Source organism: Miniopterus schreibersii (assembly GCF_964146895.1).
Source record: "Miniopterus schreibersii genome assembly, chromosome: 10".
NCBI lineage: Eukaryota > Metazoa > Chordata > Mammalia > Chiroptera > Miniopteridae > Miniopterus > Miniopterus schreibersii.
In genome coordinates this window covers 17,069,880-17,358,237 of record NC_138110.1, presented here as the reverse complement: position 1 = coordinate 17,358,237, position 288,358 = coordinate 17,069,880, and the positions used below count along the sequence as shown (strand labels likewise).

Below are 288,358 nucleotides of genomic sequence, written 5' to 3'. Positions count from 1 at the left end.
CCTACCACAACTGCCAGCCCTACAACTGAGGCTGTCACCCCAATGGCCACCAGTATGCCTTCTGAACCTGCAACCACCACAGCAACCACTTCAAGTTAACCAACTGCCACAACAACTTTCAGTACTACTGCTGTGAATACAACCATGTCAGACTCTCCTACTGCTTCTACTGAATCTATAACCACCGCAGACACTGATACTGTTTTCAATAAACTCAGAAACCACAACAGCAGCCCCACTTCAACTGAATTGAATACCACAACTACTGCCAGTTCTACCACTATGGCCACAACCACAGTTACCACTACCTTCTATACTGAACCTACATCCACCATAGCAGGCATCACTTTAAGTGAACCAACTTTCACAATTACCAACACTTTACTTAGGCATCACCTCAATGGCCACAAATACTGCTTCCACCTAATCTACAGCCACTATAGCAGCCAGCACCTCATCACATGTATGACACCATCTTTTGATTTCAACCTATCACCAATAGTTCAAGCATCGTTCCTTCAGCTGAAAGCATTACAAGTGCAATCATCTTTTCTATAGCCATGAGTACCATGTGCATATTACACTCTATGATCACAGCAAGTTTTACAGAATCTACTGTTATGAAATTACAGTACCAGTTCAACTTTTTCTTATCCACTATGGCAACCCCTGTCACTCCAGCTTAAGGTACAACTATGAATCATGCAACAAATTTAACTCAAATTTGAAAAATTTCCATTTCAAATGAACCTATATTTAGTGTCAACAGAATCTCCAGACACCAATGCTTGTTCAACTGAATGTACATTGCCCACAGTAGGTATGTGAATCTAGTGACTCAGTTAATTACTGAATCTAGCTTGCTTTTTGACTCAAGTAAAACATAGTCTCTCATCCCCACTGCCACCACCTCAATAAGAATAAAATCAGCACAGATGCTACCAACTTAACTGCCTTTATAATCACAACAGCATGACTTCAGCCGAATTTATAATCTTCATAACCAGTGTTACCTGTTAATAGAAAATGATCATCACCTTCTAAGTAATCTTTTGCAATGCACTTAGCAATTTCACTGCCCTTTCAAATGAGTGCATAGTCGCAACAACGTTACTTCAACAAAATATGCTAGTTATCATAACTTTTGTTATTTCACAGTAAGTACTACCACACTAATTGATCGTACAGTCATGCTACCATTTCTATGCACTATCATTTCTACTGTACTCACTACAACAACAGACATCACTAAACCCTTCACCTCAGTTATTAAGCACTGTAACTTCTGCTGACCTGCTATTCAAAGCCATCTATTACTTCTTCGTCTGAACCAGGCACTGCCTTTATTAATAGTAAATCCAGTAAGTCACATCATCACTACCACTTGACAGAAATGACAAATTCAAAATGACCTCTTAATTGTAATTGTAGTTAGAATGCCACAAATTAAACCTTAACATCCACTGTCATCACCCCCATACCAGAATCTATACTATTAATAACCATAGTTGATTCTGTGGCCAACAACTGCCAACATATAACTACAACTACCACCAAAATAACCATTCTAAGATAGATTTACTTAGGACCAGTTCAGTTGTCATCATAATGGTAATGAATTTCACCCCTAAAATAGCATTTAGGTTTAACGATAACATTAATTCAATCTGACCATTTAATATGGAGAGTCTCTATTTTGTGAGGTTTTAAATAATACAATTTTCATACGAAGTAAATCCAATCTATTTATTTATGTTGGAAACTTAATTTTTAATAAAATGTTACTTAATGTGAATATAGTCATTTATTCCAAAGTTTGAGTCTTTAATACACAAATTCTATATGTAATAGGGAATGGATGTTCTACATGGTGAGAGTATGTTAAATACATGTATGTATTACCACATTTTTTTAAAGATTGTGTAAAATTATTTTTATTTCATTCTCTTTAAATTATTTTTATTTTAAGTAATATTTATAGATGTATTATTTTCAATTTAATAAACTTTTTTTTTGCAGTAATCTTGCATACTCACTCAAATAGATTCAGTAAATACTTACTGATGAAATGCTGGAGAATATTCAGAAAAAGAAAATAACAATGCAGAGAGTAACAGACTTACAAATTTGGATTCTGTTATTTAGAATTCTTGGTAATTGACAGGTTTAAGTTAGTGTTACGGTAGGTACTTGCATTCCACTGCAGTCCCATTGAATCATAATCATCAAGGATGAGCCATAAATCTATATTTTGCTAAAGTAAGCAGACAGGACTGATAACCACTGAAGCTGTAAACTCAGAAGGGCATTGTGGCCTATTACATCTTTTGGAAGGTGTTCTTGAGGTTGATAGAAATCAGGAAATATAGGATGTCAAAAAAAATGTATACAAACACTTTGAATAATTATAAAGGCAGTGTTTATTAAAATACATATCATTTTCAAAATTGAGCTATCAGCTGTTAAAGTGTGTATACATATTTCTGTGACATGCTGGTTTTTTTAAGCTTTAACAAAAGTCAGTTGCCATTTGTTGGTGTTAATTGTGCCTGTAAACAAAGGATAGCTGTAAAGTGTATAGACACATGAGCACATGGTTGGGAGTTGGCAGAAAGTGCTTTTCTTACCCAAAAGGAAAAATGTGTTTTCAGCAATTTAAAACAAATATTTTAATAGCCACTATGCTTATTAGAAATAATTTTTAACTCATCTTTCAAGTCAGTTCTACAGAGGTACTTTTATCTTGCTAGCCTACTTACTGTCATTACGTGCAAGTAATGTAATAAAACTTTGTTAAAACTATGTAATTTTATTTTCTTCCCCATTATTTTTTTCCATTAGTGATACTTTGTATTATTTATTAAATGTGTCACAACTGGACTCTTCTCTTTTTGTTAAAGAAGACACAACTTTTTATTTTCCAGTTCCCCATCTCTGTGTGTACCTGGCAACTAGTAGATAATAAATATTTGTTCAGTAAATGAAAACAGCAACAATTATAAGACTTTATTATCAAATAAAAGTTTTAGAATTAAATAACCTATTAATATGCTTTTTATTTTAATCTAATTAGTACTTTTCTAAAATATTTTAGTTGTGTACAACATATGTACAGAAAGTGCACCAATCATAAGTTACAGCTCAATGAATTATCACCAAGTGTACACACTCATACCCAAATTTTTAAAAAAATGGAACATTCCCAGCACTTCAGAATTCCCTGTGTCCACACCCAGTCATTGCCTCCTCTTTTCTTCCCCCAAAGTGAAACTGTCCTGATTTCTAGCACCACGGATTACTTTGTCTAATTATGAACACAGTAAAAATTGTATGGCACTCTTTTGTGTCAGACATCTTTAGCTCAGACTTTTGTTTGTTATATTCGTATATTTTCACTAGCATTGTGGTATACTGATTGTACTACCATGCCATGATTTACTTACCCATTATTTTTTTGGTAGACAGGTCATTTCTGGATTTGGATATTACTAAAATTGTTGCTGTGTGCAAAATTGTTATATGTATCTTTTGGTACACATAGCATGATTCATTCAGGCTTTTACTGGAAAATAATAGCTGAGTTGTAGAGTAGGAAAATGTTCAATGTTAGGAGATACTTCCAAACAGTTTTTCAAAAGGATTGCAAACTACACTCTCAGGAGCATTATATAAGAGTTCTGGTTACAGCACATTCTCACCAACGTGATTTTGGCAGCCTTTTTAACTTCAGTTATTCTGGTGGATGTGCAGTAGTGCATATTTAGATGTTCACACCCATTGAGGAGGCTGCAGTGACATTTTGTAACAACAGATGGTGCTATGGTGTTATTACATTTTTTTCTTTTTTAAACCTCACCTATTAAAAATAATTATTGGACTTACATAAAAGTCAAATGACTAACTTTTTTAAGAAGTGGATTTCTAAAAAAAAAACTTAAATAACGAAGAACATGATTGTGGTGCCAAAATAATTAAGACGTACTATTTGGGAGAATTCGATTTATTTTTGTGTATCTCTCTAGAAAACAGAATCAGGTTTAAGTTACTGAGAGGAAAACTTTGACTCAACATAGAGAAGAATGATCTAGTTAGGAGAGTCAACTCAGAAAGGAATGTTAGACCCTAGAAAACGGATCAACTCCTGCCTGCTGTAAGTGCACACATAAGCTGGAGTACGAAGAATTTACTTTTATTTATTGGAGTTTCACTTAAATGTCTAGGGTCTTTGAGCTTGAACATAATTATGTGCATTTATAAAAGCAGAGTATTATCCACAATAAAACACAGTTTATTATTTAAATGAATTTCAAAAGGTATAATCAGAGGTCAAATAGTACATGTATCACAAATTATAATAAGATTAGAATGTAAACGCCAATAAGACAAGTGTCTGTTTTCTGTATTGCTGTATAAATCCCATTGCCCAGAAAAATGTCTGACATGTACTATGTTCTCCATAAACATTTGCTCAATGAAATAAATATTCTATGAATAAAAACACATTTAACATTTTTAAGTAGACTCAGAATGGAATCTAGTGTAATTTGGAATTAGAAGAAAGTCGCAGATATGGATCAAACAGTTGCTTTTTCACATTTTGAGTTTTAATGTTGGTCCAAAATGTTATCTAAGTAATCCTTCATTCTAAATATTCTTCAATTTTAATAATTCTTAATTTTAATTTTTGAAATGATGTCCTGTTACCGATAAAAGGATATGAATTGAGTAATAATTAAAAAAGGATCACCGTTATTTTTACGATAATTACAAGAGTGTGTGAAATTTTCCTTTTTTAAAAACTTCTACACTTAGTGATTCTATTCAAAACGCTAATTGAATTAATACCAATTATGATACGGCTTTAAAATTTTTTTGCACCTTCAGTTACATATAAATTAATTGAATAATATTAGAAATATAATTATCACTAATGGCACTGTATTTTTAAACTTCTTGTCTGGTTTGTTAATTACCATGTCAGCCAAACAATAAAAATGATGAACTAAAATACGTTTGCGTAAGAATTGCCAAAAATCAGAGAAGGGGAGCTATGATACTGAGCTCAGCCAATTAGTGGACTATGGCTGTTTTAGTTGTCATCAGACCATAGTAAAATTTAAGCTAAGAAGGCTTTTGTGTAATAGGGGAGGGGAGAGTTAAAAATAAAGCAATTTGAGTCAGGTAGCAGTGTAGGCTCACCCCCTCCTAGGAATTGCTCTAAATATAGGTGAACATCAAATGTTTATCTATATTTAGAGCAATTCTTCCTGAGAGCCCATTGAAGAGTTTCTGCACAATAAGCTAGAGAGAAACCACATAGAGAAGGTTGGAGAAGACTGAGAGTCCTCTAGGAGCTGAGGGAACAATCCAGGACCAGAAGGACCAGTGAGTGCCACTGTTTACATTTCCCCTACACATGGATAGCAGGTGGGAGCTCCATCCAGGCTGTTTGGCTGACCTGTAGGGCCACTATAGCACATCCCCAGCCACCTGTCCTGGAGCTAGATCCAACAGGAAGAGGAGGGCACCGTAGTGTGTGTCCAAAGGGACCCTACACCCAGAGACTGACCCAACCAGCATGGCAGTGTGCTGCTTCACACACACACACACATTGGGCAGTGCATGCACATGGGGCTACCCCACTTGGAGAGAGTACAGAGCTAGCAAAATGCTGTGGTACCCGCCCACAGGTCTGCTCCATCCAGAGAAAGTGTGGAGGTAGTGCAGCACTGCTGCATAAGCACATGGGGCTGCCCCACCAAGAGAAAGTGCAGAGCTAGCTGAACATTGTGATACCCACACTCAGGGCTGCCCCCTGTTGAGTCAGTGGGATACTGATGTGTGCTCATGAGGTTGTTCCACACAGATAGTGTGGCTGTGTGTGCATACAAGGCTGCCCCACCTGGAGGAATGGTGATGAGATGCAGGCATGCAGAGCACTCCAGGTCAGATCCTGCTCTGGCAACAGACAAAGCAACAGGGCATGCCAAGCACACACCAAGCGCACTGCTCACACCAGGCAGCCCCATCTGAATCAGAAGTGCAAGGAGTCATGTGCAACACCAGGCTGCCCCACCCAAGACCCACTCCTTAAGGCCAGGCAATACACCAGGTACTGCACGCACCTGCCCCTATTACAACTGACCTGCCAAAACTATCAGACACACAGTCTTCACAGAGAACACTTTTTCAAGACCTGGAGAGAGCTATTTCATCTAACAGGAATGAACAAAAGAGGGAGGCAGAATACTGCCCCAAATGAAGGAACAAGAAAAAACCCTGGAGCCCAGCTGGGCATGGCTTAGCGGTTGAGTGTTCACCTAGGATCCAAGAGACCAGGGTTTGATTCCCGGTAGGGCACATGCCCAGGTTGTGGGCTGCAGCCGATCAATGACTCATCACTGATGTTTCTATCTCTCTCCCTTTCCCTTCCTCTCTCTGAAATCAATAAAGATATATTTAAAAAAACCAAAACAAAACAAAACCCTGGAGAAAAACCCTATGAAAATGAAATAAGTAATTGTCTCATAAGTAATTTAAACAGTCAAGGATGTCCAACAACTTGAGAGTATGATAGAGGAACTGAGAGAGCACCTCAACAAGGAGATAGAAAATGTAATAAAAAACCAGAAATAAAGAATACAATAACTGAAAAGAAGAATGCATTAGAAGGAATTGACACTGGATCAGCCAATAGAGAAGAGCAGATTAGTGACCTGGAAGACAGAATAGTGAAATCACCCAATCACAATAGCAAAATAAAAATTTTTAAAAAATGAGGATAGTATAAGAGATCTCTGGGATTATACTAAACACCCTAACATTTGCATTGTAGGGATTCCAGAAGAAGAGAGAGAGGGCCAGAAATAATATATGAAGAAATAGTGACTGAAAACTTTTCTAATCTGGGAAAGAAAACAGACATCCAGGTCCAGGAAGCACAGAGAGATGCAATAAGATGAATCCAATATGACCCACACAAGACATATTGTAATTAAAATGGCAAAAGTTAAGGATAGACAATCTAGAAGACACCAAGAATGAAACAAGCCATATACAAGGGAAACCCCATAAGGCTATCAGCTGATTTCTCAGAAGCAGCTTTACAGAGACTGACATTTACCTTCCAAGCAGCTTCTGCCTGAGGGGGAAGCAATTGCCCCACCCTGCTGGAAAACCTCTCGCCCTACCCTGTGCAGTTTCTACAGCCTGAGGCTCATTAATAGAATCAGATTAATCAGCCCTCAGGCAGAGGCAGACCTCAGAGTGCTTTGAGTCTTTGCCTGATCTGCTTCTGGACCCGGGCCTTGGAAAGCAGACTTTGGTGTGATTCTTGGTCCTGTCCAAATGCACCCAGCCCCAAGAGCGGGGACCTTAAGGCGTGGGTTGTTGACAGCTCCAAACAGTACTCAAGGCCAGTCACAAACAGCATCTGACATTGGCCTGCACCAGAGACCTTCCAAAAAGACTGAGAATCCTAGCAGGCCTACCTCATACATAGAAACAAACCCAAGTAGGCAGCTAAAATGGGGAGACAAAAAAACAAGCCCCCAAATGAAAGAACAAGAGAAGTCTCCAGAAAAAGAGCTAAATGAAGTGGAGATAAGCAATCTATCAGATACGGAGTTCAGAATATTTATTGTAAGGATGCTCAACAGCATGAAAAAAGACATGGAAACTATGAAAAATGACATAGAAATAAAGAATACATTGGAAGGAATAAACACATTAGAGGAAGCTGAGGATCAGATAAGTGAATTAGAAGGCAGGGTAGAAAAATTCAATCAGAGATCCAAAAAAAAAAAAGAAAACAGAGGATAGTCTAAGGGAGCTATGGGACAACGTGAAACTTAACAATATTCACAGCATAGAAGTGCCAGAGGAGGTCGAAAGTAAGCAAGGGTTAGAGAACCTGTTTGAAGAAATAATGGCAGAAAACTTCCCTAACCCGGTGAAGGAAAAAGTCGCACAAGTTCAGGAGGCACAGAGAGTCCCAAGCAAGAAGAAACCAAAGAGGCCCACACCCAGACACATCATAATTAAAATTTGAAAAATTCAAGACAATGAATATTAAAGGCACCTAGAGAAAAGCAATCTGTTACCTACAAAAGTGCTCCCATAAGGTTGTCAGCTGACTTCTCATCAGAAACTCTACAGGCCAGAAGGGAATGGCATGAAGTATTCAAGGTAATGAAAAGCCAGGATCTGAAACTAAGACTACTGTATCCAGCAAGGCTATCATTTAAAATAGATGGTGAAATAAAGGGCTTCCCAGACAAAAAAAAAAGACTAAAGGAGTTTATCACCCCCAAACCAGCATTGCAGGAAATGTTAAAGGGACTGCCTATAATTAGAAATAGAAACATTGCAAGAAATGTTAAAGGGACTGCTGTAATAATAAAAAACAGAGAAACATAGGCATAAAGAATTAAAATGGCAATACATAAGGACCTATCAATAATAACCTTAAGGACTTTAAGGGAGAGATCAACAGCAATACAGTCATAGTCGTGGACTTTAACACCCCACTGACTTCACTGGATGGATCTTCCAGACAAAAAGTCAACACAGAAACAGTGACTCTAAATGGCACACTAGATCAGATGGATTTAATTGATATTTACAGAACATTTCACCCCAAAACTGCAGAATATACATTCCTGTCAAGTGCACATGGGTCATGCTCAAAGATAGAACACATATTAGGACACAAAATAAGTCTCTACAAGTTCAAGAAGACTGAAATCAGATCAAGAATCTCAGATCACAATGGCATGAAATTAGAAATCAACTACAGTAAAAACACTAAAAAACATTTAATAACACATGGAGGCTAAATAGCATGTTATTAAACAATGAATGGGTTACTAATAAGATCAAGAAAGAAATCAAAAACTTCCTGGAAACATGAAAGTCAACACACAACAACCCCAAATCTATGGGACACAGCAAAAGCAGTCCTAAATAGGGAAGTTATAGCACTACAGGCCTACCTCAAAAAGCAAGAAAAATTTTTAGTAAAGTATCTAACCCTACAACTTAAAGAATTAGAAAGCTCCCCTGTGAAGCCGTCCAGACCAGGGCTTTTGTTTGCTGAGAGTTTTAGTTTTGTTTTGTTTTTATTACTGCTTTGATTTCATCAGTTGTTATTAGCCTATTGAGGTTTTCTGATTCTTCCTGATTCAGTTTTACATAATCTCACTCATATGTGGAATCTAATAAACAAAATAGACTGAGGAACAAGATAGATACAGAGACACAGAAGCATGGAACAGACTGATGCATCTCAGTGGGAAGGTGGGGGTGGGGAGTGGGTGGGGAGAGATTAATCAAAGAACTTATATGCATATATGCATAACCCATGGTCATAGACAATAGTGTGGTGAAGACTTGGGGGGGGGGGATGTGGGGGAAGGGGATCAATGGGGAAAAGAAAGGGAGATATCTGTAATACTTTCAGCAATAAAGATAAATTAAAAAAAAAAAGGCATATGCTTTGACCAAAATGGCATGAAACTAGAAATCAACTACAGGAAGAAAACTGGGAAAAATACAAATATGCAGAGATTAAAAAGCGTACTTCTAGACAACCAATGGATCAAAGAGGATATCAAACAAGAAATCAAAAAGTACCTTGAGAGAAATGAAAATAAATTTTACAAAATTTATGGAATGCAGCAAAAGCAGTTATAAGAGGAAAGTTCATAGCTATACAGTACTACCTCAAGAAGCAGGAAAAATTCCAGATAATCTAAATTTACACCTAAAGGAACTAGAAAAAGAACAACCCGAAGTAAGTAAAAGGAAGGAAATAACAGAGTAGAAGTAAGCAAAATAGAGAATAGAAAAAAATTGGAAATAAGAGCTGGTTCTTTGAAAGGATAAATAAAATTGACAAGCCTAAAGTAAGACTCATCAAGAAATGATAGCACTTATATTTGGAATCTAATGAACAAAATAAAATAGAAACAGACCCATAGATACAGAGAACAGACTGACAGCTGTCAGAGGGGAGGGAATTTGGGGGGGTGGTGGTTACCAGAGGAAAAGGGGTGGGGTGGGGAGCAGGAAGAAGAAGGTAAAGGGAGGAGATAAATGGTGATGGAAGGAGATTAGACTTTGGGTGGTGAACACACAATACAATATACAGATGATGCATTATAGAATTGTACACTTGAAACATATCTTATTAACCAATATAACCCTCATAAATTTATCTAAAAAAGTAATAAAACACAAAATCAGAAGTGAAAATGAGAGATTACAGCTGACACCACAGAAATACAAAGAATCATTAAAGAAAACTATGAACATTTGTATGCCAACACATTGGACAACCTAGAAGAAATGAATAAATTTCAAAAACATACAGTTCTCCAAGACTAAATCAGGAAGAAAGAATCTGAACAGACTGATTACTAACAATAAAATTGAAGCAGTAATGATTTAATCTTTAAATACTGCAGTATGCATCTCAAAATTTAAAAAGGATATTTTTCTTTTTGTATTTTTTTAAAGAAAGCTTTTATCCTATATTATTTCTGCAGATCCCATGCACTTTTGTATAGAGACAGGCTGGACAAAGGTGAATTCTGCTTTGTACACTTACCAAATCTAGAAATGAAGATAAAATGCTATCCAATTTTTCTTACATAACCAGAATGCTGTGATACACCTGACAAAATTAACAGTAATTTTTTCCTTAGTTTTTAAATTGAAGTATAACTTATATCCAATGAAATATACAAATCTTTTTTTTTAATATACAAATCTTAAATGTGGGCTCAATGAATTGTTTTTCCTGTTTATATATCCACATAAACATTAACCAGATCACAATATAGAACATCAAACCATGAGACCATAGAGTTTCCCTTGAACCTTCCCTAAGTCTGTATTCCACTAATGGTCACCACTATCTTACTTCTATCATCATAGATTCAATTTTCTTATTTTTAAACTTTATGTAAATGGAACCATACAGTATGTATTACTTTGTTACTGACTTCTTTAAATCAGCATTATGTCTGTGAGTTGTATAGTGTCCCACAATTGTTCCTAAGCCCTTACAGACTAAATGTCTGACCATGGAACGCCAGGTAAACTGTATGACCTTAGCTGTCTGTCATGAACTGATCCACAAAGTCATGACGTTAGGCATGGGCACTTCAAGAGGAGGCACTGCAGCTGTCCCAGGATTCAGTGAAAGTAGGCATGCCATTTGGGCGTTAAGACCCAGCAGGTCCAGTAAAGGTCCAGGAGACTACGGAAAACTGAGATGTGGAAGCTAACTTCTGGTAAGCCCCAGAAAACCCAGGGTTTTCTACAGTAGCATGTCCTGTTCTGCAAATGACTGTTCGCAGTTTGGGACAGCTGCAGTGTCTTCTCTTGAAAGTGTGCACTGATCTCGGTGCCATTCCTTAATTTTGTGCTGCCTGCAGACACAACATAATATTGAAAACAGCAACGATGTCACTGGAAGGGCTTTGTGACCGACAAAGAAGAACAGTAATAATAGTCAGAGGTAGCTCCTCAGAGAATTGAGAACTCACTGGAAGTCCTCCAGGGGCTTATCCCTTGATTTGAAGGAGGGATGCAGTGTTCCCTGCATGAGAAAGCAGAGATGAGAAGTGATGTAGGTACACAAGGATGGTCAGTTACTCCAGAGGTACATAGAAGCAGAACAGGCTGAACACTTGGTCTTGGTGAGGTTCTCTGCCACCAGCACGGGGGGGGGGGGGGGGGGGGGGCAGAAACATTATGAGTGAATCACATTCCTTAATTCTGACACTTGTTGAAATGAGTAGAAGGTGGGATTTGTTTGGAAATCGCTCCCCAGTCTTTGTTCCCAGGACCCAGTATTCATTTTCCCGAGCCTACATGCGTAGCTCCCTAGATAAACGCTGCTACTGCAACAAATCGTAGCGTGCCAGGCCATACCAGATGGTTACACTGAATTTAAAAAAAAAAAGTGTGCACTGGTTCACTTGCCCAACATCAGTGACTTGGTGGATCAGATAACACACATTCAATCTGACAGTCTAATGGTTACTAATTGGCAAATAAAGGAGTCAGGGAAACATTGAAAAATAGTATATGTTGCCTCCAAAATTTAAGTCTCACCAACCACTATGCCGCTGACGTAGTGGACATAAAAGGTAAAGCAGCTTGCCTTTCACTTTAGAATGCCATCTTCTGTGCCTTCCCCAGCCTGCAGAGGACGGTGTCCGCGGAGCCTTCCGGGATCATGCCCCTGCCCTTGCTGATTCTGTTTTTCAGTGTGATGAAGGGCTTGTCCTCTGGATCCTATCATGGGATGGGTAAGAAACACGAGACAAAGTCAGTGCTACATATCCATTCCTAAGCCTTTGGATTTTTAATTTATTCTTTAAGTTATATCAAAGAAGTTGTGCCATTTCAGCTCCATTAAACATAATTCACCACTGTCCTGGTTTTATGCAACCAAATGAGCAAACTATTAGTACTACTCCAAGGCTCAAGCAAGCGTGTTGAATCCAGAACCTTGAGTGGGTGTGCCTGTATCATTACATTTGCCCAATGTTGTGGCCCTCTCTCTCTAAACCATCACTCTCAGAATATATTCACACATGTATTTCCTGTTCTTCTTCAATATTGTTTAGCTGTGTAATCCCACTTTCTGGGCATTGGTCACTGGAAAATAGCTTGAGATATAGATAATAACACCTTCCAGTATTACTCATAATTGAAGACATACAACAACCTAACAGGTTAGCTCAACTAATTCACACCTGGCCTAATTTCACACCTGACGTTAACATTACATATGTTGTTTTTCAAAAGATTTTAAATTACTGGGGCAAATGCATATGCTAAAATGTTCAATGAGAAACAGGATAGGATATATGTGTATATGCTTAATGTGATCACAATTCAAAAAATGTATCATAAAAGACAGAAGCTAATTCCTGTAGCATGAAAATAGCCCATTAGTTCTGAATCTCTCCACCTTTATTTCTAGAGTGAACAAAACAAAAATTCCCACAAGAAACATCTGTGTAACACAGGAAACAAAGAAGCCTATAAATTCCAACTTACATGTAAGCAGGGTGAGAAAAAAAAGGTGAAACATGCAGAATATTTTTCTACCATACATGCTGGAGAAATAAAAAAATCTAACAATGCCAAGTGTTGGTACTTATGAAAAGTGGCAATACTGTGACAAGAGTGACTGCTCATACCACCTTGGAAATAATTTTGGGAACACATGGTAAAGTTGAAAACACACACACGTGATGATCCAGGAATTGCACTCTTAAGTATACATCTAGAAACATTTTAGTAAGTGTTCCCAAGAAGGCATACACTAGGCCATTTATAACATCATTGTTTATAATAGTAATAAATGGTATGAAACTCAACTTCTATTGACAAAATACATTAATAATTGCGATGGATTCAATCAATGAAACACTATAAAACAGTGAAAATGAATAAAACATGGTTACAGCTGTCGGTGTAGATGAATTTTATAAATATGTGTCCCCCCAAACTTATATTATGGAAAAATACTGTATAATAGTTTTTATATACATTTTAAAACATGCAAACAATATTGTATATTTTTGGAATGTATTAAAAGAAACATGGGAAATGTAATCAAATTAAGGATTGTAGAAGGGAGGGAGGAGAACAGGATTAGGAATAAAGACAGAGGCAGCTCTCTTGCATGTAAAAAAACTTTCTCTTTGTGATATCATAGATATTCGGTCTTTGTTCTAGTTCCTGCCATGGTGCTCCTAAATCCCTGGTAGTTTCCTGAGTGACAGCCATGACAGGAGTGTCTTCTGCTTTAACGAGGAGACTCTTGGCAGTTTCCTACATAACTTCAGGATGGGGGCTGGTCATCAGAAAGACAGAAACCTTGATCAAAAGCCTGGAGCAATCAGCCCCACGCCCCAAACTCTGGGGAGGTTGAGTTAATAACCAATCACGCCTTTGTGATGAAACCTCCATAACCCGCAAAGCAATGGGGTTTATTATTTTTATTTTTTATTTTTATTTTTTTAAATATATCTTTATTGATTTCAGAGAGAGGGAGGGAGAGGGACAGAGAGACAGAAACACCAATGATGAGAGAGTCATTGATTGGCTGCAGCCCGCAACCCGGGCATGTGCCCTGACTGGGAATCGAACCCCGATTGCCTGGATTCTAGGTTGACACTCAACCACTGAGCCACGCCCGGCCGGGCGCAGTGGGGTTTAGATAGCTTCAGAGTATCCCATGCGGTGGGAGGGTGGCACACCCTGCTCCATGGGGACAAACCTCCTGTATACTCTTGACACTCTGACCTCACCCTGTGTCCCTCTTCATGTGGCCATTCACCTGTATCTGTCACATATCCTTTAGCACAAACTGGTAAGTGGTAAGTGTACTTCCTGGGTTGTGTGGGCCATTCTGGCAAATTATCAACCCGGAGGAGAGGAACGTCCGATTTACAGCCAGTTATTTGGTCAGAAGTACAGGCGGTTTGGGACTTGAGATTGGCGCCTGAAGCCGGGACAGCTCTGTGGGGCAGACCTTTCGCCTGTGGGATCCGATGCTAACTCCTGGTAGGCAGTGTCGGAATTGAATGGTAGGACCCCAGCGGGTATCCGAAAAAGCTGGAGAACTGGTTGGTATGGAAAAAACCCACATATTTGACTTCAGAAGTGTTATGAGTAAAAGCAGCTCTGAATCTCTTAAGCTGGCTAGGAGTGGGAATTTGGCTATTTACGGGATTATTCTTTATACCTTTTGTAGATGTGAAATATTTCTTCGAATGCTCTTTAAACAGCGTGGCTGGGGCACGGCCTCTGATGTATGAAGTAGTGCAGAGTGTGATTCAGAGGGGAGCAGAGGCCAGCAAGTTCAGAGGCTTGCCGGCCATGGAAAAGATCTGGGGTTTTACCCCAAGGGTAATGGGAGCAGGGTGGTGACATGAGGAGTCTGACATTTTGCAAGGAGCGTTCTAGCGACCTAGTGAAGAACGAATTGGAGACCTGGGAGACCACTTACGCATGGTCTTCCTCGGGGGAGATAATGGGACCCTCATTCATATCTGAGCATCCAGTGCCAGGTGGGGGACATGAAGGACCACCAACAACATGAATTACGGTATTATAGCTGGAATTAATTCAGAGACTGTCATAATATCTCCACTTTTACTGACACTAGTAGCTACAAAATTAATTATTCCAAATATAATTTTCATTTATTTCCTCATGCAGAATCCGACTGTTTTGTTAAGTCTCGATTCACATTTTGAAGCTCACAGCCTGCCATCTACCTCTCCCCTTTGTCTATTTGAGCCGACACCTCTCTATTTCCATTACGGCCCCCGCGGCCCCGGGTCGCTCCCCGTAACGCCCCCACGCCTTGCCTTTCTGTTTCTCCATGTGGTTCAGCTGCCGCCTTCTACGGCCTCTCCTTCCTTCTCCCTGTGCGTCCGGGTGCATGAGGCTCTTTAAGATCTGGATCAGAACTTGCCTCAGTTTCATCCCTCAAAGGCGCCCACCTTGGTTTTCCTGAGATTTCAGCCATTACCCCCGGTGGGTTAATTCTCAGCTTCACCTCACTGCCCTGCCTGGCTGCGCTCTCTCCACCTGCTCCTCAGGCTGAATCCACCGCAGCCCCCTTCAGTCCTGCCTCCGTCACCTCCACTGTCCCAGATCCAAACCTCACTCAGAGAGAAGTTCCCTGAGCTGCTTCAGACCCAGTAACTCTCGTCTTCCCCCCTCACCCTCCACACAAAATGAAGTTGATGAAATAAGCAAAACTCCACCTTTGGACTCTGGGACTGCTGGGTCCTTCGCTGCCCCTGTACCCCGAGTAGGGCTACGATGTCCCGCTGCTGAGCACTTAGGTCTGATTCTGACCCCAGGTTTGGGGTTGACCCCAATTCCCCATAGGTTCCTATTTCTGATAAACTAGTTCTGGACCGTACAAGCCTCAATTTCTTTCTTTGCCCTACATTATAGACCTGAGGTTTTCTTAAATTTCCATTCTGAGTTCCCATTCTAGTAGCCAGTCTATTTGCAGCAATTGCTCAATGAGGCCTGGAGCCCTTACCCTATTTGTGCCTACCCCTGTGGACTGTGGTCCCTTCAGTGAACCTGAGCTCCCAGATCCAGGGCCATGCTGTTCTCAGAGGAGGGGGGGTCCGGGGGGGGGGCACTGCATGGCTGACTGCTGACCCCAAGCTCTGTGACCCTCTCAGATGCTCTGGTCAACCATTTGTCTGATGCCTGGACAGAAGGTGCAGGGTCAGCATGGCTAGTGAGCCTGTCTCCACCTGGGAGCTGCCAGGTCCTTGCTCTTACTTGGAGCTTGACTTCCAGCAGTCTCTGTCCTTTTGGGCAAGTCTAATTCTAGGTGGTAGCCCCACCCAGCCTTGAGGAAGGATTGAAAATGAAAAATTATGTGAGATTTTCAGAGTTCCTCTCTGTCAGGAGGGTTGTTGAGGGCGGTAGTCACAGGACCGCTCAGAGGCAGTATGGTTTTTTTGTGTCTTTTTGTAATTAATCCATTTCCTTCTCTAAGGTGGATCCCATTTTAGTGAGTAATTATTTATTATTTTGTTTAATCCGCACCTGTACTGATGCATCTGGGTTGATTTTACGCCAATCATTTTAATGATTTCTCAGGGTTATAAAGGGCAATGCATGTGTTAAAAACTATTGGTGGAGTTAAGCTTGTAGTATTGCAAACTCAAGAATGGACAGGAAGCATGGAAAATACGTGGTGAATACTGAGCAGTTTGAAAACCAGCCGGTGAGTATTGTTGCTCTATTTTAATATTTTACTTATGCGACAGTCTTATTTTCAGCCCTTAAAAGCAATCTAACCTATTTACTTCTATGTAGTCAGGGTCATAATGTTGCATTCTTCTCTAAAAGGAAGAGAGGCCCTGTATTACTTTTTGCTTAGATTTTTTCATGCTATTTTCTGCTATATCATACTTTAGAAACTATTTTATATACTTACTGATATAAAGCATTAGAAATATTTCTCTGACCATATGATACATAAACAAATCCATTTAACTTTCTATATTTATCATTTTCATTCACCAACTTTGGTTTAGTTTTGACGTTATATTTTTAAAATTTGATTCGTTGAATTGATGTATAATTTCTAAACCTGTCAGAACTCAGGTTTGTAAATGTGCTGGAAATCCTGATATTAATCCTGGAGCTTGGCTTTAGGCCTAAGATAGAAATTATCTAAATACTTCTACCTTGTATAAAAATGTCATCTTTTGCCCATTTTAAAATGTTTTCCACCAGGAATCAAGCCTTCACTATGTAGTTCTTAAGTGCTTTCTATGTATCTGGTATGTCTGAACCAATAATCTTTGATGTAAATGTGCTAAAAATTAAAATGGTAAGTTAAAATTCACTGCCTGCAGAATAAGTGAAATATTTTGCCTTTGGAATTTGGAACTGTATCTATCAGCCTGTGTTAATGGCCAGCAATATAAGCCAAAGAACAAAGTCCTGCGGCTCAGTGTTAGTTGAATAAAAGGATCCAACAGACCCCAGTTCACCAAAAGAGAAGGAAGGGGTTTGTCTTGAGGCATTCAACAAAGGACCGCCCTAGCCAGCTCTGCTCAGTGGTTAGAGCGATGGTCCGAGGACTGAAGGGTCTTGGGTTCGATTTTGGCCAAGGGCACGTACCTCGGTTGCAGGCTCGATTCCAGGCCCTGGTTGGGGCTCCTGTGGGAGGCGACCAATTGATGTGTCTCTCTCTTTCTCCCCCTTCCACTCTCTCTGAAAAGCAATGGAAAAAATATCCTCGGGTGAGCATAAAAAACAAACAAACAAAAAACAACAAAAGACCTGCCTCAAGATGTTCCCTTTGTCACTTCTGAGTTTGAGCCACTACAATTTGGTCGTCAGGATGCCGGAACTTGCAAATGGAAAAAAAAAATCCCTTTAGCCAAATATTCATCATCTTTACAGTTTCTCTAGACAGCAACAAATTTGAAGATGTTACAGATATTATCTTAAGTTGTTTTTACAGCATGTATCTGAGTAGCTGACTGAATGTTTCAGTTTATTTTGGACATTTAGGTCATAGTTATGAATATATTTTTCTCTGAAGACCAAATTCAATAATGAACTAAAAGAATTATTTGAAGATTATAAACCAAAAGAAACTAAATCTTGGTATTTTGTTTTTCTGTTGGGATATAAGAGATCTTAAGTTAATCTTTATAAAGTTACAGGAAAAACCTATAGAACTTTCTTTGGTAACTACAGCTAATGCACTTCAGTTGCCTATGGCCATTATTAGCTAAGTCTGAATATTGGATTAAACATTACTCACAGTTCTCCAACTATCTCAATTTTGTATAGAGACTCTACTTGTACTAAGAGTCAGAGCAACCTAACACAAAGTTATTACTTGGGTTGCAATATTACTCAGAAGCTGAGCCTAACTCATAGGTTCTGCACCCTTAGTGTAGACACCACCTATCATCTTCGTTCTTTGAAAGAACTGGGATTCCAACAGGGCCAGAAAATTCTGGAAAATGGGCCCGGTCAGTGAGTTTTACTTTGTTTATAAAGTACGTTAAAATATCATCAGCCTCAGGCACACTGAGTAATAACTAAAGCAAGAGAATCAGCACTTAGGAAAATAGGCAAGGTTGTTACTAAGGTAAGTCCAACTTTGCTGAAATTTCCATAGTAAATAGCATGGACTTGGTTAAATCTTACTCAATAAAACATAACTGTTTTATTTCTTTGACACAGCATTTAGAAAAATCTAACTTAACCAACACTTTACTGCCGCAAGTATTCCATTTTACCTATAGTTAATAACAATAATTTATTTTTTATATTGTTAATGATAGTTCCTAATAATGACCATATACAATTCCAGTTTGACAATTTTATGTCACTTACTGGTTGATGGGCCAACATTTTTATAGCTATCTAGTAATGGGTTATTAAGTCAACATAATCAAAGACAACGAGTGGTCTTAACAGTAGGAATAAAAACATGAATGTTAGTACTAGCAACAGCGATAGCTAACACTTATTGAGTGCACACTCTGTGCCAGACTCTGCTCTAATCCTTTGGCAGTTATGTTATTTTATTCTTTTTTAAAATATGTTTTGCCCTGCCCTGCTGGGCGTGGCTCAGCGGTTGAGCGTCGACCTGGGATCCAGGTGATCGGGGTTCGATTGCCGGTCAGGGCACATGCCCGGTTGCGGGCTTGATCAATGACTCTCTCATCATTGATGTTTCTGTCTCTCTCTCTCCCTCTTCTTTCCTCTCTCTGAAATCAATAAAGATATTAAAAAAAAAAAAAGAATTTAAAATATGTTTTGCCCTGGCTGGTGTAGCTCAGCGGTTAGTGTCAGCCCACGCACCGCAGGGTCGCCAGTTCAATTCCAGGTGAGCACACAGACCCAGGTTTCGGGTTTGATGCCCGGCTGGGTGGGTGTGGGAGGCAACCAATCCATGTGTCTCTCTCACATCAATGTTTCTCCCTCTCTCCTTTGTCTCTCTCCCCCTTCCTCTCTTCTTTCTGCTCTCTCTGAAAAGCAATGGAAAAGATATCCATTAACATTAAGAAAAATAAAATAAAATAAAATATGTTTTCATTGATTTTTAGAGAGAGAGGAAGGGAGAGGGAAGAGAGAGGGAAACATCGATGTGAGAGAGAAACATAGATAGGTTGTCGCCGTCACCCACCCTGATCGGGTATCAAATCTGCAACCTGGGTATGTGCCCTGACCCTGAATCGAACTGGTGACCTTTGGGTGCACAGGAGGATGCTCAACCAACTGAGCCACACTGGCCAGGGCCTTTGGCAGTTATTTATTCATAAATCCTCACGGCAAATCTATGAGTGGGTAGTTTCCGTGTCCTTTTGAAGTTGAGCAAGGAGAAGCAAAGATGCCTTTTAACTCACAGCTAGAAAGTAAGCATTATCCCACGAGCCGAAGAGCCCCCGACCATTCTACATTACTTTTGAGATGTAACAAAACTTTTGACCAAGATCCATAAATTCCTGAACCTATTCCTCTCTTATTTTCACTTTATCTTGTGCTTCTGCCTCTTTCAACACACCTCTTCCTCCAAGACTTTCCCACTGAACTCTCACGCATGCTCAACCTGTATCTCTCATCTTTCTCCACAACATTTTGCAATTATTGTATTCTTTGTTAATTATGCGCAAAACTGTTTTGCCTCCCTGTTATATTAGCGTATGAATTCTCAGAGTAGAAACCCTTGCTGCTGCTGTTGAGAATGTTTTCACCCTGCTGTATGCCCAAGAGGAACCCAGCAAACACGTATCACAAAATGGACAAATGGTTTGTCTTGTGTGTCCTTGTCATGGTCTTGCGAGTTCCATTGCATAGAGCATGGTATGGATTATGCAGAGTCTCTTCGTATGAGAATTTTGATTAGAATAACGTAGTATAGTATACAGTCTATTAATATATTACTACAGTTTAGTGTAACAATATACTCTATATAGTATAGTGGATTGAAAATACTGTTAACACTGGAAGGTCTGGGTTCTAGTGCTTGCTATTGTATCATTATGGGATAATAGTAATAACAATAAATTCAACTCTTTTTGCTTTAAAATCTCATTTCCAAAATGACCTGAACAGGTTTCACCTGATAAGCTTCGAGCGCTATTTCTTTGGCGCTGACATCCTCTGCCTTGTATGAATGGCTGCACCCGCAGCGGCCTGCAGCGTGAGGGTGCTCAACACAGGCTTGTAATTCGAAGGAGAAGATAAGATGATACACATTCCCCACCTGGAACATCAGTCACAAAAATTAGTTAAAATGTGATGTATAATAATCTGTCTAGATTTTTTTTGTTGTTGTTCTCAGAGGATAATAGGAGAACATTTATTCCTTTTAGAAGTCTTATCTTTCTTCAGTCCTCTGAAAAGTCGCCCTCTTCTTTGTTTTCGGCAGAGAGTTTAATCTGATGATGTGTCACCATGGCCTCCTACTCACTTATGCTTTGTCTCTATAGCCAGCCTCGTGTTTGAACGACCACGAGGCTCATAGCTCCGCATGCTGGCGCCCACCTTCAAGTGGCCTAACTGGTGATCTCTCTTCCAACTTAACTGGGGTCTGCGTGAGCCAGGGAGTCCTTGAACATTCGGGATACCCACACACAGGATCGTCCCATACACGGGTAATGTTGGTATAACAGCTTTTACCCAGCTTGGGATGCGTTCTGTATGGGGATATATTTGTTCCGTTCTTTTCCAGGAAATGTATTCAATCATTTAATTCACCCACATTCATGGTAAGCCTTTGCTATATTATCTGTTACAATTATATCACTGTGAGGCAAGTCATAAGAAGGAGAATATTTTAAATATTTTTAATATGTTTTTGTTGATTTCAGAGAGTTCAGGAAGGGAGAGAGAGAGATGGAACATCAATGACGAGAGAGAGTCATTGATGGGCTGCCTCCTGCACTCCCCCGACTGGGGATTGAGCCGAAACCCAGGCATGTGGCCTGACCGGGAATCGAACCCTGACCGCCTGGTTCATAGGTCGATGCTCAACCACTGAGCCATGCCAGCTGGGCAGAAGGAGAATATTTTATAGTCTCTGTGTTCAAAGAGCTAATATTCTAGTTGGGGACTAAAATAATCACATAGATAAAAAACATGTGAAATTAAAATAAATAAATGTAAAGTACAAACCCAAGGTTAGAGAGGGGCAGGGGAGCACATATGTTGGCAATGTGAGGTTTAATTCACTAATTAGACTCCGATGGGAGACTGGGTCACAGTTAAAGCTTCAAGGGTCCTACTCTATTGATGATCACTTACTTTTCTTACATTGTTTCAGCTTCTGAACAATGTTTGTGGCACTTACTGTCTGTCTCTTGGTTCTGACCTCTGGTATGTATGACCATGATATAGAAACCTGGTTCTGTTCTCCAGATTTTCTCCACTAGCTTTGGAGACTAGACTCAGCTCTCCTTGGTTCCTGACCTTATTTCTTAGCTGAATTAGCTTTACCTCCAGACTGTATCTCTACATCTCCTGCCATAGCTGAGAAACTTGGCCTTGACTATAAATTGCTTATCTGCTTGGACGTTTGGCTGGGTTCCCCTGACTCTGGAATTCCTACCCTCTGTTGCTTAATCTTGCTGTCGATGTTCAGTTAGAAAGAGCCTGAATCTTGTTTTTTGATTCTAGATAAAAAATACAAACTTCTTATACTGTTGCTGGGACAATGTGAAAGAATGAATAGCTCCACAGGGGGGAGTTAGAAAGTCTTTCTTCTTGTTTGCAGAGATAACGTGATTCATAGCAATCGTAGAATTGAAAGACAATTTAGATAACATCTAATCTGGTAGTTCTTAACCCTTGTTGCATATTAGAATCACCTAGGAATTGTTTACAAAGTACCAATGGCTGAGCCCCACCCCAGACCCATTAAATCAGAAACTCTGGGAGTGGGGTCTATGCATCAATATTTTTTAACTGCAACCAGTGATGAGAATAACATGTCTAGTCTCATTCTGTCATTTAAAAATCAGAGAATATGTGGTCTATAAAATCTAAGGGATTTGCCAGAATTCACATAACTTGTGCCAGAAGTCACCAGAACAGGAGAACTTAGGTGTCCTGTTCTCGGGTTATGTGGACCTTATTTTATGAAGCTGCTCTTTTTCCATTTCCTTTAAGGGAAAGATTATAGACTCCATTAAAGTGCCTGCAGTCAAGGTAAAGAGGTACTTTATCTAGGGCTAACTTGAACTTAGTGGTCCTCATTGCCTTGGCCTTGGTGACCCATGCCTTCATTCTGCTGCTGCCTTGGGGCTGCCACCCTTTGCACGAAACCCAAGAAATACTGTGGCCCATATTTTGCAATATTTAAGATCTACCCCAGTCTGTCTATAAGGCATGAGAGTTGTATCCCATTTCTTGAGGGTTTTGCTAGGTAACAATGAAATAATCAATCATGTTAGATAATTGAAAATTCACATACCTGACACTATGCCAGGCACTTTACAAACACTGTCTTTTTTTATCTTGTGTTTCTTGCTGGGTAGGTAACATTATGAGGAAACAGGCTTAGAAAGATAAAGTTGCCGAATGCTACACAGTTAATAAGTGGCAGAGCTAAAATTCAATCCCCAAATCTTCTGGACTCCAGGGCTCTTGATCTTAATTCCTATGCTACCCTGCATCCAAAGTTAAAGTATTTTTTAGAAATAAATAGTGAGTCAGATATTTTTAACCTTGTATTTCAAGAAAAGGAGATTCGAGGCTCAGAGAAGGTAAGAAATTGTTTAAGACTTCATAGCTTTGAAATTTTAACACCTTTCCAATTCAAAAGATTGTACTCTTCCACTTTGTTGACTAAGAATATTAATAATAAATATTTGCAAAAACATTGTAGAATTAACAAAAAAATCAGTTTTGTTAATTCTTAAGGTAATCCTGTAAGTCACAAGCCATTTTATCACCAATTTGTAAATGAAAAAGTAGGGACTCAGAAAAGTTAAACATTTTGCCTAGGCAGAATGTAGATTCCAATACAGTGTTTCTAATCTCAAATTTCATGTTTGTGTTTTTTTTCCTTTTAAGCCATACTAGTAAATAACTTAATCTATGATCAGGATTAGTGAGAACTTAAGCAGAATTGAAATGCACGTCACTGGAATGCTTCTAGGATGCTCTTTTCTTTGTGCACTTACAGGTAATAAGCCTTTGAAGGAGCCAGTGCACTCAGGTGGATTATCTGGGTCCCATTAGTCATACTAGGTCCTGGGCAGCTACCTATATACTGGACGATGGAAAGTTATAAAGGGCTATTATCAGGATTTGATTTATCACTAGGCTACCAATATTACTTTAAAAATTGGGAATACTCTAAGAACAATTATAAAAAACCACTCATAGTGTACCATTCCTCTCCTTATAACACAATCACTGACCAATACTTAGGTATTGGTGCAAAAATAGGTGTCTGAGGAGACCATGCTGCCTTCTGCGTGGTGAAGTCAACAATAGGAGATATCTAGTTAACAGGGCTTGGTAAAGTTAACAGGGCTTGGTAATGGATTTGGATATTTCAAGGATAATCTCTTTGTTCCAGCTTTTGGAGCTGAATGGAATAGATGGTGATGCCATTTAATAAAATGTGAGAGCTGGATAGGGTTCACTGGGAAGATCATGGCTTTGGGTTTGGATACAGTGAGTCTGAGGTGCCTGTCTGTGGCTGGTTTTACATGGTACTGGCAGACTGGAGTAGTTGTGGCAGAAACTGTATGGCTCACAAAACTGAAAATATTTGCTATTTGGCCCTTTACAGAAAAAGTTGGTTCATTCTAGATTTAGAGTAAAAAGAGACAATGGCCTGAGATGTCAACAGTAAAGCCCCAAAGTGGATCGTGAGCCTTCAAAAGAAACCAAGAAGATTCTGGGGGTTTAGGAGGAAATCAGTAAGAATGGACTATCACAGAAGCAAAGGGAAGAAATTGTTCAAGAGAGGAGGAATGGTCTCCAGTGGCAAATGCTACTGAGGGCTTAAATAAGACAAGGGCTAAAATATGTGACTTCTATTTTTATGAACAGAGGTCCTTGATGACTTTATTAAGAGGTATTTCATGGCATGACAGAAGCAAAGCCAGACGGGTGGATTGAAGTGTGCAAACGGAGACATTGCATTTAGATAACTCAGGAAATTTCCTTTTCCAGAGAATAAGTAGCTAGAGGGGTATTTGGAATCAAAGGATACGCTTTTGTTTGTTTGTTTAAGATTGGGAGGGAGATTTGGGTGTGTTTAAATGTTAAAAAGAAGCCTTTGAAGAGGAAAGTGGTGAAGTGTTCAGTTCAAGAGAACGGGGTAATCAAAAGAAAAGCAAAGGTAGAGGGGATGGGACCAATGGACAGATTGGCAGATCAACCTCAGGCAGAAGGGCTCACTCCTCTTGTGTCAGTCAGGGAAAGAAGAGCGGTGGAGTCTAGGCATGTTTGGGTTTGCAGGGTTGGGACCTAGTGGGGGTTTGAAAGAGTTTCCATTCGAGGCCCTGGCTGGGTAGCTCAGTTGGTTAGAGTATCGTCCCCATACGCCAAGGTTGTAGGCACATACAAGGAGCAACCAATGAATGCATAAATAAGTGTAACCACACATTGATGTTTCTCTCTCCCTCCCTCCCCCCTCCCCCCTTCGTCTCTCTAAAATCAATCAATTAAAAAAAAGAGTTTCCATTTGGTAGTTTCAAGTTTCCTAATGACGGGGGAAGGAGGCGAAGTCATCTGATGGGAATGAGGAGGGGCAATTATGTGTGTGAGGGCTGGTGGGCGGAGGTTACAAGTTTGAGGAGAAAGAAGATGACTGAGGAATGTAATCAGAGAACTCTAATAGGAGGGCAGAGCCATACAGAAAATCCATTCAGGAATGGTGATCACACACTTATACTGACTCTGCTCAGCCCAGGCGCTTGACTTGCCCCAACAGTGCGGCTGCTCAAGGGCAGGCCCAGGGGAGGCAGAATGCTGTTTGTTTGCCAGCAGGAGGAAATGAGAAGAGGGAACCGTGAAAGGTTTGGGGGAATTAGTAAGTGTTGTTGAAATGAAGGGCCATAGAACAAAAGGTGGATAAAGAGGGATATGAGCGAAGCAAGGGCTGCTGAGCTGAAGATTTTAATAAAGTTTAAAAAAGGTTGTTATATGAATTACTGAACAAACAAGATGGAAGGAGAGGAGATGGTGGTTAGAGCCCTGGATTCTTGAGGAAGTGATTTTGGAAGTGGCGCAGTCGGGGTAATGACCCTGTCCAGTGGAGGATCAGGTGTATGCCAGAAAATTTACCATTGAAATTTTGTACTGCTTACATGAAAAGATGAAGGGACTCCTGCCCATCATTGGAAAATATAATAAGATTTGCAGATTTTTATTTCTTCTGAAGTTAGAGAAAGCATGCAATTACTTCCACCTGGATAAAAACTTGGACTTTAAGCCTAAATATCTTCAGAGACTGTAGGGATTCAAATGATGTTAATGCACTAAGTTGTCAATAACACAAAAGAGATGATAAATCAGGAGCCTTTTTGTGTTTCATTACTAATATTTTCATTGCCACTCTTAGGTGAAAGGAAGTTGCTGCAGTAATTGGTCTCTGTGGAGTGTCTTTTTGGCTTGTTTCTTAGCCTGTTTGATAACAACGGCAATTGGAGTACTCATACTATGCCTGGTGCCTAACAGAGGAAATGACAACTCTTCCATTGTTATCAAGCTGTCCCCAAACAATGGGGAGCCTGTGATTACTATTCATGAAAAAACCTCTGCTGCTCCTCAATCCACAAAGACCACTATGTCAACTGAACCTACAACAACAGCCACTTCAACAGACTCTACAACCATGTCAACATCCCCTGAACCTACAGCCACAATAGCCACAACTTCATCAGCACCTACAACCTCCACACGTTCAACTGAACTTCCTACTACAACAACCATCACCCCTACTTCAACTCAAACCACAGATGCCTCCACTTCAGTGGACTCTACAGTGTCAAATTAATAAAACTTGATCTTAGCTGACAACCAAAACAACCACCAATCCCACCATCTCTTTTAATGTACATTCACTTCACTGGAATCTACAACCACTACTGTGCCCATTCAACCTACAACTCCTGTAACTTCCACTTAGCCTGCAATAACAGTGGTCACTAGTCTCCTTCAGCAGTCTATAACCCATGTCTGTTTGTCTGAACCTGCAACTACAGGTGCCTCATCATCACTTTACCTAATAGAACTACCATCAGTCATCAAAATGTTCTCTTCTGTGGCAAGTTAGTCTTTAGTTATCACTGTATATTAACCTACAACTATCCTCCCCGACTAGCTCTTCCCCTAAACTGTCCCTACCTCTTGTACAATAGCTGAGCCAGTGTCTACTGCTATTCCTATGTTATACCTCAGTAGCTACCACAATGCTACTTGGAGAACGGTCTAGACAGTGAATAGTGGAATAGTTACTTCAGTGTTCACTAAATCAACACTGAGGACTTCTAAATGTATTCAACTGTTTCTAAAGAACTGAACATTTAAGCTATAAAGAATCTGCTGTTGGTACTATTATTCAAAATAACGTAATACCATGTAGAAAGAGTAACCCAATTTGTTCTTTAGGAGATCTTAAAGAAGTTTTATTAAAAAAACCTTATCAAATTAGCCATTTAGATTTTAATATGTATTGTTTTTAGTTCAGAACATTGCATCCCTCTGTATACAAATTACATGCATAATGAGCAGAAATTTTGTATGGGGGAGATTTGAACAAATTTATGTGGAGAAATTTTAGGATTTGTTATATTTCTTTCCTTTATGGTGAAGTTATGTTTCTTCAGTTTCTCTTTAGATTGCAATTATTGTTTAAACAATCATATTCTGTTTGCATCAATGTGATTGAAAGTGCATTTGAATCTCTTTTTTGAAATTACATAATTAATTTTCTGCAATCTTGTAAGCCAATCAATTAAAATAAAATAAAGAAAAGACATGTCTTAAGTCCCAACTTTGTGCTACAGTCAGGAGACATAGAAAAAAAACAGCAACACATTGAATTAATGTGAGCAGTGAATTAATTAATTTAGACTTAATTTTTGAATTCTTAATAATCCCAGCAGATTTAAATTACAATTACAATGTAATTACAATTACAATACTCCAGATTTACTGAATTGGGATCTTTAGATTGGAACTAACAATCTGTAATTTAAAAAACTTCATAGATATTTGTAATGTCCGGCAGGTTTGAGGATTGCTGGTTCAAAGGTCAGAGTCTAAGAATGACAATACAGTGATATAAGTTCTAATTAAAAATATCAGAAATCATAATCTTGTTCTAAGTATTCAAGAGAAAAGAATTACAGACCAACTATGTACAAAATAAACCTACTTAACTGATTATATATATGACCAATATGGGACTGTTTAATTTACCAAATAGTAAAAATATTTCTAAGAAAAACTTCAAAATTAAAGCTTCTGCACAAATTTTAAATCATTTAAAATCTCTGAAAGTGGACCTAAAAGGATGCTCATTGTTAATTTTAGCTAGCTGAGTTATTTTCATTATATATGCTTAGAAGTGATGACATTTTAGTGAATATGTTAATTTAGATTTCTTATAACGCACATTAGTCTTCCTTTCCCTCCTTGCTGTTTTGGTTAAGAGTATTTTATGAGATGTTTAAAACATCACTGATTAGGCCATCAAATTTCTGATTTACTGTTTTCCAATTCTTTCACAGATCTACTAATCATCGGAATGATAAATGATCTGAAGTTTACCCATACTTGTAAATAAATACATGTACAGCTTATTTCATAAAGAACAAGATTTCCTCAGCCTGTAACAAAATTGGTCTTTAAAAAATACATGTTGAGTAAATGGTAGCTGACTTGTATTATGTAAGATCCACGAGAGTAGACCCTCTGTATCACCCATTTTTGTATCCACCTGGCATATAATAGACCCCAACAAATATTTATTTCAAATTTCAAATGTTTATTTGAAAGATAATTTTTAAGGCATGATTCTGCAAGAAAAGAACATTTAACTCAAATTTTAAAGTGTTTTACTAACACTTTTTAGCTCATTTTTATTTAAATTGAATAACTTTAATTCTTTAAATTTTTTGTAAGACTTATTCTCCACCTTTTAATAACGTACTTGATAATTTTCTGAACGCTCAGTTTCCATAAATTTGGAGTTCATAGGTTCTCAGAGTACCGAATGAAGGTGTGGGGTCACTGTTGGTCATTGGAAGAGGAGCTGAGTGGTGACAGGTGGGGGAAACAACACTAATTTTTAATCTACTCAGCAGTTCCTTCCCTAGAAGGCAGATCGAGTTTCTGGCCTAAGCAACCTTCTGGGATGTTCTCTTACTCTTTACTTGCTGAAACTTCATACACCTTACTTTCTCTCTATATTTCTTGTTTCTTTGTCACTTACGTGGAGAGCAGAGTTAGTACAACTAACTCCATCTTAAGTCTGAACCTTATCTGAACACAGCTGGGCCAACAGCCACGTCCAGAACTGCCAGCCAGAGGGACGCACCCACAGGTGCAAGTGCTAATGATGACCATGCATCTCTGAGGACACTGCCAAGTATTTTGATTTGTACTTCGAGGGCTAATCTCAGACACCACAAGCTAATCTAACAAGTGCAGATGAAGGGAGACACCGCCACAGGAAGAATCAAAGTGAAACTAAGAACACTGACACTTGCTATTCGCACTCCTGAGAATGAGCCATGCTGACAGCTCGTGTGTCCGGCTTGGGGGCCATCGATTATTCTGGGGCCTTCCTTCCCCAGGCTAGTCCAGACGTGGGCCCCCTGGACACCGAGGCTTTTGTGATTCCTGGTGACCAGTAACCACCACTCTGTGAATAGCCCAGACTGGAGGACATTTGAGACTCTTGGACTTTTGGTTCGTTAATTCCCAACACTTGTATGTATGTGATCTGATGTGTTTGTAATTTGCAATAAACCTGCAAGTAATAAAAGCTAAGTTGACAGCATAGTTACCTGTGTTGACTCACTGTTGTTACTTGGTGCCAAGTGACCACCTAAGGGCCAAGTGACCACCTAAGGTCCTGGCCTCCATCAGGCACCTGTGACTTATAGGACATGTCCTGGGGATCAGGACATTGAGTGACTTATAGGAAAAACTACACTCACAGCTAGAGTGCTCATGACAACTTATTTTCAGATCTCAGCATTTGCTACTTTGAAACTTTATTGTATATTTTCCCTTCTTAACAATATCACCAGAAATTTAAATCTTTTTTGTGGGCACATCACAGACAATACCTAGTATGATTTTAGCTAGCTTCCAGGCAGCTCTTCCGAATACAACTGCTTTAGGACAAAATAAAGCTCTGCTTGCCAGGTAAATGGAACATAGATATCTAATATTAAAAAACTGTAGCCAAACACTCCCTGCTTGACTTTGTTTCAAGACCACAACTAGTGGACTCTGATCTTTAAGCTTCAGTTTTCCTGGATGCTGCTGGTTATCTCTTTTTTCTTTAGCTGCCTTGGCATGGTAATATGGTTTTCTCATCTGGGTTAATATTTATGGCAACTGTCTTTGATACTCTTGGAGTACCCCTTTTTTATTTTCCCTTCAGATTTGCAATGACTTCAATCCCTTAGTCTTGGCCCACAAATTCAAAGTCCTTTCTATCTACTGATCTAAGATGACTTTGTAGCCATTTAACTGAGAAGGGGCAGAATGCCATCAGAACTTGACAATCTAGGATTCTGTTTCAATCAGCACTTCTGTTCCCTCTCTAGGGTAAAAGGTGGGGCAACTTTCAATGTAGCTAAAGACATAATACAATTTATTTAGGATTGTCATTTTGTTATTGCTTGTGTCATAGCAACTTAATGTACATCAGGACAAAAGATTGCTCAGCAGTTGCTGTGACTTTCTTTCTCAAAGCTAATATTAAAAGCCTACTTTCAGAAAGTTGATGTTGAAAATAGTTCCAAGTAAAGATACAATCACTTCCTGAGTCATTGCCACAGGTGGCTGACATGCAGATGCTTTGAAACAGCTCAGTGCAGCCAAGAGAGTCTTTTTAAAGGGCTCCGATTTCACCCCAGTAAAAAATATGACAACTATTAAGACCTTTTGGGGATATATTTTCATCAATTCAACATTGTGTTGGGATTAAGTCACTTTAAGAGGACCAAACAAGGCCCTTGTAACTCTCATTTTCCTTTTGAGGAAATTAGATTTTTGAACAATTCACCTGTTCCTGCAATAAATAGTAGCATTAGGGCTCAATTCTGAGCTCCTGACACCTAAAGTCCTATGCCTCCTAGAAAACTGTTCTCCAAGAAATAGAATTGTCGTCCTATAGCTGTGATTCCTTGGAATTTGAGGGACAACCCATAATTTTTGGAGTAGGCTGAGATACAATTTTTCTCCCGAAGAAGAACTAGTCATAAAAGCTTAAATATAATGCTACTATCAGAAAAATCACCGAGGTCTCTTCAATTACATATACAAATGATATTAGCAAAAGATATGAAGAAACATAATACTAACTCAGTAACAAAAAATCTTCAACATAAATAATTTAAAATAAAATAACAAATACCTTTGTTTTCCTTAGTGGCACTGGGAATAAAATCTACTTGACTGCGGTGAGCGTGAAGTGAAATAAGCAATCTTGTATTTGGTCGATGGCACTATTTTTGAATTATGAAATATTTTTATTGTATGTTTGAGGGAATGTATTGAGAGAAAAAACTTGACCACCTGTATCGACAGCTTTAAAATGTTATACCCTTTGTCAGAGTGAGGCCAATTATTGGAATGTATGCTAAGGAAATACCTGAAATACAGTACAAGTAAGATTTTTGTAGTTTTACAAATGCAAAACACTGAAAATACAATTGTCCAAAAAGCAGAAGGGCTATATGATGAGATACAATATAGTCATGATATTTTTAAACATCTTGAAAAAATGGTTGTGAAAAAGCAGATTATAAAATATACAATGCAATTTCCAGATAAAAAGAAAGATAGAAACATACTAAAAAATGGCTCTCCCAAATAGTGAGGTTTTAGTCAACTTTTTGGTTGATAATACTTTGTATTTTTTAAATCTTCTACTCTTATATTTTTATCATTCAGAAAAAATGTTATTAAAGAAAATTAGGTTATCTTTTCAGCAAATACAGATCACCTAGCTAGCACCCCCCTTTTTTTTTTCTTTTGAAAATAGTTTCATGAATTCTGTGGAAATGACACTACCTGGAGCACTTTGGGCAGAGACCCAGGTACGGGCCTGGGGAGCAGCAGTGAGGAAACACAGCCTGCGTGAGGGGTTTAGGCTGCTCAGGTGGCCCACCTGGGCAGATGACAGTGAACACAGAGCGAACAATGTCCCAGGTTCATGGAGAAGCTCTTCAATCATGCCTTCTTTCCCTTCCTTGAGGTAGAGTGAGAACTTACCTCATCATTTCATTCTCATTTCAACATACTTGTTCTTCCTTGCCTGACACTAGGGTCTACTTTTGTGCATAATTTACAATCTCACTGAAGCTTTCCTACCTTGTCAGCTCCTTCTCTAAGCTGAAAGGTACCAAAAAGGCCAGGCAAACACATAGGAAGAGCCTGATGAACCAACGCTGAGTAAGTGAATCAGTGAAATGAATGAAAGGAAGAAGAAATCCCATGGGCTCCCTTCTAACATTAGACCTATTTTGATCAGGTGCATTGGTTAGAATCTTGTCACCCCATTACCTCTTTCAACTATTTTAATCTTGGAAAGAATGAAAACTTGTGTTGGAACAGGCTGTACGAAAGGGGCGCCAAATTGCCACCCAGTCATCGTGTAGATGTGACAGAGGTCATGCAACAGAGTTTTAATGATTCCTAATAAGCACTATTGGGCAGCTTGAGGGTGGGAGGACATTTAATAAGCACCTATTGTGGATGATGTGCTTTATGTCTCAGGAATTTTTCATGACAAGTCAATGAGGTAAGTGTTAATGTTCTTATTTTACAAAGGAGAAAATGGCAATTCAGAGCAGTTAGATTGACTAACACACCAGTGTAGGAAGCTAAAAAGAGCATCACTTTCACTTTAACAAGAAAAAGATGGATAATCTGAAAAGTCATGGCGTTTGGAACCCATTAGAGAACTGACATCACAGGGCAACCCACTAGCCTGAAATTCAAATTAAGACAGGTATCTCCAAGGAAAGGTGGAACCCAGGTACTGGCTCACTTGTGGCAGAACACAGTGGGAAGATGGGGCCACAAGACAGCAGTTAAGAATTCAACTAAAATAATTTTTTAAATCAAATTGCTAAAGGCCAAGTGTGGGCTAGTGTGAGAACACAGAAACACTGGGAGCCACAGACAGAAGGGGAGTTTGCACCCACTAATGGAATCTTCTCCATGGATTGACACTGAGTGCTCAAGAGAAAGACGGAGGACAATGCAGGACATTGGAGAAACTGTCTTGGTTATGTAGGCACGGAGCAGGGGGAAATGCAACTTCGAGGAATGTATTGTTAAGCAGTCTGCTATCCATTGATAAAAAGGGTTCAACATAGTATAGCTGAAAAGAGCTTTTGAAAAATATATACTTATTTCACGTGTATACAAGCTTAGAATTCCCAATAAGCTGGTTAAATACACTAGTGGATATTTTCAGCTATTAGTATAACCTAGGTCAATCACAAAAGCTAAACATATTGAAATTCCTATTAACTGTAATTTTAATTTCAGATGTTGGTTTGACCCATAATTAAATTTATAGAGTACATTAATTCTACATCTTTACTATTTCTTAAAATTGGTCCTTTCAACTTCCAGCCTGGGCTCCCTCTCTCCCCTCTTCCCTTTCAATTCATTCTCCCTGCCTCAGCTAGAGGAAGCTTTCAAAAATACAAATCCTATTTTGTCACTCTCATACTCAAGTGAATCCTCTGATTTAAAATAGCCTTCCGAATAGCATCTAGTTTCCGACATGAGATCTGCCTCCTTTCCTTTCCGGCCTGTGCCTAATGCACGCTCTGGGATTCCACCAGTATCTTCATAAGCTGCGGCCTCTTCCGGGCACTTTCTGTCTTCTTTCCTCACCTGGATTACTTCTTACCCATCCTTTAAACCTCAGTTTAGTTGTTGAACCCTCCAGAATGACTTCCTTAATATCACCAACTGGGTTATGTGGTTTGGCACCACTCTTGGAGTGCTCAAAGAGGTAAGTGTGTACCTCTATCAAAGCAAAAACCAAACTGAGCTCACTGTCTTTTATCTCTTGAACCCACAGCACTTAGCATAGGACTCTACCAGGCACAAAGCTGATGTCAATAGGTGTTGGTTGAATGAATGAATATTTTTTCAGTAAAGAACCAAGTTTTGTCAACTACATTACCTCTGGTGAAAGGTATGATGGAACAAAGCATTAAGCAAGAAAAATGTAAAAAGCCAAGTTGTCAAGTTAAAACAGTTCTTCGTAGTATGATTGTTATAAATGTGAACTAGAAGGTAAAATCTCCAGGGAATGATGTGCTGATTACAGATTCTTTATCACCTCACCAGGCAAGGTTGAGTGGAGAATGTAGGTATTGAGCAGGAAATCCAATTTAAAGAATAATTCCGATTTTCCAGACAGACAGAGATAAACACTAACGTAACTTGCCTATTAGAATATATTCACACAGTATACACCATCCAACTTTCCAAGCCAGCCTACTTCCACTTAGAGAGAGGATCTTCTTGCTCCATCTTTCTACTCATTGTAGCTAAGCTGGTTTCTCAATTCACTCTGATCAATTTTTTTTTTCCAGTTTGGTTACTTACCCGTGACTTCTCAAAGAAACTACAACTTTTGCCTTAGTCAAAGTTTAAAACTAAACTAAAAGGACAGAAATAATGAATGGTGAACTTGATTGTCAGGAAACCTCACTTCACCACAACTCTGCAAATCTGTTAAATGAAGAAATGAGGCTAGATCATTTCTATGGTCCCTTAAGTTTCATGTTTTAGTTAAGAAAACAGCTGAGTAATTACATAAGTCAAGACAATAGGCTGGAGGCATAGTTTTAAGTAGGAGATGACAGACAAGCTATTGCTTTTTTTTTTAAAATTCTGTAGGAGGTAATTGATACCCCCATCCAAGCAATGTTTTGAATTTATGCAAGTCTAGAATTTAAAGTGGTTTGGGCAGTTGCCAGTAGAGTTGCCAGAGAAAAAGGTAAATGTATTAAGGGAAGAAAAAATAACTCATAGACACAGTTAGCAGCACGGTGATTACCAGAGGGAAAGGCGGTGGGGGAGGAGAAGAAGGTATAGGGAGGATAAATGGTGAAGGAAGGACACTTAACTTGGGGTGCTGAATGCACAATACAACATACAGGTAATGTATTATAGAGTTGTACCCTTGAAACCTATACAATTTTTTTAACCAACGTCATCCCAATAAATTCAATAAGAAAAAAAGCAACACAGCCAAGAAAATAGGATGGTGAATTTCAAGGAAATCCTGGTGTGTTGGCAATCATACATGAGCAGAGGGTGTATGTTGTAAAGGTCATGTTGATGGCAGATAGATATCTTCCTCTATATCATTTCAAACATGAGCACGCAGGGTCATCTCTTCTTTTAATAGTTTCGCACAATTTTGCCAAGAGTTCTGGATTTAAAAAAGGAGTTTCAACAAAACAAACAAACCTACATCTGAAGGGGGATGAAAGTAAGTGTAGAACTATACTTATAAAATGTATTATTTCATCTTTATTGCTCATCAATCAATACATTGGGTAATAATAGTGTAGAGGCCATTTTTCCATGAATCATTGTTTAGACTACACGTGGATTATCGGAACTCAGCATTTCTTTGACAATATAGAAGAGAAACAGTGAACCATTTTATTTTATTGTCTAATATTTATTTCTTAGGTGACTCTCCTACTAGTGTTACATTTTCACAATGAATCAAGTTTGAAACACTACTAATGATTCACTTGGACTATTGAAGAGCCAAAGAAAACATTTTCACTGAATGAACTTTTAAAAATTACTTTACTTCTGGCTTACCACAGCATGTAGTTCAAAATAAATTGGTAGCCCTAGCCAGTGTGGCTCAGTAGGCTGACCATCGCCAGGTCGATACCCAGGTTTTGGGTTTGATCCCTGGCTGGGGTGCATGCCAGAGGCAGCTGATGGATGTTTCTCTGTCCCTCTCTACCTCTCCCTTTCTCTCTCTCTAAAAATCAATAAAAATATTATTTTAAAAATAATAAAATGGCTTGGGCAGTTGCCAGTAAGGTTTCCCAATAATTTATACAAAGAGGTTGAGACTTTTACAAAAACAAGTGGTCATTTTAGATATTTTAATATGTTGATATTAATAGACTAGTATGTGGATGGAAGACATTTTATACTGGAGTTCAGAGTCATTGTTTTGCTAGGAAGGCTCATAGAAAAGTAGTTATATATATTTTCAGTCAAATGATGACGTGGTTGTATTATTGTTTTGGAGAATGTATGTGCTTCAAACATTGTATCCCAAAAGGTGTAGCCTATATTATGAAATCATAATTGTTGAGCTGAATCCACCCTGGGTTAGATGTATCATAGTTAACTTAGTGTTAATTAAGTCCAGTATTTCCTGTAAACTGCAACTACTAAAAGCATTGAACAAAGTGACAAATATTTCTAGAGCTGGGGTTGTGAAATTGGTTGACATGGGATAGAAGGCAAATATAAGAGAAACCTACAGATGTTGAATAACTTGAGATCCAGTGAATAGTAGAAATATTTTTTACTTTTCCATTTTACTTATATTTTGAGCTCTCCACCTAACATGAAATATCTAGTTTTCTATTGGTAAATCAATGTTTGGCAACAGTGCTTATTTCACCTATATTCAGATTAAATAGGCACAATTTTATAAAGGCATTTCTAATATACAGACCTCTCCTTATGTGACCAAATGGTAATCATTTAGATGTAGAATTCAATTGCTTTTTTATTTCAACCACTGGGGAAACCAATTTCTGCAGATACAGAATCAATGTCACTTTTGCACATGATTAACTATGCAAACTTAGCCAGGTAGAAGATACAATACATGATTTAAGGGAACAATTTCTAGGTGGTTCTTCAGAACTTAGCTAAGTTCTTAGACCATAGTCTGAAATTAAACAGTTTTTGCAGCCTAAATGGAAAACTTACACTCATTTGTAGAATCTAATGAACAAAAGAAAGAAACAAATAGAAACAGACTCATGGATAGAGAAGAGACTGACAGCTATCAGAGGGGAGGGGGGTTGCTGGCTGGGTGAAAAGATGAAGGGATTAAGCAAACCCCCCTCCCCCAAACCAACTCACAGACACAGATAACAGCATGGTGATTACCAGAGTGAAAGGGCTGAGTGGGGAGGTAGGAGAGGGTACAGGGGGGATAAATGGTGATGGGAGGAGACTTGACTTGGGGTGAACATACAATACAATATACAGGTGATGTGTTATAGAATTGAAACCTATATAATTTTATTAACCAATGTCACTCCAATAAATTCAATAAAGAAAAAAAATAAAATAAAAAGGAAACAATAGGTCTATTACCAGTTTATTACAACTAGTGCCACATGCAATATATACTCTAAAAGACTACTGCTTTTTCTAGAAGATTTCTCTGCAAAAGTAGCAGAGTGGATTTGTACTTGCAGTTCCCGCATAACCCACTTAGGAAAGATGGGGAGTGGAGGTGGAAGAGTCTTATTCTCTAAGAGTTGATATAAGATGACGTGAGAAAAGCAGTTCACCCAATGTCTTATTAATGGACACTCCATACCCTTCTTTCTCTGGACCTTTTTCTACAGCCTCCTTGTGAGAAATAGACTTCCAACAGCGCAGGGAGAATCTCAAAACCAGGCAGGCTCAGAGATTCTTCTGGGTTTTGTAGATTTTTTTTTTTTTAAATAAGATACTTTAAATTTGTTTTTCAGAGAATCCACCTCTGGGCAAATTGAATAACCTCTAAAGATTAGGAATAAAGCAAATTTAAGGATCAGCAGTTGTATTTACTGAGCATGTTGGGACTATAAACTAATTGTACATACAGTTCTAAAGACGAGTTGTACAAATGTTTAATCCTCAGGGGTTAGTCTTGTGCCAATCTCATAGCACATGGTTCAGAAATGTTTGCTGAAAGTGTTGGATTAGACCTTGACTCATTCTGTCAACATCTCATGATTTGAAACCCGAGACATCAGGCCTTGGCTTGTGTTGCACTGAAACCGTTTTAACCAAAGTGCGCCTTGGAAGCACGAGATCTGGATTCTCCCTGGCCCGTAGCCCCCGCGGAGGCCACTCCTTCCATCAGGGATCCTCCACCTGACTCTCATCCCCATCTCGCTCTCCACTTCCTCTCCTAGCTCCCCTTTCAGTTCTTTCCCTTATGCCTAAGCTCTCCCGCCGTGCCCTGTGAGATACCTGTTACAGACTAAACAAACTCTCCCACATCTCCAGGCCTTTCAACAGTGATTCCACCATCTTTTTGCCTTAAAGAACACTGTCTTTTTCCATAGATAACATTTCTCTTTGTCTTTAATGACCATGACTCTTTACTTGGTGTTGTCTGTAGCGTCTTTTGACAACATCTTGGGGGTCAGCGGGGGTGAGGGAAAGGCAAGCATTCCATTGCCCATCATTACTACCTTTTCTCACTAACACACATTATTTGAGGTCCATGTCATTTGGCTCTTCTACCTTTTATCTTCTCTGTGACCATCGTTATTCAGTTCCTGGTCACTTTTATTTGACATCTTTTCAGTCCTTTACTCAATTTCTGCCACCTCATAAGTCTTTGACTGTTTTAATACCAGTGACCCTCACTTTATGTAGTTAGTGGTCATTTAGCCTCCAATAACCCATAGACCCTGTCCTCTGCAAAAACAACCCCCCACTAAAAGTTTAAACTTCAGTTTTATACTTCAACCACAAACACTTCCTTTTCTGGATGTCTCATTTCCTGATTTCCCTTATACTTGTTCTTGGTCTTCCTTAGGACCACTGATGCCCTTGTTCATGAGCGCCAGCCCAATGTAGATCCTCCCAGTGCATGCTGAGGTGTCTTTGGGACATCCAAGAGAAGACATCTAGCAGAAGCCAGATGTCTAGACTCCAGAGGAAGGTCTGGGCAGGAGGTAATGGTTCTGGAATTGCATTCTCCACTGGATCCACTCCTCCACTGCTTTCCTCTCCTAAGTGAACGACACCACCTCTACCAGGTCTCCTGGCCATGAGGCACCCCCTGCCTCCTGTTGTAAGGAAATATAAATGGCTAATAAACATCTCATCCTAAGACGCTGAGCCTCATTAATTATTAGGGAAATCCAGATTAAAGCCACACTGGGATCGTTTATATCCACTAGATTGGAAAATATTTTTTAAAAGCCTGAAAATCTCAAGTATTGACAGTGATTTAGAAAAATGGTCACTGGCTTGTAGGGATGCTGATTAGTACAAACACTTAGGAAAATATTTTGGCATTTTCCAGTAAATTTGAGATGTGCGTGCCTCATAATATAGCAACTGCTCTCTCCCTCTCTCTCTCTGAAAATAGATATAGATATATGTATAAGCTATAGATATATAGATATATATGCCTATATTTCTCTCTCTCTCAAACACATTTTTGAATGTATGAGTCACGTGTGGATTTTTTTCAATAAGTACTATAAATGTATTTTCTCTCCCTTAAGATTTTTAAAATATTTTTTCTAAAGCTTATTTTAGTGTAAGATGCAGTATATAATACATATAACATACAAAATATGTATTAATTGGTTATGTTATTAATAAGGCTTCCAGTCAACAGTAGGGTATCAGTAAAGTTTTAGGGGGAGTAAAAAGCTATACTTGGATTTTCGAGTGCACAGGAGGTCGGCACCCCTAAAGTCCCCTCTCCCCCCAGTTCAAGGGTCAACTGTCTATCTCCTAGAGAAGTGCCAGAAAACATGGATGACATTTTCATAGCAGCATGGTTTGAAGTAGAAATTTCAAAACAGAAATAAAATTAATAAATAAATGCAAGTCCAGAAGCATACAGTTTAATACCTTTACCACTTATGTTTCTAAAAGTGCAGGGATGTGGAGTCTAGATATACAGAAAAACAAGGGAGTGATAATCACATAATTTAAGGTTCTGGCTATTTCTGGAGATAGAGGATATTACAGGGGAAGTGTATAATGGGGCTTCAATTATATTAGTGACTTCTATGTATTATGATGGTTAGTAGGTACATAGGTAGGTGTCTGTATTACCATCCTTTATATGTTTTATTGTTAAATGTATACATGTATGTGTGTGTGTGTGTGTGTGTGTGTGTATGGTGAATATCTGGAAATATCTCACAATGTTAACCAATGTAATCACTCCTCTACTTCCCCCAACTTGTGCCACTCTGTCAAAATGGGCTGCTTGAATCACTCTGGAGCGGGTTGGTTTCAGGAGGTAGTTGTAACAGTGTTCATAAAGGCTCTAGGTTTCATTTCAGTGCAAATTCAGTCTCCATTTTCTCCTGTTCAGCACAAAGCAGGAGATACACTGAAGTATAGCCATCCAAGAGGACGCAGGATTGAAAGGTTCTATCAAGTTGGCTGAAATGGGAACTTGGAAACCTGCATTGTGGTGAAACATTTTGTAGAGTAGATAGAATTCTCAGACCAGAAAAAGTGACGCCCAATACTTGGGTGCACTAATTAACTCAAGTCCTCCAAGTGTGTTGGGCGTCAAGTATTCACAAACGAGATTCTTTAGTAATTACCATAAACTACTTATTTACGGAATTTTGTAATCCCAACCAGTAATTTATCAGTTAGTCACCCAGTATTGATTAAGTTCTTATAAATTGTGCTGTTGGGTACTAACCACTCAGGAAATACATTTCAAAAATTGGCCTTGTCCCTGCCCTGTTAAACTATATTTAATTACAATAGGTTATGCTCAGTGCCATAGCAGAGCTCACCTGGGACTATAATATCTGCAGAAGAGAATTATAGTCACAGGATTAAAATGCAGAAATCCAGAAGGTAATTAAAGGGAGAACATGTTTTCAGAAAAAGGCGTTGTCAAAAGAAAGGATGTGTGTCAAATGTCAATTGTCCATATTAGTTTGTGATAATTAGGAAAATGACTGTGGAGAATAGATAGCAGGAAGTCATCTGAATATCAACTAGATGTATAACCAAATATTAATAAGTGCTATAAGATACAGCATATGTAGACCAATTTCCTAAAGCTCAAATAAAGCATAAATGTTTGGATATTCATGTCATATTTGTCAAAATGTTATGCCCTGTGTGTGATAGCCAGAATGTCCAACAAACTTCTCTTCCTTGTACTGGGCTCTTAATTAAATAATTTTTCATTTGAAATTAGGTTAAATTGTTTATAGGAAATTGAAAAAATCATCTATAATGTAAAAACTCATATTATAAATTGGAAGAGAAGGGAATATTGTATAATAAATGTTCTGGAAAAACTGGTTAAATATTTGGGAAAAAAGAATTCATTTCAAATGCACTAAAAAGTTAATTGTTGAAATGAAAACACGGAAACCAGAGATCATTAGTTTAACCTCTTAAGTTTTAAAAACTTCTGTAAGTCAAAAATAACCTCTTAAAATATACAGGAAAAAACTGCTGAAAAATTATTTGCAACACATAAGGGGAAAAGTCATTAGTGTCTTGTAACAAAATGTTCACTAGGGAAAAGAGCACTGAACCATAATAATTGAACTGCCATAAAACATAAATATGAACATGAATAAACATAAACATGAGCATGAATAAACATAATAGATACATATGTCCATTCTATAAATATGAATATTGAGTAATATGTAAATGGTATGAAATTAACTTCAGTGTAAAACAAAGGACATGACCACACACACACACACACATATACACACACAATATTTTTCTTGACCCAATTAGCAAAGACTGAAAAAATGGTCAAAGCAAGGAGAACGCAGTAAGGAGGGCAGTCTTATTACATCGTTAGTGACAGTGTAATCCACTAGATTCTAATAGTATATATATATATATATATATATATATATATATATATACACACACACACATATATAGTAATAATATTAGTAAGTATGGGTATTCCACTTAATGCCAGAATTGTTACACTTTTGCATATATGTGCACTTACATGCATATACATTGTGTATATATATTTATATATAAAATATGTAGTTAATACTTACATATGCTTGTATATATGATTGTATATATACAATATGTAATAAAAATTCTTTTATCTAGAGTGTTTTAACTTCTACTGTTTTAGTTTATCAACTTTTTTCGTACTCTGCTGAGCTTCCGGATAACTTTCTCGAAGTTCTACATTCCCTATTTGGAAGGCCATAAGCAAGTGGACACAGCCGTGGGAGAGAAGCACAAGCTGATCTTCTTTTCTTTGGATTTCTAGCTGATTTTCAGTACCAGGAAGCACAAGTGGGCCCAATAGCCATGCTCTCTGAACAACATATTTAATTTTTTTGTACTAGTAACAATTGCTTTGAAAAGTTGACATTTCTGGGATTTAAAATTGGAGCCATAACTGTGACATATGGATAAACTTTCCATTTCAGAGATATTTGCAACAGAACACAGAAACATAATCTCTCCAGTTCTGAACAATTATGCCTTGTGTATGTGTGCGCGTGTGTGTATGTGTGTGTGTGCACCTACAAGCGTGCATGTGTGTGCATCTGTGTGCTTCCTTCATGAACATACATACCAGGAGTGGAATTACTAGATCATAGTATATGAATATCTTCAAATTTACTACACAATATCAAGTGTTTTCTAAATGGCCTTAGCAATTTATACCGCTGCCAGCAGTATATTTGTTTGGGCCTTCATTAATGACTAACTTAATAAAGTTTTATAATTTTTCCAATAAAAGTATTGTACATCTATTGATACATAAATCCAATTTTCTAGATACTTGAAAATTTCCAGTAATGTCTCTTTTAAGTTTTAGTTTTCTAAATATTTGTTGTTGGTATACAAAAATATAATTGATTTCTTAAATTATTTTTGTATACTGATTTTGTATCTACAGATCTTGCAACACTCTGACTCTAAGAGTTTGCTTGTGGGTTCTTCATATTTCTATGTTTATACTCACATGCAAATAGAACTAGCTTAGCATCTTCGTATCATTAATTTCTTATTTGCTGCCCTGGTAGGAGCTTCAGTACCATATTGAGGAGCAGGCGTCACAGTGGACATTCCTATCTTGTCACCTTTCCTTTTTACATCTCAGCCCTTCCCACTGAGATTTCTTCTCTTCTGCTTTTGCATTTCTTTTAGTGTCTGTTGATGATACCTTTAAATAATCTTATTTAAACTTTTTGTTGATAGATATTTTTGCTGAGCCTAGAATTCTAGCTGGCTAGTAATTGTTTTTTTTTCAGTACATTGAAGACCATTTTCACCGTCTTCTCACTTTCCGTTTTGCTTTAGAAAGGGTGTGGCTTTCCAATAAAATATAGCAGGCTACATGGAAGAGAAAAAAAAGGCAGGAAGCCAGATTGCTAATGCTAACTTTTTAAGGTACTTTTTCTCATTATTTGCTACTCTAAGATTTAGACCACCACCGAGAAGTTCAGAATTACAATTTGAAGATCTAAAGTTATTCAGCCATTACGTAACAGTGGGCTCAGGTCGACACTGGATTAATGAGACAGGATTTGTTTTGGCCACAGGGGAATGAGAGAAAGAGGGGAAGGAGGGAAGGAGGGAAGGAGGGAAGGAGGGAAGGAGGGAAGGAGGGAAGGAAGGAAGGAAGGAAGGAAGGAAGGAAGGAAGGAAGGAAGGAAGGAAGGAAGGAAGGAAGGAAGGAAGGAATTAGTAACTAGCTGTGACTAAATGCACATTTATTGTTTCTTAATTAGTACAGAGGTTTGGAGTTCACTTACATAACATTTCATGAATATACCTGTTACACACAGACATGTCTGCTCTTAAATTAGGGTATGTGTAAGTTTATTGATATTTTGGAAGTTTCTGTTACTAAGCACCCTCAGCCAAAGTTGCTGGCCTACAGGAAATACGTGACTAAAGAGAAATTTAAAATCATTTTTTCTCTATTCTATACTGCATGCCACTTTGCCAAAGGGTTGAAGAGCATCGCCTCTCAGACTGACTGGAAACACCACCTCAGTTTTCATGCTGTATCATGTACACCTCTATTTGTGAGAAGTGGAAAAGAAACAAAGACATTCTTTCTTTTCCAGTTTCTGCTCATCTAAAAGATTAGGAGTCATTAGAAACAATGACAATTATTACCTAACCTAAATCAAGATATAATGTGCTAAGAAGCAGACAATGTTTATTGTAGATAATCCTTGATTTATGTAATCAAGAGCTACTGAAATGTATTTACCTCTTTTATTTTTAACTCTAGCTAAAGCCATTGTAATGTGTTTTCCCTGGTCCATCTCAGTGTAGCCACTGACTTAGAAATAGTGCAGTGGATTTTAGTCACCATTCATCTAAATTGACCATGATCCAGTAATCTCAATATTGTCTTCTTTTTTTTGGAAAGTTTTGAAATTAGTCATCACCGTAATCCCTCTGCTTAACCACAGAATTCTGCAATCTTTATAATTAAGGAGTGGCTTTGTGGGCTTTTTTTAGAAGCAAAAGCTAAATTCCTAACCTGTTAGAAATCAAATTTCTGGGATTTCAAATAAGTTTTGTGAAATAAGGAGGGCAAGGATTTATATCTGCTCAGAATCCCAGAGCCATTCTTACAGTTGAGATAACTTTGTAAGTGTCATTTCTGAAGGAAGCAAATTTTTTTCTGTTTATTTTTCTCCAACTAGCATAAATTTGTACTTTGGGATTGAAATTGGATATTTTTTTCAGGAAGTAGTTGCCTATTAGTTTACACAATCCAGACTGCATAAATACACAGTTTTAACATAAATTCAGTATTTCCTAACTTCTCACCCACAGAGTGGGTGCAGACATCTTTAGAATTGCATTTGGGATACCAGCACCCTCAGAATGGATGGGAAACAACAGCAGCGCTCTGTGGGTATTGAACAAAATGCAGCCGAGCTGGTGAGTACTGTACATACCCTTTAATCCTTTCATGTCTAATGTTCTTGCTTTCGACCTTTAATTTTTAACCCTTCAAGAAAATTAGGTTGCATTTTTTATGTTTGCTATTATAGGATGAATAGAGTCTGAGATTTTATTATCAGTAATCACAAGTGTTGAAGGAATTATTCAGTGTGCCAAACAATGCTCTCATGTCATTTGGGAATTTTGCATTAGACTTTTTGCCTAAATTTTGATATTTATGTCAGAAACCTATAATAAGGCACCAATAGACAAAATTTGAGTAGATGATTTGAAATGTGTGTCTATAGCAAATATTAATATTATTTATATTTCTGCATATTTTGATCCAATTAAAACATTTATTCTCTTCAGCCTACTTGTATTTAAAGTAGTAATTTATAAAAAATATCTTATGGCAGAGGAACTTATGCTTAAAATGTATTACTCTAGTAATGTCAAAATTCTATTTCTTAGGATGTATAAAGAGTCTCATTCACCATTCAAACAAATCCCTTCATTTTACAAATGTGGAAATTGAAACATTAGAAGTCCAGCTAGCCAGTGGCAGAACCAGAAACTGAACTCAAGTTTCTCACATGTAATCTTTTCATTGTAAGAGCTGCTTCTCAAAAACCTTGACTGCTATGTTCCTAACAAAGAAAACTAAATTTTATAACTAACCTGAGGTTGTAAAACCAAGGGACAAATCAAACAAAATAAGTACAAAGATAGGATTTGACATCGGAATTGCTTTACAACTTGAAGGTTGTATTTGGGGATTCATGAACTACAGCACCACAACATTAATTCATAGCATGCCTCATGTGTCAGGGAAGCTGGAAAATGCCGTTGCTTTAACAGCTTTCATACATCATTTTGTTTCTGTCTCCTTTTCATGATATATTATATATGAGTGTGGTTATGTTCCCATATGCCAAAATCATTTCTGTTATTTATTCCATTAAGTCAAATAATTAGTTAATTATGCTAAAAAAACCACAAACAGTAAAATCAGCTTCTGAGATTATGGAAAGGGTTAGAATTTTCCATCTTTTAGTAATCTGAAGACAATCTCTTAAATGCCCCCCACCCCAACAAGGAGTAGAAGATGTATATATATATTTACAATTATCCTATGACTTTATTTTAGAACACCTGGAAAATTACAAAGAAAAAATAGTCACTCATGATCCATCCCAGAGAACATCACTGCTGATATTTTGCTTTCTGTCTCCTCCCAGCCCCATCTAATGTAATTTTATTGTTTTCGTTGATTTATTTTGCCACGTGAAATTTTTATCAATTTACTTATTTACTTTCCTCTAAAAATTTCCACAAAACTCTTAATGAAAATTCAGAGAATTGAGAGCTAATGCTACTGAAACTTTCTCTAAGAGGATATTTCTTCAAGCTGCCTTTTTGTTCCTCAGTAAAGTTTCATGGTTTTCCTTGTATAAGTCCTATGGCATTTTATATGCTTAACCATTTCCTATGTGTTATCACTACTGCAGTTGCTAATATACACACATACGCATCAAACAAGTGCTGTTACATATATTTTTATATTTTGATAGACTACATGGGATTCTGTTTATACAGTCATATTATATGGAAATAATGTTAGTTGTATCTTCACATTTCCATTATTGCTGAGATTATTCCATTGTTGATGAGAACATAAAAGAAAATATCAAAATAAATGAACAAGCAGAACAGAAACAGATTCATAGGCAGGGAACATTTTGAAGGTTGCCGGATGGGAAGGGTGTTTGGGGGGCTGGGTGAAAAAGGTGAAGGGATTAAGAGTACAAATTGATAGTTACAGAGCAGGGATGTAAAGTACAGCACAGGGAAAAGAGTCAATAATATTTTAATAACTACTTATGATGCCAGATGGGTGAAAGATTTATTGGGATAATCATTTAGTAAGTTATATAATCTCTAATCACTGCGGTGTACACCTGAAATGAATATAATATTGTATGTGAACTGTAACTGAAAAATAAAAAATGATTTAAATTTAAAAAATGGAAAAAAAGAAAATAAATTACCTCACATTAGTGGTAGGAGACAGTCTCCACTTCTGATTCTAAAGGAAGGTGCCTGATGTTTCACTGTTAAATATGATGTTGGTCATTGGTTCGAGGTCAATATTCCTTGTCACAATTTGAAATTATTGTTTTACCTTTATTTCTTTGCGACTTGTATTGTTCGTCTGCTTGTGTTAGGAATGAATACTAAAATTTGTCAAATGACCCTTGGGCATCTACTGAAATGATCATTTACTTTTCTTCTTTGATTATTTGATGTAAAAAATGTATTTTTATAATTTACATCATTAAATCATTTTTAGAGTCTTAGATTCTCCTAGAATTGGTTAGTTCTTCATATTTAATACATGTTAGAGTCACATAATGTTTAGCATATTTTATATATTTATGTTTCTGGCTAAATAAACTTTCTTTATCCTTAAAAGCCAGGGTTGGTTGTTTTAAATTCCTTCTCTGCAGCTACCCAGAAATCCATACTGTTCAAATTGCGGAACACACTGTGGCTGCAGATCCCCTCATGTGACCTTCCAGCCGCAATGGGTAAGGTTTGAAGACTGGGGGAGGTGAAAGGTCTTCAGTAGTCCTTTGGCACAATGGAAACATGGAAAATGGGGCAGGCAGGCCCTGCCTCATAGCCCCTCCGCAGGGCTCCACTATCCTTTACCCCTTCACCTGCCACTCATCCCTTGGCTCTCCTATCCCTCTTCAGAGCTGCCACTCCACAATCTCTGGGCAAAACCTAGAATCCGCAGCCCCCAACCGTTTCTCAGTGCTGTAGTCAGTTCCTTTAAGATCCCCTCCATACCAGAGATTTATTATTTTGCTATCTTTCCAAGCTCAAGCAAAGTCCTTTTATTTACGTTTAATCTATAAAAATGTGTTTAATAAATAATTTTCTAATTCCAAACTCTCAGTACATAATGTGAAAACAGGAAATGATGATGAACAAAAGAATACTTGCAATTTTTCATCACCTAAAGATAACCAAGAGACATGTTGTTATATGCCTCTTCATTACTTTTCTACCCATGAGGACTAATTAGAGCATTTCTACTTGCGTTTGAGATGGCACCTTACTGCTTTAGTGTGAAAGGGTAACTAAGAGGGGACATTTTGTACTCATGGACTTGGGGTCAAGGGGTGTATGAGTGTGTGTGTTTATTTGAAAGAGAGAGAGAGAGACAGAGTGGGGGTTGATATGTTGTGCTTTAAATTACAGCATTTGGAGTAATGGAAAAGGTTAGCCTTGTTCTAACTGCAATCATTTACCTAAGATACCCCTATGTAATTTGCTGAAATTTCCACATACTGTCATCCTTCGCAGGTTGCAGCAAAACCATGGTCACTCTGGAAAACATTTCTGGTGTGTCTGTTGGCCTGTCTAATTGCTACAACCCTCGTTGTTCTGGCCTTGTATTTTGTTCATTTTGGCAAGCCCACCCTTGGTACAACCATCGTCATTCACGCAGATGGAAAGTCTAATCATATGATCTGCATCCCCGGTTCTACCCCATCTCCTGCCCCCATCCCTGGTTCTACCCCATCTCCTGACCCCACCCCTAGTTCTACCTCATCTCCTGCCCCCACCACTGGTTCTACCCCATCTCCTGCCCCCACTACTGGTTCTACCCCATCTCCTGCCCCCACCCCTAGTTCTACCCCATCTCCTGCCCCCACCACTGGTTCTACCCCATCTCCTTCCCCCACCACTGGTTCTACCCCATCTCCTGCCCCATCTCCTACCCCATCAAGACCTCAGAGCACTCTGTCTTCTGCCCCTGTGATCAACCAAAGCTCTCCGGCCACGGTGCCTCCACCTACCACACAGCCAACTAAAACCACAACAGAGCACGATGTCGAGATTGAAGATGAAAATGAACAGCCTTGAACCTTCAGCCCTCCTCAAGCCAGGTCAACACTCTGACTCTGAAGGAGACACGTCTAAGCTGTTCTGTCCTCTCTGCCAAGAGATTCCAAAGCATTTGACTTCATGAGATCTTGCCCCTCTTGCTCAAACATTTGCTGGAATTCCCATTTGGTGATGACTCAGACTTGGGACCATCAGTGTTCAACTGATTGGAAAATAAAAGTTTTAACTGAGCCTGGTTGACTCATCCAGGCTGGCACCCAGAGTTTTCTCTTCGCCCCTTCTGTACAACCAACCTCACTTATCACCCATGCAGATTCCAACTGCTGAAGAGGTTACCAGGTGGACCCTGCTCTGCTTCATTCCCTGCATGCTGGTTCTTAAGGCAGTATTTGTCATCTGTTATTGATTACTTCCCAGTAAGAGAGATATGTTCAATCAAAGTGGCTAATGAGCATGGATTATTAAATACCTATTGATCATTACAGAAGTGTTTCTCCTATCATGGAATTCAGAAAAGGGGGGGATCTGTGAGGATAGGAATATTCAAGGAAGATTTCAGAGAGGGCTGAAAGTTGAAAAAGGGTGAAAGTTTGGATTTAAGTAGAGATGATTAAAATAGAAAATGAGAGTGCTAAGGGAGTTTAATAAATTTAAAACTAAAAGTGCATTTAGAAGCACTTTGAATGTAACAAGTGGTGTATTTTCTATATCTGTACCTTTTCACTGATGTTGTCAATATTACTTTCTATATTTAATATTCTGCTTAATCTCTAAATCACTATAAACTACTATTTATAAAATTTGAACGTTTAGATGGTTTTACACTTTGTTCTGTAACCTTGAAGGCACATGACTTATAATTTGCTATGAAACACAGACTCTTGTTCAATATTATTTAGATTCTAAGTGCTTGATACTTAGTAAAAGCATAAACATTTCAATCTGGAAAAGACTAGAGTAACACAACATTCCCATCCTCCAAACTCCACAAAAGGGAGTAAATGTGTGCAGATTTTTTTCCCCAGTATAGTATTAAATCAATTCATTTTTTATTTAAATACTTGTGAAGAAGAAAGATTCAATTTACGAGGCTCAAATGTGCTTCCTTAGATGATTTAAATTTTGTGATTTCAAAGTAAGAAAAGGTTTTAATAAAAAGGCAAATTTATAGTTAAAATTTCTTTTAAGTTTTGTATTCTAGAAGCCATTCTACGTAACTAAATGTTTAATAAAATCTGCTGTTTCCCTCCTTTACCTTTAGATAATATAGAATGCAGGGTGGTAATACGGGAAGGATACTTTTTTGTGTGTTTCAGGAGAACCTTCTCTTAGCAATGAAATTCCTATACTGAATATTTGGTTGGAGGATATTGTAATTAAGGGTATGTGAGGTCATCAAGGTTCTGTGCTATGTAAAATAGAGATGTGAATGGGCTCTTGGATTCTTTTTTGCTTTAGATCTTTATGGTTTAATTAAATATTAAAATAGTAAACAGCTGTGAAAAACATCTTCACAAGTTAAAATATATAATGAACAAGCATTTTACAAAGTACTATGAAAATACTAAATGAAGTGTGCATATTCAATAAACACTCAATTTTAATGATTTATTTAGCAAATATTAAAGCCATACATGTTTTAATATTTATTTTAAAAACTATTCCCCATGCTTGAATGACAGTAATCTATTTTAAATCAGGAAGCTTCTCTATTTAAAATATCTTCAACAAGCACTTTTGTGAGTTCATCGTTTGCTCTTAAATGCAAAATAATTCATGTTGGATTAAAATGTAAAGTTTTCAAATACACTTTGCCAAACAAGTATGTAATTCACTTCTTTGGATACATTACTAAAAATATTTGCTCCATTGGGCATTTGGTTCCCTAAATAGGTCCATTTATCTATACAGAAAGTCTTCTGTAATAGGTAGCCCTGCTCCAGATGTCCACAAACATTTTAAAGAACCTTTACAGAAGGTATACTATTTAAGCCACGCATTTTACTTTGTGTAATTTCAGAAGGTTTTGAACTTTGGAAGTGTCTCTGCTTTGTAACAAATCATTTGTGAAATTTTACCTGCTTAGTCTTTAAGCTCTTCAATAACCCCCTAAGCTTCTTGTTAATTGCCATTAGCTCGATGGGCTTCGATATCAGTGCTACGATCAAGTCCTAAGTGTCTCTACTTTGTCACTTCTCTAGCTGACTTTTGTTCTGGCATCATGAGAGCATTTTAGAAGTTTTGAAGAAGTCTCTCTTTGTCCTTCAAAATAGTCCCTGCCATCAAACAGTTTCTTGCAAAAATCAACATCCATCATTTCCCCCCCTGGTTTCAAATTTTAAAATGATTTTTTCCCATTTGCATGGACTTCTCATGAGGCTTCCTCCTCATTGCTTTCACACTTATCAGACAGGATGAGTTTTAAAATGTCCATAATGGCTCAGCTGGCATGGCTCAGCGATTGAGTGTTGACTTATGATCCAGGAGACCACAGTTCGATTACCGGTCAGGGCACATGCCCGGGTTGTAGGCTCGATCCCCAGTTGGGGGCGTGCAGGAGGCAGCCGATCAATGACTCTCTCATCATTGATGTTCCTATCTCTCTCTCTCCCTTCTTCTCTCTGAAATCAATAAAGATATATTTTTTAAAATAATAATATAAAATAAAATATATTTTTATTGATTTCAGAGAGCGGAAGGGAGAGAAAGATAGCAACATTAGTGATGAGTCATTGATCAGCTGCCTCCTGCACGCCCCCAACTGGGGATCGAGCCCACAACCCGGGCATGTGCCCTGACCGGGAATTGAACCCTGACCTTCTGGATCCTAGGTCGATGCTCAACCACTGAGCCACGCCCTGCTGGGCAAAATATATTTTAAAAAAATGTATCTCAAGGCAAAGCACAAACACATGGGGTGTTAAGAACAAAAAAAGGAGAACCTGACATAATTGTGTGCTGAGGGAGGACGTCACCAAGATAGCAGCCTCTGTCCCCTCACAAAGGTCAACAATTAGACAGCTACTCATGAACGAAAACAGCTCTGGGAGAGCTCTGGAGTCCACTTAGGAAACTGCAGCAACACAGCAGAACAACAACAACAAAATAAAATGAAACCACAAAAAACCCCACAGAATAACTGCAAATAAGGAGAGGGACAGCTTCATTTTGCCTGAATCATCCCATCTCCCGCAGGCACTGTTTAGAACAAAGAGGGAACGTCCCAGCTAGGAAAAGTTTCCCTTGCCAGGAAAAGATGAGCAGGGCGGCACCCAGCTTCCCCAGCCCTTCAGGGCATCACACTAAGATCCCGCTTAGATCTTGCCCCACCCAGACAGGCAAAGCTGAGGCGTGTAGAGATGGCAAGAGCAACGAAGGAAAGCAGTGGTTGCCAACGGCAGCCATGCAGCCAGAGTCATCATGGTTCGCAGCCACCTGTTCCACAGATAAATCCAGTGGTTTTTGCACTGAAGAAGGAACCAATGGCCAGCACAGCTGCAGAGGACCACCTAGAGATTTCACCAGCTTTTGCTCACCAAGTATTCATATTTGCTGACACCAGCTGCCCGAGTCCCTCACTCCCTCCCATCCCTGCTCCTTCTGGAGCCTGGTGGTTAATCAGCAGCCAGCCCGTGCCACTGTGGCTATGGGAGTGCAAGATACCAGCATGAACCTTCACAACTGATGCCCACCACTGTCTGCATGCATGGGGAGAGCCGCTCCACCTGTGCACTGCATACCCCAGCCCAACCCCTGTCACTAGCCTCCATTGCTGTGCACTTGTACTGAAATACAGCAGCCTGAGTAGCATACATAATCAGTCAGGATCCCTGCAGCTACCCATGTGCCTGTAGTTAGCTGCAGCCCTGGCTGCCTTCCATGGCCCCCACCACTGTGTGTGTGTGTCTGCGAAAGGCCCCTGCCAGGTCACAAGCATGAAGTGGCCACAGCAGCCAAGTGAGTATACACCACTATCATTGGCCATGACTGCTCCCTGCTATGGACCCTAGTCACTGGACCGGGGGGTGCTGCTGAAGACCCCAAAAGCCCTTGAAGGCACTGCAGACTCCTCGCTGTGCTTGTCAATGCTGTGGACTCTACTAACTTGAGCCAAAGAGACGTGTTCTCCTGGACTCATTGCCACTGCACATTCCCACACTTGCACCCTACCCCACTAGACGTGGTTCTCAATGTGCCCACCCACACTTAAGGGTACTCTCATACTGATGTCAGTTCATAAAGTCTGGAGAGGTAGCTCCTTCTTCCAATGTGCAGACACCTATGCAAGGCTACAGAAATCATGGAGAATCAGAGGAATAGGAATCTACCAAAAGAATACAGTAAACTTCCCGTAACTGGCCTGAAAGAAATGGATTTCCAGGAATTACCAACAAAAAACTCCAACTAATTGTTCTGATGATTCTCAGAGAGCTACAAGTGAACACAGATAAACAACTGAACAATATCAGGAAAACAAAGTGACAGAAAACATAAAATAAGAACCAAACAGAAATTTTGGAGTCGAAGGATTTAATGACTGAACTAAAGAATTCAATAGAGTTTCAACAGTAGACTTGCCCAAGCAGAAAAAAGAATTGGGAATGATGAAGAGAGATTAATTGACGTTATCCAATTAGAGGAAAAAAAGAAAAAGACTAAAAAAAGTCTATGTGATCTATGGGATACATAAAAACAATCAGTTTAAAAATTATTACAGTTCCGGAAAGAGAAGAAACGAAAAAGGAGACAGAAAGCTTATTTAAAGAAATAATGACCACTGATTTGGCTCAGTGGTCAGAGCATCGGCCCGCGGACTGAAGGGTCCGGGGTTTGATTCTGACCAAGGGCATGTACCTCAGTTGCAGGCTTGATCCCCAACCCTGGTCAGGGTGTGTGTGGGAAGCAACCAATGGATGTGTCTCTCTCACATTGATGTTTCTCTCTCTCCCTCCCTCTCCCTCTCTCTCTCTCTCCCTTCCACTCTCTCTGAAAAAGCAATGGAAAAAATATCCTTGGATGAAGATTAAAAAAAAAATTTTTTAAAGAGAAAAAAAACAATGGCTAAGAACTTCCCAAATCTGGGAAGATAATTGGGCATCAAAGCTCATGAAACTCATAGGTCACTGAAGAAACTCAAATAAAAAATATCCTCTCCAAGACACGCTATAATAAAACTGTCAAAGACGAAGAATCTTAATCTTTTCATTTCAGCATTTCTGGTAAGGCAGGTCTCGTGGTGATGGATTCACTTGGCTTTTGTTTGTCTGGGAAAGTCTTTATCTCTCCTTGTACAAGGCCAGAATCATGCTCATACCAAAGCCATATAAGGACACTATAAGGAAACACAACTATTGGCTAATATCACTAATAATATATATATGAAAATTCTCAAGATATTAGCAAACGGAATTCAACAGCACATTAAAAGGATCATACACCATGATCAAACTAAAAAGTTTCTATACAGTAAAGGGAACCATCCAAAAAATGAAAAGGCAGCCTACAGAATGGGAGAAAATATTTGCAAATCATATATCTGATAAGGGATTAATATCCAAAATATATAAAAAACTCACACAACTCAATAGGAAAAAACAGTCTGATTAAAACATGGGCAGAAGAACTGCATAAAAATTTTTCCAAAGAAGATATATAAATGGCCAACATGTACATGAAAGCTACTCAATACCAGGGAAATGCAATTAAAACCACAAGGACCTAGGAAAACAAGATGGCGGCGTAGGTAACACCTGCACCCGCCGCCTCCCGCAACCACATCAAAATTACGACTAAAATACAGAACCACCATCACTCAGAGCCTCCTGGAATCTGGCTGCACAGGAGCCCCACAACCAGGGAACTGAAGCAGCACTGAGACCGGGAGGAGGGGCGGGGACGCGGGCGGATCTGGGCTGAATTGGAGACTCGGCCGCGGGCTCACACCCGGTGCCGCGGTTTAAACCCGGGAGGGAATCTTGGCGGTGGGGGATTCCTGGAGGAGTGAGGGGTCCCCACACCAGGCCCCCAGCCCAGGGCTCCAGGGCCGGGAAGAGACGTCCCCACAACTCCGGGCTGTGGAACCAGCAGGGACTGTGGCTGTCCCAGGCTTTCTGCTTAAATGGCCCGCGCACGGACTCACTCGGACGCTCCCTCTGAGCCCAGCGCCGGGCAGCAGCCTGAAAGGACCCGGGACACTCGGGGAGGAACTAACCTGCCTGAGATCCGGGCGAGAGGTGGAGGGGCGGCTTCCTCCCAGGCAGAAGGGCTGGCAGAGGCCATGGCTCCTTGGGCGAGTCCTCCCCGCACACAGCCAGGCGCCATATTTGAATCGCCAGCACCTGACTCCCACCTTTGGCCCCGCCACGTGATTCCCGGAGGCCCCGCCCCTCCCCACCTGCAGCTCATCCAGGCCATTTCCAGGGGCTTTTCTACGAAAGTGGCCTCTCGAGCCTCATGCTTAGGACTTTCCTAAAACCTCTCAAACAAGCAGCAGCGGGCCTCATACGGCTTGATAAGCGGCCCCAGGCCTGGCACTAGCGGCAGCCTGCATTGGCTCGTAGCTTGGCCTCTCCTGGTCACCTCCAAGCCCAGCACAAGTAGCAGCCAACTATGGTTTCTGTGTAGCTCATGCTGGGTGGCCCTGGGCAAGGCACTGGCACAGGCTGACTCTGCACCTCCCGGGAGGCCCCAGAGACAGTGCACCTGGTGGTCAGACTCGACCACGCTCGATTACAACCCTACCACATCCACCAGTGAACTCAAGGGGCGCACTTGGTGAACACCAAAGTCCCACTGAAGTAAATCCTGCTCCATAGGGGTGTCTCCAGCACAGCAGCTCTTTGGCTGTAGTTGCAGCTGGTCCTCACAGCAAGACACATCATCATTAAAATGCCAAAGGTTAAAGACAAAGAGGGAATCTTAAAAGCAGCAAGAGAAAAGCAGTTAGTTACCTACAAGGGAGCCCCCATACGACTGTCAGCTGATTTCTCAACAGAAACCTTGCAGGCCAGAAGGGAGTGGCAAGAAATATTCAAAGTGATGAAAAACATGGAACTACAACCAAGATTGCTCTACCCAGCAAAGCTATCATTTAGAACTAAAGGTCAGATAAAGAGCTTTTCAGACAAGGAAAAGCTAAAGGAGTTCATCACCACCAGACCAGCACTACAGGAAAAGTTGAAGGGTCTTCTTTCACAAGAAGCTAACGAACAAAAGAATCTGATGAACTAAATAGACCCAGAGACACTGACGCATGCAACAGACGATCATATTTCAGAAGGAAGAAGGGAAGGGATGGAGGGTGGGAAGAGATTAACCAAAAAAGGTATATGCATATATGCATAACCCATGGACACAGTCAATAACGAGGTGAAGGCCTGGGGAGGGGGTGGGAGCGAGGTGGAGAGGGTCAATTGGGGGGGAAAAATGGGACACCTGTAATACTTTCAACAATAAATATAAATTTAAAAAATAAAATAAATAAAATAAAAACTATCTCAAGAGTAAAAAACAAACAAACAAACAAACCACAATGAGATATCATCTCACACTTGTTAGAATGGCTGTTTTCAAAAAGACAGGAGATAACAAGTGCTGGGGAGGATGGGAACAAAAGGAAATCCTTGTGCACTGTTGGTGGGAAAGGAAATTGGTGCAGCCACTATGTAATCCTTCTGTGAGCCTCAGGTACTCTTTTATAAGCATTCAGACAGCTGTAAAGTTCTAACAGTGTCTAATAATTATGAGTCAGATATGGTCAATTACAGGGCCCAAGGGACCTGACCTCAGATGCCAACCACACCAGTTGAGGATTCAGGTCTCCCTCCCGGAAGGAGGGAGATCATGCTTTACACTTTTGTGTATCCCCACAAACCCCAGCACTGTGCCTGGAGTGGAAAGACTTACAAAGCAAGCTGTGACTGTGCAGACTGTATCCCGGAAACGTCGAGCAGGAAGAGATCATGGAGATTATCTAATCCAAATCTTTCAGTGTTGGGATGAAGATTCTGAAGCTAGAATAAAGTGAAAAGTGCTGGCACAAGTGCAGAGGACTTTAACCCTGTTATCTTTCCAGACAGTGTATTAATGGGAAGGCTGAAATGACATGACTCAGACCTTGGGCTCTGCACTGACATGAAACCTTTTCACTCCACATTTTCTGACATACATTTTGACTTTCATCCCGCATGTATTAATGTGTTTAACTCACATTTTATTCATACCTCACTTTTATGTATTTTATTTCTAGCTAAGAGAAAGAAAATCATGTACTCCAATGGAATTTTACTCTTCTTAGTTTTTTAAATCATATCTTCAATTGTCATTTTCATTTTCCCTTAGAACCAGGTTTTCTTCTTTTCCGGTCTCAAAGGGTTTTGTTTGTCTCTAAATATAGAACACAGAGTAGTTAAGGTGTAGGAGGTCTGAAACCAAGCAGCCAGGACTTGAAACCTGTTTCTCTCACTTACTGTGTGACCTTGAGCAAATTACCTGACCCCTCTCTGCCTCAATTTTCTCATCTAGAAAGTGGAGATTAAAAAGACCACTTACTTCATGTGTCTGTTATGAAGCACACAGCACTTAGCCTGGCACCTGGCAAATGTTCAATAAATGTTATCTGAGGATAGCCATGACTTCTTAAATCAAGGATGGTATTACCCTTGCTACCTGGCATATTTCTGGCTATTGCTCCTCCTTTAATTAACAATTTATAAATATTTAGAAAACTACAACCAATATTGACATTCAACTGAGAAAAATGTCACAAGATTGTTGAAGTTTCTGAGAAGATATTACTATATGGTTATCTCAAGCTGAATAGAGATTAGGGGCTGGGCTGAATAAAATTAAAGTGCACATAGAAAGGCCCTGCACTGATTGGAGGAGATCAACTGGGAGATAAAAGGATTCATGTTTCCTCCTGCAAGAGCAGCAGAGTGAATGTGCTAATAGCTGGCTAAGCCACACTAAGATAATTACACTACACACATCTCAAAGTAAAAAATAGTTTTAAAACAAATTTAGCTATGTTTTAAAAATTGGGAACCAGTTGGAACCACCTTAATACAGAAAATTAAGATTTAAATTAAAAAAATAAAGGGTGCGATGGTTGAGCATGGACCCATGAACCAAGAGGTCACTGGTTTGATTCCCAGTGAGGGCACATGCCCAGGTTTCAGGCTCAGTCCCTACTAGGGGGCATGCAGGAGGTAGCCCATGTATAATGTTTCTCTCTCATTGATGTTTTTATCTCTCTATCCCTCTCCCTTCTTCTCTAAAAATAAAGATATTTTAAAAAATAAAGGGTAAAGGGGGTCAAATGTATGGTGACAGAAGATTTGACTTTGGGTGGTGGGCACACAATGCAATATACAGATGATGTATCATAGAACTGTACACGAAACCCATATAATCTTATTAACCAATAAATTTAATAAAAATATTTTAGTGAATGAAATATAGTTTTGTATATTTTAGTTTATATGATACTTTAGATTCTCAAACCCTTTTCCCCAAGGCCATCTTAATAACATATATGCTTTTAAATCAATTGCTCTTGACAAATGAGTTAGATTATCCTGGTCCCGGGGGTGATTCAGGGCATGGGGGTAAATTCAAATACTTCCACAGGTCTTTCTTCTCTCTGGGAAAGTGTTCTTGTCATGCCAGGATTCCTCATGAGGAAATGGTAGCATCTGGCAAAAAACACGGCCCTGGAAGAGCATCATGGGTGCAGCGCTCACACTGCACATGGAACCACTAAGGCAGGAGACAGGCCTTGCTTCTGAACTCACCATTGTGCACTCTTGGGAGAATTTTTCCCACTTATGGGAAATCAGCTTCTTCAACTATAAAATGGAGATAATCAAACCTGTTGCTAAGGTTGTTTTCAAGATAATCTGACATCATGGGCATGAAAGCACTTGGCAGCTATAAAAAAATCAAACTAATAGAGTGGCATTATTATTTTTGCTCCTTTTTGGGGATGAAGAACTACTTGATTTTCAACTTTAGGTACAGTATGGTTTTATTATTCTGGGCAGATGAGACTGTGACCCAATGTTGTTAGTAACAGGGACTTTTTGAGGAGAGACACTTGGGTTTGAACATCAGTTGTGATCTCATCAAGGCCTTTATTCAAATCTTGAAGTTGGAGATAGCTGTGTATAACGTATAGAGTTTACAAGATTAAATAGAATAGTATTTTGCAGTAGAATAATTATACCTTATAATTAAGTGCTTACCATGTGTCAGTAGTAGTAAAATATTCTTATGATTTCCATTTTAAATGGCTGGATTATTCATAATTTGCTTCAGGACTCCTCCTAGACAAAATTATAGAGCAAGTGAGGTTTGTTTTCAGTGACACTTCACCCTCCTCTGGAATCCTTTTTCCATCTTGATTCCACCCTGCCAACGCAACCAAAGTACCGCCTTGAACCTGGGTTTGTTCTCCATAGACAGCACCTCCCAATACTAACATCAAAGTGATGGTCTATTAGGGGTTCATTTTCTCTGGCTTTGTGAGGAGACTAGGAACATTTAAAAGTGGCCTTCACTTCTTTAGCTCGAGGTAGTCACTGATGCTGGGACTACTCTGGATTTTATCTTCATAGCATTTAGAACACTTTGTAATTTTATATTAGTTTGCATGACTATTGTTTAAAGTTTATGTACTGTTTAGATTACCAGTGTCACGGTTACTATTTGCTCTAAGCCCGTCAGAGGGACTGGAACATAGGGAGCTTTCAAATGTTTGTGCAAAGGGAGAAGTAGTAAGTGAGTAACAACAGACAGCATTTAATGAAGGTTGGTAATGTGCCAGCTCTGATCCAATAGCTGTACTGTGTATTAATTCAACTTATTTTCACATAATGCAGGAAGGGAGGGTTATTATTATTACCCTCATGTTGAGGTATAAACAGTTCAAATAGCACATCTTCTGGCTAGTTATGTGGAAGATTGGCCATTCAAACCCAGGCAATTTGACTCCAGGGACAATGCTTTTTTTTTTTTAAAATTCAGTTTTATTGATGTAAAATTGACATATAAAATTGTAAGATATTTAAAGTGTACATCACGGCGATTGATATATATACATTTTGAAAGGATTTCAACCCCCCCAATCTAGTTAATTAACACATCCATCATCTCACTTTATCTTTTTTAATTTGAACATTTAAATTCTACTTTCTTAGCAAATTTCAATATATAATACAGCATTTCAACAACAGTCACTATGTTTTACATTGGATCTTCAGGTCTAATTTATCTTATAGCTGAAAGTTTCTACTCTTTCACTCTTTCACCAACCTCTCCCCATTTCCTTCACCCCCAAGCCTCTGGCAATCACTTTTCTACTCTCTGTTTCTACAAGTTTGGAATTACAATTTACATACTTTTACCTTATGTATCCATCAACAAATTATTATGGTTACATGTATTTTAATACTTTTGTCTTTTAACCTCACACTAGTTTTAAAAGGGATTTATCTGCCATCATTATAGCATAAGGGTATTCTGAATTTAACCATATATTTACCTTTACCAGTGAGATATATACTTTCATATGTTTTCCTGTTACTGATTAGCATCTTTTCACGTTAGTTCTAAGAAGTAACCTTAACATTTCTTCTAAGTTCAGTCTAGTGGTGATGAACTCCTCCAATTTTTGTTTGCTTGAAAAACTCTGTTTTCTGAAATCTGAAGGACAGAACTTGCCGGGTTGGAAGTTTCTCTCTCTCAGTATTTTGAATATATCATGACACTCTCTTCTGGCATGCAAAGTTTCTGCTAAAGAATCTGTTGATGGTCTTATGGGTGCTCCCTTGTATGTAACAAGTTGTTTTCTCTTGCTAATTTTATAATTCTCTCTTGTTTTTATCCTTTGACAATTTAATTATAATGTGTTTCTGTTTGGGTCTCCTTAGGTTCATCTTATTTGGAACTGTCTAGGCTTCCTGCATCTGGATGTCTATTTCTTTGCTCAGGTTAGGGGAGTTCTCAGCCACTATTTCTTTGAATAAGCTTTTAGCCTCTCTCTCTCTCTCTTCTCCTTCTGGGACCCCCAATGTGAATATTGGTCATTGGTCTGCTTGATGGTGTTTTATAAGTAGGAGCAATGTTCTTTATGACTCTACCACTTGGCTTTCTCTCCATTAATGGACAAATTCCTTGGTAGGCTTCCACATTAATGGGGACTAAATAAACAAGTCATATTGCAAAGACATATGGATTAATGCTGTCTTGTTGTCCATAGCACACCCAGATTCTGTTACTGCCACCTTCCTTGAGGGGGAGGGGTAGTGGAGCTGACCACAAAGATTTTGGACCAATGAGGCTACCCTTAGAATTTTTTCTTCTAGGTAGCCATTTTATCTTTCTGTGTTTTCTTATACATGTTACATCTTTCCCCCAAGTAGAATAAAATGAAGAGACAGAGTCATAGTAATAAATGCATTTATACATTCAATATTTATTGAATGTCTGTTATACATTAGGAATGTGCTAGTGAAGTTAGGGTGGAGTGTAGACATAGAACTAATTAGATATAGTGCTTTCCTTTAAAGAACTACAGTCTTCAGGGATGACCAATTGCACCAGAGTGGGGTTAATTGTAGTATCTAGATCAATACTTCTTAACCTGGGGCAGCTTTGCCACCTGGGGGACATTAGGCAATGTCTGGAGATAACTTTTGATTATCATGATGGAGAGGCAGTGCTATTGGCATCCAGCGGACAGAGATCAAGGATGGAATTAAACATTCTATAATGGATAGTGAAGCACCCCACAACAAAAATTACCCTCAAATGTCAATAGTGCTGAAGTTGAGACACCTTGATAAAGTGCCTGAGAGCACCCAGGAGGGAGAGGTCGTCTGCTAGGCAGATTCGAGAGATTATGTGGGAAGGTGAGTATTTGAATTTGGCCTTGAGAGTCGGGTAGAGTTTTTACAGACAGAGACTTGGGATTGGGATTTCCAGGTAGAAAAAAACATGATTACCATAGAGTATTGTGTATTTGGGGAATAATAGGAGGAGGAGCTGATTATTAGAGAGGACCTTCCAGGTAATTGCATGTTAATAGGGTTGATCATCTTATCCCTACAAGGTAGATCTAATTTCAAGCCCCATGTTGGATTGGAAAGCAATCACCTAATGGAGTGCACAGGCCTGCTGTGGCTTCCACCAAGACAGGTTGAGTAGGCCTCCTTTAGCACCTGAGCTGAGCTTGGTTACTTCCCAGTCCAAGGAGCATTTTTTCTGAAAGTGACAAGATTTCTGGGTGAGGCAGTAGAGTATGGACTGCCTTTATGAACAATAATCTATGTCTTTGAATGTTGGGGTTTATAGTGCTTCAGGGCAGATGTTCTCAGCTGGAGAGCTGGCTTTAGTGGGAAGGATTGCTCTCATGGCTAAGTCATCTGCTGCCTGCTTTTCTGCCCTACAAAATGGTTCTAGATATTTATGGCAAAGAATTGGAACATTGGTTGTTTTGACTTGTCATTATTGAATAATTTCACAGATAAACAGTGTGCATGCTTACAAAAACATGTCAACTTTGCTTTCCTAGGCTCCTCTCCCCAGCTGACTTAATGATCAGTAAGCAACTCCATACAGTAGCCTCATAATTATGTTAAACCCTGTAGAGCCAAAGACCGAGCTGACACATCATTCCCCATTGCTAGTGTGTCTCCTCTTTCCAGACTCAAATCTGAATTTTCACCCTGAATTGTTTGTAAAGAGAAACTGTATTAGTTTCCTATTGCCACTGTAAAAATTACCACAAACTTAGTAGTTTAAATAACAAAAATTTATTCTCTTACAATTCTGGAGGCCAGAAGTCCAAAAAAAGTTTATCAGGCTAAAAAATTCAGGTGTTGGCAGGGCTGGTTCCTTCTGGAAGCTCTAGGGGAGAATCTATTCCTTGCCATTTCCAACCTGTAAAGGCCACCAGCACATGGCTGCATCACTCCAATTCTGCTCCTATTGTCATATTACCTTCTCCCGCTCATCTCCTGCTTCCTTTCATAAGGACCCTGTGATTACATCAGCCCACCCAAAAAATCCAGGATCATCTCCCCATCACAAGATCTTTAACTTAATCATTTTTACAGACCTTTTTACCATGTTAGGTAACATATTCACAGGTTTTGGGTGATTATGTAGACATCTTTGGGGGGCTATGATTCAGTCTTTCACAGTACCAAAGATCACTTTGTGCACTAAACTATAATCCAGTCTAAACAATCCTTTGTTTCTGAGGGCGGCGGAATGATCTCTCTCAATGCCCCCTTGGATTTTTTTGCATTTTAACTGTAGCTAAAAAGTTTCCCTACATTCTGGTTGACAGATACACAGACAAGCATTAGAGTCAGCAAGGCCCTGAAGTTACATACCTGAGATATGTGTGTGTGTGTGTGCATTTCTTTGCTAACCCAGCACAATCCTGTCTTGGGCTCCACCTACCCTTATTCCCACCCTCAAAACTGGGTCAGCCAGACCCGTTTGCCTAAGGAGTTCAGCGTCATGTTGTGGTGGCCTTGGGCCAGGTATCACCACTGAATGAATGGGGTGAGGCAGCTTTTCACTCACTTAGATACCAAGCCTTAGAGGGTTTCGTCAGCCCAATAGTCACCGTTAGGGCAGGAATAAAGAGGAAGAGGCAAAGGGAAAAGCAGAAAATGAGCAATGACTGTCCCCTGTTAAGGGAGTGCTGAGAAGACTCATCCAAACACCCTGTACTGTGGACTCCACTCTCCAGTGCAGGCGTCAAGGGAAGCAGAGGGCCACGGAGGTTTTATTCCTTTAGTTACCCAACAGGTAGATCAAGATCTGGACCCTGTGTCAACTCTATGGGGTTAATCCCAAACATTCAAAATGTACTCAACACAGGTATTTTAAGGGTGATCAATTGTCTGTGATAGCAAAAAAAATAAAACCGAGAGACAATGATAAAATCTCTTTCCTGTAATTCCTCATAGTTTAAAAAGAAAAGACAGGAAGTCTTCGTAAACTGATGAAAATGGCTTTGGAAAAAGCAATATGGAGTGGTAGGTCGTTTTTGTGAATTTTGTGGCTGGATCTTTTTAAAAAAGACAGTGGAAAATGTTTCTGGAGTATTCAGCATGAGCAAAACACTGAACTGAGATTCAAAATTAATGTCACTTCATTGTCTTCAGTTTGGCCCAGATGATTCAAGCATGGCACTGGAGCCACTGATGAGCCGCTTCTCCCTTGGGATATGACCATCCAAAAGAGGACAGTGAAAACCAATGATTTTGGCCTGAAGTGTTTAGAAAATGTTAAAACATGTGTACTAAGTTGAAGATTGTATGGAAGTTGAGTGCTTTCTTTAGAGGCACCAGATTTCAGCAGTGAGCTCATCAAGGATGACCCCAGTCACTTCAGAGCTGATAATTCATTCAAAACCCAGGAGTCCCTGGACCGAAGAGACGTTAGTGAAATGCCAGCAATATTAGTTTGTGAAAAACACCTGAAGAAAAAGAACAATCCTTCTGAACAACACAGGTAACCAAATCACAGAGTTGTAAAGAAAACTGAGTTTTCCTAAACATAGTAAACAACACTAATCAATCTGAGAAGCACGCATTTTAAATTTGGAAAGGAGGGAGTGCTTGCTAAACATTTGTAACCCAAAAGATCTGGCCAAGTTGGAATAAATTTGTCCAAATTTTTTGAGGAATGAAACAATTTTAAAACAACAAATCTTAAACTACAAAACCAAGTGGCAGAGAAATTAAAAGATTTACCGATTCTTTCTGGATATACGTCCCAACCTGTTGTAGTGACCTCTAGTTAGGAGGAGATGGCTAGTTCATCTTTTTCCTTTTTCTTTTAAGGTATAGTTTATTACCTAAGGACAGTTACTGTAATAAACCATTACACAGCATGTTGACAGAAAACACACCTGTCCGCCTCTGCGTAATCTCCATTTGCATCCGGTGACTCCAGTCAGGAGGTGAAGTCATGCTAATCCTTTTATATCCCCTGAATAAAGTTGCCAGAAGACAGTTAATCAGCTGCTCCATTATTATGTCTTTCAACACTAAAATAGTTTTTTTCTAAAATTAAGAGGTTAGCATAAGAAAACATTAAAACATGAGACAGCCTAAAAACAACCAGTGAAAGCAAAGTCATGTCTGGTGGGGAAACTGAGGAAGGCAGGGGGCATCCATTCTGGCTTTGAGACTGAGCCAACAGCCAGTGAGTGGCCCTTCCAGCCAGGTTAGGTCCAGCGCTGTTTCCTCGGAGTTTCTCAGCAGCTCCCAGAAGACAGGGGCTCCCCTTAGGGACACTCCTCTGTCACCACTGCCCTCCCAGCTGTCCTCCACACCTGGACTCCAGAGAGCCTCAGGGCTTCGGGAAATGAAAATCGGCTCTTGCTAAATCACTTCATACCTTGACGTCTCAATCACTTTCTTTAATAATCCTGAATGACCACAGAAATGATTGGAGGGAAACCTGGCCATTGAGTATTACCTTCCAACTCAAATGTGCTCACTCAGCAGTAATCCTACCTATGACTTTCATAGAGACATTTTTATTTGAAGACCAAAAGAACTGCTCTCTAAGCGCCTACTGACAAGTGGGAATCACTGCAGATTCCGGCCACTTTTTGTGTAGAAATAGCAATAACACACATTCCTCTGTGAAAGAACTTCTCTAAATGGGATAAAGGAACTAATGAGACAAAAGAGTACTTCCCCTGGAGATACTATTCTGCCTGCCAGGCAGAAAGGGAAATCTTAATTCATCTAAATACTTCTGTCAGCTCCAAAAAGCCTTTCTGAGCAGCCTCAGGCTGAAGTTTCCTGGGCTCAATATGAGTAAATCAAGTGTCTGTTACCTTTAGCACCTCTATACTTTAATAGTATTTTCCTAATTAGGAAAATAGAAGTTGTTCAAAGCAAAAGATTGTTTGGAAAATTTTTTAAAAATTAAAACATTTATTCACCTTATCACCATGCATGCAATGGTGGCGCTATAAACACTTTGGTGTATGGTTCTTTAGACTTCTTTTCTGTGCGGAGGTACCATGTTTTCCTTCAAAATACAGAATAAACGATCTCACTTATTGACATAGATTTTTCTTTTTTATCCGCTTAACAATGTACTATAGTCTACCCAGGTGAAAACAGTATTATCCTAGGACATGGTATTTTTAAATGGCTTTAAAATAGTCTGTTGAAGAATGCATTGTAGCTTAACCAATTCCCTAGTGTTGGACATTTAGATTGATTTCAGTATTTATGATGTTGAAAATATATACTATAACAAACACTTTTGAAACCATGAGTAATTTTTAACACAAGATAAGTCCCTGTTATCTAAAATTTCTGGTTCAAGTATGTACACTTTTAAGAATTTAAAAACGTTTTATCCAATTGTTCTCAGAAAGGTCATACAAATTTTACTTCTCACCAAAAATATAGGAGTGTCTAGTGTCTTTACATGACTGCCAAATTAAAGAGTATTTTTAAATCTTACCCAAACTGATATGAGAAGACTAGCTAAACATCAATGGTCTAAGAGCTTTGTTTCATCACCAGTGAGATTGGACACGCTTTCATGCTTGCTTGTGCTATTTCATGTTTATTTCTTACATGTATGTTTAATATAACTGGCCTGTTCATGTGTTTGGCCCATTTTAATGGGGCCACCATGTTTTCTTATTGCTTTGTAAAAGACTTTTAAACATTGAAAAGATAAACCTTTTGCTTGTCCTAAGCGTTGTAAGTAGTTTCTCACAGTTTGACTTAGCCATGGTCCTTTGAGTTCAGAAGCATAAAACTGTTCTTATCTGCAGAGCTGTCCCTCTTTATCTTTTTGCGGTTAGTGCTATGCCTCTCAACTTTCTTTCTCCAACACTAAAAATTATATAAACATTCAAAAATAGTTTCTTACTTAATGTGCTTTTATTATAACTTTAATCCATTAGAATTTCATTTGCTGGACTTTATAGGATAAGATTCAATTGTCTTTATTTTTGAAGGGCTAGAAGTTTACGTACTTGGAGGTCCTAAAAGGCAAAGGCTCCCCATAGAGAAAAGATGGTCAACAGGTGGAAAGATCCGTGTGTTTTCCTCTCGTGTCAGGTATCCCCAAGTGTGTGTGGCAGGCAGGTTCCTTAACTGCTCTAAGTTGCAGTAATGTCTGCAGAGTTGCCATGAGGATGAAAGGAAATAAAACTTTGAGAAAAAGGAGTGCCAATATTATATATATTATGTTAGAAGATTTGGGATGGTGGGGAGTGTGGGGTATAGAATTCCATTTTTCTTTTTTGAAAAATAATTTCATTTAGTTAATTATTATTTTTCCTTTCTTTCTTTTGAATTTTTGCCCCCATCACCATTTACCCCTTCGATACCCTCTTCCACCCCCCCCTCCCCACCCCCCTAACCAGAGCTTGCTCTCCATCTCTGAGTCTGTCTCTGTTTTGTTTGTCAGTTCAGTTTGTTCGTTAAATTCCACATAGGAGTGAAATCATTCTCTTCCAAGCTTGATTTCAAGGAAAACCCTTTGAGGGAAATAAGAAAGGTGGAGGAAAATGGGAGATGCAGGATTAAGAAAATAACACGTGTGGCTCCCTTCCCCTCCACTTCCCCGTTTGGAAGGAGAAAAGGATTGGGCTGCCTGGGCAAAGGCCGCGGCCGGGTGCCTCCGTAGCTGACCCCCGCCACGGCTGGGCAGGGCTCAGCAAATCCACACGCCATGGAACGGCCGAGCTCTCCCGCGTCTTCTGTAAGGCTCTTCTCTCTGTCCCTTCCCTGCTTGCACAGCTCCTTCAAAATCGGGGTGCTGGATGGGGGGCGGTTTTGTTTTTATAAATCACCGGTCTGTACCAAGTGACATAGGAGGCTTTTAAAATGTGTTTAATGCTTAATCTTTACATAATTTGGCAATATCAGAAAAAGCTTACCCTTGAGAAACTTTGGGGACATTTAACAGGCTCTCCTAAAAATGCAGGGAGGGCTAAATATCTTTCCGTTGTAAGGGGGATTATCCTTATTACACCACAACAAGTTGGTTCAGTTGGTGGATTCTTTTAAGTAGATTAGTTTATGTTATTAGGGTACATATTACCCCCCCCCCCATATGTGATGGTGCTTTCTTTTTAAAAAAAAGTATTTTCTGTTATCAGCACAGTCCTTTTTTCCCCCCTAAAATGGAGGAAATGTTAGCATCAAGGAACTTTTACTAATATTAGGTAATTATAAAAAGCATTTTCATGTTTATTTTTAAAGAGATAGGCTATACCCTGAAAAACAAATTCTATAAGGAACTATTTTAAGTTTTACTTTGCCAGTAGATGCTTCTGAAAGCAATAGACTTTCTGAAAATACACCTGAGTGGAGAAGGGGAGACATCTGGTGGACGCCAGTTGGAAAGAATGCAAAAGTCACCAGATATCAGGACCTAGAGAGGTTTATTTTTAATGTCTTCATAAGACAATAATGAATAAATAAAAAATGACAGAAGGAAAGCGTGTTAAAGATCTTAATGCTTACTGCTTTTCCTTTGTTAGCAACAGTTAAAATTATTTAAAATTAGATTTACATATGTGTTTTTTCTCTAGCTAGCTAGGTCCTCTAAATTTTTAATATACCATGTTTAGCCCTGATGCAGGTATTAATAAATATGGGGGGAAAATAAAAACAATTATGAGCTATTTAAGTATATGTTTTATCATAATCTATTTTTTGTGTAGCCATTAGCAATCTCTATCAAAGTTTAAAATGCATACAGAGAAAGAGCATTCTACTTCTAAGAAAATATGCCACTCATCCACTGGCAAAAATACACAAAGATACATGTGGAATCATGTTCATTAAGCATTGTTTGTAAAAATCAAACACCTAGGAACAACTGGGATTTCCATTCTAGAGGGGTGCTTCAATAAATCAGAGGATGTCAATATAATGAAACATAACTACTACAAAGAATGAGATAGATCTATATTATCATTAAGCTATTTGCTGAACATATAAATTCATTTATGTAAAAAATATGTGTATGTGAATATTTATTTAGGATGTTCACAGAATACATATTTTGACTGAATGCCGAATGATCAAGTGTTAAAATCCATATTCAGCTCATGCCGAGGCCAAATCCAAACATCACCATTAAGAAATGTAGAATAAAAGAAAAATGTGATAGTTTATTAAATATAATGACTAAAATTTTTATTATTAAAATTTTATGATTAAAATTTTGATTATTAAACTTTTAGTAGGAAAAATATTGGACGCTTACTATTATAGTAGAGGTGAAAAAAGTTCTCAGCATTTGGCTCAACCAAGTTTTTCTTAGGATCGCTTTACTGCATTCGTGATGCTAAGACTTTTGATAATGTCATTAAACTTTTGTACAGCAGAATCTCATTTGGGATAAAATAAGTTAATTAATCCATTCTTTCTGTAGAATACTGTATGCAGGTATTACAACTTAAAGTCACAGCAATTACTTTGACAAAAATTTTGCCTAAATTTTAGGTACCTTACACACAAAACTATAAGGAACTGTCTTAAATTGTATTTTCATGAAGTCTGTTGGTTTGAAATTTGGGGAGAGAACAACAAATTAAAGTTTTCGGTGTCTCATTTTTCTGTATAATTTTTGATGATTTTTCTTTATTGTGTTTTGATTGAAGGTGATTCATGAAGTGTGGTGTTTGTGATTTGAGAGCTTTTATCACCAGGAAATTTGGAAGCTGCAAAATGGACACATTCCTACACTTCATTCCCCAAAGTATTCTCACATAGAATCTTTTCTTGAAAGACGTATAGTCTAACTTAAATTAAATAGCTAAAAAGTAAAGAATATAATTACAATAAGTAGATAATGCATGCACTCTTGTACAATCATACGGGTTGCTGGGCTGTATATCCCTGTGTTAGACCGATGTCCTTGTGAGAGGAGAGATTAGCAGGTGCAGAGGCCCACACGTGCAAAGGGACAGCCACGAAAAGAGGCAGCGAGAGGCAGCCAGCTACCTGCAAGCCAAGGAGACGGGTCGGCGGAAACCAACACGCCGGCGCCTTCACTGTGGACTCCCAGCCTCCGGGGCTGGGAGACAATATGTGTCTGTTGTTTAAGGCACCAAGCCTGTGATACTTTGCTGGGACAACCCCAGAAAACTAATATGGGCACTTACTGAATGTCTTCGTTCCCCAAATGCAGCATGGCTGTGTCTCTCCAAGTGCACACAGTCCCCCACCCAGCACTCGTCATGCCAGTGTCCCTTGTCCCAGGGCTTCACCTTCCTAGTTCCTGCTCATCCTTCAGGACACAGGAAACTTTAGGAAAACCACTTATAACTTTGTCCAGGAAGTCTTACTCTACCTGCCGAATCGGCGTTTTCTTTCTCCCTTTCGCTCCTCTAGCACCCTGTATCTCCCTTCTTTTATGGCGTTTATTATCTGTACTTTTTTCCTATTTAATTATCTGCCTCGCCCTCCAGTCTGCTCCCCCAGGGCATTGTAGAAACCACAAAATTATGAACAGCATATATTTGTCCTATAGTTTGATTTTACCCAACTATCTTGTATTTCTATGACTTCACTGGTTTTTTTCTTTAGCTTAACAAGCATATACGTGGCTTGATTTTACTCATGAGTCCTTCCTATTCAGAAAGTACCAAGACATTTTTATCTTGGCTTTTATCTGATGGGCTCATTGGTACTTAGACTTCTGACACTTACAGATCAGTTTCTAGGAAGCAACACAAATTTAGTTTTTTTTCCATCAGCCAGGACCATTTTTATCTGGTTTTTCCTTATTTTTTCCCAGTACTTAGAAATTGGTATCTATGTAATAAATATTTGAGAATGAAGCTAATGCATTCAATTGCACTGGTACATATATCATGAGCAATGATGCAAAAAAGAACCTCTAATGTAGAATAAATATTATTCAGAAAATCTTTAATTTTAGTCATCATTAGGTTTTGGCCTTGCCCATTGGGTTCAATTTAAAAAATATATATTTTTATTGATTTCAGAGAGAGGAAGGGAGAGGGCAAAAGATAGAAACATCAATGATGAGAGTCATTGATCGGCTGCCTCCTGCATGCTCCCTGCTGGGAATCGAGCCTGAAATCTCCTGGTTCATAAGTCAATGCTCAACCGCTGAGCCACGCCAGCTAGCTGGGTTCAATTTTTTTGAAACACTCTATTTCATGCCTTCTAAACTTCATACTCTATAATGGACAATGGACAATGGACTTCTTTGAAGTCTTCCCCTGTTTCTTTTACATGCTCACATGCAACTCATAAAGATCTTTATTATAAATGGCTCATAGTACACTGACATTAGTTATTTACATATATATTTTCCTGTGGTCTGTAGGCTCTTCTGGGGAGGGGTCTATTCATGTTCATAAACTCAGACCTCTAACAGGCACTTATTGGATGAATGAATAAAACAATAAAAATATTTTTCCTTATGCTCATCCAAAATCCTCCAGAAAAAACAACTAGACTTTGTCTCCTGGCATCCTTTGCAGCTGAGATGTGACTAGAGCAAACAGAACTATTGTGTACCCCATGCAGGCTGAGTTCCTGGAAACCTCCCATGTATACTCTTGGTGCTCTTTCCCTTGGTGACTGACTAGACTGTCAGCTCCCACTGTGGGCTTGGAAGCCACGTGTGGGGTCAGTCACTTTGCACCCACCCCCCTTGACTTAGAACCATCTCCTGCTGTTTCATGACTGAGAAATAAACTTGTGTGTGCTAAGCCAAAATACACTTGTCTCTATATTTTATGGTGGCCTAGCTGACCCTAACACATTGGTCAAAGAAGGAATTGACTTAGTTTAAATGATCAAGTCCTCCTCTTTCCTAATTCAGGCCAAAATAGAGACAAATGTCCAGGCATCTGTCCATTCATTCCTTTAGCCAGTATCCACGCACCATCTGCCACATTCTCTGCAGTATGCGGAGGGTACAGCAGTGAACAGGAAAGCATGGATCCTGCCCTCGTGAGCCTTAAAGAATAGTGGGAAAGGCAGAAAATAGACAAATAAGCAAAACATAAGCAAACAAAACTAAAATATTTTTAAAGTTGTGATAAGTGCTGTGAAGGAATCAAACAACCTATGAAGCTAGAAAATGATACGTGTGCACGTGGGGGATTTTATATGGGTGGAGGTTAAGGAAAGGCCTCCCTGAGAAGGTGATACTGAAGCCGAGACCCAAAAGATGGTAAGGACCCATCCATGTGAGCACTGGAGTTAAAATCATTCCAGGAATAGGGAGCTGCCCACAAAGGTTGCAGAGCAGGAAATAGCCTGGCCAGATAGAGCACCGAAAAAGGCCAGTGTGGCACATGGCGTGAGAGCTGATGTTGAGTCAGGCAAGGCTAAATTCCAGAGCAGTTTTCAGCCAGGCAAATGTGCCAACGTTCTGGCTCCTCATTCGTAAATGTGTTGGATTTAGCTGAAGACAAGGGTGCCCACAGCTTCTGTTTGCTTTACCAATTATTTTTTCCCACGTAGACAGATGTCATGGGGGGAAACAAGGCCAAAAGCCAAAGTGGCCCAATGCATTTGACTCTAGTATATCTTTAAAATATTAAGGGTCACTTGGGGTTATTAAATGAATTTTATAAAACAAAACAATAATTCCTATGAAAAATATTTTTTACTCTGCTTTATGCATAGTCATATGCATAAACTTTACTGATTAGAGTTAATCATTAAAAATATGAGTTAGATTGATGCCGGTTTCCCACATAAAGCAAAACATTTTTCAGAAAAAAAACATGAATAAATGCATTATCTTTCATGGGTTAGCTCTTTCAACAATACATCATTATAATCTACTGATAGAAAATTATCAATTACTCTGCTGTTACTATTATTTGATTACCCCCAAGATAACATCATACAGCTAAAGTATTGAGGTTTTAGCCTATTCCTAAATCTGCCCATAACTTCCCATTTCTACAGCATCTATTTCAATGATTTTCTTAACAACCATGTCCATCCTCAGGTTAGCCTCAGTGCTGCTGTGACAAATTGTCTTGCCAGTAGCTACATGTGTAATTATCTCTATAGACTTCTCACAGTTTTATGCACAATGTGTGGCCTAAAGGAATCTTTGCTGAATGTCATGAGTCAAGGGCATCTAATATAAAGCCATGAACTATCATTTAAACAGCTTTATGTAGATGGAAAAGACAACCTTCCATCTCAGAAATAGAGCCCTGGCTTTTTTCTCTTAATTAATTCGATCTAATGACAGGGATACTTTGGAAAAAGCAGTCAGCAGGTTGCTGGGGAAATTTAGCATCTACGGAGAGTCTGACCCAGCACCTGATGGATTGCTGTGCTGACCAACTCAGGGTTATTCTACTGCGGCTTGTCCTGAAATCACCACATACAAAGAGAACTGCGACCTTGGCCTCCACACTTTGTTTCTTGGTAGTTTTGCTCTGGTGGTGCTTATCTTTGGGTTTGAGAGCTACACAAACTCCATTAAACATCTCCAAGTTGTGACCCCCACAGGCAAAGAACCGCTTTACGGAATCAATCAGGGTTTTGACTTTTTTTGAATTGTTGGAAAATCCAAGATTCTACATGGAAACTAAGTGAGATCATATGATGTGCTCTATGCGGAATGTTTAGCCCTGTGCCAGGCACACAATGAGCCTGTGATAAATGGCAGCTACTGTTGTCATCATTGTTATTGTCATCATATCTTCAGCCCTTACAAAACCTTTGTTGGAGACTCATTGCTTGAATTTCAAAAGGACATCCATCAATCAAATTAACAGATGTTTATTGAGACCAGAACATGACTAATTGCTAATTCAGTGGATAGCCAGAAAGAGTTATAGTAACTTAGAGAGGGACACTTCACAATGGGGTGGATAATAAGATTTCACACACACACACACACACACACACACAGACACACACACACACACACACACAGAGCATCTAAGCCAGGACTTACAGGATATTTAGATTTTTCCACCTGCAGCAAGCATGTCCCCTTTTCAGCCCTTCCCCAAATTATATTTTGTTGTAAAAAATGACAAACCTGAAAGAAATGGAAAAAAATCAACACCTGTTTATTCTTGACCTAGATTCCCCCAGTGTCGTCATTTTATTACAATTGCTTTATCTTCAGACTTGTTTTGGCTGAACCATTTGAAAAGAAAATGTAGATATCCTGACCCTTCACCCTTAAAATTTCAGATCACCTCTCCAAAGACACAATCACAATGTCATTATTTTATACAAGAATATGAAGGAATATTGCTATAATGTAAGCTATCTTCAAATTTTCCCAGTTGTCACAAAACTGGATTCTTTAGCTCTTATTTTTGGCCCAGGAAGCAATCAATAAACAATCGTTTGGTTGTTAGCAGAATCAGGTCTCCAGTCCCATTCGATTCCCGTGAAGGTAGATGCTCATTTTCTCCACGTGAAGGGTGGGCGCTTTGTCAATCCCTACATTAACCATTTTGGGTAGGAAACAAATCCTCATAACTGAATTGTCATTTGATAGGACTTTCTAGAAAACTCAAACAGAATATTAAAACAATTACTCATTTGGTTCACTTTTTAAAAGAAAAAATATTTCATGCTAATTTTCTGATAATTGGAGGGATATGGAGGGAAGGGGGGGCAAATGGCTGCTTTCCCTTTAATGATCTGCCTAATTGCTTTCATTCTCCAGGAGGCTTTGACACTGATGATGGAGACTTAGCATTACATTGGGGATGCAGGTGGCCCATAGGTAAATATTGTTTTTGTACATTTGGCGGTTAATTTGGGATAGTTGGAAACATAAACACCGATTTCTTTGCTCTGCGTGCATTTTTGTTTGTAGCACATAGATCACGTCTCCTTGGAAATAATTAGATTAAGTAATAACGCTCTGCAGCTGCTGAGTTATTAGCAAATGCTCACCAAAGGGGACCTCTCATTAGGACTTGTGAACAGGTAATCTTTCTTGATAAATGAACTTATAATTTTCATATTCATTTATATAATACACAGATATCTTCTTTTATATTGATTTCTAATGTCCTGGAACATAAGATACTATATTTGATTCCTCCCTTTTAAAGAATATAAAATCATTACCAGCACTAGAGTAAACTCATTTTCAGTGGCGTAAGGATCCATTAGGAATTAGACCCTATGGGTAGTGATACTTAAAACTCAATTTTTCCCCCCGATTTTAACGTCAAAGGAAGGCCACATCTTCTGATAAATAGTCTGCTAACTTCACAATAATGCAACTGCAAATGATAATTGTTATCCACATAAAAATAGTTCTGTCCTTATTTAACCAAAACTGCTGAATAGAAGTTAAAATTAAATTACAAATGAAAACAGGTGAAAGTGTTCATTTGTTTCCTGCATCTGAGCCAGATTGTTTCAAGATCTAAACTTCTCCCTGATAGCAATTTGAGAACTGTAGTATGGTGCCATCTTTTTCTTGATGAACTGAGAGAATTCTAATATCTTCTCTCACGGCAAATAGGAAAAGCTTACCTCACTTACAGCAGTTAATAAGTACACCTGCAGCATCTCCATTTCCCCCTCCATTAAAAGACACTGTGAAATTGGAACTCTTTTACACTGTGAGTGGAAATATAAAATGATGCAGATCCTCTGGAAAACAGTCTGGAAGTTCCTCAAGAGGTTAAACAAAGAGTTACCATATGACCTGAAATGTTACTCCTAGGTCTATACCCAAGAGAAATGAAAACATATGTGTACACAAAAACCTGCACACATAGTTCAAAGCAGCATTATTCATAATAGCCCCAAATGGAAACAAGCCAAATGTCCGTCAACTGATGAATGGAAAAATAACATTCGAAATAGCCATACGATGGGATGTTATTTGGCCATAAAAAGAAGTGATGTAATGCTCCCTCATAGGTGAGCCTTGAAAACATTGTGCTAAGTGGAAGAAGCTGCTATAAAAGAATCACATTTTCTGGTGTTATTTATGTTAAATGTCCAAAATAGGCAATGATATGAAGACAGAAAGTAAATTAGTTGTTCCTTAGGGCTGGTGGGATTGGGAGGGAAAGGGGTAGTGACTACTAATGAGCACAGAGCTTCTTGGAAGGTGGCACCTGCCCCTGGGAGATATCACCCAGAGAAGCAACAACATCTCACAGACAATGTTTGCAGTCTGTGTCTCTGCTAGGCAAGAATTTTTTTGGCCACAACCCCCTGTCCCCAATCTTACACCTTCCTCTCTCTCTATGCCCCACAGAGCTTGTAACAGCTAAAGAGTGAGACCCAGATGAAGAAGAAGGGGGGATGGAAGAGCAGATGACAGCCTTCTCTTCTCCAGGCTCAAGCTGGAGCTGGACAGAAGAGCAAAGGTGAGAATCGAACCGTTAAAGAGAAAATCACAGGCCCAGTATGGCGTCACTTGTGTTAAAAGCCCATGATACCAAACCTAGATTTAATAGCAGTTTCAGCCTTTCCCAGAAATGTAATCTTAATCAACCAGGCTGGAATTTTTTGGTCAAGGTAATCTGTCACAAAGGTCCTCTCCATTCATCTCACCCCCCACTCCCACCCCCACCAGAGAAGAGGCCATCTGCATTGCACGATAAAATTCCTTGCTGTTTCCTCCCTCTGCCTCTCAAGAATATGTCCTGGTCTAAAAACAATTCTTTTATTTATTTTTTTGTTAATAGCTCCCATGTCCCCTCCTTGCTATAAAAACCTTTCATTTTGTACAGCCCCTTGGAGCACCCTTCTTGTTGCTACATGGGATGCTGCTTAATTCATGAATGATTTATAAAGCCAATTAGATCTTCAGATTTAGCTGGCTGAATTTTGATTTTTTTTAACAGAACTGACTGGATGAAAACATTTCTATAATGACTGAAAGGAGATGTGCTTATCTTGCAGCAGACCCTCTCCCAATTGCTTTACCTGAGCTGAGTCATTCAAATCATAACAGCTCTATAGGTGTATATTATTTCTATCATGATCTTATAAGTAAGGGAATAGACTGATCTGGAATAGAAATATACATATATAAATAAATGATAATACATGAAAATATATACATAACAATTTTAAGGGTGTTCACCAAAATATTAACAGCAATTATCACTGGTAGGTGGGATTATGAATGAGTGTTATTTTCTTCTTCGTATTTTTAGAAGCTTTCCTCCAAACTTCTATTACAAATAACTATATATTCTCTATTTTAACAAAAAATATGTGAAATATTAAACAGTCACTATGTAAATCTAAATTCAAAACACACCCTTTACCCCTTAATCACTTTTTTTTCTGTTTGCAATGCAAGTGAGAGAATTTAATGGAAGTTAGCACATTCTTAGGAATTTCATTTAGGCTTGATAGAGCAGATAGAGAGAAACAGAGGCAGACGTAATGACTACCAGTACATTTAATGAGGGAAGAGCCCTATTTATCAGGTTCACCACTGTGTCCCCAGCAATTAGCCCAGTGCCCAGTGCCAACAACCTGCCGAGAAACCGCAGGGCCGTGGTGTCTCCTTGGCCTCAGTGGCTCAGCTGTAAGAGCGAACTGCAGTGCCCAGGATACATGGTGGTGCACGGTGGAAGTGGCACAAGTGCCTGGGAGACCCCCAAGGTTCCCAGCAGAGATGGGATGAGCTTAGAGGAGAAACAAAGGGGCCTAGAGCACTATGGTTACTGTATGGATGACAGGCCTTTGGGATCCTCATAAATCCTTTAGGACAGGCCCTCATTTCAGGGAGCTAAGGCCCCTTACAAACAGCTGGGTTCAAAATGAAGTGCATCAAGGTCATCACTGTTAGACATTAGCCCATCTGTGTACAAGATGGGGGCAAGGTCGCTAAATGCAGTGCCCTCAAAGCCAGTGGTGTTTGACTGGGCATTTCGTGGCTTCATCTATATCGGCACCGATATGGGCGTGGAATTCTATAGTATGATCCAAATCTTCAAATTGCAAATCTATTAAACCTTTGAGCTTTCATCTAGATTTGCTATAATATTGCTAATTTTGTGAACTGAGTCATAACTCAGTTACAACTGAGTTAACAAGCTGAATTCCTTGGGGAAAGATTAGTCTAAATCATAGGATATCCCAAAGAAGTGAAAATGTTTTTATATTTACTTACTAGCCCTTAGTCTAGAGTAATTATAATTATCAGTTCAAATTATATGTAAATTGTTGCCCCTGGAGGTCCTTTGGTTACCCTTTTGTTCCTCTTATCTAGTGAACTCTGCTTGCTCATAGACACGGAGAAAATCCAGGCCTTATTTGGGTAGTGGAATCTTGGTGGGAATTAGCGCAATTTAATCCTAAGAATCATCACTTTCCTCAGTTCAGTGCCCGTGGTCAACCGTGGTCTGAAAGTAATAAAAGGGAATTTCAAGAAATAAACAAGTTGTACTTTTGAAATCATGTGTTGTTCTGGGTAGTGTGATGAAATCTCGAGAGGCTGGGGACTCATCCCTTTGTCTGGGACTTGGCGCTCTACGCCCTGGGCCGGGTAGTCACTTAGTAGCCGTCTTGGTTATCAGGCCAAAGCCTCTCTATGGCAGTGCTAGTGTTCAGGGAACCCTTATTTTACTTACTAATGGCCCCAAAGCCCAAAAGTAGTGACGCTGGCAATCCCGATATACCAAGGGGAAGCCGCAGAGTGAACAGGTGAAAGTTCCTAATTTAAGGAAAGGAAAAACAATCATCTGCTGAGGTTGCTAAGATCTATGGTAAGAACAAATCTTCTATCTGTGAAATTGTGAAGAAGGAAAGAGAAATTTGTGCTGGTTTTGCTGCCGCACCTCAACCTGCAAACGAACCTCATCGCTGGGCACTGTATGATCTCACATCGCCACCAGAAGGGTGAGGACAGGACAGTGAGATATTCTGAGAAAGAGACCACATTCATATAACTTTTACTATAGTATAATGTTCTATTTTATTATTAGTTATTATTAATTTCTTTCGGTGCCTAATTTATAAACTTTACCATAGGTATGCATGATACACACACCCACGGGTATGGTTTGGTACTATCCAGTTTCAGGCATCCACAGGGGGTCTTAGAACACACTCTCACTGATAAAGGGGGAACTGCTGTATATATGAAATGACTGTCGTGAGTAATAGTTCTTGAGGAAATAGCTCCCAACTGTACTTTAAATATAACCTTACATGCAGTTTAGGAACTTTGAGACTAGCTCTGTCTGCCTGAAACAAATGTCCCATCAATCATAAGGATTCTTGGTTTATTTTCTTGACCTGCTATGTCCCGGTCAGAGAAATTTTGGCAGTTGTTTAGTGCCATCTAGTGGCCAATTTATCGTGAACAAAACCGCTAAACCTCTTGTTCAACAAAAAGGCTTGTTGCATTTTATCATTTTTTAAATAATACCGTTGAATATAAATTTTAATTTCAAGTTTTATAAATTAGGACAAAAAGCCATAAAATCTTAAAATTGTTTACTATTGCATTAAATAACTGTTTTTTTTTATTAGCTGAGAAATACACTTAATGTTGCCCAAATAACTTATAACCATTCTCTTTTATTGAAATTAAAATTAAAGTTAAAATAAATAAATAGAAATTAAAGAATTTTAAACTCCACAACACATATTTCTCATCAATCAAAAATTTTAAATTATGCTATTCAGAGTGAGTTGATAGAACTATTAAGTGTACAAGTGTTAATAACAAGAATGTAATTTCTTACACAATTAGTTAGAGAGCATATGATTTACTACAAATAAATATTTTAGTGAAGCAACCTAGCATATTTTAGCATAACATTCATGTTAATTATGTAAAATTTTGCTCTTCATTAGCTTCAGAAACAATATGCTAGTGTAATTCTGTCATTATTACAGAAAACCCCTTTTTAAATGGTAACTTTATGTAGATCAACATAGAATATAAGTGTGTACTTGTTGGTCAACATCTCTTGTTGAATATCATTTCAATATCATTGGTTAAAGGGAAGTACCGTGGATGGAAAAGACATTTTTGTCAAGGACATTAGTTGAAAATATGGAAGGATGCAGAGAACTAGAGTTCATATGTATTACAAATCTGGTTTTCTCTTAACTGACAAGAGATAATAATGACAGCTATGCAACAATAGGATGTGTTGCCTTGTAAGGTAATGATTTTTCACTAGATGCGCGCAAATAGTAGCTGGGTGATGCTCATGATGATGTGGGTGATGGTAACGGTGACAGTGATGGTGATGGACAATATCATAACACCAGAAGGAAGCTGCCACTGAATGCTTATTATGTACCAAGAAGTATCCTCATTGATTCTCATGAATTCTATAAAAAAGGTACAGTGTGGTTAAGTAACCTGTTGGAGGTCACACAATTAGGAAGGGGTATTGGAAGGATTTGAACCCACGTCTGTTGATATCCAGAACACACACTCTTAATTTTGCTCTGTTGCTAATTGTAACAATTGTACAATTTCATTCATTCATTTCATTTCATTCTGTTATAAATGAGTTTCTGGTTTGATGTGTGTGGTTGAATTAGAAGGCCCCAAAATACCCTTGAAATTCTAAAATTGTGTGTTTCTATGAAAGGATTTCTTCCTATTAGACGAAAGGAATATTGTGACTGTTCATTCCTTTAATCTTTAAGAAGTCAATGTAGAATTCCACTCGTGGATAAGAATTGACATACAACTTGAACATAACCTTATAGTTGAAGTGGTCTTTATCTGGGTTTTCAGGAAACAAAACTGTTTTCCAGATTCTGGAGACCCTCTCAGTGTAAGTCCAGGCTCCCATCACCCAACAGGCACTGGCAAATAACCAATGCTCCGTCAATGAGAATCTCACCCCGGACTCTGACTCGGAAGAAGAAGGGACAACTGCATCTGCAATGGTGGCGATGCCTGGAGACGGTTGCCCGGGCAGACTAGTCCTGCTAAAAGCTGATGCCTTTCTGCTCCTTGGCGCTCATGTTTTACCAGCTTGGTTCGGCAGCCTCTCGTCAATGCTGTGAGCCCTAATATGCTTCCAGGAAATCCTGTTCCTGCCTCGCTCTTCAGTCAGTTTTGTGGCTTGCAGCTAAGACCTTTGGCCTGGGCATCAGGAGTGTTTTTAAAACTTCTATTGAATTTATTGGGGTGACTGGCTAATAAAATTATTGGTTTCAGGTGTACAGTTCTATAATACATCATCTGTATATCGTATTATGTGTTCACCACCCTAAGTCAAGTCTCCTTTCATCACCATCGATCCCCCCTTTACCTTCTACCTCCCCCTATGCCCTTCCCTCTGACAATTGCCATATTATTATCTGTGTCCATGAGTCTTTCTTTCTTTTGCTTTTGATCCTGTTGATAAAAGTCTTGTGATGCATATTTTTCACAAAAATATTAGCTTATATTGGTTAGAGAATTCCCTGTTTTTCTCCTTCCCCTGGAATAGATAATATAATTCCAAGCTCTACAGGAAACCCTGGTTTCAAGAGCAGCACTTCATACATGTTCACACAGTGGTCAGGCTGTCACATCACTACCAGCTCATCACAGTCCATCTTACCAGCTAAGATGTTGAGCGAGAACACAGCTTGGCCTCCACCCGTGGTTAGTCAAGGAAGAAATAGCGTTTGCTCCTCTGTGGAAAATTTCCACTTCCCAGGCTTGGCATTTGGAGGCCCAAGACAAGAATATTTATTTCACAGCAGCGGGCACTTAACTTTTAAGGCTGTGTCTTACTCATGTTGGTTTGTCATTGGATAAGCCCCCTGTATCACTTGAAATCATGCCTGCAGAAAGGGTAAATATAACCTTGGCAGAGCACAGACTAACACATTGTAGCTTTTTAAGATGTGTCTCCAATATCTCCTCTACAGAGGCTTCTCTGATTCTTACAGTCAGGTGTGGTCAGCTGTCCCTGCAAATCTATTTGTACTTCTTATGTCACTTACCACTTTCTAGTTATATTATTCCACATTACTTCGGAGTACAGCATAGTGCTTAAGCCTGGTTAAAACTTGGGCTCTGAATTTATAGAAATCTGGGTTTGAATCTTTGCTCCGGCACTTACAGGTTATGTGACGGACATGTTTCCTAACTCTTATTTATTCATCTGTAAAATGTGGGTAAAGACGGCATGTAGTAGGGCAGCTGTGAAAATTAAGTGAGAATTAAGCACCTAGCACAGAATAACTTCCCAATGAATATTGCCTTTTATTATATTATCTCTCTAATAATAAATAATAAAAGCTTCTTTTAAGAGCAAAACTCGTGTTTTATTCAATGGTATACTAGTCTAGTAGCCCAACGCATAGTGTCTTATGCAAAATAATTTTTTGAGTGGGTGAGAGAACGATGAGGCCTTGAGATTATGAAACATGAAAAGAAGATAGAGAAGCTCATGAAACCTTGCAATAATTTGCCTCACATTTGGTTATAATCTAGGAGTACTATAGACATTATTACTTAATTTAATGAAAGCAACCCTGAAATAGAGATATTAATTTGTCTGTTTCATCTTAGGAGGACACTAAGGCTTATGGACTTAAATAACTGATCTAAAGTCACATAGGCAGCAAGGGGCGGAATTGGGCTTCAAGCAAAACCCTTGTTCCATGACCCTCTCCACCCTGAGTAGCCCTTGCCGTCCATATGTGTGGACCTGCTGTCCTGGGAAAGACTGCGTTGCTAGTGTACAGCCTCTTTTCTCACCTTTCTGAGTCCTTAGCATCAGCCTGAGGGAGTCTATGCTGCACAGGGTCTAACGTGGCCATTCAGATTACTGAGAGTCTAATTTAGATGACTGCATGCTTAATCCGATCAACTGTGTGCTAATCGGCCATTGAAATGGTTGACAACAGGCCCCAGAACGTCTTGGGAGATTCATCCGTCACACACGGGGCTGCTTTTGTGCATCACACAACTACGGCCATCTGGGAAAGCAGGAGAGAATACACCTTTTACATTCTCTGCTATTCCTATGCTTCCCTGTGTTCTCTGAGCTTCGGCTGATTTCCTCTTCTGACACAGGTAGTTCTTTTTTCTCCCAGCTTTATGGAGGTATAACTGACAAATGAAAATTGTATGTATTTAAGGCGTATAATGGGATGATCTCATGTACATATAGGTTGTGAAATGATCATCACAATCAAGCTAATTAATATATCCATCTTTTCCCATAGTTACTATTGTGTGTGTGTGCTGAGAACACTTTGCAAATTCTGGGTACACTATTTAGCATTATTCATTGGGTGATGACCGTGCTGTACATTAGATCTCCAGGAAGTTCTTTTTATGTTCTCTAGATTCAAGGCTGTGCCCTAAATTCACCTCTGTAGGAACTTAAAGAAAGAACTAAAATGAAATTTCCTGAGCAATTTCTGAGTACTGTAATAAGTATGGAGTAAAAACATGCTGACCATATTATGCCATCTCTCTTCATTAAAAATTAGAGACAAAATTGAACTTATATTTCTGTAGAGATACTGTGTATCCCATGTCAAAACTCAGAAGCCATCAAGATAAACATTAGCAAATAGCACTGCAGGAAAGTCTTTAAATGTTGACACAGAAAAGACACAATAAACCAAAGTCAACAACAAACTGAGAAAAATATTTTCAACATATGGTAAAAATTTAAAAATATTCTTTGCATTTACTGAGTACTTACAAGTTAATAAGATACTTAGAGATGCGCAAAAAGAGAGGTAGACAAAGACATAAATGTGCTTGTCAGAAAAAATCAACTAGTGGGTATAAACAGATGGGAAGACACTTGACCTCACTGATAGTACATACAAACTACAAGAATAGTGAGATATTTCTATCATTAGGATTAATAAATTGTTTCTGAAAATTGATGTATTTTTTAGAAGAATGTGCTTGAAATAAGTAGCCCACTATGAAAAGAAACCTGCATTCATGAAGAAAAGCACATTTAAAAAAATATATTAAAATATAAAACACCAGGGGCAAGCACCTTATTCCCTCTAAGCTTCAGTTTCCGGATTTCTTCACACATTCTTGGCTCAGTGGTTGGAGCATCGGCCGGAGGACTGAAGGGTCTCAGGTTCAATTCCCGTCAAGGGCAAGTATCTAGTTGTAGGCTTGATCCCCTGGCCCCAGCCGGGGCGAGTGCGGGAGGCAGTCAATCGATCTGTCTCTCTCTGTCTCTCTGTCTCTCTCTCTCTGAAAAGCAATGGACAATATATCCTCTGGTGAGAGTTAAAAAAATATATATGTGCACCATTATAAACTTCAAGAGGGCAGTGCTCATGTCTGTTTTGATGGCTCATGTCTATGCAATGGTTGAAATATAGTCAGCACTCTGTACTTGTTGAGTGACTCTCTAAGACAAGGGGGAGAATGAATCATGGTATTGTGCCAAGAAGAGAGGATTGTCCATCTATCTCCTGGATTAAAGAAAAATTTGTAGGTGGCAACAGATAATAAGAGAGGGAGGCTGGTATCAGAGCTAGAAGAAATGGGAAAAGACCCTCACCAGGGAAACCAGGCCCTCTGATTGTGCTGTGGGTCAGAGAACCCTGTCCTCTCAAAGAGGAAATGAGAGGGGAGCTAATATTGGGGTGAACATAGAATGCATTTTAAAGGGATGAAATAGCTATATCTGTATTATGAAAGAAACACATCCTAAACATAGTTAGTTTAGGGGAAAATGCGACGAAAGAGTGCTATGGTATGTTTTCATGTTTGTGCTGGTGTGTAGACATGCAGGTTTGTATGTGCACGTAAACACCAAGAGAATACATAGCAGACTTGGCAGTGGTTTGCTCTGGGAAATGATGGGATAAGAAGGGGTTTGAGTTTTTACAATGAGCTACGCTCCATTCATACTCAGCACAAACACTAGGAATCCTACCTCATAGCTAATGTTGATGGCAAGTGATCAATTCTGAAATAGGTTTTAATGAAACAGAGGAAATGTGCCTTTTCCTGAACGTGCTTCTTTATTTCTCTTTTGCAGATCGATCTCCATATAGTTCTCTTCTATATTAATGAGATGTGTTTTATATGAAACCTGCTCAACAGTTCATGTTGCCGTCTTTGGCTCTCGTATCAAGTTCTGCTTTTTCCTCATGGAGGAAAGCGAGAGAGGGCAGGCCCGGGGATAGATTATAACTCTTCGTGTCCAACGTCTACTCGATTGTGACTTAAAATCCATGAATCGCCTCAGATGTTCCAAATTCATTCTATAATGGAATCAAAAGCCAATCAACTACGACACAGCTCGACTTATGCCACAATTGTATTTAAGGTGAAATATTCTCTATAGTGAAACTTAAAGCAGCCGGGTCTCCAAAGACGTCCATAAAGTAGAAAAGTATGGAACAGTTGAAACATTCTAGGCAAGTAAAAGCAGGTTTATAAAACGTAAACGTATCATGAAGCGGGGATATGAGAGCCTCCATCTCTTTCTGTCCAAGGGGTCAGCCTCTTCCAGGGCGCAGCCCAACAGACTTGAAGACTTGCCATTGGTCCTCTCTCCTCTCTCCTTAGGCTCTCAGCTTCAGATGTGAGTCTAAGAATATGTCCCAAACAAGTGTTTCTAGTCGTTATTTATTTTCCTAGTCATTGCCTCCCACTGAGCATAGGAAATAATCTGTGAAAAAGCTAGAGTGGCATGTACATATTTTTCCAGCTGGGTCATATTTGTGGGTTGCCCTGTTTGTGCCCACCCCCCGCCTCCCAGGCTGGATTTTACAGGGTTGGCTCTTTGCCATCTTGGTTGTCAGAGGCCCTCTAAAAACCAGTGAAGTGCCTGTGGTGAGGAGATTGGACTGTGAGCACTTGGGTCCCTCCAGGTTTCCAATTAATTGTCCCAGGTGATTGGGCAATATAATTGTCTGCACAGTGCATATGCAATGCTTATATGCAATGTCTAATGGTGTTGGTTAGTTACAATTCCTTATGACAGGAAAATAAGCTTTTGAAAACCAGACCAGAAGAAAAGAAACCAACCAGTAGATGTCTCTGTGGTGCTTCAGTTCAATCCTGTGTTTGCGTGTTAGCCACAGATGTCTGTGGGTTCAGAGAAGCAATGATAGGAAGATTTGCACCTTTTATTTTGGGCAGATGCATAGGGGACCCAAAGTGTCCTAGAAATATACTAAAACTCTTCAACAATAAATTTTCTATACTATATGAAAATATACCTAGTCATTAACATCTTCACTTCTGATCCCATCTTAAAAACAAAAACACACACCAAAAAAGCCTACTTTACTTACAAAGATAATAAATTACGAACATTGAACACATTTTTGCGAATGATCACATTAGTGATTTTGGAAGTGTGTATCCAGGTGAAAGACATTTGACCCAAGAAAAAAAAAAATTATCTTTTACTCAACTGTTCTAATCCCCAAATAGCAGAGGAAGTGGCACTCTGGAAGGAAACAGGACATCAGGAAAGGAGTCCACTGGCAGTAGACGTGACAACTTGGAGAGGTTCTGGGGGCCACTTAGAGCTCATGCTTCCTGCCTGTGGCCTCAGTGCTGGGCCCCTGGGCTGGGGCATGGGAACATTTCTGCAGTGCTGGGGACCTGCCCCTGGGGAAAATAGCATGATGCTCCAGAGTCCCTTCCAACCCTCTTTAGCATTTCAGCATTAAGAATTTAGAGATTTCACTAACACTAAAGCAATCATCCCGAACCCACTCTGTAAATAGAATATTTGCCTAGCAATTGTCATAGAGTGGAACTTGCCTGCTCTCTAATAATGACAGTGAAGTAAGAAGATGCTCAACTCACTTTAAACAATGGCTATACTTCTGCAAAACAGAGAATCCATTTCTTCTCCTTGTGAGCTTACCATAGTAAAAACTTCATAGGATATATGTGTGTGTGTGTGTATATGTGTGTGTATGTGTATGTATATACACACACACATACATATATATATGTGTGTGTATATATATATATATATATATATATATATATATATATATAAAATAAAGTCAATTAAAGAATTCCTGTGATGATCTGGTGAGGTTAAAAATCTTTTTCTTTATTGAGTCAATCTAAAATTCCCATAATATGTCTTTTCTGTAAGTGTGAATTTTTAAAGCAATTTTTAATTGAATTTTTTATTGGGAAAATTATAGATTCACATGTAGTTGTAAGAAATAACATAGAGAGGTCAGTGTACACTTTGCCCAGATTTCTCCAATCGACCCTTTTGTGAAACTATCCTATAATATCACAAGCAAGATGTCGATATAGACACAGTCCACCAATGTTATTCAGATTTCCTCAGTTTTATGTGTACTCGTCTGTGTATGTATGTGTGTGTCCTTGTGTTCAGTTCTGTACAGTTTTATAACATGTGTGCCTACCACCGCAGTTGAGATACTGAGCAGCTTCAAAATGACAGGATCCCTCCTGTTGCTCTCTTGTAATTACACCACCTCCTTCCAGCCCCCTTCTTGGCTCCCCCTCACCCAGGGTTACCAAATCCTAATCATTAATCTATCCTGCATTTCTACAATTTTTTCATTTCTCAACTGTTATATAAATAGAATCATATAGTACATAAACTTTTGGGATTAGCTTTCAACTCAGCATGATTCCCTGGAGATTCATGCAAGTTTTTCAGTAGAACAATGGTTTGTGTCTTTTCATTGCTGAGGGGCTTTCCAGGATATGTATGTCCTATAGTTTGTTAACTACTCACCTGTTGAAGAACATCTGATCAGATTCTGGTATTTCACTATTATAAATAAAGCTGCCACGAAATTCACATCCAGGTTTTTGTACGAACATGTTTTCATCTCTGCGGGATTAGTGTTCAGGAGTGCAAATACTTGGTCATATGGTATGTTTAGCTACTATGCAGCTTTCTAAACTTTCAAAAGTGACCATACCATTTTAATTACTCACCTACAATATGTTAGTGATCTAGTTTCTCTGCCATCATTTGGTATTAATCGCTTTTTAAAAAATTTTAGCTATTCTGATAGGTATATAGTAATATCTCATTATATTTTTTTAAAAATATGTTTTTATTAATTTTATGGAGAAGGGAGAGGGAGAGAGAGATAGAAACATCAATGATGAGAGAGTCATTGATCAGCTGCCTCCTACATGACCCCTGCTAGGGACCAAGCCTGCAACCTGGGCACATGCTCTGACTGCGAATCGAACCGCAATCTCCTGGTTCATGGGTCGAAGCTTAACCAACACCGGCCGGGCTCTCGTTGTATTTTTCGTTGCATTTTCTTAATAGCTAATGATGGTTGAACACATTTTCATATGCTTATTTACTATCTATATAGCTTCTTTGATGAAATGTCTGTTCCTGTCTTTTGGTCATTTTTTAATTGGATTATTTTTTCCCCCCGTGTTTCAGGAATTCCTTATGTTTTATAGGTATTAGTCGTGGGTATGTGGTTTGCAAATGTTTTCTCCCAGGCTATATCGCTTGTCTTTTTGTCTTCTCAGTTTTGCTAATCACTTACTCCTTGCTCACTGTGGATGCCTCAGCCTAACATAGTAGATCCACCCTACAGAAAACCTTAAACTTATTTACTCTTCAAAGTTATGTGTGAATAGCAAATGCTGAGGCGACACAGGACATTTGGAGAGTAGGGGTGACAATGGAACTCCAAGGATGGCCTCGGAGCCTGAGAATCTTTGTGTCTCATGAGAAGACTCCCAAAGGCTCCCGGGGCAAAAGAGGGTCTTCAACACCAGGCAGGAGGGACAGTCCTCTCCAGAGACAGCACGCACCCTCCTCATCTTGTCACTCAGGGCTGGCTCACGGCGATCACCAGGAACTCGGGCAAAACAGCAGGAACAAAGGCTGTGTACCCACCTATTTGTCTTGCCCAAAGTGCCAGTGGTGCCCTGATTTAGAAACAGTGACATAGGATAGGACTCACCCCCAAGTTCCAGGTTTGCTGAATCTTGGCTCGTCTAGAACTGTCCCACTGAGATTCACAGCTTCTGGCCCAATTCCAAGGCCTGAATCCTTGGAACAATGTTCCTTGAATACAGGCGAGGCTCCGTGCCCCTAAGGAAGAATTGTTCTTATTCAGACACGCCCAAACTCCATGCCCATAACTTTAGTACAGCTTTAAAAAAAATAAAAATAAGCCCTAGCCGGATTTGCTCAGTGGTTAGAGCGAGGGCCCTCTGGCTGAAGGGTCCTGGGTTCGATTCTGGCCAAGGGCATGTACCTCGGTCGCAGGCTTGGTCCCTGACCCCATTGGGGCACGTGGAAGGCAACCAATCGACGTTTCTCTCTCTCTCTCTCTCTGAGAAGCAATGAAAAAAATATCCTCGGGTAAGGATTAAAAAAAATTAAAAAATAAAAATGAGTAAATTTATTTTACTTTTTTATTGTTAAAAATTCAAATATATTCACAAGTCAACAGATTATGAACACTTATGTACCTACTGCAGCCTTAACAATGATCAGGTCATTTCCCCACGTTTCTGACAATAGTACTTCGAGGGGAACAGCCCCACAGGAGGCTGCTGGAGTTTCAAAGGGGAATCCAGTCATAGGTGTCAATTTTAAGAGAACTAGCTGCGGAAACTTCCCTCCCACATTTCCAGAAAGTTTTATAGTTTTGAGTAAAAAGTAGGTTATGAGATTATTTGTGTAAAGAAATTCTCACTCTCGGAACACAAGTTTTTAAAAATATTATAAAGACAAATGAAGACTAGAAAGGAGCTGGTGATGGATTTTGGTTTCAATTTCAAATGAACCTTTTATTTCATGTCTAAAAAGCTGCCAGAAAAAACATGAAATGGAAAAGAACCATTCGATGTTGAAAATAATTCTTCACACACACACACACGCACAGAATGACTGTTTTGGCAATCTATTCAATAAATACCAAATCAGTTCTGTCTTAGCGCATTCAGGCTGCTATAACAAATACCACAAACTGGGTTGCCTGTATACAACAGACATCTCTCATGGTTCTGGAGGCTAAGAAATCCAAGATCTAGTTAATTAACACATCCATCACGTCTCTGCACCTGTTAATCTTTTTTTTTTTTTTTTGTGGGAGAGGATATTTAAATTCTACTCTCAGCAAATTTCAGTGATACAATAAAGTGCACCTTTTGGATTTTGTTCCATGGGGATGCACTAATGTAAAAATAGATTCTTAAAATTTTTATTTTTAAATTTATCTTTATTGTTGAAAATATTACAGATGTCCCCCTTTTACCCCCCACTGGCCCCCTCCCGCCCCCTCCCCAGGCTTTCACTGCACTATCGTCTGTATCCATGGGCTATGCATATATGCATGTAAGTTCTCTGGTTACTCTCTTCCTGCGCCCCCTCCCCTTCTGATATACATTAGCCTGTTGCCTGCTTCAGTGTCTCTGGGTCTATTTTGTGCATCAGTTTATTTTGTTCATTGGATTCCACACATGAGTGAGATCATGTGATTCTTGTCTCTCTCTGACTGGCTTATTTCCTTTAATAAGAAGAAGTCCAAGATCAAGGTGCCTGCAGATGTGTCTAATCAGGGCCCACCTCCTGGTTCCTAGACAGCTATCTTTTCCCTGTATTCCCACATGTCAGAAAAGGCGAGGGAGCTCTCTGGAGTCTCTTTTATAAGGGCATGAGTACCATTCATAAGGGCTTCATCCTCATGACTTAATCACCTCCCGAAGGCCCCGCCTCCTATTGCCACCACATTGGAGATTAGGTATCAACACTAGAGTTTTGGAGAGACACAGATATTCAATCTGTAGCAGATTTCTGCTGTACTTAGTTGCAATGGAAGCCATACAAGGAATTATAAGGTAGTCTTTGCCCTTAAGAGAACCGTAACATAATTGGGGGGCTAAAGCTGAGAAAAGTTTGAGTAAATGAGAAAGAGACATGCACCAACATTTGCCAAGTGTTCTGTGTACTATGCATGTTCTATGTACTATTTACGAACTATGTCTCATTGATCTTGATGATGGTTCTTTAGGTAAATGTTTCTCAACTCTCTTTTGCATCATGGACCCCTTTGAGGATCTGATGAAAGCTTTGGGCTCCCTAAATAAAAAATGAAAATATGTACATATATATTTTGCTTACAATATTCAGGAGATTTTAGGACTGTTGAATTTTATCCATGGACTTCAAGTTAAGAAATTCTGTTGTTAGACTTACGGAGCATTACTCCTCATTTAAGAATGAAACTCACTCTTAGAAATTTACATGCTTAAGTGACTCTACAAAACCACACAGCAAGGTCCCTGGCCAGGTGGCTCAGTTGCTTGGAGTATTATCCTGTACACCAAAAGTTCGCAGGTTCAGTCCCCTTTGGGGCATGTACAGGAGGCAACTGATTGATGTTTCTCTCTCTCTCTCACATCGATGTTTCTCTCTCTCTCTAAAAATCAATAAAAACATATTGTTGGGTGAGGCTTTAAAAAATCATACAGCAAAGAAGTTTGGGGGTCAGACACCTTCATTACAAGTAGAAAATACCTCTAGTTAATAAAACTATAAAAGGGAAAATAAAGTATAAAACATAACATTATATTAAATGTATTAGAGAAATGTACTAGAAACTTTGCAGAGGACTCTAGGATATCTCTAAGATGCTATTGCTGTCTCTATAACAGATCTCCTCTTTTTCACTGGAGTTTTTCCTTATAAAGTATTGATAAAATCTTTCTGGGAATTTTAATTAAAGGTTATCTTGAGGTCAGTGTCTGGAGGTATTTTTTCCTTCTCAAGTAAAAATATCATTCACACGGGCTCAAGCAGATAAATGAAACAATTAGAGTTTAAAAAATAAAAACAAAGGGGAATTTCTTGGAATATGAGAAAGGAAGCGTATGGAACGCCTGGACCCGAGAACAGGAGAGGTGGCGGAGAACACGGAGCGCCTCTCTGCCTCTCCTTCGTGTTGGGAGTTTCTGGCTTTTATCTCTGCTTCTTTGAGGGCATGTTGGACACTGACCAAATTTACCTCCCAAAGTATCTTGTTCTCACTTCCAGCAATTAGAAAAGCCTGGCATATATCTTTCCTAATCTCTTGAATTTAAAATTTTACTCCAATTTTTATGGCAGAGGTCCTTTTGTTTGTTCAGTTTGGGTAGGTATTCAGCTCTCATCTCATCAGCTACCATTGGGCAGAAGCAGGAGTCAGCTAGAAACAGCATGATGGTGGGGATCCATCTCATGGGTGCCTGGGATGTGGGAGCATCGGCACCAAACACTTTCTATAAAGAGCCAAACAGTAAACATTGGAGGGTCTGTGGTCCAGATTGTCTCTGTCACAAATATTCAACTCTTGCTGTAGCATGAAAGCAGCCATACCCAATGCAAGGCGGGGCAAAATTAGGTTTCAGTGGTTCATATGGAAAATACAATAATTAATAAATAATAATACAAGAATAAACTGTGTTTCACATACGACTGTAAACCTACTTTTGCCACACCCTGTATGAACAGATGAGAGCATCCGTGTTTTAATAACACTTTGTGAACACTAAAGTTGATTTTCACATAGTTTCACGTACCAGAGTATATTCGTCTTCTTTTGCACCGCCCCAGCCCAACCATTTAAAAATGTGAAAAACATTCTTAGCTTGAAAGCTGTGCCACAACAGGCTGCAGGCCCGATTTGCCCAATGGGTCATAGTTTGCAAACTCTTGGTTTAGCACAGGAAGAGCTTACCTTTTTCTTAGGAAGCTTTGGGAGGACCCCCTTCCATCTGGTGACTTAGAGACCCAGGCTTTCTTCATCTTGTCATGTCCCCACCTCAGCACGTGACTTCCGAGGCTGCTGTCGCAAAGGGAAAGGAAGAATGAAAAGAGTACACATGCTCCTGATTGTCTTGACCTAGAAGTGACACACATTGTGCATCACTTTCCACAACCCGTTGGCCAGAACCAGTCGCGTTATCCTAACATGATCACACGGGAGGCTGGGGAATGTAGTGCAGCAGGTAAGATGTATGGTGAGTAGCAATAATCTATGCCACGGTATTAAACCAAAGAGTGATCAATAATTTATCTTTAAGGCTAGCAAACAAATATATATTAATTTTTGCATTTCTATTTTTTCATTTTTCATTGTACAGTTGGAGGCATATAACCTCAGAAAACTTTCCCCCAAGTAATATTACTGTAAAACTAATGAATATAGATATAGGATAGTCAATTTAATAAAAGTATAAGATAGAATTCAATTTATTCTCATTTCTTAATTTGGTAGTATTTCTGCTTATTTTTATTATGCCTTATAAAAACACCAAAATCTGTATTCTATTCTAATCCTGTCAGAAACCCTGCTTGTCTATGGGTCACTAAATGAATAGAAAATATTTTCCCTTAGTGCTAGATGCCACTTAAAATGCTCTGAAAAAATAATGTCTGCTTTTGCAGGGTCATAATGCCTACAATTTTCTTATTAGTTTACTTTAAACTTTACCTCTTTAAAAATATATCTTTATTGTTGAAAGTATTAAAGATGTCCCCCTTTTCCCCTCCCCTCGATTCCTTTTTAATTGATCATATTCTTTACTCGGCCTGGTAGCTAACTTTCTTCATCAGTTGACCTCACCTCAACATCATCCCAGTACAAAATCTTCGATTCACATAGCTCATCTCCTTACCATTCTAGATTTATTTCTGTATAGTTCACCTATGTAAAAATCTGCTTTCTGCACTGCCATCACTTATTGCCATTCTTCATCTGGCATTTCATTCACATCAAGTTTTTCAGTTTCCTTCTCTGTGATGCCTTCCCAGATCAGCCTGACCTCATGGAGTCTATTTCTAATCTTGAGCGCGTCATGCCTTCGAGGACATGAATCATTGTGTTATCCACTTGACAATATAGTGGCATGCACCTTTATATAGTTTCTTCATTTTTTAAAAAATATATCTTTATTGACTTCAGAGAGAGGAAGGGAGAGGGAGAGAGAGAGAAACATCAATGATGAGAGAGTCATTGATCGGCTGCTTCCTACTCCCCCCCCCCCACTGGGGATTGAGCCTGCAACCTGGGCATGTGCCCTGACTGTGAATCAAACTTCAATCTCCTGGATCCTAGGTCAATGCTCAAGTGCTGAGCCATGCCTGGCCGGGTTATAATTTCTTAAAATCTGATTTCCCCCATTTAGATTTCAGTCTTCTTAATGACAGGGCTAATCTATTTCCTATTCAACACAAAAGACATTACATAAAATTCTCTTATTTTTTACATTAATAAGTAAGGAAAAACAGAAAAGACCATAACATATTTTAGTATTTAACATATTTTAGGAATAAAAACATTATCAACTGTTATTTCCACATTTGCTGAATTTGAGAGGAACTTCTTTTTATGAGTCAGTTACTGAAAAATGCAATCTAGAAGACAGATGGTCAATGCATTATCAGTATATTCTAAAACCACTTATAATAATTTAATTTAAAGTTTTACCCAAAACAACGAGCTCAAACTTGTACATGCATCATTTTATGGGGAACATTTTGTAACACTGCACAAATATTAAAGATTTAGCAGACATGTAGTTTTAAAAATAAAGATTTCTAAAAATGATTTGACACTTTCCTCCATGGCAACTTCTTAGAAAATGAAGTTGCCATAAAAATTATTCATTTTCATATATGGAGAAAACACGAGTAACAGAGAGGTGTATCCAAAGGATAGCTTTCGTAAGAAGAGAAATAGCCCAAAAGGGGAAGTGTAGATCAGTGTACATGGAGGGTGAGTTAGTAGCTAAGCAACGTGCTGCAGAACCAGGGGCCATAAATTGTAATTACACCTTACATCGGCCAGTGCTTTTCCAGCTGAGAGCTCAAAGTGTACCCAGGCTAACAACTTAGCTCCAAGTCGACTCATTCACCCTCAGGTTAGTCATCTGCAAAATGAAGATGGAGTGCTGACGTACTGAAAATTACACAGATAGCTTCGACATAGAAGGGAGATGAAAAGAAATTAATTCAGGATGTGAGCAAGCCTGGTGACTCAATATGAAAATGAAAGACACGAGAAGAAATATGGGAGATACAAAGAAAATATCTCTGATTTTAGAAAACTCCCTCAAATTGCTTTAGAATCTCATTTCAATGACTTCTAATGATGTAATTTCAGAAACTGTTAGCTTTCAAGTGTCTCCATCCAATAAAAAACAATCTCATTTTATAAAGTATCCTATAGAGAATTACTTTTAAAGGTTAAATGAAGTTATTTTAGATTTGCTTGCACCATAGACTTGCTAAGAGCAAAACATTTTATACTAGAAAAATAAAAGACTGATTTTAAATATAAAAATAAACACTTCCTATGCTAGCACATCTGTACTATAGCCAAATTAAAAATACTGAATTTAGAACACAAACTAAGAAACTAGTTTAAAACTCTGGCATTGATTAGCTTTCCATAACTTAGTTTCCTTGCATATTTCCTTAACATATATTGGGTTGATCATCATTGTAGATACTAATTTCTTTCCAATATTTAGTCAGCATGAGGATGATGGAATATCTCATTTATTTGTTCAACAGTTATATATTAATTTATTGGGAATTTGGTATCTGCTAAAATCATCCTGGCCAGAGAGCACCTTGGTTCTCTTCATCACAGGGAGAAGAAAATTCCAGACAACAGGAGGCAGATGATCTTCAAGGTGTCTCCCTCCCCTTATTGCCTTTTAAGAGTAATGGCCATGGCCTGTTTAGGTCTCCCCTCATTGTTATCTGGCCTTTATATGAACATGGGAAACTTCATGCATTTGGATCATCTTGGGCTCCAGAAATGGCCTAGATTTCTCATAAATGAGATTTAGAGGAAGACCAAGAGTCTGCCTATTTGCCCACAGAGAAATCCATGTAGGTTCAGACAACCTTTATAGCACTCCCAGGAGACCCTCTGATCCAGTGTTGTAACATCCCAGTGTTGTGACCTCCACTTGGGTAAAATTCCACTAGATAGATTATATTATTTGGAGAAAAAGGGACAAGTCTCCCTTTTAGAAATCTGTTAGATAACTATTTTAGACAACAATTCTGTAAAACTTCTAGTCAAGAGAATATCTTGCTGGAGATTTTCATATGATAGTTCCCCTCAGTGGAAATACGAGTATACTTTTTACTGCAGGTCACAGCTACTTTGCCTAGCAGATGCTTGTTTCTCAAATATTGCCTCAGTGGAGCAGTCTTCCCTGAGCATCATTTGTAAAATAGATCACACACCTGCACTGTCACTTTGACTTATGTCTTTACTCACTTTATTTTTCACAGTGCTAATTATCATCTAAAAATATTTAACTTTATGTCCCTTCAGAATAGAAATAAACTTCATGAGAGCAGAGACTTTGCTTATCTACTGAGTAGATTAACGTTTAGTGATAGTAGGTTTTTAACATATTCATTCAATAAATGGATTCATGAAGGGATGGAAGGATGGATGGAAAGGCAGCCAGTGTTTGGTAGTCCTCAAACGTATGACAAAACCATTGTCTTCTGTACAAGTTCTTATGCATAGAAAAGAGTGATTAGTAAAATGACAAGGCAGAGGACCTGATGGTAGCTCTGAAAGAGGTAGGCAGTCAAGGAAAAAGGAGAGCATTTTAGAAAAAGAGAACATCATTTGATTACAGATGCAAAGTGGGGATACATGTGTGTGTGATGCTTGAAGATCAGAAGTAGCCATCAGGGTCTGTGTAAGAGAATGCTATGAGCTGTAGTTTGGGAGGTAGGTTCAGGCCAGTTTTGTTGTTTTTAATTTTTAATATATCTTTATTGATTTGAGAGAGAGGAAGGGAGAGGGAGAGAGAGATAGAAACATCAATGATGAGAGAGTCATTGATGGGCCGCCTCCTGCACGCCTCCGACTACACAACCCAGGCATGTGCCCTGACCGGGAATCTAATCACGATCTCCTGGATCCTAGGTCGATGCTCAGCTGCTGAGCCATGCCGGCCGGGCTCAGGTCAGTCTTTAGAAGACCTCTGATGCTCGAGTGAGAGGCTTTGAGTTTTATCCCCTCAATAATGGGAAGCCACTGGTGGTTAATGCACAAAGTGAAACACCATAAAAAAATGGGTAAAGTAAGAAGATGAACTTGAAAATACTGGGGTAGGCTGGAGATATAGGAGACTAAGGAGATGAAGTGTGGTTGGGAGATTTTTCAATGGCAAATACTCAAGTGGCAAGTTTCAGATTCAAATGGTGACAAGTGGAATTTTTTAAAAAGGATCATACATACACAAAATAGTATACATGGGAGACTAAGCAGATCAATATCAGTCCTTTCCAAACCCTTGGGAGAATGATGGAGACCACTTTCTTTGTTAAGACACTGAATACAGTTAATCTTGTAACAGTTTAGAATCATTTAAGGACTTGGAGCAGTAAAAGAAATTAGGGAAAAACTGACATTGAATAAAACAATTTCCTGCTTTATTTCAGTGATTTTTCAGTATTGTTTATAGTCTTCATATTATATTCAGTCAAAATGAAAAACAGAACCAGATGATTGTGTTCTCTAAAGCTTAAGGCTTGGCAAATTGTCAGAGTCAGGACTGGTTCTCATATTGCTTGGCTGTTTTTGAAAGATGGATAGGATAAGACTTTAAAGTCTCTCTGAGCTGTATAAATCTGTGGCACTCTAAACAAAAACATCACTAAGAATTAGGAAGAAAAGGAATAGACTATAGGGAAAATTTTGATTTCTTTCAGTAAAGTCCATCTTTAATCAGATTCCTCTTGCTAATCCAAGAAAATGAGAAAGGAAATTTATAAAAAGACGTAACAAAAGAGTGCTTAAAATAAGATAGAGAAAGAGCTTTCTCATTTATGCTGGCTAAATCCAATCACCATTTGCAATTTAACACTGAAGGCATGTAGTATCTTTTAAGGCTTTTTTGATAGTCACAGTGAAGAGCCTGTCTCCATAGTTGTCGGGATAATGAATAGTAATCTGAAGACACCCAAGGTATTTTTTCAACCAATCCACCTATACTTTCCTCATATGCTTATCCACTGTAGTCATTGGTTTTATAGTCAAGTGGCAACACATTTCATTTATTAGTACGGAAGTGGTATTAAGCTTCATAGTGCTAAGTGGAAATGACCTATTCGCTCCTAGGAAGATCATGCCAAGGAAAGCACTGACTTTCACTGTAAAATTCTATTGATGGTTAGTGCTCTGATTTCTAGGTGTTATCAAAGTAAAAAAGATTTTACTGATATTTTATATTTGTATTCCGTTTAAAAAATTCAGACAAGTAAGATAAAATAGCACAGAACATCTTTGTCACTTTGGAGTAGTGGATTTCTTAATTAGGACATGAAAGGATTAACTATAAAGGAAAAAAAAAGGAGAAATCAGATTATAGTAAAATAAAAAAAGTACTCCAGCCCTAGCTGGTTGGCTCTGTTGGTTCAGAGCGTCATCCTGTGCACCAAAGTGTTGCGGGTTCGATCCCGTGTTGGGGTGCATACTGAGGGGAACTGTTCGATGTTTCTCTCTCACATTGATGTTTCTCTCTTTCTCTATCCCTTACTCTCTCCCTAGAATCAGTAAGAAATATATCCATGGTGAGGATTAAAAAAAAATAATCTTCGAAAGATGTATTTAAAAAGTTAAAAAGCTACGCACAGAATGATAACAGATACTTAGTCTATGTGTGTATATATGTGTACATATATATATAAGAAATAAAAAAACGCAATAGAAAATGGGCAAATAATTTGAACAGATGCTTCCCAAAAGAGTATTTAAATGACAGTAAATCTATGAAAGGTACTCAACTTTACTAGTTACTTTTTTAAAAGTGTAAGTTAAACCGTAACTATATACCACTAAATAAATACTAGAGTGGTTAAATGAAAAAGACTGGTAATATCAAATGTTGGCAAGATTATAGAGTAAACTGGACCGTTGCATGTATAGGTGGGTGTGGAAGTGGCTGAAACCACTTTTGAAAATTGTTTGGCAATATCTTCTCAAGAATAACGTGGAAAGCGATAGCCAGAGACCTTACTTCTGCTGTCTACCTTGCAGAAACACGCACATAGGGTCATTCTCCCAAAGACATGCCGAAGAATGCTTGGGGTAGCACTGGGTACATTAGCCCCAATTTGGGTCATTACCCAAAAGACCAACAACAGTAGATTGGATAAATACATCCTGGAATGCTCAACAGCACTGAAAATGAAAAATCTTCAGCTACAATAAAGATGAATCAAAATCATCATGTTGAGCAAAGAAGCCGGGGACACACAAAATTACCAAGCACACAGTTCCTCTGACATGAAATAACAAAATAAAAAATAATAATAGTTGTCAGGTTCCAGGATGATGGTTACCTTTTGAGGGGAGAGGGTTTCATAATCTGACTGCTATTACTTGTTCAGCTTGGGGGAAATTCTTTAAGCTACATACAAGTAGGTGTACTTCCTTCTGTGTACCTAAGTGTGTGTGTGTGTATGTGTGTGTGTGTATTTAACATATACATTATGTTCAGTAAAAAATTAAAAATATCTTAGACAAGTAGGGTGTGACTAAAAACTTTTAGTAAAAGATTCACCAAATAGAGAAATAAAAGTGTCATTTTCACTTTTCTTTTCCCAATTTTATTCTCAGCTTTTAGAAGCAATCATGTAAACGATGGAGCATCCTTCCATCCCTAACCATGGCATCTACACACAGATACATACAAATAATATTTTGAAATTGTAAATTGAGTTATACTTTATGTATTGTTCCACGTTCAATAACATCAAGTTTCTCCTTTAGAGTATTTAGCAATGTCTAATGCCCACACATGAAATATGACAGCTAGTGACTTTCCCTACCTTCTTGTCATTTACGTATGGGACCACAAGGAACTTAGTCTCTCTCCCTCACTCTCTGCTAATCAAGCCTCCTTTTATTTCCTTTAGTAAGGATCTACAGTTTTCTTCATGTAGTTCTGTAGTTTTTGCTAATTTCGAGTTGGGATTATACGTAGGCATTTTATGTGGTATTGTTGCTATTATGAATATTAATCTTAAAGTTTTTATCTCACTGGTTACAGAAGGTTTGCTTATGTATCTTCTGAACCCAAAGACGCGTTAGGAGGGCCCCAAACCGAAAGCTTTCACGGCCTGGCTGGTATTTAATTCCATTTTCTTTAGAGGAAAACGTTCACACTATTTTACAAACAGAGAGGAATGGAGTGTAAAATGTATGAATTCATGCAGCAAACTGGGGACTATGTACAATGAAGTTGGGTGATATTCATGTAATTCTAAGTAGATATATTTTAATTTTATTGTATTATGAAATTTTGAATTTTTAAGAATTGAATAGATGATTGGTCTTATTCTTTCTGTGTGGGGTCTTTTTTAACTTTATTTTAGGGATTCAGGCTGTAATTTCCTTATTTGTGTGAATCATTTGGTCATTTGTACCTAAACTTCAGTGAAAGGAATGAATTGCCTATCTCCTGGTGGGGTTTTCGTTTGGGAGTGTGTGTGTGTGTGTGTGTGTGTGTGTGTGTGTGTGACCAAGTCAACCAAATATTTATTTCAAATGGTAGAGACCTTGGCTCAAGAATTTAAAGCAGGCCCAAGGTGGATGATTGGAATTGGGCAAAATTTGTGAAATAACAGTTTAAGTGGAGGAAGGATCTTGAAGATAACGTTGATAAGCAAGCTGTTTGCACAGATAAGAAAGCTATTTATTGAACAAATGGGTTTGCAAGAGTTTTCTAAAGGAAACACTGACTTTTAAATTAGTTTACATTCTTATCTATCTAGGTGAGAATTTCCTGGAATGAACAGTCATGTCAACACAAGTGTTCTTGACTCTCAATCCCAACAGTTGAGTTGTTTAGGTACAGATGATGTTAATTCTCATAAACCTGTTTATTTGGCAATAATCTGTCTAAATAGGTAAATTTAGATTATGGAGAATCTTGAAGGATAGGTTGAGAAATTGGGCTATTATCTGAGCATTAAATTTAGTGTGAAGATACTGGTTTGTGGTCTTGATTTTGCCACCCTGAAGCTATGTGACACAACTGGACCCATCTTCAGTTTTCTCTTGGGCTTACCTATCTCCAAAATACTCAGCCACCTGTTCCCTGACATAGCAGCAACCAACTCCGTTTGGGTTCTCAGGCTCCTGCCCCACGAGGCTTAAAAGGCACCTCGCCCAGAGTCTCAGGCTCTACCAACATGCGGCAACCTGCCGTGGAGCTTGGGATTTGACTTTCCCAGAAGATGCCCAAGTGGCCAGCAGAGCAATAGGAAGCACAGGAAAAATCCAGAAGGTACATTCCCTCTTCCTTTTCTCTGAGACAGACCCTTTGGAAACAAGGTACAGACGTTTGGAGCTGTCTCGAAAATCTGAGCACATGTATCTGCAGAGCCACCAACTTTGTCTTTTGGAGCTTGGGAATCAGTGGTCAGCGTAATAACGATCATTGTACATTTGTTTCCATCCTTCCCTCCCTCACTTCCCCTTTCCCTGACTCTCAGCAGCTGCATTTTCCCTCCCAGTGTAGCATTGGTATTGAAGTCTTGCCTCCGGCTTTGTTTTCTAGGAAATCCAGGCTAATGCAGTGACCTCAAACTATGAAATCTCCATGGTCTTCAATTTTAATGACTGGAAAATGAGGAGATTGAACTAAATTGTTTCTATGATCGTTTTAAGCTCTAGTATGCCATTATTATAATTTAATCAGTAAGAGTTTTGATCAAGGAAGTACGGTAGAAAGCTGACCCTTGTAGCACAGCCAGGATTTTTGGAACTATAAGGAAAATAAGTTAAAGCAAAATAAGAACAGATATTTTTTAAAAGTGCTGTCCTGGCCTGATAATGACTAAAGAGGAGATGGTTTAATCATAGTTTTCAGAAAAGTTGCTGAGATTACACTGTTGTTAATCTAAATGTAGAAATAAAGAGTAAGCAAAAACCCATGCAAAACATGTGACTTGCTGACAGAGTCATTGACACAGGGAGCGCTTCATAAATGCATTCGTTCATGCCCTTGACCAGGACATTGTCTCTACTTCACCGTGGAAGACCAGAACTCCCAGCTATTTCTAAATAGAAAATAGCTCCCCTCACACCCACCCTAAATTAAAGAACTCCGTTACAGCTCAGTGGCTTCTATGAAGATTTAATTCCCAAGATGCTGATCTAGGCCTTTCTCAGAACACATGCTCTGTTTAAGCCCCTTATTGCGAGTTCAGTTTTGGGTAAAGAGGGAGATGTCCTTGGAGGTCTCCTAACACAAAAACTTTTAGTGGTTGTTACATAACACAGCATAGGCTTTTCGGTGGCAGTTTCAGCATGCCTATTTGAGATGTAGCTCTGCATTCTCAGATGTTCAGAGATGGAAAGGGTCTTAGATACCACCTAGTTGTACCCCTTCCCTTTCCTGGTGAGGAACAGAAGCCCAGAGAAGTGAAATAACGTACCCAAGGCGTTATACACTGGACAGTGAAGGACCTTAGAAAAAATTAGCCTTCAACGTAAGTCCTTTTTTCACCCCATCTTACAAAAGAATCTAGACAAAGCTAGTGTTTGGCAAAACATACACCAGTTTACGAACATACTATGCCAGGGAATTTTTTGACTTCCTACAATAACTAATGCTTCCTTGTCATTTGACATACTTATATTCTATAGAAAATATTAATGATGAATACCATACTGTTCTTGTCCCTCGGTCACGTGGAAGTTTGTGAGTAAACAAATCTTTAAGGCTATAGACTGCAGATGAAACAAAACCCACCGTCTAGTCTGTGTCTAATGTAATGAGTAATGAGAAGTCTTTACTGCTTCCAATCTGGGAAGTGTCCTCAAGCTAAAGCACTGCTTCTCCATCTGCTTCAAGGCTGGGAAGTACCACACCACACACCACCTATTCCGTGAAATGGGTTGGCAGGGACTGCCCTTGTGAAATCTAACTAGAAAGAAACAGATTCGAGCCTGGTTGACTTGGTTTCTTAGTATTTTATCTTGATGTATGTGCCTCGTAATACTTCTTTCTAGGTGAGTAAGTGGTAGTAACATTGATCTGGTAAGTTATGTAATACTATTAGAAGGCCCGAATCTATACTTCTCTGGTTTTTATTCCAGTTCTAGATGAATCTCAAAGTACTGAACTACCTCAAGCCCCTTTTTCCTCTATTAGGTTAACGAGCAGTTCATTCATTCATTCAGTCGTTCAGTCGTTCAATTATTCGGTAACAATCTCTCTGTTTTGTGGACAGCATGGTGAGGATTCAAAGAAAAGAAGGCACAAAGCATGCAATAATTTAATGTAAAACATAGCAAAAAGATACTTTCAGAATTATTGCTTAGAAAGTAGGTATCACATGACAGGTACAGATAAACACGTAATTACTATGGAGAATTCATAGGAGGCAGATGCATTTTCTGGCTGCTGGTATGAAGCAAACTCTTTGTAAAAAAACCCCACATGAAATCTAGGCCTTGAAGAATGGGTATGATTTGATGGGTTGGGCAGAGGGCACTAGGGAAAATGGTACAAGAGCATATTATACACATAGAACTCACCAAAAATATATAAGGATCTTAAAAATCCATAATTGGAGAATATATTTAAGGCTAACAGTTTGGAAGACCATCTAATTAAGGAAATTAAAGCCTGAAAGGCAAATTGGAGGGCTAATTTGAAGAGTATTAAATAACAATGAAAGGAATTTTAACTTTATTCCGTAAGCAATGTAAATTCATTGCAGATTTATGAACAGAAATTAATATAATTACAACTTTTAAAAAGGAAAAAATCTGATAGGAGTATATTAAAAAGTTAAAGGCCCTAGCCAGTTTGGCTCAGCAGACTGAAGGGTCCCGGGTTCGATTCTGGCCAAGGCAATGTGCCTCGGTTGTGGGCTCAAGCCTCAGACCCAGTTGGGGTGCGTGCGGGAAGCAACCAAACGATGTGTGTCTCACATCAATGTGCCTCCCTCACATCTCTCTCTCTCCCACTCTCTCTGAAAAGCAATGGAAAAAATATCCTTGAGTGAGGATTTAAAAAAAAAAAGTTAAGAAAGATGTAAAACTGTGAGAAGTAGAGTGAGGCGGCTACTCCAGCATCTAAGGACACGGGTGAAACATGCCAAGTGGACACAGGGGCAGGATATCATGAAGCTGGGTGTGAGAAGGGATCAGACACAAATGCTGAGAGAGAAGAGAGCTTCGGGGAGAGTGGAGGCCTGTTTTGGGGGAATTTCCACGGGAAGCTACTGGAGGAAGAAGAATAGCTAAGAGGAGGAAGCCAACAGAGTGGGCAGAGGTAAAACAGGAGCCCAGAGGGACCGGATCCACGGGAAAGTGGGTCAGCGTGTCAAAGGCCTGAGAGAGGTCAAGGAAGGCAGGTGGAAAAGCAGTCACTAATACCACGACTAAGAGGAGGTCGTTAATGCCACCAAGAGCAAATGCTGAGAGGCGGGTGGTAAGAATGTGTGTGGGGCGGGGCAGCCATTCCACCCAGGTTTGTTGTGGACCCTGCAGGGATGCCAACTGGTGCCACCTTCTGGAGGAAAATTTGGCCACATGTTTCAAAAGCCTTCCATAGGGTATTTACTTTGACCCATTGGTTTTCTTTTTAGGATGGCAGGAAAGATTTGTGACTCAAGGTGATTAGAACAGGAAAAAATTGGAAATGGTCAACATGTATACTAAGGAGAAATGAATCTACGATACATTCATAAAATGGAATATTATATAACCATTAAATTGTGTCTTTTAGCAAGGATTGGCACTTTTTCTGCAAAAAGGCTAAAATAGTTTTATGTTACAGTCTGTCACAGCTACTCACCTCTGCTGTGATAACTGTAGACAATATGTAAACCAATAAGCATGGATGTGTTCCAATAAAACTTTATTTACAAAAACAGGTGGCAGGCTGGGTTTGGTCTACAGAACATATTTTGACAATCCTTATATCTGAATATTATGTAATGAATTAGAGACAATTATGGCACTATTAACAAAAATAATTAACAACATGGAAAATGACAGGCTTTAAAATGATATCCACAATCTTTCTAATTTTGTGTAATATGTTTATATGTGTGTCTGTACACCAATTTTTCAACAGGATGTATCTTTGAGTGCTAGCATCCCAGTGGGTTTTATTATCTACTTAGTGCTTATCTGTAGTTTCACATTTTCTATCATAACAATGTATTACTTTCTGGAACCAGGGAAAGTGCTATTTTTATATGCAATTAAAATTGTGAAGTGAGATAAGATTACAAATTGAAATGGGATACTAAATCATGTTTGCAAACTGAAAATCTATCAGTTCTTCGGACACTACTGGAAAATTCCATTGATACATGAATTCTGAATTAATGATGAGTAACCTGAAAGGCCTCTCAGAGGGCTACACTTGATTGAAAATCTGCAGTGTAGCATGACTAATCAGCACTTGCTAAGAGAAGCAAGGCCAAGTTTGCAAACACCATCTTCTAAACAAGGTGAGAAGACGTAAGCTATGAGAAATAGGGCTGGTATTGGTTCTTTGTAGAAGCCCATGAACCTCCTCCCCCACTACCAACCTCACCTGGCCTCAGGAGCTTTCCTTCTATTTCCCATTTGCTCCAGGATATCGTTGCAACTTGCTGCTCTAATATCTTTGCACATGCTCTTTCCTCTGTGTGGGATAGGATTTTTCTCTCTTTTATTTCTCTTTTAGGAAGATACGTAGTATTTGCTATATTCAAAGAGTTAATATAAGATACTATATGGAAGGGGAAAAGCATCATAATATAATCAATGTCCGTAAACCCAAGAATTAGATCATTACTGACAGATTGCATGTCATGCTTCACCCCCATCTCAGAAGTGATTACTAGCCTATTATGACTTCCTTGCTTTTTAAAATGTATAATTCTATCACATTTGCATGTACGCCTGAACAACATATTGTTTAATTCTGCTATTTCTTTTGATCTTGATGAACACTGTATCATGTTTAGTTTTCTGGGATTTACTTTTTTAGTTAATATTGTGTTTCCAAAATTTGGTTGTGTATAGTTAAGTTTATACATTTTTACTGCTGTATAGTCTTTGTGTAAATAGAGCATGGCTGATTTATCTAGTCTCCTTTATGTCTATTTAAATGTTTCAAGTTTTTATTTCTCAAACATTGCTGCCCTGGGCATTCTCATATATGTCTCTTGCGTATTACCCTTTGAACAGGATTACTGGATTGTAAAGTATTTGTTTTAATTTCTTTTATAATGCTATGATTAATCAGACTTTCTGTTTCTTTTGAATAAGTCTTGATAAATTACATTTTTCTAGGATTTGTACACTTCCAAGTTTCCAAATCTATTGGCGTAAAGTTGTTCTCTTGTTATGTTTACCTTCTGCCTTATTTGCCATTGTGCCTTTCTTGGTTTTATAATTTTATTGAGGCATAGTTGACATACAATTAACTACACATATTTAAAGTGTCTCATTTTGGTGAGGGGGCAGCCATGGGAATATACTTCTTTTTAAATTTTTTTTAAATTTTTTAATTTATCTTTATTGGTGAAAGTATTACAGGTGTCCCATTTTTTCCTCCCAATTGACCCCCTCCACTTTGCTCCCACCCCCTCCCCAGACCTTCACCTCGCTATTGACTGTGTCCATGGGTTATGCATATATGCATATAACTTCTTTGGTTAATCTCTTCCCATCCTCCACCCCCTTCCCTCTTTCCTCTGAAATATGATCATCTGTTGCATGCATCAATGTCTCTGGATCTATTTAGTTCATCAGATTCTTTTGTTCATTAGCTTCTTGTGAAAGAAGACCCTTCAAGATTTCCTGTAGTGCTGGTCTGGTGGTGATGAACTCCTTTAGCTTTTCCTTGTCTGAGAAGCTCTTTATCTGACCTTTAATTCTGAATGATAGCTTTGCTGGGTAGAGCAATCTTGGTTGTAGTTCCATGTTTTTCATCACTTTGAATATTTCTTGCCACCCCCTTCTGGCCTGCAAGGTTTCTGTTGAGAAATCAGCTGACAGTCGTATGGGTGCTCCCTTGTAGGGAACTAACTGCTTTTCTCTTGCTGCTTTTAAGATTCTCTCTTTGTCTTTAACCTTTGGCATTTTAATTATGATGTGTCTTGCTGTGGGCCTCTTTGGGTTCCTCTTGTTTGGGACCCTCTGTGCTTCCTGGACTTGTAAGTCTATTTCTTTCCCCAGGTAGGGGAAGTTTTCTGTATTATTTTTTCAAATAGGTTTTCAATTTCTTGCTCTTTCCTCTCCATCTGGTACCCCAATAATATGAATGTTGGGCCTCTTGAAGTTGTCCCAGAGGCTCCTTATGCTATCTTCATATTTCTGGATTCTTTTTTCTTTTTGCTCTTCTGGTTGGGTGTTTTTTGTTTCCTCATGTTCCAAATTGCTGATTTGATTCTCAGCATCTCCTACTCTACTGTTGATTCCCTGTAAATTATTCTTCATTTTAGTTCATGTAGCCTTCATTTCAAATTGGTACTTTATTATGTTATCGATTTTCTCAGTTATTTCCCTAATAGTCTGCTTAAACATCCTTATAAACAAAATTCTCAGCTCTGTATCTGTTAGCTTGCTTGGATCTATTTCATTTAGTTTCTCTTCTAGAGGTTTCTTCTGTTCTTTCCTTTGTGACATGTTTCTTTGCCTCCACATTTTGGCTGCTTCCAGGTGTTTGTTTCTATGTATTAGGTAGAGCTGCTATGTCTCCTGGAATTTGTAGAGTGGCTTTGTGTAGTAGGTGTCCTGTAGGTCCCAGTGGCTCAGCCTCCCCAGGCACCTGAACTGGGCCTTCTAGGTGCTCCCCTGTGTGGGCTGTGTGCACTGTCCTGTTGTAGTTGAGCCTTGGTTGCTGTTGGCATCATTGGAAGGAATTGAACCCCTGACCAGTCAGCTGTGAGGACCAGCTGCAACTATAGCCAAAGAGCTGCTGTGCTGGAGACACCCCTATGGAGCTTTGGTGTTCACCAAGTGCGCCCCTTGAGTGTCACTCATGGATGTGGTAGGGTTGTAATCCAGCGTGGTCAAGTCTGAGCACCAGGTGCACTGTCTCTGGGGCCTCCTGGGAGGTGCAGAGTCAGCCTGTGCCAGTGCCTTGCCCAGGGCCACCCAGCATGAGCCACACAGCAAACCATAGCTGGCTGCTACTTGTGCTGGGCTTGGAGGTGTCCAGGAGAGGACAAGCTGTGATCCATTCAGGCTGCCACTAGTGCCAGGCCTGGGGCCACTTATCAAGCCGTATGGAGCTCGCTGCTGCTTGTTTGAGAGATTTCAGGAAAGTCCTAAGCATGAGGCTCGAGAGGCCACTTGCGTAGAAAAGCCCCTGGAAATGGCCTAGATGAGCCTGCAGGTGGGAGGGGTGCGGCCTCCGGGAATCACAGGGCGGGGCCAAAGGTGCGAGTCAGGCGCTGGTGACTCAAATATGGTGCCTGCCTGCCGCTGTGTGCGGGGAGGACTCGCCCAAGGAGCCATGGCCTCCGCCAGCCCTTCTGCCTGGGAGGAAGCCGCCCCTCCAGCTCTCGCCCGGATCTCAGGCAGGTTAGTTCCTCCCCAAGTGTCCCGGGTCCTTTCAGGCTGCTGCCCGGCGCTGGGCTCAGAGGGAGCGTCCGAGTGAGTCCGTGCCGGGCCCTTAAGAGGAGCTGCTGGGGCTCCCGCAGCCTCCGCGACCCTCAGCCACAGTCCCCACTGGTTTCACAGCCCGGAGTTCTGGGGACGTCTCTTCCCGGCCCTGGAGCCCTGGGCTGGGGGTCTGCTGTGGGCTGGGACCCCCTCCCTCCTCCAGGAAACCCCCACCACCGAGATTCCCTCCTGGGTTTAAACCGCGGCACCGGGTGTGGGCCCGCGGCCGAGTCTCCATGATCCAGCCCCGGTCCGCCCGCCTCTCCGCCCCTCTTACCTGTCTCGGTGCTCCTTCAGCTCCCTGGCTGTGGGGCTTCTGTGCAGCCGGATCTCAGGAGGCTCTGAGTGACCGCGGTTCTGTATTTTAGTTGTAACTTTGATGTGGTTGCGGGAGGCGGCGGGGGCAGCGGTTACCTACGCGCCATCTTGTGTCTGGGACTATGCTTCTAATCTCTTCCGCTATGAGAGTAACTGATAAGCACCGCTGACTGCTGTGCTCTGCGCTCCATCACTGCGTTCGGCCCAGCGGGCACTTCCCACAGGTCACTCCTACCCAGCGGCGGGTGGGGCGGGGAATGAGGCAGGCGCCTTCCTGCGCTGCACCCCGGTCCCCGTTTTCCCTCCTGCTTCCCCTCCTTCCCTGCCTCCCACGCCAGGCCAGCTCTGCACTGTGGGCTGACGGCTCTCCCAGCTCCTCTGTCTCCCTTCCCCATTTCCTTCACAGGTTCCCCCCCCCCCCCCCCCCCCCCCCCGTTGATCTCTTGCAGCCTAATTCTGTCCCGCAATCACCTTCTCAAGGACTGGGCTGAACACAGTGTGTTTTGACCTATGTTAAAACTTGAAACCATCACCACAATAAAAATACTGAACACATCCACCGGCCATTATTCTTAACAGCCCTTTTGTCATCCATCCTTTCTTCTACTCTGTCTCCGTGACACCACTGATTCAATTTCTATAACTATAGATTAACTTCCATCCTTTAGCAATTTATATACATGAAACCACACGACATGCATTCTTTCTTGTCTGCCTTTTTACAAAATTCCTTATCATTGCTGAGCAGTATCCTATTGTAAAGATATACCACAATTTGTTTATTCGTTCATCTCTTCATGGACATTTGGGTTGTTTTCTATTTTCAATTATTACAACTAATGCTACTGTGAAAATTTATATAAGCCTTTTATAGTTGTCATCTTTCTTAGACAAATACAAGTGGGGTGGCTGGGTTTTATGATAGATGTGTAACTTTTTAAAAAACTGAAAATCTATTCCCTAAAATGTTTCTTAGTGGGTTTTGTGCCTTCTCTCCTTATCTTTAACCCCTCTAGCTAAATATTATCAACTTCATTAACTTTTTCCAAAAAGTGCTTTTGGCTTTCTTGATTCTTGATGTATACTTTTTTCTAGTGTAGATATTTTTTTTTTCTATTTCATTGATTTCTTTCTCTAATATTTATCTCCTTCCATAATTTTATGCCTTTTTATTTGATAACATAAGAACTTAAGACTCTAACTTTATCTTTAAGCATGCTTTCATAGCCTCCCATATGATCTATCTTTATACTTCATTTCTGATTATTTTTAAATATCTGTATTCATTTCAACTTTGGCTCATGAATTATTTAGAAGTGTATAGGAATGTTTTATTTATTATTTTTTTACTGATGTGTAATTGCACTCTAGTCAAAGAACATGGCCTGCGTGAAACTGATTCTTTACCATTTTGGCAGATGCTTGATGACCTAGTGAATAATCGATTTTGATAAATGTTCTATGTTTGTATGAGAAGTAGGTGCATTCTCTGTTTTTCTCTATATCCACTAGATCAAAACAGCTTTCTACATTGTTCGAGTCTTTTTGATATCTATCTCTACTATCTAGGTATATCTTTATCTTTCTTTGTTTTCTAAATTTATCTTACTGTTGAAAGTATTATAGATGTCCCCTTTTCCCCCCATTGATCGCCTCACACTGGGCCTGGCCTGCCCCAGTGAGAGCATTTAGACCTGGGCTCTCTATCTCTCTGTCTCTATCTCTTATCTCTAGCCCTACTCTTCCTCCTTCCACCCGGTATCATTGCACAGATGACATGTCAGGGTCTTTCTGAGGCCCAACCCTGGGTGTAGTGCATCATTCCCCAGGAGGCTTTCCAGCATTCATAAAAACCAATGGCCACCAAGAGCTGCTTGATGAAGGGGCATTGCCTTCTTTTCCTGCTGGCCACAGCCACTCCTCTGCTACAGTCTAGTCCATGCACCTAGTATATTTATCAGCATCTCTGGATGGTGTATTAGCACCTTTAGCTGCTGGTCAACTTTTCCCTTTTAAAACAAAATCTCATTTCAGAAAACATGCTGAATTGAGACAAAGTGGAAAGAAACACAATAGAGAAACAAGTCACAATTTGTGGGCTCAGGAAAGCAATCTTTCTTTTATTGAGGCAAAATCACTCTGGCTTAACTTCACTCTCTAATGACCAGCTTGGCTCCCTCTCTGCAAAGATCTTTCTCAACCACATCACAGTTGCTTGACCTGCACGTGACTTGGGATCAGTCCAGCTGATTGACTTCTAGGTCCTTAGATCTTAATAAGCATCAGTACCCCTCATCTTTGAGCTCAGCCTGGCCCTGTGTCCCCTGGGTCTGTACATTTCCTATGAGAAAATTCTGCCTTGAGTGTTCCATAGGGAGAATCTTACTCTAATTTTTGATAGTTTCTCCCTCTTTCATCGGCCCCTAAGCCTCAGCCTTACCAGCATACCTTGTTATGGGCCAGTATACCTTGCTACCAGCTGCCATACCTCACCTACGTGGTCTGACCACCAAGACCACGAAGCATAAGCAGCCTCTCTCCTTGCCAGCAAACACCTCTTGGTGGATGCTGGACCCCCCCGCTGCCTTCCCACTATGGAAGGCAGAGCCTGCAGCACCTACCTACCTGCCCTCCCTCTCTTTACCTGTGTTAGTATCTGTATTTACTCTGCTAACAAATCTTACTGGACTTAACGCTCTAGATTCTGGTCCCTTCTGAACCAATGTGTCTACTGACAACCAAACTCTAATTATGTACTAGGGTTGGGGTGGGGGAAAGCAATCAGTGTTGAATTCTCAAGCCCAATCCCCTGGCTCAACACCATACCCATAATGTCAAAACATAGACTCCCTTAGCAAATATAGCACCTTCTGACTTTTAGTGTTCACAATCTTATAGTGAATATTATAGTACACATAATCGTTTGATTACCCACATATATTAGTATCTCTTCTCTACATTTACATTATAAGCTCTTTTTAAGGTAAATGTATACTTAACACAGTCAGAGATCTCTGCTAACTGAATTAAACAGTTAAGAGATCAACTTCTGAACTTGTTTTCTTTTGTATAATTCTTAGCTTAGTGTCTAGTTCATTCTTCCCACAAATATTTGCTGAGGGCTTGCTCTGTGCTGAGCAATCCTCCAAGCTACCAAACCACTACTCTCTCAAAGTAAATAGAACAGATTCCCTTGTAGAGATTATGTTGCAGTGGGGCAGTTAGACAACAACTAAATTTAAAAAAATATGACTGTTATATGGGAAAAGGCGCTACAAAGAAAAAAAGTGGGGCAAATAAAGAGAAGAATGGAGGGAGGTGTTTCTATACGTGTCTGGTACATCTTGCCTCCTAGAAAATAAGCTTCTGGAAATTTCTATTTTGTTTGTTTTTGCATTTATTTTGAGATTTATGGACAGAATGTGCTAAACATGGAGTTTTTAGGCCTTTAATAAATATTTTGCAAATATCAGAAAAGATAAATCGAACTTTTAAAAATTCCCTACTTCTCTATTCTTTTCCCCTTGTATATTTTAAATGTGTGTGTGTGTGTGGGGGGGGGAGGACAAAATATATGAATGGCAGCCAATAAAGTGCAAATTAGTTTTCTTTTGGGAAGGTTTTAGCATTTTTTAAGAGCGCCATTTATTTAACAGACAAGATCAGCTATCATCCTTTTTGGTTTCAATAGCAGTGTCTGGAAACTTTAGCAGACACTCTTTACTACTCACTTTTCCCAAACTCAAACCCACTGCCCTGATGCCTAACAAGCTGACCTTCCTGCAGCCCTTGGTGTCACCCCCCGACCCACCCCAGTGTATCCCAAGCAATACAGAGGCTCTCCCGAGTTACCTGGTGCTACCCTGGTGCAGGCACTAGGACCGCCCGACGCCCACAGCCGCCAGACTTCACAGGGCCGCCCTCGGGACTGAGCGCCGGGCTGTTACACAAGAGAGCTGGAAGCAGCCGTGGCCGCCGGCGTCCTCCCCCTCTGCTCCGCTGCAAGGTATTTACTTGCTCTTTACCGGTCCGATTTTGTACACCGGCCGTGTGTGCCTTGAGCGTTCACTTAATCTGATGCTCTGAATGCTGTCCAGCACTTGTTGGGTTACTCTCTCGTTCTGTTCATTTCCACAGCTGATGGCAGCCACAGTGCCGTAAAGACATGGGCTAGATATTCCCAGAGGCTGGAACCTGGAGGCATTCGGAGGTGTAAGTACATCGGTCGGAATCTCTGACGTGCTGGCTGTGTTGGTTGGGTCTCCTGACCTTCCTCATTGAAAGAGCCCGTGGGAGATGCCACTGGCTTATTTCATTCATGAAGGAAAAGCACCAAGACGCTGACAGCAGCCACTAGCGATGGGCCTGGAACTCCACTTGGGAGCGGCTGTGGTCTCCTCTGCCAGCCTGTGGGGCTGGGAGAGAGGCTGGGTGTGCAGCAGAGTTTTGACCGGAAAGAGATTTTGCTCAGGGTTGCAGGCTGCTTGGCTGTCTGCTGTCTGCTTTCTGTTTGCGAAGCTCAAAGATTGTCCTTACTGATCGCTGCCTTGGTGCAGTGTAGGAGTCCTTTCTAGGCTTTCTTTATTCCTGCGTTCCAAATACTGTTCTCACAGACGTGGGCTGCCAGGAAGCTGCTCAGCCATTCTGTACCTCTCAGTGTAAGACCACTGAAGAAAAATCTAGTTTGCTTTCACTTGGCCAAACTATACTCAATACCACGATGAGTAGATTACACACAGAAACATTTGAAAAAATTAATAATTTAAGATTCCCTTTCCTGTTCAGCAGTTAATCTGGTTATGTGAGATAAGGGAGCAGTTTGCTATTAGGAAACCCAAATCAAGAAACTCTATGGAGAAAATTGAACATTTTCTAAGTATTTTATAAATTAGTTGAAGGTGCTTTTTAGGGCCTGATGCCAATTTCATGTATTAAAAGGTCTTTGAAAAGTTTAAAGCCTTGTCAGATTTTTAGGGATGATTATTACCTTAGAAATTAGATCAAATTTAGGTACCTAATACCAATATATGATAGGTAAACATTTAAAAATGAATAAAATGTTAAGTCATATTAATGGTCAATTCATGGGCATGTTTAAGATAAACAGTGCCATTCATTTATTTCAGGAAAGAAAATATCAAACAAAGACTAAAGCAAGACATCAATATTGAAAATGTGACTTTAATGAAAAGTATTTTTAAAATAACCTTCAAAATAGTTTTAATGGTTCAAAAATTACATAGTTTAAATACATTATATTTGATATATTGAGTTACCCTAAATGAGATTTCAAATTGTTTATTTATCAAACTTTTGAAAATATAACTATAGTTCTTTTAAAACTCTTCTGTAGAGAAAAGAGGGACAGAGGAGACCAGGGAGGGAGAATTGAGTCTTATTTTATGGTTCTATTTCTTAAAAATATTTTGAACATTCTCATTAAATATTTACTATATAAATATGCTACTTATAGTTAAAAATATGTAACAAAATTACAAATGATTGTAACTATTAACTTGCAACATCTTTAAAGGCAAAAGAACATAAGTATGTAAAAATAACCTGTGAAGATGGCTGTAGAATGTACCTTAAGCAGGGAAAACTCCTTTTGGAAGACAATGCCTTGCTTTGGAAGGAAGTTAGGGAAACCAGACTGGGGGAAGTAATAGACTTTAAATATTTTGTGAAGCAAAAGTAATCTTTTACATTTATTTTTAGTTGGTATAACAATGTACCATAACTCTATGAACTTTGTGTTAATAAAGTTTCTCCCTCTCTCTTTAAAAATTTTTTTTAATACTCCAAGTCTAGACAGAGGACTCATTTCTTCAAATTAATACTTAGTTTGGGAAATTTTTGCCCATGATATGATTTGCAGCCTCATCATAAATAATTTTAAAATAACTTCATTATATGTTGGGTTGAAGCTTCATGGAATTCAATGATGATGGGGGAGAAAAGTCCCAAGAACATAGATCTTACTCAGAATTCGATATTCTTCTCAGAATGTGAACTTCATTCCTGGATTTAATTCTTAAAATTAAGGCCACTGGCTAGACTTAATTGACTGAAGACAAGGGGAACCATGCACAGCAGAGGTCTGGACGGCTGGCAAACAAGTGGGGCTTAAGCTGAAGAAAAAAATGCGAAAGCTAAAACTAATTTGTTAAGGTGTGAAAGTAGTGATTATCTGGTGATTTTATCCCTGAGGATAATCGCTTTAGTCCTTGAAAAGTCTCCCTGCCCAGGAGATCTCGGTGAATAGTCGTATTACCTAGATTTAATGGACAAGAGTAAGATGGATATTTCTAAAAGATTAATTCGAACATACGTATTTTTATTTAAAAGAGATTCAGTGAGTAGCCAATCTCGCTGTTTTCACCCTCAGCAGTGTGTTTTTTTCTAAAGGACATAACATATTCCACAGGAATAGAGTGCTTAGTAAGACATTTTAGAAAGAGATAGGAAAAGATAGCTTCTGCATTCTGAAAACACCTAGAAGGAGCTCATGCAAAGAGAAGAGCAGCCTCAGTCACACTTGTCCTGGCTTTCCGCTTTCCTTTTATTTTGGTTTTCGTGGTAAGTCAGCTGGAGGCTGGCTTCTCAGGATAAGCCTGTGGGAAGCACTTAGAGTTTTGTTAAGGAGATAAAGAAACAAATGAAAAGAAATAACAAATAGTCCTTCCTGATTTGTCCTGAAAGGCGATTACCACGCTAATGTGAGTTTTTAAGAACCCATTGGTCACATAAACAAACCACAATAAATAGGAATTATATGTAACTTGAGAATTTCTTTGAAATCTACTTATGATTCTCTCTTGTTAAATTAAAGACTTAACAAGAAGGGAAAGAGCTTATATTAGTGGCATGCCATGCCCACATCAGTTCTATCTGTGTGAACCAAGAGGAGTAAGTTGTTTTTGTTTGTTTTCTGAAGTTTGGCGAAAGGAGTGAGTTATTATTCACATAGTTTCGGGAAGAAGTTTTTCTCGAAAGCAAAGGTCTTGTTTCCAGAAATTGATTTTACTTCTCAAGAAATAAGTTTGTAGGTAAAGCAGAAAGCTCTTAGATATATGAGATTGAGCCTTTGAGTATGAAAGGCCAATTTACAATATGAAATGTGTGCTATGAATTATTTATCATCAGGTTTATCCAAAATGCTGTTTTCATTGTACCCCTGGTTCACACAACTATAGCTGATGTGAACATGGGAACCACTAATATACTTTCATTCCTTTTCACTTATGCCTTTTATTTAAGAGGGAAGATGTTAAAAACTCTAAGGAAACTGTTGATAAATATTAATCATGATTCTGTAGATGTTTAAGTTGCAAATGAGCTATTCCCCCAAATATAATGTAATAAGTTGTACTTTGGAATCAGTGTAAATTTCATGGACATAGCATTTAATGTTTTTGGATTATGTTTCTTTAATAGATATTAATTGATTCTTCACTGTATGCCAGGTACATAAGTTAGTACACAAGATACGTCCCACCACTCGTGGTCTCTGCCATTACACAAAAGGAAATGGGCAACAGCAACTATTACAAACCAACCACATTATTATTAAAATTCTTTAAAATTATTATTTAATTTATTACAAATTAAACAGACCAGAATGTATTCAGTAGGTACTAACTTGAACCTTAGAAGGGAGTGCAATAATAAAGAATGACTTGGTGGCTTTTTTTGTGATTTTTGTGTGTGAAAAAGTGACTCATCGGGGACCCGAATAGAAGAGGCAGCTAAGTAGTGAGTGACAGTGTGCTGTGATGGAAAGAGGGAAAACTGTGCTAACCTGCTACAATTTAAAGCCATTCTATGTCATTCCTAAACCTTGACATCTTGAGCATTTTATTCCCTTGATAAAACTTTACAGAGTCTTGAGAATAATAAGCTTTACAGAGTTTTGAAGAAAAAGAAAAGATAACACGTTGAGTGTCCGTGGCAATATCTTGAGTGTCCATGACCATAATGACTTATAAACTGTTGTTGGAGCTTATTAATTCAGTCCTTTGAATACCTCATCTAAGAAACAACTGTTGACTTATTTCGTCACTCCTGTGCTCTTTTCCGTAAATTCCTTTTGTGATTTTATATCACACAGTTGGGGGAGAGAGTATAACCACTCCTACAGACAGCAGAAAGGGAGAGCATTGTTCCTGAATCTCCTACAGACCCAGTCTCAGTTAGGAGCTTTGTTCGATGCAGTTGTGGTGGATTTTTGATCATGTCCTCAGAAACCACCAACACTGTGGCTGATGGGGATTGATTAAGGTGCTGCTCCCCCCAGGGAATGCTCGGCTGAGATGACCACCTCCGAAGAGGTGAGGCACATGTTCCCTGGGTAGGGCTGTGCTACTGGGCTTGCCCTGTCAAACACAACTTCTTGAGAAGTTCTGTGAGATGAGCATGGTCCTTTAGAGTGCACAGCACGGGGTCCGAGCTCACGCTGAAGAAACAAGTTCATTGCTGAAGAAGGTAGGTCATTGATACTTGGAATGAGTCACATCTAAACACCTTTGGAGTTTTGTCATCTCATCAGGGTACAGCCATAAAATATGCACCTGCATACAAACAACCTTGTGCATTCTATGTATTTAAAAAATAAATTTAAGCGGAAAACTGCTATGGGATGATTTAGTATTTCCCCCTATTGCCCTTGACAGTACAGTTATGTAGAATGGCAACATTGTTCAACAGTGTGTTCCCTTAGTCATGTCAAAGGAAAACATGAATCCTGGATTATTGGCTAGATGTACTTGAAGCCCCTATCAGACAGGATCCAAAATAGGAAACTATACTAAAATCAAAGCATGAAAGGCACTAGCATTGAAGAAAGGCTGCTTGCTGGAAATAATTCCCTGACAGGTCTAGATCTGGCAAGTTCCCAATCTTGTAGAAGAAGGCGGAATCCTCCAGAGCGGCAGCCCCGGACAAATTGGCAAACTCAGATTACAATCTATCCTTTTGCAGGACCAGGAAAAAGCAAAGGTCCTCGCTGAGGGTGAAAAACGCAGTGGAGAGGGTCAGGGCAGGAAGTAAAATTCAAGTTTATGAGACTTTGTGCTGCTAGTATTGAAATCTGTCTGCAGCGCTGTCATGTCCATCTGTGTATCCATGGAAATGCGACTTGCTCTATTTAGGTCTTTGTTTCTTTATTGCAATATACTGAATTTTAGTAATAAATGAATATCATTAAATGAGAAATAAGTGTAATACATGAGTGTCTAACAGATAGATAATTACCAAATGAAAGTTGGAGTAGCAATAGTTGTAGTAGGAAAATACATTTTAGAGCAGAAAGCACAGCTAAGGTTTAAAAGGGTCTTGGCCCTGGCCCCAGTGTGGCACAGTGGTTGGAGCGTCAGCCCTCACACCAAAGGGTCTTGGGTTTGATTCCCAGTCAAGGGCATGAACCCGGGTTTCGGGTTCTCTCCCCAGTCCTGGTTGGTGCTTGTGTGGGAGGCACCCAGTTGATGTGTCTCATATCAATGTTTCTCTCTCTCTCCCCCTCCTTCCTTTCCTTCTACTCTGAAAAGCAGTGGAAAAAATATCCTCTCATGAGAATAAATAAATAAAAGGGTTGTTAAATAATGATTAAACATACAATTCACCAGAAGGATACATCCATCCTGAACCTGTAAGAACTTAATCACATAACCCAAAATAGTATAAACATATATAAAACAAAGAGAAACTGACAAATCCAGTCATAGAGATTTTACCAAAATTCTCTTAGAAATTGAGCAAAAATTATAAAGGATAGACAATTTGAACAATGCAATTTACAATCTTAATCTAATGGACTTATATGAAAACTGCAAGCAATGAAGTTATTCTTTTTAAGCATACATAATCATTGTTTTTATGCATAAAAATTTACAAAATAAAATACAAAGCATGTCTCAACAAATGTCAAAAATCTGAATCATACAGTTACTATTACTTAATCATAAACTTATATAGTTCAAATTAGCCATATACCATATAAAAGGAAATATAATCCAGACTTGAAAATTTAGAAAATTGTGTCTAATCTTAAAAATAGTTATTAATCTCATTTGATCCCATTAAAAATCTTCACTTTTATTCATGCATCTCATGGAATTATTTCTAACCAGGCACATTTTTCACCTTTTACCCCAGGGTACTATGTAAGGGTTAGATAAAACAATTAGATTTCTGAACTGAACACCCTTTACATTTTCTCATTCAACCACATCAGCATGATAATCAAATAAATAAATTATTGGCTTTTAATAAATCTGTGATTCTGATTCTGAGACAAAATTTCTACTGGGCCTACTTTGATAACTATTATGATCTGTGGGTAAATCTCATTTTCAAGTTAGAATTAACTCATAATTGGATTTAAGATGGTCTATATTGCAATATCCCATATTTTCTTAATAGAAAAAAGATTTCAATCACGGCCTACAACAAATACCAACCAAATTTATTATTGATGGAATCTCAAAATGCACATCATGAATATTGTAGGTATTATATTTTTACCTATGTTGTTTTAATTATCTTGCCTTTCACTTATTTTATAAACTACTTTTTTACCCTTTGAGACAGCATGGATGGACCTGGAAAATATTATGCTAAGTGAAATAAGCCAGTCAGAGAAAGGCAAATATCACATGATCTCACTTATATGTGGAACCTAAGGAACAAAATAAATTCATGAACAAGATAGGACCACAGACATGGAAGCATGAAATAGACTGACACATCTCAGAGGGAAGGTAGGAAGGAGGGTGGGAAGAGATTAACCAAATAACTTATAAGCATATATGCATAGACCATGGACACAGACAATAGATGGGTGAAGGCCTTGGGTGGGGTGAGAGATGGGCAAAGGGGAAAAAATGGAGCACATTTGTAATACTCTCAAAAATAAAATAAATTTTAAAAAACTTAGAATAAAGTACTCTTTATGACTCCTAAAGACTATTCCAATACCCATCTTTGTAAAATTTTTAGTTATTTACAATTTTCCATTTGTCTAATTCAAACTAGGTCAAAATTCCATTTCCAATCTATAGCAGCTTTGCTCTCAGTCTGAACAGGGTGGGGAGACTTACTCTCTGAGCATTGTATATGCTCTCTGATAAAGAATGACCCCATTTTATGCCTTGACAAGAACAAAACTCTAGGAAAGATATAAATCTTTTATCACTCCATGTGTCTTTCAAAAGTTATCTAGCTGAAGAACAAATGGCTTAATTAAAGGACAATTGCTCCTGGCAAAGTGATCATTTAAATGATGTTTTTTTCATTTTGAATGGATCTCTTTAGTTGTTACTGCAATAAAAAGACAGTCTATTCAAAGTCTGAGTTCTTTTCAGAATGTTCAAGTTTCTTTCAGTAATATTCTATTTTAATAATAAATTTAATTTATTCAAACTTTTCAGGTTTAGAATACTTAAAGTGAGTTTGGAAGGGACTTTTGAAATCTTGGTCCCATATCCTTAGTTTAGAGATGAAGATCCTGAGGTTCTAGGTGGTCAGATGTGGAAAGAGAAACCATGTTGAACCATTTTCAACCTCGCCTTATTGTATTAGCACATAGTTTGTTAAAGTACAATTTCAAATGAAATATCACAAATCTCAAGAAAGTATAAAATGGACATGGGCAAGAGATTTTCTTTAATTCATTAATTAATGAAGGACATCAGTACAATGTAATGACTAGTTTGAAAATCATTTAAGAAACTAGGTATATATTGGCAATTTAAAAAACTAACAGACCATGGAGTTAAAAAAGAGGTTAATTTTGGAGGTTACCTGTTCCATCAGACAAAGATTATTTGGATTTCTATGGGACAAAAGCCTAAGGAAGTTAACAAATAACTTCACTAAATCTGGGACTTTTAATAAACAGTAAATAGTAAAGTGAATGAAGTTCCTTCCCTTAGACAATCTTTGGGTGGCCTTTGTCCCATATGTTATTGAAGTACTTTCTGCCCATCTTTTTGCATCATTTCCATGGAGTAGATCAGGGGTTGACGACTAAACCTGTGTACCAAATCCAGTTCATCTCCTGTTCTGTAAATGAAGTCTTATTGGAACATAGGTTTGATCTGATTATTTCCATAGGTTCACCAAAGTGTTAATTAACCTAGGCCTCCTGGAGTTTGCTCTGCAAATCTAGGGCCATATGGTATTGAGCAACCATTAAGGCCACAAAATGTACTTCTGTCTGAAAACATAAGGAATCTTGGATTGGACTTTAAAAGTTCTCTTTTAGTCTATCTTCTCTCCTAAGGCTAGGACACCAACCCCCAACTCTCTCTCCACTAGATTTCACTATAAATGTAGGTGAAAATCTCTTCTATAGCTCCTTCAAATTTGCTAAGGTCTGTGTTCTGCAGTGAGTAAACTGTATACTACCTGGGAGCTGGACTTTGAAGCAAGTACTAGACCAGCTTCCTAGAAAGGCTCTGCGTGTGTCCACCCAACATATGTTTCTCGATGATGAGCTGCCCTACTTGATTAAGTAAGAATCCTTCTGAAATATGGAAGAGAGCTGCCATGTAGTAGTCACTTTGACCTTCCAATAATGACAAGTCTGAATTGGAAGAGGTCAGCTCCAAATCTTATAATTTACCGGTTCACTGTTGACTCTCTGGGCCGTCTTGTGCAAACAGAGTTTCTTTGTTGTATATAAGAGTCAAACCTTGGATGGAGGCAAAGCTGCAGGTGCCTAAGTAATCAGAGAAAAAGAGTTACTCTCCTTGCCTGGAAAAATAACCACAATTTTAATGCTCGAATAATTCAATCTTTATTTATAGTATCAATTATGGATAATCTACATTCGGATATCTAAATGATAGTAAATTTGATTGCAGAATTTTAGATTAGCTAATGAATAAATGGTTCAACATTTTATTTTTGAACCTTATCTGGAACATTATCTTGGTGTTATCTTTTTCCCTTTCCACACACACCTCTTCATGATATATTTATCCCACCATTATAAATTTGTTGCTGTATTTGACATGCTTTTAAGAGTGTGAGCATATACTCATCTCTGTATTTCCAGCATTGAACATAATGCTTGGCAAAAAGAGATGTTCAATATATGTTTATTGAGAGACTAAGCCATTGAATAATGCAGGATCCTAGATTTATGAGTGTATTAAGAGAAAGAAAAAAAACCCTTAAATTACCTGGCTAAATCTGTTAAATAAAATTTTTTATTTATATGGAAGTAACTTAATATCTGTTATGTGACTAAATACTATTGATGAGGTAAGAGATTTAAAAAAATGAGACTATAAGTATAATCAATAATATAGTCAACTTTTATTGAATGCCTACCACAATAGTTTGTGCTTCTAGAAATTTATAACCAAGTTGAAAAACAAGAATGTGGGCTTAAAAATGTAATGACTAATATAAGAAATGTATACTGATGCCAAGTGAGTATGATACAAAGAGAGATACTAGAGTTAGGAATGTTAACAGTAAGGGCATTCTAAAGCCTGGGTCGTGATTATTTTATAAATCACAAAGGAGGAAGGAGTTTTCATATAGTCCAGACTCCTTCACTTATCCTTAGATGACTCGCCACTGATTCATAATCTTGTCCTTTTGCCTATATTCTTCCATTATTTTATAGCTGACTTCCTTTGAAGACATTACTTATATTTTCCACATAAGAACAACTGGAAAGAAAAAATGAAATTAAGTTTGTTGATCCCCTACCATATCCCAGACATTGTAAGCAAATTTTTACATAATGTATCTCTATTTTAAACCTCCTTTTAGAACACAAACACATTCATAGGATTTTCAGAATTTGATGTGTCCTTTGACAATTGAGGGATGGAACTTGAGTTGGACAAGAACATTTTCTCATAAAACAACTTTGTTGTGGTGTACTTTACATCAAATCAAGTGCACCTATCTTAAGTGTACACCTGAATGCATTTTTAAAAATGCACACTTCTGTATCACCATGAGCACAAACAAGACAGAGAAGGTTATCCTCACCCCCAAAAGTTCCCTGATGTCCCTTTGCAGTCAATCCTGGACGTAAGCTGCCTCTTGATATGCTTTTTGTCACTATAAATGAATTTGCCTTACCTGGAATTATATATAAATGGAATCATACGGTATGTACTCTTTTATATATGGCTTCTTTCACTCAATGGGATGTTTCTGAAATTCACTGATGTCCTTACATATATCAGTAGTTTAAGATTTAAAAAAATGTCTGAATAATATTTCATCTTATGGTTCCACTACATTTTGTCTATCCATTCTCCTATTAATGAACATTTAGGTAGTTGCCATTTTTTGGTTATTGTGAATAAAGTTGCTATGAACCTTGGTTTTCAAGTCTTTGTGTAGAAATAAGTTTTTGTTTGTCACATCCTCTCCAGTGCTTGATGTTAATGTTTTTATGTTTAGCCGTTCTAGTGGGTGTGTAGTGGTATCTGGTTGTGGCATTAATTAGCACTTCTCTGGTAGACTAATGATGCTGATTATCTTTAGTTAGCCTTATTTAGACACTTGTTTGTCTTCTTTTGAGAAGTATCTGTTCAGATCTTTTGCCCACTTTGTATTGAGTTGTCTGTCCTAGAGTTATAAGATTGTATATTCTGGACGCAAAATCTTTGTAAGATATTAAGCATTGCAAGTATGTTCTTTTAGTCTGTGGCTTGTCATTTTTAAGATTTTATTTTTTTTAAGACCAGTATTAAGTTCACAGTAAAGTTGAAAGGAAGGTACCCAGATTCCCCATATAACCCCTGCCCCTACACATGCATAGATTCCTCAATTATCAACATTCCTGACCAAAGTAGTACACTCATTACAATTGGTGAACCTACATTAACACATCCTGATCACTCAAAGTCCATAGTTCATTTTAGGGTTCGCTCTTGGTGGTGTATGTTCTGCTGGTTTGAGCAAATGTATAATGACATGGACCCATCATTATAGTACCATACAGAGTATTTTCACAGCCCTAAAACTCCTCTCTGCTCTGCCTGTTCATCCCTCCCCTCGCAACCCCTGGTAACCATTGATCTTTCTACTGTTGCCGTAGTTTTGTCTTTTCCAGAATGTCATTTAGTTGGAAACAGATAGTATATAGGCTTTTCTGGCTGGCTTCTTTCGTTTAGTAATTTAAAGTTCCTCTATGTCTTTTTGTGGGTTAATAGCCCTTTTTTTTTTTTTTTTTTTTTTAGCACTGAATAATATTCCATCCTGTATGTACTACAGTTTATTTATTCACCTGTAAAGGGACATGTTGGTTGCTTCCAGGTTTTGACAATTATAAACATAGCTGCTATAAACATTCATGTGCAGGTTTTTGTGTGGACGTAAGTTTTTAATTCACTTGGGTAAATAACAAGGAGCACGATAGCTGGATCGTACTGTAAGAGCATGTTTAATTTTGTTTGTCTTTTCACTTTCTTAAGTTTCTTTACTAAGAGAAATATATTTTAATTTTGACGTGGCCTACTTACCTTTTATTGTCTTTTATGGTTTGTGCATGGCCTGATGATAAGTTCACATGACCAGGGAAATAATTTATCCAATAGCCATTGTTATTAAAGTTCAGTTACTTGATGGACTCTACATAAGGCAATAATACTGAGGATCTTTTTATAAGAATGATTTTATCTTATACTTTTCATTAACTAGTCCCCTAGATAATGAAATGATTCATAAACATTGGCCTCCTAACTCCTTTGATGTCTAAATAGAAAGAGTTATAGAGCCTCAGGGTTTGGAAGGAAATGATCAGACATTTTTTCTATTCATTGGGTAAACATTTTAGCAGTCAGATCATTTTTCTAATGCACATTTCCAGAACCTGTTTTCATTATAGGCAGCAATGTAGCATAACTCATCTGGATGTTAGGACAGGAAAGGAAATAAGGAACGTCTCTCCGATTTTTCATTTATAGGATGCCTGCCTGAATCCCGCAGCTTAGAAGTCTAACATCTCTAGTTGATGTATCACTTTCAAGCAGTACCATGCCTTGGGAGTTGCTAAAGTGGCCCTATGGGCAGGAGAGCTTTCTAATTAGACAGAGCCAGGCATGTATGCTGTGCTAGCAACATGAGCCAGTCATTTAAATGACCCGAGCCAGTTTCCCTCAGCTGTAAAAAGTAAAGTTTAGGATATAGACACTGGAAGAAAGTAGGCTCTCACTAAATGGTGCTTTTTTCATTGATTGGTGATATAAATAATGCAATGGAGAGAGGGAAATTTTATTTCTCGTGCATTTTTATTAATAGAAGAAAAAGAGCTGAGAAATTCATCAGGAAAAGAGATGACAAGATTAAAAACTTGGGCTTTATTTTCAATAAACCTTACCTGGGGTTTGGGTCATGATAGCAATCTGATTGTGGTCTCACAAGAAGCTTGTCACGGAAGCGATGGGTGTTGAATAATATCCTTGGCGTACAACACCAAAGAGCCAAGTGATATCACAATTATTTTCAAGATAAGACAAAATTAAATGTTATTATGAAGGGAGGCCATATCTCTCTATGAGACCTTTTAAATTTTTGAATAAGTTGTCATAGTTCAAAACTCAAACAATAAGGCTACACAAAAAAAACTCACCTTCATTGCTCTCCCCACCCATCAAGTTTCCCACGCCTCTGTCCCCCAAAGCTACCTACTCAGTGTTTATGCCAATACTGACAAATATGAATATATAGTCTTACCTCCCTTTTTGTTACATAAAAGTTAGTGTACTTCATACACCTATCACACTATTGTACATCTAGCTTATGAAACTACGTAGGTGTACAGAAAGCCTTAGGAATTAGCATGTCACCCCTACAGAGGGACCAGGCTAAAGCTTCTATTCCAACCTTCTTGAATTTGCTGCAGAAACAGAAACCCTGCAAGTCCTTTTGCTAATAAATAGTGGTCCACATCTCAGCCTTGATGGCTTGGCTCTCCTCTTGCCTAGAGGCAGAAAGAGACAGCAGGTTAAGAAACCAGGGTCCCTGTAATCTTTGAAGACATATTCTAGAGTTTAACTACTCATGAAAACAAGCCCTGGAGATTCTGACATTCCTCCTTCTGGCAAAATAAGTCTTGAGGCGTTGGTTTTAGCTGCAGGCTCGTGCTACAAATAAAAGTATGTTGCAGCATAAAAGTTAATGCAGCTTTTTATTGAAGAGTGAATGTTTTCACATGTAAAACTTGGAAAGGAATCTAAAGCTGTCTTATTTTCTGATTAGGGCAAATGGCTGGGAGGAAATATTTTAAGGCAATTGCTTGTCAAGGTGACTTAATTGCAACCCTGGAGGAAGTTGTAAGCCTCTTGGAACACTGCCACCCAATAATGTATATGAGAGGCTCTCGTCTGAGTCATAATGGTAGGTGGAGCACAGTGTTGAGTTACTATCATGAAAGCAGTTTATTTTAGAGCTAAACTTTCTGGATGCAGTTCCATCGTTCTGAGTTTATAAGCATACTAGCTTATTTGAAAAAAAAAAGCAACCCACTAAAAGTACATGTATACAGTTATCTGAATTTATAATAATGAAAGGCAGGAAGAAATTAGGGTTAGAGAAATATTAAAAAATATAAGAGAGCTGAAATCAGTCATAATTTATTTACTAAGAATTCATTTGTTTTTTCTATAATGGATTTACCTTCATTTCTGTGTTTTGCTTCTGCTAATAATCAAGTTTATTTGCATTTTCTGAGTACAAAGCAAGTGATTATAAGAGCAGGTGCCTTGGGGATAAATGAGTGGTAGGTGTAATCCAATGTGGCTTCCACCTTTTCTGTGCTTCTAGATTGTGAGAGAGAACACAGCCAATTTCTGGGGTCAACTACAATCAGGGGACTGCTGACTTGAATATCAGGACCAAAGGCTCTCAGTTGTGTAACAATGTGGCTTCCTCGGGTGGCCATATCCCAGGGCATCATTGATAGGTCTCGTCTCCTCGAGAGTGTACCTAACAACCTCGTGAATTTTGCATCCCTGATCACTCATACTGTGGGGACAACTTTTGACAGGATGGTCAGACCCTGTACTATTTCTGGAAGCCTGCAGGAGCTGACTATCCTCAAAAGCATGTTTTACAATTTGGAATGGGATTTTCAGTAACCTAAATAGAAAAAGAGAGACTAATTTTCTTTCCTGGGCCTGTACAACATAATCTCAGACATGCAAGAACATCAGATTTATTGTCTATGCCGAATATGGCACAGCTGGCCCTATCATTCAAGAATCGTACTATTTAGCTTATCATGCCTTTTTTTTTATTTTATGTTTTATGTCCTCTTAACATAACTGAATTATAAGCTTTATTAGTGAAGGTATTCTATTTACTTGGTAAATATTTATTGAGCACCTACTATGTATCAGATACTCTCCTAGGGGCTGGCGATAGATCCCTGTTATCCTAGAGCTCTGGACAGTGCACCAAGAATATATAAATGCATCTATACCAGGTTAGATGCTGATAATTAAAGAAGAGAAAGGCTGGGAGTGGGCTGACTTAGAGTGGATGGCGAGGGAAGGAAACTCTGACCCTGTGGTCCTTAGGTGGGGACCTGAGCTCACTGAGTGAACGAGCCACGCAGATAACAAATGCAGGAAAGGGCACCTCAGGCACAGAAGAGTGTCGCGTGGTGAATGCCCTGGTTCTTGCATGGGCGCCTGTTTGCTTGGGAGTGTGTTTGCCGTGTTCAAGAAAGAGCAGGGAGATAAATATGGCTTGAAAAAAATGAGAGAGAGGAGCGTAATAGGAAGTGAGATCAAATGCAGGTCAGAGCCAGAGTGGACAGAGTGGAGAATCTCATGGGCCTGAGGCCTTTATTCCGAGTGAGGCGGGAAGCTCGGAAGGAGGGGAGCCAAGGAGAGACATGAGCTGTTAGTGTAACGGTCCCTCCCAGGGCAAGGGGGCAGGGGGAAGCAGGACCACCAGGTTCAAGGCTGTCAAAATAGTGCAGACAGGAGATAGCAGGGGCTAAACTGCAGTAATTCTCACATAACTGATATCTAGTAACATCTCTCGAGAGAACTTGGGCCAAGCAGCATGCCTGAGTCTGTCCTCTTAACCATTGTCCTGCATCTCTTAAAATAAAATGGTGAGTAAGTGCCACATTAGTAAAATAGACTGATTTCACTCATTTGAAGGGTTTTGAGCCATGGCTACGCATACATCTCTTAGGCGGCTCATACTGGACCCAGAGAAGGTTAGCAGAGAGAGAGATCTTTGATATTCCTTTTACCTTTCCTACCTCACATTGGAACATGGATTTTATTTATTTTATTTCAAAAATGGGATAAAGATATCTTCAAAGAGAAGATAAATACCACTTTTAAGATTTGGACTATATTGATAATACTAGAATTGTGAGGCCCAGATCATAGGTGACCCTGTATCTCATCACTCACTATCTAGACCTACTAACTTGTTTCTTTTTTAAAAAGAATTTATCTTTATTATTGAAAGTATTACAGATATCCTGTTTTTCCCCACATTGACCCCCCCACTTTGCCCTCCCCCCCACCAGGCCTTCCCCACACTATTGTCTGTGTCCATGAGTTATGCATATATGCATATAAGTTCTTTGGTTAATCTCTCCCCACCCACTCACCCACCCACCCCTGCCTTCCCTCTGAGATCCCTCAGTCTGTTCCATACTTCTCTGTCTCTGGATCTATTTTGTTCATTAGATTCTACATATGAGTGATTCTTTTGATAAGAGTATATAAAGTATGTCAGGACCAATGTGGTCTGAGGAAGACAACTTCAAAAGGAGTCATCAGAAGCATTCATTCAGTCACTCTACAAATATTTATTGAGATATGGCAGTGAGTTGGCCACCATGCTGGTCTTGGTAGATACAAATATGGATATTGCATTCTGGTTGGTGAAATGGTACATAATCTACAGCTGTGCAGAGCATGATGCATAAGCCACAAGGAGACAGATGTGCAGAAAGCTACGGGAGTACGTAGAGGGAGGCATCTCACTGTGTGTGGGAGAGGAGTGCCAGATGCTAATGTGTGAGATGAAGCTAGAATAAGATTGCTAGGTGTACAAGGAAGTCCACTGACTAGCTTAAGAAAAGAAATAGTCCCCAATTGGGGGAAAATTTGGACAGAGATTATGCCCGTGTTATTAGATGGCAAGAATATCATTTGCTTAGGTCCCAGGAATGCGGTAAGACTATTAATCGTCAATTAGATGGGATAAAAACCAGGGATTGACTTTGGTTTCCAAATGGCAAAAATATTATTAGATACAGCTGCTACTGGGAGGATCCCTGGTAGGTATAAACCCTCAGTGATGTTAATTTTGAAAGACCTGTTCTGTAGTGTTTCCACATGGGTCATATGTTAATCTATGAAAACATTCCTGAAATTTTTCGAGGAGGTTTAAAAAGAAATTTGACCTTATTTTATATAGATCAGAGAAGTTTGTAGGTAAAGGAATCTTACATGTAATGATGTTTACGTAGTTAACACTCTTAGTATTGGGAGGTATTCAAGCTTGCAATTAAGACAGAGGGGACTAGACCAAACCAGACTTTCCTGAGTGTAAACCTTGGCCCTATCACCTACCTGCTCTCCTTCTTTACTTTAATTAGCCTTTGCTTTGTCATCTGAAAAACCTGGGACAATAGTAGCACTTTTTATCATTGGCGAAAGTGAAATCAGTGTGTAAAACACAGTAAAGTGGCTGGCATATATTAAGCACTCACTGCATAACAGTGACTATGATTATACTCAATCCCCAATTCACTTTTTGTTCAATTGCATGTCCATAATGGTTTTGCTCCACGTAACTTATTCTAAATTTTATAACCTAAGCCAAGCTTTCTCTAAGAATCCTGGCTCGAAGGACATGGGGAGAACAGCTTCCTAATAGCAAAGAGAAACAGTACAGGGATGTGTTTACTGTTTACCTGTAAGTAAAATAAAATGAGACTCTTCTTGAGCCGCCTACTTGCCAGATCTCCACGCAGCTGAGAAATGCACGCCTGCTTCAGACTCTCTCGAAATGCTCCGTCCAGCCCGGCTGAGACAGAATTCTCACGTTTGGCTTTGGTGCCCCCCTACCCACTCCATCTAGTAGCACCGCCTTCCCCATAGTCTCAACTCCTCTAGAGCCTCAAACTTCTGAATTTTTTTTCTGTTTTTATTTATAAAAAGAGGCCCCATCCTGCAGAATTTTTCTCTCCCCTCATGATGATTAAGATTTGCCAGCCCAATATCTCACTTTCTTTCTTCTTATTACTTTATAAAAATATATATTAACATAATAGGGATTGTTAATATCTATGGGTTACACCTTCCAGGTAACATGGTTAAAACTAAAAAAGGCCTTTTAATACATAGATTTTTGGTTTAAGTCTTTTTTTTTTTTAAAGTTGGCAGTCTTTATTTATTTATTATTTTATTATTTTATTATTTTTAAATATATCTCCATTGATCTCAGAGAGAGGAAAGGAGAGGGAGAGAGAGAGACAGAAACATCAATGATGAGGGGGTCATTGATCGAGCCCGCAACCGGGCATGTGCCCTGACCGGGAACCGAACCCCGATCGCCTGGATCCCAGGTCGACGCTCAACCGCTGAGCCACACCTGGCCGGGCTGGTTTAAGTCTTAAATGTAGATATTCTTTAAAAGTAAAAGCTTGGATAACACCAATCAGTGCCATTTTGCCAGGGATGTGAATTATGAATGGAGAATGGTAGGTAGTGGTGTTTTACAAATGCCCACAGTGGATGATTTAGTCTGAAGAATGTAGGAAGATTTTTAAACACTACCTGAATGATAGTCCTTGGCATTTCAGTGTGTGTGTGTGTGTGTGTGTGTGTGTGTGTGTGCATGCCTGTCTGCACATAACCATGTATGAGTTAATTAAATTCTCTTTTTGCTTCCCACACCTTGCCTACGGAATAATTATGATATTCCAAAATATGCGTGGACTTCCAGGCCAATGTTAGTTATTAGACTGTGAAGTTAGAATTTCCAGCTCGAGTATTTTATATTCTCTTTATTAAGACTACCTCAATGGTTGGTCATGTCCTATTTAAAGTTACAATGTTTTGTTACATCCAGAAAATCGTCTGAGTTCTCACAAGGATGAACATATTTTCTATGAGGATGGCTCTGAAGGTAACCTTCAGAGGGCTCTAAAGAAAAGTCAGAATGGTCATTGTGGGAACTCAATGAGCTGGATTTCTCCAACTTCAGGGCAGTTCTCACCTCTGTGCCTTAACACACTTTGAGACTGAATATGCAATATGGCACAAGTAATTTCCTGTTATCAAAATACAATGGTTCCCAAATGAATTGCCAACAGTTTTGAATGGGAGGGAAAGGGATGGTAGTTACATCTTGTATATGGCTTAAAACAGATGTCCCCAAACTCTAGCATGCCTCTGAATCCTCAGGGGAGATGGTAAAATGCAGATTCTTGGGCCCTATTTCCAGGGAATCTGGTGTCGAAGGTCTAGGATGAGGTCCATCTGCACTTTAACGAGCAACCCATGGGACTCTCACAGATCGTGACGAGATCACATTTTCACAAACGGTGGCTCAGCTTCACAAAAGGCACATATCCTTCAACAGTGCTTGTGATTTCCTTCCAGCCCAACTGGCTTGTCCTAGCTCCCAGGCAGAGACTTGCTGGAGTTTGTTCTCAGCCACAGACCCTAACTTCTGACAGGTGCTGACAGCTGTCGCTTCCTGATGAGTCACCTTCCTCCTCAGTTGTACTGACGGGGACTGTGGAGGGCTCCTCAAATTATGTTTCGCTTCCACTGACAAATAACAAATAAAAAACACCCATGCTATATTTAAAAAGCGGCTAAGTGGGTGAGATAAAGTCCAAAAAAGCTAAAATTATTAGCGACTTATCTGGATGTGAAGAGGGGTGATAGGGAAAGACTAAGCAGGGAGAAAAGGCACAGATTTTTCTACATATGCAGAGCATTCCCCGGTAATACTATAAATAATATCAAAGATTCTTTTTGTGTTTCTTGCTGTAAACTGTAACAATATTAGCTATACTTTTACTACCAATTAACACTTCTTATTAATTATGCTCTTTGATATCTATAATTTAAAAATATAGTACCTACTGACAAGCTTTTAAAAATATCTATGGTTCCTAAATTCCTCAATATCGACAGTTGAGATTTTGCATCAATTACTATTGTGTCTTCAGCTTGATACCTAAGTTATACAGCTAAATGGGCCCATGAATTCAGGGACCCATTGGGGTGTGGGAATGCAAGTCTCAAAACTCAGAAATGAGGTTGAGCAAAACATATTTTGAAATCAGCATCATATGCGTGGGTTGTATTTCTCTCAGATTACACAAAATATGGTTAATGAGGTGGTTAAATCTACCCAGGTGCTGGAGGGAAGATGTAAAGATAAAAGGAAATTAATAAAGAATAAAAAAGAATAAAAAAGATCCATAAAAACCGAGCATTCCATCTATTAGGTTATAAGAAAGCAACTGGGGAAGTGAAACAGTAGTGCAAATGCTGCACTGGGAAAATAGTTCCTGAAATTAAAATGTCTCCGATCATCGCTTTTCTGGGGCAAAGCAGCAGTTCATAGGAGTTGGGAATTCTTTGTCCCCAATTGGCCCCATCTTGCTCATGTCCTAGAACTATGTTGTGAGGTTAGGCCGAGGACATGGTTCTTGAAAGAAGGTATTACTGATTGAAACTATTCCATTTAGCACTTCATAGCACAGCACTGCATATTTTTCTGTGCTTGATTCACGTGTAAACTGAGGCAAGGGAACACAGTGGGTGGGTGGCCCACTTCTGATACTGTCCACTTAAGTCGGGAACCTCCATTCATTCAGGCTTAAGGGCAGCTCTCAGCCCTGGCCGCCCACTGGCATCACCTGGGGAGCCCTTACAGCGCACCATGCCTTGAGCCACTCCCCAGGAGATTATGATTTAATTGCTGTGCGGTGGAGCTCAGGCACTTAGAAGTTTTAAAAGCCCCCCAGGTGATTCTAATGTGCAGACAAGACAGAATCACGCATAGCAAACACTCTATTAGAGCACATCAAATAGTAAGCACAATCGAAATGTTTATTTTTCTGAATGCAGGTGACTGAGTGAAATGCATTCTCAAATTTCCTGTACGTTCTTAAGATCTTATATTTGGAAGACCACCCAGAGAAGGTCAGCACTGGCAGTAAACTTAGAGATGTTCTCGTAGACCCACTTCATCTTAATAGAGAAAGGCATTGAGGCTTAGAGAGGCTGAGTAGCTGTCTGAAAGTCACACAGTCAGTAGGAGGAAATACTAAGGCTCTCAGTGTCCAACACACTCTTCACCTTTTATTTTAAGATTTTAATTTATTTTTTTAATTGATTTTTTTTTTTTTTTTTTTTAGAGAGAGGGAGGGGAAGAGAGAAGGGGTGGAGAGAGTAACATCAATATGACAGGGAAACATCCAGATCAGCTGCCTCCTGCATGGACCCCTACTGGGGATCAAACCCACAAACTGGGCATGTTCCCTGACCAGGAATCAAACCAGAGACCTCTTCGTGCGTGGGATGATGCCCAGCCAACTGAGCCACACTGGCCAGGGCTGCTCTTACCTTTAAAAAAAAATTACTGTGGAAGAGATTAGCAAAGAAAGGAAAACGATGTATAAGTAGCTAATGCCTCTTAACCTGTCCCAATTTCTGATTAGGAATAATCTTAATAACAATAAATAAAAGGAAGTAAACCCTGGTCACATTTATTAATAATCCCGCTTTTTTGTGTGGTTATGAGTCCATTTTGAGGAAAAGTGTCTAATAGGCTGTAGTTGTCATGTGTCATCTGCAAAGCTGGTGATTATTAGGAAGAACTGTAAATGTTACCAATTATTGAAATGTCTAATTAAGGGTGGTTATTTTGACTATTAAAATTAGTGCATCATCATTAAAAAAAAAAAAAGACTGAGAATCACTGCTGTCAAGGAATGAAACACCTGCTCTGCCAAATCAGGGTAGAAGGAAGGAAATCAGATAAGGTAACTCACGTGTGTGAAAGAAGAATCGAATTGTAAGAGGATCGTGTAAGAAGAATGAAATAGCAACGTCCCAAGACAGCAGCAAGAAGGAGGTTTTTGTTTTGTTTGTCCGTTTGTTGTTTTTAACCTTAATATGTACCTATGCCAGGGCGGGCAATTGACTCAGGCTGTAGGCCACCTAGACACGCCTCTGCGCTTTTGCCAGCAGCCCTCTGGTCTGCACAAGCCCTCTGGGCACCCTCACCAATGGAATAGCTGTGCCAGCTCTATATTTGTAATCACTGACCTTGGGATTTCTGAGCCTTTCTCCTGTTTTCTAAGCTCTCTGCTGGCCTCTCCACTTTCGGGGTGTGTCTCCAGCAGCACACTCCAAGACTTGTATTCTAACTTGTAGGCTTGGCTACCTAGTAACTGCTTGACCTTGGGCAAGTTATTTGAATTCTCTGGTTGTGCAGGTTAAATCAGGTAATGCATCTAAGGAGCTTAGCACTGTGCCGGACAGACTGTGAGCCCCATGGCACTGCAACACTGCCTATTCTCTGTAATTTATTTTACTGTTTGTTTATTTCTCTTTTCTTCCACCTAAATTTTTCTCTGGAACAAAAACATTTTTATAAGCTTTCACAGGTGTTTTCGCTGTAAAGAACAACAAAAGAGTAAGGCAGGTGATAGACCTGTGTAAGTTAACTCTTTGGCAATTTGTACATAACTTATTCCACTGCATAATTTATTTCACTTAATTCACACCCAAAAGTTGGACTGTTTACTAAAGAAGTAACTTAATTCTCAAGCTCCCAGTCTCATATAGGCTCACACACTTGGTGCTGAGAAGCAGTATTTATAACAGCAGATCCTACTGTGTTTGTAGCTTCTCTGCTGCTACTTAGAGAGGTTAGGGCGAGAAAACGGCGCCTGTTTACAGTGATGGCCGAATGAGATGCTTCTTGTTGGATGGGCACCCTTTTTACAAAGCTGCTGTGTAGACTGCATTAGCTAGATGAATGTAGGTTATTGTTATTATGTAATGTTGACTCTCCTGTGAAAGAGAAATGTTGGAAATGGAACATTTTCTGTACAGAGCCTATTACTCCCTTGGCACTTTGGAAATGCTTTGCTTACTTGCATTAAAAATGATCACTTATCCCTGGCCGCCGTGGCTCAGTGATTAGAGCATCGGCCTGCACACTGAAGGGCCATGGGTTTCTATTCCCAGTCAAGAGCATGTGCCTGGGTTGCAGGTTCAATCCCTGGGCCCGGCTGGGGCGAGTGCAGGAGGCAACTGGTCAATGTGCCTCACATCGATGTTTCTCTCTCTTTCTTTCCCCCTCCCTCTGTTCCACTCTAAAAAAGTCAATGAAAAAAAGTATCCTCCAGTAAAGATTAACAACAACAAAAAATCACTTAGAAGTTTTTACCTAAAAGAAGGTTTGGATCCAGTAATAGGTTCTCTATGGCATCATGCTATGGTTGGTTTATGAGAGTCTCTAGGACTCTTCCCCATGTGGCAGTGTACTTCCTACGACTGCAGACCACATGAAGTGAAAAATGGGAGGCATTTAACCCTCTTTAGAGCCAAGAAGAGTGAAAATAAAACAAGCCAACAGTGTGGACTGCATGGCTCTTCACTCAGCAGTTGTTTTATTGTGCAAATGCCTGGTCTGACCTCAGATCCCCATCTTTATCAACATTAAAATTCCTGGGATGAAAAGTCGATAATAGAAAATGACCCTGTTCTAGCATGGTCATCAGAATGCCATCAGCCAAATTGATCTGTTAGAAGGTAGCAATCTAGATGTCAGTGGGCGATGATCGTGTAAAAATGCTTCAGGAAAGGAGGCTGAATATTACCCGGAAAGCAAATAGCAGTGTCACCACAGTCTGTTCTTTGTTCAAAGCCCTGCATGAAATAAAAAACAATTAACCTATGGAGACCTCAGTGCATTACTAGTTACTGTTTTGCTAGGTCATTTCATGGGGGATCTGAGTAGTATGTTCAATTTGCAGTTTATTTGTGTCTCTCTACAAAAGTGAAAACATCTATCCCTGAGTAATAAAAAATGATAACTAGGTAGTGTCATCAGTCTATTGAAAAAAGTAAGAGATGATACTTGATCTGTCAGCTAGGTAATTCTATTAAACATGACCTACACTATACAAAGATCAATAGCAATGATTGAGGAATTACCAAAAACCTTGCTGATTCTCTCACAGTGATATTTTTCTTAGGTAACTGAATGACACCATGAAAGCACCATTTCACATTTTCTTGGGATAATCACCACCATTTTGGCCTTTCCTTGATGTCTACAATCTGCTTCTTTTTCACCCGGAAGCCTTTCCTTTCGATTCTGCATTGTGCCTAACTCATTAGGTCTGCCGGATTGTATTAAGTGATTCTACACTGATACATTCATTCAGAACCCTGAATGCTGGTTCAATTTTTCCAGACCCTAAAATACTGCTTTTCTAGCATACGTTTTGCCTCAGCCTCCAGCGCCTGGGAACCAACCTTTGGTTGAGAACTTCCTGTTATTGTGGCGAGTATGAGAACATTAAAACTACTGTTGTTGGACAGAAACATACACTGTGGGCTGAGTGTATTTATGAGTCTGGACAAGGCTAGCCCCAGGCCAAACTGTGATGTAAATTTTCTAGTTTACCTTAGCAGTTTGCCAGATATTCATGTCAAATGAATGGATGGCTGAAGAGTGAAGGTGATAGATACAGGAATAAATTACTACAGTCAGTTGAAAAACTTCATTTTGCTTAGAACAGGATGTCTCCTGTACCTATCAGATTAATTTTCAGCAAGGTCTTTATTTCTAACTAAAGTTTCATATTTGAGGTAAGTAGACAATTTCTAGGGTAGTCCTCCTTGAGACTGTTCAATCACATCTATTCCATATGGCACACAAGTAATAAGGACTTTGGATGAGGTGATCCCTGCAGTAGTCGCTAGAGGTCAGGATAGAGCCAAGAACCAGATGGGCAGAGGGTCATTAGGTTCAAACCGTGAGTTGTGGGGAGATGATCCCTGGAGAGTCTTGGTTTCAGAGCAGTAATAGGTAAAATTTCAATTAGGAGTCATACACAAGTATCAATACACGATGCACGCACAGAACAGGAAAGTGAACAGGCCAAAAGTGTTAAGTGAAATAAGCCACGCAGAAAAAGACAAATATCACATGATCTCACTTATATGTGGAATCTAAAGAACAAAATAAACTGATGAATAAAATAGATCCAGTGACATAGAAGCATGGAACAGACTGAGAGATCTCAGAGGGAAGGTGGGGGTGGGTGGGGAGAGATTAACCAAGAGTTTATATGCATATATGCATAACCCATGGACACAGACAATAGTGTGGTGAAGGCCTGGGGCAGGGGGTGGGTGTGGGGTAGAAGGGGTCAGTGGGGGGAAAAGGGGACATCTGTAATAGTTTCAACAATAAAGATAAATTTTTTAAAAAAGGAATAAGGACACCAGAGTCAGAACAGAACCAGGATCCTGGATACCCTTGGATACCTAAGCCAATATCAGGGAAAGTCAGGACCAAAGTTTGAAGATAGAATTAGAACTTTTGGTGGGGCAGGAAAGGACCTATTCAAGCAAGCAACATCCAAGTGGGTTCTAAACACTACTGCTTATCTATTGGATATCAATTTAAAAACTATTTCCTGGCAATGAATCATATCTTTGACCATAAACTTTTTCATCTTAATTTGAGAGACAATGATGGATGGCATACTAATAAAAAAGATAGTATGAAATTCAATCTACTTTTTCCTGAGAAAGCTGTTGATTATTTTTATCATTTACAATATAGTTTGTTGTGTCAACTAAGAACCAAATATGAACAAATTGTATAAGTTATAGCAAAGTCAATGTAATTTATCTATAAGGAAGAATGTTTTGACAGAATGGAGGCTGAAGACAGTTACTTATTTTTCTTTGTGAATATTTAAGAACAAGATAGTTCTTGTTGGAATCATGCTAGTAAAATAATAATAGATTTTTATGTGGCTTGCAGCTTACAATATTTGGAGGAGCCTCTTTGATTTGATTATAAATAAACTAATTATCTATATAAATTAGGTATGGAAGTAAATAATTGTTTGAAATGAACAAAACTATCACAAGAAATCAAATTCCTCTTAAAACTGAAAAATGAAAGAAACATAAGGTCTAAAATTATTTTTATTAATGACTTGTCTGACACACTTCTATAATGTTTTGTTTTTTGCGTACATGTAACTTATATAACGAAGATTTGTAAGGTCCTCTTTTAGAGATAGAAGGATAATCAGTCTCTCTGTTATCATAACTGATGAGCATCTGTGCATGCGCAGGCTCTCACATGTGCTTATATGTATCAGTATTTGTGCGTGCTCAGGCTCACATGTAATATATGTATCAGTATCTGTGCGTGTTCAGGCTCACGTGCATATATGTATCAGTATCTGTGCATGCGCAGGCTCACATGTAACATATGTATCAGTATCTGTGTGTGTTCAGGCTCACATGTGCATATATGTATCAGTATCTGTGCATGCGCAGGCTCACATGTAACATATGTTTCAGTATCTGTGTGTGTTCAGGCTCACATATGTATATATGTATCAGTATCTGTGCATGCGCAGGCTCACATGTAATATATGTATCAGTATCTGTGTGTGTTCAGGCTCACATGTGCATATATGTATCAGTATCTGTGCATGCGCAGGCTCACGTGTGTAGTTATGTGCTTAACTTGTTGATTATGTAAGAAAGATTAGGTAATTTTATATCTTTTTTGGCAGCGTCATATAAATTTACAGAGTTGTTGGCAAACTTGGTAAACCTTATCTGATTTCTCTCACATATGAGCTATAGGTCTTAAAGAAATTTCAGGTTTTCTCATGCAGTGTGGAATTGTAAGTGCTGTTTAAGTTAATGATAGTCATCTACCAGTTTGCCATCAATGTCCCGTTGTAATAGCATATTTTGAATTTTGTGTTATACTTGTTGGAATCCATATTTTGTGTGAAATCAGCAGGAAATGTAAATCTTTTTCCAGTGCTCATAGGTTTGCTCCCCATTTGTTAAATTATCATTACTTCTCTTTAAAATGTATTTCCTTCTGTTAATAAATTACTGCTTTTGGCAGATAATTTTTATCTGATGCTTTTGTTACAGTCCCCTTCTTGACACTCGGTTGATTTCATCACTGATCCTTACCATTCTTGTTTAATTTTCAGTTCATTTTTTATCTGAACTTTCTCTTAAATCTTTAATGAATGCTGTTAAAGAGATAAAAGCAGCTACTTTTTATGTATGTTTAACCAGGAGTTTGTAAATTCTCAGACTGTCTAACTTGCAGTTAAAATGGCTGATTTTCAACTCAACATTCCCTTAACCACATGCCCAAAATACTAGTGGCCGCTTACATATGTCTGATATGAGAGGAAATGAGACAGAGGGAAAGTCAGAGTGAAAATAGACTTAAAATATCTTATTTTTGTAAATTTAACATAAACGTACGACCTTTTGATTATTTCATGCATGTAAGGGGACCTGAAATTTATGCTTCCTTGACTTTGTGGCAAATCTTATAGGTGACCCTTAACATATGCCTACATAATTTGCATATGAAAGTATAAAATATAACGCAATTATTTACAATATAATCTTCATGGTACTAGCTAATGTACAACAATTTACAATTTCCAGTTGAGAAAGACATGCTCCTTAATGTTCTTTAACAAGCAATTACATCTGTACTAGTGTCTGTTTGTAAATACATTGACATGAGTTACTTAAAATCCAGTGAAATAAAAGCTGTATATATTGCACACACATATGCACACAGAGAATGACACAGAGCTGGTTTTAAATCCTCATAGCGTGACCTGTTTTCAGGTCTTGGTGAGAGAAATGCCAGTTCATCAGAATTTGACCTCTCTAACCCCCCACTTCAGCATGTCCCTAAACCTTGTCGGGCATGCGTGTCACTACCTAGGAAGGCCAGCTCTCCTTTGGACAATGAACCAGAAAGAATGCATGGTTCTCCCCTGGGCTCTATCCCTGGTAAATTGCTATCCAGATTATACCCAAAACGGTGAACTCCCTATAAACATTTGCTGTTTTTAACCGAATTAGTACTTTATTCAAGGGCTAGCATCTATTTTTAAGGGCTGTCAGTGTGTCACTGTTTAGGAATCTGACTCTTGGAATCTCATTTTGCCCCAGGCTTGTGTATGCAAACTGGACCCCTAACGCCAAACTCACAGGGTCAGTCCTTGTTCTTCTCCATGTCTTCCAACTGAGCAGCATTGTTTCAAATTATGTGAAGTAATAACATCATATAAAATTTAAAGCACATCTTAACCAAGAAATAATTCCTTTTCATAATGTTCAGTAGATTAAAAGCTGTTGGACAATGTAATCAAATTATTGTACCCACCAGAAATAAAGTTAGATTTTGTTTCAACTCAAATTCCCCCCCCCTCCCGAGTAAGTGCCAAGGCTCTGAATTTCTGCATGTGGTTTACTTGTTTGAATAATTTGATCCAAACTAAAATTTACTTTCTAAAAGCTCCAGTTGTTATTTTAATTGTATCTTCCGCTAACCCGTCAAGTAGGCTTTGCTGAGTGCTCTTCTCAAAGTGTTCCTTAGCACTGTTCACTGGGTTCTCCCAGCTGCCCCCCAGGCACACTCTTCCTCAAAAGGACAGTGGAAACCCAAAGAAACCAAAAATCATTTCTCTGGAACAGGGAGATGCCCTTTAGGGAAACCAGTTGGGATTCACTGAGAGCGGTACCCTTCTTTTTTCTGGGGAATGAGACGGTTTTTGGGCCCGGCTGGGCATGGCTCAGCGGTTGAGCATCAACCTAGGATCTAGGTGGTCAGGGTTCGATTCCCGGTCTAGGGCACATGCCCAGGTTGTAGGCCGCAGCCGATCAATGGTTCTCTCATCATTGATGTTTCCATCTCTCTCTCCCTCTCCCTTCCTCTCTTCGAAATCAATAAAGATATATTTAAAAAAAAAGAGAAGGTTTTTGGTTAGAATGAAAGAACTATTTTTAAAGAATCTGATAAATATTAGATATAAGATCAATGCTGTATTTTGTAACTTAGGTTTTCTTCCTGTGTTTTTCAGGATATTCTTTGTCCTAATTTAAATAATAACCAAGTGTTCTTAAAACAATTTTGTAGTTGAAGGCAAGACAATTTAGATGAGTATCCATTCCTGGTTATTTGATTCAGGAACTGCTTTCACTGTAATTTATAGAACAAGTATAATGTGTGGTAATTTCTCATTAGTTCCATTCAATTTACCAAATACTTGTAACAGCCATTATGTGTACAACACTGTGTTAGTAACTGTGTGATATGAAAATAGAACATATAAGGGTTTTACCTTCAAGAAACTGACAACTTTCCGGGCTGGGCGTGGCTCAGCGGTTGAGCGTCGACCTAGGATCCAGGCGATCGGGGTTCGATTCCCAGTCAGGGCACATGCCCGGGTTGTGGGCTCGATCCCCAGTCAGGGGTGTGCAGGAGGCAGCTGATCAATGATTCTCTCATCATTGATGTTTCTATCTCTCTCTCTCTCTCCCTTCCTCTCTCTGAAATCAATAAAGATATATTTAAAAAAAAGAAAAGAAACTGACAACTCAATGAGAGAAATTAAACCAAACATCCACATAAATATAGTCGACAATTCAATAGGAGAGATACCCCAAATGTGTTATAAACAGTGTTAAGAGTCAACACTAACTGGGATGGGTCTCAAATACTGGGGATTCGATAGACAGAGGTGCCTCTCTCCAGTTTGCAAGTGACCAAAATCAAACAAAAAACAGAGGAATGAAAATGAAGACAGGAGACCCTGCTGGGCTCTATAATGCTCACCCCGAGTTCATGCTATGTCAGCCTGGACAAGCCAATTAACGGGGGTGCTGGACTGAAGATTCTAATGGGCTCTGCAGTGGTCTGAGGTAGCAGCAAATATCAAAGTAGCAAGCAGGAGATTGGGCGGCTTGTCCCGGGTGCTCACTAAATTAGCTTTGTGTCATTTAATCTGCCCAGGCTGTGATGCCTCATTTTAAAATGAGCTTGTGGGGCCAGAAGACTTCAAAACTTGAATAGCTCTGGAATTGCATAATTAAACACAAACCAAACACCAATTTCTAGTGTCATATTCTTACCAGAAGTAAAGAAATGTGTCTTCATTTTTTAAATTGTGTATTTTATCAGTGAGTAGTACACAGTGGTTTGTAAGGAAGCACGTTTAATCAACAGTAGTGTCAAGAAATACTGCAAGTCACTAACTGGTGCCAAGAAGGTTAGACACAGTGCAGGGCAAGATGCCAGATATCCAGAGGGATGTAAATGCAAAGATAACGAGGAATGCTGGGTAAAATGTAATACATATTGAACTAGCGATAGAGAAAATAATGTATTCATTAATTAAACAAGCATTAATTAGTCACTTCTCTGCGCAAGTCGACCTCCTAGACATGGGAGACAACCTTGACAACTCAGTTATGATCCCTTATCTGCACAGAATTAAATTTCATAATCACTCAAGCCTTTATTGCAGGCTGTGATAAGGACTGTGAAAAAATATAATATGGTGTGATGAGCACATAAAAGCAGGGTACCTGACTGATGGAACGGAGAAGCATTTCTGAGAATGTGGTGATTGAGCTGAGATCTAAAGAGTGTATAGAGTGAAACTAGGAAAGAGAATTATTATTTCTGGTCAGATGAGGCTGGTGGGAGCAGACATACACACAGAAAACCAGGCCAAGAGTGAACGTTCTGTGTTGTAGGGGAAGATGGGCTATAGCGTAGAGAGAGAACTTGGCATTTTACTGTATATGAGATAGAATGTTACTCAAAGGATTTTGAGCAAGGAATAATATAAGTTAACTTATGTTTTGAAAACATCACATAGCTACTATGTGGGAATAATAGACTATAGGAGTCAAGAATGGAAGCAAGGGGGCCAATTAGGAGGCCAGTGCATTAGACCAGGCAAGAGATGATGAATTGAACTTGGACATGGCAGAAATATGAACTTTTTTGTAAAAGGAGATATTTTTGATGTGCGAATTGAGGCCACAGACAAAGTGGGACTCAAACCAGATCATGAAAACTAGAACTTTGAGTGAGAGAGATGGTGACCTCCTTGGGCAGGGCTGGCTGAAGCTGGGGACAATCATGAGGATGCCATCATGAGGGACATTGAGTGGCTTCTGCTGGAATCCTGAGTTCTCTTATGAAAGGAGAAGAAAGCATGAGAGTTAGCTGAGAGGTCTTTGAATGCCTATCTTAGGAAATGGGAGAATATTCCTTAGATAATAAACAACGAGATCATTGTTGAATCCCTGGGAAAGGTCCATGGAGAGGCAGTTGTTAAATGAGGGGCGATCTTGGTCTTCATTTTGAACTGAAAACCAAGGAATTTAATTGAGTGTCTGACATCACAATGAAGATAATTTATAGTTTCTCATTTCCTTCACTCGCCCTTCCTGCCCCATCTCCCTGAGGTTATCACTTGGGAAGTAAGTCAGGATCTCAGCTGAAGCTGTTACCAAGGCACTTAAAGTTCATACTGAGTCTCATTCTTGTTTTTCCAGCTGAGCTCAACTCCTGAGGTTCTTTAAGACACAGTCTTTGCTTTCTTCTTGGATGGGTGAGACCAGTTTCCTTCCCTAAAGAGAAATATTTCCATTCAAGTAGATATAGTGACTCAGAATATTGTGTGGGTTTGGTTCTAGGGTTTGCATAAAAGATGTAATACACTCATTCATCCCTGCCTTGTGAATGCATTTCCCAGCTTCAGAACAACTGATTTATCTTTAAAATTTTGTTCTATTGCAATTGCAACAAAATATATTGTCATAGACATACTTAATAAGGAACACCAAATATTAAAACTGGAAAAAGGCTCCTATGGCCCCCGCCTACATGTAATTGATTGTAAACCACCATTCAGGTTTATTCCCTATTCATAGCCGACTCACGCAGGCAGTGGTGACCAGTGAGCTGCCACATAACCCTTTCTAGTCCAAACACAAGTACTTCTCTTATTTAGAAAACAGTGAAGAAGAAAAACCCAGTAAGTCAATAATCCTGTGTGTCAATAAGCCCCAGTGACTTTATAGAAACAGGTCTAATAGGACCATTTCTCACCACCTCTCACCACCATCAAGCCACATGATCCCGCAGGTGGGTCGCTGACATCTGAACGACTCCTAACTGCACCCTGTAGTGGGTGCATAGTGTCCTCCCACAATTCATGCCCACCCAGAATCTCAGACTATGACCTCATTGGGAATGAGGCCTTTGTGGATGTAATAGAGGTAAGGATAGAGATGTGACCCTACCGGCTTAGAGTGGGTCCTAAATCCCATGAGTATGTCCTTATAAGAGACAGAAAAGGAGAAGACACAGAAACACAGAGAAGAAGACATGAAAACAGAGGTAAATATTGGGGCAACGCACCTACAAGCTGAAGAGCACCAAGGATGGCCAGCAACCACCAGGGGCTTAGAGAGACGTATGGAGCAGTGTCTCCCTCAGAGTCTCCAGGAGAAACCAACTCTGTCGATACCTTGATTTGGAACTTCTGATAAATTTCTGTTGTTTTAAGCCAGCCAGTTGTGATAGTTCGTTATGGCTGCCCTAAGAAACAAATACACTCCCTTGCCATCTATTTTATTTCCTTCTACCCTCTCCCCTTGCGTTCTCTGCTTAGGGCACACTGGCCTCTTCCCTCTTCCTTGAACAACCAAGACACACTCCTGTCTGCAGCCTTCACATTTGCTGTTGTCTCTCAGATGCTTGCGTGGGCTCACCCAGGCACCTCCCTAATGCTTTGCTCAGATCACTTCCTCCAGGTCTTCTTTGATTATCAGTTCAAAGTAGCACACTCCCCACCCCATTCCTTATCCTTCCCCTCTGCCTGGTTATTAGTCCTAGGGTTTATCACTCTTTGGCAAATATTTTACTCCTTTATTTGCATATTATATGGCTCCTCCCTCTAGTCTGTAAGCTGTGTGGGTGGGGATTTTTCCCTTTTCTTACTCCTAGCACCTGTAACAGTGTGTATCCCTGCATACCCAGGCATAGATAATAAATGCTCAACCTAAAGAAAGTGATTTTACTTCACATATATTTGTCTAATTAATTAATTCATCCATCAAATATTTATTGAATCTCTAAGCTCAGTGCTTTGAAGAATATTATGATGTATAAAACTTGGTCTTTGCCATCAGGGAGCTTAAAATTTAAAAGAGGAAATAATATATACCAAAAAAAAAGTAGGTGAGGGTAACAGGAAGGCTCTGAAGTGAGAGTACCATGGTTCGCATACTGTGTCATTAATTTTGGTGTTTAAAATATTTTAATTAATTCATATTTTTATAGATGATAGTCTTTGAAATGTCACAGTACAGACCAGGGAGTGGCAGACTCTAGAGCTCAGAAAGGGAGAGGCCATTTCAGGCCAAATAGTTCAGGGAAGGCTTCCTGGGTGAGGTGGTATTTGAGCAAACACAAAGTGCTCTAGAGCTCAGAAAGGGAGAGGCCATTTCAGGCCAAGTAGTTCAGGGAAAGCTTCCTGGGTGAGGTGGTATTTGAGCAAAGCTCCAAAGGTATGCATGATTCTGGTAGGTGGAGGGTATCAGAATGTGCTCCAAAGATAGCAAATGATACCACTGACCTGCCAAATGTGCAGCATGACCAGTTTTAGTGGGAGAGAAGCCTGGAAAGGTGGGCGATAGACTGAAACATCCTGCGTATGGTACTATTTTCATTCGATTCCTCTGATTCTGTTTGAGGGAGAGAGAAATGGGTAGAAGGAGTCTCTGTTGTTCAAATATATTTGAAAAACTTTATGACTCAGGCTTTTCCCCTTAAATCCCCAGGCATCACTTGTTTCTTCTCCCTCGACCCCAACTATTTTAATTACTAAAGCGCCATACTCAATCCAGGACTCGAGCAAGAGTCTGGTCCTAGTAGAAACTGGCATATTAGATGAATGAGAAGTATTCATTGAGCCTGTTTTTTGTTCTTGGTTTGCCCAAAGAGGAGACGTATTGAGAAGAGAAAATCTTCTAAGTTTTTATTCCCTAGTTGTGGCATTTCTCACCTTTAATGGAGCCATCCCTCTTTGCCATCCTACCTCTGAAACATTGTACTTTTGCGTTTGTATATTCCTTTTCCATCAACCTGCCCTGTCTTGCTGTTTGTAAGGTAGTAGGTACTCAGAGAACAGTAAACTTGATCTTTATTTAACTTGGCTGCTTACTGATTCCTCCCTCTTCCTCTTAGCTTTCCCTAGATGTCAGTTCTTGACCCTGTGCTTGCCTTCTTCCCATTCCCTCAGCAGGATCACAGAATCAAGCACCTACCAGGCACCCAACTAAAGCTGGTCAGACCGAACTCCATTCTCATGGAATAAATACGCTTTCACTACTCCAACTCTCAAATCTATGTGAGTAAATTTCAAATCTCTCTCTCTAACCAGACATGGTCTTTCGATCCCCTATATCCTGAAATGTAGTATCACAAAGAACACTGAATACAAAATTAGGAAATAGAATGTTGGCTATGTCCCCTGCTGAGTGTCTGTAATTTTAGAGCAAAGCCTGATATTTCTGCTGCTCACTTTTCTAATCTGCAAAGTGGGGGCGATGATACTTATATCCACATCTCACTTGGGAAATAAGCTAAGATGCGTGAACATGCTTTGCGAGCAGTTGTGCTGTCCTATGTCACCATCATGGCGATGGAATGTCTCCCATTGAATATTTGCCATCACGACTCAACACTAAATCTGCTATTTTTTACTGACCCTTTTTTCTTTTCTTTATTTAGCTGCTTTTTGAGCGTATTGCCTCTTTTTTCAAAATGCATTTCAAATTTGTCCACTCCAGGGGAGAAGTTTGTCCTAAACCCCTACTTTTGTCTTCTGATATCTACTGTCTATGGTATTTCACGCCCCCCCAAACTTCAAAGAACTTCTTGTGTCATGTTCCTTTTCAAACAGAAACCCTCCAGTTTTTCTCCATTGTACTTCTATTCACCCTCATTCATTTGTTCTTTTAATTAGCTAACATCCTTTGAACACCTGTTTCATGGCTGGGCTATGTGTAAGTGCTAAGGATGAGTAAGAAAACATCCCCATCTTCAGGAAGGGTCTTGAATCCTCCCCTCTGATCTTAATTTTCTTCCCCTCCAGCACAATGCTCACCCCAAATGCCACTCCAGGCAGCCTAGATTTTTCGCTCCTCCATGACTAGCACATTACAGTCAATTTGACTTCAGATATTGCTCATGCTGCTCCCCAGCCCAGAATGTCCTTCATTTGTTAAGCAAACACTTATTGCTCACTTTTGCGCAGAGCACTCTCCTTTCCATGTATCCTTCAGGGTCTGATGTAAAATGTACTTTGTCCCAGTTGAGCTCAAGCCTAAAATCCTAATGCCTTTATCTGTACCTTCTGGGGAGACTGGATGCTGAATTACTCACAGCCTCAGAACTGCTTGTTTGTGTTTCTCTTGCTTATATGCAATAAGATTATAAGATCGAGGGTCTAGAGTCATTGTTAACTTCCTATCTCTCCTCTTCCCTCTCCTCTCCCTATCCCCACCCCCACCTTACAACGAGCTGCCGGAAAGTAAAACTGTTGCAGATCCTTTACAATAAAATGAAATATTGAAAGATGAGATGCTGGCCCACACCCCATTGCTCACTGTGATAAAGCAACTTACTAATGTTTGTTCTATGGAAGATTAGTTCTGTCAGAAACTGGTGTTAGAAAGAGCTTCCATATTCAAGTATGGTTGAGAAATAATGGGTTAAATAATGTTCAATCAGTTTATTTACAGGAGGACTTCTCAGATCTTTAATACGCTGATAAACATCGAGTTCTATCAGGAATTGTAATTTCCCAGATGTACGTAACTACAAGACACAAATGTCTTTGTCGTGGCACATTTTTTGAATTAGTGCTCAACACTCACACACACAGAGATGCCAGGGTTAGACCTCAGGGAGCCTTGGAATTCCTGGAGTTCAGTTCCCGATCTGTAATAGCTGCATGAAGTAGCACATCCTTCCATTCCCTCACCATCTTATCATCTTCATGGCACATGCTTGAGGGATTAGCAAAAGCAGCCAAAATGAAAAACAAATATAAAGCAACATAAACAAACACGGAACATTATAAATGGGGTCATTTTTGATGAGTAAAAGGGCAGCGATGACTCTCTAAATTTAGTTTAGAGAGGTTGCTTAGCAGGTTGAGTGGAAGCAGGCAGGCACATGCAAAGAGCACCAGATTAAGATTTAGGAGACCTGGATTCCCTTCCTGGCTTTGCCCTCAACTGCTCTATTGTTTGAATAGGTGACTTAATGTGTTCAGATCCCAGTTTCTTTTTGTTTTTGTTTTTTCTATTTATAAACTGAAGGGGTGAGATTTAATAAGTGCTAAAATCCCTTCCAGATTTATGTGTCTGTGTTTCTGTAATGCAGGTTCTTTACATTTAGGTGGATTTTCGCCTCTGCATACAAATCCATGAAATATGCTTAAAGACATAGACATAGGGCATGAAATACTAGATTTTATGACAAGGTATGTGTAGGTCACTGGCATATGTTTTGTGTCCCCTCTGGTAGTTTGTGTGCTGGTTCCCCAGAGATAATAAACCGAGTTTGTTAGTTTTGAAATGTCATTTGTTACTCATTTGAGAGTGACAAGCCACTACTGCCCAGGGAATTTTTAATGTGAATCTTGGAGGTAAATCATCACTAATGCACTATAGTGAGACTTTCCCAATGGCTTCCCTAGATAGTAGTTACTGCTTCGTTTTTGGCTCTTCCTTTAATTGTGCCAAGTGACAAGAATGTAGGCATCTGGCCACAACTGACAAGGAATTTTTGAAGACTATCCAATTCACTTAATTTGTGAATGAATACAAATTTGGACTCTAGATTCAAAAAGAGAAAGGTGGGAAAACTTTAGTCAATTACAAAGGTTTTTTCCCCCCACCCTGGAAACAAACATTTTCTTTTCTTTTATCTTGCACTTTTAACACATTGCCTAAAGGAAATGAAACACTGAACTACTTTCTCCATTTTCTCTCTGAAATGTTTGCTCTAATACTCCCCAGGCAGGTTTTTCTGATGCATAAATAGCCTGGAAGGGCAAATAAATCCATACACCACCAAGGTTACCTGGTGGCTCAAACTGGTGTGTGGTGGGCAGCCCTGATTTTTCAGGAGTCTCCCAGCTGTTCTAATTAAATGGTCAGAGGTCATAGTATAGTTCCCCGGTAAGGTAATGATTGTGAGGGCATTTAATTGCTACAATTATTTAGCCCCTTACATTTTTTGAGAGAACCACCAATCAGATGGTGACTGATTAATGATCTTTCTTGAAAACCACATACAACTAAAAATAATACAGGTAGGAACTGTTTGTATCAAGGTGTTCACAAACACAATTAGGCGATCACTGTACTTCTGCATTTTAGATAATGACCCTGAAGACTATGAAGTCAACGCATGTTGTTTATCTTTCACTTTTATCATATTTAATATGCACTTGCTTCACTCCATCTAGCCAGTCCTCAACCTGCTGACCTTGGTTCTTTTAGCCATTTCCCATAAGTCTCACCAGAGCACACAAGAGAATCACAAGTACCCCCCTCTGCGCATGGAATGCTGCTACTATTGTATGACTGAGTAGACTCAAGTTCAGCCTTATCTCCAGTAAAGCAATCAGATTGTAAAGGAATGTTTTGCCCTGTAAAAGTGACCTAGAATACCTTTAGGGAGTGTCTGTGTTGGGGGAGCTAGTGGGAAGGTTAAATGAATCAGAGGTGTAATAATGAACAAACATGGTCCTTTTCCCCAAGAATCTCAGGCCAATGGAGACCTGGAGTAGAAAGACAAAGAACCATCTCAGTCCTATCCGGTAGTGGCCATTGCAGGGTAGAGACAAAGAGGTGTACAGGGACTGGATGGACACCCTGCAGGAGATGAAACCTGAGCTCACACTTAAGGGATGAGTAGAAATTCATCAGTTAGTTAAAGAGGGTATCTTTATAATAAAAACTCCAAAAAAAATATAGAATTAAAGAATGGGGCATGTTATGGGAATAGAAGAATGATCCCTGGGGATAAAGTATGAAGGAATTTGTAAAAATGAAATAATATGCAGTGGCCATATAGTGAAGGCTCTTGGATGGCAAACAAATTTTAAATTTTTTAAAAAAATTATTCCCTGAAGCCAATAAAGTACCATTGATAACTTCTAAATTCTCTTTCCTACACTCAAAATATATATAATATTCATATAGAAAAGTGAACACATATAGGCTCTCCATATTTGATTTTACCTTTGCCTCTTGTCTCCTATATTCTCATTACCAAACTACCCACTCCAGGTAATCAATGTTAACAATCTAAACTAAGCTTCTTGCTTTCCCCATTCTTATATAATCCTATACAAATATGTAAAAGCACACAGACATATGTAGATGGGGTTGTCATTGTTTTATGAGAATTTGTTTATATTATATATATTTTTCTGCATCTTGCTTTTCTCACTTAATGCCTCTTTGAAATTCCTCCAGATGAACTTGTATTTTTGAAAACTTTGTAAAATATGAATGTGACATAGTTTCCATATTTTATTTAATGACTTATTTGTCTACTGATATGGTTTTTCTTTATTTCCAGTTTCTATATACACATACATATACATATATATTTTTACAAACTGGTATTTATATTTTCAGGTTAAAGAATTAATTTTAATAAACTGCCAAATTACATTCCTAAAAGGCTGTAATAGCACACATTTCTGCCAGCAACATCTAAGAGTGTTCTTTATTCCACATCTGGCACTGGGTGATAGTTCTTTTTCATTTTGGACAGTCTGTTGAGTATCAAATGCCATGATATTGTTACATTAGAGCATCTTTTCTTATATTTCTTTACCAGTTGGATTTGATCTTTTGGAAATAGCCTCTTTCTATTTTTTGCCCAATTTTGTTGTTTTTATTTTTCCTTGTTAATTTTTGAGAGCTCTTTGTCTATTGTCTGCAATAGTAATATTTATTCCAAATGTATTGTCTGTCCAATGACTTTGTTAATAGTATATTTTGCCATACAAAACATTTAACATTTATATGATTTCTTATTTATTTATAACATTAAGGTTTCTGGTTGTGGTTAAGGAGATCTTGCTTTCTCCTACATTACACACATATATTTATTGAGATATCCTTTCAAGATTTTGTGCTTTTATATATTACAATGAAGTTTCTAATACATGTGGCATTTATTTTAGAATATAATGTACATCAGGGGTCCAATTTAATTTCCTCCAAGTTAGATAGCCCATTGGGCTAACACTATTTATTAAATAAACTACCTTTCCCCATACTGCATTGAAAATACAACTTCTATCATATACTAAGTTCTTCTATATTCTGGGATCTATTTTTAGATTCTCAATTCTGTTTCATTGATGTATTTCTCCATTCCTATCCCAATACTATGTTTTGTAACAGCAGCTTTATAGTACTTCCTACTACATGGTAAGGTGTATTCATTCCTAAACACTATCTTTCAAAAGTTTCTCCAATACTTATTATTTAATATAAATGTTAGCATCATTTGATCCAACTTAAATAATCTTTTTGGCGTTCTAATTGCACTAAATTTATATATTCATTTTCAGAGCAGGGACACTATAGTTTTCCTCATTTAGGTTTTGTCCCTTGTTAAACAGAAAGATTTTCAGCAGCGGCTAGACACGGTCAGATGCATATTTTGAAGGTTCAGAACAGCATCAGAATGGGGAGAGTGGACTAGGTTGCAGGGAGACTGCATGAGGAAACCCCTGTGTGCTTATTGCCACCATCCAAAAATGCTGAGTCCGGACTGCGTAAGACAGTGACAGTCAGGATAGTGAGGAGGGGGCTGAAAAAAGAGTTATTCTGTAGGTACAGTCAATTAATTCTTAATGAAACTGATTCAGAAGTTGAAGGAGACAGAAGTGTCTAATGACTCAGGATCTTGGCAGGACTGTGACTGGCTTCATACGCATCCCATTCATAAAGAGAAGTTAGGATAAGGTAAACATTCGCAGGAGTAGAGAGACAATGAGCTCAATATTGAACACATTTCATTTTGAAGTGCCTAATAATAGATATGAATTTAGAGCTGAGGTGAGAGATCTGGTTAAAAGTATAAAGGGAGTATCTTAGGGGAGGAGCTGATTGTTGAGGAGTGTGTGTGTGTGTGCGTGTGTGTGTGTGTGTGTGTGTGTGTGTGTGCATGCAAGGGGTGAGATTGCATAAAAAAACCAGCAACGTAAGAAGATAAAAGTTCATTAAAGGAATTCTTCCACTCTCTCTTTAAAACATCGCCTTTGACTTTATGCTTGACAAAGTGACAAAGGATATTTCTCCTTGTAAAAAAGGCAGGTTGAGGAGAAATCTTTGCCCAGTTTTCCCAAAATACTTTGAAGGAAGATCTACAACACAAGCAGCCTCGGATACTGTGATCTGAAGACTGCTGGCAAGAACAAATATTTGTTTGATTTATGGCGTTGGGGAAGTCTAGTCACTAGTTGGGACAATTAAGAGAAAAAGTATCCCTTGATGGAATAAAAACTTTCACCTTTGCACACGTTAACGAACACACATGCAAACCCACACAAACACAGTGCTTTATTCAAAAGCTCCTCTTCAATTTCTTCGTGTTGCTTTGGCTTTTTGATGAGCTGCCATGTTTATTTCTAATGATGAGTTTCTTTAGGGAATGTGTCTCTTCACCTCCAGTAGAGTCACATAGAGGTCCTGGAGGGGGACTGCTTTGTTAAATGACATTTGGCAACTGGCTGACGAGGTTTAGCCAATTGCCATGCCAGATATTTAGTAACATAATGTATTATGGGTTGGATGCCAATGGTTCTTGGACCGTTTCCTCTCTGTGCTTGCATGCTATGGACCCAGGGGGTGATGACAAAGTGGCATGCTTTGTTCATCTGTGGATAACACCGCGTGCAAATGAGGCCTGGGAACCAGAGCTCTCCTTCTTTTGCTGGAGAAAAGAAAATGTTTTGGTGGCTCATCCTGAATTCTGCGTTGGCCTCTGGGCTCATCTGTATTGATTATTCCTACATTTCCATGCAGCAATTTGAATAAAAAAATGTGAGAACTTTCATTTGAATACATGTATGCACCCAAACTTCAAATAGACATCCAGTGTGAGAATAAGAGATGTTTTGCGTTGAACTGAATTAAGACAGTTAAAATCCTTACTCTCAACCCAGCCTCCTTTATGAATTTTTGCCAAATAATGATATTGTATTTTATACTTAATTTGTTGCATATTTAATTTCATATGCCATTCCCCTTATTCATTCACTTATTTAACATGCTTTTATGAAGGATGTACTATGTACCGTCACCATGCTAGGTGTTGCCCCACCCTAGGTACTTTATGACATTTGCCTCTCACTGCTTGCATTTGTTCTCTCATGTCTTCATATAACTTCCCCTTTGCTGTCTGGAAGAATAAAACTAGTTTCCTTCATAATTTAATTTCGTGTTGTTTTCACGCATTTTGTACTTGATTACTTTATTTGCATGCAATTTCAAATCCAATGTATTTTCAGAATTTTTCAAAAAGCTGTAAACTGTCATGCCTGTGTTCTCTTTACTTTCACCAATTATTTTTGGTTCATTTGGCTGAGATCATCTCACACTTTGTTGCAAATTTAATTGAATTGAGCAAACATTGGCTTTGAAATTTCATTTTCTAAAAACACAAAAGAAGATGAATGTTTTTATTATTCAAGTAACCAGAGGGATCAATATTTTCCTGTTCCTAAGGCCATGGTTCCATGTAGCAATGTCGAACCTCTTTAAGGAAGCTCCTGGATGGCCCTCCTAAATGGAAACTCGGCAACAAATGACATTCCATTGGGGAAGTGGCTGAAGAGGCAGAGGAGGTGACTGCACCAGGTGGAGATGACTGTCGCCTGATTTTTCCAAAAAGAAACAGCCCATGGAGGCTCCACAGAAGAAAGGGAAGGGGGTGTTGCCATAGAGGTGAACCCCAGTTCCGTTCTGGACAAGTGTGGCCTAGTGTGATAGCCTCTGCTCTGTCACTGTGGCAATTGTTTATATATTCCTTTCCATTCAGGCTCCTCAGCTCAATCTAACCTTATCTTCCAAGCACTTAACTCTTCCGGGCACTGCCTGAGGTGTTGCAAGTACACACCATTAAAGATGATTTCCTAACATGAGAGGGCACACGCCAGCAGAGGATATGGACACATACAGCAGGGAATACTCTACTTCCTAAGGCCAGAATATGTCAGTGCATTTAATTTTTTAAATACTGGGATATACACCTTCTATTTTTTTTCCTAGCATATTATTGCCTTCAAAAAGTAACCAGAGGCATCTTAAGAAACTGTAAGTGGATTCAAAGGGAAGACACACATGGTGTCTCTGCCAATTTATTCTGGACTCTACTCTCCCTCCCCACTCAAAAAATGGGTGCTACAAGAAAAAATATCACTACTATTCAAAAACAATTAAAATCCTGGAAGGCTGATTTTCATGCTGGGAAAACCTTTCTTGAAGAGGTCACCATATTAATGGATAACTTATATTAAGCAGATATCTATTTTAAGTGACAGGCACAGAGCTAAGCATTTTGTTTGTATTATCTCATTAATCCTTTCAACAACTTAACAATGAAGGGGCTATTATTACTCCATTTACAGGCAGGAAAACAGACCCAGAGAGATAAAGTAACTGACTAAGGCCATGTGGGTTATAAGGAGTAGAACGAAACTTGAACACAGGAAATTTGAAGAGAACTTACTACTGCAACCGTCTTATCCTCGGTAACAATGATTACTGACTACCTGTGCTATTATTCCAGAGACGTGGCAAAGTCTTTCCTCACCACATTTCATTTAATTCTTGTTACAACCCGGAGAGGTCTAAACTATTGATTGCTATTTTCATTTCCAATTTACAGTGAAAAACACTGTCCAATAATTGCTCAAGACCTCAAAATAGCATTTTTTCCCTGTCATTCTTCCTGCCATTTTTTTTTTCAAAGAACTTACTTCCATCTGGCAGTTTCGTATTCATTTGTGTATTATCAGTTCCTCTCGCTTGATCAGAGGCTCCTTGTGCTTTGTTCAGAGCCTAGAACTGTGCCGTAGAAACGCTATGCATGGAACAAATACCACCTGCTCAGTGGTTGAATTAATAAATACAAGAGAGGCCTATGCACGCGGGGGCAGTCAGTCCTTGCTGTTGTTTCCTGGGAGGAACTTGGCTTTTCACTGACTCTTCCAAGGACCTGACCTTGGAGCAGTCAGCTCGGCTTCTAACCCAGGCTCGACCTGAGAGTGTGTTGCCATTCTTTTTTTGCTTGACCCCTGCCTAGAGAAGGCGATAATTGCAGTGTCAGCATAAAGCAGCTCTGAAATCTCGCAAAGCCCAGGGGCAACAGCTGGCGAGCCCTCAGCTCCCAGCAACTGAGTGATCGACCGTAGCAGCTGCACTTGAGGCCTTTTCCTTGAGTCTGGAGCGGGTGCCAAATCAACAATATTCCATCCATCACTCTTCCAGAGAACAGGCTGAATTTCTTGGCCTAATTTTTGTCCTCTTGGCATCATATTGCCAAGGAAAAAGTGCCTAGGGATTTGTCTCTAAAAGCCTGCTGTCCCAGGAAATAACATGGTCCTTTCAGCATCCAGAAACTCTTTCCACCTCTCTCAGCTGCCAAGCTGTGCGTCCTGGCCTTGGGGATGCTGCTAATGTACGTGGACCCCGTGGAGTCTGACCCCAGAGTAACTGTGCGGCTGAACTGAATCTGACACACAGTGTACCCTGCGATCTAGCCCTTGTCTCTTTCTTCATCTTCATCCCCACCCCCCCAACACACACGCACACACACACACAGGACTACTTGTAATGTCCCCCATACCAACCACACGGCTTGTGCTCGCGGCTCTTGATCCTGCTGTCTCTTCTTCCTGAATGGCCATGTCACCCCTCCTCTTTGTGACCTCGCCAACTTCTCCTCTTTCCCGGCTCCTCCCCGATGCCCTGCCACCCACAGGAGCACGATCCGCCTGGCGCCTGCACGCACCGCCATGTGCCCGTTGAGCGTCTTGCAGTGGGTCGGACCCTGAGGAGGGCCGTGATGCTACAAGGTAACAATAGGAAAAGGCTAAGACCCTCTGGCATTTCCCGTGGAAAAGATGCGGGAGTTAATAGACTGTGATTATAACTCTTAAGCAAGTTGCTCCAAGATTTATGTGCCGCTTACTCAGAAAATAGGCCACATGTGACGCAAAGAGCAGAACGTGTAGTATCCGCAAATCCCTCGGTATAAATCCTATTTCTTTGCAATTTGAACTTTTTGACTTCAGTTTTCTTAGAAAACAGAGAGAAACTGGCCCTTCAGTGTTTCCAGTGGGGAAAGAACATTGCCCATAATCTCAGCTGTGAAGAAAGAAAGGGGTTAGAGCCCCTCCCCTCCTCAGAATGGTTTCCTGCTCAGACAGGCAGGACCTGGCTGCAGACACAGCCCTGCCTGCTATCCTTGAACACCCTGTATTTCACCCCAAAGCCAAGGGAGCTGACCCTGCTCTGAGGCCTTAGTCATTCGTACAACCAGGCCTCACCTACGGGGGGGAGCAGGAGCAGCCCGAGGCTCCTGTGACTAGCCAGGGCCTGCGTTGTGTAGGCGACAGAGGTGAGTAAGTCCAAGGGGCAGGTCTCTATCCCTTGAATTCCCAACACCTCCATCCGCTGTGGTTGAAAGGGTGATAGCAAGGGCAACCAGAAGAGAGGTGCCATCACTCCTTTAGGGAGATTGCAACACCAGCAGTGGACAAGGCAGACCTTCCCGGAGGATGGGTTCTCGGGGTGTCACCATGATGCCTCTGCAGACTTCTGTGGGCCCCTTCGACGCGGTTGTGCAGCTTTCAGTCTGTGCCTACCCCCTGGGCTGCGAAAATCACAGGAGCCTTATCTTTGTGTCCATACTCCCGCTCCCAACCACTCACACAGGGAATATTTGGCGAATGAATGACTCTGATCACAATAACATCTATCAGATTTAAAAATAGGGTGCTTAGGAGTACCCTTTATTCATATCCAGTTCGGGAGAAATGAAAGTCTAAAATGTTTAACTTGCATAAGTTCAATGAAGGGCTACAGCCTTGAAGAATTCGAGCTTTGGCCTATTAAAGTAAAGGAGTCTAGGATGATAAATGGGGAATGGAGAAAGGAGAAGTGGGAGCTTGCTGTGCTCACAGGGCAGTTGGGAATGAACAGAAAGTGTTACCAGAAATGCACTGACATGAGGACTGATTTTTACGGAGTTAGGAACGGGGGCGATGTGTTGGTGGCCCAGCACGCCCACACAGTCTGTGGTCTGCCTGCACCTAAGTTCAGTGGGAAGTCCTCAAATAAAAACGGGAAGAACTGGGGAGAGATTTAGAAAGCAACATGGAGATAACTTACCTTTTATCTCAGTAATCAGAGAAAACAACGCCACTGTGGTTTGTGGCCTCAGGAAGTACATATGTGCTCTTGGCTGGAGTTCTTCAGGGTGACTTACATTTCATGTTAGGTATTAACTTTAGTTTGTGTGCCATTTGTCTTAATTTTTCCCCTTTACCTCTTAAAAGGTAGATTTAAATTGCAAATTATATTTCTTTATGTCCTTCATGATATAATCAAAAACAAGGTTGCTCATACATTTAATTGAGAATGGACTACTTGGCTTTTGAAGGATTTCTTTGGATACAACAGGCCATTCTCTCTCTCTCCCCCTCTTCCTCTCCCTTTCCTTCCCACTTTCTTTTCTTTTGCTCTCAGTCTAGCTCTCCCTTGCACTTATTGACTCTGGTGAAGATATAAAGTAACAAGGATGTGTCAGACAAGGACAGTTTTAAAAAGTCAACTCACTATAAGAGTCAAAGTACAAGGGAATAGGTCCCTTCCCTGCCTGTTTGCTATCACAATTTCCCACTTTGCGGAATAATAAATTTATGAGTAGGTTCTCTCTCAGAAATCTTCAGCCTAGTGTTGTAAGGCCCAGTAGTTTTTCCCTGGCCAATGACTCATATGCTTTTTCTCTAAATATCACAAATTCCACGATTGCCATTTCCTTCTCTAAGGTGCTCCCAGAGTTTGCATTCGGGCATCTTGCCGTCACTTCCAACTAAACACCCTAAAAGCCCTATTTTCTCCAAAATGGCTATTTTGCCTGACCTTCAGTTTCCCCTGCTCAAAATTTGCCAGTTTCCTCATTTTCTGAAGCTCAGAAATTAACTCCTTAGCTCAGAGAACACAGCACAGATGAAGGCAACTGATCTTTGAGTCCCACAATTCTGCATTCAAATCCGCCTATAGGGGGATAACAGCACCTGCATAGGCCAACTAAGTAGCGTAAGACTTTTTATTCCTTCATTCAGCCTATTTGGATGAAGCGCCTGCTTTGTACCAGGCAATGTGCTTGGTTCTAGGGACAAAAGGTTCTATCCTTCATAGGATAACATTTAGTAAGTGCTCAGAAATGGAGCTTTTAGCCATAAATAATTGTTATCTTATACTCAAGGTTATCTCATTCCTGTTTAGCTCAGCTTTATACCCTTATGTCTCTCTTCTCTGTTCTAATGAGGATGGTCCGCGTAGGCTCCCTAGACCCAGCTTGTGCTTTCTTGTCTCTCTGCTTGTATACCTTGGCTCCTGCTAACCTGGAAGGTCTTCCTCAATACCTTCTGTTATACATGTAAATACTTCTAACCCTGTAAGAGTTATCTGATTCCCTTGAACTTACTCTAGATTATTTTAGATAGCAATTATTTCTTCCCCCTCTAAAATTCTGTAGCCGTGGTCCTCACCATTGAGCCAGAGACAAATCATCTAGGGATCTTGTTGATGACGCAGTTCCCACACACTAAGTTGTACTCTAAACTTTGTGGTGTTGAAATAAAAGTATAGGCTTTGGAAATATGCATAGTAACACCCATGGAAGAACACAATCTCTGTTCTCCCATTGGGAATTCCAGGTCCAGGGACTTAAAGGGGAGCTGGTCATATCCACTAGTACTGCTTGGTGGGTCACTGCAGAGACAGAATCCCCAAATTAAGGCCTCCTGCTCTGAGGATACAGTTGAAATGAAGTTCAGCCCGGCCAGGGAGGAATCTATACAGAAAAGCACAAGGGCCCAGAGCTGAGAAGCCATTGCATCGGCTGGAAACACTGGATATGTGGCCCTCAAAGTGTGGTTCTTAAAACAAGCAGCAGCATCACTGGGAATTTGTTAATGTACACTTGAGACCAATATAATCTATTAACCAATGTCACCCCAATACATTTAATTTTAAAAAAGTCACTATCAGACTTACTGTATTACTTTGCTAGGGCTGATATAACAAAAACCACAGCCTGGGTGACGTAAACAACAGAAATGTATTTAATAACAGTGCTGGAGGCTAGAAGTCCAGAATCTCCACTGTCATGAACTTAAATTGAGGTTTTCAGTACTGGTATAAGCTAAATAAATAAATAAATAACCAATGGAGTATTAACATTTTTTCACTCATTTGCCAGACTGACTTTGCAAATACAAATTTGGTCTAAATGTACCTACTCTCAAGTAACAATGCAGAGCCTTTCCTCATCCCCCAGGCTGAGAGGTGCACAAAGATGCTTTTGTTACAACAACTTAGTATGTTTTAAATACTGTAAGAACCCTCTCTTCCTTCCCTGTCCCTTCCTATTTCTCTTGTATAAAACAGCATTAAGGTGAAGCTTTCTGACTATTCTGATGTAATTTTGTCATTGACTGTAAGAAAACCTCTATAGTGAATTTCAAAATAGTTATTAAAACTGAAGTGATTCTTTAAATTTGTGAAACATAGACTGTTCCTACATTTTTTGAAGAGGAGTGATGTTGAATCTTGTGCAACTTCGGAAAACCATAGTAACAAATCAGTGAGCAATAGTCAGGGGGACATGTTTTTTAGAACTGAAAATATGCCACGCAGTACTTAACTCGGTTGCTCGCGTGAGGTAAATATAAAGTATCTGAATCCTGTATGAAACCAGAATGAGTGTGCCGTGGACACATGACAGGGCCCTTACGGATTTCTGAAGATAACATTGACAAGATTCATATGATAACATTTTAAACAGCTTTTGAGAACACACCAAGCTGATGATTATCACTGTCATGATCCTTTCAGTGTTGGAAGGATGTGTTTTATCACCTTCCCTACAGTGATTTTTGCATCTCTGATATCCATTTCTAAAGCATTTTGAATGTGGTGGCTGAATTAGTAAATATTTTGCTTTCAGCTTTAAAATGCTAACCGCAGACCCTGTGGAAATGGAAATGTGTGTGTGAATACATTTACATACATGTGTACACAGTTATATACATTTATATATACATTTCTATATTTACATATAAGTTTATGTGCATATGTTAGGTATGTATACACAGTGATCATTGTACTTTTAGATATAGTGGTTATATCAGGTGTAACTAACTGCAGCTCACAGTAAGAAGAAAGGGACAATTTATTGTGAGGATTCAAGGGTGTCTAATGGAAACCAAGGAAGCTGGACCACAGAAACGGCCTGGAAGCGAGTATGTCTGATGGCTCCCCTCTCACTGCTTCCCTCTGGACAGGGGCTTTACTCTTCTCTTTCTCTCCAAACCAAATTCTTCCACGTTAGTCTCCGGGGTGGAAAATAGATGCCAGTAGCATGTACCCGCCTTACACCTCCACTCCTCCAGAGAACATGCAGGCTGCTTAACTCAGGATTGCAGGTACCCTGGGAAGTAGTCCGTTGGAACAGCGTGGGTCATATGTCTGGTCCTGAAGCATCCAGTTGTGACAAAAGGCAGGGTCGCATTATACTAATGTTTCCCCAAATGAAAATATGAGGAAAAAAGGAAGGGAGAGACAGTTCCCAGAACAAGGGGACTGGGAGAGTTATCCATAAGGAGTCTACCATGTTAAGCTAATTTGATTGCTTCCTGAGAATAATCGCTAAGCTATGGCTTGGGTATACATGGGGGGAACACAAGAAGAGATATACTCAAAACACAGGTGTAGCCACGCACTCAGAGTTGCTCTTTTCATGAATCCCAGAATAATGACTTGTAGGTGACAACTAGGGACCATGTAGATTCAGATATTTTTTTGTTCAATAATGCTTGAATGGAATCTTTTACTGGAACTGTAGACCACAGCTTTTTAAAAATGCAAAAACAATCCATTCCTTCTTTATTCAGAAGAGTTGAGTGTAAGTTAGAGCCTTTTTCATTTATAGTGACAGATTAAATAAACAGCCATCTGTCTCTATTTCCCAATGGCCTAAGTTTGGAATCTAATAAGGGTCAGATATTAAAATATTACACAGTGCGTTATGCACTAGCAATTCTCAAACTTGGCTGCCCCATTGACTCATTAAAACAGTCATTTTTGGTTTCTTTATAAATCCGGAAGAGTTAACATTTTTAGGTTTTAGGTATTTTTAAAAATTTCCATTTGCATAAAGATATTTCTGAATTAGTGTCCTCTCTTTTTCAAATGATACTCTGTCATCTCATCTGTGAGACTTGTCTTGGCTGTGCAGAGAAGTACCTGAGAGTCTGACTATTTTTTATTCTTGTTTTAATATCAGTGTCAGTGCTACCCAGAAAGATTTTGATTTAATCTATTGGGATGAAGCTGAGTATTTTGTTCAAAATTCCCTAGGTAACTCTAAGTAAAAGTCATTGGTCTATTCTATAACTGAACAACTGACATCTCTTCCCATTTCTCTCTTTTTTCTGCTTCTCTTTCCCATTAATGTTTTATATCAGGGGCTCATTTTCCTTCCCTATTGTTTAGCAATTTATTTCTGGTTCCTGAGAATATCAGAAACCCAAGGGACAACTGTCCACCTCAGAGCAAGCTAAACATACGTGCAATTCTCCTCAAAGGATGAGAGATGCTGAGAGAAGACCCCAAGGAACCCAGGATTAAAGCCTATTCCTGGACCTGCTCATAGACTCGTAGAGGGTTTAGGCTTGAAGGGACCTTAGCTATCTTTCCTCCATACATATGGATATCTCATTCTCTGTGTGGTTATTAACGTCATTTACTTAATCAAACCTGTATGAAAGGACATTTGGATTATTTCCATTAGTTGCCATTATAAACTATATTAGAATGAACAGAATTGTATGTATATCTGACACACCTATTCAATTGTTTCCTTAAGACAATTTCCTAGCTGTGGACTTGTGCGTGAAAGAATGAGTACATTTTCAACGTGATGCAAATTGCAGATTTCAGAGGAAGTTTCTGTTTGCCAAAAGAACATTAGTGTACCTGTCTTTCTCTCCCCATTGCTTAGCCACAGTGGACACAACTTCCTTTTTAATCTCATTGGTGAAAAACATCTCATTTTAACTTGCCTACATTTGATTATCAATACAATTGAGCATATTTTGCAACTGTTTACAATTCTTTTAAGATTTACCTGTTAGTATTTTTTTTGCTGACTCCTCTACTGCATATTCTCTGTATTATCTATTTTAAATAGTATTATAGAGTACAGATATTAAGACTTTGGACCCTGCTTACCTCTTCAAGGTCATCTGTAGTTGGGTCAAGTACATAATATTGTTTAAATTTAGTTCTTGTTTATATTAACATTTTTTAGTGGTAGACATTTTCTCTGGTTATTGCTCAGATTAGTGCCCACTTTTAAACTGTAGTCTGTCCTCCTAGGTGCTCAGACTTAATTGTGTTATTGTAGTCAGTTCATGTATAATAAATAAAGTACTAAATCTGCAATGACAAACCAGCAATCCTTGGGCCGGGTCCAGACCACGGACAGATCATTTTTGGCTCATGGAGTGCCTTTATTTTTTTATTTGTTTTGTTTCTGTATTTTAATTTGGATTGGTTTTCAACATTATAAAATTGATTCCCAACATTTATAAAAACCATGGTACAACTGGTCTGCAACAATATAAATTACCCGTTAAAAGCCCAAACTCCTTCCCTCTCTTCAAAAATTAGAAAATCTGTCATCCCTGGGCCCATATTGCTGCATCACAGCTCCCGCTGTCCCACGGTGCCCCATAGTTTCACAGCCAGCTCCACATTTACTGTTGCTCATCTGGACCCATTAACCTTTGAGCAGGATTTCTAAACCTCCGAACAATTGATGTTTTGAGCCAGATAATTCTTTGTTGGGAGTTGGGGGACTGCCGAATGATTTTAGGTTGATGAGCAACATCCTTGACTTTTATTTTCTAGATGATAATAGCACACCCTCTACCAACCCATTGTGACAACCCAAAATGCCCCCAGCCCTTGCCAAATCACCCTGGGGGGAAAGAAGGGTCAACACAGCTCCTCCGCGAGAACCTTAGGGCCTCTGTCTAGATCGGCTCAAACCTGTAGAAAACAGGGACTCATCAGCAATGGTGAAGGTCACTTTGCACTGTCCCCTATGAACTGTCCCTCCTATTTTTTGTGTGGAGGGGGGCTGCAGAGACCCAAGAGTGAGCTCAAATTTGGGACCTGTGAGTAGAAGGAGATGGAACAGCGGATGGGCTTTCCTTCAGGATACACAGCCCAGGAGCAACCAACAGTGATGTGCCCTGGCCCCCTTCCTGTCCCATTGAGTAAGATACTGACTGTGGGATTCTCTAAACAGCAGAGCCCCCATTTCTGTCACCAGGACGAACACAAGGAATAAAGCCAGGAGTCAGAGTTACTAACGGTGCATAAAGCCCAGCAGTGGCAAGGATCACAGGACTCTTCTTTGTTCCAGCTCCTTCTAACAGTATTACTGGAGAGTGTGTTTTCTCTTCCATCAATAACTGCCAGCAGGAGGTGGGGAAGAAATTCCCAGAGAGGTTATGCCCCTGGGCAGGACTGAGCTTCTCCCTTTGTTTCTTTGCCTTGGAAGCCTGTAGCTAGCTGGTGTCAGAGGCTGCCTCATGGTTCCCTTAGTCTTTCTTGGCTGGTCAGCATGGATCAGATTTTCTCTCAGGCCAAATCCATTATCTTTATATTTTTCTGACATTTTTTTAAAGTTTCTTGCCGAGTGAGTTTATTTTTTTTTCTCCATTAGAAAATACAATTTAGGTCCCCAAATGCAGGGACTGAATAAGCAAACACTGCTCCATGAAAATCATGCATTTCTTCCTCATAAGTTGGGACAAACACATTTTATAGGAAATCATCTGCCCAGAACATCTGAGTTAGCTGCTCCGTCATGACCTATGGGGATAGAAGTGAGTGATATGTTCAGTCCATTGGATTTGCTTGTAAGCTGTGGGATTTCCTTCAGAGATATGAAACACTGCCGCTGCTTCCTTTCCCCCCCCCCAGTGTCCACATCTTGCTCTCTGAAAAGTCACAGTTTTTGAAATCTGTTGACAGCCGGCACAGATAAGCAGTGAATTCAGCCTTAGGTCAAGGAGTGGAACCTGTGGCTGGTGTCTGAATCATCTGCTTGACTCGGAGCTCACCTCTTCTTAGGGAGATGGAGTCTGGGGTGACATGGGGACTGTTGTATATTCCCTTGTGGGGGACATATGAGCCTTTGATTAGAGGAGCCGTCTCTCCTTTTACCTCCTTGTTACACCAGCCACTGTGGTTTCAAGTGTCTGTAAGCATTGGGTTTCCAAATGAAAATGAAAACTAACAGCCTTCTTGGCACTCATATTTTTCCATTCATATTTTTAAGAGCTTATATTTAGGCCTAATTCAAAAATTATTACAGGAATCACCCCAATGAAAATGATCATAATAATGATTCTTTAGTTCAGGCTCCTTTTTCTCCTGTTAAATCACAATGGAAATGTTAAAAAAAGCATGCTTTCTTTTCATCAATCACTTGCAATGTTTCTCGCTTCCAGCATGGCTTAGACATAGAGAATGTGTTAGGAATAACATTGCATTCAGCTGCATGGACCTGAAGAAAAATAAACACTCAGACTTCTGTCAAGGAGGGTAGAAGTAATGGGGGCCTGAAGCAGTGGCTGATGGGGCATATTTTTCTCACTCCCAGCAGTCTCTGATTATTTAATGTACAGTTGACCCTTGAACAACACAGTTGAAAATTCACATATAACTTTTTTTTTAGATATGTCTTTTTAATGATTTCAGAGAGAGGAAGGGAGAGGGAGAGAGAGAGAGAAACATTAATGGTGAAAGAGTCATTGATCGGCTGCCTCCTGAACGTCCCCTACTGGAGACTGAGCCTGCAGTCCAGGCATGTGCCCTGACCAGGGATCGAACCGTGATCTCCTGGATCCTAGGTTGACGCTCAACCGCTGAGCCATGCCAGCTGGGCCACATATAACTTTTGACTTTCTCAAAACTTAACCACTAATAGTCTAGTTGACTGAAAGACTTAAGAGGACATAGGTAGTCAATACATATTTTGTATGTCATATGTATTATATACTATATTCTTAATATAAAGTAAGCTTAGAGAAAAGAAAATGTTATTAAGAAAATCATAAGGAAGAGAATACGTTTACAATATGATATGTATTTATTGAAAAAATCCACGTATAAGTGGACCCACACAGTGTTGTTCAAAGTATATCGAAAAATATTTGCAGTTTGTTCACCCTCAATGTTTCTAAAATTGCTTACTTAATAAACTAGTAAAAAAAAAAAAAGCGCTGGTTGGCCCTGTTTTTATCAAATAGATGTTCTAAGGAATTAAAAGCATTAAAAATACTTTTTATTTTAAAATCTGTGGCTCTTTAATGATTGATTCATATGACTGCTAATACTAATACCAAGTATCTACAGGTTGAAATTCTCACACTAAAAAATGGGTGACTCTCACACAGCCATGCCTATGTACTAGATTTGGATGTTCTTGGCTCTTAACCCAAATATGAGTTGAAATGGGAATGAATGTTGACAGGAACAAATAGGAGCAACAATTATTAAAGTTTAATGCCTCATGATATATTAATCAAAAGCTTTAAAATGTTCAAACCTATCAAAGAAGATAGCATATAAGGAATATAAATACACATCTGAGGACTATATACATGTAATTTTATAACATCTTTCAGATATAAATAGCATAGTTAGATAAGCTTTCAGTATGTTTTGTTAGTTACCATCAAGCTGGGATGGTCAAGTGGATAAGAAACATGACTCATTGACACCATGTTTAAACTAGCCAAAATAAAATGAAAAATTTAAAGAATTATATCAATAGCAATCTGCTGAACGTCAGAAACAAACATTCTAAATCTCTTAAAAACAAACATGAGTAGGTTTAAGCAAAATGAATTTACCAGAAGATAGTAAGCTCATTCTGAAATGCTGAACCACTCTTTGAGGTTTAGTTAAATTAACTGGCATTTAATTTTAATTTAACTTTTCTTGCTCTGAGAAAGCACCCATTATGTACAGCATCTCTGAAAATGAAAAGTCTCTGAATGCTCAGAAAAAAAAAAAGTATTCAGAAGAAAAAAGTCTCTGAATGTTTGTATGGGCACTGACTTTGAGACTAAGTCTTTTCTTGAGGGTTAAACTTTCCTTGTAGGAGTCAGCGACAGCAGGCTTTGTCTCCATCCTTACCTTTTTCCCTAAGAACATAACCTCCTCAGAAACTTGGAACTTTACAGGGGTGATCACAGTCATTTCACCACCCCTCTGAGTCCCCAGCCTTTGACTAAACCAGCTAATTTCTTAACCATCAAGATGCGTATCATTAGTCTGCCAGCTGTGGAAGCAAAACCATTATTATATTACCATTGTTATATTAATGGTGAATGTATATCGGTAATGATACCTTTGTGGACTTTAAGCACCACCTATATGTCTTGCTAGTGATGTTTTAGTGGTTTTGTTCTTAAACATTCCGTGGGAAAATGACCAAGTTTACCAAGCCCTTCATCTGCACTCGCCCTCACAGATGAGTTCTGAAAATGGGACACCTCCGGGCTGGGGTGGGAGGGGGGACGCAGTGTGAAAACCGCTCCTGGCTGAGCTGGGGGAGAAAAGAAATCAGAAAAGAAATGAGACCTTAACATGTGCTTCATCCCTTCGTCACCACAGGGGATATTATGTGTCTCTGAACACAGGGATATGTGGGGCTTGGGCTTGGCCTTTTCCATCTCATTCTTGGCTCCAGTCTATTTCTATCTTTAAAAAGATGAGTTAATTTTGCACCAATTACATGCTTAGCATTGATTTAAAAATTAACCAAATGCCAGAGGAATTTCCACCATAATAAAAGTAAGACATCCTGTAAGAAAAAAACAACTTTGATGAAATATTATGTAATTATAAATCTTTAAATGTTGTTCGCTGTTTACTAATTAAGATACCGTACGTACTTTGTACTCATCTGAATAAGCTCAGAAATGCTGTGGTAACAAACAATGCCCATATCTGAGCAGTTTATTTCTTATTCACCAATAGTTGAGACGACTCCTCAGGGCAGCTGGCCTCCGCATACTGGCCTAGCATTGTGGGGTCACACATCAACCTGTTCAAACAGCCAATAAACTGGTTGACATGCTTTAAAAATATATTATTTAGCCCAGCCAGTGTTGCTCAGTGGTTGAGTGTTGACCCATGAACTGAGAGGTCACTAGTTCGATTCCCAGTCAGGGCACATGCCTGGGTTTTGGGCTCAGTCCCCAGTAGGTGCAGAAGGCATCAGATCAATGACTCTATCATTGATGTCTCTGTCTCTCTACCCCTCTCCCTCTCTCCCTAAAATCAATAAAAACATATTAAATATATATATAATTTATAATTGATTATGCAGTCCTTTACTGGACAACCTAAATCGACTTATCTTTTCTAATCTATAGTCAGAAATGTAACATGATCATCATGTGTACAAACACATGTACATATACCTTCCCATTTTCAAGATGATACACTGAATACGCAATTAAATAACCCCACCTCAGTAACTTAACAGAATTAACATTAAATATTAATTAAAATAACAGCAAATATGAAAAGTAATCAATTAATATCTAGCTGTAATAAACTATTAAAATAGTCTTTAATAGACCAGGAGCTGTGACAAATTGCTGAGATGATGGCAGAGGGGAAAGGTGCAATGCAGGGTCCCCAGAAAGACTTTTCCTATGGAAAGATAATTATTAGAACAATTAGTACATGGTACAATCTTTTGAGTGAAATTTTCCTATTTAGAGAAAAACATTGGCTTAATCCACTGAGGTTTGGAGTGATTTACTACAGTACGTTATTACAATAAAAGCTTAACTAGTACCAAAGTAAAAACCAAGCGTTTGGGTGCAAGACCACTGAGAAATTCGTCAGTTGAGCAAATGTAGCTGATTATAAAATAGTTATTCAGTTCAGTACAATTCCACATTTATTGGGTACCAACATGCCATATAAAACACTATTCAAAACTAAAGTATAAATATTATTAACTAGCTCCTACGGTAAGATTAATTTCTTGGAAAATTGGGATATTTTTTTAAATTGCTCTGGAGGGTACATTCATGCCCATTCGTGCACAGATAATGATATTTTGGATTATACTGATGTTTAAAACATTTAAGAAGTTAAGTTTTACTATTAAGAATTTAAGTCAGTGTTATTTCATTCTTCTAATTCTCCATCTTTTCAGCATTTGTATACATTGAAGTTTTGAGAATGGTTGATCTGAAAATGCTATTGAAAATATACCGTTAAGAACATGTAAACAACTTCAGAATACGCAATAGAATAAGTGCCCACATGTACCCCACGTGGAGGAGGTGAGGGTTGGGGGGAGGGGTTAAAAAGATGATGGTGTTTCCTTTAAGGGGTGGATATTTAAACCTAGTGTATGTTTGTTTTTTTTAGAGGCAGCTTTATTGAAGTACCGCATGACTGATATACAATAAACTGCACATAGTTAGTGTATACAATTTGATATGTTTTGACACATGAATATACTCATGAAACCATCACCACAGTCAACACAGTGAACATAAACATCATCTCTAATGTCTCCTTCTGCCCATTTGTAATCCCTTCCCAATCCCTGTTCACTTCGGTCAAATTAAACTTTCAGGCCCATTGTCAGGGCTGTCACTTACTAGGCGCCCCCAAAATTTGGTTGAACAAAACCTAATTCTAGGGAATCCTGTGCTTTCTTATTTAATATTGTTACCAGAAATACCTATCCAAGTATGTTGCGGGCATGCAACTCTATGAAGTACCTACTAGTAGTAGTAGTACTATCATTATTATCTCTTTTATACAAAAGGAGGAACAAGGGATTAGAGAGATGATGAAAATTATCTGAACTAAAATGATTCTGAAATTCAAATTCAGGACCTCAAAACGTTTGTAGGTGCTCACTAAATACCTGTTGAAAGAATGGTTAAAAGAGTGGAAAAACCTTGTGACCGCCCCCCCCCCCTCAAGGTGTAAACTCCTTAAGGCCAGGAGTCATGGCTTTCATATAAATTTTGGCTCTTAGTTTATTTTGTTCATTAGATTCCACATATATGTGAAGTCATATGGTATTTATCTTTCTCTGACTGGCTATTTCACTTAGCATGATACTCTAGAGGTCCATCCATGCTGTTGCAAAAGGTAAGATTTCCTTCTTTTCCATGGCTGAGTAAGTACTCCATTGTGTCAATGTCCCACAGCTTTTTTATCCACTCATCTAGTGATGGGCACTTGGCTACTGTAAATAATGCTGCAGTGAACATAGGGGTGCATATAGCCTTTTGAGTTAGTGTTTTGGATTTCTTCAGATGTATCCCCAGAAGTGGAATCACGGGGTAGTTCCATTTTTAATTTTTTGAGGAACCTCCATACTGTTTCCCATAGTGGCTGCACCAGTCTGCACTCCCACTAGCAGTGCACGAGGGTTCCCTTTTCTCCACACCCTCGCCAGCACTTGTTGTTTGTTAATTTATTTATGGTAGCCATTCTGACAGGTGTGAGGTGATATCTCATTGTGGTTTTAATTTGCATCTCTCTGATGATTAGTGACATTGAGCATCTTTTCATATGTCTATTGGCCATCTGTATGTCTTCTTTGGAGAAGTGTCTGTTCACATCCTTTGCCCATTTTTTATTGGATTGTTTGTTGGGTGTTTTTGGTGTTGAGTTGTATAAGTTCTTTAAAAATTTTGGAAATTAACCCCTTCTCAGGTGTATCATTTGTGAATATGTTCTCCCACTCGGTGGGTTGTCTTCATTTTGTTGATGCTTTCCTTTCTTAAACTTCAGATGGGAGAGCAGGTACTCCACATAGACATTCCCTCAATCCTTATATTTCAACCTCGTTCCCGCCCAGTACTTTTTACAGTACCTCATGCCTCCAGTAAATCAGTCACTCTTCTCTGTGTCCCTGGTCAGGGACTTTCCTCCACTCTGATAAAGAAGTGACCATACTTTCTCTTTCCTAGCTTCAAAGTTCCTGTCGTACTTTCCTCTTGCTTTTGTCCTTAAGGGCCAATGCTTCTCTTATTTTTTAAAGATATGCATGGGAGGAGACCCACACACAGGGAAGGGATCTGAATGCCTAATACGGAAAGATGGCTTTATTTACCACATTTTACAGGTGGAGAAACGCAGGACAATGAGTTCTTATTGTGGTATCTGCATTCTGATCATATGTCTTTTATCAGTTCTAAAACATCTCCTCTCTCAAGACTTGCACCAAATACATGACTATAAAAATAAACTGTTTATAATTTATATAAAATAAGTTAAGTACTTCTAACAAAAGCATATGCTTTATATGAAGTGTGCGGAAATTTTCTGTCATTCATTCAATCTACAGTAGTAATGAAAGTTGTAGCTAAAAATTCCATAGAATAAGGACTTATGTGGTGGTTATGGATTGACCCATGTTTCAGGAGGTATTGTATGGCTGTGGTACTCAGAATGTTCATGTCATTTTGGAAACAGGACATTTAAATATATACTAGAAATATAATAAAAATTCATATGGGTTTATAAACTTTTACCATATTGATGATAAAAATAGAATTATTTCTTAAGACAGCATTATTTCTTGAAAATATAGTTTTAAAAAGTAATCATTTAGCATGGAATTCTTTGTGATCACCAAATCTTCATTTACTAATTGTTATTTTTGCAAATTATCTTTAAACACATATGTATATATGTGTGTGTGTGTGTGTGTATATATATATATATATATGGCAACATCATTTCCCAAATTATATCTTAAAAAGATGTTGATCTTATATTGGTATCATTATAGATCTTTTATGGTACATTCATAAAAGTACTTTAATTTGATCAAAAAATATTTGTGGGAAAAAACATATTTGCCTGAAATTATATCAATCAATGTTAGCCTGAATGCTTGCAAAACTGATCTGAAAGTTGGTTAAAAGGCAGGCAAAGGAATTTACAAAATAATTATTCCTCAGTTGTATGACATGAAAATTTGAAGTGTTGGCAGTTAAAAGGTAACAAAAGTTGTGAACAGGAACACTGTGTTTTAGTAGCATATTTTGGAAAAGTGAAGGAACCACCATATATACATTTATACTTATATGGTAGGTGCATCCGACATTTTATTTTGTAGCTCACTATAAAGCTAACATTAAGCAAATATATATACATATATATATGTAAACTATAAATATAAATACATGACTATACTTATGTTCACACAGTTATATATGTTGATATGACTGTATTTATGCATATGTATTTCATTACATTCTCTCCTCTCTGTTTGGTTTTTAATACGGATTTATTTCTCCTTAATCAACTTCATAAGCTGATTAAGCAATTTTGTAATTGTAATTATGTCCATAATTATAGCTTTTTTACTGTTAGTATTTATAAAGGGGTCTGTCACTCTTCATAGACAGAGTACTGGCTTACCAACTACTGTGGCTTCTTTGCAAGTCAGGGCCTGCATAACAGCTATATACAAACATTACTCATGAAACATTTGATTCTTTCCCATAGAATGTTCCTTTAACAGAAAGAATTAGACTAAGTCTCAGTCATTTCCATGCAAAGTCACAGTGTGTGTTTGTTTCACATTCTAAGAAACTGAGGCAAAATGAAGTTAGCAGTGGGTAGGTTAAGACCTCATCATAGAATAGATGCCCTACATATAATTATGTGAACAAGTCCACTTTGGCACCTAGAATAGGTCTGGATATGCTCCCCACTTAAAGTAATTTGCTAGTGTAACTTCACTTAAGCCTATATATCTCTTGAAGTATTATCTTTAAAAGTAGTTACTAAAACCTAGCATGACCTGGAAGTCCAGTCTTGTGACTGCTAGTCATGCTCTGGGGTTTCCTCAAATTGGGGAGGAGTTGATTTTTATTTGTGATTAGACAGACTTCACATGAACTGAAAATTAGCCGAGGGCGGAGGCAGACCCGTGCATGACCACCTGGCAACGCCTTCCCTGCAATCGCAGGAGAAGGGTGAGTTGGGAAACCTCTGGCCTCATCACTGTGTGGTTCGAGGAGGTAGACAAGATGGCCATTTTTAAGAGTACTGTAATTTGAAGGATGAAAAGCAGTTAAGTCAATGGCGCATGTCACAAAGGACAAGAGGGAAGAAACCAAGTCTGTTTCTTTGGTAAAGCTTTAAAGTGCTCCTTTTCTCTTAGAGCACCTTACAGTTTTCCTTCATGGTCTCCACTTTATTCACTGTTTGCCAGTATCAGTCACGTCACTTGATAAATGCTTATTGGATGAATAAATGACTGTGCAACCCTCTCAAATCTATCTTTTTAATTTACACCCCAAATTCACTTTTTTCATTGCTTATAGGCTATTATGCAAAAAACATAGGCAAGTACTTTAATAAATTGCAATGTTTTCTCTACTGAACAAATATCTTTTGTTTTCCTATGTATATTTAAAAAACTACTTTAAAATTAGTTTTACATGTCATAGTTTGTGTTTTTTTTTTAATGGTGTTAAAGTGCTAATAAACTAGCACAGATCTCCTCCTAAGCCCCAATCCCCACAGGAAAACATTTCACTTTTCTAGAGGTTGTTTTCTTTATTGCACTTACTTACACATTTCAACATGGTTGTTTATCCTGCTATTCCTTTATGTAGCAATCTCACACATTATTTATTGATACTATGTTATAATAACTGAGGGCTTAGTTCCCTTACATACACATATACAGGTGACCTTCCTTATTCCCACCCTGTGCATATTGTTTATTATAGTTTATGGTTACTCTCTTGTCAGTGTTCCCATTTCTCTGATTACATCTATATCTTAATGAAGTGGTATATTATCATTATGTTTTCTCTCATAATTTTTTGTTTGTCCTGCAGTTATAATACCTTTTTTTTTCAGTTTGTTTAGTATACTTTGTACCTACTGTAAATTATTTACAGATGTCCCTAAATATTTCAAATTGTAAGTCAGAATAGTATAACTGCTATCTATAACAAATAGCCCAAAAAATCTCAGTGGTTTTACATGGTGTAAGTTTATTTTTTGTTCATGTCACAGTCTAATATGTGGCAGCTAGGGTTTATATGGGACACAGCCATTCAGTGTCACAAATTTTTTTCATCTTGGGGCTGTAATGTCGTCTAAGGTCTCAGAACTCCTCACTGAGGCTTTGTGTCTGGATGCTAATAAAGAGAGAGGAAAGCGTAGAGGATCTCACAGGTCATTTTATGGGAATGGCCTGGAAGTGGTGTACGTCACTGCTACCCACATGCCACTGGCCAGAAGTCAGTTACATGCCTCCTACCTGCAAAGGGCTAAAAAATGAAATCTAGTGGGGTACTTAGGAAAAAGAGAACATGGAATTGGGTGAGTACTTCTAGTCTCCATTGCACACACAGTTATCAATAATCATTCAAATGGGCACGTGCATCAAATAATTATTTTCTCTCTCTTTTTTTCTTGGAGACTTTCCTACTGCAATCCATCCTTCTGTTTATCTCTAGGCCTGCTTCACAAATGTTGCTCTGGAGAATTCACTTGACTTTCTCCTGTGTTGGTTCTGCATTTCCTGGGTTCCATCTTTTCCTCTTTCTTGATTTATAAGTTTGTTTTGGGGACACTTCTTTAAAAATGGTATGAGAAGTACATGTTTGAATCCTTGCATGTTTGAACATATCTCTAACCACACTTAGCTAACATTTTGCCTGGGTATACAATTCTAAGTTCAAAATATATATATTTTTTAAATGTGAAGACATTTAAGAAATCTTCTCAATCTATTATTGTTCTTGAGAAATCTAATGCAATTTTTATTCTGTTCCTTTGCATGTGATCTGCTCTGTGTTTCTGGAAGATGTTTTAGGTTGTCCTCTGTATTCCTGGGCTTCTAATGTTTCAGAATGATGCATTTTGGTTTGTTTAATTAATTTATCTATTTATTCTCCTGGACTGTTAGTGGAACTTTTGATTAGATTCAAAGATTATTTTTGCATTATTTCTTAAATTAATTTTTTCATTCCTCTCTGGATAAAAAAAAAAAAAAAAGAAAAGAAAACAATCTTTTCTGGAACTCTCTGGGATTTCCATTAGTCAGAAAAATTTTCCTTTTCTCCAATTTTCTATTTTTATAGCTTTTTGTTCTATTTTCCTGAAGATGTTTTCAACCGAATCTTCTAACCCATCTGTTAGATTTTTAAATTTTGGGGTATATTTTCAATTTCAAGAGTTTTTTCCTGTCTTATAGATACATTTTAAAAATTCATTTTCTGTAGCAGCAGAGTAAAAAATGCATGTGTTTAGCTTATCTTGTTAAGCCACAAATTACTCTAGTTTACTTTCTCCAGAAAATAAACCTCCAGTCTCCTGGAGGCTGGGCTGAGCAGATGGAGGAAGTTAGAGCTGGCTGATTGTGTGGCAGTGGGGAAGGAAACTTTGCGTTCAAGCATTCTGTACACAGACATCTGACCAAACCCTGCTCACCCCACCAGCTGGCCTCCTGCAATGGTGGTGTTTCTGCCTCCTAGGCCTGAGCCTCCCAGGGCTACGCAGGGAGAATTGCTTATGGGTATGTGGTGGATTAACCCAAGCCTCCATCTGACTTAGATTCTTCCAACCATCTATTGCAGTTTATTTTGTTTTTTTATTGCTCCTCTCCCTTTTATTTGTCTTCAAGATTTAATGACACTTAAAATATCCATTCATTCTCGTGTTAGGGGAGTTTGGGGAAGGGGAGCTAAAACACATGTGATCAATTTGTCACTTTTCTCTAGAAACCTCCCATGTACTGTTTACCTTGGTGCTATAGTTATTGCATGATAAACCTACTGGCAGAAATTACATCTATTTGATTTGTGCTACATCAACTTCAGGGACAGGAAGGCTTTTATTTTTTATTATGTCACAAGATGTTGTCACCTTGTTTTCACTGGTTTCCCGGGGTCTTTTACTCTGCTCGACCTCTGTTCAAAGTGTCCTTCATAAAGTGGCCAAGAGTCCTTTCTTTCATGTTCTCCCAGCCGCCTTTCCCCCTCAGCACCCCTTTTCAGAGGGAAGGGAAAGTTCATCACTCTGAAGCAGCCGAGCAGCATCACTCTGTAACAGGAGTGCCTGTGAGCCTCAGAACCTGAAAGACAGGACTTACTCGGCCAGTGACTGCAGGAGAGCTGTCCCTGTAAGAGTTGACCCTACCAGGCAGCTGACACACTGATCTAGGGGACGGTGACAAGGAGAGCAAGCCCTAAATCTGTTAGACTTTCTCACAGCAGGAACTTTTCCTAGATAGTAGGGAAGCAAAATTATAGAGTGACCATCATGAGCCCTGCCTTCAGGATGAATGGATCTGAGTTCTATGTTTATGGACCTTCACGAGTCTGGGCACTTTGTTAGGACTTTTTAACCTCAGTTTCTTCATTCTTAAAATGGGGACAATAAAAATGATAGATGACTTGGCTACTTCAAAGCGATGCTGTGAAAGTCGATTGAGATGATCTATGGGCAAGGGCTTTATAAACTCTACTGCATACAGGAAATAATAGCTGTTCGGATTAATGTGAGTGAGCACATGAACTAGGTAAGTACAGATTATCATTGTATAGTGCAGAGCATTATTTTAAATTAATGTGCTATGAAAAGTGAAATAAATTCAAGGTTGTTATGTTTACTCTTTTATCTCTTTACAGGCGCAGGGCACACACTTGTTATATACTTAGATATTGCTGATGGATGCAAAATAGATTTACCACAAATATAGATTCCCATCATATCTATTCTGAAAATCTACATCCTGAACCTTCTGTACTTTCTCCTGGTAGATCAGAATAATTTGTATGAATTGGAACTTGCTTTGTGAGAATGAAGCAGATAAACGCTACCAAAGTAATACATTTAGCCAACACATGCATAGCATTTTCTGTGCCACACACTGTTCTATGCACTTTACTGATATAAACTCATTTACTCACAACCCAACAAAGGCATTTTAATACCCCCATTTTCAAGATAAGAGCATTGAGGCACAGGAAGGAGAACTTATTTTCCTAATAGAATAGACAGATTCTTGCGGGATCCACACTCTTCTCCACTACCTCGCTATTGTTCGTGCTTCGCTTTGGTTTGGGGGAAAAGGAATTCTCCCGCAGCATTTCTCTGGGAGATGCTTCCTAGCTGCTTCTCTAAGGCACCCTGTCGGAACTGGGTCAAACACTTAAAATTTAAGCATTCATCTCCTTGTTGACCAACATGAGTACAAGCAACAGGTTCGGAACTTTAAATTTTTCTTCATGGAGGAAGAAACCAGCTGCCATCGGATGCATGTGGCCTTGGATTCTTACCTTTACCATCAGCCTGGAAACGAGGGATGTGAGTCTGTCTGAAACGTGAGCTCAAGAGAGCCAGCCAGGATCTCTGTTGTGGACAATTACAAAGCGTCTAGGACAGGGTGTGACACACAGTAGGTACTTAGTGTTTGTTCAGTGAATGTGTGTTCTGATTTTGTTTGATCTCATAGACAGAACATCCATTTAGTAACCTCCTGATCTCTGGAGTGCCTAGGAGGCAAAGATTAGCCTGGTGCATACTGATTAATGGATTCATATCTACAGATCCTCACTTCTCAAACATGAATTTCCAACTGCCCTTCCATCTCCCGAGGCTTTGCCTGCTCTCCACCGGCAATCGCTCTCCCGCGCTCTGTAGTTAATGAGCCATCCCAGCGGGGGGAGAAGGCAGCGCGTTGGCAGCGGTTCTCACAGCGCCCTGGGCGCTTTCAATAAAAGATATCAAAGAAAACACGCGAAAATAAAGGAATAAAAACGGGCTTGAAGCTCCACGGAGGAGAATTTCACCGGGAGCCAGGCGCGCTTGAGTCACCGCCGAGCTTGGCCCGGGCGAGCTCCGCACGTCCGCGTCGGGCGGGAGACACGCCTCCTCCTCGCACAAGCCTCCGGATCCACGCGGCCGTGCGGGCCGGGGGCGGTGCCACAGTCCCGCCGCCCGCCGTCCACGCGCGCGGAGCCTGCCACCGAGCCAGAGCCACAGGTTGGAGCAGCGAGGAGCTGCCCCGTGATGGTCGCGCTGTAGAGCGGCCCCCGCGCCACCGCTGGGGTGGAAGCCGGGAGTCCCGGGCTCGGGAGGGGAAGGAGCCTCGGAAACCGGACGCCGGAGCGCGCTCGGCGAACTTCGCGGGCGGTGAGCGGGGGAAGCCGGGCCGCGGGGAAGGGGGCGAGGCGGGGGCGCGGGGCGGCGGGCGCGCGGGCCCGGGCGGGGCGGGCGGGCGCGCGCCTGGAGCCCGGCGCGAGTGGGGGCGCGCGCGCCGGGGCGTCGGAACCCGGCCGGCTGGCTGGGCTTTGCTTCGGTGTTTGCCTCTCACGCGTCTGGTGAGGGTGGAAGCTGGGCACCGCGGTCCCAATGTCCTTCCACCGGCATCGCAAACGACGGTCGAGTAATAATAATGGTGGTGATCCCGGCGACAGCGTGTTTGGAGTTTCATTTTAGGAGAAGCCCTTCAGCCCGGCGAGCCCGGCGAGGGAGCGCGCAGTTCCTCGCAGGGTCTCCCGTGAAAGAGCCGCAGAGGAATCGGAAGCGATTTCTGTCTTCCAGTGTTTGGCTCAGCTTTTTTCCCCCTCTCTCTCTCCAGATTCTGATCGAAGTGTTGCAGCAACTAGGGTGTGAGCAAGTGTGTTGGTTCAAGTGAAACAGTCTATTAGCTTCCAGGAGTTTCCCACCCAATACATGATCTGAAAACTATTGAGGCAGGTGACATGTAACTAGGCAGTAAAGCTAGAGGCTGCCTTCCTAGGAAACATGTATGTTTGGTTAAAGTCACACACCTATCACATGTTTACTAGGCTTTCATTTCAAGATCTAAAATTAAGGGTATAAGATTGTTTAAATGGGTTACTTAAGCCCCAAATTAATAACATGCAGTTTCAGGATTATTAGCAACAGAATTATTATTTAACATAATAGCTATGAATTTTGATTTAGTTATGTTTAAAAGTAGAATGTGTGCTGTTTTTAATATTTAGTTATATTCATGCATATTCAGTATTACATGTATATATTATATATTACATATCTATATATCTATATATCTATATATATATCTATATATCTATATATTACATGGTTATATAGTCCTAAATGTGAAAAGGTAGCAGAAAAGATAGACTTCAGCATTATAGCCTCAGGTATTTAAGTTTATTGAATTTTCAAGTTACTCTAAAGTTCAAATTATAATATGAAGTGAGAGCCATTCCTCCTAAGTATTTTTCATAGTTTTCTAACATAATCCTCTGCCCAGATGGGATCAATCCTTCTTGAAGGCAAGAGGGAGTTCTTATGGATGACCAAAAAAGGGCCTTCTTCACAGATGGCTTGGTATTAATGAGGCTTTTCTGCTTAAGAACTGACTGTGGCCTCCCATGAATATTACTATCATTGATTGCAAAAGGAAAATAAAACATTGCAGATGAAACTGGATGAGCCTGTTCTCATAGCTGCCAAGAAGGAATAAAGGGAATCTGTCATATGTGAGCAAACCACAACTTTCTCATAGGCCATTTCTGGAACAGGACTACTTGGCCTCATACGGAAGGTAACCCTAGGATAATTGATCATCTCAGTGCCTTGGCACACCAGCTTTTACCAAAAGTATCTGCTGGTGTCTGAGCTGCTTTTCATGTATTTACTACTCTTCTGGAAAAGTGAAGTCACCTAAAGCCCCAGGTGGCTCAGAACAGAAATCTGCTCTTTTCCCACCTCACTCTGGGGAATTTTGGGTTAGTTATTGTTTTAATTTTCAGATTAGCAGAGCATGAAATGTAGACCAACTATTCACATAAAACTCAGCTCACAGTTAATCCAGTTTCTTGAGTTGATTCATCAAGGCAGGTTAACCAATAGTTCAGCTCTTGAGCAAGTAATTGTAATGTGGAGGTGCAGGAAACAATTACAGTAAAAACCAGACAGGACAAACAAGTTGTTTTCCATGTCAAATATGTCAATTTCTTAAGACGGAGGCTAAAAGGAGATGATTTTCCACTCATTATTAGGTGTATAAGGAGCTTAAGTTTATTATGTAGTTGTAGAAATAGGAATATCACTAAGGGCAATAAAACCCTATTGTAAACCCCATAAATGGAGTTGAGAGTATTAGTTCCCCATAACTGGAGTTGAGAATATTACTTACTTTGTTTCATGCCTTTTGCAATCATTATTCATGTTCCCTGAATATTAACCTTTTCGCCTAGGCCCTCCTTACATGAAGAAAACTTGTGTAGAGTGCTACTAATGAGAATAATACCCTGTTTAGCAAACAGCTAAAAAATGTCTTCAATTAGACACCTAAGTCTATAAATAAATTAGCAATTATGCATGCTTCAGTGCTATTAAAAATATTTAAACTATAATCATGAGAGTGACCTGGGATGGGGAGGGAGGCTCTGTATGAGTCAGTGGTCAGGGAGAGCCTCAGCAAAGGTCATCTTTTTAAAATGTCACCATGGCCTCACTGAAGAGAAGGTATTATAGGGTATCCAGAGTAGACGAGAGAGCGGTTAGGAGGCTCTTCCAGTAGACCAGAGGTGACAGTGGCATAAAACAGGTGGAAACAGTGCTTCTAGAGAGAAGTGGATAGATTCAGGAAATATTTGAAGGCGGAGAGAACAGGACTTGCTGACTCATTGGATAAGGGGTGGGGATGAAGAAAAGGAAGAACCAGAATGATCACCAGTTTTTTTACTGAAGATGCTGGGTAAATGGTAAAGCCATTTCCTAAGATGGATAAGAAAAATTGAAAGGAGAATGAATAATTCATTTCCAGCCCTTTTTAGGTATCCAAGGAATCCAAGTGGAAATGTCAAACTGGACTTTCGGATATAAGAATCTAGAATACTTGTGAGAAGTCATAGGCGAACAGAGAAAGTTGGGAATCAAGTGCCCCTGAAGGCTATTTAGAGCCATGATCTTGAGAACATCATAGGAGGGAGGGAGAGAGGGAGGGAGGGAGGGAGGGAGGGAGGGAGGGAGGGAGGGAGGGAGGGAGGGAGGGAGGGAGGGGAAGAGAGAGAGAGGGTGAGGGAGAGAGAGAAAGTAGAGCCCTAAGAGCCAAGTTCTGTCTTTTCTAACACTGAGATATCTTGCATAGGAGCCAGTAAAAAGGCAGCATAGTGGGAGGTAAACCATAAAAAAGTGTTGTCATGGAACCTAAACTAGGAAGAGTTTAAAAAAAAGGGGAAGGACAACTGTGTCAGATGTTGTAGGACGAGTGAGGTGAGGACCAGGATTGCAGGTGGCAATTTGGAATCATTGGCAGCTTTGATTGGAGGTGGAGTTCTTAAAAACAAGGAGTTGAGATAAACTAACTTTAAAAAAAATTGTAATTAGCATGTCACATTATCCCAAGAGAGATACCACCAGAACTATTCATAATACTACATAGAGACTTTAATCAAAGGTTTTAAAAAATGGATTGTAGAATGGATGAAAAAAGGAACACATAATTAGAAATACTTACAAAGGTGTTAAATGAGCTATAAGTATAGTGTGAGGAAGAGTGAAATCCGGAGTGAGCTGAAACCTGGAAAAAATGCTCATGCAAGCCAAAAATTCTTCTAGTGTTGTCTAGAGCAAAGTAGTGAATAAAGAAGTCAGTGGCTGTGGGAGAAAATGTTATTACTCAGTGTCTATTGCTTTCTTCTTTTACTGAGAAGAAGAAATGTTCAAAAACAGGAAGGATAAGACAGCACTAAAAGAAAATGAAAATCCAAGAAAGATGCGAAGTTATTGTGACCGCAAGCAACTTCTTTAAGTGGAAAAGAATAATGGCGGGGGCAGTCAAGAGGACCTGTCTAAGGAAACAGTATTTTAGTTGAGACATGAAGGATGTCTGGGTGCCAGTCTGGTGGAAAGTTGGGAGAGAACAATCCAGACAGAGCAAAAGCATCTGCCAAGTTCCCGACCTGGGAAAGAGCTTGGTGCATTCAGCGAGCTGGCAGAAGAGTTTAGAGAGTGGAGGCCAGACAGTAGAGGACACAAGGTAAGGACAGAAAGACCACTTGGGAAGTCATAAGTGCAGTACTCCAAGATTTAGTTGTAGAGATGGCTTATACTGGGAGTTGGACTACATGACCTTCATGCTTTCTTCCAAAACTGTGATCCTACAAATACAAGAACACAATTTGTTTGATGTTTTATAGTTATTCTAGATCACAAATTTAGAGATAATAGTGAAAGTGTAGTTAGAATGCAGTTGTAAAAAAATATCAGATCAAAGTAAATTAGGGTGTAGCTGCTTATAAATCAAATGTCTAATATCCAGAAATGCAGGAAGAAACTTTTTTTAGTAGGTAAAACTATAATTAAGGATATCAAGTCTCACCCACATATTTTTGAGAAAAATTTCAGAGAAGGCTGATTAGATGTCATAAATTAGTAAGATTTACATCAAAACATTAAGAAGTCCATCACTAATAAAAGACTGTTAGTGCTGAGTAATATAGTTATGAGTATGACATTTAGTCTCCATAAAGCTCGATTTTCTCCTGTGTGAAAGAAAAGAAAATGTTCATTATTTTAATATCCTTATTGCCTAGGTTTAGACCTGGGTAACTTACATTTCTTGCTTCATGTTTAATTACTTTCTTTTTTTCTCTTTATTTTCTTTTCTCTCTTCCTTCCATTTATGTACCTATTTACCCATTTAGGTAGGTAGGTAGATAGAGATATCTATATATATACACACACACACATATATATATACACATACGTATACATGTATATGCACACACAGAGATAAAAAAGAGAAAGAAAAACATATAGACTATATAAAAAGGGAAATTTTCATTTTAAAAGGCTTAGGGGAAAAGTGCAAGATTTTATTTTAGTCTTCTTTTTGTAACACACAAATTTATTTTTAATTATAGTGATCTTGGGATCCCTATATGTTTTCTTGTTGCTTCTCTCTTTTACTTGCTCAGAAAGATGAAACTGTGTACTAAATCTAACCTGAGGGATACACCAGAACAAAAAATAATTAGAAAAAGCAAAATTGCTTTGTATTCTATTTGCCCAAACTAACCTAGTCAGGACCTCACAGACAGAGAAGTTTGTTAAAAAATTTTTTTCAGTTCTTGTGGTCTGTTATTCAATATACTCCTTTCATAAACAAAATATACTGTTGATAAAAGTTTTGGACATGTCAAAATATTTAAAATATAGAACAAAATTAGATTTCCAAAGAGGAAAAGGAAAATTAGCATCTCTTGGTGCTTAAAAAGAAGTGGAAACCTTTTCCAAGATCAAATTTATATGCATATATGTATAACCAATGGACTCAGACAATGCTGTGGTGAAAACCTGGGGTGGGAGGTGGGTGCAGGGTAGAAGGGGTCAGTGGGGGAAAAGGAGGGACATCTGTAATACTTTCAACAATAAAGATAATTTTTTTTTAAAAAAGAGTGTAACTGAATGCAGGTTTGGCTGCCTGCTGCAACAAAAGCCAAGCTTATGAGACAGGTGCTGGAGAGATGGAAAGTGGTTTATGCAAGTGCTGGCAAATGAGAAGAAGGGGACTCTCGTCCCAAAGTCCATTTCTCCATCTCAGTACAGGCAGAGGTTTTTATAAGGAGGGAGAGGGAAAACAGAACAAATAGATCAAGGGAGGGGAGTGAGAGTTCTCCATTGAGGGGACTATGTGCAGACCAGATCATTCTCTTCTGATAAGAACCTGAAACTGATCAAGTGATGGTCTGGTGTGCATCCTCCTGGTTTTGGCTTGAAGGTCAGCAAATTTCCCAGAGCTGGAATGCCTGAAAGTCATGCTTTTTGACCCCCTACAGTTTTTCATGCTCTTAAAGTTTGAGTTTTAAAGTAAACTTAGGATAGGAACCAGAAGACTATATCTTCTAAGGTTAGTTCCTAGGACTCTTATGCAAACATGTTATTTATCTACAAGCTACATATTAGAGTCAGTATTTAATGTCAAAAGAATGGTGGGGTGGGTTACAATTCTCCACTGTTACAAGAGCTTCTGAAATTTGACTCAGGTGCCTCCTTGGATTGCCCTGGGCCTGTGATTTTCTAAAGTTTTCTCCCAAATTTTGGGAAATGCAGGAGCCATGTAACCCATTTGCTAATTTCTCAATTCCTTGAGTGAACCAATTTGCTAATTTCTTAATTCACTGAGTAAAATCAAGATAGTTACCACAATTGACTATGTAGAACCTATGATTCCCACTCTCTGTTCCTATTCTGCTCCAATTCAGTCATTGACTTTAATTTTTTTTAAGGTTGGCAATACCAGTTATCAAATGCTGCCTCTCAGAGTTTGGAGGTAAAAGCTTCTACTAGAAACAATACAGAAAACAACACTGCAAATCATCTCTTAGAAAAAAATGCTTTAATAAAAATATTCTGGTATCTACAACTGAGGGTTAAGACATAATGAGACAGGCATAAAAATAGAACATCATATGAGAAAGACATATTCTTTAATCTTCAATTGGAAACGGTTGCTAGTTGATGAAGACTGCATAGAAGTAATCAAATGAAATGAGCAACCTGGGGCTTGCTTTTCTCTCCAGACTGCACTAGATCATCATCAGGTGCTAGTTATTTTGAAATCAACCTATACAGTCTCCCCAAATCTCCCTTGTTAGGCTTTAATTTTTCACTTACCCACTAGAAAAAACAAGCAAACCTATGCAGAATGCATAACTCATTAGTACTGCTTCTGGATACCTCCTTAATGGAGGTGCACTCTGCCCACCCCAGGAATTTATATGCTTGATGAAAATTCATTCTGTTTGAGATTACAAGGAATATCCCTGTATAAAGGTGAGGGCCTGATGAAAAATGGAGGATAAGGACCTTAATCCGTTACCCCCCCCCCCCCACAATGGCAAAAGTTAATGCCAACCTGAGGGCTTGGTGTCCTCTGCAGACTTGGAGAAAGCCTGGTATGCACATGTTTCCAGTGCAAGCTGTGAGGATGTCTTTGAGTTCTATATTGTGGTTTTCTCTGTAAAACAACCACAGGATAATAACCACATTGCTGTGAAGATGAATTTCCTTGGAATTCATCTTCCTGGTTCCCAACAGTTTTTCTAATCAAGTGTGGTTTTCATGGTTTTGACCCCCTACAGCTTTTCATGCTCTTAAAGTATAATTTGAGTTTTAAAGTAAACTTAGGATAGGAACCAGAGACTAGTTTCCTATCCTTTAGCTCATGGAAGGCTTTGGATAAGGTGATTTTAGTGAAATAGAGCCCTGAGATATGGTGTAATGAGTCTAGAGTAATAATGTTGATTCTTAAAATCAATATAGTAAATATTCACACACCTGCAGAGAGGGATAGGCACCAACTAATTCAGAAGAGAAAAGGAATCATTCACAATCATAATCATAAATGTTAACTATTTAAACAAAAATGTACTGTTTGCATCATCGTATTTTATAATCAGGAGTGACATTTTTTACTTGTTTCATTCTTAAAGAACCATGTTTTCTAAAAGTGTGTAGAACTCAGAATTAGAGAGTTAAAGAAATAGCTCAAAACTGCTTTCTAATTTGTCTTTTCTACCATAAAACATATCACTATGCATGGTCACTTGATCCAAAAGATAAAAATAAGAAATCCAAGACTTACGGAAATCTTTTGGAGAGCACAAATTCTATCAAGATAGCATATAATGTAGAGAAAGTGCCGAATTAGTTATGTTAAAGTTGACATTTATCACAATAAAAGATCCCCTCACCATGTTAAAAACTGATAATAGCAATGTGTTCTGTGGTATAATTTTTATATGTGTGAATTTTTTATCAAAAAGTTCTTTAAGTGCCTTTTATGTATTGGCATCATATTTGGTACTTTGGTTGTAAAGAGGAGTAAGACATGGTTCCTGATCTTGAAGGACTTAAAAGCTGGTAAGGTAGAGAGAAATACATGAGCAGAACATTTTAGTGTGAAGTGGTAAAACTAGTGGTTTGACTGCTGTATTGTGGTAATAAAGAGGAGGGAAAGCTTAAGGGGGTTACAATTATAGAGAGATCAGTTAGGATTGGAAAATAAAAAGGTCTGAAATGAGGTCAGCGATTAGAAGGTTAGAGAAGAAAAGTCAGATTAGAGAAATTAATAAGTGGCATTGACCAGATATTAGGAGAAAGGAGAAATGTTTAAAGTCTCAGTTGCTGGTTTAAGGAGGCACTAGATGGATGAATAGTGGTTCCCAAAATTGAAGTGAGGGTAAAAAAAGGTGAAGCACATTGAGGGGGGAGACATACTGCATTTGGGGTACCTGTGGTCATTCAATTGGGTTTGTGCGGAAAACTGACTTCCAGCATCTAAACCTGCTAAGGGAGGTCAGGCTGGTAATAGTGATCAGGGAAATACCAGAATGCAGGTACAGGTAATCACTTTAATTCACAAGAACTAATGCCATCTCTCAGGGAGACCCTGGAAAGAGGGAGGAAGCTAGGACTCATAATTTTCTCCCTTTTCTGTAAGCACTGATGTGCTTTGGCTAATAATGACATTTAAGTTCTGGAAGGACTTAGGGAAAATGTAAGGTTATATCTCATTATTTATATTTATAATTTTTATTGTTAAATTGAGAGGATAATTAAATACGTCTGTAGCTCTTAGTTTATGGCTATGACATCATTTATCCCTTTTTGTGGGATAATCATTTTAAGTAATTCCCCCCCCCCCCCCCGTAATTCTGTTCACCCATGTCCTCTCCCAGCCACACCGTGCAAAGTCCTATCTCAACTAGGAAGGCATTCTGATACTGGAGCATGGAAAATCTAACAGATTCCTAAAGTGACTGAATCTATTGATTTAAGCTCATTAATAAATGACACCCAGTCCATATGAACTTAAGAACAGACTAACTCCCATTCTCTTCATTTTACGCAGTAGCTCTGTTCTAGCTCTGCTGTGACTGAATTTATGACACTTCATCTCAGGATCTGCTTACCAGAGCATAACAAAATGTATTGCAATGTTCTAAAAGAATTGAAGAATAAATCTTTGGTAAAGATTATTTTTGCAATTCCCTGTAACATGTAACATTGTCAAATGATTGACTAGTATGTATATGCCAAGTGACTAAGTTTAGGGAAAGTTTCTCACTCTCTTCTCTCGTCTTCCTACCCCATCTCCATCCCCATAATAGTATGCCTTTCGGTTCACTGTTTGCAATATTTTACTGCATTGACAAACATTCTTTATACAACCACCTACTGCCTCCCACTCTCCATCTCAAGTATTTCTGATTACTAAGCAATCAGTGTGAACATTCTATATGCCCACTTGTCCAATTGAGGTGTTCTCTCTGTTCCTTCTGGCTCGGTTGATTCCAGGTGTGTAAAGCATTCTTTGTTACAGATGCATCATTTCAGACATCTAGCTCTGAACAAATGTGTTTTTCATAAAAGCGTCCTATAATAAGCTGATAGCCCAGTTACTTATGTTCTGATTATTATAGATGGAGAAGCAAAATCCTAAAAAATATTTGATGACTCATTTATAAGCTAGACACCTAATCCACGTCTAGAAATATCCAGGTCAGGGTTTCCAATTAGGAACACGTTGACTTTAGTCCTTTTGTACTTTTTGCCTCAAGCATTTGGTTACTTATGTTACTCGCTGAGCTATTATCTAACTGAATCTTCTAGAGGATCCCCCTCTGTAGTAAATTCATCAATATTTCAGTCTCTTGAAAAACATCAGTGTGTTTTTTCTTGTGTGAGGTTTGAGGATAGGTAAACTAATATTCGGAGCACGGATCTCTTATTTTGCAGGGTATTTGGACTTATGTGGGAGTGTAATAATAATACAAAGAAAAAGTCACAAATGTTTTCTTGGATTTAGAAAATCCTCGTATAACTCATGATGAGCACTCAGGGATCACTATGAATTATGGCTGTTTGACATGGTTGTCAAGGGTGAAAATTGTCATTGATAATAAGTCCTTGATTAAAGACTGATGGCAAGTGCCATCATTTTCAGCTTTAAAATACTGTCACCCAAAGAATGTAGTCATTGCATGCACTAATTTCCAGGTCTAGGCTATTGTGTGAGAAAATTGAAAGTTTCATTGTTTTCCTTTTAATGAGACAAATTTCACAAATTCTGCTTTTTCTTACAACTGCTTCCTGTTTGGAATATTTTTTACATATAACTTATAAAGATTTCAGGACATTCATACAGTATATATGCCAATGTATAAAAAAAGATGAAAGAAGGTTAAATAGGAACAAAAATGTCTCCCATTCTAGCCATAATCTTTATGAGTTTAGTTTCTTTCAACACAATTACCACATCGGCCCAAGGAACAATTTAAAGGCAAAATTGAACTACATGATTTAGACGACAATGAAGTCTTCTCCAATCCACAGAGTTCTAAGGAAAAGGGTATATAAAGGCAGAAGTAGAAATTTTATTTGGGGTCTTCCTCTTGGCCTGATGTATTATCTAGTACCCCTAGATACTAAGAGCGTATATCTAACCCAGCACTGGTTAAGACAAGTCTAAGGAGAAGACTAGATCTTGAATAATATATTTTGTTTTTTAAGCAGCAAATATCACTTAATTCCCATTAGTTTAAAATTACCCTGTTTAACTGGATCTAAACTGAATTGATACTAGAATTAAAGAGGAGAGAGAATGTTTCTATGATATCCACTCCAGTAGTGAGTTTCCAGAACTAAATGTATACCCTAGCAATGGTGTCTGTGAGTAAATCCATATAATTCTTAAGATAGTTGCTTTTGTCATGAAGCTTTATTAAGGAAGAAACAAAAGATGCTTTTTTGTAGACTTTTTAGAGAAATGATATATCCTCAGCTTCTCCTATGTCATTGGAAATACTGAAGCTTTTTATAAGGCTAAACATTCCCTGGGGTTCCTAAACTCTTGCCTGGGCAAGTAATTTTATTACATGTCTATTTTATCATGGAGGAAAGATTGCCTCCTCGAGTCCTCTTTTTCTTTGATATTTATTGACCGTTGAGTAAAGAACTTCCCTTTTAGTACAAGTCATGGGTAAAATTGATTTCTCTCAGAACTGTATGTCCAAGCCCACTTTTCTCTTTTGATATTTGTTTCTACAGTGCTTGGTACCAATTTGTTGCTCCCAAGATGGAAAATCAAAGACTTGTTGACCAGCCTTTCTGATGAATCAATTTCTGCCATAGTAGCTATGACTGAAAACAGCTAATGAATTACTGTTCCCAGGAGGCATTTTGCTTTATAACATGTAGCAAAGATCCAAAGGCATGCCTAATATTAGAAGTTCCAGGCTTAGGAACATATTTCTAGAGGAACAGTTTGGGGCAAAAAGAACTTTATTTGTTAAAGCTAATGTTGCCCGTATGGATGGTGAGGCTATGGCCTGCAATTTCTGGAGCAGCCACCAGTTAAAATCCATTACCAGGGCAGACTCTGGGTTAGGTAAGGATGCAAGTTCTTAGTTCTGAAAATAAGATCACATTCCTTTGTAGAACGGGTGACCTTTCTGTAGAGTTCCTTAAGGCCATCCTCAGAGAGGGATTGGCCCTTGCATAGAGCGCAATGCTCGATCCCCAGCACTGTCCACAACCCTTGACTCCGTACCCTTGATAGCTGAAGTCTCCCGTTTCCTGTCTTGTGGGCGAGCATTACGAGTATATGGAAATAGACTCAGCTGATAAGCTGACAGCCACTGTGGTTAATCCACAGACTCAAATAATAGTAAGTGGTCAAACTGCCTGAGCATTTTCCATCAGCAGTGGTGGCATTTTTCTTAGCTGACCTCAGGCAATTGCTAGTACCAGAGGTGGGCTTATAAACAACCGTAATTTCTCTAAACAGGTCCACATCCACAACTGCAAACTCAATGGCCAACCTCATAGATACGTGATATCAAAAAACCACTTGGTTATTTGCATCTTGGTAATTTCAGAGTCATTCTTACCACCATTACTGCCCTTTGAGTTTTTGCCTTTAGAAACAGACACCAGTATACTTCAGTCTGATTTCTAGCCTGCCAGCCTAGAAAAACTTTATTACGTAGAATACAGTGGTTCGAAATTGAGGATTTAGGCAATTCACAGGAAGCACAAGGAGATAACGGTTTGACTTTCCTTAGAGACAAAAATCAAACCTTATTGATCATAGTGGGCCAAATGCAGTCCCGCTTTCGCCATTTAAGTGTATTCGGACACGTTGCCGAGTAACAGGGTAGGCCAGATGCCTGATGGCAGAAGACTGCTGTGTAAGGTACAGCCCTGCAGTGAAACTAGTTCAGCATGGGAAAGCTTAGTCCTGGTTGTCTATCGGCTTGGCTGATTTCCAAACTATACTTCATTTCAAGTCAGTGAGATGTAGGAAACTGACGTGGAAGTGGTTGACACGCCTGCTTGTAAGAAGGGATATGGAAGCAGTTTCTTGTTTATTCTACCATAACTACTGACATTTTATGAAATATTTTTATGGGTTTTTCATTGCAGAACTACTAGAACACTTAATGGAATGAACTGAACTCATTTCCAGTCTCTTTTCAAGGACCCGAGGTTTTCGAACTATTTTTCAGAAAATGATTTCTGTAAAGCTTTATGTGTAAAAGGAAATGTGTATATACAGAGTGTTCCAAAAAAATATAGACACTTTAACAGCTGATAGTTCAGTTTTGAAAATGAAATGTATTTTAATAAGCACCACCTTTGTAATTATTCAAAGTGTGTTTATACATTTTTGGGGGACACCCTATATATTTTCAACTAATTTTTAAACATAACATGACTTATCAGGACATTCTCAAATCCATCAAAGCTTAGGTAATAATATCAGGAAAGATAAAGAAAATAACCTTTGGGAACATATCAATAGTATAAGTATAATTACTTTTTCCTGTTGGTCAAAGCAGAATTCAAAATATTGACAGCAATATCTTTTAAGATACCTATTGCCATTAAGTCTTATCTGTCTTTACTTTTAAGGGCAAAATTTCTATTTAAAAATATTCTTATTTCAGTGGTCTGCTGCAACTAACAATTTCCCTTTAGATTTTCTGGTTTCAGACAAAAATATTTGTTTTTTCTTGAATTCATGCATTTGATTTTTTAAAAAAATCTATCTTTATTGTTGAAAGTATTACAGATGTCCCCTTTTTCCCCCATTGACCCCTTCCATACTGTACCCACTCCCTGCTTCAGGCCTTTACCACGCTATTGTCTGTGTCCGTGGGTTATGCATATATGCATATAAATTCTTTGGTTAATCTCTCCCCCTCATCCACCCCCACCTTCCCTCTGAGGTTCATCAGTCTGTTTCATGCTTCCATGTCTCTGGATCTATTTTGTTCATCAGTTTATTATGTTCTTTATATTCCACATATAAATGAGATCATGAGATATTTGTCTTTCTCTGCTTGGCTTATTTAGCTTAGCATAATATTCTCCAGGTCCATCCATCCTGTCCCAAAGGGTACCAGATCCTTCTTCTTTACAGCTGCATAGTATTCCATGGTGTAAATGTCCCACAGGTTTTTTATCCTCTCATCTACTGATGGGCGCTTGGGCTGTTTCCAGATCTTAGCTCTTGTAAATTGCCCTGCTATGAACATAGGGGTGCATATATTCTTTCTGATTAGTGTTTCAGGATTCTTAGGGTATATTCCCAGAAATGGGATTAATGGGTCAAAGGCAGTTCCGTTTTTAATTTTTTGAGGAACCTCCATACTGTTTTCCATAGTGGCTGCACCAGTCTGCACTCCCTCCAGCAGTGTACCAGGGTTACCCTTTCTCCACACCCTCACCAGCAGTTGTTTGTTGATTTGTTGATGGCAGCTATTCTGGCAGGTGTGAAGTGATATTGTAATCAAAACAGCCTGGTATTTGTACAACAATGGACTTACAGATCAGTGGAACAGAACAGAGACCCCCAAAATAGACCCAAACCATTATGGTCAGTTAATATTTGACAAAGGAGGTAAGAGCATACAATGGAGTAAAGACAGTCTCTTCAATAAAGTGTGTTAGGAAAATTGGACAGATGCATGCAAAAAGATGAAACTAGATCACCAACTTACTCCATACACAAAAATAAATTCAAAATGGATAAAAGCCTTAAATGTAAGCTGTGAAACCATAAAAATCCTGGAAGAAAACATAGGCAGTAAAGTCACAGACATCTCATGTAATGGCATTTTCACCAATACATCTCCTAGGGCAAGAGAAACAATAGAAAAAATAAACAAATGGGACTACATCAAACTAAAAAGCTTCTGCACAGCAAAAGAAATCAGCCTCAAAATACAAAGGAACCCCACAGTGTGGGAGAACATGTTTGCCAAGAATGTATCTGATAAGGGGGTAATTTCCAAAGTGTACAAAGAACTCATACTACTCAGCAAGAGGAAGACAAACAACCCAATGGAAAAATGGGCAAAGTACCCGAGTAGACACTTCTCCAAAGAGGACATACAGATGGCCAAGAGACATATGAGAAAATGTTCAATGTCGCTAATCATCAGAGAGATGCAGATTAAAACCACAATGAATTATTTTATTTAATGAGCAGAGAAACTGTAAACCTCTATGAAGGTCAATGACTGTCCTTCAGATTTACTTGTACCATTGTCACTGGGTATTGGGTCAGCAAGTAACATAACCAGTCTGACATTTCTGGTAAAACTTTGATTATTGAGGTTCAGGAAGGCACTAAAATAAACTAGCACCCTGTGGTATTTATTAAAGTTTTGTGGTAATAGCATACCTGTCCTCTTACATTTTCAATAAAATTCATTGTGTTGTTTTAGCAGTGGTAAACTACCCTGTATCTAGAAGATGCTTCTGACTCTCTGTACAGAGAACTTGCACTTGAACTGGTTTTAAAAATAGGTCAGGGATGTATTTGTATTAACCTCTTCTATTTCCTCTCTTGATTCCCCAAGAAGCAGAGGTGATACTAAACATATTGAGTTGCATTGCATCTGCTGACCAATCAGCATCTCAGGGACATTTGAGCCACACTGGATTGTTCCCGATACACATGAGCTGAGCCAGGAGACCAAAGTCACACTATTATAAAATAAAGCAGAGCAAACTGGCCTACTTGGAAATCAGAGATATTCGAACCTTCAACTCAATCTACTTGATTCCAACGCTTTTAAATATCAGATAGTAGCAGGAGGGTTATTTCTATTCTTCTGAAATACAAAATGTGAATGATGAAGTCTTCTTAGAAATATTTCTTCAAATTTTGTAAACTTTGGCCAAACTGGAGCTATATATTTTTCTTCCTTTTCAGATAATCAAGATTAAAATAGTTTTAAAAATGATGAATATTAGAGCAACCGTCCCTCACATGCTGGAATCGCTATGCCAGTTGCTCATCCAAATAGGGTCAGGACCAGAGTCCAAATGAAGGACAGGAAGTATAACTGCCACAGAACTAGAAGAGAAGTCATTTCATAACCCTGAGATGGCTTCAGTGGAGGGGGAAGGAGTATCATAGCAATTAGGGTGGAGTCTGAAATAACAAGGGTGTGACTTCAAGAACCGGGCCAAGTTCATGAATAACTCACAGTGTACAATTATGATTTACCTATATATCAATATCCTCTACAGGAAATAACTAAGTGGAAAAAGACATTGAATTAGCCGTCAACCATGACAAATAGCCATGAGTTAAAATATCTATAGAGCTCCATGGTGTTAATAATCCCCATAATTTTCACTGAATAGAAGATCCAAGAGGGTTAATTAGTGTTGGTGATAAGCCAAGTACAGACAGAAAATCAGACTGAATTTTCACTTTATGAGCTAATTAGTTTAATTACGAGCTACTTCTTACATAGTTGATCCCTAGAGGACCTACTATGTGCAACATCCTAATTGAATGGACTGATTTGTTTTAATACTAGTGCTGCAAAATTCACATGTATCTTTCCCAGCCTGCTTTCTACCATTTTTTGCCTAATATGTGCCTTTATGTTGGTTTTACTGTGAATATGACGGTGTGGGGGAGAGAGGGGAATGGCTGCTCCAGGTTTAATAATGTTTTTCGTTATCAACACTAGAAAGAGGAGTCTCCCCTCAGAATCTGGTGTTATAAATCTTATTAACAATTTGGCCAAAATTAACTCATTATGGATTAGGCTGCTTTTCCCTTAGATGTGTTAGCATTGCAATACTTGGTCATACAGACTGATGTATTTTTCTAAGTTTAGGGTAGGAATCTATTGGGGAAGGAAAAAAGTCCCCCTGCATGACTCTAGTTAAGCAATAATGGATATAATAAAAGGATTACTGTAATAGGAAAAGAGTAAAATTGTGAAATAGGTTAATGCTGTCTCCTTTTTAGGCTCACCTGTCTCTCCTCTCCTTTCCCAGGGACCTGAGTCCCGTGTGCGACTGCTCCCCTGGGATCTGCTCCTCTTGTCTTTGCTCTCACCTTTCCGCAAGGTTATGAAAGTACCTGTCTCTGGGTCCACTCCCTCAGGGCCTCCTTTCTGCTGCATAACCTGATAGGTTATTCTAATTGTTGCTATTGTGCTAATAGGCCAAAATATAATAGTGTTAATTTTGGGAAACCTTACAATCAATCCTCATGATTTGCTGATGCATATTTATGAATTTGCCTACTGGTTAAAATTCATTTGTAACCCCAACATCGATACCCCTGCTGCATCTGCAGTCATTCACAGACATGCATGCAAGTGGAGAAGGAGCTGAGCTTCCTGATGGGCACATTCCCAGCTCAGGTCAAACACGTCGACACCCTGCCTTCTTCCTTCAGCTCATATGGTAACAGGTGTTCTTTTCCCGGTTTACTTAGTGCCACATTTCTTGTACTTTTACATACATTTCTTGTACTTGGTACTTTTACATAGAAGTTTTTTTCTGCTTAAAATGGCCCCCAAGCATAGCCTTGGGGTTCTGTCTCGTTTTAAGGGCGGGAAGGCTGTGAGGTGCCTCGTGGAGAAAATATGCGTGTGCTCCATAAGCTTCATGCAGGCTGTTGGCCACGAGCTCCGGGCTTATGAATCAAGAGCACATATGAAATACGAGTCTTTAAACCTAAACCAAGGTTAGTGTTGACCAGCTGGTGAGAATATTGTGGCCGGAGGCTCCCAGGAACTTCGCCCTGTATCTCCACGGGGAGCACAGTATCCCCGATTCTGTGTGTGCAGCGTCTTCATAAAGCAAAGGTACCATGAGTAACAGGAATCAGCTGTGTTTTCTACCTCACCCGGAAGGATCTGCGAAGGTTTAGAGATAAAAATGTAGTCAAGTAGCTAAAGGACGAATAAAAAGCCAGCACTCCTGGAGTCACGGAGTCCAGAAGTAGAAGAGATTAAGTCGTTTAACCAGAGAACCTCTGGTGCCTAAAACATTGGAGCAAAGCCCTGAGCCTGGCCCTCCAGGCGGCAAAGGCGAGAGGAAACAGCCGGTCATACAGCTTTCCCCATCAGGTTAAAGAAAGTATAGCAATTTATTGGGAGAGACACATTTTTTTTCTATCATCATATTCTAAGGGTAACTTTATGGCACAAAGCACATAATATGTAATATTTCTAAATGTAGCTTTTTAAATGCTGCAGAAGGCGACCTTATGTGGTTGCCTTTATATTGACAGTGGCAAAGCCCGAGGCATTGATGCGGTCTCTGTGTTGTTCTACCGCGGGTTCCTACAAGGATGTAAAGGCTGTGTGTTGACTAAAATGCAGCCTGTCACAGGGCAGGCTCACATTCAGTCTTAAAGAGCTGTAGATGAAAGCATTGGCAGGGCGGAACTACCCGCCTTCTGGGCAGTTGGAGGGGGAGGTACGTGTGATCAGGCTGCTGTTTTGTTGCCTCTGAAATCACTGTAGGAACAGACACCTGCACTCGTCTATGGATTGGAAGTGAATGCTTCGGTTTTCGAACCCGCCTCGGAAGTCGACCATGCCACGTGGCTTCTGCTGAGGGCAGATCCTGAGGCCTAGCTGTCGGCTGTGGATCCCTCGGTTTTCGAACATTTCAGAACTCGGACGGTCTTCTGGAACGGATGACATTCGAAAACCCAGGGACCACTGTATTACATAGACCTGAAACTGCCTCCTCCAGGCCTTCACCCTTTTGAATATCCAGGCTTGTTTTTATTTATTCATCCATTCTCCTGCTGGTGCTAAGAATTTTCTAATAAGATTTGGAGGGAGGTGCAAAGTATAGACTCAGATACTGTACTGAGTAAAGAAATGTTAAGAAAAAACAAAAATATTCAGCGAAAGCTTATAAATTCCTTTAAACCTTCCCACATATCTTTGCTGGGTTGATTGTTGACGCCCACAGTTTTGAGCTTAATTTGTCCTGAGTTTTAGTGATTTGATTATATCAATCTAACTCTTGTCAGAAGTTTTAAAAATAAGTGTTCATGGCTGTTTTATAAACCTACATCATCAGCAGTTTTTGAATAGAGATTTTTATATTGAGTCTTGGGCCTTCATATTGCTAAAATATTAAATGGGAAAAATGCATGGAACTTATTAATAAATAAATGTACATATATTTCCACAGACTCTAGATCAAGAGGCATTTAAGTAAGAACAGGCTGTTGACCTAACGGGGGGAAAATGAGATCTTGAGAAAACAGGGAAAATTTTTTTAACAGTCATAGTTTATAAAAGATATAAACAATTCGATTTCTGTAATTTTAAAATTAGGAAGAGAAAACAAAAAACTTGATTCAGTTAGATATACCAAATACAATTAAATGGAGATGCAATTTGATTTATTGAAAATAATGAGTTTTATGCAAATTACTGGCAGTACCTTTTGAGAATGTAATATATTCTGGAAAATATCTATTGAATAAAATGTATATAAAAAATATAAAAAATTAGATTTTATGGTACTGTATGGGGTGATAAGGGGTAGAGAGCTGGAGGGAGCTAAAAGTAATATAAAATCCTCAACTATTCATAGCTTTTTAGACATAATCCTTGATGGTGTAGATCTAGCATTTTATACATACTCTTTAATTTTCTTCTTTCAAAGAAAATCCTCCCTTTTATAAGGAATAAAGAAGAAAATGAACAGAATATTCAGATGACAGCACAAACACTGCTACGCAAAGATGGTGACACTGACAAAAGGAGCCATAGCCTGGCCAGCAGCTTCTCTGGGGCACTGTTTTAAATGACTCCTGATTTTTTGTAAAAAAATATGAAATTGGAGTTGTAGGTAGCGGCTGATCAGAGGGGTTGATGTGTAATGGGAGAGAGCACAGGTTTGAACAAGGCGCACCTCACCTCAGCGTGCCCTTCCCTGGCTGCCCTTGGGTTGGAGAGGACGGTCCTGCCTTCCCACCACTCCCACCCCGACGGCTCACAGAGACCCTCACACTGTTCACCGAGGCTGAGGAACTCTTCCCCATGGGATGATAGCTTTTGGTCAGCTGTTTTTAAAGTTATTAACTTTGAAGATTATTGACATATTAACTTTCAATTGTCATGTCCGACAGAGAATTCGTTTCCTCCCACTCCCCACCCCTGCAATATGAAGAAGGAAGACCACTGGGGATGTGTAGGGTGTGGAGACCAAAATAGATTTTGGAGAAATCTTTCCAAAACCATTCACCAGAGAAAACTGAACAGCCCTCTAACATATTCCTGCCCTTGATAAGCTGTGAACATAGTACTGGTTTGATAAGTCCTGTGACATTTTGCTTCTCCCTGGCAAATATTTACTTATACTTTTAAAATAAGAAGTTAACTAAAGGTGGACTCAAGGTAGAAATTGAACTAGTTAAATCCTTTGTAATGTAGCAGAGTCCTCTTTGCATGTAGACCATCACTCACGTATTGTATTAAGACCCTTAACTCCAAAGGGCAGTGAGCAAACTCCCAGATTATCTCATATTGTACACTGTCCAAGGATAACTCAATAGAGGTCAGTCGTATTACAAAATATCTTCCCTTCTCAAAAGGAATTTAACAGTTTGTTCAAAAAGAAGACTCCCAATTTATGCTAAATATGTTTACATTTGTGTAAGTGTCATTTATGAACTGACGTGGAACAGAAGCACTGCATAAAGTGAAATATGTCTGTATATTTACTTAAAAACAAAGAAAGTACTTACCAGTGTGCCATGTTTCATGGCTCACTGACTGTGAGTATAGAAAAATGCTTATTCGCTGCTCCTTTTTTGCATTGATTTCCATGCCCAAGTACAAGTTTCCTGACTCTAGGAATGCGTATTCTGAAAGACAGTGTGGTGGTGTCTTGTGTCTGAAAGCAACAGGCTGTGGATTCTGACAGACCTGGACTCAAACCCTAAGCCTGCCAGTCAATGGCTGTGTGGACCTGGGCAAGTTAACTCACTTTTCTGTGTTTTAGTCTTTTCATTTGCAAAACCCCAAAGATTTTTGTGAGTATTAAATGAACTGATGTATATAAAGTACTTAGTACAGTGATATTCAGCCTTTTTCATCTCGTGGCACATAAACTAGTTACTAAAATTCTGCTGCATACCAAAAAATATATTTTTTGCTGATCTGACAAAAAAACAGGTATAATTTTGATTCATTCATACCAGATGGCTATTGTGTTGGCTGTTGTAATTTTTGTACTTGGACAATATAGGGGAAAAGTGGTCAGTGCCCCTGACTAACTAGTCACATATTGCATGTTTTAAAAATTCTTGCGGCACACCAGTTGAAAATCACTGGCTTGGCATAATAGCAATGCTACAGGAGTTTGCTAACACTAATTCCAGTTATAGTCTAGCAACTCAACAAGTGGTTGTTAATATCTACGTGTATCTAACGACACTGAAAAAACAGAATATAATGGAATCCAGTATTTGGGCAAATTCCCATCAGTTTTGTCTTCTAAGTGTACCATATGTACCTGTTTCTCTCCCTATAGTATTCTTCACTCCCTATTAGAAATAGTTTATTTTTAAATTTTGTAAGTATACTTGTTTTAAAAACATGTAGTGCATTCTGTAGTTCAAAATTCCAAAAGCACAAAAGTATACAGTGGAAAGTATTCTTCCTTTCCTTGCCTCCCATCTACCTCCCCTCCCCAGAAACAAATCTTCGAATCTATTTTATACATAGATAAATAAAAATTAGATACATATATTTTCCTTTCTCTCCTCATTTGCACAAAAGTTAGCATACTATTTAGGGTTGTCAAATGAAACACATGATATTCAGTTAAATGCACAATATCTGGGACTTACACTAAAATTTTAATTGGTGTTCTGTTTGAAATTAAAATTAAACTGAGTGTCCTGAATTTTATTTGCTAACTCTGACATCCTAAATTACCATCCCTAAATTGGCATCTTGTCTGTCTGCTTTTGGTTTTTCTTTTTCTTTTTTCACATTAGAATCATCTGGGATGGTTTTAAAACTCCTCTACCCAAGCCACACACGCCAGGCCAATATCATCAGAATGTCTAGGGACTATACTTGCGCAGCAATATTTTTCCCCCAGTGATTTTCCTTCAGTGATTTAATTGAGAAATAACTTACACACTAAAAATCACACCCATTTTAAGTGTATAGTCCAGTGCTCTTTGACAAATGCATTTACCTGTTTTTATTTAACAATATATTTTAGCAATCACTCAAAAATCATTTCTTAAGGTATAAACCCTTTGGGGCAAGCATTATATTCTATGCTACTTTCCTTCATAGGACTTGAGCACTTTATAAGTGTTTCAGATAAATACAGGTTGACTAGGAACAGAGTCATTTATTGCAGTCATTATTTAGGTGTTTTTTTTAAAATGGATTTTATAAAGAGGAAGGGAGAGAGAGAGGGAGAGAGGGAAAGAGCGAGCGAGCAAGATTGATTTGCTGTTTCCCTGCCCCACTTATTTATGCAGTCATTGCTTGATTCTTGCATGTTTGCATGTGCCCTGACCGGATCAAACCCACAACCTTGGCGTGTTAGATGATGTTCTAACCAACGGAGCTACCTGCCCAGGGCCTCGTTATTTAGGTTTAATGTGCAAATTGAGAAATGGTATTAGTGTTTGCAGTTGCAACACTAATTAAAGAGAAATTCAAATAATGCAAAGAAATCGTTGCCAACAGTGCTTTCTACAAGAGAACATCTCCACGTGTGCACTATCTCAGCGTTGGCTAAGTGGTAAGCCAGGTTCTTTACATAAACTGTGTGTACCCCAGAGGGATATGGGCCTGAGGTTAAATAAAAATTTCAGGCCATGTAGCTAATAATTAAAGGAGCTGGGATTTGAACCATATATGACCTGAAGTCTTGCTATGGCCACATCCCAATCTGGCCTAATTTTGAAATTCCACCGTTCTCAACAAGATTTAGAAACTCCTATTTTTAATTTGGAAATAGATTCAGAACAGCTGTTTCTGTTTCTCAGTGGATTACTTCCACAGCCAAAATACCTTCTAGAGAGAACCCGCAAAAGAAACCAAACAGGTAAAATTCCTTTAGGCTTGAGTTTTTTTCATCTCTCTCAAACCCTTACAAGATAGTTCTGGATTTTGTGTTTGTTCTCCTGTCTTGGATCATGAAGGGCTTATGAAAAAACTTGAATGGACATAATTACGAGTTGTGAGTTAGGAGGAAAGGAAGCAGTGTCTTTTGCTAAGGAACCTTATCTTTCTGCTCAAATCTTGTGTCTCTCATCCCCTTGTCTTGCGGTGTGACTAAATGAAGGAGCTGGATTAGAACAGCAGGGGTGGATATCTTGTTCCTGCACATGCCAAGTATTTCCCCTCTTCCTTTATGCATGTGTTTTATGAAATGCGTGATGTAGAGACAGGCCACAAAACCATTCTACTTTCTGCAGCGGAGAACACAGCGTGAGTATCTGTTTCAAGGTCATTTCCTGATAATGATATCTTCCAGTAAATTTGAGGCAGATTCAGAGAGTACAAACTAAATTCAATTCACTGCTTAGCTTCTTTTATCTACATCCATTTACAAGACTTATAAAAATTCCTTGCATACAGTTGATCTTCGGTAAATGTTTTTGGAACTGTCGACAATATCTTTTAAAACCGAGGATATACTGTATTCTAGGTTTTTTGGCAAAGTGGATATATCAGTGGGGCTGATTCTGCAAGCACAGTTATCATGAATTCAGGGACTGTAGAGCTGCAATGGGATCTCAAATTCTTTTAATTTTGACAACTCCAGTTCACCTGGAAGTATCTTTAGAGGATTGATTACACCTGAAACCCTAACATTCAGCAAAAAGTTTGAAGTCTCTGAGGTCTGGTGAATTTTAGAGAGGGCTTCATGCCTGGCAGTCCATGCCAACTGTGGACTCACTCTAAAAAAAAAGCCATCCATGAAACCACCATCCGAGTGATTCCAGTAGTTTGGAATTGGTTTTGGCTCAGGGTCCAAAGGAAAATGCTGTGACAGCAACGAAGAAATTGTCAGTGTAGTTTTCTCTAAAGACTATGAAAGAAGGAAAAATGGAAAGCAGCCCAACTTCTTACTGTTTCATTCTCTTAACGTTTTTATTGAATTCTGTGAATTGGTCTGAAGCGTCTTGTCTGCCTTTTCCCAAAGGATCACAGTCGTAGGCGCCCACCACACAGTGGTTTCTCTTTGTGTGTGTTGCTGTTAGGACACTTCCTCCCGGTTGAAGTCCTAGCCTGTGGAAGCTCCGAATGATACATAGCTCTTGTCAGGAGTTCATAGAAATCCCCCTTTGCCCAGTCCACGCCTTTTATTGTCTCACTTCTCATGTTTTCACCCAGCTTCGCCCTACTTCTTCAGATTGCTTTCATTGGAATTTTTTTGGTAGCTTTTTGCCTGTGGCCCCTTTTCCACCTGGAATCCAGTAACACAAATATATCTTGATAAACTCTAGCAGAACAGTATGGTATTTCTCTTTTACTTCTCACCGTTTTATTGCATCTTGTTTCAACAGATAGCTTTAGACTTAGCGTATTAGCAAACATGAAGATTATTATATATTCAATTAAATGCCACTGGTAAAGGGCAGAGTGGTTTTCCCCAGTTAATTATTTACAGTAGCTTTTAGAATCTGAAGAGCTCAACAGATGTGGGCTGAGACCAGACACAATACAGATATTTAGATTGTTATGACATCTTCAGGGGCAGCTAGGGACAAGATTTCCCGGGAGGCGAGAGAGGGGTTTGTCTTTGGACATCCCTCTGCCCTTTTGTCAGTATTCTTTCATCTGCCCACTAACTTCATTCTACTAAGTTTCTTCTCTATTTTTCCAATTCAGGAATTTCATTAATACAGATATGCTTTGTTCTAATCTTTGCCTCTTTTTCATAATCCATTAAACAAAATACGTTGTGTCTTCTTTTTTACCAGGTACTTTGCTAATGAAAACTTGCCTTGGGAGACTTAGTTTTAGGTGACTGTGGGAGGTAATGAATTTGATGAGTTAACCTAAACGACACTAATGAGAGAACTAGTTGATATATTACCTCCTTGGTAACTTCATGTCCTAATACAGTTAACGTTACTTCTTTTCACTAGACCCATAAGGAATGTCTGTTGCATGAGCCTTTCAAAAGGACTTCAGGCATCGTGGCTCAGCAGATGCTGGGAGCCAAGAACGTCTTTCTGAATACCTCACAAAAACTGTCTACAGAGGCCACTTTTAGAGAACAGATATGGCAAAAATAATACAGGAAAAGGATGAGGAGTTTCTCTAGTTTGTCTTTGTATCACATAGGGGAAGATCAACTATAACTTTATTTTAGAAATATGTGGAGGTTGAAAAATAAAGCAGGTAAATTAAAAATTTTCCTAATTTCCATAAGATCTCTATAACATAAGTTCTGAGAATTCAACTTTGCTGAAATTTGTCCACAGGCAGACCTGCCTCCAGAGTCCCGTACCTTACTGAGCAATTAATTATCCTTGGTCCAGGGATCAAGTCCAAAGTGAAAACGGGCTCCGTAGCAAACTTCATCCTTCAGTTGACACAGAATGTGAATTTTATTTGCATCCTATGGACATTTCCAGAAACACTTGACATTTTTTATACATTTAAAAACATGATTCTTGATTTTACTAGAAGTACAGGTTATTTTTTATTATATATCTTCCAAAGTTGATGTCCAGAATAATGTGTTGCCCATGAAGAGCCTTGCATATGGGATTGTAGACATGAGGGTTTGAGCCAACGATTCTGTTGCTTGAGAAGCTGTGCTGTTGCAAGTGATAGTGAACAAGATGACATGTCAACTGGGAAGAAGGGCTGTACAAAAAGTTCAAATAGGGTGATGCCATGGAAAGTGAATGCGAGCCTTCCTTAGACTCGGGGGCCTACAGGGCCTGTCTGATGAAGGAACATTTAAACTTGGAGCTGAATGATAGTTAGGAGACAGCTTGTGAAAATTTAAGAGGAGGAAACATGATAGGCAGAGGGAGCAGCCAGTGCAAAAGCCCCAAGACAGGATGAAATGTGGCTTCTTCAGAGAATTACTAAAGAAAGTCAGCCAGGTCACACAGCACTTGGTAAGGCAGAAGGGCATTGGGTCTTATTTTCAGTTTGATGGGATGCCACTGGAAAATATTAAGCAGAACAGCCATGTGGTGTAACTTATTTTTAAAAGCTAACTCTGCTTGCTGTATGTGGGGAGTGGATGGAGGAAAGGCAAAAGTGGAGGCGTGAAGACAAGTCAGGAGGCTCTTGTTAATTGCAGTGACCCTTTGTTTGTTCAATTAGGACCCTTCTGAGAGTGGAAGGAGATGCTCTTAAAAGAATAGGAGGTGAAAACTGGGCCTGTGGTCAGCATACCAGGGCAGGCAGTGGCTTTAGCTATTACAGTTGGTGGGATAGTGGAACCTTTTATGCCATTTCATTTAATCCCACAATAAACCCTCTGTGCCCAGTGCATAGTACTTGCCTAATAAAGTTTGTTGGGCGAATGAGTGGGTCAGTGAGTGAATCTGGGGGAGATTAGTACCCTTGCTTTCTAAATGGAGCTGTGCTACAAGAATAATGTGGTCTGATTTTCATTATAAAAACCACACTCTTTCTCTAATTTCTTACTAATTCCTCATTATCTTTGCTTCTAAATGTTTCTAAACTGTCTCCCATGTATTTGCATTTTCTTCCTTCATTTCCTCCTCTCTCCTGGGTTTAGTGTTCTACATACAGAGGTTCTGTAAATGTGCTTGTTGTACTAGTTTTTATGAAAAGCAGAAATTGGAGAGGTCGTTGACAGTGTAGAGTCCCCGGACAACTTTTTGATCTTTCCCTTGAAGCACCCTGTGCCACATTTAATGCCCAACGTCATAAGGCCTCCACCCGGGCAGCCTGTCAGGGCCCGTTTAACAAAGCTGATGGTATGTGGTGCCCGAAGGTATCACTCACTTCTTAGGCAAAGAATTTCTGTCTCTGTCCTCTTTTGTCCATCCAAGAAATTCGTACCACCTTACTCCCGGGTAAAGGGAGCTGGCATCATTTCTGTAGTACCCAACCCACTCTACAGGTTAGAGTCGCTTTTGCATGTTGGATAATTCACACCAAATTCTCAACACAAAAAGATAATCTCACCCTCTTACTTTGAATTATGGGCATAGAAAAATCCAAATATGTATATTTTATAAATTTTGTATTGTAAAGTGTACCTATTTCTGGCTTACTCCATAAACATTCAAGCAGACATCTTCTGACAAGACCAGGTTAAATAAAAAACTTCCTTTAGGGAGTGGATGCACAGGCCTAAAGACTTTTCCATGCTTGATGTACCTGCATGCATGTCTGCATGTGCGTGTGTGCATGTGTGCATGCATGCCTAAGCCTATGTCTCATTATGACACCTTGCCCATCCTTTGCACTAAATACCTGGTGTAATCCAGTCAATGCTGTTATGCTGGAGAAAAAAATGGTCCAGCTTGCTTTCTTATGCTCATTCCTCATATTTCATCCTACTTATTTGCATTGCTTAAGAAAATGTAAACCTATCCACCATGAGATATAGTATATCATTTGCTGACATTTGTAAAGTAATTATTCAACTAGGACACCTTACCTGTAGTTGAATTTATAAGACTAGTTTCTGTTTTAGATCCAAGGGAAAGTTAGCTCTTCTAGAAGTTGGAAGATTTTCAGGTATATAATATCAAGTACCACCCTCTGCTTAATTAGGGGAAATAAAATGGACTTAATATTAGCACTTGTTAGTCATTGTATAAACATGAACTAGAAGATCAGCTGCTGATGTTATCAGAGAAGGGCAGAGCCAACTTTATTCTCAAATATAAACTCCCTAATAGTCAATGGAATATTCACCTTAATGTACTTAACAGAAATATATAGATACAGTGAATGTGAAACTTCTCTATTTATTTATCTTTGTAACTAGAACTTATACTCCCAAAATTCAATGTGTAAGCATTTAGCTTTCATAATTTTGTCTCTCACTGTAATAACAATACCTACGAAACTGGGTTCAGATTTCAGCAGGAAAACCTTTAGTTTAGCCAGAGGGAACCTCCCACTTGCAGTGAAGGTCACTGGAACCTTAGGCAACAAGACAGGGAAAGAAAGATATGTGAATTTTCTTTTTAAAAATTGACAAAAATGATATAGGAAGAGCGTTCTTTCATGTTGAAGAAATAGATTGATTTTCAGGAATTTCTTGGGGACACACATCTTAATAAACCAGAAAGTGTCAGGTAAGCAGATTTATTCTTTGTGACAGATATCTTGTTGTGATTCTTTTCCTACTAAGATGTTAACAATGACCTCTAGGTGTTTTGACTTAATGTAATAAATTATGATATCTGTCCTTTTGTTCAAAATTACCAGAAAGTAAAATGTAGATCTTTAACGGGAAATGTAATGTTTTCCCTTAGGCAGGAAGGGACCTTGGGGGTGACTTTGCAGAGATGAGAGACAATAGAACCCAATCCGTGTTCTTATAGCATGCCCCAAATTTTCCTCTCAGTTTAGAGCTACTCTGGAAAGTACAGGCAAAGCTAATTTCATAAGAAGGGCTCTTAAAAAGTCTTAGTTTATGAAAACTCCAACCCTTGGCATTTATTTCTTTGCTGAAATCATGATACTTTTGAATTGAGAACAGTCACCGTGGATTGGAGCAGTAAAAAGAGTATGTTTCCACATGACAGTCCCCTTTTCAGTTTTGGGTAATTCTGAGTAGCAACCTTATTTAAGTGTAATTTCAGTAAACCATGCACACTTTTGAGTATTTCATTGCCTTTCTCACCCCTAAATTGTTATTAACCTAAAAATGTTTGCCAACTCTGAAGTTAAAGAAGACTGTAGAGGGGAGAGCCACCCTGCCCTGCCAGGACTCTCTCCCTTATCAGAACCTTTGCAGGCTCCGTGCCAGGCGCTGAGAAGTTGCCTTCTGCTCCATTCTGTTTAGACTTTAAAATGTACCAAACAGCAGGGAAAGGTGGGCATAGCTACAAATGTCTTTGTGCTAATGAGGACCTTTCTTTTCTCACCAGTAACAGCTGGGGGTGAAAGTTGTCAGGGACAAAATTATAAATGTTTTATACTGGAAAATGCTAGGTGAGTTTAAGACATGGTCAATTTATTAGGTTATTGCCAGGAAGTAAACAATAGACTCATTAAAGCTATAATTAGTCATTGTTGACATATTTCATTTTTCATCAGGGCTCCAGGAGGGATAAAAGTGAAATAATCTCGTGTATTGTTAAGTAGAAGTAAAACCAGCTTTTTAAAATTTAGCCATGCCTTTTCCTTGGGATTTCTAGACCACCCTTTTTCTGAGAAATTTGGTGACTTCAGTTTAGGCTGTAAAGTAACCTATGTGAATTGATTAATTATTTTGTATTTGTGTTGCGTTATATCATTAGTCAAAGTGTTTTGATTTTTTAATGGTTCTGTATTTCTTGGCAAGCCGAGAGTGGAGGGGCAATTCGTGGGGATGGAATGCATTGAGCCAGGTGTTTTACATACTTACAACTACAGATGAAGACCCTAAGAATCAAGGGTTAAGTAATTCGCCATGGCTACATGTTGGGTAAATAGCTAAAGGTAACCCAGGGCTATAGACTTCAACAGCTGCCTCTTATGATCACACCACAGTCAACCCTTGATCCTGCAGATCCAACCTCAGTAGGCAAGCCCCCAGAATGTGTCTCCTGCTTTTAAGCCAAGTTTCCTGTAGCCAGTGACACTGGGTCTACATTTTGCCGCACGACCAGTGAGTGCTCTGCTCATCCCAATCCCTCCTTTTCCCTTTCCCCATCAAATTCCACCTCTCCTCTCACCTCCTCCAGGAAGCCTTCCTGATTACTTCTGCTCCCACTTGCTCCTCCTTCATGCGTTTTCCCTTCTCCTCTAAACGCCTTTTAGACTTAGAGCCCTGGATTTTCTCATGTAGAGCTCATTTTAAATAGCTGATCAGGAAAGGAGGCTTAACGTTTGCTTGTTTTCTCCCAACCACATAAGGATTAAGAACCATGTGTAATAGCCTTCCTTATTTTCCGTTCAGCCCCATATCATACATATTGCAGAGATAAAATTTCAATGTAGAAATTTCAATTAACATAGGCATCTACATAAGGTAGAAAGAGCCCTCGTGAGACAAATAAGCGCTTCCTTTGGCCTAACTCCATTCTTTGTAGATACAATCTCTCTTCTCCGGCATTTGCTAAGCTTCTCGTTAAATATCAGCTAAAACAATGACCGGCCAACGTTCTTTCCTGAAAGAGGCCTTGGATTGCTTATCTTTCTTATTCATGGGGTTACCCAGAATTATGTTTCAGTGAGAAAATTGTAATAATATGGCTCGCATCTTCTTTTCATAGATACGTGCCTCTGAAGCCATAGATGCTATCTCATTTGGCTTCCTAACAGCTCAGAGAGGCAGACTTCGTGGGCAGATATTTGGATTGGTACGTCCTTTGTCAGATAATGCAGCAGAGCAGCAGAAGTTGGCATGACTTCCTCAAAGCAGCAGCCAACTGGAACATAAACCAGTTTGCAGGATGATCAGACCAACGTCTGAAAACTTAGCAAAACATCTTTTAAATGAGCATCTCTTTAACTTCAAACCTGATCTGTTTTCTACATGGAGACATGGTTTAAGAGTAGATGCTTCCATTTACATATATACACTTAATGTCCTTGCATATGTCACACAACTCTACAGAGAAAAGAGGTGGATCGACCGGAAAGGAACTGTCCTGTGACTTGTGCTCACCGGCCCATTGACTATGGGAGGAAAGAAACTATCTCCCAATCTGCCATTGCCTTAGAGAAGATATGCCTTCATGCTACACCCTTCAGTCCAGTAAGAATGAGGTTGCCACCAGCTGTTTAAGTTAGGAACCATTCACTGGCAGCGAGGGGTCTCTGGGCTAAGAGGTAGCGCTGTGGTTCTCAAAATCGGTTGCGTGTTGGAATCATCTGGAGGGCGTCAAAAACTACTGATGCTTCTGTCTCGCCATCAGAATTCAGAGGTACTAGGTTTGGGGTGTGGCCTGGGCATTAGGAGTGTTTTTAAAACTTTTATTGAATTTATTGGGGTGACTGGCTAATAAAATTATAGGTTTCAGGTGTACAGTTCTATAACACATCATCTGTATAGTCTATTGTGTGTTCACCACCCCAAGTCAAGTCTCCTTCCATCACCATTTATCCCCCCCTTTACCTTCTTCCAGCTGCTCCCACCCCACTTTCCCTCACCATGCTGTTGGTTGTGTCTATAAGTTTTGGGTGGTTTTTTTTTTCTTAATCCCTTCACCTTTTCATTCAGCCCTCCCTCCCCTCTGACAGCTGTCAGTCTGTTCTCTGTACCTCTGAGTCTGTTTCTATTTTGTTTATTTTGTTCATTAAATTTCACATATAAGTGAAATCATACTGTATTTGTCTTTCTCTTCTGGCTTATTTCACTTAGCATAAAAAGCTTCCAAGTTTGAGAACCACTAAGTTGGGAAACTCCTTTTCTGTTCTTACTGATTGATCTCGAGAAGGCATTGGCCTTTTTGTAGAGACTTCTAATCTGCTCTATGCATCACAAGATTTTCCAGCCTTGAAGAGATAAACTTTTATCAAAGATTCTTTCAACATAAGGCTTTGCAGGATTTCAAGGATTTTACATTTCTTTTTCTTGCTCCCTAGCTGAAGTTCTGGCTAAAAGAACCTAGGAAAACATAAAAAAAAAAAAAAAAAAAAAGTATGACTCCCTTATGAAAAGTAGGTCATGCAGCCCCCTTATAAAGATAAGCAGAAAAGCTTTTCAGGTCAAATACTAAATCTTTCAAAAAAATTCTTGAAGCTTAATTTATTTAATCTGAACATTCATGCATCATCTTCCATGCATATGTTTAGAGTGAGTAAAATAACATCTTGAGAGCTGCAAATCATCAGGGAAACAAAATTCAGAATATGAGAGGGACCAAAAGTTATATGTAGGTGAGAAAGCATATTAAGTGCATTGTAATAATGGGTTTGGTTTTGGCAGAACCCTCAAGCTGTGTGCCAAGCTATGCTGATGGCGATCAGCAAGAAGAAATTGCTCTAAACCGTAACAGGATCAAATTAGATAAACTAGCTCCTCTCTTCACCCATGGGTTTTTCTACACTAGAATGAGCTGAGTTGCTGGAGGGGTTACCTTCTGGAAGATGTGCCTGGAGGTGAAGAGTGATGATGGGGAAAGAAGTTTGCAGACCTGGATGCTCTTCTGTTGTAAGTTAGTGGAATATTTAAGCTCCAAGTTCCAGGCCCTGCATGTAGAGATTCTGTAGGCAATTTTGGAGAGACCCTGGAATTGTATTTGTAAACCCCCACCAGGGATATTGGTGACCAGCCTGGGTTGGATCCCGCAGGACAACATGTGCAGTCAAGTTTCATTCCAATGTCACACTTCACAGGGTCCTGGTAACCCATCTGCCCTGCTGTTTCTCAGTGATTTTCAGTTACTCAGCCCTGATTTGTGAGCACATTCGCTCAATACATGGGCTCTCAGGACCCTGTTAAATAATACATATTTTTACAAATAATAAATTATTTTATTTGTGGTAATTAGGTCATAGAGTGTATTCAACATGCCTTTTCCATTGGGTTGGGGGGGGGTATTGTTTGAGTACACAGGACACCACTACTAAGTGGCTTCATTGCCACCTAGCTAAGACCAATCAATTATTTCAAAAATAAAATATAGTATGCTTACATTGCTGAGCTTTAAAAGTAATAGCTTTATTGAGATTGAGTTCATATACCATAAAATTCACCCTTTTAAAGCATATAACTCACTGGTTTTTAGTGTATTCGCAAAGATATGCCACCATTCTGTGTGAATTCAGAACATTTCCTTCCCAAAAAACCCCTCCTACCCGTCAACAGCCACTGCCCATTCCTCGTCTCCACATCCCCAGGCAAACACTAATTTGCATTCTGCCTATGAGTTTGCCTATTCTGGATATTTCATATAAACAGGATTATAAAATATGTAGCCTTTTGCTCCTGGCTTCTTGCACTTAGCATGATGTTTCCAAGGTTCGTCCACGTTGTAACAGGTATTGGTAAATCATTCTTTTTTATGTCTGCGTCATAATATTCTGTTGTATGGGAATGCTACACTTTATCTCCTCACCCACTGATAAACATTCGGGTAATGTCCAGTTTGGGGCTATGATGAGTATTTGTGTACTAGTTTTTGTGTGGACATATGTTTTCGTTTCTTTTGAATATAGACCAAGGGGTGGAATTGCTGGGTCTTAGGGTCAGTCTGTGCTTAACTTTTGGAGAAAGTGGCAAACTTTTCCAAAATGACTGTACCATTTTATGTTCCCACTAGTGACGTAGAAGGGCCCCATTCCTCCACATCTCTACCAGCACTTGCTTTGTTCAGGTTTTATTACAGCCTTCCTAGTGGGTCTGAGGTGGTATTTCCCTGAGGTTTTAATTTGTACTCTTCTAATGACTAATGCCGTCTTAGAATCTTTTCACATGCTTATTGGCCATTTGTATATCATCTTTGGAGAAGTATATTCAAATCCTATCCTTCGTCCACTTTTTAGTTTGGTTATTTATCTTATTTTTAAGTTGTAAGAATTCTTTATATAATCTAGATTCAAGTCGCTAATCAGATGTGATTCATAAATAGTTTTGCCTAGTCTGGGGACGTATTTTCACTTGTTTGATATGTCTTTTTAAGCACAATAAGCTTTTCATTGTCATGAAATGTACTTACCTATTTTTTCTTTTGTCACTGGTTTGCTGGGTTTTATATTTAAGAAATCATTGCACGATCTATGGTTATGAATATTTACTATTTTTTGTAAGAGTTTCATAGTTTTAGCTCTTACATTTAGGACTGTAATCCATTTTTCATTGATTTTTGTGTTTGGTGTAAGAGAGCAGTCTAAATTCATTCTTTTGAATGTTGCTGTCCAGTTGCCACAGAACCATTTGTTGAAAAGACTATTCTTATTGAATTGTCTTGATGTACTTGACATAACTGACCATCAGTGTAAGAGCTTATTTCTAGACTCTGTTTTATTCCATTGATCTATGTGGCATTATTAAGCCAGTGTCACACTGTATTGATTACTGTAACTGTAATATGTTTTGAAATCGGGAAGTAAAAGTCCATCAACTTTTTCTTTGGGCAAGATTATTTTTTGCTATTCTGTATCCCTTGCATTTACATAATAATTTTAGGATCAGTTTGTAATTTCTGCCCAACAGCAGCTAGATTTTGATAGAGATTGAGTTGAAACTATTTGTTGTTGGGTTGTTTTAAAAATTAAATGTGTTAGTCCTAGTACTTAGTGCTTAGAACAGTGACTGATATATAGTTAGGCAATATAACTGTTCTTAGCTATCATTCTGTTATTGAGTTATCTCAAATATCCCTTTCTAATGGTTTGATACTTTCGTTATTTTTAACTGCAGTTGTCTTGTGTGTGGCATTTCCCCCTTCATAATCACAGATTTTTTCCATTGGTAAAAATTATTATATTTATATGAAAATTCTATTAATTGGTACATTCTATTAGAATTGCCTGAGTGTAATTCTTACCTCACTGAAGAAACAGTCATAAAATCCTGTATCGTAACATTGTAGAGAAACATCTATGAACTTTCTCATTACTCTATCTGAATTTCCTGAAGCCTTTAATTTAAGAGTACTATCTAAAGGTGCTCTTATTCCAACACACAAATAATTATTCTCTCATTGACTTAATGCCCGTAAATTGGGCTAGAAGCCAGCTTTTCCCCTTTAAATCATCAGTGTGAGCTGAAGGCTGATGTGCACTTTAAAGTGAAAGTTCTTTGATTCGCTTGCTTATTGGTTACAGAGACATGCTAGTGTCCATGGGGTTTCTTTTGGAGATTTTGGAGGGATATGCCAAAATCGTGCCTTAGTGTTGAGTAAGTTAATGTTAATTGCTTGAAGCCATTTTGCAAGGGATAGAGAAATACTGCAATGGAACATAAAGCAAACACTTCAAGTAGAGGCTGTTCGCTGTAAGACTGTCTTAGCTGAATGTGAGGATACATAAGCAATCCTCAGTGTGGTTATTGTGTGGCTCTCTTCCAGGAGATGAATTAAGTTATACAGGAGATCTGCTATGAAATAGGTATCCTCTCCATGGCACTATCTTACCTATAACCATGTCTATTATTTAATTTTCTAATTATTAAAAAAAAAAGACATATGCCTGAAGGGGGATTCTCAACATCCTAGCATTGTATGTCAGTAAAGGGTTTAATCAAAACAGCAAAATTACTACAAGTGATATAGAAAATGAGATGTACGGGGTAGGAAAAAGTAGGTTTACAGTTGTTCATATGAAAAATAATACAATAATTAATAAATAATAATACAAGAATAAACTCTGTGTTTCACATACTCACAACTGTAAACCTACTTTCATCAACCCTTACGTTAATCAGATAGATAGAATTTTATGCAACTGGCTGGGCAGTCTGTATAAGCCTGTTGCTTTTCTGTTTTGTGTTGTACCTGAAGCCAGCAGAACAAGGGTTAGGAAGGAAAGATGGTCAAACAGGAGTCCACAAGGTCAAACTGAGATCCGGGAGGACTCCTGGAACTTGCCCAGGTCTCTCACCACCTCTGACCTCGATGGTGCTAATGACCTGTCGAAAGGGCTGTGCCTTCACCGTGAAGCTACACACACACACCTAGCCGAGGATTCAGAGAAGCTAAACAAGGTCTTATGGGAATTAGAGAAACTGCACATATATATTTTTTTCCTGAGTTGTGCCAACAAGGTGAGCTGACAGGTCAGTGACAACGTATGTGAACTCCAAGGCCTGTGCCGAGAGCATGACCCTGGACGTACATTGGGTTTCTCTGAATCTGAAACAGCTGCTTATTTTGTTCCTGGTGACCATTTAGTTGTCTGAAGCCAAAAGACTGCATTGCTTTGACTAAGGCTGAGATTTGGGGCATGTCTGCTAAACAGTGTTTTTAAGCAGACATCAGTTAGGGGTTTGCTTTCTCTCCAGGGGTATGGGTGAGCTTCAGGGATAATGCTAGGCTATTGCTCTCATGTTCTCAGCAAGACTCCATTTAGAACACCTGTTGATATTGTGCTACAAGTGCGGACAAAATAGTTTTGTGCTTGGCTGGCTCCTGCTGAGTTGTAATGATCCAGTAGTAGGAAAACACACGAATGGATCAGTGTTCGTAAACAGAGTAATTTAAAAGTTTGTTCAATTCTGGTAAAAATGTCTTAGATCAGGGAGCAGCCCTATCCTGACCCTAATTATGAAGATTATTGGCAAGCTACAGGGTTCTCAGTAAAAATATTCCTTGGGCAAATTTGTGTTTTAGCAATTTCAAATTCAGAATTCCTAAAAATAAATGAATGGGACTATATCAAACTAAAAAGCTTCTGCCCAGCAACAGAAACTGACAACAAAACAAACAGGCAGCCAACCAGATGGAAGATGATATTTGCAAACAGTACTTCAGACAAAGGTTTAGTTTCCAAAATATATAAAGAACTCATAAAGTTTAACACCAAGCAAACAAACAAGCCAATCAAAAAGTAGGCAGAGGACCTGAACAGATACCTCTTCCAAGAAGACATACAAACAGCCAATAGATATATGAATAGATGTTCGACCTCACTAGCAATCAGGGAAATGCAAATCGAAACTGCAATGAGATGCCACCTCACAGCTGTTAGAGGGCCTATGACCAACAAGACAAGCAAAAACAAGTGTTGGAGAGGTTGTGGAGAGAAGGGTCCCTCATTCACTGCTGATGGGAATGTAGACTGGTACAGCCACTATGGAAAGCACTCTGGTGATTCCTCAAAAAATTAAGAATAGAGCTACCATACGACCCAGCAATCACTCTCCTGAGTATATACCCGAAAAACTCAAAAACTTGTATTCACAAAGATATGTGCACTCCTATGTTCACTTCAGCATTATTCACGGGGCCAGGACATGGAAACAACCAAAATGTCCTGCGATAGAGGACTGGATAAAGAAGGTGTGGGACATGTACATGATGGAATACTACTCAGCCATGAGAAAGGATGTATTGCTAAGTGAAATGAGTCAGTCAGAAAAAGCCAAGAACTGTATGATTTTACTCATATGTGGGATATAAAACTGAAACTTGTGGACACAAACAGCAGTGTGGTGGTTGCCAGAGGGAAGGGGGGGGTGGAAGGTGAAGGGGTTCTTAATATATGGTGATGGGAGAAAATATGACTTTGGGTGGTGGGCACACAGAGCAATATACAAATCTTGTAACATAGAAACCTTACCTGAAACCTATATGTTCATATTAACCATTGTCACCCCAATAAATTTAATAAAGTATTATTTTTTTAAAAATTCAGAATTCTAAGGTCTACTAGAACTTAACTCCACAGCACTATGTCCTTTATGGGTACATAGAAACTGGAGTAAAATTGAAGAACTCATGAACAGTGAAGTTGTGGATATGACTGAATTTAGAAGACAGAGTAGGGGTAGAAGATATTCCAAGGGAAAATTACTTATAATAGAAAATAGTATTACTGGACTATGGGCTACAATATGAAAATTAAAATAAACTCTTGAAGTAATAAGACTGGTCCTTTTATTGGTATTTTAAAACCTTCTACCAATAAGTATGAATGCACGGAATTAGACACATCAAGTGGAAAAATAAGTATCAAAACAGAGGGAATCTAAAAATTTGTATAAAAGTAGATTATACAACTCCATAAAGTACATTTGAATTCCTCGATGAAATGATTAATGTTCTACAAAATTACAGGTTTGCAAAATTGATTCTAGTGAAGAAAGGATTAAACGGACCAATTACTGAAGAAGAAATAGAGAAGGTAATTTAAAAAACACCCCATACAAATCACCAGGACGAGATGGTTTCACATAGAAATTCTTTCCAACTTTTAAAGATATGTAATCTTAATAATACTTAAAATACTCCAGAGCACAGAAAAAGGAGAAAAACTTTCATATTCGTCCAATTAAGTGAAAATAATTTAAAACTTAAAACCAAAGATTGTTTCAACAACACATATCTTATTAATCTGATAAGAAATAAAATAAAATATAAGAAACAGAACCCAGAAGCATATTAAAAGATAATACATCATGAACAAGTGAAATTTATTTTAGAAATGTAAAGATGTTGCTATATAAGTACATCTATTAATAAAATCAAGCTATGGAGAGAAAGCAGATCATCTCAATAGAAGAAGAAGGGGTAACTGACAAATTCAATATCCACTCATATTAAAGGCAGCCGGCATCTTGCTTAGTTGGGAAAACACTTGAGAATTTACAACTAAAACCAGGAACAAGGAGATGCACATTATATCACATGAATGAATTCCTCTGTAGTCGGTTAGGAAAAACTGATTTCTCCTCCTCAAAACAACATCAACAACAACCATAAAAGTCTTCTAGGTGGCATAAACACCACAAGCTAAGTAAAGAGGCAAATAAGAAAATACATTTGCAAACTTACATAACTAAGTTTTAATATTTCTCATATACAAATAGCTTCTAAAAACAGAACAGATAAACAGTTTTTTAATGAACAAGAGATATGAGCCTTCCATTTATAGAAAAAGAAACACAAATAACCCTTAAATATAGGAAAATATGCTTAACCTTGATCTGTGTACGAGGACAGGCTAAAACAATATTAATGTATGATTTCTGACCTATCAAATACCCCAAAACTCAAATGTTTGACTACCTTCTCCGTAGGTAGGTGCAATGTCAATAGAGCTAAGTTGAATAATCTTTAGAGATATGTACTGAATTATTTATGAAAAAAAATGTTATGGTGCCTGGAGTTTGCTTCAGAGTAGTCTGGTGGAGGTAGAGTTTTGGGTACATGAAACAAGATTGGCCATATATGAGTAATTTAGAAGGTGAGTGAGCAGTATATGAGGGCACACTACTATTCCCTCAAGTTTTGTATATGTTTGGAATTTCTTGCAATAAAATGTAAAGGAAATAAAGGAAGAAAGTCCATATAGTTTCAAAAGATACCACAAAATTAAGCCAAAAGAAAAAAATGTTACTTTTAGAAAAAAATGCTTTTTAGAAATAAACATATGTATTGTCTTAGCAGTGAGTTTCTTATATGAGAATGATATATCAATGGAGATGAATCTTTTTGAAACCAACTTGTGTTAGAATTTTTACTCTTTATTTTCAGGATGAGTAAGCTGAAATTCAGCTCAATAAATTCTTGCTTTATCTCTATTCTATTAGATCTCTTGATCACAGAATAAAACAAAATGGGCAATGTAATTTTAAAAATACATTTGATTGCTTCAATAGACACATTGACCATTGCCAGCTTAAATAAAAGTTGTTTGATTAACTTGATGTTGACTTATATTTGCAATTTGGTTTGAATCTTCCATATAAGCTCAGGCCCATTAATCTTAAATAGCCTTTAAGAAGAATTGAAATAAAAATTACGTTCATTAAACCTTCTTAACAGAACAAGATGCTATAGAATATACTAAAAATATTTTTTAAAAAGTACCCCTTCCCTCCAGAAAATGCCTTTTGTTCTACTGATGCACAGCCGATAGGCCCCCAGAGGACTTCAGCCATCATAATTTAGCTCCAACCTCCAGGACAATGAATGTAGTTTTAGGAAGCAGTGTTTGAAGGTCAGTAAACAAGAGCTACCTTCAGGCTAACATTCAGACAATTGGCATGCTTGCTATGAGAATCCTAGATCTTAAAATATACCTATTGGAGACCAACATAAACCAATCAAAGGTAAATGAGGACCTATTAAAATTCTGTCCATTTTATGTTTGTGAGCTTTATTTTATTGAAACTATGTATACTGAATACAAAATATCACCGACATTTTGTTTATTATTATAAGCTCTTCAAAGTGCTTTAAGACTATTAAGTTGGTTTGCATTAATTTAATAAGTTCAAGTCACAAGGTCATAGCTTGTCATGATGTTCTTAAGATTGTTACTTGGAGAACTAGCCAAGAATACAAGTTTGCATGGGTAAGTCCATCTGTATAGTGGTCATCCATACATACCTGTAGCATTTGTTAAGCTTCCCACTAGAAAAAGCAGAGTGTATCCTCAGAACCATGCAAAAATCATACAAAATAAGAGGTGCCTGTGAGTGCATGTTAGATGGGTGAATGGAGGCTTTCTTGGAGGAGCCCAGTTCTCTGAACCCTGACCTATTCACCTGACAAGTTTATAAACTCTGCCAGCACAAATCTCACTTTCAAAAATTATAGACTCTCTAATACTTCATTATTTCCCCAGGTTATTTGGAACAGCTCCTCTGATGATATAAATATTCTATTTGAGAAGTTTTTTTATACTCTTGTGCAACTTATCATTGAAAATTGAGCTCAGGAAGCCAGATGTGGAAAGTACCAAGTAATTATTTAATCTAAATATTCACTTCACAGATGAAGAAGGAAGGAGAATACAAGTCCTGAACTTGGAGGGGCACCACTTCCACCAACTTCTCTACGATGAATTGATTAATCATGACATTTGCACAGCCCTGAGAAGCTTAAATATATTTGTACATTCAACACATATGTATTAAGCTCCTATTATACATTGATTGCTATACTGGGCTTTGTGGATTCAGCAATGGACAGAGGATATTAAGTTCCTGAACTAATGGAATTTACATTGAACAAGAATGAAGCATAGCAGGGCGTAAAAAAGGAGAGAAACTATGGGCCACCTGGAGATATTTTAACAGTGAAAATCATGTTCCTATTAATACCCAGAGAAGATTTTCTTCGCTCTCAAAATGAAAACATTTCTAGTTTCTACCTATCGAACCCACTTTTCATTTCAAATTGTAATGACCAATAGTTTTGGATTCTCCTCTGTTAGAAACTGTCACCCTACAAGTCACATGACATCTAGAAACTGAAGGCTAGCTCACATGATTGCTTAGATTTCCTTCCACCTTTAAGACTCTTCATCAAATAGAGCCTCGTGGGTGTTTTGAATATTTTCCCTACCCTTCCCAGCCCGCACCTTCCCATGAAAGGCTCTAGAATGACGCTTCAGTTTCTGTATCTAAAAGGCCTCCTGGCCTGTGTGGTATAGCTTGTGACGCTGATAATGGGGGAGAGTCAGACACCCTTCCTGAAGCACAGCCGTCTTCTGGCTTTTTCCTCCGTCTTAGATCCACAGAACCAGGAACTGACAGGACCATGAGTCGTTGAGCAGAAATAAACAATACTGCTAAACTTGTCAGCTTTTTGATCCTGCCCAGATCACTTTCGTAGCCCGGTTCTTGGAAGAGGAAACCTTGCTAAGGCCTTTGTTTTCCTCTGTGGTGGTGTGCTTGCTGTGCTAAGGCTAGAATATTGAGATCATATGATTTTAGGACTCAGAAAACCGCATGGTAATAAAAGAGGAAACAAACTAAATAAAAAAAGAATTATGTGTAGATATGAGTAGTGATAGAAAATGAGAAGTATAATTTGCTTTTGAAAGAAATTTAGAGGGGAATTCTCTCATGCCTAGCCTGATCTGTCAATTTCTTTAAATAGTCTACTAAAGACACTGAATAAAGGTTTTCCACAGTGCCAAGCTTCGCATTTATTTCAGGTGGAATTAGTGTTAAGGGTTGTGTCTCCCACCCTTTACTTATAGGGAAGAGCTAGTGTGGGCCACAGCGGAATTGACCCACATGACCCAGGACTATTCACTCTGGATTGAAGCCTGGCTGGGAGGCAACCCCAGGATTGTCCAAGCAGGTTTATGTACAAACAACAGAGAACAAATTGGCCCAGATCAGAAATACATGATAGGTCTTGTAATTGGCAAATAATGATAGTTTCGTTCTACAAGTGGGAGGTGATCTTCCCTGCAGTGGCCCCGTATCTCCTCCCCTTGTGCCTAATCCCTCCCTGTGCTATAAGGTTCTCTACCTCTACAGAATCTTCTCAGACCACTGAGGTCCATGAGGACTACTGTTGTGTTGGAACTAAAAACACAACTGTTTGACTCATTTATCAACTAACTAGTCATGTTCCATCTTGTCAAGCTATGTTGCATTTTCTTGCATCTTTAAGTTTTAAGTGCATGCATGCCTTGTCAGGAACTAGATTATGAATTACATTATTTGAATTCTCATCTTTGAATCTGATACTATATATTCAAGATATTTAACTAGATTTGCTCAAGCCTTAGCCTTCACTGACACAGTCACAAACATATTGCAAGAAACATAGTTAACTTTAAGCAAAATTTTAAAGTGTGCTGATAGATCTTCTTGACTACATTATTTTCATTTTTCCAGGGAGCCACAGTATCCTCCAACTTGAGCTTGTATTTAGGTAGCCAGTGGCTTCAGTTCCTTCCCCAGTTTATCAATGTGTATGTGTCCAGGAAAAAAAAATTGGCTCAGGTCACTTATATCTTAGTTAGAATAAATATTAATCTCTTTATTTTTCCATGAGAATTAACAGTTTCATCCAAGTCTTCTAGTGAAATGACAGCCTTTATTGCCCTTTGTAAAAGCTTTACACGAGCTAGACTGGGGGCAATGAATAGAAGGTAGAGGGATGTGGTGGCGACAGGCTTTAAATGGGGGGAAATGGTGCGACTTTAGCAGCAACCTCCTTAGCAACCCATTTGGCTGAAAGACTAGAAGGAGCAAAATATTCAGCTCTAAAGTCCTGGTAACATATTTAGAACCACTCAAACTCAGAACTAGGGGCTGCCAGGCAGTCAGCCAATACAGACATTTTCCAAGAAGAATTTCATGTTAGGTGAGATATGTTTCCTCTTGTTAAGGAAGGCTGGTTGTTGATGAGTCTCCTCCTGAGCAAAGATTATACTTTGTATAGATATTTAAAAAGAAAAGGTAAACATTCATGGTCAGTAAACATCACCCTGAGTGTCCGAACTCTGAAGAAGGAAGGAAGGAAAGCTTTAGTGCAAAATTATGCATTGGCAGCTCTCAAAACACCTTTCCTCAAAAACTATTCATTAACTAAACATAAATCCATAATAAATTTAGCAGGATTTAGCAGCAGTATGATTCAAATTTTAGAAAACTCTAACGTAAAAATATTACAAATCTCCAAATGATGTAATGATACGGATTTGCTACGTATCATCTTTACATATCATCTTTATTATTATTTATCCAAAGCCATAAAATCTTTGAGTTTTGACCTAACTAAAGTGACAATGTAAAAAGAAATTGTTTTGTTTAAAATGGTGAACATGTATATCATTTTCTTACATGTAGAAAATTTTTAGAATTATCTAACAATTTTTAGATACTCCCCCAATATAATTTCGGTCTCTCTCTAGCATGCCTGCATCGCCTTGGTTGGGTTTTTCTGTTCCCTCTGTGACCCTCACCTCTTCCCAGTACCATACCCCTGATCCCAAAGAGCTTTAAAACAAAAAGCTATGACTCTTTAAGTTCTGCTATTGCTGTGCAGTGTTATTGTGGATATCATATAGCTTTTGTTCCATATTAACTGACCTGATGTAAAAAGATTTCTACTGAGAGAATTAATTGATGTGCCCTTACTCCTGAAGCTGCTCGGAACAAGTTAATTGAGCACTTGGCAGAATGAAGGCATTCAAATTTTTAACCTTGAAACCTAACCAACTATTGTTCCTCTTCTACACAGGCCCAACAAGACCATCACTATGACCGATGGGGACTATGATTATCTGATCAAACTCCTGGCCCTTGGAGATTCGGGTGTGGGGAAGACGACGTTTCTTTATCGATACACAGACAATAAATTTAATCCCAAGTTCATCACGACAGTAGGAATAGACTTTCGGGAAAAACGTGTGGTGAGTTCTTACCTACACTGTTAAACTTATTGCTAATTCCCCAGATAAAATAAGAATTAAGAAGCTATGTTTATTGCATTCAAGGTGTTTGTCTTTTGTCACATGGAATTTATAACCTCTCACTTTAAATTATGTCACTTTTTACTTCCTCAACTATAAAGAACATTTTGCATAGAAAAATGTTGAGTGACACTATTGCTTGTCTCCAAAAGTATACAAGGCAACTAAAATAAATAATTTATGGGTGTATACAGTGTGTCTTCTATGAATTCTTAAGGAATCTTTCAAAACTTGAATTATCCAGGATCTAAAAACATTAACTCTTAATCTGAATTAAGTCCCTCAATAAGAACAAGTGCTCATTTCCTACTCTTCAGAAAGACATTGAAAGAGTGATTGGCAAATAGCTGGAATGTGAGCTTTGTAAGTTCTTGCTGCATTTTTATTTATGTGTGGACTCAGCCATCAATCACTAGCTGATTATGAACAGAATGTGAGACCAACCCATGCTCTTTTCCAAGAGAATGGAATTTAAGTGAGAATTACAACCACTTCCCTCTACTATGCTAGACGCTAATGACAGGAATAAAGATATTGTGACATGTGAGACGTGTAGCATAGGCACATAAGCCCCGCCAGATTTACTGCCACCCAAGGTATCCTCGATTGCCAACATGGCTGAGGCTCCCAGTTGATGTCACAGATCTATTCATTTCTCTCAAATTGAGCAAAGAACAACAAAGGAAATGATGGTTGAGAAGTTAAATCATGGTTTCATATGATGTCCTGCACCTTATCTGACAGTCGACCCTCCACAGTGTAGTCTAAGCAAACTTGCTTCCAACCCACACAGGGTTTTCCTTCACCTTCTTCCCTCCTTGAGGCCCTCAATGGTCTAGGTATAAGTCCTTGTAGTTTTCCCTTTAAAACATTTTCACTGAGCCATACTTAAGGGAGCTGGAGGAATATTAAAATTGTTTTACTTAATAAGAAGTCAAAAGACCATAATTTTAAAAACTTGAACTTTTCTAAAAAAGCCTTGGGAGAATTAGCTAATAAAAGATGGAATATCCTGTGCAACCTTATTGAGAAATTCTGTGCATATGTCATGGCTAAGTTGTTTTGAAAGTCCAACGCACAGTAAAAGATATTCAGGTGTTTGTAAATCATTTTACTGTTTAAAAAAATGCCTTCACATTTGTTATGTCCTTTAAGTTTTCAGTAACTCTGTAAAGTAGGGAGAGATTATGGGTCTCAATTTTCAGGTGATAAAATAAGAGTCAGAGAGGTTAAATGAAGAGTTGATTTTTGAACCTAGAACTTGGGTCCTAAATCTAATGTGTGCTGCCTCCGTGAGGAAATGCCAGAAGGAGTCTAATTTAAGTTTGCAGTATGCCTAAATTGTGTTGAAAATCATACTTGTACTTGACATTTAAAAGTGAGAGTGTATGCGATACTGCTGGAAAAAAACAGAGCAAATATTTATCCTGCACTATGAACTTTGATTATAGTAATTGAGAAAAAACATGCTGAGTGAACCCAGAGAATTTGAATGTTGACAAAATCCAAAGCAGTATAAGCTGATGAAAATCATATCTTTCAGGTTTATAATACACAGGGGCCAAATGGATCAGCAGGGAAAGCGTTTAAGGTGCACCTTCAGCTTTGGGACACTGCAGGACAAGAGCGGTACAGTAAATTACTTTGTTTCTAGCTACAAATAGCTCAGAAAAAAGTCATTTTATTTTATTTTTTATTTATTTACTTTTTTTAGTTATAGTCTACTTTCAGTATTATTTTGTATTGATTTTGGGTATACAGGAAAAAAACTATTAACCACATTATATGCAACTCTTCCCCAGGTTTTAAGATAAACATTTGTATTGAGAATTAAAAAGAAATTATTTGCAGTTAATTAACCATAAACTATCATTGTGGGTTTGGTTCAAATTTCAAAAATTAGATTTTCAAAAATCTCTATGAAGATTCTTGCTATATGTTGTCATTGTGCTACTTTATAATGCAGGGGGGGAAAGCTTCTCCAGAATTTAATTGAATTAAGGTGGGAAATTAACACTGTTACAAGCGCTGCTGGAAGAGGGAGTTGAAGGAAAGTGTGTTTAGATCTCCCTCATTTCTCTCTGTTCTTCAGCAGAGCCTCTGTGTCCTGTGCCATTGACTAGCTTTGTTCTCTGAGACCTTGGACACAGCATTGTCCTCTAGCTGGGATGTTTTATTCCCTTCCCACCTTCCCTGGTCCTGTCCTTTCACCAGGCCTGGCTCATATCCCCCCTTCTGGGGCCTTTCTGAAAACCCAGCTGAAATAAGCTGCCTCTTCCTTCCCTGAAGTCAATTAATTCTTTACCACCTTGTGATAAAACAAATTTTGTGTCTGCCTGTTCTTGATTCACTTGTAGCCTTGTCACCCCAACAGAACTGTCAGATTTCTAAGGGCAGAGGCTATGCCTGGTTGTTCAGTGTCACCTCTGGTACAGTGTCCAAGATAAGAGCCACTCGGTAGACAGTAGTGTTGCTTGCCTGGAGCTGGAGGTGCTATTCCATTATTTGATGACAAGATCTTTCTTTGAGATGCAAGATTTCAAAAATGCTAAAGACCCCAAGCTAGTGAAGCTCTTCGGTATCAGAATAAATAAAAATTGGCAATAGATTGTCAAGATAAGATATTTAGAAGGCACATACCTCCAGATTCTGCACCGCGTGTCTTAGAATGTTGATGCTTGTAAACACTGCGGTGCTTGAAATGCGTCCAAATGTTCTCGCCTTCAGTGAGTGTAAACGCCAGGGGAGGTGCCGGGCCCTCTCTGTTAGCTTTTTTGACTGTGAATTCCATTTGCACACACCCTTCAACACTGCTGGTACTGCTGGAGCCATTCCTCACAAGACTCTCTGTTCATATGTCAGTTTGGTTGTCACAAAGATGTGTGTTTTGTAGACCAATTTGATTCCTCTTTGAAGGAGTAATATGAGAAAATGTGGTTCCCATATGTCTTCGCACACGATGTGTCAGCCTAGCGTGATGGCAGGCTTCTCTCATCTGCCCCCCGAGGACAGCTGCTCCTGAGGGAAGTGGGAAGGGCAAGGGCCAGTCTTGCTAACAATGGGGTTATTCATCCCTTGAGAATCCTGCATTCTGTAAATACAAGGTGTAGCTAAGCAACAATCGAGCGACGCCACACCTCAACGCTGTGCGAGGACGCCTGGCAGCGTAACCCACATTAGATAGCGGTTATCGATGAAAGTGATATGATGAAAGGGGGGGGAACAGTACCCCTTAGGTAAGCCTCAAGAACACAGGGCACAGCCTTCGCCCCCAGGGAGGGAGAAAAGCAATAATGTGACCCTGGGGTCTGGTGGGGTTTGGGGTTTGGTTTGGCTTTTATGGGTTCCTAGGTTTCTCCACCCTGCGGACAGAATGAGGTTGGTGGGTGAAGCTGAAAATCAGTTACCTTCCCTCTGGAATAAGTCCTGGAAAGAACGGAAAAGAACAAGGGGACCGGGAAAGAATGGCCCAGGGGATGAGCCATGTGCAGATTAAGAGTATTCTATCCACGTTGCTGTGGATGCAAACGTATTTGCCGTAGTCAGATCCGTACAACAAGCGAGTTTTTAAGTAACTTTGTCATGGTCTGTGGGCAGTGAGATGGGAATAGGACACAGTCTTATACTCAAATAAAACACACACACACGCGCGCGCGCGCTCATGGAGAGAGGAGAGAGCAGGCTGTTGTGGTTGAGTTAACCACACTATTGTGGTTGAGTAAGAGACAATTTTATGAGCACAGCTAGTCCCCAAAGAGAGGGATCCATTCAATAAAAGAACTATAATCTCTGAGTTTCCAGTGATTGGTAGGAACAAATCCAGAAGAAAAAACCAAGTACAATTTTTGGTATTTCATAATCATGATTATGTCTCATGAAAAATATCCTAATTTGGAAATAGTCATTAAAATATTTCTTTTCCATGCTTTTTTATTAAAAGCATTGTTGTTTATTGAAGTCATTTAAGTCTTTACTAATTTTATATTCTTTGCTATTCTCTTGATTTTTTTCTCTTAATTTGACATACATTTAGTGAGCAAATACTATGGTCAGGACCATGAAAATGTAATGCACAGAAAGTTAGAAACACAGCTTATTGCTCTTGGAGTTTACAGTCTAGGGTGCAATATGGCCAAATAACAAACAGTTGCAGTATAGCCTTAGGACAGTGACAGGAAAACAAAGGGTAATAGGCAGGTGTACCAGAAGGAGCCCATAATCCAGATGTGGGTGTTGGGAAGACTGCTTGGGGCAGTGGCATTTTCTCTGATGTTGTTGTGTGTATATATATATATACATACTCATGCACAATGTATGAGTGAGTCTTTTTCAGGCTTAAGGGGTAGGAGGTGAAGGAAGTGCTAAGGAAATGTTACCCACAGAAAGAACAGCGTGTGTGAAAGCCCAGGGGAGAGAGTGAACTTTCTAAGAACGAAAAGCTCAGCATGCCTGTGGGTAGTCCAGAGATGAATCTGGCTAGGTGAGCAAGGGGCACCGCACGCAGAGCCTGGACAGCTTATTAGAGAGCTCAGTCATTATCTTAAGAGCAGTGCATCATCATGAAAGTGTTTTCAGCAGAGGATTTATGTAATCAGAGGGAAGAAACTAGGGAAAGGAAGGGTCCCAAACAAAACTGGAGACAGGAAGCCTATTGAGAAGGCCGTTGAAGGTACCCAGGTGAAAGATAATGGGCTCGAAGCTTGACTAGTGGCAGGGAACATGGACAGAAGAGAGAAGGCGACACATTTGTTGACTGAACACAGCAGGTGACGGAGAAAGAGGCTGTGGCAACCAGGAGGATGGGGGTACCGTTGACAGAAAAGGGAATCAGGAGGAAATGCCAGGTTGGTTTTAGACAAGGGAAGCCGGAGGTATATTAGTTCCCTCCAAGTGGAAATACCCAACAAGCAGTTGGGCACAGTGTGAAGGCAGGAAAGATCCAGATCTGTAAATTGGGGTTCAAGGTATTGGTGATAATTGAGCCAGGAAGTGGATGAGATTACCCAGTGAACATGTGTAGAGTAAGACGGGGTCGAGAATAGAACTTTGAAACCGAAGAATCTACAAATAAGCTGCAATAGGGCGCCCCAAGTTAGGGCATTTAGGATAGGAAGTGCTGGTCGTCTTCATTTCAGAATCATGTGCCTTTCTAAAAAGGCACCTCTCTGTCGGCTTAACCCAGCCTCCCTGGTCTGCGTGCGTGGTGTCGGCTTGGCCCGTTCCTGACATGGGAGTGGGCCTCGGCACATGGTCCTGTTCACTGAGGCTGGGGGGGGGGGGAGGACAGGCCAGGACAGGGCCCGGGCCAGACGCAGTCTCCAGGGTCCTCACTGGAGATCAGTGCTCTCACTCCCTCCCCAGCCACTGAGCCTCTCGGACCTTCCCCTTCCTTCTGTCTTCACCGTCTCCCCTCTTCCTCACGACACGTGGAGGCCACTCTTGAACTCCAAAGAGTGCTTACAAAAGAGTTTTCTCACCAACACTGTTTTTCCTACAAAAGAACCCTCGTTCCAGCTGCTGACAAGCTGTGGTTTTCTGCACGTAATCGTGAGCAGTCGTTTTCAGGCTGCCATGTGCCAAACTTTCTTCTGGGCGCAGACAAGAACAACTGAAAATTAGAAGTTAAAGTCCCAATGTTCTAAAGTGGCTTCCCTTTTCATCGTGGACCGCGGGAGGCCCGTGAGCAACAAGTCCGAGGGGCCGTGCAGGCAGGCGCGCCATCGACGGGCACAGATTCCTTGTGCGTGAGTGCGGGGCCACATGCAGCCAGCACGTGGTCTCAGGAAGAACCCCTTGAGCAGCCTTTCTGAGTAATCTCCTCTTCTGTGGGGTGACCCATTAGGGATGCCATCGAGATTTCGTATTTGAAAGGGAGATAGTGTTGTTTGTATTGTCACCATTATAGGTACGTGGACTAACTTTCAGATCTACCCACTGTGCTTTCTTGGCAGATTCCGGAGCCTCACAACCGCATTTTTCAGAGATGCCATGGGTTTCTTATTAATGTTCGACCTCACCAGTCAACAGAGCTTCTTAAATGTCAGAAACTGGATGAGTAAGTGGGACCAAGTAACCTGCGTTGGCCACTTTGGGACCCAAGAGCTCTGTTTGTTTGCCTCAGTGAAAGAAAGATTAACCTTTGGAGGTCACGCGTTTAGTGTTCCCTGTGCCATCTTCAAAGTGGTGGCCTTTATGTGCACCCCGTAAGGTGGCCTAGAATTGTATTTTCCTTTGACACTCTGAGAAGAAGCCCACGTGGCTTCATATCCATCTGCATTTGAGGTCTTTGTTTTTAAAGACCTCATTAATTCCACTTGTCCAGTTCATCTTAAAGGACTTCTTGGAACTATGTGAGCTTCCACATCTACTAACTCTAACCCAGAGAAGACACAGAGGAAAAGAGCTGTGCTTTCTGAGAGGGTGCACTGACACCTAAAACGTGTTCGCTTGCACTCGGGTGAAGTAATGGGTTCATTAACTACTGGGTGAGTTAGGTGAGAAATGTCTCCAGAGCAGACCAGCCACATGAAGATGAGGTGCAGTGTGTCGGTCAAGCAGCTCACAGTGACATTTTCCTTCTTGTCCCCCCCCCCTAAAATAGTCAAATGTGAGGAAGCTTTGTATGGAAATATCTGTACAATTTAGATATAATATGAAGTTAAAAGTTCCCTAATCAGTTATTAAAGCCAGATTAATATATGTGAGCACAGAAGAGTAGCATTTTATTTTTATTTTTTTAATTGACATAGAACTGGAGAGAATATTTTATTTGCATTTATATATATATGTTTCTTATTATGTTATTTATAACTAATAATATATATAACTGCTTTAAATGTGAGTTCAATAGCATAGTTGCTACCATGGGGAAAGCTTCTCCAAATGAGTGTTCATCTTAGGATCTGTCTCTATTTCCTTTTATCATATTTCCTTATTTAAATGTTAGATTCTGAGGAGATAAAGACATAAGATTATTAGGTACATACTTTCATAAGATGATTTCTTCATCTTTTATCAAGGTAGATGAGATTCCCCCTTGTTTTAAAAAAATTTTCAGAAGGATACTGTTGGGATTTAAGACAATTAATTAGTATGTCTTAATAACACTTTAATTGCTAACACCCAAGTAATCAATGTTATAGAGAAGCTTTGTCTTTTTCCTTGGCAAAATTGCATGCACCATGCCTTGAAGTAACATTAGAGTAATTCCTATAACCTCGAAAACACAGGTTGACAGGTTTTTTATCATTTCCTTGCTCTCCCCCTCACTTCCCCCCCCTCCTCCCCTCCCCCTCCCTCTCCCCTCCCCCTTCCTCTGTCCCTCCCCCCTCCCCTTCTCCTCTTCCCCTCTCTCCCCTTCCCCCTCCCTCTTCCCCTCTGTCTCAGTGTTTCCTGGCAGAAGGAGAAAACCAACTTTCCTGTCTTAAAATTGTTTTTAAATGAATTTGTGGTGGTTCAAAATGTTCTGCTTTTATAGATCATCACCTTGGCCCTCCAGGGGATGGAAACATAGCAGGCTCCTAAAGGAAAGAGCAAACTTACGCATTTGCTATCATGTCCTATGATGTCCATGTATGTCTGAGGAACTAACTAGTGACAAGAAGCAGTATGTCCATCTCGGAGGGCACTTTCCCAGATGGAGACGAGCACAAATAGGTGTTCATACAGGCACTTCCCGTAAATTGTTATTAATCTCCACAACATGCAGTCTGTGAGGCATTATCTGCATTTTACAGATGAGGAAACTGTGGCTGAGAGGCATTTAGTAACTTGGCAAGTAAAATATAAAAAGCTGGAGATGAACAATTAGATTAGGAATCTGATATGAGCAGTCATTTGACATCACTTGTTTGTAACTAGCTTGCTGGTTCCATCTGCTTTCTTTCTAAGGCCAACTGCAAGCAAATGCTTACTGTGAAAATCCAGATATAGTATTGATTGGCAACAAGGCAGACCTGCCAGACCAAAGGGAAGTCAACGAACGGCAAGGCCGGGACCTGGCCGATAAATACGGGTAAGTCCGTTACATGGCGATGCCATCTGACCTTGCACACCGGTGCGTAGTAATGGGGCAGGGACACAAGGTTGATGCTACAAGGAATCCCCTGGAGTCAAGAATGGCACATGAATTAAAAAGGTCTTCCAGAGGAATGTATGTGATATTTTAAATCAATTAGTAATAACAGCAGCTAACATTTACTGAATACTTATTATGTCCTAGCAACTGTTCCTAGACTTTAACTCATTTAACTCCTCATAATCATATGTAGAAGGTCTAGAGTTATCTCATTTAAATATGAAGAATTGAGGCACAGAGAGATTAATAACTGAGGGGAGGCCATACAGCTGGTAAGCAGCAGAGCTTGAATTCAGCCCAGGCTGTCTGAGATCAGAACTCATGTCCTTCAACACAGCATGACTGCTTCTCAATTAATAGCTGCAAACTTCTAAAGGCAATACCTGACGTGGACATAATATTGCCATCTTTATCCGAGGTGAGTTTAAATGGTAGATTAAAAATTTAAAAACACTCCATGCAGTTATAAATTGACTTCCAAATCAGACTTTGTCATTATATCTTAAATGTAAAGCAGTTTCATCACATCTGCCAACGTTTTGGATTCTCCTTGAGAGCATTAAAAATGTACACATATTCCTGAAACTTTTGCTTCCAAATAAGCATAGTCTGTATTCACATGACTATCCTTCTCAGTGCCAGCTTAATTTCTAAATCAGACTTCTAGATAATTGATTGCAAGGGAAATAATGTTGATCGTCAGTTTAGGCATTTTTAGCCTCTAAACATTTAAAACATTGCTATAGTGCCTCGACTTCAAGTTCCTGAGTACCTCCTGTATCAGTTTTCTTGCCCACAGTACTGGTTATACTCTGAGAAAAAACAAGGGTGCTTTCCAGCCACGCCAGCCAGGCCGTGCTGATGGTGCCGCCCCTGTCGGCCGCGCTTTTACATGTGTGACCCACTAGTGCGTCTCCTCTGATCCCTCCTCTCAAACATGTTTGCCATCTCTTCCACACCAGCATCCCGTATTTTGAAACGAGTGCGGCGACTGGCCAGAACGTGGAGAAGGCCGTGGAGACTCTTCTGGACTTAATCATGAAGCGGATGGAGCAGTGTGTAGAGAAGACGCAAGTCCCCGATGCCGTCAATGGTGGAAACCCCGGGAAGCTCAGTGGGGAGAAGCCAGCAGAGAAGAAGTGTGGCTGCTAGACTCGCAGGGACTCACCACCAAGAACCCCACCCGAGTATTTCTTCCCCAAACAGCGACAGACCACAGAATTGTTGTTGAGTGGGCCGTGCGTAACGGCATGTCTTGCTTTTTCTGCCAGAAAGTCTGTTTTAAGAAACCAAAATAGTCAACATTACTCAAAAGAATTGACCAATTGTTTCTGAGGCCCCTTCAAACAAGATCAAAGATTTCCAAATGTGCTCTCAACCATCATGGACTCCCAGTTTGTATTTCTTACAAAGAAGATAAGTGTGTAAGGGACTACACAGGATGAAATAACAGTGAGTTTCAAACAAGAACAAAAATTACCCTGTCACATTGGAGAAAGGGATAGGCTACCTACCAAAAGCAGAACATAGAAAGATGATTTTTAAAAAAGATTGGGTTTACTTCTTATATAGAATCTGATTACTACTTTTAGGTTTGCATTGGGGAAACATAGTTAAAAATGGGTACACAATAAAGGATTCTAAATGGATCATTAACAATGACATTACTTTGTACACCCAATAAGCAATGCTAGAATGACTAAATTATCACTGAGGTTATGAGAGGAGGAATGTCAGACTTCTGCTAAAATGTAGGAAATTATATAATAATGCCATTTTTATATTCTTAATAAGTGGCAGATAGACAAGAACAAGATTGTGAATGACAACATACAAGAGAAATGCCCTGGGAGGAAAATGAAAGTATGGGAACATGGCATTTGGACAAATGAAATTAAATGTATCTGTTACAGATGTCTGGAAGAGTCAGCCAACTTTCACGCAAGCCAATTAGAAGTTGACATTATCAGTTGGGATTAAGAGAAGATCCAGAGGTTCCCATTTCAAACAAAATTTTAGAAATCGGTTCAGTGTTTGGCTTCACATTTCATTTTTCTTAGCAAATAGTGATAAACAGTCCCAAAACAAATTAAAGGTTGCTGTTTATTAAGTATCTCTTTTTAAAAATACAGTCAAGAAAAACTATTTCACCTTAATTTCTCTTAGATAAATATGCTGGTGATGTGAAACCAAAAGTGACTATTAATCATGGGTTTATTTTCAATTTATAAAAGCACTAGAAACTCTAAATCACCTTTCTCCCCTCTAACCCACACCTACCCCTGGTTTTGAATCCATTGTAAAGATACAGGCATGACACTTTGTAGACCAACAACTTCAGAATAATTATGGATCAATTTTGTGGTCACTCTGAATTTTCATATCATTAATTACATAAAAATTGATGATAATTCATGCCATATTACACTATATTTATACTTGTTTTTATTGTCTACCGCAGAATGCTCATAGTTTACCTATATTTGGGGATTGGGCAGGAATGGAAGTGTATCATATCTCCCCAAAAATTGGTTAATCACTTAGTTTTTTTCATGAAAAGTTGCCTTTTCTTTCTAAAGATGATCTCAAAAGTTCTTTTTCCATTGGCCTATTCTTATCATTGTGTCTAAACTAACATAATCAATTCCTATTAAACCATTATTTAACTATTTCAGTGAATTTTATCAATAACAAAGGTATTGCTTTTTAAGTTTTCTCTTTTTATTATGAGTATATGAATTTTCTACAGAATGGTTCCTCTTACTATACAATTTTGCTAGTTAAACTTCATTTTTCCAACTCAGTGCACCTTTATTTTGTTAAGTTACAGACACTGGAAACCCTAAACCCAGCTCCCCCACCCCTTAACCTCTGCCTACCAACCTCCATCTGGTAGGGAATCAGTTTTAGTAACACAGATGCAAGGGAATGTCTATAATGCTCCTAGTGAGGACTAGACCCAGAAATGTGCCAGGGATCAGAGTAATCTGGAAGCTGTGATGGGTTAGCCCCTTGTGAAGTTTGTGGCGTTTGCTGCCCAGTTCCTCTGACTTCTGCAGTGCAATGCCAGCTCCTGGGGTGACCATGCTTGGGTATTCCCTCCAGTGCTGTTCTTCCCCATGATGTTCCTCATGACCTCAGTGCCTGTGCCATGAGGATGGAAAGCTATTAGCTAACATGAGAGATGCTTCTTTTGGAAGAAAAATGAACAGAAACAATGCAACAATTGCTATAGCAAAATTTGGGGAACTTTTGAGGTTAATATCAATTTCTTATTTGAATCTAGATTGTGATATCCCCTGAATTTCCACAATAGGGAATGTGTAGCCTCTATAAAGTCCTAAAGGTATTCTATTTTGGATATGTCTTTTCATTTTCCAGTTTAATGATTGATATACTTATGCCAAAATTCTGTCATTGTCAGTTATTTAAGAAGCATTTATTCGGGCTCTATTTTAAGACTGTCACTCAATAGCTGCAGCTTGAAGCAGAGGGTGATGATGCCCATAATTATAGAACCACATCTGCAAAAATAACAATTGTTGGGTAATAATCTCAAGAAGGACAAAACTTAAAACAGACAAGAAAATTAATTTATAATAGTATTCTACTTATAAAAACTTGATCAAAAACTATTTTCTCTGTCAAGTTTGACATCTGACCCCAAATTTTGTGTTAATACTAATAGAAATTCTTTCTCTTATTATTTCCTAATTAATTATTCTGTGTTATTTATTTTACAACCTCAAATTCATTTGGGGCCCTGAATTATACAGACTGCTTTAAAGAATTGCATAGCCCCTTTAACCCATAGCAACATGTATTTTTAGCCACGGTGAGTTATCTCCCAAATTCTCTAGTAAACCAAATTGTATTTTGGAAAAATATTTAAAGTATACATAAAATCCCTTTCTGGTATAGAAACCATTTCTGGAGTGTTTACTCTGCTTCGATATTTACATTGCTCTAACACAGTGCCTCGGATACCTCTGTGACCAAATTTATCTCTAACCACATAGTTCATTTCCTACAATGTCATATTCCAGGAAGGTCTCAGAGACACTAACACAGCTAAAGGTCTTTGATGTCTTCAGCAAAGGGTTCAAAGGTGTTATGGGAATCTGGAGCTCATTACTGCCATCTCCTGGTCTTCTAGCTCACTTCTCCTGGAGTGAGCATTACTTGAGACTTAACTGATTAGGTACAAGGCTACCTTTCCATGTAAAACAAGAAAACTCCTTTGAAAAAGGTATCAAAAATAGTTGAGAGAACACAGTGTTTGTCTTGGTATGATGAGGGTGACAGGTCACAAATCAGCAGAGAAAATATTAAATGCTGGGAGTCCAACTCGTAGGTCTCTACCTAAGAGTTTTAAAATTCTTTCTAGTCCCACTCTAGCCAGTTTGCTACCATTTCCATTTATCAGCTATCACACTGCAAAAAATTCAAAGCCAGCATTTTCTAAAGTAAAAAGTGTATTTTATCTGTTGTTTTTAACCAGATGGACCATTCTTTGTATCAGGGGATGTCTTTCTTATGCTTTTAGTGTAAGCTATCTGCTGCCAATCAGTACAGGTCGGACAAGCTGGGCGAGAGTTTTAATCAGCCTTTTTAAGAAAGAGAAGCTTGACCGTAGAGAAGGACATGACTGTATTAAAAATAATTTACTACATGGCCAGATATTCTTTAAACTGTAAACTGAGTCCATTGGAAATCAACAAATTTGATGAAGCTCATATATATCTTCACCAATAGAGTGAGCGCAGCAGTTAGAAAGAGAAATGCTTTGTGTAATAGATAAAGTGTACCACCAGGTACAGAATATAACCTGGAGACTTGTGTCTGTGAAACAAGATTGTTTACTGCTCTGTATCTCTGTTCACCTCAGTAAAAAAGGGGGGACACATATGATTTCCTCATTGTGTATCACACTAACACATTTGAGGGAAAAATCCTCACCCATAAACTTTGGAGTTTAAAACTCAACCTTTAAAGAAATAATATTGAAGTTTCTGTTTTCTAAGATACTGATTAACTCTTTAAAAGGAGACTTTCTGAGAGCTGAGGGTAACCAAAGTGATTTTAAGTTGATTTTCAACCTCTACTACCCAGCTTTAAAGCATTAAGAGAAGTCAAGAATATTTAAGTATTTTAGGGAAAGCTTTATTATTTTTTAAAGATGCCAAGATGCTGTCTATATTTGAAAAGGTTGTCTAAAAATTCACCAAAAGCTATATTTTTTTCTTGAATTTTGACCAAGATGATATAAACTTATTTCTGGGGAGAGTGCTGAGCCCTTACCATGGAAAGTAGATGCAGAATATTATCTGAGATGAGTGTTGTCTCAATGCTTTATAAACCCATAAAAATACCTGTCTCATAAAGTAGAACTGATAAAAGTTATTGCTAGATATATAGGGAATTTTATAAACGTATTGCCTTAGAATTCTTGGGTGGAGACCCAACCACAGTGACATTGTTGAGCAGGATATATAAAGAGAGGTAAGAGTGAAAAGGTGTCTAAGTGGAGTTCTTAAATATGGCAGGGCATGGAGAAAGCTCATCCTTAAAAGGCTGATTTTTAGGTAGGAAAAGAAGAGTAACAGAAAGGGTTTTTGTAACTAGATTTGTGACAAATATTTACCCATCATTTTCATCTATCAAGTAGAGGATTATATCCTTAGAACTAAGCTAATAAAAATATTTAAGCTAAAAAATATTTTATTATTAGCATCAACATTTTGGAAACTTAGGAACATTTTATTTATTTGAATTTCATTTTCTCATAAATCTGAGTCCCATCACAAAGATGCTTTTCTGTGCAGCTCTTATCAGTGGCCTATGTTGGAGAGATTTCCTAATGTCATAGAGAGAGAATAAAAAAGTGCCAAAAAAGTGGGATTATTTTAAAGGGTGTCATCTTTTGAAGATGAAAAAATACAAATGAATCATCTTTGAATTGAGTCATTTAAATGTTTTCCGGTTCTTTTTCTTTCCCACAGATTGTGGAAGTCATGCCTAATATCCCTCAGCTGACTTAGTCTTTAAGGATCTTTAGCAAATTGTGTAGAAGCTGGTACATCTGTCCTTAATCTAATAGGTCCCTTATTTAACCAGTGGCTGTTGTTCTTTTTGTCTGAAGGCATGTCAAAATAGTGACCCTAACAATGTGTAATAACATATGCTTACCCTTAATCGTCTACTCTCCAGGTTATATTTTCAAATGCTGTTTGAGAGGAAGACTTGTCCAGAAGGAACAAGTTGGGGACCGCATGCATGTTATTAAATATCTTAGTGGTTTCTCCTCATGTGGGACTTACAAACCCTGCGTGCCTCACAGGGCTCATGTCAGGCTCAATGGCGAACATATATAAGAAATTGGTTTGTAAGTTATGGTCCATTTCATAAGCAAGACACTATTATCACAAACTAAGAACTAATAAATAGTCACAGTCATAATTTAAACCAGTTATTGTGAAAAGAAGTGTCATAGCAGAGACACAACTGATTTTAGTAGATATATTGGAAGCTACCAATGGCTTGTCAACTTGAGGTCATTGTATTTTATTGAAAATGACTAATATATTTCAAATTACTGAAAAAATATGAGTTCTATTTCATTTTGTATGTCATCTTGTATTTCTTTCAAGAAGTCCAGTTATATTCTAGATAGTATATTATGACTTGGTCAAAATCCTTCTCGTACAAATAGGGCTTTTGTGTCCATAGCCTTGTAAAAGATACTGACTGTATCTGAAATTATTTAAGAAGAATAAGTTACCCTGCTTTATGTGTCAAAAATGGACAGTGCTCTGACATAACACTGATGTGCTTCACTGTATCCCAATGGTCTACCTTTAGGTGATACTGTCCTCATTTTTAGGCTAAGCACGTTCGATTGTTTCGTCTGTCATCTACACAGATCTCTGTTTTGTCTAGTGCTACGAATGTAACTTAAAACTTTAAACATAGAGTTTTTCTCCTATATGCCTCTGAGTAGACTGTGGTGCCTGACAGACACTGTTAGGCCATTACTTTGTTGTACCAAAGTTCTAGTGACTTCAGAAATCATTGCATCCAATGATTTTGTGGTGTCTGGGTTTGAATACTACAGTTGAGACTGTATTCAGTGATTATTACTGCACACTTTCCAAATAAAAAAATGCATTTTTATCAATTATTTTGTGTAATAAAAGCAACCTTATTTCTGTGCTGAAGTTCAACGTGTGATGGGTGGGGAACATTACGAATATTAACATGAAACTTGCATCCATTAAAAATGGCATCCACCTGAAACTAACGTAGTTATATCTGTAAAAAAGAAGCATCTCTTGCCCTTTGAGACAGCATGGAGGGACCTGGAGAGCATTATGCTAAGTGAAATAAGCCAGTCAGAGAAAGACAAGTGTCACATGATCTCACTTACATGTGGAATCTAACGAACAAAACAGATCCAGAGACTTAGAAGCATGGAGCAAACTGACAAATCTCAGAGGGAAGGGGATGGGGTGGGAAGAGATTAACCAAAGAACTTATATGCATATAAGCGTAACCTATGGACACAGACAATAGTGTGGTGAAGGCCTGGGGGGGGACACGACAGAGGGGGTCAGTGGGGGGGGGGGAAGGGGACATCTGTAATGCTTTCAACAATAAAGATAAATTTAAAAAATATATAATGTTATGTCAATTATACCTCAATTAAAAAAGAACAGTATCCATTAGGATGCAGTCAAGTGAATTTATCCATCTCTCTAAACTTTCTCATTTATTATTTATTTAAAGACTGGGTTTTGCAAGGGGAATTTTCTAATAACTCTAAATGATGCTTTATAAAATTAGCACTTACCACGTTGAAGTATTCTATAGTACACGGCACTGTCACATTATAACCGATTTCTTCCCCACAACAAGATGCTGAGGCAGGCCGTGGTGTGTCCCCTTGATCACAGCCTGGTGAAAGGGCCATTGTTCAGGGCAAATTCAAGACCACAACCATGCAGCTTCCTTAAATGTTCATTTACAAAGGCTGTCTTGTTTCCCAAGTTGCTCTCCCTCCATTACGTTACTTCAACAGGCATTGCCAAGGTACTGATGTGTTTTTAATTTAAAGATAAACAACTCTCCCTCTGCAAGCAAATAAATGCTTGACACCGTTTTCTCAGCCTTCTTCTGCGGTGGCAGTAATGCTGTTTCACGCAGGCGCAGTCTTTGCTCCTGCCTCATCTTAAGGTGAGAGAAGTCATTAGGGGCTTGTTTTTCCCATAGTTTTATGTGATTTTTAAATAGTCATAACGTGCCCCATATTGAGAGAAACATAGACCATCTCGACATTCACTGTCTGGACTGATAGGATTTTTTGTTTTTGTTTGTTTTTTTAAAGTGACAGAGTTTGCTAAACACTTAAGAAGGAGTTCTTTTAGATTTTATTTTATTTTTAAAATCTTCACCCGAAGACATGCTTAGAGGAAGGGAGAAAGAGAGGGGGACATCGAGTGGTTGCCTTCCATACACTCCCCCACTGGGGCTCAAACCCGAAACCCAGGTAAGTGTCCTGACGAAGAAGAATAGAGCTGGCGGCCTTTCGGGGCACTGGACAGCACTCAACTAACTAAGCCACTCCAGCCAGGCAGCATTTCTTGTTTTAAAACTCTTTACAAGGTATTATTATTATTCACCGTTCTTTATACCAAGGCATTTTTTATTTCTAATCTGGATTGCTACTTGCGGAGAAAGAACAGCTATAATAAGAGTGTATTGCCCTTCTGTTAGAAACTCATTTAGGTGACTTGCATTAGGTTAGGAAGCCAACACGTGAATTATATTTTGACTACGGCTATATTATAGGTACTAGAAACATTTTGTGAAAGTAATCAGATTTGTGAAATGATCGTATCTTTAGACCATTTTCGTAGCTCTCTGAGAAAGACTCGTCTTTAGCAAAAGGTTTAAAAACTAATCAGCAGCAAGGTTCACAACAGAAGACTTCAATCTGTCTGATTCATTCCCCAGAGGAATTTATATGATGAGCTCATTCACCCTCATGGAAAAAGTGAAACCGGAGGGGAGACTTGAGGCAGCTAGTTAAGTATTGGATTATGAATACGCAGAACCTTGCTCCCAAATACCAAGAGCAGTTTCTTATCAGTCCTCACGCGTAGGTCAAAACAGGGCTACTCAGCACATTAGGAAAAAACAGACTGAGGAGGGGTTTGGGATATGGGCTCCTAAAAGTCATTAGAATTCTGTTCAGAATTCAAAGAAGAGCTGGAGGAAAAACTAATCAAATAAAAGGAATGGTTTATAAAAAGGACATATGAAAGAATATGCTGCATGGAAAATGATTTAGACAATATTGGGACTTACTCTTTACCTGCCAGTCCAGCTTGCATCTTACCTTCTGGGCACACCTGGCCTGCCCATGGCCTGCCCACCCTGCAAAGTACATGAGCCTGTGCTCGCTCCTGCTGGGCCTCTCTTCCCCCACACACCAGCTCCTTCCGGCCACTTCCCTATCTTCCTTCCCATCCTTGCTTAAATGTTATCTTCAAAGAGAGAATTCCTTACTTTTTAATGCACCAGAAATGATACTTTATAACTTTCTAAATTCTTTTTTGCTTTTATTTTTCAATTACAGTTTACTTTTGATATTATTCTGTATTGGTTTCAGGCATACAGCATAGCAAGCGCCCTGTTGTTTAAAATGACTGTCCTATTGAAATGACCAATCTACAGTTACCATAGTTTCAAATATCACCTGATTAAAACCCCAGCCCCAGCCCTACACCCTTGGGAACTTGGGATCCCCGAGTCTGCTTTATTTTTTCTTATAGCCAGTGAGACAGCTGTAGCTCTATTGCTGGTTCCTCACCGCTGGATGTATTTCCAGGAAGGTGGAGGTGTTTTCCCTCTTCTCTGTTCCCGGCCACACACACCCCTCCCCTGTCCTCACTGCGTTGGCCCTGATGTCTAGAACAGTGCCTGGCAAATTGGGGGCACTCAATAAATATTTGTTGCAAAACTATGACAGAATCCTGTTTGAGAAATTGATTAGGTGGACTTTAGAATAATAGTGCTAACTTAAATTTAATGAAGTAAATATTCAAATATTTAAGTTATATAATTTATTGATTTTTGCAAAGACATATGCCCATGAAAACCTCACTGTTACCAACACATTGAACATTACGAAACCAACCATGGATGTTTAGGATAAATCCCAATTTTTCATATTTCTACTACATTTTAGACATGTAAGTATACACTCTAATAAAAACAAAGCAATTAAATATGATAATTTAAATCTTTATTGCAGCCTTAATATTTCTAATCACAAAATAAGGGAGGGAAAGGAAGAGAATTATAATGATATTAGTTGAGGGAACTTTCAGTTACTGGTGAATTGGATCCCTACTTTTATATTGATAAAGATGATATAATAATTAGCCAGTCTGAGGAGAGTTAAGGATTTTTGAGGTGAAGAAATATGAAAGAATTTTATAAGTATGTGTTCTTAATTTCATAATGCTTCTATTTTTTCAAATTTAGAGTGAAAACATAATGGATTACTTTTGCCTTTGATTTGGACCCAGCGAAAATTAGCAGAAAATTTCAGGGAGCTATCTAAATATTTATTTACTGATAAAATCAATTGATTATTAATTATATTATCATGAACAATCAAATAAAAACTAGTTATTATTTATGCATAATAATTTTAATTTTAAGAGAAATAAAAACAAAACTTCATAAACTATAACATTCGTTTCTTTATTGTAAGACATATAAGCAATTATTCAAAAGATATACTATATCAATAGTTTAAATATTTCTTAATGATAAATTGTAACATTATATGTAATCAAAGCAAAACCAAATTTCTTTTCATTTTCCACCTTCATGTACTCACTTCAAGGCCCACCTCAGACCTTCTTACCCAATATATTAATTAGTATAATTTTAAGTACAATTGTTTAGACTCCAACTGAAGTAGTGTCTTTCCTGTGTGGTACTACTTTTAGACCAATACATTTTTCCACTGTAATCATTTGTTTTGTGACTCAGAAATATTTATTTAAAAAAAATTTCAAATGATAAAAACTGAAATAATAAGGATATAGAAAATAATCCATATGTGACAAATAAATGCTGCTGCTGCTGCTACTAAAAAGATCCTTTTGTGTTTGAAGAGTTCAGATCTTTTTAGGCTTCCGAACATGTTCATTCTGATACTCAGGAGATTCCAAAGTGAACCCCAAGACCCCATGAGCAGATCCTATTTGTCTTATGTTCAACTGCACTTCCATCTTCAAAATTGAATAGAGTTAAACCAAAATCCAACCCAACAGTGTCCTTCCATTTTTGACTTTAGGATACATCATTCTAATGGAAACCATCCAGATGGTTAGCTCAGTTAGATGCGTTCGTTCACAAACCTCATATTTATTTCAACCCAGTGCGATGACTGAGAGAGAAGAGGGACCTACGTGATCTCGGAGTGAAAGGTGAGTTCCCCGACTGCACAGTGATGTGACGTTTCAAGGGTTACAGAACTCTGAAGAATTTATGAATACATTATGTCACCTCATATGTTCATACCTTTAAATATTTCCTAGATAATACTGATATTTCACATTCCACACTGAAAGGCTTTAAGCATCTTTCCTGAGAAAAGGTTTATAGTTATACACCAAAGAGGGTGATCAAAAGGCTTAAAGTAATTCACCCTTTAGGGTGACTAAAGTCTCCCATTATTCCTGATGTCAGTATGTTGCACGTCTACAAGTTAGAGTTAGGTTTCGATCACAAACTCCAGCTGTAGTGAATGCACCATCCACAGTTAAGCACGCCTTCATGCAAGCACTAGACACCATTCTAATTCATGAACGTGGATTCTTCCTGGCTGCCCAGCAGCCACTGTTCCTTTGAACTCATAATACAGACATCTTTATGGAGGTATGAGCTAACAAGCACTGTGTTCTAGTGTCCCATCCAATATTTTACTTAAATAACATAATGAATATTGAAAAGAAAATTAGCTACAGAAGCAGAGTCACAAAGCACATTCCCTTGTACTTATGTGTGGGTTACCTTTAGCAACCAATTTTCAATCCCAACTGAAGAAACCTGGCTTCCTCAGGTAAGGTGAGACAGCCAAGATTCTCAGTTTGGAGAATTAGCTAAAAAGAGTCTTCCCCTGCCCATAGATTCAGCAGCAAATAACTGTCCCACTAACGATGAGTCAGAAGATGAACTTATATCATGGTAAGATATTTTTTATTATCCAAAAGTCAACTTGAAAATATAACATTTATTCACACACATATACACACTTTCTTCTACTTACATAAATAAGAACGACTATCAAAAGTTAAACTTGACAACCTTAAATCATTCCCTTCAGCAAAAATCTGGAGAAAAGATTGATTTTTTTTTTTTAAACTTTAAAGCAGAATTCATCTTCCATCGTGGGAAAGCTCCTGGTTTCTTTACCCATTAAGTAAGTTTTGAAGGAAGAGTTCTTTCCCTCCAATATCTATTTGTTTGATTTTGTGGAATATCATCTTCTTGCAAAGCTACTGATGTATAATGAATTCCATTAAATATTGGCATTGAGCCATTTTAACATGCAAGTTTAGACTGTGTTTCAAAGAATAAATAAGACCCATGTAGTGATCTTTCTCATTCAGATCTTCAGCCAGCCAGCTCATTTCCGTAACCTAACCAACATGAAATAGGGGGTAGAGTCTTCAGTCTTCAATTCACTGTAGAAAAGACCACACAATCATCAAGATCAAGCACATTAACCTGTAATGATATAACTGCTGTCCTGCCACCATTACCATCTCCACTGCCCTATACACCAGCATCAGAACTAATTGCTTTAATCTAAGAGGTGGCAGTTAATCGATGGATTGTAATTCCTCATGAGACACAGGAGAATCACATTGTGGAAGCATTAAACTTATGTAGTGGTGGGGGGAGGGGGCAGTGAGAGTTAGAGCCTATGTCTGCCACTCCACTCAGTGAAGATATGCACCAGAGTGACCTGGAGATGGGAAACACATCCATTCTACCTCAGGACATTTCAATTCTATGGTTTTCTCAAAGCCTGACCTTCTGTCCTCATTGTGTGTTTTGTTGTTGTTGTCACTAATGACCTCTAATTTCCACTTCTAATGTTCAACCCATGAAGCATCTATATGTTCTAATGCCCAAGGGGGAAAAACCCAAAAGTTGTTTTTTGGTACTTACTGAGAGGTAGCATGGAAATATATAGGGTGTCCTCCCCCCCAAAAAAATATATACACAGTTTAACAGCTGATAGCTCAATTTTGAAAATGAAATGTATTTTAATAAACACTGCCTTTATAATTATTCAAAGTGTGTATATAATTGCTTTGTATAAATGGGGACACCCTATATTTTATGAGTGATTTAAGAGATTTGCCTAGATTAATATTTAAATGTATGTTTTTTCCCCCCTAGAGTTGTAATTCCACTGTATGGTGAATCCAGACTTACCAAACCATTCTACTACTTACATTTTCAAAGGAGCCAATTAATCATATTTCATTTTGCAAACATGAGATCTACCATTGAGATAGGGTATGTGGGGAAACAGTTGTAACTGGTAAGAGCTACAAGGACAATCACGGAGATAGTAAGACCAACCCCCAATGAATTGATGGCTGAGAACCTGCAGAAAAACAGCTAGATCCAACATGGAGACTAATTTCACCTTGCAGTAACCCCTAGCTTCATTGTGTGCTTATTGTAACACATTAGCATTCTAAAGGACACACCCGGGCTGCCATGATTGGACAAAGAAAAGCGATATAAGAACACCTGGCCAAAGGGGATCTTCTGAGAATGTTCCTGAATATTCTTCTCCCTTATTGAATTCCCTATCCCTCAATTAAGTGAGTCAATAAAAGAAGTAAATTGCACTAGGGAGGGGCTGCTCTGCCTATGGAGTAACATTCTCTCTGTTCCATTGCTTCACTAATAAACTCTCTTTCATTTTAAACTCTCTTCTGGCTCAAATTTGAATCCTTTCCTGCATGAAGCCAACAGTCCATAGCGGGCCCTGGGCCCTCGGGTTTCCAAAATCCTGGAACTCCTGCATTACCATCATATCATTAACTCAGCAATTTCTATCAAAAATCACAAAACAAAGGGCATATACAGTCCAGTCTCCCTATTTCATTTAGTAAATATTCCCATGTGACCTTTCCCAAGTTAGAAAAGAAAATAAATCTTTAAAACTGAAAGACCTTGCCCAGCTGGGCCCAGGTGACCTGAGTGGCTCAGACGTTGAGCGTTGACCTATGAACCAGGAGGTCAGCATTCGATTCAGACTTGATCCCCAGGAGGGGGTGTGCAGGAGGCAGCCCATCGACTCTTAGCACTGATGTTACTCTCTCTTTCTTCCTCTCTCTGAAATCATATTTAAAGAACCAAAAAACCAAAACTAAAAACTTTCAACTATTAATTAACTGCAGTTGCTGTAGAATTGGCCATAGAAGTCATTGTCTCCAACAGCTTTCACTTCTGGTATCTCCACTCTCATTACTGGAGTAGTTTCACTAAGGACACGACCAATTTCTGGCTGGCTCCATTCCTTCCAGGGTCAAAACAGTGGATGTTGGCCACAATGCCTCGCCACCCTGAGGGGAATGGTATCTGGTGTGGATGGAAAAGGGGCCGCATACTAAACCTGCCAAGCTCAGGGGAGGCCTACGTGGCAGGACTTACAAATTCAGAGACCTAAAGTAGCCACATAGGATGGTCTGAAATTAAAATTTCTTAACCAAAAGCAAGGCATGGCAGTTAGTCATTTCTTAGGCCAGTATCTTCCTTGACAAAGATCAGTCTTTACCTTAACCGAGTCTATCTATTGTCTTCTTGCATCTACAGTAACAAACCCTTGGAGTGTCAGAGCATCCCCTTCATCCAGACCCCTCAGGGCACAATCTCCCACCAGAGCACAAGACCCTGGAGCCCCTCCTTACTATCTTGTTCCCCAATACCAGCTCTATGTACTCTAAAGGTTAATTGTTAACTACCCTGTACCCACCAATGTAAAAGGATTGTTTCTGTTTCATTCTTCATCCAGTCTCAGAGATTTTCCCACTTTGCTTTTGCCCATCTCGCTAACCTACTACCACTGGATTTCATGTAACCCCCCTAAATCTCCTCCTTTGATTCTAATGTATAAAATAAGCTGCAAAACTGCCATTCTCTGCAACATTTTCCCAATCCATTGAGATTTTGCTTTCCAACAATTGTCATCAGTTTGGCTCAAATAAACTCATAAAAATTCTCTAAGGTTCGGAGGTTTCTTACGTCTACCCTGGTAAGGGAGAAAAAACTTCACCATCCTCTCCTCCCTCAGAAAGACATGTTTGCCTTTCTGTCCAAACTCTTCACCTGCCCCCTCTGAAGTGACTGCAGTAAAACTCACTATCAGGGACTAATTCAGACAGGCGAGGGGGTGTCCATTAGAGCTGAAAGTCTGTTATATAATAAAGTATGTTTTCCAAATGCGTATGTTAAAAAATTGACCAATTAGTTAGCTTACCTGTTTTTACTTATGTAGACATGCTTGTGTAATACAATTAAGTATGTATGAAAAGCTTAATTTCACAGAAAAGTTTTTTATATGTATTACTGTAATTTTTAAAATTTATACTGAATAGGTCTAGTAAATGCGTGCATTCACGGGTCACCAAGAGTAAACAGATGTGCACAGCTGGGGCCTGGCTTAGTGCCCTTGGGAACACGGGCCAGCCCTCTTTAAATCTGCTGCAGAAAGTCAAGCCACGTCACCACAAAACCAGTCACCACTCCTTGCTGTGTGATCACGTGCTAATCATTCTCCGAACATTGTTTACGCTGGGTGACTTGGATTTAAATACGTAGACAATAGTTGTAGATACGTAGTATTTATTTATGTCGGCAAAATTACTACAGTGTTTTTTCTAATATATGGCCTATTCACTAAACCTTGCTAAAAATAACAGTGAATTAATAACCAAAAAAATAACATGTTAATTTAATAAGCAAATCTTGGTTAAAAGCATCTTTAAATTAATAGGGTGTTAATTTTCACATATAACATATGGACTGGAAATTTTATCCATTAAATCCAAAGCCCTTAAATCAAAGTTTCCAAAATCGAGGGTTTACTGTACTTCTCTCTCCTTCTGAAATGTGGGCATTTCACTGCTGGGGCTCCTTTCTTTTCTTTATTAGAAGTTACAAGGCTAGTGGCCAAAAAGTTGAGACCATTTCATCTGGGTGCTCAAGGATTTTAGAAGACTTGGTTCGTATTGGTTTCCTCTCTGGGCTGTAATTACACATATCATTAGAGAGTGAAGCACTTATTGTAGGGAATTCTGAAGAGGGAGATACATTAGCCTGAATTCCTAGCCTGACGCTAATCACAGGGGCGATTCTCCAGCTCATGCAAGAGCCAGAGAGTTTCAGAAAATGGGCTTCTGCCCTGGGGGTAGCACACTGGGAAATTCAAAAACTGCTACAACAGGAAGTTTTTAATCACTTTTTAAATGATTCGTGTAATTACAGACTATGTTTTCTTTTAAGGGATAATTTCATAGAGTATTATGGAAATATGATTTGAGCCCAGAAGTTTTTTTTTTACAACTTGTCACTTTGGATTCTGTTAGCACTAAAAATCGACTTTGAAGATTTCAGCAATCATTTCCATTGCTTCAGTGAGTCGTTATCGGTGTTTGATTGGGTCATTATTAGGTATTGATAGAAGACACTCATTAGCAATGCAGGAAATAAAGTAAAATACTAGGAACTATTCCGACCTCTTTGATTTGAGGTACAGACATGGACATTTAAATGAATATAAGCAATTTATGATTAAAATACTCATCGATAGCACAGAACATGTGAGCAGTGGAGAAACAAGGACAAGAGAGGAGATGATCTGTTTCGTTTGGAGAAAGAGTTGAAGCCCAGATTGGGCCTGTTTTACAGCAAAGAAGGGGTAAGAGATATCTAAATGTATTAATTCATTTATTCGGGAAGCTTTCATGGGTTAGGCCTGAGGATTCAGTGGTAATTAACACAGTTCCTAGCCTTGAAGAACCCAGAGACAGACAGTAAACAAACGATTACATAAGATTAATACACTGGACCCTTCCTCCAGTGGGACGAGTGCCAACATTCATGAATGCTGACAAAGAGCGGTTGTGAAGGAAGGTGAGAGGAGGAGAGAGACCTTACCTTGTAGCGACGGCCTTAGATACCATTGTCCTAGGAGTTTCAGACCAAAGTGCCACCTTGGTTTTTAGTTCTTTATTCTAAAGTTGAAAAAAATGTGCAGAGATCACATAGCTAACACATTTATCAGACACATGCTTCATGCTCCTGATCCACCTACATCACTCCTTGCCCATAAGCTTGTTGTTCCTGTTGCTCTATCAGAACACAGAATGTAGCCAGTTGAGAGTCACTATTGTCTCTGAAATTACACACTCACTAGCTGTGTGACCTCATTCAGTTACTTAACCTCTCTGTGCCTCATTCCTTCATCTATGTAATAGATATAGTCATAGTCTCTTCACAGGTTCTGAAATGAGCTAAAAATATGTCAAAAACTCAGCTCAGTGCCTGGCACAGCTTTTTAAGACTTAAAGGCAGTTAGTTTTAAACTATATTTTCTTATTTTATTTGTTTATCCATATTTCCTAATTTGTATAGAATGAATGAATAGGTTAGCTATGTAAAAATAATATATGAAAAATATTTTATCAAGTACCATTTGCCAAAAGGCCACTAAGTAAGAAAAGCTGTGAGGAAATGCCTTTGAAGACATTTCTTAGCAGAAAGAGGCTCTCATGTGCCACGGATCACATCGTCTGAGGCCCTCAGAGGTACACTGGCCAGCCCTCACTGGGCACTTGAGTGGACACTAATTCTGAGCGAATTATTCCACAGTCCCCGCGTTTTCAGCTGTTCAGAGCTGTAAGCATTGTCTTTATCAAATGAACAGTCCCCATGAGACCTACAGAAGGTGAGAATCTAAGGAAAGCCTGAGGCTTGTAGAGTTCACCCTGCGGATAAAGAGAATGGTGGTTCTCCCGGAAGGTGGAAATGGCAGAACAGGGCAATGGCTACAAAACTCAAGATGTAAAAATACTGACAGCCTCTTTCTGTTACTATGATTTTTTTCTTCTGTTGTGGGGAAGCAGAAAGAACATGGCAGTGGGAGGAATGGCTTGGTGGCTGGGAGTGTGATCATGTGGCTCCTCTCTGGTCTGCCAGGGGAGGGGCGAAGCTCCAAACGATGATGAGGTTTGCAGTGGGAGTCAGAGCCTCTCTGCATCCACAGGACAGGACAGGACAGGACAGGACAGGACAGGACAGGACAGGACAGGACGGGACAGCAAGGAGGCACACAGCAAGCAGGAAGTCAAAATACTGGGGACTGAAGTAGAAAAGGCGACAGGTCTGGGCAGCCAATGACCAGCCACTTGACAAAGACAGAAGGGGTGGCCCTGAGCAGAAAGTCGAGCTGAGGCAGCTGTGGGGTCCTTGGGGTGCCCAGCCTCAGTGGGGCTTCCTGTAGGCAGGGGCACCCCAGCCCAGCATGGCAGTTGGAAGGCTAAACCAGGCTTTCCTAGCTAAGGGGAAGGGTTGGGCAGGCAGAAAAGCAGGTCTCATTATAGTAAATGATAAAGTCTTATGCTAAGTTCTAAGACACTGAAAAATAATAAAATGCTAAGAGGCTTCTTGAAGGGAGTGAGCCCTGAGGCAGAGCTTGGAAGCCACATGGAAATGGACAAAGGAGGAGAGGACACCTCAGGGCAGGACAGAAACAAAGCCTGGAGCCAGCAGACGGGCTGTCTCCTAGAGCGGCCTTGACCAGGCTTCTAGTTCCAGTCCACATCACCTGTCTCCCCAACACAGCAACTATTCTGGAAAATTTGCATGGACTTTTAACAATTACTTATTAATATGTAATGTTAATAATTTTATAATATCATCAAATATTTAATACTTGATACTTTAATAATGATTAAGAGCACCTCTCCCCAAGGCTATAATTTTTTATGCATAGAAGAAGCACATGCATACCCACCCACAGAAAGACACTCATATATACACACAGAGAAGCACATACACTCACACACGAACACTCAGGCACAGTCACACACAGCTACACACAGACATTTACACACAGGCTCTCAGAAACACTGAACACACACACAGTCACATTCACACTGAAATATACAACAGATCCCCTCCTTACCTGGGCTTCAAGTATGTTAACTTTTTCTTTCAGATTTTCAATTCTTTTATCTTGTTCTTTTAAGTTATTTTTTAAGCTTTCCATCTAAGAATTAGGAAACACAATTGGAAAAATCTTGTCAGACAACAGAGAATAGTTACATAAGTCAGAAATTGTGCAGGTTTCTGTGGTCAAATGATATTCATCCAGTAAAACAATTAAATCCCAAAGCATGAGGCGACTCAGCAGGCCAAAGAGAATAGCAGAATGAATTGGCTCCTGGGGACGAGGGCCTGCGGACAGTGCTGTTAACATTCCAGTCCTTGGGAAACCCGTTTATACCAAATTCAGCAGGAGTGCATCTGTGGAAAGCAGCACCGGCCCCCCTTTTATGTCTCAGCCACATAACGTTTTCATCCTGCGGATGCAGAGGCCAATGGACAAGGCAGAAGGCCGCTGGCTGGTGCAGGGGAGCAACCTGAGGCAGAGATCTGGCCCACCGGCGGCATGGTGAGGGGGGCCTGCTTTGCTTCAGGAGAAACCACCAGCCAAGAGGCAACGTGCAGCTGGGGGGGTGGATGATTTCAGAACGGTGCAGGGAGAGAGGAAACACGTGGCCTCTGAGGCCAACCCTGCCACTACCAGCTCTGTCGTTTAACCACCGGGGGCCTCAGTTTTCCCATCTGTAAAATGAGAACATGGGTCTGGCTCTAAAGTGCCTCGAGTCCATTCTCCTGGTGAGGTTCCAGCCAAGGGGCACAGAAGCTGCATTTATGTCAGGAAGGTATTTGAGTTGTTTAGAAAGACTCCTTTTGGGGACAAATATTAGGCAGTAAAGAAAATGAATGAAGACCTGATTCTAAGTCTAAAACAGGCCCCCCACCCAGCTCGATACATGTCTTGAAGTAAACAGTTTGAGTGTTCGATCCACCATCCCCCCGGCTGCCACTGCAATGAGCTCTGCTCTCTCGCTTGCCGGGATGTTCCCAGAGCAGAAGGGCCAGGCGACGCCCCTGTCCTAACGCTGCTCCTAAGGAAACTCATATGAAACTGATCAATTAGTCCTTCCTCAAGAAAAGGCTGAGTCCCCAAATCTACAAAGTCTTCTAAAGGACAGTGTACATTATCCAGCTCAGGACCCTTCAAAAAAATCACTGAACCATCTAAAGCAGCGATTTTCAACCTGTGTGCCCCAAGAATGTTAAAAACGTGAGATACCTGGCTATTTAGTCAGGGGCGCTGACCTCTTTTCCTTTAGATTGTCAAATAAAAAATACAGCCAACACAATAATAGCTGTCTGGTGTGAATGTATCAAAATTATACCTATTTTTATTTTGTCTGATTGGCAAAAAATATATTTTTTGGTGTGCCACAGAATTTTAATACTTAGTTTATGTGTGCCATCAGATGAAAAAGGTTGAGCATCGCCGATCTAAAGAGCAGTTAAACACAATTTCCCCAATATCTTCACTGAGGACATTCCAGATGTTGGCATACAGACAACAGCGTGTTGTGTGGGGATAAAAGGTCCGTGGGGAGCAGAATCTCGCTGCTTGGAAAGCCAGGCGAGCCGCCCGTGTTGGGGCTCCTCACTGTAAATCTGCCATCTACCCGAGAAACGTGCCAATTGACCTGACCTCCTGGATGACTCTGCGCAGGTTCTGGTGTTGGGAGTGGATCACAAACTGCAGGTGAGAGATCTGCTCCTGGAGAAGGGAAATCTCCCCCTGAAGAGCCTGGACACTGGAGATGCAAACGGAAAAAGAGAGTCAAGATTCGCTAACGCATCTTTGTTTTCACAGCTGTGCTGCCAGGTTCTCCTTACTCGCTACCCTGCGACTGGGCATCAAGTGAGTGAGACGCCTAGGGCCCTGACACAACACACACTGATGATAAACAGCCATAAAGCAGCCTCTGGTTAGCTCAGATATGAACTTAAATAAGAATATCAGTTCATGTCAAAAGCTCCTTTCTCGCCTGGCTGGTGTTGCTTAGTGGTTGAGCATCAACCTATGAACTTTGAGGTCACAGTTCAATTCCCGGTCAGGGCACATGCCTGGGTTTCGGGCTCTACGCCCAGTTGGGGGCATGCAGGAGGCAGTCAATCAATGACTCTCTCACCATTGATATTTCTATCTCTCTCTCTCTCTCCCTACCTCTCTCTGAAATTAATTTTAAACAACTTATTTTATTTATTTATAAAAAGCTCTTTTCTGGCCAACTGTGGCTCTCCTCCCACCAGCAGGTAGTTGAGCTGAGTTGTATTGAGCCAGGTGAAGCACCGGCATATCTCCTCTGTCTTGCCTATGGGCACCCACAAACCTAGCACCCATCAGAATGCACACATAATTAGAGGGGGATGGCAGGGTTAGAACATGGGGCCAGGAATAGAGACTTTACATATATATCAGAAACAAATTTCCAATGATAAAGAATTAGTTAGTATACACTGTGGATTGTCTGGGTTTGCCTTTTTATTATTTTGGCTTCCTATTTTTGGTAATTCTGCTACCTGTAAGTAAGGTAAAGGGAGGGGGGGGGAAGGAGGAAATTAAACTCCAGCTAATATTTTGAGTCTACAGCAACCATTGAAAAAAGATGGGTGAAGTTTGAATTTAGACTATGACTATTTGTACTTCCCTAAAACTCCATGTAGGTAACTGAAACTGATTATACAGCTTTTGAATATTTCTCTTCTTCCCAGTATTATCGGAGTTAGGAGGCAACGTGCATTGTGGCAAGGCCTCAAAGCTTGGGAGCATTGTGAGTTTGAAGTCACACACCTTCCTAAGTTTCAGTATAACAGATAGAATAATTCCTACCTCCTCTACTTTACAAGATTGTATTATAGACTTAAAGGGGGTAGAGTGAATGAGCATTTTACCATGTCATATATGAATATTATTTTCACTTTTTGAGGTTTTACAATTAGTAGCCAACATCCAATGTAATCGCAATTCCAATTTTCACAGCCTCTTCAAATATTACAAAGGTCATGGAAATTCATGGGACACTACAGAACATGTTCTTATCAGGAAAAAAAAAAAAGTCTCCATTTGGTCTCACATCATGTACCAAAAATTGCTTCTCAAACTTAATATGCATTGGGAGATCTTGTTAAATCATTAAGAATCTTGTTAAAATGTGTATTCTGATCCAGGGGGGAGGGGGAGGGCTTGAGATTCTGCCTAGTACAGTAAGGAGGATTAGGCCCAGCAGTCTCTTTCCTCTAGAATTTAGAAGGAAAATAAACCAGCTGGTGAAAATGGTGGGAAATGTTAATAAATTGTACAGAAAAAACGAAGGAAGAGTGAAAAATGCTCACACCCACAACAGAATGGGGACAACAAAACAATCTCGTTTCTAAAAACCATGTCAGGTGCCCAAGGGTGGCGTCCTGCGTTCCCAGGGATACACGCTCTTTATGGCCACATCTCCCAATCTTACTGTAACATAAATCACCTAAATTTATTTGTGGTAGCCTAACCAAGTCTGTACTGCTTTAACCAAGAGTCTGATTCATACTGATTTCATTTCCTTGCCTTTCAGCAAAGTGAATACCTCTACACACAGCTCAGAAAAAGCAATAAAATGAATATTTGTGATACTTACAAATCTATAAAAATTATATAAGCCTGGATGTTCAAACACTATTCTATAAACACAAAACATCCATTTCTCTCAAGAGATTTATAAAACCTCTTTAAGAACTTTCTGAGAATTCTTTATAACCACTGCTCATATATAATAGAACTGAAAGAATAGGTCAGTTTCATTTTTTAAATGGTTACATTTTTTTGGCTCAAAGATGGACAAAAACCCTATTATCAATAAAAAGTCACTTTTAAAAGGAAAAAAAAAATCAAACTCAGACTGTTTGGACTCTTAACGAAAAGCTCACTGTACCACCCAGGATTTCTGCAGCAAGGAAAGCTCTCTATTTAAGAAAAAAAAATAACATAGGCCAATATTTATTTAGAATTAAGTTATAAGCAAATGTAAATAATTTTAAAGACCTATAGATGTCTTCCCTAGCATTTCCTTCAATCTCTACAGGGAAGTGCGGTGCTAAGAAACTCTCTAAAAGTCCACTTTCTGGGGCTATACGCTTGTTCACAGGGAAGAAAATGGGAAAATACATAACTTGGCACCATCCCAGTGTCTTTTGATAAATGTGTGCAGTTGCCAGGGCCAGCCCGGTTCTGGGCTTTGGGATATGTGGCCACAATGAATGTGAACCAGGTAGAAGGCACAACATATGGGAGATGAGAAGAGAAAGAGGTGATAGGAAAGGGAAAGAAAACGAAGGGGGAAAAGTCAAAGACTGAGAGAGCGATATTTGAGCATATATTATTAAACGCGTGAGAATAAGAATTTGTACATTAGATAGATGATCTGAGATCTTGAAATAGGTTTGACTTTGAACATTGCATCATAGCACATAGTGACTATGGTGAGCATCGACTAGAAAAGAAAAGAAAGGGAAGGGCAAACTTCAGGAACTTTCATATGAACTGAGTTATTACATGATATTCCAGGGAATTCTTCTAACAGCAGCTGAGTGGTAATGCAGTTGTGATATCCATAAATCCACCCCCACCGCAGAGCACACTCAGGACTGTGACTGCTTGTGAATGAGTGAAAGGGCGACCGAAGAACTAAGGAGTTTTTCACAGTCTTTTTGTCACTCCCCACAAAGTTGGGGAACACCACACACCTACCTTACAACTCCCTTGTAGCTGGACAATTAAATGCCTGCTGGAGCACAGACCCATTAACAAAAATCATGACCATGGGGGGAATGAAGGCCTTCATTTAATGAAGACTCACTAAATCTTCGGAAGGATTAACCTCCCACCAGCTTCCCAGGAGCCCAGGAGAACTCCAGCCTCCCGCACTCCCCGGGGGAGGCACACAGCTCTTAGCAGTGGGACTTCTCCCCTCGTCTGCACTCACGGGCCTCCTGTTTCCTTAGCGGGCAGTAGCCTTCTGTCTACTGGCCAACGGACCAGTGGAGAGAAAAGACATCGGGAACTGCTATTACTTAGGAGGTAGATTCCCAAACCTTTTAGCATGGGTAGTGTTGGATTTGAGTTGCAGCAGCTTGTTTTCCAAAGACAGTTTTCTTTCTAGCAGTGTCCTTTTCTCCTAGGAGAAAGTAAGATACAGTTTTTGCTTATTTCTCTGTCTCTCTCAGTCAATATGTGTGCATGTGGTAAGACATTCTTGCAAACTGTTCGCGAAAGGTGCTTCTTGCAATAACAGAAATGCATTTTTGAGCTGAAGAGTAATTTTATATGGAGCTGTTACAGCCTGGCCCAGTGGAGCCGAGGCAGGCTTTCCCTGGGTGGTTTTCACACAGCTCAACGTCACTGTCCTCACTTGCCTGCAGCGCTCTCGCCCCTGCTCAGTGACACCTCTCCTGCCTCTCTCTGTCCCACTCCAAAGGCAACCCTGCTCCTCTCTCTCGGCACTGGCTCTCCCACCACTACAGGTGCTTCTCCATTAGACTTGAGTTGTTGGCATCCAAGGACACTACTGCGCTTCACTTGATACCTACCTGCTCACATGGCGTCTGTCAAGAAGTAGAAAAGCAGTAAATGCATTTTTAGTGAAGGACCAAGGTCACAAATGATAAAGTCACTTCCTAATTAGGATGTAAGAGAAATGACATGGACAAGGAATACGCCTTAATGCCATGATTAAGTCAAACTCTTTCAATCTGAAAGAATAGACAAGTCCACGAAAAACCAAGCTGGGGTGGCTGTGTTCTTTTTTATGTTTGATGGTCAGAGATTTTTATTTTATACATTGCTGTCTAAACTCCTTCCTGCTACAGGATTTGTGTGGGTAAAATACAAGGCAAGACTGGCCCATGAAAACATAGAAATGGCTTTGGACGTGCGCTGACCTGGTTTTGAAACTTTGTGCCTGTATAATTTTTGCCAAAGCTTTAATCTCTCTGGGCTTTATTGCTGTTAATAAAAATCAACCCAAACTTGGAAATCAAAGAATATACAGCATGTGGTTTTAATGTCATATTGGGTCACTGTTTAATAGTCCGACCCGAGGATATTTAATTCTCTTGGACAATTTCCCGGTGTTTGATGTTTATTATTTGTTATCAGAGCCCTGACTCTGAAGTTGAACGTTAATTTGTAGATTTCTGCCTGTTTGAAAAGATAATCTCAAAGGTTATGCATTAATTGCCTTAAAGAATATTAATCAGCTAAGTATCTAACCATGTTATTCTATCCTGTATCCCTTTTTTCAAAATGCCTATAAATAGCCAGTTCCTCAAAATATTTTATTTAAACCAGCTTTACTATTTTACTGGTTCCCTCATTAATTAATGATTTGAATGAAACATCTGACATGTATTTATTCTATATTTGTATGAGTCATGTTTTTGACTCTTTGCACATCTCTAAAACAGGAATAATACTCCTATATTGAAAGTTGGGATGATTGAAGGTAATATATGTGAAAGACCTATGGGCTTCGTTGGAACATATCAGAACCTCTATATAATAATTTGAAGGTGCAAAACACTTCATATCTTATGTGCTGCTATTTTAAAAATTTATACTTTTAAAATTTTTTTTTTCCTGTAGCATTCTTGTGCATAGAAATTTTTACAGTGTAGCCCTAGTTGTTTTCAAATTACTTCTGAGGAATCACAGATATGCCTGGTAAGGTTCTTGTAATACTTGGGTCATCAAAGAAACACATTGCTGATGATATATTTTGAATTTGTAGGGAGGAAAATGGTGTTTAACAAACATTCTTCATAATGGACTTACTCTTGATTAAAGGATCTTTATAATCAGGGTGCGAGCAGACCAGACAATCGGACATGTCAATATTCTGCCTTGGCGAGGAGTCTTAATGCTTCCTCCTTGACAACCCTGAAAACCACACCACACCAGCCAGCACTTCTGGGGTCGGTGCCTCCTAGAAGGGGAAAGGCGGTCACAGCGCCACCCAGTGGGCGCTGCGCTCTCCCTGAACCACACTCGGGAGTGGACGCGTCCCTGCGCCCTGAGCAGAATGGAGCAGACACCAATTTAAATCACGGCCAAACGTTAACATCTAAACGACTCCGGAACCAAGGATGTCACTGTTATCTGGCATCAGAGAAGACAGAGACATAACGGAAAGGACTGTAAACCGGTGACTGGACAACTGTGGAATAGCTCCTGTTCGCACTGTCCTCATTTATAAAAGGATGCAAGGAACTAGGTGGTCTCAGGAGCGCCTCTGAGCTCTAAAATTCTAGTAGAGCTGAATCAATGACCTTAGAAAACAAATAATGATGCGGCAGAACTGCACTACTAGCAAAAGGAACATAGGCCGTAGGAAAAGGCTCTTACTGGACGTTTTGCTGGATCATCGGTGTTTGTGGAATTCGCTCTCACTGTATTCCCGATGCAGTGGGGCAGATGGCGAAGGCCTTAAGCAATGTGTTCATTACCAGGCTCACACCACTAATGGCTACTTACTGGTGAATTGAAAAGGAATCCTCCAGGGAGCACCCACTACCAGGGCAGGATTTATCAACCTTCGTTGTGGAGGCTCATTTTTAATTTTTATGTCCTTGTTGAACTCATCTTTTTCCTATTAATATAAAAGTCTCTGTACCCCCTTCCCTCATTCTGATATACACTTTGCTCCAGAGAAACCCTTCCTCACACCCCGTATTCTCAGTATCTCCTTAGACCAAGAAGCTGTTGCCCAGCTTTACTTCTTAAAGTTTTATTTATTGGCATTTTTGCTCTACAAATATAAAGTATCTTTAAACTAAATGTCTTTAAAAAATAAAAACTCCTGCGCATTCACCTTCCACTCCATCCCCACCTACCCAGGCATCTCAACAGACTCCACTCTAAGAAGTCACTGAACAAGTATTCTCAATTTTACTGCGAGGCCTTGCCAAACCCTAAGGCATCTTGTCTACCCACTCTGTCACAGGGCTCCTAGAGACAGCCCACCACGATGGGTCAATGTCAAGACAAATGCTAGGTTGTCACTTCTCAAAAAAGTCTGCCAATACCTGAGCCACTTCACCTCTTACGGGGGTACACCCCCTGTCTTCAGTAGGGGTGTCAGAATCCCTAAAGAGCCCTAGGAGAAAGAGAGAATGGAAATCTGGAAAGTTGTCTGAGTCCCACACAACACAGATATATTACACTGTAATCTCCACAAGCAGACTATATCTGGTTCACTCACAAATACATATCTCGTCTCTAGCTCTGCCTGGTACACGGTAGGTGCTCAAATATTTGTGAAATAAAGTCGAGTGAATATATCCCAGAATTCTGACATAAACTCACATTGAGTACAGATTTCCTGGGTTTTCTAGGAAATGAAAAGTATATTCCACTGTTCTTTTGTTCATTTTCAGGCACTGACATCTGGCCACTAAACCTACCCAGTGTTGCTGGGTTTGAGGTGAATGCAAGTCTAAATTTAAAGGTCAAACTGGTTTATCAAGTTGTTTGGTTAAACAACCCTATTTGCATTCCAGAACTGTCTTTCTTTCCTAAAGGCAAGCATTCTTTGCGCTTAGTTTGTCAAACTATTTATTACATGATAACTGCTCTAACACTACAAAATATTCATCCAAATGTTACAACTTGTTCAAAACATCATAATTATAGACTGTCACACTTGGACAAACCAGCTGCTTGAGGACATTCTAGCCCAGTGACTCTGGCTAAAGTGTAAGTAATATTGAGTGACTCACTGCACAACACAGATGTAGCTGTATATTATTATTATTCAATTCAGTTAAGTTTAGGCTTATTTAAGATTACATATTTGGCCAAATACACAGTGTTGTAAATTAAATTCTTGGGACATATTTTAAAATTAATCAAAGCCCCTTTGCCAAGAAACATGAATATTGAAATGGGATGTTTTTGAAGTGACATTTCTAAAATGGCATCAACTCAGACAGACTCAAAAAATAAAACAAGGCTGAGAAGAACAGAGGGAAATTAGGGAATATAATAAATATTAAAATTTTATTAGAAAATATTTACTAGAAGTCAAAGCCGATATTCTTATCTACCCCCACATCAGTTTCAGAGATGCCAGCTTTCTATTAGTTTGTTTTGCTACTTAAAAAAAATGAGTATATCTTGGTTTGTCTGAATGCTAGGTGTCAAGGCACGCATAATTAAATTTATGTGCTCACCTTTTGTATATATTTGGATGGCGGCTACTTAAAGGAACACTGCATGCAACTTTTAATACATTTTTTCTATTATTACTTTCTCTACATTCTCTTTTGAAAGTTCCAATCTGTATAAAGTGTCCTTTCTTAATGTGACCTCTATCTGTTCTAGTGCAGCTACAGGTCTGTACAAACCTACAGTGGATGTGGGTGGACAAAAATGGGTACTTGTTGACTCTAATACATAAAAATGCTATAATTACAGGGATCCATCCACCATATTATTACTAGGAATAGATAGACTTGGTGATCTTTTCCATTGTTTCCATTCACACAGCCTCGCCTGGTTCCACTTTCTAAGTCATACATTTACTGGAAGAAGAAAGTGACAGATAGTGACGACATCAGTATTTATAGAGAGGTCAGCCCCTAACAGGACAGATCATATTAAATGTATAAGGAAAGAAATGAACATCACCGAGTACTTGCTAAAGTCGTAGGAGCTGCAAAGAGTACATCTGCTTAATGTTATCTTCTTTATTTTTGGTGTTATTTTTTTAATTGCAGGAAGAAACCCGTTAATTCTCCAGGCCCTTACCTTTTCCATCCTCTGGACGAGGCTCTCCAACGCCGTGATTTGATTATGCTTTTTTTCAAGTTTCTCAGCAACTTGATTCAGATTTTCAACCTGTTGTTTCAATTCCTGTTCTTTTTCAAGTTTGTTAACCTTTGGTCAGAAAAACAGTTGTCAGCCTATTAATTTATTAAACCTATAAGTAAACTCTAGCTTTTGCGGACCACGATTTAATGGACTTTGGATTTAACAGACAAAATTTCCAGTCCATATGTCATATGTGAAAATTAACACTCTGTTAATTTAAAATGCTTTTAACTAAGAATTGCTTATAATTAAATGAACAGGGGTTTTTTGTTATTAATTCATTGTTATATTTAGCAAATTTTAGCAAATAGGCCATACATTAGAAAAAACACTAGAAATTTCCCCAACATAAATAATTACATATCTACAACTAGAGTCTACATATTTCAACCCAAGAGTCACTGCTCGTAAACAATGTTTGGTGAATGACCAGCACGTGCTCACACCCCATCACCTGCGGTAACTGGTTCTGCTGTCACTTTCTGCCAGTTTTACCAAGTGGGGCTGATGTTCACACGTGCGCTAAGCCACGCCCCGGCCGTGTGTGTTTGCTTACTCACGGGGACTGCCGAATGCACACTTTTACTAGGCCCGTTCAGTGTAAATTTAAAATTACTGTAATACATGTAGAAAACTTTTCATACATACTTAATTTTAAGTACACATACGTGTGTCTACATAAGATTTTTTAACATATGCATTCAGAAAACCTACTTTATCATATAATGGACTTTTGACTTTGATGGACACCCCCTTGCCTGAATTAGTCCATTATATAGAGATTTTACTATACAGATATTATCTTCTATAATTTTCTGAGTAACCAAAAATAATATAAAATAATATAATAATAATTCGCACTTGTTTAGAATTCATTTTTGAATTCCATGTTTCCTTCCAACTAAACCTGATGGACTACAAGACCACCAAATCAATGGAGAATTAATACTATATGAATATTATCCCTAGAATGTTTACATTTGTTACCATAAAGCACACTGCCTGAACTGGTATGAGAAAGAGAGATGCAACTTTAAGAAAAGCAAAATTCTTAACAAAACTTATCTAGAACAAAAATAAAATCTGATATGTTTAAGAAAAAGAGTGCTTTATTTTAATCCCAAAGTGTCATAAAAGCAGAAGGGTTCTCTCCATTGAGTCCAGCATGTAGCAGTTGCCCTGAGGACCAGCGGAGAGCAATCCACCTGCAGCTGTAGGCCACACGTGGGTGCATCTCAGCTGACTTCTAACAGATGCACACTCCCATCTGCATGTGCAGCTAATAGAATCTGAGAGTGCACAGTAGGTGGGCATTCCTGCCAGGCCACTCCTGGCAGGGCTGAGTCCCCTTTGCAGGGACTTGTGCACTCCAGGCCCTGCAGGCTCAGCACTCACAGAGCACTGGGGTCCACACGGCCTGCTTACTCCACTCGGGTTCTTGTCTGCACCCTGCATGCCCGTGAGTTTGGGACCAGCACCTCCACAGGCTGAAGCATGAAGGCATGTCGCCTAGGGGAGGGTTTCCTACTGTGTCCCCACTGTGTTTTCCTAGGGCCTGAGCTGGCAGAAATCCAGGCACCCCACCCCAGTGTGAATGAGCTTCCCAATTTGAAACACACACACACACACACACACACACACGCACTCACACTATTTTTTTTCTTTTCCAATCCTAGAATACATTCTTCAGATAAACTTTTATTGGCCATAGACTATATACCTCAAATTTTAAAAAATACAAAAAAAATGTGTGTGTGTGTGTGTGTGTATATATATATATATAGGGGAGGGGGGAATGTAATTTTTTATGGAATTTTGATATGAAAAGAAACTAGTCATTTATTTATACAATAGTCTTGACTCAAAAAGTGTTTTTCAGAGTCTGTATTCCTAATGTGGGATGTGACTTTATTTTATTTTTAGTAGCAAATTTGGATGTAGACTGACAGACATATTTTTAGCAGCTAATTTGGATGTAGACTGACAGTACATATATATATATATATATATATATATATATATATATATACACACACACACACACATATATATGCATATAACTACTTATGTTTTTAATTTACATATTTATATATTAAAATACAAAATATATAATTTTTATATATCTTAAAATATATATGTACACATACACACATGGTTTTTGTTTGTTCAACCTAAGAAATGTATACTAGGATCAAAAACATTTTGAAACCATTTCACTAGCCCAACTCTTTCATTTTAGAAACAAGGAGATCCAAGTCCAACAAGTTGGAATGACTCAGCCTTGGTCAGCTGCTTCGTGAAAGGCAGGACCAGAGGAGAAGTCACCGGCCAGGGCAGGGTGGCATGGCCCACCCTGCCACCTGCGCCCTGCAGGGCTCTGGGCAAGGGTGCCAACACGCAGGTGCCGGCTAAGCAGGACTTGGGGGGAGCTGGGCGCAGAGCGGCTTCCTGCCCTTCCCCTTGCTTGTTTCACATCTAACCCCTCAAAAAGAGGGCCACGACAGCTTGGGGGTGAGTCGTCCAAGAGACAAGCTGGAGCTCAGTACCTGGAGGAGGTGCTGGCTGTCCTCATGCTGCTTTCTCACTTCTTCCGACTGTGTTTGGTAGATTTCAAATAACCTCTGGGCCACGTTTCTCAGAGCCGCTGCTCCCGCTTCTCTGGAGGCTTCCAACTAGGGGGGGAAAGGTCACTGCGCATGTTTTGACATTTACAGTGAAAAAGGCTTAAGGCAGAACAGTGTGAGGGGCATTAAAAACACAGAGGCCGTAATTGTCCTGTTTGCACCCTCATTGTCAATGGGCGGGAGAAAAGACCTTAATTTGTAAGATTAAATGTAAAATGAGAAACCCATATTTAATGGGGCTGTCACGCGGGCGGATGGCCCTGGCCAGGCCAAGCCAAGCTCCGGGAGCACCAGTGCCCTGCGTGTATAGACCGCGCCCTTCAGGCTTCCACGGTGCCCATCAGCTGATAGTCTTATCTGCAAACCTGTTATCCTCTACGTCCATGACAGCACTGAAAGATGCACTGTCCCGAAACAGCAGTGACGGAAATAGACAAGACTGGGGTGTTGCGGCAATAACGCTAAAGTGTCATGGATTTTTCAAGAATTTAATCTAAAGAAACAATCAAGGCCCAGCAGGATTGGCTCAGTGGTTGAGTGTTGACCTGTGAACCAGGAGGTCAGGGTTTGATTACTGGCCAGGGTTCATGTCCAGGTTGTGGGCTCGATCCCCAGTGGGGGGCATGCAGGAGGTAGCCAATCAATGATCAATGACTCTCTTTCAATGACTCTCTTATCGTTGATGTTTCTATTTCTCTCCCTCTCCCTTCCACTCTCTGAAATCAATAAAAACATATTTAAAAAAAACCATGAGGATGGCTGCAAAGATTTACCTACCAAGATAGTCATTGTAGGTATACACACACACACATATAAATAGTGTATATATAAAATGTATATTATATATTATATAATGCATATAATATATAATGTATAATGTACATACATATGTATATACAATATAATATATATAATTATAATATATGATTAAAAGGAAAATATAAAGCATCCAATAATAGATTAATGAAACAAAATAATAAGACATTTGACCGTGAATGCTCTAATTAATACTTATTAAATACGTAAATAATTGAAAATTTATTGCAGTAAGAACACTTCACACGAGACTGACCCCCTTAACAAATGTTCAAGTGTCCAGTACAGTGTTAACTAGAAGCACCACTGTGTTGTGCAGCAGATCTCTAGATATTCTTCATCTCACACAACTGAGACTTTATAACTGTTAAACTTTTGTAAGATCTTTTTAACAATAAAAGTAGGCTCCCAAATGAAATAGTGAGGTTTAATTTATGAGGCGTCAAACGCTTCTCTATGTATGTGAGCCCTCCATGTGGATCTACAGGTGTGTGTGCACATCTGCTTTCACGGATCCACGAATCTATCCAATTGGCCTAAAGGCTGGCAATCCAAGTTTGGAGATTCCCCCTTATGGTCATACCTTGATCTTCAATACTTCGTTCTCTTTGTTCATTTCTAAGAGCTGTAGGTCTTTGCTTTTCATTCTTTCCATGAGCAGACTCAGACTGCAACATGAGGGGCCCATTTCAGAGTCAGAGCCATTTTGAATGTTTTGACAGCACTGAAATGAACAAGCATGACAATCACAGACCCGATACAGGCTTTGCCAACAGTAACAATCACTCTGTATTACTTATATCATGGGAGAGTCAGGTCGGCACAAATAAACCTCCCAAGTCTCCAATATCAATAGGGATTCTCGATGAAGCAGCTGGCCTTTGTATTTGCTTAAAGTTGAATAGATTCTTATATTTAAAAGAGGCAGAAGTACATCTTTGATGCTTTTTATATTCCCCACAGTTTTAAATATACCATTAAGTCCTTTTTAGGAAATAAATAATATCTACAAAGCCTGTTTTTAAAAAAAAATCTAACTTACAGACATAAATGCATTTTGGTTACTCGTGCTGCATTACAAACTAATGTAATCAGACCTAAGAGTTGCAATACATAATCATCACAGGAATTCTGCTCGCAGCCTGAGTTTTACAAAAACAGCCCCTTATCAGAATGTAAGGGGCAATTTATCTTGTACAAAAATAATGATTGTTTATCAAAGAGTTGCAGGAACCTTGTGACCTGACTCGCATCAACTAGAGTTAACAGACTAAGAACAGAGAAGTTTCACAATCTTCCTTGGACCCCTTCTGGTGCCCAGATGTCTGTGGTCTATCAATAAACTCTTGCCATTCCACTTTCCCCTCCCCTTGACATAAAAGAAGCCTGAACTTTGTACATTCAGAAGATGGATTTGAGGTACCATTACGTCTTCCATCTTCTCAGTTGGTGCCTTCTTGGTCAATAAACATCTCCTTACTCTGAACTGTGATGTTTTAGGTTTTGGCATTTCAAAGCATTGGGGATAGTGAGCCCTAGATCATTACGGTTAAATCTCTACTGCAACATTACCCAGATACTGAAGGGGAAGGAGCTAATATTTTGAAGACAGAGGCTCCCACTGCATTCCATGGTTTGAGATGGCTGAGCAGAGATACTGGCGACAAAATTCATCTCCATTCCCAGGAAGCTATTTTTATCAAGGTACCCAAAACATCCCCATTGTTATAGCCAATGGTCAAAGTTCAGTCCTCAATTGACTTGACCCTTGGACACCATTTGACACAGTAGTCCCACACCTCTTTCTGAAACCCTTTCTCTTGTCTTCAGTGACTCCATTCTCTCCTGTTTTTCTTCCTAATCCACTAGTCTCTTTTCTCTGTCTCCTGTGATGATTCTTCCTTTTCTTTCCAACATCTAAATGTTGGAAATCTCAGGACTGAGAACTTAGATTTTTCTCTCATTTCTACCCACACTCACATTCTTGGTGATCTCCTCAAGTTTCAGGAGTTGAAGTACCATCTTTACTCCCCAAATCTCTACCCTGTAGCCTAGATCTTCTATCCCAGACTTCTACCCTCAACTCCAGAATCCGATATCCAGCCCACCCACAAGACACCTCCACTTGGAGGCAACTCAACATAACCAAAAATGAATTTTTTATCTTTCCCATCATTCACAAACATTATCCTTTTTTTTCCATTTCAGAACACTTAGTTTAAGGAAATAACTGAAGCTAGTTGTGTTAGTTTGTGGGGGCTGAGGATGATGGAGACTATGTTTATGCATTATGCCCTATCTTTGGTGTTCTCTGTGACCATACTACCTAGTGGATGACACTGACATTGATGTGCACTTGGCTCAGATGAGGTTTAACTTGGCATAATCCAGATAAGGCTAAGTGCAGATTGCTCAATCTTAGGAATATAAGGCTAGTCACAGGGGAGGGGCTTCCTTTAAACTTATCGATTGACTGATCACTCAGTCTAATGGCTTCAACTGCATGTTCATTGTTGTGGCCCAGGTAAGCCTAAAAGCCTGTACCTCTGTCTGTCATTGGGAAATGTTTCTGCCATGTATCTTGACTGGGCTGACATCTTCCCATATACTTTAGATAAATAAGCCCAGTTTAAAATATTCAGGTAAGGTCTGGTCATTCCAATCCGATCCTACTAATGCTATCTGTTGTTAAATATTTCATACATATGTCCATTAACATTTAGATACTGATAAAATATTTAACATTCATCATTCAAAGCTTCAAAGAATAATTTCTATATGGCTTTATGCTTATTTACTGAAGGAATAAAAGTGGTACATTTTGATAAATTCATTACCTTTGCATCCAGTTTGTGCTTTGTACTGCTATGTGGAGCTTCATCTTTAAACATTTGATTTCGGATCTTTTCCAGAGTAGTTCGAATCTAGGAGAAAAAAATACTTTATTTTTTTCAAAGGCATTTAATGCCAAATACTTTTTTTTCTCTATACCAGAGGCAGTGTATCTGAATTATCTAGAAAGTAACACATATATACTGATCTCAGATTTAAATAACTACCACCAATCTAACTTGCATTAAGGCTAATATTGTTTAGATTGCAGAAAATAAGCACTTGGTCTTTACAACTCTCAGTTAAACCAAAAATATAATCTGAATGAATATTAATGACAAAATAATTACTATTTAGTAATTAGTATTTAATTCAATCTTGTTCTGCTTTTCTATATAGTAATTTAGTACTAATTTACTACTTAGTAATTACTATAAAACAATTACTATTTAGTAACCACTACAAAATAATTACTAATAATTACTACAAAATAATTACTATACAGTAATTACTAGAGAATAATTACTATTTAGTAATTATGAGGGGATAATTACTAAGTGGAGATCACACAAATTTATGCATGAAATATAAGCCCTGTGTCTTGGTGACCTATGGAACTGCAAGACACTCAATGATGAATTAATAGATCTGAAGTTAAAACCATCTTTGTCCAAATGTCTCCATGTGTTCTATGAAACAGTTCATACAAATATATGTTCTGTTACCCATTACCATTGGATTCTTATAAGATTTCATATTTTTCATGAAGGAACATGTCAATAGGCAGTCACTGGCAGATAGCAACCCTGAACCGGGAGATGAAACAAGGTAAGGAGACGCAGGAGCTCAGCAGGAAATGTGAACACCTACCAGGGAACACGGTCCCAAGGCTCCTGAAACAGCCAAGGAGAAATATAGCCAGCAGGAAGTGTGCTGGGGAACAGTGTGGGGAAAAGCAAGCCCTGATGGGCGTCCGTAGCCCTGGGCTCATGCTGCAGCTTCACTCTAAGTGTAAGAACAGAGGGTCACATCCTCAAGACGACACTAAAGGCACGTTCAGACTTCAGCTGTCAAGGCTGTCTGCTGCCCAACTCGGTGTGCTCTTCCTCTCATGTTCTTAGGGGGGAGAGGCAAAGCCTACTCGTCTGAATTCGCCTTTATTTTCATAATCACATCACGCCAACATGTTGTCTGGTGCCCACATACCGTTTTCACATACTCGGTTTCTTCAATAATGTGAGCTGACGTGGACTCATATGAGGCAGGATTATCTTCTACGTTACCCCTCGAGGGAAGCTCTGTGGTCACTGTTACTGTTGTCATGGTGAATTCTGGCTTTAGGAAAACATAAATCGGTTAGACAAACTAACTTCTTTGATGATATAATTATATGGTTTGTAAACTGTACTAGCACTGTAATCAAATACTATATAGTAGAAAATATAAATTATTGACATCTGTATATGGTAAACCCTCAATTTTGTGGACCTTGGTTTAATGGACTTCAGATTTAACGGACAAAATTTCCTATTTGTAGGTCATATGTGAAAATTAACACCCTGTTAATTTTAAAATGCTTTTAACCAAGACTTGCTTATAATTAAATTAACAGGTTTTTTTGTTGTTGTTTTTTATTAATTCATTGTTATTTTTAACAAATTTTAGCAAATAGAACATATGTTGGAAAAAACACTAGTAATTTCACCAATATTAATAAATATACATATCTACAACTATAGTCTACATATTTAAATCCAAGAGTCACTGCTTGCAAATAATTAGCTCAGCAAAGCAATCTTAAACTACACTTAGGAATAATATTGTTGGTAGAAATACTGGTATTGCTATTTACTAGTATATGTGCGTGCATGCATATGCCTGACTCACCCACATGAATGCATAATAAAGTCAAGAAGGCATTGCCTTAACATCATTAAGAACCAAGATTTTTAGTGTAAAGAAAAAAATAAACAAATCAGAACCAAAAAAGTTTCATAAAAACCTTGTAATCTGAACTGAAATTATGAGTATAAAATAATGACTTTTTTTCCTTTAAAAAAGTATATTCTAAATCTAACCACTGAAAAATAGCAGTTAACGCTCCTAGTGCCCATACTGTGGTCTCAGTATACTATTTTCTACTAAAAAGAAACCAGGGCCTCTTGAGAGATCCAGGTCTGGGGCAAGAAATATATAAGGTGAGGTACCTTGTCATGCCAGAAAGCAAAAAAGTCATCAAATACTACTTGAATAAAACACAGAAACCAGCCTAAAGAGGGATGGCTGTGAGAAACTGAAACACAGCAAAAAATTTTAAATTCCTGAAATTAGGATGTCAGAGAAACACCACCACCAACACCACCACCACCAATCCTCGTTGTCCAACTCGATGGAGATAGGCCGCCACTATATTAAAGATTAGCCTAAAAAGGGGAGAGGGGGGTGCCCACAAGCATTTATCTTGCCTTTGCTGTATGAACTGTATTTCATGGTAACCAAATAACCGATGAGGGAAATTTTTTAAAAGGATTCCTGCTAACATATGTGAGGGACTGGTAGAATTAGAAAGCTTACATTTTACAACCCCCTATGAAATAACGGATCTAAGCAACACTTATTGACTGGTACTAATACATGAGGTGTGAGGTTGGTGAGGGATATGTTAACCTGAGGGACCCCACTAATCAATATTAACCCAAGTAAAAAAGAGACAGCAGGCAATTTGCCCTCCAGATGTGGTTCAATCCCAAGTAGAAAGCATCACCTATGAAATATTTTTTTTAAAAAAATGAGCCTGAATCTAATCAAGCTTCTATATCTAACAGCAACCAATATCTGGACAAGAGGAAAATGTTTAACGACACTACTAGGGCAAAGGCTGCAATCAGCCAAATCCAGATTAGATTAAGTATTATGCGACAAACAACTAGTTCCTTCTAAAACTAACTGTATAAAGAAAGATGAGGCGAAAAGAAATTGCTCTAAATTAAGAGTCTTAAGAGACACATGACCAAATGTAATGTATGAATCTTCTTTGGCTCCTGATTCAAATAAACCAGCTCTATAAAGACACTTTTGAGACAACTGGGGAAATTTTAACAGTGGCTGGAAAATAGATGATGTTAGAGAATCACTGTATAGGCGTGATAATGAATTTCTGACATGCTTTAAATAAAGATCTTATCTATTAGTCATACATTCTGAAGCGTTTTCAGGTGAAATAATATTACATTTGGAATTGCTTTAAAATCCTCTAATCCAGAGGGGGAAAATGGGATGGGGTAAAGATGAAAGAAGTTTGGGCAAAATGCAAGGCATTGTTAAAGCTGGGCGACAGGGTTCATTACGCTCCTCTACCTATTTTGTTTCTCTGGGAAATTGCCTTAATAAATAGTAAAGAACTAAAAATTAAAATAGAAAGTCTTGTGAAGTAGGATTATTAATCTCATTTTACCGATAAAGAAGCCAAGACTCCCATAGGTGATGATAACTTACCCAATATCAAAGTAAAACTAACAGAGGTGAAACTCAAACTTTTATCTTTTAGACACCAAGTTCAAGAGTCTTTCCATCACATTAAGGCTGGCTTCCCTAGTGAGAAAAAACAACAAACAACAATATTTAAAATTTAGCAATAGCCTATGCAGTTAAAACACAAAGAATTTTCATACTTGCTAGCATCAGTTTACAACTAGCTAGCTTCTGGGGATAGCTCAGAGTTTTGCATTTATCCTTTAATCTTGGATGAAACTGACAGACTATGCCAAGAATTTTCCATTTTATTCTAAATCTTCTTAGGCAGCCACGATGAGATGGCTTCTATTTGTTTAGGCCGAAGCAGATTTGGCAGCTGCAACTCTGCTGTTACAGAAAGTGAGTGGAAGTACTTCTGTTGCTGGGTCCTCTTAAATCTCTTCTGGGATTAAGGCCTTGGTCCAAAACAACATTTAAATGCTCAAAGTACAAAATAAAATAACAAAATATAAACAGACTCCTAGATACAGAGAATAGACTGATAGCTGTCAGAGGGGAGGGGGTTGGGTGAAAAAAGTGAAGCGATTAAGCAAAGCAAACAAACAAATTAAAAAAACCCTCATAGGCACCAACAACAGTATGATCGATCATTCCTAGAGGGAAAGGGGGTGGGAGGAGAGGAGAGGGGAAAGGGGGAATAAATGGTGATAGAAGGAGACTTGACTTTGGGTGGTGAACACACAATACAATATACAGATGATGTGTTATAGAATAGTACACCTGAAAGCTATATAATTTTATTAACCAATGTCACCCCAATAAATACAATAAAAAAACTAGAAATGCCCATAGAGACAACCAGCAATGTGTCTGGAAACCAGAGGTGGAGTGGTCAGGCTAGAGTGGTGGTCAGCAAACCAGGGTCCATGAGCTGGAGCTGGCTTCCTGTCTTTTTGGACAGCCTATGACCTAAGAATGGTTCTTAAATTCCAATCTTTCAAAAAACCCCCAAAGAAAAACATTTGATGACACATGAAAATTACATGAAGTTTCAATTTAGTGTCCCTAAATCAAGCTTTACTGTAATCGTGGCCATTCGTTTACATAGAGTCTATGCTGCTTTAGAACTACAAACAGCAGAACTGAGTATGACAGAGAAAATATGTGACAAGCAATGTTTAATATATTAACTGTCATCTGCTCCTTGACAGAAAAATCCTAGGTTAGGGCTTGGCAGGGGGTGGGAGCAAAACCAGTGGGAAAACAGAGGCAAGCAAAACATCAGTTTGGTCTGAGTTGGTTTTGGTTCCCTAGTTCACTCCCCCTTGATTTATATCCCCACTTGATGGATTTACCACCTTCTTTTTTCTTTTTACTATGTTATACATTGTGTACAAGAACAAATGATAACAGGCATTTCACCATAGGAAGTAATCACTCTTAAGAAAGGATCCCACTGATTCCTCTGTCTTTTATAATTTGAAAATCACAATGGGCCTCATGTTATACATGCAAGAACATCTTTTCTTTTGTGTTATTTATTCTTAATATCAAGAAATGCAGCTCCTTAATCACGGCTATTTCCACTCACTGTTGGGCCATCTTGAACAAGTTCCATAAAATCCTAGCCTCATCTTACATATCTGTAAAATAGGAGTGAAAACACCTAGAGTTGTAAAAACAAAGATTTTTTTAATCCCTGTTTGTAGAAGGCGCTCAATAGATAGCAACTGCTGATATTGCTGCTCCTATTACTTTATATTATTGATGACCACAGAAGATTAGCAGCTGGTAACAGAGAGGGTAGTTCATGCCTAGCTGGTTGCAAGGTTTATATCCAACTCTATTCATATAAAATCAAATTCCATTTCTTTCTTTGGTTCACAAACTTTTGCAACCACAGTCCTTGATTTGTATAAAGAAACCCAAGGGGAACTTAAGCCCGCAAAGTCCAATTGCCATATGGCATTACCATCCTGGGGAAAATCCATCTTAGCATTTTATTTCTGCCAGAAGTAGATTAGGCAGATAAAATTTTCAACATAAAACACAATCAGTTAATTAAAGGGAGAAACGAATTTTATTTGTTTTCTGCTAGGGTGGATTGAAGACAGCTTACAAGTGGCATCGCTCCAAGAGGTGTTATTTCCTAGATCAGGGCTGTGCAGGCAGGGCTCCCAGGGGGAAGGGGAGGTGCTGAGCGGACTGGGCTTTGTTGTCTCCACTTGAACCAAAGCAGCTCTGCTTTGTTCATTCTCACACTGAATTTTTCCATGAGGCTTTCTATAAAGAAAGAGCTTTCTACAGAGAAAGGGTATGGAGCTAGATTATCTAGTTTCATGGCCTGACCCTGCCACTCTGTAGATGTGTGTCCTTGAACAAGTTCCTTAACCTCTCTGTGCCTCTGTTTCCTTATTAGTGAAATTCAGATAATAGTAGTAACATTAATAATTAATAATATAAATAATAAACCAGAAATTTAAAATGGAATTGTTTGAGTTAACATTTCTCAAGCACTTATAATAGTGCCTAGCACATAATAAATGATTTGTACGTGTTCATCCTATGAGTAAATAAAATACGAAATTATTAGTGGTAGAGTAGAACCAGGTAATATTTTAAACAGTCTGCAGATTGAACTGGGCTATAAAAAGATCTGTTTGGGGGAATTTAAAGACTAGCAAGTCCATGGTATTGGTTCTTTCTTGAGAAAGCATCTATAATCCATCAACACCCCAACTGATTATCCTATCATCTAATGAATAGTTTACAGTTTATAAAGCAATTCATATATATTATTGTGAATTGTGATAAAGCAACACATCACTGGTCACCCAGAATAATGTGATGGGGCCTACTTCTCTGTTTAATGACAGTGGGATGGCTTACCTATTATACAATCAACATGCATAAGGCACTGTTATGGGTTGAATTGTCCTCTCTACCATTCACATGTTGAAGTCCTAGCCCTCAGTACGTTAAGAGGTGACCTTATTTGAAAATAGGGTCACTATAGATGTAATATGTTAAGATGATGTCATACTGGGGTAGGGTGGACCCCTAATCACATATGACTGGTGTCTTCATAAAAAGGGGAAGTGGAGGCAGCAATCAAGGTGATGCTTCTACAAGCCAAAGAATGCCCCAAATTGCCAGAGAACCATCAGAAGCTGGACCATGAGATTCTCCCTCAAAGCCTGAGAAGGAACCAACCCTGCCAACACTTACCTTGAACTTCCAGCCTCCAGAACTGTGAGACAAGAAATGACTATGTTTAAGCTACTGTTTGTGGCTTGGTCATAGCAGCCCTAGGACACCGGTGCAGGCACTGTTTAGATCCTAGAGATTCCAACAAAAGTGTTTCTTTCCTTAACCCTTAATTCAGTCATTCATATGTTAAATATTTATTGAATAAAGCTGTGTTAAGAGCTGTGGCCACAGAAGTGAGCCAGAGACCCTGCCTTCATGGGACTTTTAGTACAGAGTGGGAGACACACATTAAACAAATCAGTAAGTACACAGGGAGCATAGTGAGAGGCGATAACAAGTGTCCTGAAGAAAAGCAGAGCAGGGAACAGAATAATAGGTGGTGTCATGTGGTAAGGGAAGGCCAATCTGAAGAAGTGGCATTTAAGCAACAGGCTTGAATAAAAGAAGTGAAGCACTGTGGCCATCTGGGAGAAGATTCCAGGCAAAGCGGGGAGGAAAGAACAGAGGCTGGGAGTTGCTTCAAGTCATATTCTGCAGGCAAGGAACCCAATGTAGCATATTATGTTTTTCTTTTCCTTTTAATGTACCAGGGATTTTTAAAAAATTGCCTGAAACTCAAGACTTCCAATCTGCCTAAAGAGCTGTCTCCACAGCCACAGAAAACAGGTCTCGGCCTGGCTGCTAAGGCTCCCTCGGGGTTGAAGGAAAGGCTGGGTACAGCAAAGTCAAGGCAAATGCAACGGACTCCAGGTGAGCCCAGGGAAGGGCCCACAAGGCCCAGGTGACGGCACAGTCGTCTTCTCAATTCATTTCCGTGGCAGCTGGCTGGAGAGCACCATGGTGCGTGCTTGGCATGTTTTGGCCACTCAGCACTCGAATCTCCTTCCCAGAACTACGGAATCGCCATCTGACCCAGTCATCCGAGTACTGTCCCCTGGAAAGGGACTGGCTGTCGGGCTCCTGGAAGCTGGAGGTGGTGAAAACTTGTTACTCTTCTGGGGCAGGAAGGGGGCTGGCACAGGGTAGTGCTTTGCGTGCAGGCAGGAATGCCAGTGGAGGTATCCAGTGACCAGTGGCAATGCCAGGAGGACTTTATTCTGCTCTCGCTACAGCCTGATCTTTGGGAGTTTTTGCCATTAATTCTGGGTGCTGCTCCATATCCTTCCAGTAAATTCCTTTTCTGCCTAAGTTAGCCAGAATCACTTACTCAGGTTTACAACCAAGATCTCCGATTGGTTGGGACACTGTTTCTGAGTTTTCAGTTTCCCAGGTCTGAGCTAATAATATTGAATATCATTTCATCATTCTTGATTACTATTATATAGAGCTTAGATATTAGAAACTGAAAAAATTAGTTACCATAAAAGCGCTACAAGGGTATTTAGGTTATATAAGGGGGAAGAAGCTAACATATCTCCAAACCCTTGAAGAGACCATCTCCTGAATATTAAAGAGCATACCTGTTCTGCATCCACATTACACAGCACAATGGTGACATCCAGTGTCAGCTAGCTAAATCTCATGTGACTGTGCGATTTACCTGAGAAAGTGATGTACAGCATATCAAAAGACATGCATGTTAACACTGAGCCCAAGTAATTACAGTTTTCAAGTAATAACCTAAGATTTTAAAAGCAGAATTAATTTTATTCATTTGCAAATGCTGCTTATTTGTATATACACATATATTTACCTCATAGCCAATGCTATGCAAAACTCTTAGATATGAAATAAAAGCAATTTCCTTTTGAGGGGAAAAAGATTGAAATATTGCTACAAACACAATATATAAATATAGACGATTGACAAAGTACTGTGTCATTTACCAAGAAATCATTTTCCATATACTCTCAAAATTAATCATTACAAAACACTGTCTATAGTTATTATCTGTATATCTCTATCTCTATCCTTATATATGTGTGTATAATGCAACCAAGTCACAAACAAGTGATATAAGATTTCCAAGGTCATAAATTGACTTCATCCCCTGAACCCACATAAGTTCAGGTTTGAGATAGATCCCAAATCCAGGTATCTTTGCAAAGAAATGATCTATCTGCATAGCTCATTGGTATAATTTAAAAATTTTAAAAACAGCTGACAGTTTCACCCAGTGCCCATATAACAACTAAACTGCAAAGGGCAGCAAATCACATGGATCCCTTCCCATTTGGAGAGGTGGGGAGTAGGACCCAGGGTCTGTTGCATACCCACCACATGCAGGCTGCCTTTAATTATCCTCACAAATACCCTGAGAGGCTGGTGTATCAGTCCCATTTCACAGATGAGGAAATGAGGCTCAACACAATTAAGCAAAGGCAGCTAGTTCATAATGGTCATGGATCCCAACCTGTGAGTACGGTGGCTCTTTCCAACTTACAACTCCTGTTGCATTCTGAATGAATTTCTAAGCTTAGTTTCTTAAGCCCAAGCTAGTTTGGTAATCAGAGTTTTCCAAAGTGCATCACTAAGTAATAGTCAAGTACCTCCTAGTGTGAGCTCCTAGGTGTGTCCTTCAGGGACCTGAGCAGACACTGATGTCCCAATAGATTTACCCCACGAGCTGAAGGAGTATGAACTCATGGCTTAAAATCAGGGCTTTGGACTAGATTGGTCTGCCCACAAGACTTTGTCCTCCTTCCCCACTAGCTGGGTGGCCTCGGGAAAGCTTTAAAACTCCACCCTAGGCTTCAGCTTCCTCAACTGGAAAATTCAGATGACAATGCTAACTTCCCTACAGAGTTACATGAGGATTAAAAGGGATAACACATAAAAAGTGCTCACTGGAGTATCTGACCCATAATACACATTTAAGGAATATTAAATGCCTAAATTCACAACTTAACTGTGGACATTTGCTTATAGGACATCATTTGAAAGTACCAATGATAAGCTCAGTTGACCCCACTCAATTCCTGTCCCTCACTCCCATCAGTCAATTATTCCTTCTGCTTTGACCTTCTCTGTTAACAATCAACTCAAAAGCCACTTATGACTTGTGAGTGAAAAAAATATGAAAAGAAGCAGATGTCAGTTCCATATATCTCAGTTGTTTGTAACATTTACAAGGAAGGTGTCCATTTGGAAAATTTCTCTTGTGGCTTTATAAAATATTTTGAGTAAAAAGCTCAGGAATATATAAAATAGTTATAACTTCCTAAACTCATCCTGGAATATTTTAGCTTCAACATAATTTACTTAGTTTTAAAAATTATCCAGCAAAGGAGGAAACAGACAATACCAAGTGTGAGTGAGGGTGTGGAGGTGGAAGTCCTGTCTGTTGCTGGTGGGGATGAAAACTGTGCCACCACAGTGGACAACGCTTGGGTAGTTTCCTATGAAGTTAAGCGCACACTGTACAACCCAGCAATTCCACTCTTAGGTATTTGCCCAAGCGAAATGAAAGTTTATGTTCCATAAAACACAAATGTTTATGATGGCCAAACACTAGAAAAAATGCAAATATTCATCAACAGGTGAACCCTACTCATCAACACAGAAAAATAAGCTACTGATACACACAACATGGATGAATCTCAAATGCATTATGCTGACTGAAGGTAGCCAAATCCAAAAGGCTACATACTCTATGGTTCCACTTATATAACACTCTAGAAAATTCTCTGGAGACAGAAAACAGATCAGTGATTACCTGGAGTCTGGGGGGTGGGGGAGGAGCTAAAGGGGAGCCAAGAGATATTTTGAGGGGAAGATGGGTGATATAACTGTTCTATATCTTGATGGTCATGGTGGTTCCATGACTGTGACCATTTGTCAAAACCTACAGAACTCTACACTAAAAAGGGTGAATCTATATACTTCTATTTTTAAAATAAGAATCCAATAGTACCCTAGAAAAAGCAAAATACAATTGAGATTTCAGAATCCAAGGACCTTCACTGACTTTATCAAAACTAACTGGAAGCCATGATTAGCTGGATTTGCTTTTCTCCATTCGAACTATTGACCCCTCAAAAAGTAAATACGGCCAAAAAAGAAAACCAGTGATGTACTCAGGATTGTTCAAGCATTGGTGACTGGGCTGCTGATAGGCAGGTAGAATACTGCTGTTGCAAGAACAGTCAGTGGAGCCTGACAATCAATATGGGGATAGAAACAAGGGAAATCTAAACATCTTAAGTTAATTATAATTATTATTTACTAAGGTGGAAGAGTAGGAAGAAATATATAAAAAGTATCTGAAAATATTTGCAACAAGATTTAAATCTAATTCGTGAACCTACAGCTCCTTGTCTCATCTATCCATTGCTTTCCTAATCACTTTCTAGATGCGCAGCATGTTATCATTCCTCACAGCTGCCCATTTTCCCGCAGCCTATCGGGGCAGTGGCCATGGAGCCTGCTCAGGTAGCCACCGCCTGAGGCAGCCGGGCCTCCACCCACCCTCTGGCTCCAGGAAGATGTCAGACTGCTCCGAGGGCAGCATCCCACCAAAATCCAGGCGATAATAGACAAAACACAAGGATGAGAGGTAACATCTACTTCTTTATACCAAAACCAAGTTCCTTATACTGAATCACATCAACAAATTTTATGATGAGTGAGCTCATCAAAGTATTGAGGAGATGCATACAGCTCAGTGCTGATGGAGTCTTCTTCTAAGGGAGTGTCCATGCCTACCTCAAAGTCTACGAAAGTGAAAAGGGTGCCAATGGATTCCTGTAATTGGTACATGACTCTTAGGAGACAATGGAAATGAAACTGTCAGTGTACGGCCACAAAAGTGCATCTGTCCTCGGAATGTCTAAACCCTTACCAAGTTAAAAAAAAAAAGACGTTGCCAACAGAGATGGATCAGTTCAACTAGACACATAATCAAAAGAGTTGTGTTTCCACCCAGGAGTTTTAGCAAGCTGCTTTGATATTTCAAACAGAAAAATTCAGCTCCAAGGAAGCATAGTCAGTTTTGGAAAACTGTATTATTTAACCTAGACGCTCTTGTTTTCAAATTTTAGAAGTTTGAAAGGTAGAATCCTTTACAGTCTAAGTTGTCAATAAAATAGACCTCCAAGTTATGTTAGTGTACTTTTCCCCCCAATAGGAAGCTGCAATTTCAGCAGCAACTTACAGGCATTCAGAGACATAGTGTCCTCTCTTTAGTGTCACAGAATCTGCCAACTTTTTAGAGAAGGGTTTCTACTCAACTAGGGAACTCTCCTTGAGAAGGTCTTTAAGCATAAGCTGTCAAGTGTAACCTCCTAAAATGAATTGCCCACTTAGTAGTTGGCACAAAGCAGGGTGACTGGGTTTATACAAAAACAGCTCTGATTGACTGCTTGCTGCTCAAGATTCCTTACTACTAAGAGAGGCATACCAAGGCCTACGCTTTGGCAGCGTTAGAAGGTTCTTATTTGCTCTGTTCTATAGACTACAGAAAAACAGCACAGCCTCACAGGAACTTGGATCATTTATAATTTTGGTCTAGCTCCTAAAAAATCACAGAGGGAAAAGGAGTGACATTTCTTCTGTTTTGGATTTTCTCTGATCTAAGAGCTCAAACTAGTGCCTGATTTTGTAAATAAATGAACAGGTATATCAGTTTCATTCTTTAGCACAGACATAGAAACAACAGAATAATAAAACTAAAAGCATGTAAGTCCAGATACACTCTCTGCCAATTTTTGGCTAAAGGGTGCAGATGATTCATGCTTTACGTTAAGTGTGCCACTAAAATATGTTACTAAGAAGCACTCATATTTTGAAGAGTAACTCAGTGATCACTGTTAGGTCTAAGAATCACCCAAATTCCCTTACTCTAAATCTATACATTTGGGATGAAAACATATCAAAGGAGATGTATCTTCTTTACAAACATTAATGTCAAGAGCTAAACACCTTTCAAGTCCAACCTAAGAGAATGAATGGCCCTGGCCAGTGTGGCTCAGTTGGTTTAACATCATTCCTTGCCCCTAAAGGTTGCTAGTTTGATTCCTGGTCAGGGCACATACCCAGGTTGTGGGTTCGGTCCTTGGTTGGGATGCCATATGGGAGGCAACCTATTGATGTTTCTCTCTCAACATCAATGTTTTTCTCTCTCTCTCTCTCTAAAAAAATCAATAAAAACATATTTTAAAAAGGACTTTTAAAAGACTGAATGACTGATGCTTCTTTCTATCAGCACAAGGTTCACCATTCACAATTTTCATGGGTGTATCACAGAAAGATCACAGTTATGTCTCAGTCAGGAAAGGTCAGTAATCCAAACCAGGAATCTGTTTTTCATAAACACAAATAAGAGGTTGGCTCCCATCAGTTATTTTCAAATTATGCTGCTGTGGAAGCTATACCAATGTGTCTGTCTTACCACCTAAATGTAATTGCAGAAATGTCCACCAACCGGTGAACAAAATGTGTTACAGCCATACAATGGAATGAGTATTAGCAATAAAAAGAAACCAACCAGTTCACAACCCGAGTGAACCTCAAAAACATTATTTTAGGTGAAAGAAGCCAGATGCTCATGACCATGTACTGTATGATTCCGTTTGTATAAAGTGTTCAGAAAAGTCAAATCTAAAGAGACAAAAAGGAGATTAGTGGCTGCCTGGGGCTGAAGGTGGTGACTGGAAACAGGCACGTGGGATCTTTTTGAGGTCATGAAAATGTTCTAAAATTGGATTGTGGTAATGGTTGTACAATTTTGTAAATTTACTAAAAATCATTGAATTATACACTTGAATAAATTTTTTAGTATGTAAATTATACCTCTAATTAAACTGTTTTTTAAAAAAAACAAAAAAAGTGGGGTCAAGAATGCCTTGAATAAAGCCACTCTTTTCCTCTGGGGAGAAATATAATTGCAGTCAAATTTTTCTAATATACAAGAAAAATAATTTAATGAATAGAATTTTCTCAAGTTAAAGTTTTTCATTCATTCATTTACTGGCATCCACTACTAAAAGTTTAGTTTTTATTTAATTTGCATGAAATTGATATTTAACTATTTTAGCTTTAATATCTCAATATTTCATAAGATTAAACCCAGCACCCATGATTCCTAAGTTCTTCCTAACCTAAGCAAAAGAGAAAACCACTTTTCCCCTCTTAGCGCTCGGCGCCGACTGCCTGGACGCCTCTTGTTTCTGCTGCTCCCCAGCTCCCGGGTCAGTGACACCATCGGTTTTGGAGGCCTGAAAAGCCCCACGGGTCCCCAGGTGCCCAAGATCTACCTGGTGGACTACACTGAGTGGTACGTGCCACCACGAGCAGATGTGGCAGGATCTGAAGCAGTCTCCGGCCCCCCACCTGCCAACTGGCATCATGCCCTACGCTGGTATAATCACATCAAGTCTACAAAAAGGAAAAGGCCAGGCTGCCAGGCGCGAAGAAAGCTTGGGGCGAGCATGGCCCTGCTAATGTGGAAGACACACAGGAAGTGGAGCTGCAGAGAGTGAAGACGATGGGGACACTGATCTCTTTGGATCTGATGAGGAGAAGACAAGATAAGCAAGGAGGCTAAGAGAAGAACGCCTTGCAGAGCGTGCCAAAGAAAGCCAAGAACCTGCACTTGTGCCAAGTCTCCCATCTTATTAGACGTGAAGCCTTGGGATGAGACGGAATGCAAAGCTGGAGGGAATCGGGGCCATCCAAGCAGACGGCTTGGTCTGGGGCTCTTCTAAACTGGTTCCCGTGGGGTATGGAATTTAAAAACTTCAAACACAGTGTGTAGTGGGAGATGAGAAAGTTGGGACAGACATGCTGGGGGAGAGGATCGCTGCTTCTGAGAACTGTGTACAGTCGGTGGACGTGGCTGCTTTCCACAAGATCTAAAATCCATCCTGGATCACTGCCCTTAAACACAAGCTTGAAAGATTAAGAGAAAAAGAAAGCCACTGGCCCGAATAACACGTAAGTTCCTTTACACATTTTAGATTTGACTATTTAAATCAGTGTAAGACAAGATGTGGTCTGAAACTAAGCTGGTTGAAGTCACTGTCAAAGCTGATGATCGCGGATGTGGTGCCTAATCTATGATCTCAGGTGTCCTGGAGGATTCCAGTGTTGTGTAAATTCCACGAGGACAGGAATGTGCGCTATTTACACAGGGCTGGATCCCCCCTGGTGTCTCCAACACAGAGCACAGTGCCCTGCAAAAGGGGCACTCAATAAATATTGGTTCAGTGAATTCATTAATAGGCTGAAAACCCAGATACACCAAATATTTTCTAAAACTGAATGGAAACACAGGCTCTTGTTTTCCAAATGCAGGAACATCTTCATGCTTAGCAAAATGTAAATTCACTTAACCATATAATTAAATTGATAGTAACATTTTGCCATCATGAATGTTTTTTCATCAATACATGGCCATGTAATTTTGATGTAAGTATCTCAGTTCACAAGATTTGAAACACCTACTTTCAAAGACTTTTAAATTCCCTCCAAAATCTTCAGTTTTCCCCCCTTTTCAGTTCTTACCCCAGACAAGTAAACATACACCTCATCTTTTAGTTTTGGCCAAACACAGCTTATATTTTTCATCTTTGGCCAGAACTTGGATTAGGACTCAAGCCCACAGTCCAGCACATTATAAATCACTCAGCTAACCAATAACAGGCTTGTTTTGATTCACAGACTATCAAGGTGAATAAATAATTCAACTGAAATAGTATCTATTTGTTCCACAAGCCTCTTTGCAGTTAGAGCAGGTTTAAGTCATTTAGCAAATCACAAAGATGGGCTCCTTCTTATGAAGTTCGCCTGGGTCACAGGAAGTGAAACTGTTTTCATTCCTTCTGTAAATTGAGGAGCCACGGGGAGGGCATTCCCAGCCTTAGGCACAAATTCCTCCCTGTCAGCCACCTTCACCCTCTAGGGGAAGGAGGAGGGACAGCCCAGCGGGAAACAACAGCCCCGATTGTGTCCATCAGGGTACCTGAGACTCCAGCTCAGATCACATTTCTGGCAGATCTGACTTCTGCAGAGCTGAATATTTAATAGCATTAGGTAACATCAAAAGGACAGATTATCTTTTTCTATGGCAAGTGCAGAATACAGTGATTCCCCTCTGTATTTCGATGCTTCATCTAGTCTATAAACCAAGAAAGTGGAGGAGGCCTGGATCCCTAAGATAAAAGAACTGCGGTGTAATGGCACAGACACAGCTTCAGCTATGTTCAGGGCTAATTGATTCTTCTGATTTTTACATATGTACAGATATAGAATTGTTTTTCCTTAGGAAGAAAGTTGAAAACCACAGCCACATCATCTCATCTAACACCCCCCCCCCCGGGGGGGTCCTGCATTACCCTCTTAGTAAGACACAGTAAGCCAATATTTACTGAGCGCCCCTTTTGCAGGGCACTGCGCCTCTGCACGACTGCAGGGCTCTGCAACTTCCAGCTGGAACACCCCAGGGCCACCTGGGCAGGCTGGGCCTGCAGCTGCAGAAGCCAGCACGAACCAACGAAGGGTAAGACAACCACCCGCCTTCATTCATTCCTCTGGGCTCTTAAACATACTCTCAGCAATAAAAAAATAAAAAAATAAAATGCATACCTCAAAAAGGGACATAAGAAATAAAATAAATTGCGGGCGCAGTGACCTGTCAGAGCCGCGATGAGGGGCTTCACAGGTGAAAGCGAGTTTTCCGGAGGGTTTTCTCCCAGGCCCTGAGCTGAGCAAGCAGAAACCCTAAATAATGGGGTGTGCATGGGGCGCCCGAGGACTCACTCTTTTCCTCCTGGAGCGGGGGTGGGGAGGGGAAGCCACTGTCCCCTCCCGGAGGAGCAGAAACTTTGCGCCCAGGCACTCGCAGAAGACAGCTTTCCCTGGGGCGCACTCTCCTCTCACGGGCCTTTTCGGGGAGATGTCCTTGGTGAGCTGGGCTGCGGGGAGGAGCCGGCCTCAGGGGCTCTGGGCGCCCACTCACCTGGGGGTCGCCCGGCGCGCGCCCGGGTCCGCAGCTCTCCCGCCTTGGAGGGCGCTCAGGGCGCGCGGGGGCCGGCGGTGCTCGCTCCCCGGGATCTCCCGCTGGGTGGGCCCGGGTGCGCCCCGAGCTCCTCCGGGACAGATTGGGCTCCACCCGCAGGGCGCGCCCCGGCCAGAGTCCGGCGTCTGGGTGGCTCTGGGGAGGAGCCTGGACTCCCGCCGCGCCCAGGCGCGCGCTCGCTGCTCCACGCACCCGGGGTGCGGGGCCTGCACCCCAGCACTCGGCTCCCAACACTGCACCCCTCTCAGCAGAGGTATAAGGGGGATGGAGAGCTGCTGCTGCTTTTAAAGAAGGTTCTGTTTGCACTCTAAGTTCATAAACTTTTGTTACTGTTGTTTATAATTTAACTTTTTATTTTGGAGTAATTTTAGATTTAGGACAAAGTTACAGACAGTACAGACCTAAGCCCTTCAGCGGGTGTCCCCTCATGCTCACACCTTTCAGTACCCCGATACGTTTGTCAAAACTAAGAAGTCAACGTTGTCCGTAACTAGCAACTAAACTCGACTGTGCACACATTTCACTAGTTTTCCCCTAATATCTTTCTGTTGATCGCATCAGGGTTCCACACTGAATTCAATGTCCTGTCTCTTAATCCCCTCTGGTCGGTGACAGTGTCTCAGCCCTCTCTGGTTTTTGTTTGACGGTGGTAGTTTTGAAAAATTCTGCTAAGCTATTTTGTGGATTTCTCTGCTTGGTTTTGTCTGTTTTCCTCGTGACTAGACTGGTGCTGGGTTTGGTGAAGGAAGACCACAGAGGTGAAGTGCCTTTGGGGGGGGCGGGGGGCTCATGATAACCTGACCTAGTACTAGGGACAGAAACTTTAATCACTTGGTCAAAGGAGTGCCTGCCAGGTTTCTCCAAGGCAGTCACTAGTTTTCTCTGTCCATATTCTCTTCTTTGGATGAAAGTCACTGAGTTCAGCCCGTGCCCAGAGAGGAGGGGGGAGTGTGGGAATAAATCTTCACCTCCTGGAGAGGTGGAGGATATCTACACATATTATTTGCAAGTATTCTACAAGGAAGATTTTGTTCCTCCTCTCCCATTTATTATCGATTCAATCATTTATTTATAGCCGTATGGACTCATGCATATTTATTTTATACTCTGAGCTGTAATTCAATACCACATTATTTATTTCGTTGCTCAAATTATTCTAGCTTTGACCACTGGGAATTCTTTTAGGTTGGTCCCTGTGTCCCTATGAAAGTTCATAAACTTTTAGGGCTGGGGAAAAAACCCCACTTCACTGATTATTTGATCCACCGCTCTCACATTGAACAGAGTTGGAAAACTGCAGCCCACATTGCACAGTATCTGAGGGCTTTTCAGGATCATCCTGGGAATCCTATGATTACTGAGTCCCAACCCAGTAAGAGGAAGAAAAATGGTATGTGTGTGTGTGTGTGTGTGTGTGTGTGTGTGTGTGTGTATGATGACCTTGAAGACTGGGACCCAACTGGAGAAGCGAAAGTTAATGTTTCTTAGGCAAGTTTTGGTTAACTTACCCTTATGGTTCTATTAAATAGATAAATGTATATTTATAGACAAATCATGTTCCAAAGTTAGCCATGGATGTTTATAATGACTTTAAACATTGAAGAAATCCAGCTGTTGAGGATCCTTTGTTACATTGCTTTGTTTTGCTCATGTTTGCATTTGCAAGTTGGTTCCATAAACACCACATTTCCTCCTTCCGAACTGGGATCTGGCTCAGCCCTGCTTTCTGAGACTCTGTCACCTCTCTTCCTCGCCTAAACCCTTCTTGGAGTGGGATATGTACCCCGTTAGTTCAGGTAAACACAAGATATATGGCCCAGTGAGTAATCCAGCACCACACAGCTAAGTGATTTCCTGTATTTCAAGTATTTTTTGACAAAGTTACTAAAAGTAATAATAGTTAAGAAAAATTTTGTGTTTAAGCTCCACCATAGCCCAGAAGAAACTGACAAGGTCAGAAGTGAGAGTGAGATTTCTATGCACGTTTCTGGGGGGAGTTGGGAAACTTGACCTGAAAGCAGTAATTCTAATCAATATGAAGTACTATTTCATAGTTCTGCAAATGTACTATTACCTAGGTGATTTTAATAAATCTTGTATGGAGGGGAGCCGGGAACCACTCAGGACTAACACGAATGTAGAATTATAAAATATTAGCAACCTACACAGTACTGCCCAGGAGAATCCATAAACCATCCTTAGATGTAAAAGTCCAGTGATGTGCCTTAGGAGTTGGAACTGGGGCGTCAGGGGTCAATGTTTATCAATTTCCCTTGTAGCTTTAGCATCTGGTTGCTATTTTTATGACACACTATGTACAAATCATTTTAAGTAACCAGATATTTTGAAGCTGCTTCTGTTCACACCTTACTTAAGATTATTCATATTTTAAAATAAAGTATTAGTATTATGCATCTTTTGGAAGGGCTTGGGTTGGTCTGATGGAAATTGTATAGGGACTAAAGCATCTCCAAACCACCATCAGAACCATCACTGAAGAGGTCCTCTTTCTATGAGGGGCCACTAGAGGGGAGGGGCTTGGGGCAGAAGTCTCCCATCCTGGAGCATACTACACATTGTTGCCCAAGAAGTTCTGGCAGTAAATCAAGTGCCCACATAAGAGCCTCTACCTTGTGACATTCAGACTGGGGCTCATATTTGAAATCATTGTTGTTTATTTCTGTTTGGGAGTTATTTGCTAAAAGGAAATTATATGTAATATATATTTTAAATACAAATCTTATTGTATCATTCCTGCCCCTTAATACACACACATACACAGGCACACACCACCACCACCACCACCACTACCACTATTCATTAAAACACTTCAGTGCCCCTTCATGACCTCATGATTTTGGGCTTAATGCCTTAGCCTCTCCCAAGGTGGAGAAGCCCTCTCCCCACCCTTCCCACTTCATCTCTTGCCATGTTGCCAACGTTGTTTGCTAGTAAGGTGAGATGACTTGTAGTGTCCCACACCCACTCTTGTTTCTCCATTTATTCCCAAGGACGAGAGTGCCTTTTCCCCTCCTCTTTGCCCTAAAAATCCTTCTCACTTGATTCAGTATACTTACGGAATCCTCACCTTGAACTCTCCAGCTTACATTGGACTCACACTTAGGTCTTCCCACAAAATACTTGATGTGTTGCATGTTATTGTATGTTTCCTATGGCAGTTGTAACAAATTACCACAAACCTGGTTGCTTATAAGCCCATATTTAATATCTTGCAGTTCTGTAGTTTGGAAGTCTGACGTGGGATTCACTGGGCTAAAATCAGTACATCAGCAGGGCTGAGGTCCTTTCTGGAGGCTCTTGGGGAGAATCCGCTCTTGCCTTTTCCTTCCTTTTCTAGAGGCCACCTGCATCTCTTGGCTTGTGGCCCCTTTCTTCATCTTCAAAACCAGCAGCACCTCTCTCTCTGACTCTGACTCTCCCTTTTTTGCTTACAATAACATGCAATACATCAAACATTTTGTGGGAAGACCTTGTGAATACATTGACCAATTGGATAATCCAGGATAACCTCCCTCACTTTAAGATCCTTGAGTTAATCACATCTGCCAAGTCCATTGTGCCCTGTAAGATTACGTATTCACAGCTCCCGGGGATTAGGACACGGACGTCTTTGTGGGGCCATCACTCTGCCTACCACTGCTGTCTACTATATCACTTTATAATCGAAATCTTAATTGAAATTTGTTATTATATATTTCATTTTTTGAGGTATAAAATCAAGAAGGCACGGGAGAATGATGACGGTGGCGTGCTCCCATCTTCTTTTTCATGATGCTTCTGCCCATCTTTCTCTTCTTTCCTCTTCCCAGCCCACAGCACCCCCACAAAGTCACCCTAAGGAGTGCCTAATATGGGAAGATTTTCCAAGTTCTTCCTCCTCCCCCAAACCTACAGCCTCCTAGGCTTCCTGGGACTTGTTGGATGGATAAGAGAATGCAGATCTGAAAATTAAGGCGTTTGATCTTGACAGACTGGCACTTCATGGGCCCCTGAGTGTTGCACTGCACTCTGCGCTGGGGAAAATGCAGTGTATCTAAAGGCCCCTCGTCATCCTGGGACAGCAATCCAGCTACTGTATGTGAGCCGCTGTGCTGACCGTTGGGGTCAATTTTTATCATTTTAAAGTTCAGTGAATTTGTACTTAACTGGGTGTCACATATGCACATGGAAAATAACTATCAATGCAATTATGTAGTAAATTAAAATATTCCCAGCAACAAATCATCGCTGAATAGTAGGAGAGCTCATAAGTACTAGAACACCAGGAGAGAATATTGACTTTAGGTGGCGTCCCAGGGAAGCCTCAACAGGAGGTAGGAGGGGAGCTGGGTTTTGAGGAAAAGCACCATGTTATACTGGGAGAGCCTGGGAGCCTTCTGAGCTGAGACACAGGCAAAGGCACAAAGCAGGTAAATGGTCAGGCAGAGCTGGGATCTAATAGGAGTTAAAGCAGAGAGGTGGGAGCAAATCATGCGTAATAGACAAAGGTAATGTCTTTTTCTTGCCCATCTCTACTAAGGGAGGAAGGAGAAGTCATGGTAGGAAAAGAAACTCCGGTGGTTGTTATGAGTTCATTTGTAAAACACTTCGCAAATAGTTCTGAACAATATGAGTGTCGACTTGTGCATACAAATCTGTCTGAACAGGTGAATCTTTTCTAAGACTCCTTTCACATAATAGATACAGAAACCATGACATAACCAAGGATGAGATTCAAAATATGTGCCTACTGGTTTGAGCAGTGGCGACAACCGATCAGAAACGCTGCCGGCCCGTGGCCCGCTGGTGCAGATGGGCCACCGTAAACCAGCCGGAGGGCAGCCCCGGATGTCACGCTTTGAAACGCTGCTATTGCTGCTCTGGGCAAAGCTAGATGTTCATGTATTTGTCTGTTTGTTTATTTATTTATTAAAAATACCATTTGAAAGCACAAAGTTTGGTATATTGCTTTGACCCTAATATGTTCTGATTTTCATAACCCTTTTTTCCCCCTGGGATAAGCTTGGTCCATTCTGACTTAGCAGAAGCTGGAATAATAAATGCCACTTCCCTCTGGGTTGTGGTCCCTTCCCTCACATGAGGGAGGCATGGACGGAGGTGGAGGGAGGAAGGGGAGCTGAGATGTCTATGCCAAATGCTTCTTCCAGGTGTTTCTGAGTTTGGGGGAGGGATGCGTGGGCAGAGCAAGGCGCGGGAAGGCTGGGCTGGACAAGGTCTCGGGGTATAGACAGGGCCTGCGTTTTGAGGTGGCCTGTCCCAGCTCCCTTTCGTCCCTCGTCTCTCCCCTTGCCCTCGCTCCCCCTGCAGCTGGGAGGGACAACATTAGTGTTACTCCGGCAGCTCAAGTTTTGTCTTGTTCTTTTTTGCTTTGTTTCTCTCCTGCTGGAATCGGAGAAAACCCCACATGTTCCCAAGGCCAGCAAGCTGCGCTGTCTTTAACTGTCTGCTTCTGGGACCCGTTCGCCCCGTCACAGCTCCAACCCTGACTTTACGGAGTAACGAAAGAAAGAGCAGGCTTTAGAGGGACACGCAGCATTCCCTTTCAAGCTTTTATGACTCACAATGCCTCAGATATCCAACAGAGAGATCTAACCTGGAGGCAGTTTCCTATGTGAGTCCGGAGTCCAAGACTGGATAGAGATGTATAGAAATAAATATGGGAATTATTAAAGGCATAGGAAAATTATAGAACTGGATGAGATAATCAAGGGGATGAATGTAAAGATGAAATACTGAGATGACAGAAAGAGGAGGCTGTAGCTAAGATTGAGGAAAAACAGCCAGTGAGTCGGGAGAAAAACTGGACTTACGGAGCTTTGAAGTCTCAGATTTCTTTGTAAATTTCATAATGCCATGAAAATAAGATTCAATCAGAAGTCTAATTAACCAGTTACATAATCTGACTCAGATGGAGCCATTTAAAACTTATATTTGTATGTTTTTATAATGATGAATGGTGAAATAATAATTCATTAGAAATCCGAAAGGAAGATATTTAGGAAGTTCCAACAGGTGAATCAGTTTAAAGTCTGTAAAGAAATCATCCTATTCCTGAAAACAGAGAGTGACCAAGGTCACGGCTTATCTTTACTAGCCAAGGAAATTCCCCTTTGTGTGCACAGGACATGCGTGTGTGGTATCAAGTGGCCACAGACACCTGGGGAGTCGCATTTCAGCTGGCTTCAGTAACAAAGCAGGCATGAGGCCTCAGGGGTCCACAGCTGACCCTGAAAGTCTCCCTCCAGTACCACATACCCTCTGGTCCCACATCACTGATTCTCCCTGGACTTTTAGGCTCACTGACACCCTCACATTTGAGCCCTAGGGAGTTACTGCTCCCCTCTCTATGGCCCTAAAGGAGTGATATTTACTTAAAAGCTTGGCTTAACCAAATAACTACTCAAGTGCCTTAGAGAGAATTGTTCTGCAAGCTAAAGTATAATACGCTTCTCACAGATGTCAAGTCCCAGTGTCGTGGGTTGCAGGTGTGGCAGGACGCTCAGTTAGTCCTGCACCTGTTTCCTACCCCTTGCTCCCCACAGTCCCCTTGAGCCTCTCAGGGCAGAGTCATTTCCGTTCTGCTCTTCACTGTGCCCTTCCAGGGCCCCTCAAGCTATGCTCTAGCTCTTGGTTTAGCAGAGGGAAAAAAGAAGCTGCTCCCGAGTCCTCTGTAAGCTTCTGGTCTTGCAGTGAGTTCTTGGCCCCTCTACAGGACTGTCCTAGAGCCCCTTTTCTCACGAGGCCACCTCCCGCTCTGTCCCATCTCTCTCTGTGTCTCTGCTGCACAGCTGTCAGAGCCACATCAGTCACTGTCTTCCTCAGGGAAGCGAGCACCTCCGTCTGCTGGCCTGAGCCCAGACTTCAGATGGCCCAAGCGACCACCAGGTAGCTCGGTCTTCATCTTGAGCTTCTCGGCCGGCATCACGTCTCTTCCCCAGGCGGAGGGGGAACCCCAGTCCTTCCCGTTTTCAACCTCTGATTTCTCTCCAGACTCTCCCAGTGAATTACTTTTGCAGGCTGCAGAAAACCTCCCATTCTTGGTTTATTTACAGAATAAAGATGACCACTAAGTCATGTGCCAAAGGAAGGAACTCCTGACTGTGGAGCCCGAAGACTCACTCCAATATTTAAGGAAATAATTCTCTAAGCTTTGACAATGACAAAATGTTTTAAATGTTCACTGAGAACAACCTTGAGATAATTCCTACCAAACGTGGGGGGTGGGGTGAATTTCTCCAAAGTTTCTATCTACAGCTTTATCTTTTGCAGTGTAGCTTAATATCCTGACCAGTACAGTAATAGAAATATGCTTTTGAAATCAAAGCGAGAATAAAAGAATATCTTTATTTACACTTTCAGTCTTCCAAAAATAACTTCAGGTAGACTATCATAAATATTCCCAATTAACCTTAATAGTTGGAAGAAGATAACATTTACTAAGAAGTGTGAATTTAAAGTGAGCTAAATACCTGAGTGAAATTAACTCCGAGATTGGGATCCAAGTATTCCAATATTGATTTTCACTGCAAAGAAATACTGTTCTTTGCCTTACAAAATTAATTAAGCTCTGTGTTAATTAATCAGTACGCCTCTATAATGAGAGGCTGCCAATCACCCTGTCAGATTGTTTACAGTTGAAGTCTTAGCCGAAAATTCATCTAGTTAATGATCTTGGTTAAATTTAACCCAAGTCTCAGGACCTCAACCCTAATTCCAGATCACAACAGTGATCCTAGCTTTAGAACTCTCTACATGCCATTAAAGTAACCAAGGTCCAGACCTCAGATGTCCCCCAGCTGAAATTTATCTGAACCTTCCTAGGCTAGGAAAATAGAACTAACACCCAG

General features: G+C 39.4%; 4 protein-coding genes and 1 pseudogene across 12 annotated transcripts; 4 read left to right on the top strand and 1 right to left on the bottom strand.

The window, feature by feature from the left end:
• Positions 1-16,735: 16,735 nt before the first annotated feature.
• Positions 16,736-26,557, top strand: LOC308562842 (dynactin-associated protein-like; the record flags this gene model as incomplete). The annotated part of the gene is made up of 3 exons (XM_081149269.1): positions 16,736-16,792; positions 21,033-21,197; positions 26,123-26,557. The coding sequence occupies 3 exons, from the start codon at positions 16,736-16,738 to the stop codon at positions 26,555-26,557; spliced, it is 657 nt and encodes a 218-aa protein (XP_081005395.1).
• A 17,802-nt stretch (positions 26,558-44,359) lies between these two features.
• On the top strand, positions 44,360-50,223 carry LOC308562597 (uncharacterized protein). 2 transcript variants are annotated; one of them, XM_081148879.1, is made up of 4 exons: positions 44,364-44,385; positions 44,575-44,682; positions 47,196-47,276; positions 48,061-49,086. In XM_081148879.1, exons 2-4 carry the CDS (start codon positions 44,626-44,628, stop codon positions 48,622-48,624), a joined length of 702 nt encoding a protein of 233 aa, XP_081005005.1. In that variant the 5' UTR covers positions 44,364-44,385; positions 44,575-44,625; the 3' UTR covers positions 48,625-49,086. The 2 variants fall into 2 exon arrangements, with proteins under 2 accessions (XP_081005004.1, XP_081005005.1); XM_081148878.1 differs by having other exon boundaries at positions 44,360-44,682; positions 48,061-50,223.
• A 62,231-nt stretch (positions 50,224-112,454) lies between these two features.
• Positions 112,455-235,649, top strand: RAB27B (RAB27B, member RAS oncogene family). Of its 3 annotated transcripts, XM_081150156.1 has the most exons (8): positions 112,455-112,518; positions 112,650-112,724; positions 145,912-146,019; positions 220,161-220,332; positions 221,936-222,021; positions 226,344-226,447; positions 228,283-228,406; positions 229,432-235,649. In XM_081150156.1, coding segments are annotated over exons 3-8 (678 nt in total). In that variant the 5' UTR covers positions 112,455-112,518; positions 112,650-112,724; positions 145,912-146,017; the 3' UTR covers positions 229,622-235,649. The 3 variants fall into 3 exon arrangements, with proteins under 3 accessions (XP_081006282.1, XP_081006283.1, XP_081006284.1); XM_081150157.1 differs by lacking the exon at positions 145,912-146,019; XM_081150158.1 differs by lacking the exons at positions 112,455-112,518; positions 112,650-112,724; positions 145,912-146,019 and adding an exon at positions 177,021-177,250.
• A 3,570-nt stretch (positions 235,650-239,219) lies between these two features.
• Positions 239,220-280,595, bottom strand: CCDC68 (coiled-coil domain containing 68). Of its 5 annotated transcripts, none has more exons than XM_081150153.1 (12): positions 280,431-280,569; positions 267,347-267,442; positions 265,058-265,182; positions 263,857-263,943; positions 261,603-261,743; positions 260,126-260,251; positions 257,517-257,645; positions 252,806-252,888; positions 249,378-249,483; positions 247,761-247,844; positions 245,732-245,808; positions 239,220-241,233 (listed from the first exon to the last, which is right to left on the bottom strand). In XM_081150153.1, the coding sequence occupies exons 3-12, from the start codon at positions 265,172-265,174 to the stop codon at positions 241,176-241,178; spliced, it is 1,008 nt and encodes a 335-aa protein (XP_081006279.1). In that variant the 5' UTR covers positions 265,175-265,182; positions 267,347-267,442; positions 280,431-280,569; the 3' UTR covers positions 239,220-241,175. The 5 variants fall into 5 exon arrangements, with proteins under 5 accessions (XP_081006279.1, XP_081006277.1, XP_081006278.1 ...); XM_081150151.1 differs by having other exon boundaries at positions 265,058-265,186; positions 280,232-280,541; XM_081150152.1 differs by having other exon boundaries at positions 280,232-280,537.
• LOC308562841 (elongation factor 1-beta pseudogene) lies at positions 272,871-278,329 on the top strand (annotated as a pseudogene). Its single transcript has 2 exons — positions 272,871-272,890; positions 277,656-278,329. The product of its transcript is annotated as an elongation factor 1-beta pseudogene (transcript).
• Positions 280,596-288,358: the final 7,763 nt, after the last annotated feature.

What these genes read in the sequence shown, in the direction of transcription:
- CCDC68 (XM_081150154.1), bottom strand. Translation starts at nt 265,174, where the DNA reads ATGACAACAGTAACAGTGACCACAGAGCTTCCCTCGAGGGGTAACGTA. An exon ending in TCGTCCAGAGGATGGAAAAG is followed by an intron (nt 252,889 to 257,516) that starts GTAAGGGCCTGG and finishes ACTTTCTCCTAG; the next exon opens with GAGAAAAGGACACTGCTAGA. An exon ending in TTAACATACTTGAAGCCCAG is followed by an intron (nt 245,809 to 247,760) that starts GTAAGGAGGGGA and finishes TTTCAACTTTAG; the next exon opens with AATAAAGAACTAAAAACCAA.
- LOC308562597 (XM_081148878.1), top strand. Translation starts at nt 44,626, where the DNA reads ATGGATGGGAAACAACAGCAGCGCTCTGTGGGTATTGAACAAAATGCA. An exon ending in AACAAAATGCAGCCGAGCTG is followed by an intron (nt 44,683 to 47,195) that starts GTGAGTACTGTA and finishes CCTTCTCTGCAG; the next exon opens with CTACCCAGAAATCCATACTG. An exon ending in TGACCTTCCAGCCGCAATGG is followed by an intron (nt 47,277 to 48,060) that starts GTAAGGTTTGAA and finishes CATCCTTCGCAG; the next exon opens with GTTGCAGCAAAACCATGGTC.
- RAB27B (XM_081150156.1), top strand. An exon ending in AAATGTCAGAAACTGGATGA is followed by an intron (nt 226,448 to 228,282) that starts GTAAGTGGGACC and finishes TTTCTTTCTAAG; the next exon opens with GCCAACTGCAAGCAAATGCT. An exon ending in GACCTGGCCGATAAATACGG is followed by an intron (nt 228,407 to 229,431) that starts GTAAGTCCGTTA and finishes CTTCCACACCAG; the next exon opens with CATCCCGTATTTTGAAACGA.